This window comes from Bombina bombina, chromosome 4, assembly GCF_027579735.1.
Source record: "Bombina bombina isolate aBomBom1 chromosome 4, aBomBom1.pri, whole genome shotgun sequence".
Lineage (NCBI taxonomy): Eukaryota > Metazoa > Chordata > Amphibia > Anura > Bombinatoridae > Bombina > Bombina bombina.
The window spans coordinates 877,319,134-877,607,491 of NC_069502.1; the positions used below are offsets into that span (position 1 = coordinate 877,319,134).

At 40.7% G+C, this 288,358-nt stretch overlaps 3 protein-coding genes and 1 long non-coding RNA gene across 4 annotated transcripts in view; 1 reads left to right on the top strand and 3 right to left on the bottom strand.

Moving 5' to 3' along the window:
• Positions 1-3,184: 3,184 nt before the first annotated feature.
• Positions 3,185-47,943, bottom strand: LOC128657401 (gastrula zinc finger protein XlCGF8.2DB-like). Its single transcript, XM_053711737.1, has 4 exons — positions 47,906-47,943; positions 34,303-34,429; positions 21,444-21,527; positions 3,185-10,892 (listed from the first exon to the last, which is right to left on the bottom strand). The coding sequence occupies exons 2-4, from the start codon at positions 34,421-34,423 to the stop codon at positions 9,955-9,957; spliced, it is 1,143 nt and encodes a 380-aa protein (XP_053567712.1). The 5' UTR covers positions 34,424-34,429; positions 47,906-47,943; the 3' UTR covers positions 3,185-9,954.
• A 1,839-nt stretch (positions 47,944-49,782) lies between these two features.
• Positions 49,783-236,627, top strand: LOC128657402 (oocyte zinc finger protein XlCOF7.1-like). The gene is made up of 10 exons (XM_053711739.1): positions 49,783-49,898; positions 51,739-51,798; positions 51,974-52,121; positions 74,918-75,016; positions 79,837-79,935; positions 105,769-105,867; positions 152,237-152,311; positions 155,885-155,992; positions 184,083-184,184; positions 235,896-236,627. Exons 1-10 carry the CDS (start codon positions 49,821-49,823, stop codon positions 236,576-236,578), a joined length of 1,551 nt encoding a protein of 516 aa, XP_053567714.1. The 5' UTR covers positions 49,783-49,820; the 3' UTR covers positions 236,579-236,627.
• Positions 139,200-139,453, bottom strand: LOC128657403 (uncharacterized). The gene is made up of 2 exons (XR_008402106.1): positions 139,385-139,453; positions 139,200-139,307 (listed from the first exon to the last, which is right to left on the bottom strand). It is a non-coding gene; the product is annotated as an uncharacterized LOC128657403 (long non-coding RNA).
• A 26,969-nt stretch (positions 236,628-263,596) lies between the features above and the next one.
• Positions 263,597-288,358, bottom strand: part of LOC128657404 (gastrula zinc finger protein XlCGF66.1-like) — a 59,996-nt gene continuing 35,234 nt past the window's right edge. Inside the window, exons 4-6 of the mRNA XM_053711740.1 lie at positions 283,373-283,475; positions 281,819-281,917; positions 263,597-263,875 (exon numbers count right to left, since the gene is read on the bottom strand). Coding sequence (XP_053567715.1) covers positions 263,832-263,875; positions 281,819-281,917; positions 283,373-283,475 — 246 coding nt within the window. The 3' untranslated portion in view covers positions 263,597-263,831. The remainder of the gene's footprint in view (positions 263,876-281,818; positions 281,918-283,372; positions 283,476-288,358) is intronic.

Genomic DNA, 288,358 nt, shown 5'->3' on the forward strand with positions numbered 1-288,358 from the left:
AAAGCCAGGGCCCAAGAAAGTCAGTTATCTAATCAAGTTAGGAACACTTATAGGAATTATGTCGAACACCGTTCCACAGAAAGCTGGGACACTTATCAACAGGCTAGAAGAGAAAGAGATACATTTCTACAACAGAGATCTCAAATGGAAGAGGTCAAAATTAACATGCAATGTAGAGGCCAGTATGGTGACTCAACTAAACACTTAGCAAAATTAATAAAGAATAGGAAGAAGAATAACTATATTCCAGTCATCAAAGAGAATGATACTTCCTATACGGATACCAGAGTGCTTTTCTCCTATTTTCAGAAATTATACTCTATGCAGACCACCAATAAATATAATTAAGAAAGATTCTGGTCTAAAATCCAGTTACCTCAAATCCAAGAGGACGAGTTGAGATTACTTAACGCTCCAATTACAGCAGAGGAAATTGACAAAATGATTATTAAGATGCGGTTGAATAAAGCACCTGGGCCGGATTGCCTTCCGGTAGAATTTTATAGGATTTTGGCACCAGAAATTATCCCAACTTTAGAAAAATTGTTTAATAACTATTTCCATTCAGACAACGCTATCTCTTCCTATTTCTCTGCTGCTAATATCACATTAATTCTTAAGAATGGGAAAAACCCTCAAGATCCGGCCTCCTATAGGCCTATATCTGTTCTCAACACAGATTATAAAATTTTAATGGCTATTTTAGCAGATAGGTTATCGTCATTCTTGGGTAATCTCATCCACTCTGATCAGACCGGCTTTATTAAAGCAAGGTCCTCGACAAAAAATATTCGTAAAATAGTGACCTTCCTGGACTATTTTTATTATTTAAAACAAAAGGAAGGGGAAAAAACTCTTACAGATGACTATGCCATTCTTTCGCTCAATGCCGAAAAGGCATTTGATGCCATCCTGTGGGAGCATTTATTTAAAGTATTAGAGAATTTTGGTTTTAAGAATCAATTTGTTCACTTTATCCAAAAAATTTACTCAAAACCAATTTCCTTCCTTATTGTTAACGGTTGTCTCTCCCAAAAAATTATTCTAGAACTGGGAACGAGACAGGGGTGCCCATTGTCACCCCAGCTGTTCAACCTTGCACTGGAACCCTTGGCGATTCGTTTGAGATCACTTCTTAGAGGAATTAATGTGGGCCCATATACATTAAAAACCCTGCTGTATGCAGACGATTTATTGCTATTTCTAAAAGGCTCTTCCTATTCAATACCGGTAATATTACAATGCTTGGAAGAGTTCAGCTCATTTGCTGGTTATAAAGTTAACTATAATAAAAGCGAGCTTATGTGGAAAAAAAAAGTTAGAACTAGCTTTCAAGATCACCCATTCAAACTGGTTGAAGAAATTACCTATTTAGGTATTGTTTTACATAATAATCCAAAAAATTGGTACAGGCTTAATTTCTCACCTCTTCTGCAGAAAATCGAAACTGATCTTGAATTGTGGACATCATTTCGTTTATCTATTACTGCTCGCGTCAATTTGGTCAAGACAATTATCTTTCCTTGGTTACTTTATCCCCTTCAGAATCTTCCCCTTTTCATTCTTAGTAAGGACCTCCGGAAACTATACTCTTGCTGCTCGAAGTTCATTTGGGATAAAAAGAAAGCGAGTATTTCTCTGGATAGATTAATGCAAAAATTTGAGGCTGTAGGTCTTGCGTTTCCTAATTTTAAGTTTTATAATTGGGCCTGTTTAATAAAGACAGCTATAGATTGGATTGCGGAAACCGAGTTAGTTTCCTCATTTGAGATGGAGACTTATTTGGTCTCTCCTTATACGCTCAAGGCAATACTACATTGTCCAGTTCAATTACTACCAGGTAAATTATCTGTGCTAATCTCAATAAGGAATATAGTTGTAGCATGGCAGAAATGTTGCACAATGCTCGGTATAGATTTCACATTTTCTCATTTTCTGCCAATGATTGGAAATCCACAATTCTCTCCTGGATGCGATCAAATAGAATTTATAAATTGGGCAGAAAAAGATCTCAAATGTTTTTCTCAGATCTTTACACAAGAAGGGCAGATATCATTTGAAACTTTATCCCGGAACTATCAGTTACCCAAATCTAATTTTTTTGCGTATTTACAAGTACGCCACTTTATTAATTCTAGAAAATGGGGAATGGGTGAGATGGCTGCATGGTCGGATTTCAATTTATGTATACAAAGATTTGTGTCAGGTAATCCGTCTATCTCCCTTTTATATGATATTATGCTCTCGAAACAAGCCCAAATTTATATAGATAAGCTAATTTTAACGTTGCTGCCAAGCTTTCCTCTACTAGAATCGGGAAAAATTAAACAAACTATGTTAAATTTAAAAAAATGTGAAATTCCCAGGAGTTGGAGAGAATAACATTTAAAATGAATTAATAATTACTATTTATCCCCAGCACGTTTAGCCAAATTATATCCTGCGAATGACGGAACTTGTCCTCGTTGTAGGAAAACTAAATCAGATACTTTACATATGTTCTGGTTTTGTCCAAAAATTTTACAACTATGGTGTAAGGTAGAATATTGGTTTAATGTGCACTATAAGACAGCGTTCACTCTATCAGTGAACGAGATAGTGTGGTTAATTGATTCTACTAATAGAAGTTTCCACGCAAATACCTTGAACAGTATTATCCTAGAGACTAGATATCAAATTGTGAAAGACTGGAAATCCACTACAGTTCCTAGTTTTTCACAAATTTTGAAACAGATTCAAAATCAAATTATATATGAATCATTCCACTTGCAAAATACTACGGAAAATAATTTTTTTTTTATTTAGATGGCTTCCTATTATCAAATCTTACACTTTAGCTATACAAAAAAGTATTCTTACTCCATTTTTGTCGTCCTATTCTTTCATGGACTTAGTGGCACTGGATCTTTTTCCACACTCCTGGATAACAAACTATAGGGAGGGGTAGGGGAGGGAAGGGGAGGAGGAGAGGCTTGGTTTGAGAGGCTTGTTTTTTTTTTTCTTCCCCCCTCCTTCTTTCCCTGCACTTGATTAATTGTACCTGTGCTTCTTCAATAAAAAGAATTAAAAAAAAAAAAGTGATTTTCTGCATCAAAGTTACAATTGTTTTAAAAAATAGTATTTTAAATTTTTTTGGAAGTTAAGTTGAATTGTTTACTAAATATGCTTAAAAAAAAAAAGTCAGTAACCAACAACAATATGTTTATTTTTAACATGTATGAATATAGAAAAACATTCTTTGCTAAACAAAATAAATAACTTGTTTTCAAATCTATATAAATATATATCTCTATATTTAATTAATGATATATATATATATAAATATATATATTAAAAATATAATAACAAATTTGAAACAGTAACATGTGTACACTGTTTATTCACTCCCAAATTAGTTCTGAGGCTGGACCCTCCTCATCTGCATAGCGAAAACCTATATACAGATTGTCCGGTGCTGGAAAATATTCTCTTATTGTTTTAACCACACATGAAGGGATAGCTGTTCTAACTCTTGGTCCAAGATATCCATGTACCATATTGACAAATCGCGTATAAGCAACTCTACGATAGTCACTATTAAAAAAATCAGAAAGATTGTTTAAAAAAAAATGTAATCGACATAAAAAAAATTCAATGTCCATGTAAGATTAAAATAAAAACAAATACCTTTCTCTCATTTCTATTTGTCTTCTGCCGCCACCATTAAAAAATCGAACACTGTTAGCATATAATTCTTTGAGTATATCACGGTTTAAAAGATTGACAGTCACATACTGTTCTAAAGCTATGCACAGAGATTCCTCAGAAAGATTAACCAAAATTCTTGGAACTTCGTGGCAACACAAACTTTCAACATGAGTTGGCATAGGCTGACAATTTCCGCACTTCCACAATCTGTGTTACCCACCCTATCATTTTGTGACTGTATTTCCTCTCTCTGAACAGTAGCATTTGAAACCTCTACATTATTTTCTGGGACAATTGGTCTCCTTGGATCTGTTATGTGTGACATATCAGCCACATCATTTTCAAATCGTGCTCTCCTCATATTCATTTATTCTCTCTTTTGTTCATGGGTTAAAAATAACATATATATCAATTAATAAATCAAATAAATAATATTTTTAAAATTAGAATAAAAACATAAATGTAATATTAAGTAGTACAATTGTACATCTGCATTTGTAAAATATAAATAATATGTAATCAATACGCAGAAACAAACCCTACCATTGAACATAATAATAAATTAATTTCAAATACCTAACAACATGTCACTCATCTAACTCTGCAGTAACATCTTTCTCAATCTTGCAGTCCTAACATCCTGTTTCTCCAACTACTACCTTTCAAGATTCTATTTTCACATGGGAATATGGCACAGAAATTATCATGTATTTGTGTTTGTAATTTTAATTATACACAAAATCACATACATACAAACATAAATATAAACAAAAAAGAAATTATACATACACACATGAACATACACACCCATACAAGCATTTATAATTATTTTTATAAATTAAAACACAAAGGGTCATCATTTTTTTTTAAATTAAAAAAAATATATATTGTAAAGTCAATCAAAAATAATATAAAATTAACTTGATATAATGTCTCACCATCTTTTCTATTTCTTGGGAATCTAAATCATTAATTTTCCAACAAGTATTATTTTCTCCTGAAGCCATTCTGTGTATAATATAATTGTATACGATTAGTCTATTATATGTATATTATTCAATGAACATAAACCCCTGAAATAATTCTTTATTATATTAACATTCCAATAAGATTTATAGAAACTGTGAATTCAATAAAAATACAGTTAAATAATTGAAAGTTAATATTATACGCGTCATATGCCAATTTATTACATATTACAGACTGCATCTAATCTCAATGTATTTTGACCAATAGAGGTCATTAGTTCATGTGTTTCAGAAAAATAACATTGAGCTCATGCACGTTAAAAGGGACAGTCTAGTATAAATTAAACTTTATCAATGGCGGTGCGTATGGCTCTTCTGTAGTTCGCCATACATTTTTTGATATCATCATTAGTTTTGCCAGTATAAAAAAGGCCACAGTTGCAGTTGAGCATGTAAATAACATACTTGATTGTGCAGGTTAGGTAGTGTTTGATGGCAAATCTTTCGTTGGTATGTGGATGCCTAAACTGGGACCCCTGGAGCATGGCATTGCAGGTGACACAACTTGGGCACTTAAAGGACTCCTTCTTTGTGCTGGTCATTACCTTACTGTAACAGGCCACTGGATCAGTTTTCTTTAGTATGTCTTTCAGGTTTCTACCCCTCTTGTAAGCAATCTGTGGTGGTCCATAATCAGTGTAGGGCAATGTTTTGTCAGATTTCACTATATCCCATTTACCTCTCAGGGATGTCCCCAGTGTTCTTGTAGATGGGGTGCAAGAAGTGACAAAGTTCATTCTCTTAGGACCATTCCCCTTGTATTGGTACTTGGTTCTCAAGTCTGCTCTTGCATCCCTGATTAGTGCCTTGTTGAAGCCTCTTGTGATGAACCGTTGCTCTATTTCTGTCAGCTGGGCTTCCCTGCGGGGTGCAGATGTATTATTCCTTGCGACCCTCATCATTTGTGCCCGTGGGATGGCTTTGATTAGGGACCTAGGATGATAACTGGATGCATGTAGTAACATGTTGCGATCTGTCACCTTTTTAAACAGTGTGGTACCTAGTCCAGTATCTGTTTTAAATATCCTGAGGTCCAAGAAGTCCACCTCCTCCTAGCTGGCCACTGCCTTTAGTTATACCGGTCCTCCTATGTTGTTCAGTTCCTGGACCCATTCATGGAATGTCTCTAGTGTGCCGCGCCAGATGACCATAATATCATCTATATACCTCTTGTAAAACAGCACTCGACTGTTGTCATAGACCTTGAATATCTCAGTTTCTACATGTTCCATGTATAAGTTGGCGAAGTCTGGTGCCATATTCAAACCCGTGGCTGTACCCATGAGTTGCAAGAAAAACTTATTTTCAAACTTAAAAGTATTTTAAAGTGAGGCAGAGGGTCAGAAGTTCAATGATGAACGCTGTTGGTGGTCCAACGTAAGGATATTTATCCAAGCTTTTAGCTACCACTTCTGTACCCATACTGTGTGGGATAATTGTGTATAAGCTGGCGACATCCAGGCTGGCTAGGACGTCACCTGGTTGTATATCCGTAACTGTCAATGATGTAATGAGAGCAGAGGAGTCCCTTAGGTATGATCTCATGTTTAGCATCAACGGTTGAAGTAGTGCATCCACATAGGTAGCCAGCGGTTGTAGCAGTGAGCCCCGTGCTGATACAATTGGGCGTCCAAGGGGCAGTTGAATCTGTTTGTATTTTGGGGATGGTATACAAGATAGATCTAATTGGATACTGAGTAGTCAGCCACTCCTGCAGATTAGGGTCTATTAACTTATTGTCAGCTGCTTTTTCGATTACTGCGTCGATCTTACGCTTGTATGGAATAGTGGGGTCCCCCGTGAGTACCATGTACGTACTGATGCCTGACAGTTGTTGCATAATTTCATCATGGTAGTCTTTGTAATCCAGCAGAACAATCGCACCACCCTTGTCCGCTGGGCGAATGACTATTGAAGTGTCTCTGGTCAGATTCTGTACTGCTTTCCAGTCATTCTGTGTCATGTTGTTCCTTGATTGTATCTTAGTATCATCTCCCAGTGTTTGTTGAATAATCCGTGTGTATGTACGGATGCTGGGATTCGTTGTTGGTGGATCAAAGGTGCTGGCCTTTTTGAACTGTCGTCCTGTGTCCTCCAGTGTCTTCCCTTGAAAAGTCTCCTAGTTTCAATAATCTTTGGAACCACATAGAATCGATGTATGTGTGGAATTTGTTAGTGGTGGTAGTGGGGACAAAGGACAGGCCTTTGCTCAGCACATGTTGTTCTTGTGCGCTCAGAATGTGTTTGCTTAGGTTCACCGTTACAGTATCCTCCGTCTGCGCCGGAATGGGGGTCTTCTTCCATACCCCGCTCCTTCTAGTGTGTGGTCATCGCCTCTGCCCCTGGAGCAGGTGGTGATTCCTAAAAAAGGCTGTTCACTAGTGTAGCTCTCATTGCCCTGTCGTTGGTTTGGGTTGCCCTCTGTTTCTGATCCTGAGCTTGTATCCACCGTATTGAGATGGTGGTTAGTGTATACCCTCTGGCGCTGCCGTCTCCTTGGTTGATAATATGTACGTTCCTCAGGTGATAGGATCCATCTATACACCTACTTTTCTTTGTAGTCCTCCATTACATACCTCAATTTCTTGTTCTTGAATGCCACCAAGGCATTGTTATATTCACAAAGTTGTGTGGTTAACTTGTCCGTCCAATTGTCAGTTTGATCTTGTATCAGGGTATGTCCTTTTAAAGTCTCACTTCTTCTACTACCAGGAGTATCAGATCCAGTGAGCATTTGTTTAGTACCGCACACCATTTCTTACAAAACTCAGGGTTCTGCCTTCCAATGGTGGGTACACTGTTTATCCTAAAACCCCTTGGGATGAGTTTCTTCGGGGAAAGCTTCCCCTTCCTCAGACCAATGATCAATACAAAGTGTCAAACATTTATGCACCTAGAGACCTCTCCCCCTGCTAAAAAACCGCCAAAATCAGTTGCTAGGCAACATAATAATGGTAGTAAGTTAATTGCTTAATTTAAATACATATGTGGCAACATAGAAACACAGTGTAACCCTCAAAGTGAAAAAACATCATAACATACATAGAGCATATCAGACATGGTAACTATACATCCTTATATGGTACAAGTATAATCCCTAATAGCTAATCTTGTTGCGAATAAGGTGCAGATTGGCAGAGTTAACTCCCTATATCTGAAATTTGCTGTCTATACACAGAGCACACACGGAAAGAAAAGCATCTTTATTTGGTACACGACCAAGGCTTAGTAGCTATTCTCATTGTGGATAAGCAATGAATTTGACAAGTTCATAAAGTTACATTCCATTGGCTGCGAATTGCTGTAACAACTAGCCCTATGGTACAGAAGTGTGGGGACAATAAACGTGTAATCCATACCCCTTGCCTCAGGTGGTTTAGGAGCTACCCCACAGAGACATGACCCCCACGCACTGCCTGCCATACACTTACGTTATCAACGTTTAAGGTATGTGACTTGCCACCTCGCCCTGTATAATCCTGAGCGGCTGGCCGCATAGCGTATTTCCACACACACGGTTGGCACAGTAGCCCACAGTTTAGCGCTGTACTTCTAAAAATGCGCCTGCTATTAATAACCATAAGACTGGTTGTTGTATTTCCCACAGGGCTAAGTATACCCTGATTACGGCAGTATGGATTTCACGTTTATTGTCCCCACACTTCTGTACCATAGGGCTAGTTGTTACAGCAATTCGCATTCAAGACCAGAGAGTGCTGTCTTTTGTATCCTGTATATATATATATATATATATATATATATATATAGGTGTTGCCAGAAATTACAGACTATAGTATGTATAGAATGATTAAATTTCAAATACATCCTGATACGTGAATTGATTAAAAAGAAAGAAGAAATGAAGAACAGAGATGTGGGTAATAGTAATAATGACATTGCATGTAATAAAAAAATATTTTTACTTTTGGGAAGAACGTTAAAAGATTGATTTTGCAGCATATATAATAATATTGCAATGTATTGTATCATGTTGAGCCCTTGGAGGTATAGGCATTAAATAAATATTATTTCTAGAAATAAATGACAACATCCTACACGCAAAGCAAAATACTTCTTTACTAAGACTGATAGATAATGGAATGATCGATAGTAATATTGCGCAAAATCCAAGCTATAAGAACTTTAATAAAAATAACAGAGAATGGATAAAATTAAAAGTTTCTACGCTGCTGGCAATTACCTTGTATTGCGCAATAGAGTACTGTTGATTTTAGAATCCGTCAGGAACAGAGTTGCGGTTTAAAGTTCTGCTTTTTGGTTCTAATGCTAACGTGCATGCGCTAAAGTCCGTGAACGCGTTTGCAATTGGATTCTGATTGGCTGATCCTTTCAAGAAGAAGGTAGCTACGTAACGGTGGGGGGAGTTAGGCTGTTATATTAACATCAGATTATAGAAGGTATCGTTGATGATTACTAGGTGAAGGAAGTAGGTAAGACAAAGGGGGTATGGTGCAGGCGGATCTTCGTTTTTTATTTTTAAATATAGGATACTGTTATCTCTAGTGTTGACTGTCCCTTTAACATTTTTAAAACAAATTAAAGGGACAGCCTATGCCAGAATTTTTATTGTTTTGAAAAATATATAATCCCTTTATTACCCATTCCCCAGTTTTGCATAACCAACACTGTTATATTAATACACTTTTTACCTCAGTAATTAACTTGTAGCTAAGCCTCTGCAGACTGCCTCCTTATTTCAGTTCTTTTGACATATATGCATTTTAGTCAATCAAGTGCTGACTCCTAGGTAACACCACAAGAGTGAGCACAATGTTATTTATATGGCACACATGAACTAGCGCTGTCTAGCTGTAAAAAACATTAAAAATGCACTAAGATAAGAGGTGGCCTTCAAGGGCTTAGAAATTAGCAGATGAGCCTACCTAGGTTTTACAAAGAATACCAAGAGAACAAAGTAAATGTGTTGATAAAAGTAAATTGAAAAGTTGTTTAAAATTGCATGCCCTATCTGAATCATGAAGTTTCATTTTGACTAGGCTGTCCCTTTAACATCCTTTGTCTGCAATTATCTGCAGGGTGCATTTCAAGTTTTGAGTACTAGACGTTGCTCAATTTTCGGAGCTCAATTATATGAAATGGGGTGAAAATAAATAATGAGAATATGTTGCAAAGTTATTTCATTACTATTTCATCATTTAACATTTTATATAACAATACCAAGGTGTTTATTGTACCTTTAAGAGCTGATTTCCCACATTCAGAAAATTAAGTTTTTCTCTTTAATATGAATTTTCTGATGTCTAATAAGAGAAAAATTCTGAGCAAAACATTTGCCACATTCAGAACATGAAAATGCTTTCTCACCTGTGTGGATTTTCAGATGCCTAATAAGATGTCCCTTCAGAGTAAAACATTTCTCACATTCAGAACATGAAAATGGTTTCTCACCTGTATGGATTTTCTGATGAGTAATAAGATGCGATTTCCGGATAAAACATTTCCCACATTTTGAACATGAAAATGCTTTCTTGTCTGTATGAATTTTTTGATGTCTAATAAAAGTTGACTTTTTAGAAAAACATTTCCCACATTCAGAACATGTAAATGCATTCTCACCTGTATGAATTTTGTGATGTCTAATAAGATTTAGTTTAAAGGTAAAACATTTGCCACAATCAGAACACGAAAATGCTTTCTCTCCTGTATGGATTTTCTGATGCCTAATAAGATTTGATTTCTGAATAAAACATTTACCACACTCCGAACACGAAAAAGCTTTTTCTCCTGTATGTATTTTCTGATGTTTCATAAGAGAAGATTTCTGAGTAAAACATTTCCCACATTCAGAACAAGAAAATTCTCTCTCTCCTGTATGGATTTTCTGATGAGAAATAAGATGTGATTTCCGGATAAAATATTTCCCACATTTAGAACATAAATATGCTTTCTCTCCTGTATGAATTTTCTGATGACTAATAAGATTTGATTTCCGATTAAACCATTTCCCACATATAGAACATGAAAATGCTTTTTCTCCTGAATGAGTTTTCTGCAGAATACAAAGATGTGATTTCCTGGTAAAACATTTTTTTCCACTTTTAGAACATTGGGTTAGGTGGCTTCTTTGATTTTGAAGATTGAAAGAAGTATCAGCACTCTGAACATGACTAGGATTATTGCTGCTTGTGAATTCACCTGTTATGAAAATAAAATAATTATGTCATTATTAAATAACATTACATGGCGTTTCTTATCATTTTAAACTGTAAATTAGTGTTCACTACAGCGGGACTCCTAGCTACAGTTCTGGTTTGCTGGTTAGTAAAATCTACTTTCCAGGGTCACATTAATATTCATTTAGGTAAAAGTTTAGCATACTAAAATTATTTTCTTGGCTATACTGCATTATTGTAATACAAAAAATGGTGTGGGGTTCAGATAAGGTTCATGATTGTGTCTCCAGGAACAAAAAGGGAGCCATAATTTGGGGTGTAAAATCCAAGTTTTGACCATAGACTTTCCCCAGCCAGCACTTACAAATAGCACTGCTCACCTACATGGATACATTGTATGAAACCCTCAGCCTACATATACATTTGTAACTGTTTTCTTTACACAGAGACTTAACCCCTTTACAACCAAGGACGTGTCAAGCATGTCCTACAAAAAGTGTCAGGTAAAGACCAAGGATGTCCCTGACACGTCCTCTGAGGATTCAAGCAGTGGAAGGGATCGTCATCACTTCCAGCCACTTTCAGAGTACTGCAGTGATGCCTCGATATTAAGGCATCCTGCAATACCCTTTTTTTAAGCCCTCTCTGCATCGGCCAGCAATGGTGCCGATCGTTGGTGGGTGGGAGCCAGAGCAGGGAGGCGGGTGGGCGGCCTATCGCTGGATCACTTCCGGATCCTCTTCATCCAGTGCACGCGAGTGGTTGGGAACGCATGCACACGTGCGCGCTATTAAATTACATATGTTGAATTGTATGGGATGGAGGGAGAGTGAAAAGTGTGAATACATGTTAAGATAGCGATCTGGGATGTGGAGGGGGTAGCTACACTACAGAAAATTGGCTTTTTTTGCGGAAAAAAATAAAAACACTTATTTTTTTAAAACTGGGTACTGGCAGACAGCTGTCAGTACACAAGATGGCAGCAAATAGGTAGAGGGGGGAGGGTTAGAGAGTTGTGGGGGGGATCAGGGAGGTTGGGGGCTAAGGGGCGATCCAACACTGCAGAATAAATTTAAGAAAATAAAACAATTATATATATATATATATATATATATATATATATATATAAAGCCTTTTATTTTACTACTGGCAGACTTTTAAAAAATTTTCATCACATTTGATAATTTTTTTTAGAGTAAATGATAAGATATGATAAAAAAGGTGGTATCTTTAGAAAGTCAATTTAACGGTGAGAAAAACGGTATATAATATGTGTGGGTAAAGTAAATGAGTAAGAGGCTAAACACAAACACCACAGAAATGTAAAAATAGCCCTGGTCCTTAAAGGTAAGAAAATTGAAAAATGGTCTGGTCACTAAGGGGTTAAAGGGAAACGCTAGGATTTACCATTTGAACAAATAAAGGGGACTTTCATTCATGAAGTATAAAATAATTCATGCTGAAAGCTCCTTTATTTGTTCCAAGCAATATGCGGCGCCAAGTCAGATATACCGCACAGCTATGAAAATGTGCAATATGCATCAAAACAAAATTAGACAGGTGCATAAATTTGGGCACCCTTGTCATTTTGTTGATTTGAATACCTGTAACTACCTTGCACTGATTAATTGGAACACACAATTGGTTTGGTGAGCCCATTAAGCCTTGAACTTCATACACAGGTGCATCCAATCATGAGAAAATGTATTTAAGATGGCTAATTGCAAGTTGTTGTTCTCTTTGACTCTCCTCTGAAGAGTGGCAAATAAAGGGGACTTTCATTCATGAAGTATAAAATAATTCATGCTGAAAGCTCCTTTATTTGTTCCAAGCAATATGCGGCGCCAAGTTGAATTTCCCGCACAGCTACAGAAAATGTGCAATATGCATCAAAATAAAATTAGACAGGTGCATAAATTTGGGCACCCTTGTCATTTTGTTGATTTGAATACCTGTAACTACCTGGCACTGATTAATTGGAACACACAATTGGTTTGGTGAGCCCATTAAGCCTTGAACTTCATAGACAGGTGCATCCAATCATGAGAAAGGGTATTTAAGATGGCCAATTGCAAGTTGTTGTTCTCTTTGACTCTCCTCTGAAGAGTGGCAACATGGGGGCCTCAAAACAACTCTCAAATGACTTGAAAACAAAGACTGTTCAACATTATAGTTTAGGGGAAGGCTACAAAAAGCTATCACAGAGATTTAAGCTGTCAGTGTCCACTGTGAGGAACATGGAAGACCACAGGCACAGTTCTTGTTAAGGCCAGAAGTAAAATATCGGAGAGGCAAAGGATGGTGATAATGGTCAAAAACAGCCCACTGACCACCTCCAAAGACCTACAACATCATCTTGCTGCAGATGGTGTCACTGTGCATCGTTCAACAATTCAGCGTATGGGATAGTGATGCGGAAGAAGCCTTTTCTGCACACAAGCCACAGAGTCGCTTGAGGTATGCACACACACATTTAGACAAGTCAGCTTCATTTTGGAAGAAGGTGCTGTGGACTGATGAAACAAACATTGCGTTATTTGGTCATAACAAGGGGCGTTATGCATGGCGGCAAAAGAACACAGTGTTCCAAGACAAACACTTGCTAGCCACAGTTAGATTTGGTGGATGTTCCATCATGCTGTGGGGCCAGTGTTGGTACTGGGAATCTTGTTAAATTTGAGGGTCGCATGGATTCCAATCAATATCAGCAGATACTTGAAAATAATGTTGAGGAATCAGTCACAAAGTTGAAGTTACGCTGGAGCTGGATATTTCAACAAAACAACAACCCAAAACACTGCTCAAAATCTACTCTGGCATTTATGCAGAGGAACAAGTACAATACTCTGGAATGGTCATCCCAGTCCCCAGACCTGAATATCATTGAAAATCTGTGGGGTGATTTGAAGCGGGCTGTCCATGCTCGGCAACCATCAAACCTAACTGAACTGGAGATGTTTTGCAAGGAGGAATGGTCCAAAATACCTTCATACAGAATCCAGACACTCATTACAGGCTATAGGAAGCGTCTAGAGGCTGTTATTGCTGCTAAAGGAGGCTCTACTAAATATTGATGCTATATTTCTGTTGGGTTGCCCAAATTTATGCACCTGTCTAATTTCGTTTTGATGCATATTGCACATTTTCTGTTAATCCAATAAACCTCATTTCACTACTGAAATATTACTGTGTCCTTCAGATATTTGATAGATCAAAATTAAATTGCTGATCCAAACACCCAATTATTTATAAAAGAAAATCATGGAAATTGTCAGGGGTGCCTAAACTTTTGCATACGACTGTGTATATATATATATATATATATATATATATACACACACATATATATATATACAAACACACACATACATAAAGATATGCATACATACGCATACACACACACACACACACACAAATATGTTTTTTTATTATTTGATTTGCCCTTTTTTCCTCCAAATTTTTCTGTGTTTTTTCACTGCCCCCGAAATGCTTGAATGTATTGGCAGATATACACCTGCAGTGATCCAGCAGTCACTGTGTAGAATGTTGCATTCTATCATTTCTAGGGCAGTAAAAAATTGGAGGAATATAGTGCAAATCAAATAATGAAAATAAATTGCAGAGTTTTTTTTTTTTTTTTAAACACAACGGTGACTGTTTTTGTTTGTTTTGTTTTTTCACACAAATTTGCATTGTATTTTCAGGATTTGATTTGCATTATGTTCCTTCAATTTTTATGTATTTTTTCACTGCCCTAGAAATGATGGAATGCAAAATTCTACACAGTGATTGCTGCATCACTGCAGGAGCTCATGCATATCTGCCAATGCATTCCATCATTTCTGGGGCAGTGGGAAAAAAAGAAAAGAAAAAATTGGAGGAAAAAATAGGGCAAATCAAATAATGAAAGCACATTGCAAAGTTTGTTTTTAAAAAAAACACAATGGGGATTTTTTTTTTAAACAAACTTTGCAATGTATTTTCATTATTTGATTTGTTCTATTTTCCTCCAATTGTTTACTTCCCTAGAAATGATAGACAGCAGTTAACAAGGCTAGCCATGGCCATATTGGTTGTATACAATGCATCTATTTGCAGTTGCTATCAGTTAAAGCCAATTAGGGACAGATATCTAGAAGAGTTAGCCTTGAGAAGACAGCAGGTGCATTACAAATTCTGAGGATTAGATCAGAGCTAAACTACATGAAAAGGGTGAAAAATAAATAATTACAGTATAAACATTATATATTACAAATCTCAAGGTGTTCCCTGTCCATTCAAACACTCTGATATGAAAGCAGTGTAGCAAAACCCTGATAGAGTTAGACAGACTAAGCACATGAAATACACAGCTTAGCAGAGGGGACACACCTGAAAATCGCATGCTGGAAGGGGTTAATATATCAGTAAATCTGCTTCTAAAAGATAAGCTGGCTCCATAGACACATAAGTAATGATAGCACCTAAAAACATAATTTATATCTTACCTGATAAATTCATTTATTTCATGGTGGCGAGAGTACACGACCTGTTACACAAGGGATATACATTCCTATCAGGAGGAGGCAAAGTTCCCCAAACTGCAAAAGCCTATAAAACCCCTCCCACCTCACTCATACCTTAGTTTGATGTATAGCCAAGTGGTGAGGTGTTTAGAAGGAGTAAAAGCCAAAATTAGGAGCATAGAAGAAAGAACAAAAATTAACCCCAAACGGTGGAGGCCCATGGACTCTCGCAGCCATGAAAGAAATTAATTTATCAGGTAATATATAAATTATGTTTTCTTTTATATAGGTGGCAAGAGTCTAAGACCTGTTATGTATGGGATATAATACGCAAGATGTGCAAGTCCACGAGTAACAATAAAGGGAGGGAATAAAATAAAAACAGCTTTTTTTCGCTGAGAAATTAAATCCATAGCCCAAACATTATGTGTGTTTTTTTACAACCTTAATATATAGGCACAATTATCAAACTGAGACAACTACCTGAAGGACCTTACTACCAAAGGCTGCTTCTGACCAATAACAAAACTCAAAATGGTAAAATTTAGTAAAGGTATACAGAGAAGACCAAGTGGTCGCTTTGCAAATTTGATCAACTGAAGCCTCATTCTTGAAAGCCCATGATGTGGCAACCGATCTAGTAGAATGAGCTGTAATCCTCTGAGGCTTTGTGAATCAAAGGTTTCAACCAAGAGGCTAAAGAAATAGCAAAGGTCTTCTGGCTTTTCTTAGGACAAGACAGACTAGAAGTCTGTCTGAACACCTTAGTAGCGTAAACATAATATTTCAATACTCTAACAACATCCAAAGAATGTTGTAAAGATCTTTCAGTAGCATTTTTTGGATCAGGGAACAACAATTTCCCTATTAAAATTGTGTGATCGATGATGCAATGGTCGACAGCACTCCTAGTGCTGTGGACCATTGCATCATTGATTACTGTTTGGAAGTTAAGGCAGCAACCCCAGGTATTCACGTGCACCAAAGTGAAATCCACTGTATGCTGTATCGTTATATTAAAATTTTGTAAGGAAACAACTTTAGGTAAAAATTTCAACGTAGTCCACAAAACATCTTTTTTTTATGGAATATCAGATAAGGAGATTTAAAAGAGAGAGCAGACAATTCAGAAACTCTTCTAGCAGAAGAGATGGCCAAAAGAAACAACACTTTCCATGAAAGTCGTTTAATCTCTAAGTTATGCATAGGCTCAAAAGGAGGGACCTGTAAAACGTTTAACACTAGGATAGGACTCCAAGGAAGAGAGAAATAGGCCTAAAAACAGGTTTAATCCGGATTAAAGCCTGAACAAAACAATGAACATCAGGAAGGTTATTATGAAATAATACAAAAGAGCAGAGATTTGCCCTTTCAAAGAAATGGCAGAAAAACCTTTATCTAAACCATTCTGCAAAAACTGAAGAATCCTAGGAATTCTAAATGAATGCCAGGAATAATCATGGTTGATACACCATGAAATACAAGTTTTCCAAACTTTTTGATAGATTTTCTTAGAAACAGGCTTTTGGGCCGGAATCAGTGTGTTAATCACAGAGTCAGAGAATCCTCTATGACTGAGCACTAAGCCTTCAATTTCCATGCCATCAAGTGTAGAGACTTTAGATCTAGATGGGAGAATGGACCTTGAGACAGAAGGTCTGGCCTTAGAGGAAGATGCCATGGGGGGCAACTGGACATTTGGACATGGTTCACATACCAAATGGGGCTATTAGGATTACAAATTACTTCCATTTTTATTTTGGAAACCACTCTGGAGAGTAGGATCAGGGGACACACCTAAAAATCACAACCTGCAAGTTCCCCCTTGATGATTGACATAATCTACTGCTATAACATTGTCTGTCTGAAAACGGAGATAAAGCTCCCTTTTCAATAGAGGACAAGCCTAAAGGGCCCTGAAGAGTGCACAAAGTTTCAAAACATTGATTGGTAACCTCGCCTCCCAAGGATTCCAAACTCCTTGTGCTGTCAGAGACCCCCAGACAGCTCCCAAACCTGAAAGACTTGCATCTGTGGTGATCACAGACCAGGTAGGATGAGCAAAATAACCCCCCTGAAAAATAGACTGGTGAGTCAGCCACCAAGTCAGAGATAGGTGAGTGCTGGGATCTAAGAATATCTTTTGGGATATACAAGTATAATACTTGCACCATTGGCGCAGCATACAAAGCTGAAGATGTCTCATATAATCGAGTAAATGGAATTGCGTTTGAAGCTGCAATTATGAGACCTAGTACTTCCATACACAGAGCCACTGAAGGGAATGAGAGAGACTGAAGGTTCAGGCAAGCTGATATCAACGTTATTTGTCTCTTTACTTTCAGGGTAAGAGTCATGGACACTGAATCTATCTGGAAACCTAAAAAGGTGACCTTTGTCTGAGAAATCAAGGAACTCTTTGGTAAATTGATCCTCCAACCATGTCTTTGAAGAGACAACAATAGTTGTTTTGAGTGAAATTCTGCTAAATGAGAAGATTGAGCCAATACCAAGATATCGTCCAGGTAAGGAAATACTGCAATACCCTGAGTTCTGATTACAAATAAAAGGGTATTTAAGAACCTTGGTAAATATTCTTGGAGATGTAGCTAGACCAAACGGAAGAGCAACAAACTGATAATGCTTTTCCAGAAAATAAAACCTCAGAAACTGTTCTGGATGAATTGGGATGTGAAGGTAAGCATCATATAAATCTATTGTGGACATAAAGTGACCTTGTTGAATAAAGGGCAGAATAGTCCTGATAGTTTCCATTTTGAGAGTTGTCAGATCCAGAATTGGTCTGAAAAAGTGTTCCTTCTTTGGTAAAATGAAGACATTTGAATAAAATCCCAACCCCTGCAAAGGGACTGGAACAATTACTCGGATATCTTCCAGATCTGAGAAAGATTGAAGAAAAGCTTGAGCTTTTATTGGATGTTCTGGAATATAAGTTAGAAAAAAACCTTCCTGTGGGAATTCTCATATTAAATCCAGTTTGATATCCCTGAGAAATAATGTTTTGAATCCAGCGATTTTGGACAGATTGTAACCAAGCTCTGTGGCCCTCACTGCACCAGCATTGATGGCCGAAAATCGTTGGTGGGTGGGAGCCAAAGTGGGAGGCGTGTGGGCGGCCATCAATGGCTTTTTGGATTAAGAGGGGTGCGGGATTGGGGGCATGGTCGCCCGGGGTGCGCGGGCACGTGCCCGGGGAGGGAGCGGGTGGGAACCGCTGCACTACAGAAAAAAATACTTTTAAGTGGGAGAAAGGGGGGGGGAATGGGTTAATAAATAGCTATGGGATCTGGGAGGGGGTGATGGTCTTTGGGGGGGTAAGCTACACTACAGAAAAAATAAAAATAAATAAATATATTTTTGTATAAACTGGGTAGTACCAGTACCCAATATCGCTCCAAATAAGGTAGAGGGGGAGGTTTAGAAAGCTGTTTGGGGGGGGGGGATAATGGGGGACCCTACACAGTAGCATATATAAATATGTTAAAAAAAACAAAAAAAACAGATACCTTTTCATTTTAATACTGGCAGACTTTCTTACTTAAGATGGTGGGGACAATTGTGGGGTGGGAGGAGGGAAGAGAACTGTTTGGGAGGGATCAGGGGGGTGTGATGTGTCAGGTGGGAGTCTGATCTCTACACTAAAGCTAACATTAACACTGCAAGCTCCCTACAAGCTACCTAATTAACCCCGGCACTGCTGGGCATAATACATGTGTGATCCGCAGCAGCATTTAGCAGCCTTCTAATTACCAAAAAGCAACGCCAAAGCCATATATGCCTGCTATCTCTGAACAAAGGGGATCCCAGAGAAGCATTTACAACCATTTATGCCATAATTGCGCAAGCTGTTTGTAAATAATTTCAGTGAGAAACCTAAAATTGTGAAAAATTGTAATTTTTTTTTTTATTTGATCGCATTTAGTGGTGAAATGGTGGAATGAAATATACCAAGATGGGCCTAGATCAATACTTGGGGTTGTCTACTACACTACACTAAAGCTAAAATTAACCCTAGACGCTCCCTACATGCTCCCTAATTAACCCCTTCACTGCTGGGCATAATACACGTGTGATGCGTAGTGGCATTTAGCGGCCTTCTAATTACCAAAAAGCAATGCCAAAGCCATATATGTCTGCTATTTCTGAACAAAGGGGATCCCAGAGAAGCATTTACAACCATTTATGCCATAATCGCACAAGTTGTTTGTAAATAATTTCAGTGAGAAACCTAAAGTTTGTAAAAAAAATTGTAAAAAAGTGAACGCATTTGATCGCATTTGGCGGTGAAATGGTGGCATGAAATATACCATAATGGGCCTTGATCAATACTTTGGGATGTCTTCTAAAAGAAAATATATACATATCAAGGGATATTCAGGGATTCCTGAAAGATATCAGTGTCCCAATGTAACTAGCGCTAATTTTGAAAAAAAGTGGTTTGGAAATAGCAAAGTGCTACTTGTATTTATTGCCCTATAACTTGCAAAAAAAGCAAAGAACATGTAAACATTGGGTATTTCTAAACTCAGGATAAAATTTAGAAACTATTTAGCATGGGTGTTTTTTTGTGGTTGTAGATGTGTAACAGATTTTGGGGGTCAAAGTTAGAAAAAGTGTGTTTTTTTCCATTTTTTCCTCATATTTTATATTTTTTTATAGTAAATTATAAGATATGATGAAAATAATGGTATCTTTAGAAAGTCCATTTAATGGTGAGAAAAACTGTATATAAATATGTGTGGGTACAGTAAATGAGTAAGAGGAAAATTACAGCTAAACACAAACACAGCAGAAATGTAAAAATAGCCCTGGTCCTTAAGGGAAATAAATTGAAAAATGGCCTTGTCCTTAAGGGATTAATCTGCCCCCTACCAGTAATACTGTGTTGAAGGCTGTACCATCATGCGTCTTAGAGACTGGATTAGATTTCTTATTCTGTTTAGATTTGTTCCAATTTGAAGTGGGTCTCCAGACTGAGCCAGAGGGTTTAAAGGATTAGTCTTTTTTCTGTTCTCTATTCTAACAAAAGGAACGAAAACTATTAGGAGCTCAGAAGGTTCCTTTGAACTTTTTGTCTTGAAGAAGAAAAGGTCCTTTACCTCCAGTATTAGTAGAAATAAAAGAATACAGTTGAGACCCAAACAATATCTTTCTTTGGAAAGAAAGAGGCAATAATGTAGTTTTAGACAGCATGTCAGCATTACAGGATTTAAGTCATAGGGCTCTTCTGGTAATAATAGCTAGAGACATGCTTTTGATGTTAATTTTCATAATATCAAAGACTGCACTGCAAATAAAATTGTTTGAATTTTGAAGTAAATTCAATAAATCAGAATATTCAGCGTCAGTGGATAACTGCTGTGCAAGACTGGTTACCCAGTAAGTAGAAGCAGCAGCCAAGTCAGCAATAGCTATAGCTGGTCTAAGTATATAGCCAGTAATTAAAAATGTCCTTCTTAAATAAGATTCAAGTTTTCTATCTAAAGAGTCTTTAAAAGAAGTACTGTCTTCTAGAGGAATAGCAGTGCGTTTAGCCGGAGTGGAAATGGCCCCATCAACTTTGGGAACCGTTTTCCATAACTCTAAGTTAGCAGCAGAAAGAGGATATAGTTTTTAAACCTTGTAGAAGGATTAAGAGAGACACTTGGTTTTGACCAATCCTTAGTAATCATGTCAGAGACAGCATCAGGTATAGGGAAAATCTCAGGGAGATTGACAACAGTTTTATATACGGAATTTAAACGATTACAGGGTTTATCATCAGAAGGTTTAGATTGTTCAATCCTTAAAGTGATTAAGACTTCCTTTAAAAGAGAACGAATATGTTAAATTTTAAATAAAAAGGAGCAATTATCAGGTTCTACACCAGATGAGGGAACCTCACTGTTAGAGGAATCCCCATACCTATAATGTAAAGCTGACATGTTCACTACATACCATATGCTGTTAGAGTGAGCCAAGATAAATGGTTCACAGCAGATGAATATACTAAACAAAACACTGTACAATCAACAGTAATAAAATATATTTACTATTTCATTACTCACCTTTGGTAACTGGAAAACTGCTCACATATGGCTCCTCTCTACACTCAATCTTGTCAACAAGCAAAGGTTTTACATGAACATATCCTGTATTGACAGAAATCACAAGTTATGTGAGAAAAAAAACACTTTACAGCACCAAATATTAAAGGGACAGTGTACACCAATTTTTATATAACTGAATGTAATAGACTCTACTACAAAGAAAATATGAACAGAAACGGATATAAAAATCCAGTATAAAATCTTTTAAAAACTTACTTAGAAGCTCCCAGTTTAGCACTGTTGATGAGGTTAGATTGGGACACCCAGTGAAAGGGGCTAGGAAACAGAAATAGGCAGATACTTCCCCCTCCTACTTCCCCTGCATATGAAAAGACCTATTACACAACCAGGAATCTGTATACATCAGTATACATCTAAAACTTTGGAGCACAGTTAGGATGCAGCTTAGGTAAGCAGTAACTGAGTGTGCGCAATTTATTTGAAAACATTTTGGCGCACTAGTTATCAGCGTGTGCACATTCGTTGATGCATGCTTGTTGGTCCGACGTGCTCATTCTACGACACCCTGACAGTTTTCAAGAGTGGTATCAAATGTGACGTGCATTTCTGATTTATTTTAAGTGCATGTGTTATGGCGCGTTAACCTGACAAGCATGTAAAGTATTGGTTTAGAAGGCTTTGCGTCAATATTGACACATGCTTCCTGCGTGTATTATGGTGCGCAAACCCGACAAGCATATCATGTGCCGGATTTGACACGCGCATGTGAAAATTTCTTTGCACAAAAAACAAGCAAGGGGAATAGTACGTATCTGTCCCAGGGCCAAATATACTTATATAGATAAACTTTTAAACATTCAAAAGTGCCCATAAACATAGCTGTGAGTGTCTATTTAAAAAACATAAATTATGCTTACCAGATAATTTCCTTTCCTTCTGTATGAGGAAAGTCAACGGCTTCATTCCTTACTTGTGGGAATTCAGAACCTGGCCACCAGGAGGAGGCAAAGACACCCCAGCCAAAGGCTTAAATACCTCCCCCACTTCCCTCATGTCACCAGTCAAAGGAGAAATATCAGGGTAAAAATGGTGCCACAAGGATAAAAAACAAAAATTTAGGTTCGCCCATCGGAGAAATACAGGCGGGGGCCGTGGACTCTCCTCATACAGAAGGAAAGGAAATTATCTGGTAAGCATAATTTATGTTTTCCTTCTTAATATGAGGAGAGCCAACAGCTTCCTTACTTGTGGGAAACATATACCCACGCTCTAGAGGACACTGAATGAAACGGGAGGATAAAAAGAGAGGCAGACCCTATTCTGAGGGCACCACAACCTGCAAAACCTTTCTCCCAAAAGCTGCTTCAGTCGAAGCAAAAACGTCAAATTTGTAAAATTTTGAAAAGGTATGTAAGGAGGCCCAGGTAGCCGCCCTACAAATCTGATCCATAGAGGCCTCGTTCTTAAAGGTCCATCCAATGTAGGGAAAAATAAGCGCTCCAAGCCCACGATATATAAAAGTTCAATTTTATTCCAAACTTGTTAAAATCATACAAGATAGATTAAAAAGTGGTAAGCACAGTAGTGCAAAAACAGGTTGTAGAACAGGTGCAAAAAACAGCAAACGTTTCGTGCTCCATGCACTTGGTCACTGCTAATTGATGCACCTGTTCAGAGCTCTATTTATACCAAATTTCTTAAAGTGATATCACAAATTTTCATTAACCTGTACTTTGCCATTTTTGCAAGGGAGCCTATGACAAGAAACATTTATTTACTTTTTCCTTTTCATGTACATAAAGTGTTACAATATAAATATGCAGGTTGATATTTGTTGGTTAAGGCGTGACTATGTTTTGTGAAAACAATCTATTTTGCAATATATTTAAATCATTACATTTATGAAAAGAAGCATACACATTTGTATCTTGGATCTTTCTGCAACACCTGCCTAGGAGCAGCCGGGGGTAACCGGAAGCCGGAAGTCGTCATCAACACATGCCGCAGCAGTATTGCTAGACTGCAGAGAAGGTCGGAGCATAATTTTTACACAGTGATGCAGACGAAGAAAAACATCACAGTGTTATAACGAAGTTACGGCTGAGGACATAGAGGAAGCGCTCATTGTGTTCACAAAGGTCGCTGGACATGGATAAGGTAATCATTCCCTTATAAATCAGCTCTACTGTTTCTTACTTGCCTGGATTGTTTGGTGCACATATAAAGCACACACAATTAACAATGTAATATATGCTTGCATAGGAGGCATTATAAAGACATAATACAGAGAGGAATTAAGGAGATATTAAGGGATTGATATAGGCTGAAGACGAGGAGGGTAGGATTATTCATAATAAGTGATCAACATAAAGTGGTATAGCACAATATTTTTTATACAGTTTTTGAAAGGGTATCCAGCATGGATCAAGAAACAGAAGATTCATATGTTTTGGGTGATTTTAAAGAAGAAACTTCAGAGTTATATAAAGATATAGCATATACACTGGACAGCTTGTTTTTTGATATAGATGAACTGCGCAAAAAGGATATTAAATTGGAATTAGACATAAAGTCTTTTTTATTATACATACATGAAAAGCGTATACCTAGGGGACTAAGGATACGCAAGTTTCCCTCTTTCACAGTTAATAACACTGAGTTCATTAGTAAGTGGAACACAATACTGGACACTTGTTCTTTTGCACTTATGGATTTGTTAATTCAATATAAAAAAGAACAAAGGAGAGATATTATGATTGAATTAAAAGAATTACAGAATAAATTAAGATGTCACCAACATGATCAAAATTTTAAAAAATATGATCAACAGTTTGAAAGAAATATGATTGCTTTTAAACAAGAACTTTGGCAATTCAAATCAAGAAAAATGCTCAGAGATAAGAGGGATTATGATCAAAAACAGGTGTATCGCTGGAGTCAAGATGATCAGACTAAACCCAGGTATAATAGAAGATATAATAAGAACAAAAACAACAATTCCAATAAAAAGAGTAAAGCAGTCACATTTGCAGACACAGACACTGAGTATGAATATGACTCCTCTGAAGGAGAAACGGGGGAAGAATCGTATGCGCTCATGTTAGAAGGAGAAGGACAGTCTGTGGTAGAAGAAATAGATATTACAGTCTCAAAAAAACGAGACGCTCCAAACTGCACCATCTGTAAGAAAAAAACAACCCACCGAGGCAGAAGGGGGAAAGGGAGAAAGAGCAATCAAGCCAACCAGAAAAGGAGAAGGAAAGAACAAGACATACAAGACTTATCCCACACGGTCTCAGAATGTTCAGAAAAAATATGCTTAAACAATGATGTTATAAACTTGTCTAGTAAAAATCTCACTAATACTGATATACAGGTTTTGTCTAAGGGCTTGAATTTTGTTCCTGATAATCATTTTAACATTTTTGAAACTATTCTTGACATTAATAGGTTTGTACGCAATTTAACTTTGCGCAAACATTATTTTGGTTTCAATGAAGATCAGGAACAGAATGTAAACAAGGCTAGCCAAGATGTTAAATGTGAACCTAAGGGGTTAAATGATTTTTCTGATATCTGTAGTCTTTTGGACCTGGAACAGTTACAACATGAGGGTGATAGTCATATGGATGGCTTATTGTGTGAGACAGATATATCACTTAGTCATGTCAAAAATAAAAGTCATTTTTATCCTATACATACTAGACCGAAAATTTTGGATATATTTAAAAAAACAGTGGAGGAGAAATTAAGGGGATTACAAACTGCCCAAAAGAGAAATAAATTTCCATCTAACTTTACACAAAAGGAGAGAGACACAATAAAAAGTTTGGCATCTGATGACTCACTCGTCATCAGGCAATCTGACAAGGGAGGCAATGTGGTCGTCCTAAATAAGGATGACTACATTGCAGAATCCATGAGACAACTAAACGACAGGGAAGTGTATATTAAACTGAGTGACAACCCTACAGTGAAATACAGGAATGAACTGACTAATCTTGTTTTATATGCAAGATATAATAACATCATAAATAAATCTGTTCAGGAAAGAATTATTCCTAAACTACCAGTCATTCCTGTTTTTCATTACCTTCCCAAAACACACAAGAATCTACAGAGCCCACAGGGTAGACCTATTATAGCGGGTATTGATTCTTTGAATGAACCTATGTCAGAGTTAATTGATTCATTCTTACAACCCCTAGTTAGGGATTTGCCCAGTTTTATACAGGACACCACGGCCCTTTTAAACAAAGTACAAAATCTAAAATGGAAATCTACATATAGATTTATCACAGCAGATGTTTCCTCATTGTATACAACTATACAACACGAGAAGGGGATAGAAGCAATAGAACACTTTTTGGAACAGAATACAAACTTTACATATCCTACCAAAATATTTATATTAAGTGCAATTGAATATCTTTTGAGTCACAATTTTTTCTGTTTCAGAACAGCTTTTATCTCCAGAAACGTGGGACAGCCATGGGGGCTAAATTTGCCCCCTCATACGCCAACCTCTTTATGGGTTGGTGGGAGCTGTCCCACGTTTTTGGAGATAAAAACCCCTTCAAGGACAGGATTATCCAGTTTTACAGATACATAGATGATCTGTTGTTTGTGTTTGAGGGAGATCAGCAAGAGGCAGAGGATTTTTGTAAATATTTGAACAATAACAACCTCAACTTAAACTTTACCAGTGAACAGAGTGATAAAGAAATTAATTTTCTTGATATCACATTAATAAGCACGGACAAAAATACAGTTGAAACTACTATATATAGAAAGTCTACAGCTGGGAACACTATCCTCAAGTACAATTCATGCCACCCAAGACATGTTGTGAAGGGTATCCCTAAGGGGGAATATACCAGAATTAAAAGAAATTGCACAAATGAGGATGAATATCAGGTGAAGTCAAAAGAGGCAACACAAAGGTTCAGGGATAGAGGCTACAGTGAGAAGTTACTTAAAGAGGCAAAATCTAGTGTAGATTTAATTCCCAGACAAGACTTGCTAAAATATAGGAATAAACAGAAAAGAACATCAGAAAATAGCAAGATCAAATTTATTACAACTTACAGTATGGAATACACTAAGGTGTGCAATATTATTAAAGATTCCATACCAATTTTGTACTCAGACCCTATCCTTAAGGAGATTCTCAAAGAAGGTTGTGATTTTGTATCTAGAAGAGGTAAGACGATAGCAAATTTTATTCCTCCATCAGATGTAAAAACCAAAAAAACATCCTGCTGGTTAAAACAGAGAAAGGGTTTTTATAAGTGCAGACGCCCAATATGTACAAAGTGTGACTTTGTTAAGGAAGGAGAGGAATTTAATTCTACTATTACCAATAAGACCTATAAGATACATCATTATATCAACTGTTCTACCACACATGTGGTTTATCTTCTCACATGTAAAATTTGCCACAAACAATATACAGGAAAAACAAAGAGACCGTTAAAAGAGAGGTTCTTGGAGCACTTGCGCTCCATAGAGGATGAGAACACAGACACACCTGTATCAAGGCACTTTAAGGTTCTACACAATGCAGATACATCTGCTCTTATCCTACAGGGGATAGATTTTGTCCCTCAATGGAGAAGAGGAGGTGATAGAGAGACAACACTTGACAAAAGAGAAGTTATGTGGATGTTCAATCTACAGACTACACACCCTGAGGGCCTCAACATGAGAAGGGATTTAGACTTATTCACCAAATAATAAATATCTAAAAAAAAATTTTTTGTAATTTATTTTAAAAAGGAATTTTTGAATTTTTTTTTGGGAATTTATAGATATGTCTCTTGTCATAGGCTCATTCCCCTAAAAAGAATTAAGAAATAGGAAAATTTAATAAATCATTTAATGTTTTTGGGAAATTTTTGAATTTATAGGTATGTCTCTTGTCATGGGCTCATTCCCCTAAAAAGAATTAAGAAATAAGAAAATATGTTGATATGAGACATTTTCTCACTATTATTGCCAACCCAATTTTTCCTTTATGAGAGAGAAAATAGATTACTATACATACATTTATTTTGATGTCTTAGGAAATCAGGCTCTTGTCATAGGCTCATCTATTGCATATCTAATTTCATACTTTTCAAATTAAGGATTTTTATATTAAGAGTAGTTTAAACAATATCCCAATATAAACATGGTTTTGATTATATTTTACACTGAAGGTAATGACTCATAGAGCAATGTGTATGCTTCTTTTCATAAATGTAATGATTTAAATATATTGCAAAATAGATTGTTTTCACAAAACATAGTCACGCCTTAACCAACAAATATCAACCTGCATATTTATATTGTAACACTTTATGTACATGAAAAGGAAAAAGTAAATAAATGTTTCTTGTCATAGGCTCCCTTGCAAAAATGGCAAAGTACAGGTTAATGAAAATTTGTGATATCACTTTAAGAAATTTGGTATAAATAGAGCTCTGAACAGGTGCATCAATTAGCAGTGACCAAGTGCATGGAGCACGAAACGTTTGCTGTTTTTTGCACCTGTTCTACAACCTGTTTTTGCACTACTGTGCTTACCACTTTTTAATCTATCTTGTATGATTTTAACAAGTTTGGAATAAAATGGAACTTTTATATATCTGTGGGCTTGGAGCGCTTATTTTTCCCTACATTGGATGGACTGTTGCTATTTTGTGCGTGTGCAGACGCACTGGGAATATTTGCTTGCCGCCTAGGATATCATTTATATTTTTTCACATATACCCTCACTCTATTAGTGCCTATCATATTCTCAGGATTTGTTTTTACATACCCCAGGGGCGCTCCGTTGAGCAGGTTTCATTTGTATCTCGTTCTTAAAGGCCCAAGAGGAAGCCACAGCTCTAGTTGAATGAGCCTTATGTGACGGATCGCCTGGTACCCCAAATGAGTACCTCCGTCAGAACACTTCCGTTGTCCTGGACATCCCTTTATCCAGAGCAATAGCTCCTGGTATCTCCCTTTGACCGCAGTCTAAAGTTATGTAGGGGAACAGAACTGAGACAACACTCAGTTTTCTGAACACAAAAATGAATACTTTATTTGAAGGCAGCACACAGATTTATACACCCTGGCATTCCAGATTTACAGAGCTTCAGATTACATAGTGAATTGGTTAAACAGTAAAGCAAACATATGAAAAATACATCCAACCTCTAACAATTGTCTATTCACAAGTTAATTAACTGGGGAAGAAGGTTTACTCAGACAATCTGATGTTGGGCAGTCTAGTTAATCACACAGGAACACAATCAGTATACCAAGACAGACTCCTGAGACACAATCAGATTAGAAACGTAAATAAAATAAATCTTATTACAGAATATAATAACAGCTCTTTTTAACTATTAAGTCCTTTATGCCCACTTGGTTTATAGAGTCACAATTGCTCCCACAAAGGGTACTCACACCCTGTACCCATCCTGTATTTATGGATACAGGGTGACATGGACATAAGACAGAGTTATGAAAGTACATGGGGTGTCCAGCATATAAAATTCCAAATTTCAATGCAGTCTCTGGGTATCCTTAAGCCCATGTACCTCCAGCCCAAAGAATGTTCCATAACAGGCCCTCAGATCTTGGTGACTCATGTCACACCTTAATCCTCTGAGGAGGCTTATGTCCTTCTGTCTCATATGCTAAGCGAATAATGCTCCGCAACCAAAAAGATAAGGAAGTGGAAGAGGCCTTCTGTCCCCTACACTTCCCAGAATAGACAACAAACAAAGAAGAAGTCCGTCTAAATTCCTTCGTAGCCTGAAGATAGAACTTCAAGGCCCGAACCACATCCAAATTATGAAGTAACCAGAAGGGACCACAATCTCCTGATTGATGTTGCGATCTGAAACGACCTTAGAAAGAACACTTAACCCGGTACGAAGAACAACCTTATTAGCATGGAATACTAGGTAAGGGGGCTCACATTGCAAGGCAGAAATTTCAGATACTCTGCACGCCGAAGCAATAGCCAGTAGAAAAATAACCTTCCAAGACAATATGCATAGGCTCAAACGGAAACCCTCTGCAACACTTTAAGAACAAGATTTAAACTCCAAGGAGGAGCAATAGATCTAAACACTGGCCTGATTCTAGTCAGAGCCCGAACAAAAGACTGAACATCTGGAAGCTCAGCTAGCCTCTTATGCAGTAAAACAGACAGGGCAGAAATCTGTCCCTTAAGAGAACTAGCAGAAAGGCCCTTCTCCAGGCCATCCTGGAGAAAAGAGAGAATCCTGAAAACCGTAACCGTATGCCAGGGGAATCCACGTTCTTCACACTAGAATAAGTAGGTCCTCCACACCTTATGATAGATGTGACGAGTAACCGGCTTACGGGTTTGAATGAGAGTATCAATAACCCTCTCAGAGAAACCCCTCTTGGCGAGGACTAAGCGTTCAATCTCCACGCAGTTAGCTTCAGAGAATCTAGATTTTGATGAACAAAAGGACCCTTTTATAGCAGATCCCCGCTACAAGGTTACCTCCATGGAGGAGATAAGGACATCCCCACCAGGTCTGTGAACCACATCCTTCACCACTACGATGGAGTTCCTGCTTGATGCGGGTCACTACACAAGGTAGGAGTGGTAACGGCGGAAAAATGTAGATCAGATGGAACCTCCAAGGCACTGTTAATGCATCTATTAGCTCCGCATGAGGATCCCTGGAGCCAGGACGCCTTGAGATCTATCTCCGGTGTCCCCCATCTGTTGCAAATCTCCACAAAACACCTCGGGATGGAGAGACCATTCCCCCGGATATAAGGATTGTCTGCTGAGATAATCCGTTTCCCAGTTGCCCACACCCGGAATGTGGATCGTTGACAGTGAGCAGTTGTGGGCCTCTGCCCACTCCAAAATCTGAGATACTTCCCTCATTGCTAGGGAGCTCCTCGTTCCCCCTGATGGTTGATGTAAGCCACCGAGGTTATGTTGTCTGATTGGAATCTGATCAACTGGGACGAACCCAGAAGAGGCCACGACTTCAGAGCATTGAAGATCGCTCGAAGTTCCAAAACGTTGATCGGGAGGAGGGATTCAATCATGAGGAGGGATTCAAGAAGGACGTCTCTTGGGACAGGTGATCTGGACAGAGCCACCAAGAGAGCGATTCTCTCGACCGGATGTCCAGAGAAATTTGTTGAGACAGATCTGAATGATCGCCGTTCCACTGTCTCAACATGCACAGGTGAAGTGGTCTGAGATGGAATCTGGCAAAAGGAATGATGTCAATACAGGACACCATGAGATCAATCACCTCCATACACCGAGCCACAGAGGGCCTTAAGGAGGTCTGGAGGGCAAGACAATTGGACGTTAGCTTGCAACGTCTCTGGTCTGTAAGGAATATCCTCATGGATATGGAGTCTATTATAGTACCCAGGAACTTCACACTGGTACTGAGAGTAAGATAACTGGCCCTGCAACTGCTCTGTCTGACTGATTTTCTCTGCCAACCTCCTGTGATGAAAGGCAAAGAATGACTGGGATATGAGGGAAGTGGGGGAGGTATTTTAGCCTTTGGCTGGGGTATATTTGCCTCCTCCTGGTGGCCAGGTTCTGAATTCCCACAAGTAAGGAATGAAGCCGTGGAGTCTCCTTATATCAAGAAGGAAATACAAACTATACTTACCCATAGACACTTGTCCACTTAGTAGCAGATAGGCAAACCTGCACTGAAACATATCAGCAGAGGTAATGGAATAGGAGTAAAACGTTGATCTGTAAAGAGAGGCAGAAGATGAATCCCTGCAACCAAATTTAGATAGAGCCTATGAAGGATTTCCCATGAGGCGAAAATATTGTATCATGAGGCAGTATTCAAATCACATCCCTCTGACAAGCACTGTACTCTGAGGGGAACTGGGCTTCAATATGCTCTGAACCGCCTTTCACTGAAGAAATCAAGCACATCACCTTCAACCACCTCCAACGCAGGCAAAGTAAAAAACTAAGGTATGAGCGAGGTGGGAGGGGTTTTATAGGCTTTTGGAGTTTGAGAAGCTTTGCTTCCTCCTGGTAGGAATATAAATCCCATACGTAACAGGTCGTGGACTCTCGCCACCTATATGACAGAAAAGGGACAGTGGATCAGAACCCTGGCCCTGCAACTGCTCTGTCTGACTGATTTGTCAGCCTCATACTCACATAAGATCTCTGACCCTGCAACTGCTCTGACAGCCTCATACTCACATGAAACCCCTGACCCTAAAAGTGCTGTGTTAACCCCTTATCAACATCAGACCCTTGACCCTGCAAATGCTGTCAGCCTCACACTCAAATAAAAAAAAGCCCCATTCCACATCATAACTCTGACCCTGTAACTGCTGTGTCAGCCTAGTACCTACATAAGACCTCTGACCCTGCAACTACTCTGTCAACTCTTTACCCGCATTTAACCCCTGACCCTGCAACTGCTATGTCAGTCCCGTACCAACATCATACCTCTTACCCTGCAATGCCTCTGTCAGCCCCATACCCACATCAGACCTTTGACCCTGCACCTGCTCTGTCAGTCCCATATCCACATCATTCCTCTGACCCTGCAAATGTTCTGTAAACCCATACCCAAATGAGACACTGACTCTGCAACTGCTCTTTCAGCCCCATACCCACATTAGACCCCTAACCCTGCTCTGTCCCCAGAATTGTACCCAGATCATTCCCCTGATTCTACAACTGCTTTGTCAGCATTGTATCCACATAAAAATCCCTGCACATTGTCTGCAATTCTGTGTGCCACGCTTTGTGGTGGCACATCAGTGCTGAGTCTGCTTGTCACTGTTTCCCCCTATAATGTAAAGCTGACATTTTCCCGACATACCATATGCTGTAAGCCTAGATACTATACAAGTGGCTGTTGCAGGGAAGGACAGCCGTTCTGGATCTATGGGGTCTGGCAGCCTCTTAGTGTGCCATATAAAAGTGCTGCTCATGCAAAGGATAGCACATGTGCTCAGGTTAGTGGACTCCATACTGCTGCTTGCAGAGGTCCAAGGAAGATATATCTGCACTCTTCTGAGGACCAAAACAAATTACATCAGGTTTAAGGGATGTAATCTGGGTTTGTGTCCATCCTCTTTAACGTAGAATGACTATTTGCTGGTGAGTTCTATTAGAGTGAGCCACAATAAATGGTTCATAGCAGATGAATATACTAAACAAAAGACTGTAAGATCAATTGTAATACAATATATTTACTATTTCATTACTCACCTTTGGTAACTGGAAAATTGCTCACATATGGCTCCTCTCTACACTCAATCTTGTTAACAAGCAAAGGTTTTACATGAACATATACTGTATTGACAGAAATCACAAGTTATGTGAGAAAATATATTTATATATAACTGCATGTAATAGACTCTACTACAAAGAATAATATGCACAGATACTGATATAAAAATCCAGTATAAAACACTTTTAAGACTTACTTAGAAGCTCCCAGTTTAGCACTGTTGATGAGGTTAGACTGGGACACCCAGAGAAAGGGGCTTGAACACAGAAATAGGCAGACACTTCCCCCTCCTCCTTCCCCTGCATATGAAAAGACCTATTACACAACCAGGAGTCTGTATATATCAGTATACATCTAAAACTTTGGGGCTTGGTTTGGAGTCTGAAAATCAGCACAATAATATTTATAAATAAACAAAACTATCCATAGTTCCATAAACACCCCCAGATGGGCTATATAAATGGATCATGTACAAAACATTAAGAAAAATCTAGCGTACAATGTCCCTTTAATAATTACACTTAGCTGGTTACTCAGTAAAATTTAGATCTCACTACAAATAATTACTATAGAACTTGCATATAACTTTAACCCTTGTAAATATAACAGATTATATTTCAATACAGAAGCATTTGCAAATATACAGTATAGTGTAATTATTCTAATATTGGGGTCAATCACAATCCTCTCGAAAAACAAAAATGATTTAGCTACAAAAATCCCCATAGACTTTAACCCCTAGCGCCATATTAACATAGGTACTACGTCAGACAGTACTTTGCCCAGCATACTGTAATGACGTATTACCTACGTCCAACACAGAGGCGAATGTTGTGGTCCCCGCTGTCAGCTTAGAGACTGAACAATAATAAATAATTTATAATCACACACAATAAATAACAATAATAAATGTGATAAAATGGATATAACCTTTTTATCACATTTATTATAGCTTAGAGACTGAAGCCGGGAGCAGAAGGCATCTGCCATCATATGGTAAGAGAGCAATGATTGTGCTTCCTTACCATATGACGCCAGAAAGCCGATTGTTACAGAAAGTGATACTGTCTGTGTAACTCTCTGTAACAATTCTCTATTGGTCCTACATTATGGAAAATTATTTTGATGGGAGAGGGAGGGATCTCGAAGGGGTAGGGTGATGGGGGGATCCCTATGCTACCCGTTGCTCAGTGTGCCTAGAGGGATATGGTTGCACCTCACTGATGAGGCCCACACTAGGCCGAAACGTACATCTGGGGTTTTGCCATTTCTCTCGCTCAGAGAGGGATTGCCTGGTATTGACGACATCACACACAAATGTATGGCAGGATCACTATGGGCCAGTAGCATAATGTGTGATGTATAAATGGTGTAGGGAGCTCAACTAGGGATGAGTGCCAAGGAAGTGTACACAGGGCTGTATATCTCATGGATGATTTTATTAAATCTCTATAATAACCAACACCCAGATACCTGTTTAACACAAGTCCAAATTATGTGTCACTTATAAGTGATAGGAAGCTTTCCTATTACATATACCATATGTGTTTTCTTTGTCCTAATCCATGAAGAGTTATATAAATTATTACCTAGAGACCTGAGGGTCTGGTAATTTTCCATCATCACATTCTTATAGAGCTCTTTTTGTTCTTCAGTTAAACGGCCCCACTCCTCCTCTGAGAAATAAACTGCAACTTCATCAAACTCCATTTGTTCCTTAAAAAAAGAAACAGGATTTAACTTGTTAAAGGGACAGTCAACATCAGAATTTTTGTTGCTTAAAAAGATAGATAATCCCTTTATTACCCATTCCCCAGTTTTGCAAAACCAACACTGTTATATTAATACACTTTTTACTTCTGTGACTAACTTGTATCTAAACATCTTCTGACCTCCCCTAATCACATGACTTTTAGTTATTATCTATTGACTTGCATTTTAGCCAATTAGTGCAGTGTCTGCCACTAGCCACGAGCGTGATCACAATGCTATCTATATGGCCTACATGAGTTTGCTCTCCCCTGCTGTGAAAAGTAAATAAAATAGAGGCGGCCTTCAAGGGCTTAAAAATTATTATATGTGCCTTCCTAGGTTTGCTTTCAACTAGAATACCAAGAGAGCAAAGCAAAATTGTTGATAAAAGTAAATTGGAAAGTTGTTTAAAATTGCATGCCCTATTTGAAACATGAAAGTTTTTTTTTGTCTTGACTGTCCCTTTAAGTCTAAACCACACAGAGCAAACGGACTGTGACAATGACCATGAACAAACCCAGAGCTCGGCCAGTGACCATGGTAAAATTATCACAACGCATTTCTCTGATTTACCATTTTTATCAGGTGAGATCACCTGATGAAACGGTAAATCCGAGAAACACGTTGTGAGAATTTACCAAAATCGTTTTTACTGGTTTTATTAAATAAACTTGTTTTTACTATTATTTATCGTTCTGAGCCGCACTTTTGACCATTGACTGCAGTGCATTGATCTGTTTGGACTACCTTAACCTCACTGAGTCTCTGCACGCTACAATCATTACATCATAGCTGACAGCCTGAGGAGTATAAGTCTGCTGGCCAACTTCAAACTGTCCAGCCCCCCATCTAGCACTTGCCAAGTGCCTGCAAATTTGTGAGTAAGTTTATTCTTTGTACTACATATAACCATTGTGAAGATATCACATCATTGGGGCACCCAGTTCCCGTTTTCTAGTTCTGATCTCGTGTTTAAAATTGTATTCTTAATCTTAATCATGCCACACCTGGTATGCTTTTACTTGTGACTGCCATTCGTTTTTAATCTGAGTTTGAAATAAAGACGTTTTAATTATACTCTCCAGGACTACCGCTTCTCTATATTTCTACATTTTGCCAGTGTATCCTGGACTGTTAAGCTGTTAAGCTGTGGGGAGGTGTGTGCGTGCAGCTAATAGTGATTGGTGATTCTTCAGCATCGGTACTTTCCACGGATTGGTTACTGCTGATTGACGCTCTGACTAGCCAATAGGATCTAGCGCTCATCGAAGAGGAGAGACGCTGTACATCTGCAGACCCACGAGGACGCCAAGCAACTGAGCCGGTGAAGAAACGAGCACTCGGAGATGGTATAAGGTACCCGTGCAAAGGGTCCGGTATAGTAAGCAGGCTTGGGCAACAGTGGGGGATTTATCTTGACCAATTCGCCTATGCAGCTACCTATAAAAGTCTCCTTAAGCTGTCATACAGTTTGGATTACACTGCACTATTAACTATCAGCTGACCTTAAGTGGTTTCTCACGCATTTGTTTTAGCACTACTGAGTTCCTTCTTTTGTATGTTTAATCTTAATCATGAAATACATTTTTGGCTTTATGTCCCATTAAGAAGACAAGTGCAGAGCTGGCGACTGCACTTCTCATGTGGAATGGGCTGATCGCTTCAGGATAGGAGATTATGTGGGAGGGACTAATCACTGCAAGGCAGGAGGTTATGTAGGAGGAGCTGATTGCTGTATGGCAGCAGGTTATGTGTAAGGTGCTAATCGCTGCAGGACAGGTTTTGTAGAAGAAGCTGATTGCTGCAGGGCAGGAGATTATATGGAATAGGCTGATCACTTCAGGGCAGGAGGTTATGTGGAAAAGGCTGATCACTTCAGGGCAGGAGGTTATGTGGGATGGGCTGTTTGCTTCAAGGAGGGAGGTTATGTGGGATGGGCTGATCTCTTCAGGGCAGGAGGTTATGTGGGAGGGACTGATCACTGTAAGGCAGGAGGTTATGTGGGAGGAGCTGATCTCTGCAGGGCAGAGGTTATGTAGGACGGGCTGATCTCTGCAGGGCAGGAGGTTATGTAGGAGGAACTGATCACTGCAGGCTAGGAAATTATGCAGGAGGAGCAGATCGCTGCAGGTCATGAGGTTATGTGGGAGGGACTGATTGCTGCAAGGCAGGAGGTTATGTGGGAGGGACTGCTCACTGCAAGGCAGGGGGTTATGTGGGAGGAGCTGATCGCTGCAGGGCAGGGTTATGTGGGAGGGGCTGATCTCTGCAAGGCAGGAGGTTATGTGTGAGGGACTGATCAGTGTAAGGCAGGAGGTTATGTGGGAGGAGCTGATCTCTGCAGGGCAGAGGTTATGTAGGACGGGCTGATCTCTGCAGGGCAGGAGGTTATGTAGGAGGGACTGATCACTGCAGGCTAGGAAATTATGCAGGAGGAGCAGATCGCTGCAGGTCATGAGGTTATGTGGGAGGGACTGATTGCTGCAAGGCAGGATGTTATGTGGGAGGGACTGCTCACTGCAAGGCAGGGGGTTATGTGGGAGGAGCTGATCGCTGCAGGGCAGGGTTATGTGGGAGGGGCTGATCTCTGCAAGGCAGGAGGTAATGTGGGAGGAGCAGATCGCTGCAGGTCAGCAGGTTATGTGGGTCTGATTGCTGTAGGACAGTGAGTTATGTGGGAGGGACTGATTGCTGCAAGGCAGGAGGTTATGTGGGAGGGACTGCTCACTGCAAGGCAGGGGGTTATGTGGGAGGGGCTGATCGTTGCAGGGTAGAAGGTTATGTGGAAAGGGCTGATCACTGCAGGGCATGAGGGTATGTGGGAGGTGATAATTACTGTATGGCAGGAGGTTATGTGGGAGAGGCTAATTGCTGCAGGGCAGGAGGTTATGTGGGAGGGGCTGATTGCTGTATGGCAGGTTATGTGGGAGGGGCTGATTTCTGCAGGGCAGGAGGTTATGTGGGAGGGGCTGATCGCTGCAGGGTAGAAGGTTATGTGGAAAGGGCTGATCACTGCAGGGCATGAGGGTACGTGGGAGGTGCTGATTGCTGTATGGCAGGAGGTTATGTGGGAGAGGCTAATTGCTGCAGGGCAGGAGGTTATGTGGGAGGGGCTTATTGCTGTATGGCAGGAGGTTATGTGAAAGGGGCTAATATTTGCAGGACAGAAGGATATGTTGCAGGGGCTGATTGCTGCAGGGCAGGAGGTTATGTGAGAGGTGCTGATCGCTTTAGGGCTGGAGATTATGGGGGAGGAGCTGATCGCTTCAGGGCAGGAGGTTATGGGGGAGGAGCTGAACGCTTCAGTGCAGGAGGTTATGTGGGAGGGCCTAATAACTGCAGGGCAGGAGGTTATGTGGGGGGCGACTGATCTCTGAAGGGTAGGAGGTTATATGTGAGAGGAGCTGATCGCTGCAGAGCAGGAGGTATGTGGGAGGGGCGGATCTCTGCAAGGCAGGAGGTTATGTGTGAGGGACTGATCAGTGTAAGGCAGGAGGTTATGTGGGAGGAGCTGATCTCTGCAGGGCAGAGGTTATGTAGGACGGGCTGATCTCTGCAGGGCAGGAGGTTATGTAGGAGGGACTGATCACTGCAGGCTAGGAAATTATGCAGGAGGAGCAGATCGCTGCAGGTCATGAGGTTATGTGGGAGGGACTGATTGCTGCAAGGCAGGATGTTATGTGGGAGGGACTGCTCACTGCAAGGCAGGGGGTTATGTGGGAGGAGCTGATCGCTGCAGGGCAGGGTTATGTGGGAGGGGCTGATCTCTGCCAGGCAGGAGGTAATGTGGGAGGAGCAGATCGCTGCAGGTCAGCAGGTTATGTGGGTCTGATTGCTGTAGGACAGTGAGTTATGTGGGAGGGACTGATTGCTGCAAGGCAGGAGGTTATGTGGGAGGGACTGCTCACTGCAAGGCAGGGGGTTATGTGGGAGGGGCTGATCGTTGCAGGGTAGAAGGTTATGTGGAAAGGGCTGATCACTGCAGGGCATGAGGGTATGTGGGAGGTGCTGATTACTGTATGGCAGGAGGTTATGTGGGAGAGGCTAATTGCTGCAGGGCAGGAGGTTATGTGGGAGGGGCTGATTGCTGTATGGCAGGTTATGTGGGAGGGGCTGATTTCTGCAGGGCAGGAGGTTATGTGGGAGGGGCTGATCGCTGCAGGGTAGAAGGTTATGTGGAAAGGGCTGATCACTGCAGGGCATGAGGGTACGTGGGAGGTGCTGATTGCTGTATGGCAGGAGGTTATGTGGGAGAGGCTAATTGCTGCAGGGCAGGAGGTTATGTGGGAGGGGCTTATTGCTGTATGGCAGGAGGTTATGTGAAAGGGGCTAATATTTGCAGGACAGAAGGTTATGTTGCAGGGGCTGATTGCTGCAGGGCAGGAGGTTATGTGAGAGGTGCTGATCGCTTTAGGGCTGGAGATTATGGGGGAGGAGCTGATCGCTTCAGGGCAGGAGGTTGTGGGGGAGGAGCTGAACGCTTCAGTGCAGGAGGTTATGTGGGAGGGCCTAATAACTGCAGGGCAGGAGGTTATGTGGGGGGCGACTGATCTCTGAAGGGTAGGAGGTTATATGTGAGAGGAGCTGATCGCTGCAGAGCAGGAGGTATGTGGGAGGGGCGGATCTCTGCAAGTCAGGAGGTTATGTGGGAGGGACTGATCACTGCAGGGCAAAAGGTTATGTGGGAGGGGCTGATCACAGCAGGGTAGAAGGTTATGTGGGAGGGGCTTGATCGCTGTATGGCAGGAGGTTATGTGGGAAGGGCTGATCACTGCAGGGTAGGAGATTATGTGGGAAGGGCTGATCACTGCAGGGTAGGAGGTTATGTGTGAAGGGCTGATTGCTGCAGGTCAGGTGGTTATGTGGGAGGGACTGATCACTTCAAGGCAGAAGTTTATGTGGAAGGAGCTAATCTATGCAGGGCAAGAGGTATATGTGAGGGGATGATCTCTACAGGTCAGGAGGTTCTGTGAGAGGAGCCGATTTCTACAAGGCAGGAGGTTATATGGGAGGGTCTGATTGTTGAAGGACAGGAAGCTATGTGGGAGAGTCTGATTGCTGCATTGCAGGAGGTTTTATGGGAGGGTCCGATTGCTGCAAAACAGGAGTTTATGTGGGAGGAGCAGATTTCGACATGTCATGAGGTTATGTGGGAGAGTCTGATTGCTGCAAACAGGAGGTTATGTGGGAGGAGGTGATTGCCTAAAGGTAGGAGGATATGTGGGAGGGTCTGTTTGCTGCATTACAGGAGGTTATGCGGGAGGAGCAAATTGCTGCAGGTCAGGAAGCTATGTGGGAGGAGCTATGTGGGAGGGACTGATTGCTGCAGGGCAGGAGGTGATGTGGGAGGGGCTGATCACTGCAGGGTAGAAGGTTATGTGGGAGTGGCTGATCGCTGTATGGCAGGAGGTTATGTGGGAAGGGCTGATCGCTACAGGGAATGAGTGTATGTGGGAGGTGCTGATTGCTGTATGGCAGGAAGTTATGTGGAAGGGGCTAATCATTGCAGAACAGAAGGCTATGTTGCAATGGCAGGAGGTTATCTGGGAGGAGCTGATCGCTTCAGGGCAGGAGGTAATGTGGGAGCGACTGATGGCTGCAGGGTAGGAGGTTATGTGGGATGAGCTGATCGATGCAGGGCAGGAGGTATGTGGGAGGGGATGATCTCTGCAGGTCAGGAGTTATGTGGGAGGAGCTGATTTCTACAAGGCAGGCGGTTATATGGGAGGGTCTGATTGCTGAAGGATAGGAAGCTATGTGGGAGAGTCCGATTGCTGCACTGCAGGAGGTTTGTGGGAGGGTCTGATTACTGCAAAACAGGAGGTTATATGGGAGGAGGTGATTGCTAAAAGGTAGGAGGATATGTGGGAGGATCTGTTTGCTGCATTACAGGAGGTTATGTGGGAGGAGCTGATTGCTACAGAGCAGTAGGTTATATGGGATGCCTGTCAGGGCTAAAACTCTCAGCATGGCAACTATATACTGTAATATATATATATATATATATATATATACATATATATATATAAATTTACATACATACAGTATACTCACACACACCACACAGAGGAAGTCTAGCACTCACTTGCAAGTCTCTCCCTCCGTGTCTCTCTCTCTCTCCGTGTCTCTCTCTCTCTCCCTCCGTGTCTCTCTCCCTCCGTGTCTCTCTCCCTCCGTCTCTCTCTCTCCCTCCATCTCTCTCTCCATCCATCTCTCTCTCTCCCTCCCTCCGTCTCTCTCTCTCCCTCCGTCTCTCTCTCTCTCTCCCTCCGTCTCTCTCTCTCCCTCCGTCCTTCTCTCTCTCTCTCCCTCCGTCTCTCTCTCTCCTTCCGTCTCTCTTTCTCTCCCTCCCTCCGTCTCTCTTTCTTCCCCTCCCTCCGTCTCTCTTTCTCTCCCTCCCTCCGTCTCTCTTTCTCTCCCTCCCTCCGTCTCTCTTTCTCTCCCTCCCTCCGTCTCTCTTTCTCTTCCTCCCTCCGTCTCTCTTTCTCTTCCTCCCTCCGTCTCTCTTTCTCTCCCTCCCTCCGTCTCTCTCCCTCCCTCCGTCTCTCTCTCCGTCTCTCTCTCTCTCCCTCCGTCTCTCTCTCTCTCCCTCCCTCCGTCTCTCTCTCCCTTCGTCTTTCTCTCCCTTCGTTTCTCCCTCCCTCCGTCTCTCTCTCCCTCCGTCTCTCTCTCCCTCCCTCCGTCTCTCTCTCCCTCCGTCTCTCCCTCCCTCCGTCTCTCTCTCCTGTCTCTCTCTCTCTCTCCCTCCGTCTCTCTCTCTCTCCCTCCGTCTCTCTCTCCCTCCCTCCGTCTCTCTCTCCCTCCCTCCGTCTCTCTCTCCCTGCCTCCGTCTCTCTCTCTCTCTCCCTCCGTCTCTCTCTCTCTCTCCCTCCGTCTCTCTCTCTCTCCCTCCGTCTCTCTCTCTCTCTCCCTCCGTCTCTCTCTCTCTCTCCCTCCGTCTCTCTTTCTCTCCCTCCCTCCGTCTCTCTTTCTCTCTCTCCCTCCCTCCGTGTCTCTCTCTCCCTCCGTGTCTCTCTCTCCCTCCGTGTCTCTCTCTCCCTCCGTGTCTCTCTCTCCCTCCGTGTCTCTCTCTCCCTCCGTGTCTCTCTCTCTCTCTCTCCCTCCGTCTCTCTCTCTCTCTCTCCCTCCGTCTCTCTCTCCCTCCCTCCGTCTCTCTCTCTCTCCCTCCGTCTCTCTCTCCCTCCCTCCGTCTCTCTCTCCCTCCGTCTCTCTATCCCTCCCTCCGTCTCTCTCTCCCTCCGTCTCTCTATCCCTCCCTCCGTCTCTCTCTCCCTCCGTCTCTCTCTCCCTCCCTCCGTCTCTCTCTCCCTTCGTCTTTCTCTCCCTTCGTCTCTCCCTCCCTCCGTCTCTCTCTCCCTCCCTCCGTCTCTCTCTCCCTCCCTCCGTCTCTCTCTCCCTCCCTCCGTCTCTCCCTCCCTCTCTCTCTCCTGTCTCTCTCTCTCTCTCTCCCTCCGTCTCTCTCTCCCTCCCTCCGTCTCTCTCTCCCTCCGTCTCTCTCTCCCTCCCTCCGTCTCTCTCTCCCTCCCTCCCTCCGTCTCTCTCTCCCTCCCTCCGTCTCTCTCTCCCTCTCCCTCCGTCTCTCTCTCTCTCTCCCTCCGTCTCTCTCTCTCTCCCTCCGTCTCTCTCTCTCTCCCTCCGTCTCTCTCTCTCTCCCTCCGTCTCTCTCTCTCTCCCTCCGTCTCTCTCTCTCCCTCCGTCTCTCTTTCTCTCCCTCCCTCCGTCTCTCTTTCTCTCCCTCCCTCTGTCTCTCTTTCTCTCCCTCCGTCTCTCTCTCTCCCTCCGTGTCTCTCTCTCCCTCCGTGTCTCTCTCTCCCTCCGTGTCTCTCTCTCCCTCCGTGTCTCTCTCTCCCTCCGTGTCTCTCTCTCCCTCCGTGTCTCTCTCTCTCTCTCCCTCCGTCTCTCTCTCCCTCCCTCCGTCTCTCTCTCCCTCCCTCCGTCTCTCTCTCCCTCCGTCTCTCTCTCCCTCCGTCTCTCTCTCTCTCCCTCCCTCCGTCTCTCTTTCTCTCCCTCCCTCTCTCTTTCTCTCCCTCCCTCCGTCTCTCTTTCTCTCCCTCCCTCTGTCTCTCTTTCTCTCCCTCCCTCCGTGTCTCTCTCTCCCTCCGTGTCTCTCTCTCCCTCCGTGTCTCTCTCTCCCTCCGTGTCCCTCTCTCCCTCCGTGTCCCTCTCTCCCTCCGTGTCCCTCGCTCCCTCCGTGTCTCTCGCTCCCTCCGTGTCTCTCGCTCCCTCCGTGTCTCTCGCTCCCTCCGTGTCTCTCTCTCCGTGTCTCTCTCTCCCTCCGTGTCTCTCTCTCCCTCCGTGTCTCTCTCTCCCTCCGTGTCTCTCTCCCTCTCCCTCCATCTCTCTCTCTCTCCCTCCGTGTCTCTCTCCCTCCGTGTCTCTCTCCCTCCATCTCTCTCTCTCCCTCCATCCATCTCTCTCTCTCCCTCCATCCATCTCTTTCCCTCCATCTCTCTCTCTCTCCCCGTCTCTCCCTCCCTCCGTCTCTCTTTCCCTCCGTCTCTCTCTCCCTCCCTCCGTCTCTCTCTCCCTCCCTCCGTGTCTCTCTCTCCCTCCGTGTCTCTCTCTCCCTCCGTGTCTCTCTCTCTCCCCCCGTGTCTCTCTCCCTCCGTGTTTCTCTCTCTCCCCCTCCATCTCTCTCTCTCCCTCCGTGTCTCTCTCCCTCCGTGTCTCTCTCCCTCCGTGTCTCTCTCCCTCCCTCCATCTCTCTCACTCCATCCATCTCTCTCTCTCCATCTCTCTCTCTCTCCCCGTCTCTCCCTCCCTCCGTCTCTCTTTCCCTCCGTCTCTCTCTACCTCCCTCTGTCTCTCTCTCCCTTCGTCTCTCTCTCCCTCTGTCTCTCTCTCTCCCTCCGTCTCTCTCTCCCTCCGTCTCTCTCTCCCTTCGTCTCTTTCTCCCTCCGTCTCTCTCCCTCCGTCTCTCTCTCTCCGTCCGTCTCTCTCTCCCTCCGTCCGTCTCTCTCTCCCTCCGTCCGTCTCTCTCTCCCTCCGTCCGTCTCTCTCTCCCTCCGTCCATCTCTCTCTCCCTCCGTCTCTCTCTCCCTCCGTCCGTCTCTCTCTCCCTCCCTCTGTGTCTCTCTCTCCCTCCCTTTGTGTCTCTCTCTCCCTCCCTCTGTCTCTCTCTCCCTCCATCTGTGTCTCTCTCTCCCTCCATCTGTGTCTCTCTCTCCCTCCATCTGTGTCTCTCTCGCTCTCCCCCTCCTTTCCCCCTTCCTCTCTCTCTCCCCCCCTCTCGCTCTCCCCCCTCGTGTTTGATAATCGATAATCGTAGGTGTTAAGGAGTAGTCTGAGGGCCTCATTGACCAAGTCATTCTTGTTTATCACAACCACGGACCCTCCCTTGTCAGCGGCACGGACCACCAACGTGGAATTGGAGCCTAGTGCTTTCAATGCATCCCTTTCTTTCCTTGTCAGATTGTAATTAGTTTTTGTTTCTTGATAATACAATCTGGTTGAGTCTGTTTCTATTCTGCTTTGAAAGTTCTCAATGATGATACCCCGACTTTGTATAGGATAACTTAGAGTTTCTGTTGGAGCCCAAACTGGGTGCATCTACTTGTTCGACATTCAGGGATTCCAGTACTGAGAGGCTGCACAGATCTTGGAATTCCAAGGTATCCAAAGGTTGATTATCTATTGACCCAATGGCAGTTAATGAGAGAGCACTCTCAGGACTGGTCGCTAGTAAAAAATGTTTTTTTAGCATTAGTTTGCATACAAACCTGTTCACATCCAACAAAGTGCTAAAAAGATTAAAAGAGTTTGTAGGAACAAAGCCTAATCCCAAACTCAAAACTTTATGTTCTGTAGCACTCAATGTATAAGTGGACAGGTTTATAACACTACTCACTGATATCTGGTTTGTCTCTGGTTCCTTCGGAATATGCAACCTCCCTTGTAGGCCCCTCTTGTACCTTGCCCCCCCCTCCCTGTCTCCTTGCGGGTGGGGGGGGGGGAAGGGAAAAAAACTCCAATTAGATGAGTTTACCTTTCATCTCTGCTTAGGCCTATTGGCGTTTACTAATTCAGCATCTGCTGTACCAAATGTAAATTCGATACCCTATTGGCCTACACAGATATGCTTATTTGTTCTGTCCCTCCAAGAGATTAAGCGCTCCCCCATTGTGTTACCACAAATTAGTAAGGTGATGCTTTGTTAATACCTGGTAGTAAAAAGGTTGTAGATTAAATACTTGGCAATAGAGGAAGTACCGAGAATGAGTTAAATTGTATAATGTTGTGTAAACCAATAGGAGTCAATTAACTGTTTTAAGAGGTGGGGAGCTTCCCTTTGAACTCCAACAGCTTTGACAACGGCATAAAGCCGAAACGAGTCAGCTGGTCTAGCTGACTCTTTTTTTACACGCTCTTCTGTGTATGTTTCCTACCGGAATCGTTTTTACCCTTTTTGGAATAAAGTATTTACGTTTTTATTAAGCTAGTGATCTGCTTAATTTATTGTTTCACTAAGTGACACAAAGCCTAGTTTTTATAGGGCAGATGTTTATATAATGTGTCATTTGCATTATCACCTATGAAAGTGGATAGGAGCAGTGCATTCAGGGGACTTTTGAGGGGTGCTATCCCTAAGTAAGGGTCTTAACTATAGTGTCATTCGATTCTACTCATTCTGGGGTATGCTTGAGAAATAGTTACTAATTGACACAGTGCTTTCAGGGGGATTTTGAGGGGTCTTATCCCCAAGTTTGGGTCTTAACTTAGGTGTTATTTGATTCTGCTCAGTCAGGGGTACACTTGGGTAGTAGTCATTAAGTGACACAAAGCCTAGTTTTTATAGGGCAGATGTTTATATGATGTATGTATCACCTATGAGAGTGGAAATTGACACAGTGCATTCAGGGGGCTCTTGAGGGGTCCTATCCCCAAGTTAGGTGTCATTTGATTCTGCTTAGTGTTGGCTATACTTGGGTAGTAGTTACTAAGTGACACAAAGTCTAGTTTTATAGGTCAGTTGTTTATACGATGTATGCGTTTACCATTATCACCTATGAGAGTGGATAGGGGCAGTGCATTCCGGGGGCTCTGGCGGGGTCCTATACCCAAGTCAGGGTCCTAACTTTGATGTAATTGGATTTTGCTCTTTTTGGGGGTTACTTGGATAATAGTCACTAAGTGACACACAGCCTTGATTTTATAGGCCAGATTTTTATATGATATATGTATTAACTATCTAAGTGGATAGGAGCAGTGCATTTAGGGAGCTTTTGCGGAGTCCTATCCCCAAGTTAGGGTCCTAACTTTGATGTCATTGGATTCTGCTCTCTCTGGGCGTTACTTGGATAATAGTCACTAAGTGACACAAAGCCTAGTTTTCATAGGGCAGATGTTTATATGATGTATGTATTTGCATTATCACCTATGAGTGTGGATAGGGGAAGTGCATTCAGGGAACACCTGAGGGGTCTAATCCCAGACATCCCAACCTGCAAAAACTCATTTTAGGAAGATGGTTTCACCCGCTACTGCGCCCCCCCCCCCCCCCCCAGTTATATATTGGACACCTTGAAACCCTAAATAAGATAGAGACTTATCATTAAAGTAGCATTAAAAAAAGTAGCTTTATTGCACAAACACATACAACACACCTATTTTTCAGTGATTGTACGCTTGTTGAATGCTTAAATATTTTAGAATACGAAGTTTAATTACATGCACTAAATAAGGTAGTATTTGTGTTTTATTTTATTAAAATCAGTGGGGGCTTTTTGGTTACTGATGCATGCTTTGAGGGTTCTATAATGTCCCAGCAACTAAAGGCATTCCTTAAAGGAGCACTTTTCCGGATTTGGGCCACATTAGATCATGTTACTTGGAGTTTCAGGGAGATTGCATTCCATTTGCTGGCATCAGGGAGCCGCTATTACAATCAGGGAGACTCCCTGAACTTCAGGGAGAGTTGGGATGTCTGTAATCCCAGACATCCCAACCTGCAAAAACTCATTTCAGGGAGGTGGCTTCACCCGCTACTGCGCCGCCATCCCCCCCCCCTCCCAGTTATATACTGGACACCTTAAAACCCGAAATAAGATAAAGACTTATCATTAAAGTAGCTTCCCACTAAAGTCACATTAAAAAAAAGTAGTTATATTGCACAATCACATACAACAAGTCTATTATCCAGTGATCGTACGCTTGTTGAATGCTTAAATATTTTAGAAAATGAAGTTTAATTACGTGCAGTAAATAAGGTAGTATTTGTGTTTTATTTTATTAAAATCAGTGGAGGCTTTTTGGTTACTGATGCATGCTTTGAGGGTTCTATAACGTCCCAGCAACTAAAGGCATTCCTTAAAGGGCCAGTAACCCCACCAAATAAGGTTATATAATAATGCACACAGTGCAGAATTATATAACTTTAGCCTAGCGTCACGTTTCTTAAGCAGCGTATAGCAAAGATATTTAGCTACGATAATCTATTTTTCAGAACGCCGCTCCTGGTTCTACTGAGCGGGTCTGTTTTTTACCTAAGCGCATCGGGCACGCTGTCTAGTCACAGCACGCCCGATCGCGCCATTAAACTGAATGTGCTCGCTCCCGCTCGGGTATGGTAGCGAGAGCGAGCTACATTCAGTTTAATGGCGCGATCGGGCGTGCTGTGACTAGACAGCGTGCCCGATGCGCTTAGGTAAAAAACAGACCCGCTCAGTAGAACCAGGAGCGGCGTTCTGAAAAATAGATTATCGTAGCTAAATATCTTTGCTATACGCTGCTTAAGAAACGTGACGCTAGGCTAAAGTTATATAATTCTGCACTGTGTGCATTATTATATAACCTTATTTGGTGGGGTTACTGGCCCTTTAAAGAAACACTTTTCCGGATTTGGGCCACATTGGATCATGGTACTTGGAGTTTCAGTGAGATTGCATTCCATTTGCTGGCATCAGGGAGCCACTATTAAAATCAGGGAGACTCCCTGAACTTCAGGGAGAGTTAGATAACTTTGATATTATTTTGTTATGCTCAGTCAGGGGTATGGTTGGGTAGTAGTCATTAAATGACACAAAGCTTAGTTTTCATATTTTTTTCTTTGTTTTTATTTACCATGGAAATCCCCATAAGTGTTTGAGTAATGAATAACGTGTCTAACTTCAGGACGGCCCAGTACCTTATATAAGGATTAATAATATTATATAGATGTCCCCTCTAACACACACACACACTTCCTTAGTACTTTATATAAAGATATATATTATAGAGAGAGGTTCTTCTCTCTCTCACACATACAGAGACCCTCCTGAGTATAATATAATATTGAGAGATTCTCGATATATTATATAACTATCCTCCTCCCCAGTAAGTTATACACTGATATATAACATCATATTGATGCTCCTGTCTCACAGACATACGTTCTCAGTACAGTATCCATAGATATGCTATTCAACTATTCATATAATAATACATATTATACAAGTTACTTACGCTTTATTGGTTGCAGCTAAATCCCATCCGGCTTTAGGACCGGCAAAGTAACGTGACGCCGTGACATCATCAGTACTTTAGAGGAAGGGACCAAGGTAGTACATTTATGGTATATACTATTTACATCTTAGAGTTGTTATGTGAGTAAGCGGCTGTTTGTGACATTCAGAATGCAGCGTGACTTCTAAGAGGGAACCGCCTGTAGTCTGAGGGTGATGTGTGTGCTCGGGTGTGAAGAGGGTTTCTTATTTATTCAGGATTGGGTTTAAATGGTGAACAGGGAGCTGTAGCGAGGGGGGAAGAGGCCTGAGAGGGTTAGGATCTGGCTATGTGTAAGGAGGAGGGGTGATTAGAGGGTGAGGGGGCTGTATATGAGAGAGGAGGAGGATGAGAAGGAGGCAGTGTGATGGAATAGGAACTTAGGAAGGAGCTGTGTGAGGGAGTGAAGTGGTTAAGAGGATGAGTAGAGGGCTGCGTGAGGGGAAATTGGGCTGATAGGAAGAGAAAGAAGTTAGGGGTTGAGGAAGAAGCTGCTTAAGTGAGACGGGGATAAGAGGAGGAGGAGGCTGTGTGAGGGGGTAGGAGGGTGCTATGTGATGGGAGGAGGGGGTTAAGAGGGTGAGGAAGGGGCAATGTGAGGAAAAAACTGTAATAAGAGGGAGAGATGGGCTGAAATGGTGAGCAGGAGGCTGTGTGAGGGAGAGGGGGTTGAGAGGGTAAGGAGGAGGCTTTAAGTGAGGGAGAATATATATATATATATATATATATATATTTCCCATACGAAGAGTTCCTGGTAGATCGCTTCTCTCTTTGTATGCAAATTAATATGACCCTGGGGAAGTCTCCCTATGGGTGATGGGGGTAACCAGACGTGGACTCCTTGCCCAGTGTGCTTAGAGGAATGTGGCTGCACCTTACTGACGAGGCCCATAGGAGGCCGAAATGATCGTCTGGGGTTGTCATGTTCCTTGTTCAAAGGAGAATTGCCTTGTATTTTGGGGCTGGACTGACCTTCGTGGGATCAGACTGATATACTTCAGGAACGTTTTCCTCTGTGAAAAGCACACTGGTCAAAAACAGGCTGCTCCTGGGTGGTAAATCGCCATAGAACTAGCTGATGAGCTGTTGTTCGTTCCTGGTAGAGCGCTTCTCTCTTCATATGTGTGTGTGTGTATGTGTATATATATATATATATATATATATATATATATATATATATTCTCAAGCAGGAAGGTTGAGGGGGCACACTGAAAAATATTGCATTGCCTGGTAAGAGAGTTCAGATTCCAAAATGCTGAGGAAAGAGTAACCAATCACAGCAAAAGAGGGGGAGCATAAGTCCGGCAGCTCAGACACAGCTCTTATCTTAAAGCTTAAATTTAGAAGCCCTGCTGCACCCCACTTTCTAGCAGGGGAGATCTTCAGTACACACAGCTAAAATAAACCTGCAGCTATTTAATTGCATGGCTGACCTGTGAAAACTGTTGCTGTGACTCTTAGACCTCTCCCAGGTTATTTTACCCAGCAACAGTGCCCATTTTCTTGGCTCCTCTTGCGCCTTAGGGTGCAGGATAAAGAATTTATGCTGTTTAATGTCACCTACTGCTTCTCAGGATTTTTGCTGGCTTTTTAATATTAAATAAATGTTATCCCCTGTAAGTTGACAAACCTGTTGTATATCGATTGTCACACTTTGTGTATTATCTGCTCTACATTCAGCTGGTCACATGTGTAGCATTAGATTGTGCATAAGTGAAATAAACATGTTTAATATCATATAATTATCGCTTTAATATAATATAAATACAAGAAGTGCTCTGATTCTTTCCTATCTCTTATTTCACAGTTTTTTTCTCATGTTGTCGTTTTCTTCTTGCAGGTGTCACATTTATAGCATCTGACTCAGTCACTGACGATGAACAAATACAGGAAGCAGTTGGCAGAGCAGTTCCTGAGTCAGGCCCTGAGCATCATCTGCCTGCTGACCGGAGAGGTGAGAGCTGCTGAGGAATATCATGATATGACTGGTCTTATTTACTGACATATCTCACTGACTATAACATCAGCTCGGCCACCTACACCACCCCCTGCGCCCAAGGGCCTTGCACAACCCTCTACTGTAAAACCTCCCCAGCACTCACGGTCCCCAGCAAAACCCTCTACTGCAAAACCTCCCCAGCACCCAGGGTCCTCTGCACAACCCTCTACTGCAAAACCTCCCCAGCACCCAGGGTCCCTTGCACAACCCTCTACTGCAAAACCTCCCCAGCACCCAGGGTCCCTTGCACAACCCTCTACTGCAAAACCTCCCCAGCACCCAGGGTCCCTTGCACAACCCTCTACTGCAAAACCTCCCCAGCACCCAGGGTCCTCTGCACAACCCTCTACTGCAAAACCTCCCCAGCACCCAGGGTCCCTTGCACAACCCTCTACTGCAAAACCTCCCCAGCACCCAGGGTCCCTTGCACAACCCTCTACTGCAAAACCTCCCCAGCACCCAGGGTCCTCTGCACAACCCTGTACTGCAAAACCTCCCCAGCACCCAGGGTCCCTTGCACAACCCACTACTGCAAAACCTCCCCAGCACCCAGGGTCCCCTGCACAACTCTCTACTGCAAAACCTCCCCAGCACTCGGTCCCCTGCACAACTCTCTACTGCAAAACCTCCCCAGCACTCAGGGTCCCCTGCACAACTCTCTACTGCAAAACCTCCCCAGCACCCAGGGTCCCCTGCACAACTCTCTACTGCAAAACCTCCCCAGCACCCAGGGTCCCCTGCACAACTCTCTACTGCAAAACCTCCCCAGCACCCAGGGTCCCCTGCATAACCCTCTACTGCAACCCTCCCCCAGGGTCCCCTAAACCCGTGTTTCTCAACCGCAGTTCTCAAGTACCCCCAACAGGCAACGTTTTCATTATAGCTGAACCAGAGCACAGGTGAAATAATCAGCTGATGGGTGTGAGCAGGTTAGTAACCATGGTGTTACTGATCAGCTGATTACTTCACTTGTGCACTGGTTCAACTATAATGAAAACCTGACCTGTTGGGGGTAATTGAGGACCGCGGTTGAGAAACATTGCCCTACACAATCCTCTACTGCCACACTTTCCCCAGCACCCAGGGACCTCTGCACAATCCTCTACTGGGAGAAAAAAAAACAGCACCAGGGTCTCCTGCGCAGCTCTTACGGCAAAACCTCCCCCTGCTCAACCCTCTACTGCAAAATCGCTTCCAGGGTCCCCTGCACAACCCTCTACTGCAGGGGTCGACAAATCTGTTTAAAATGTAGGAACCAGAAAAACCTCTTCTGCAAAATGTCTTCCAGCACCCAGGGTCCCCTGCACAACCCTCCACAGCAACATCTTCACCAGCACCCAGGGTCTCCTGCACAAACCTCTACTGAAATACCTACCCCAGCACCCAGGGTTCCCTGCACAACCCTCAGCTACTTAACCCTCTATTGCACAAACTTCGATTTCAAAACATCCCCCAGCACCCTAGGTCCCCAGCACAATCCTCCACTGTAAAATTATACAAAAATTTCAACTTCAGGCCCTACTCCATGAACCCTGTGGAAAACACTTCCTCCAGAACCCCAAGGGTCGTCCTGCATAATACACAAAAAATATAAAACACCAATTTCTAAGGGCTACCTTGCAGGACCCCCGTACCCAAGCAGTTTCCACAAAGTAATTCAGTCTATTATGTTCCTTTGTGGTGGTCAAGACAGTGAAGAAACCCCTTAATTTAAAAAGATTTATAAGTAAACAGGAACTGGAGAAATGTTATTCCAGGGAAACCAAGTCTGACAATTTTCTCATATATATTATAGGAATATGCCATTGTAAAGAAGAATTCTCTCCATAGCAGAATTAGCCAGCAGAGCAGAGAGGTAAGTACTGCTGGGGACATTTTACTCTTTAATGACCCATCTGAGCCTGTGTGAATTTCCTACCTTTTATCTGCGTCTCTGCATGTTCTTAGTAAGCTTATTCTGTCTCTGTCAGTAAAAGTGTGTGACACAACCAGTCCCTGTGTCAGCGCTGAATGAGTTGTGTGTGTTTCAGGTGCCTATAAAGTGTGATGATGTTGCAGTGTATTTCTCTATGGAGGAGTGGGAGTATATAGAGGGACACAAGGAGCTTTACAAGGACATCATGATGGAAACTCACCAAGCAATAAGGACTATAGAGATCCCAGGAAACGAGAACTCGGGTAACGTTGTGTAGTAATAAAATATCTCACTCAGGAAATGCCCATACACTGCAGAGGTGACCAACAGAGTGTAAATCTACATTGAATCTGTCATGTGTGAACTAATGAGCTGTCTGATTATAAACTAGTTATTTTTTTATCCAACATAAATATTAAAAATGTAAAAACTCATAAAATATATATATATTTTTAAAATGAATGTTAAATCAATTATATATTAATTAAAAAAACAAAAAAAAAATCCGTAATATTAGTGATATTTTAGATGGAGTTTTATTCTTGAAGTTGCGCTGTATCTTACTTTTTAGCCCCTTAGTGACCAGACCATTTTTCAATTTTCTTACCGTTAAGGACCAGGGCTGTTTTTACATTTCTGCGGTGTTTGTGTTTAGCTGTAATTTTCCTCTTACTCATTTACTGTACCCACACATATTATATACTGTTTTTCACGCCATTAAATGGACTTTCTAAAGATACCATTGTTTTCATCATATCATATATAATTTTCTATTAAAAAATTATAAAATATAATGAAAAAGATTAAAATAACACTTTAATATAATCACAAGAGTTATCCAGGAGCTAGCTGATCATTTTTTCTGTTTTTAACACACTAGGGGCATGAAAAAGGGGTGGAGGAATCTGCATGTTTATTAAACCTAACCTTAAACCTACAATAAGGGAAGATATTTATGATACAAGTGACAATGTAGAGACCCTGTGGTTTGAAATAAAAAGTGGGGGGAAAAATCCTAAAAAAATATTACTTGGAACATGCTACAAGCCCCCCAACATTAGTGATATGGAGGAAACGCACCTAATAATGAAAATAGGTAAGGCTGCTAATAACAGTGCTGTAATTATGGGAGATTTTAACTACCCTGATATAAACTGGGCCAATAAAACTAGTAATTCAGCTAAGGGAGATATATTTTAAAATGTTCTCAGGAATATCTTCTTGTTACAATTAATAGAGGAGCCAACTAGGAATAAAGCTATATTGGATTTAGTGCTATCATACAATACAGATAAAATATTAAACATAGAAGTCAAAGAACATTTGGGTAAGAGTGATCATAACATGGTCACATTTGAAATCTCTTTTCATATGCAGTATCTTAATGGTTTAACTAAGGCTTTTAATTTTAAGAAAGCAAAATTCAACGATTTAAGGAAATCATTAAATAACATAAACTGGGACAAAGTATTCTCTAATAAAAATACAGAGGATAAATGGATAACATATAAAACTTTTTTAAATAAATATACATATCAACATATACTATATGGTTATAAAAATAAATATAAAAAATCCAAGCCAATATGGCTAAATAAAATGTGTTAAAAGAAATTAGGAAAAAACATAGGGCATTTAAATTATTCAAAGAAAATAGCACAGACTCAACATACCAAATTTCTAAGGAATGCAACAAAGCATGCAAAAAGGCAATCAAATTAGCCAAAACGGAAAATGAAAGATTAATTGCAAAGGATTCTAAGTCTAACCCTAAAAGGTTCTTTAAGTACATAAATAGCGAAAAAAATCTAAGAAGGACAATATAGGTACATTAAAATACGTGGAGGGTAGCATGATTAACAGTGACGGGGAGATGGCTGAGGTACTAAACCAGTTCTTTTCTTCAGTATACACAAGGGAGGAACCAATGGAACAAACTAGAACATGCCAGCCCATACTATTAACTGGGTTATGTCTAGAGGATATCCAGAAATAAATGGATAATATTAAGGTAAATAAAACTCCAGGCCCATTTTGAATACACCCAAGGGTGTTACGGGAACTTAGCACTGTTATAGACAAACCTCTAATTTTTCAAGATTCATTATCCTCAGGTATAGTATCCCAGGATTGGCGTAAAGCTAATGTGGTGCCAATCTTCAGAAAGGGAAGCAGGGATGATCCAGGAAGCTATAGACCAGTTAGTCTGACATCAATAGTGGGGAAGATATTTAGTTGAAATATTTTTTATTGAGTACAATTCAAAATGAAGAAATAATGCAAACAATTCCAATAACCATGACATGATTCACCACCCCCACACTGGATAGCTTGGAACAAAAGTCTTTCTGTGATCTTATAGAGTCCCAAGTGCAGAGTAGGATCCTGTTGGTTTAGTCTCTTGTAACTCCTTTTTTCAAGTCTTTTTTTTTGTTAACCATCCATAACATTTTCCAAATAAAACCTGTTATAAGTGCAGAGTAAATGGATAAAATAAAAAAAAAACAATATTAAACAATATGGGTCACTGTGGTCACAACCCCCAATCCCAACATATACTGAATCTCACTTTTCCCTGTCCAATTGATTTTGCAGATACCACTTGAGCCCTGCACCTAGTTGTTATCGTACCTGGCCCCCTCCATCACCCAGTAAAACCAGATCTTACCAAATGTATCCATGGTATTTTGTAAATGAGCAGCTGTCTTATACATTGCATATGTGTTCTTAATTTTGAGAATAATCTCAGACCATTCCGGAACCCCTGTCTTCCAGTATTTGGCGATGGAAGTCCTAACAATAGTGAATATAATCCTAAAAAAATGTATTGATATATTTATTGTAAGTTTTGTTTCTAGCATTCAATAGAGCCTGTGATGCTGAAACTATAACTGGATCCCCCAACAGTCCTGACAAGAGATCTGACACCCACCTCCACACCATCTCTACCTTGGGGCACTCCCACCACATGTGTATATAGGTTCCCTTGACCTTACACCCTCTATAACATGCATTTGAGTTACCTGCCACAGTGTGTGCTGTCCTTTCAGGGGTCAAATACCATCGAAACACTGATTTAATGCTGTTTTCCCTCAAATCTGCGCTCAATAATCCCCTGTAAGCCTCACTTGTCAATGAGTCCCAATCTTCCGCCGATATGGCCAGCCCTAGATCTGTCTCCCACCTACTGATAATAGGTGGTTTGCTCTTGATTTTAGATGACTGGATGGCTAGATACATGCTGGAAATTGCTTGTTTGGGCCTAATCTTTGCACTACACTGCTTTTCAAGTGTTGTGGTCTGACTTTTAGTTCCTTTTAGTATGTAAGTATGGACCGCGGATAGTATCTGTAAGTATAAAAACCAATGTAATGGAATTAGATGTATCCTCTCCTGTAATTGGGTAAATGTAAGTGGGAGTCCTCTATGCAAGATGTCAGCTACCCTATATAAGCCCTTGTTTTCTCATTTATCCAGGAGAGCATGGCTATCTTTCGGGAGAATATATTTCAGTGGTCGTATGCCAGTGTACTCTGGGATCAATCTGTCAAGTATAGAGTTATGCCACTGCTGAAGTGTGAGCACAAGAGCTCGTGGTCTGTATACCTTCCCAGTCATACCTATATCCTTCCTTCAGAGGATATCCTCTTGGGAGGTGAATCCTTCCATAGAAGCTTCTAAGGTGGGCCATACTATATCGCAATTTCGTCTTCCTAAAATTGAATTCTGGGCCAGTCTGGAGGTTTGATAATAATCCCATAAATTGGGGAACCCCACTCCCCCTAACTGTCTATGTCGTGTGAGAATTTGGCTGGGTATTCTAGCATGCTTATTACCACGTAAGTAAGGAATGTGGCTTGCAAAGCCTCTAAGTCTTTTTTGTGTACTCTAATCGGTAACGTCCGAAAGAGGTACAGCAGTCTAGGTAGCAGATTCATCTTAATCGCAGATAGTTTCCCATACCACGAAAAGTTATAATGTTGCCATTTGGCAATCTCATTTTTCATAGTTTTAAAGAGTGCTAAATAATTGGCTTGGTAGAGTTTATCATAATCTTGCGTTAGTTTCACCCCCAAATATTGTATATGACTTTTCGCCCACCGAAAGTCAAAATTGGCTTCAATAAGTTTAGGTATATTAATGGGGAGGGCCTCGCATTTGTCTGCATTGATCTTGTATCCCGAGATAACTGAGAACTTGTGTAGAATGTTATATACTACAGGTAGGGAAATCAATGGCTTGGTCAGAGTTAACAGTACGTCATCTGCAAATAGTGTTATTTTATAGGATTTCCCTCCCAGTTCTAAGCCTTTAATGTCTACTTCTTTGCGGATAGTCTCAGCTAGTGGTTCTATGCATAAGGCAAAGAGCAAGGGTGACAATGGGCACCCCTGCCTGGTGCCGTTGAGAATATTGAAAGTGTGCGACTGATGTCCTATCGCCCTGACAAATGCCGTGGGGGAGGAGTACAGCGTTGTAATTGCAGATACAAAGGGTCCCTCAAATCCCACCTCCCTCAGCACCGTCAGCATATAGTTCCAATCAACCCGGTCGAATGCCTTCTCCGCGTCCAACGAGAGGAGCAGAGAAGGCACTCCATGTGCCCTAAGATAATCCAGCACCGACACCATCCTTCTTATATTGTCTGGGGCTTCCCTATCTTTAATAAAACCTACTTGGTCGGGGTGTATAATAGTAGGTAGAATCTGTTTTAGTCTGTTTGCTAGAATTTTTGTTACGATTTTAATGTCTTGGTTTATGAGGGAGATCGGTCTGTAACTTGAGCAATGTTTTGTATTTTCCCCCGGCTTTGGAATAACCACTATTTTGGCTTGGAGTAAGTCTTTGGGCAATGGCCTACCCTCTAATATATGGTTTGCAAATTTAGTGAGATGTGGAACAAGTGTGTCCGCAAACAGTTTATAATATTCCCCCGGTAGGCCATCAGGACCTGGTGCTTTCCCTGGTTTTAGGTCTTTTATAGCCTGAGAAACTTCCTTTGAGGTGATCATGGTATTTAACTGGTCTCTGTCTGAGTCTGTAATTTTCCTTAAGTTCGCCTTAGTTAGAAAGTCTGTGAGTAAGTCTTGAGTAGAGTGAGTGTGGTTAACCTTCCTACCATCATAAAGCTCCCCATAGTATGAAGCAAAAGCGTTAACAATTTCCTGTGGATGAGAAGTTTCCACCCCGTCTGCCTTATATAGTGCAGGTATGGATGTAGCCATATAACCATCTCTAATCTTTTTGGCTAAAAATTTATCAGGTTTGTTAGCATACAAGAAGTAATGAGTTTTCATTCTATGAGCATACTTCACTGACTGATCTTTGAGAATCATATCTAGTTGTTGTCTTTTTTGTTGTATCTGTTTCAAGATGGATGTTGCTGGTGTCAGTTTGTGTTGCTTCTCTAATGTCTCAATATCTTTAGTGAGGGTATTGAATGTGGAGTTTCTTTTTTTAATAAGTATCGATTTCTCTTTTATTAAGATACCTCTAAGCACCGTCTTATGAGCCGCCCATACCGACATTGGACATATAGTGGTACCCAGGTTAATATTCCAATATTCCCCCATGGCTTGAATTGTGTTAGCTTTTGTTTGCGGGTCCCGAAGGCACGCCGGGTCATAAGTCCAGGTCTGGGTCCTACCTCTATCTTTTATGCTTTTAAGTAGTATCTGTGTGATGGAGTGGTCTGACCAAGTGCAAACGTGAATGTTAGCTGACACTAATAGCGGGCATAGAAGCTGGCTGATCAGAATGTAGTCTAATTTGGAATAGCTATTGTGGGCAGCTGAAAAGTATGTGGTGTCAGTTGTGTTACCATATAGGTATTTCCATGTATCAATTAAAGTATGTGGGGAGAGAAGATTTAGAATAGTATTAGCTATTGTTCTCAGCCGGGTTTGTTTTTTAGAAAAGTGTTCATTTGTCCTGTATTTGAGTGCCTGTATGTCAATATTGAAGTCTCCGGCTAAAACTATCCGCATTTGCGACCAGTCTGTTAGCAGATGTGAAATTTCCCTGAAGAAAGTGTCTTGCCTTTCATTTGGGGCATAGACATTGCAAAATAGAACTTCCTCTCCCTGTATTTGACCTTGTACTATTAAGTATCTACCCTCCCTATCTGCAATTGTTTTAGAAGTGGGGAAGATATTTAAAGGGATCATAAGGGATTATATTGATGAGCATATTTGTGTAAACAAGATTGAGTTTAAATCTGCATGGTTTTATGAGAAATAGATCATGTCAAACTAATCTAATTTGATTCTACGAGGAAGTAAGTAAAAATATAGATAAAGGGGAATCAGTTGATGTGATATACTTAGATTTTGCAAAGGCATTTGATACAGTGCCAAAACAGAGAAAATAAGACAGACCCGGCCCGACTCAAGTGTAAAACATTTAATGGGTAAGCGTACAGTGTCGCACACACAGCTAAATGGCAATTTACAGGATTTAAAATAATAAAAGGCACGTCAGTGTAACTGCATGTATATATGCCATCCCAGATTAGCGGTTTCCAAAGTTCACCGGTTCTCAGTGTGTCCACCACCTCAGTTGATTAAATACCAAGTTTGAAGGTTAAGCCGCGATCAGTCTTTGTGGAGCCCAATGGGATAGTGCAGAGGCACAGCGTGGTACTTCTCTACACGCGTTTCGTCTGAAACCGATCAGACTTTTTCTAAAGAATGATTCACAGGTATCTAGCACAAAAGCTCCTAACCTGCTTATAAAAGAGGGCCAAGGTGCCGACTTCCTGTTTAAAACTAGCCAATGGAAAGTCTTAGAAAAGCAGCCATTGATAAGGATATATCAATGTAATACAAGTGTAATATAACATGACAACAAAGTAACTTAACAACATAATGGGTATACATTGTAACAAATTGCAAGGAAAGTAAAATAAATTATTGTTAAAAATGTTTAAAGGCATGACCGATGATGCCAATGTGTCCTATATAGCCTGACGAATACAAGAAAAAGTATTACAAGAAAAAGTGTATTACAGATATATACAGGAGTAGCGTTACAAACCTAATGGAATTTAAAATAAAATTAAAAACTGAGAGAATACAGAGAAAATAAATCTATATGGTAATAAGAATAGATATAACATCTAAGTCTGAGTTGATGGTTCCATCCTAAAGGAATGTTCAAATTGAAAATTAAAAATTAGAAATAAAAAATTGACTTAAACCCAATCTAAAACCCTGAGGTTTTTCAAATTTGCCTGAAAGAAATGAGTATAGATAGCGATATTTATATTCATAAGTATGATGAGGCAGATGCGCTAAATATGGTTTACACACGCTAACATATAACTGTAGCATTACTCTTATGCTGGCAGTATGCTAACGTTAAGCGTGATAAATCTATTAGTGGAAATTAGTTCCTAGGAAAAGAATATCGCAGAGGAATAGTACAAAATAAGGGCCTCCCTAGCTAGAACAATGTGTAGATGAATACAATGGTGCCCCCACTAGTTACATGAAAGCTTGTTAATCCAGTTCCATGTTAAGGCCTTGAGGATGCATAGAGCCTAGTGTATCAATCCAGTATGATTCTCTATGTCTTAAAGTGAGTAGAAATGGTGAAGAGAAAGACAGTGCCTCATAGTGCAAGTAGGTTCCAACAGTAAGGAGTCACAGTGAGAGAATAACAAGTGGTAATATACTCACAAAGATATTGGCACCTTTGTTGAAAGAGGTGCAAATGAGCAGACTGACGTTTGAATCAGCAGTCAGTACGCTGGAGCCAGATAGTATCCAGGTTCCCAGATGTGCCGCTGTGGACTCTCCTCCGTGAGTAGAGTCAGAATCCTCTGGTGTCGTGCTGTGTAGGGAAACAGCAAGCGGTTGATCTCTGCGTGTAGCAAACACTGGAAACAAATGTGTTTAAAAAAGCAGTCCTCCAAACAAACGAAGAAATGAAACTGTCTGCAAATGACAGATAAAACTTGGCAGGCAAGATAAAAAGCAAATGATGCTGTAGTAGAATAAGTTAAAAACACTTTATTGTGAGAGTTTAAGACGCGTTTCTCGGCCACAAGCTCCTGGCTGTTTCATCAGATAAAATATATTACACATGCGATTGCAAAGAACATTTAAAAAGCCTGCCAAGATGTTTGATTGGCCAATATCGAACCAATCCCAAAAAGGTATTGTTTGAAAAGTAACATTGTTTGGACACATAGTATATAGTTAACAATGTAAATAAATAACTGTGCCAACTAATGTGTCTGTATACATATAACAGAAAGTGTGCGATCCTAGATAGAATGCATTTGATCTGAAAAATAACAAATATATATAAATATATATAAAAAATAATAAATCTGGATATCGCCTACATACATACATATATCAAAAAATGTACGATCCTAACTAAAGTGCATTTGATCTGAAAGATGAATCCGAATTTCGCCTAAATGAATAATGAATTGAATTTAATTGGAAAAGATGATAATATAAAAAGGGTATTTTTCCTTCTAACCGATGGATTTCTGATTTATCTAGAAGTTAATTAAAAGCTGTGTGTGAGAGTATGCTGAGACTAGGGACGGAGGTACTAGACATATCAAAAGGACATTTCTTGTGTGTATCGTAAAACAGAATATCCAAGAGTACTCATATATGAGTAGCATTAGTAAACTACGAAGAGGTCTTTAGTAAGAAAATGTGACAGGGGACATGAAGAGACCACCACCCACTATCACATTGGTAATATGTGGATAGCAATGACAGCAGATTTACATGTACCACTATAAGAGTGTGTGGTATCTGATTATGGATCATAAGTGGTGACTACACTAGATACTTAATTTGAAAGGTGTAACCGGGGACAAAACGAGATACCGCCTTGTACTGAGACATTTGTAATGTGTGGATGGCGATATATGTGCGATATTTAAATGCCCCACTAGGTAAAGAATTTGATCTCTGAATGTGATTGCTGAAAATGTAAAAAGATATATGACGATTGTGTGTTCAGAATACATTTAGACAGTGTAAAAGAATATAAATAATAAAATGAGTGTGTGATGAAACGCATCTTTTGATACTGGAAAGAGAAAGTGAGTGATGATGTGTGTGTAAATACTAATAATATTATTAGAACTAAATGGGACGTGTGACAATTGAAAAATGGGGGGGGTTGTGATAAGGAATGTGAGATATTTTTTTTACTGAGAATCAGAAATGTGTAAAAGTAATAATTAGAAAAGAGGAAAAAAATGGGAAAAAAATGGAACTAGAAAGGGTGATATTGGGGTTGGATTAGTGGTGATTGGGTGATAGTGCTGATATTGGTAATCAACATTGACTGTTGGGACTGTAATGTATATCAAAAAGTGGAAAAACTAGAGAAAATGGATATTGGGTGTGTTTTAATTGAATGCTGCTAGATCTAAATTGGAGTTGAGACCGAATGGGTGTAGAGTTTTTAATTTGTGGATCCAAAAAGTTTCACGGATCCTTAGCGGAATGATTCTATTGTAATCTGTGGAAGGTGGAATATAATCAATAGGGTAAAATTTGAAAATATCAAAATTTCCCTTGTGCTTATTTAGACAATGTTCAAGGATGCTATGCTTAATCTTCTTTTTGGTGCAGTTTTTGCAGTTGCGCCAGTGTTCCCCCCAGCGTACCTTTGCTTTCTTGGAAGTGCGACCTACGTACTGGATCCCACAGCAGCACTCCAGAACATATACTACATAGACAGAATTGCAATTCATAAATCTACTGATAGGAAATACTTCTCCACTAAAAAAGGACTGAAAGGTCTTTTTCCCAGATGTTATAAATTTGCATGTGTTGCACTTCTTTTGTCCACATTTGTAGACCCCTATTCTATCCAAAAAAGAGGGAATGGTTTTCTGCTTTGTCGTCAGTTGTGAATTACATGACGTGTGTTTAACCTTTTTGCTCAGTGCCAATTTGCTCCTAAGTGTTGGTGCTCTGGTATATACAATCTTTGGATGATCTCCCACGAGAGTCTTCAAAATAGGGTCTCTCCTAATAATGTGCCTAATAATGGCTCCCTGTATCTGTGTGTAGTTGGAATTGTATTGGGTTATGAACAAGGGTTCTGAGGAATAATTTTCATCTTTATTTTTAATTGATTTATTTTTACTTAATAGTTTATCTCTATCTAGGTCTCTAACTTTGTTAAGACAGTTATCTAGGAGGTCAGTAGGATAACCCTTCTCGACAAATCTTTCATATATTATATGACTCTGTTGTTCAAACAGAGTCATATTTGAACAGTTACGTTTGATCCTTTCAAATTGACTGTATGGAATGTTGTGTAACCATTTCTTATGGTGATTGCTTGTGTATTCTAAATAGCTGTTGCTGTAGACTTTTTTAAAAAAGGTTTTAGAACTGAGATTGCCATCTTTATCCCAGCTCAAAGTGAGGTCTAAGAAGTCTATTGTTTCTAAATTGATGTTTGCTGTGAAAGTCAGGCCCATATCATTCTTATTCAGAGATTCTGTAAAAATGTGTGCTGATGTTAGGTCGCCCTTCCAAATAAAAATCAAATCGTGCAACACATGCAAAGTTATAACATCTGGGAAAAAGACCTTTCAGTCCTTTGTTAGTGGAGAAGTATTTCCTATCAGTAGATTTATGAATTGCAATTCTGTCTATGTAGTATATGTTCTGGAGTGCTGCTGTGGGATCCAGTACGTAGGTCGCACTTCCAGGAAAGCAAAGGTACGCTGGGGGGAACACTGGCGCAACTGCAAAAACTGCACCAAAAAGAAGATTAAGCATAGCATCCCTGAACACTGTCTAAATAAGCACAAGGGAAATTTTGATATTTTCAAATTTTACCCTATTGATTATATTCCACCTTCCACAGATTACAATAGAATCATTCAGCTAAGGATCTGTGAAACTTTTTGGATCCACAAATTAAAAACTCTACACCCATTCGGTCTCAACTCCAATTTAGATCTAGCAGCATTCAATTAACACACCCAATATCCATTTTCTCTAGTTTTCCCACTTTTTGATATACATTACAGTCCCAACAGTCAATGTTGATTACCAATATCAGCACTATCACCCAATCACCACTAATCCAACCCCAATATTACCCTTTCTAGTTCCATTTTTTTCCCCTTTTCTAATTATTACTTTTACACATTTCTGATTCTCAGTAAGAAAATATCTCACATTCCTTATCACAACCCCCCCCCCCCTTTTTTCAATTGTCACACGTCCCATTTAGTTCTAATAATATTAGTAGTATTTACACGCACATCATCACTCACTTTCTCTTTCTAGTATCAAAAGATGTTTCATCACACACTCATTTTATTATTTATATTCTTTTACACTGTCTAAATGTATTCTGAACACACAATCGTCGTATATCTTTTTACATTTTCAGCAATCACATTCAGAGATCAAATTCTTTACCTAGTGGGGCATTTAAATATTGCGCATATATCGCCATCCACACATTACAAATGTCTCAGTACAAGGCGGTATCTCGTTTTGTCCCCGGTTACACCTTTCAAATTAAGTATCTAGTGTAGTCACCACTTATGATCCATAATCAGATACCACACACTCTTATAGTGGTACATGTAAATCTGCTTTCATTGCTATCCACATATTACCAACGTGATAGTGGGTGGTGGTCTCTTCATGTCCCCTGTCACATTTTCTTACTAAAGACCTCTTCGTAGTTTACTAATGCTACTCATATATGAGTACTCTTGGATATTCTGTTTTACGATACACACAAGAAATGTCCTTTTGATATGTCTAGTACCTCCGTCCCTAGTCTCAGCATACTCTCACACACAGCTTTTAATTAACTTATAGATAAATCAGAAATCCATCGGTTAGAAGGAAAAATACCCTTTTTATATTATTATCTTTTCCAATTAAATTCAATTCATTATTCATTTAGGCGAAATTCGGATTCATCTTTCAGATCAAATGCACTTTAGTTAGGATCGTACATTTTTTGATATATGTATGTATGTAGACGATATCCAGATTTATTGTTTTTTATATATATTTATATATATATATTTGTTATTTTTCAGATCAAATGCATTCTATCTAGGATCGCACACTTTCTGTTATATGTATACAGACACATTAGTTGGCACAGTTATTTATTTACATTGTTAACTATATACTATGTGTCCAAACAATGTTACTTTTCAAACGATACCTTTTTGGGATTGGTTCGATATTGGCCAATCAAACATCTTGGCAGGCTTTTTAAATGTTCTTTGCAATCGCATGTGTAATATATTTTATCTGATGAAACGGCCAGGAGCTTGTGGCCGAGAAACGCGTCTTAAGCTCTCACAATAAAGTGTTTTTAACTTATTCTACTACAGCATCATTTGCTTTTTATCTTGCCTGCCAAGTTCTATCTGTCATTTGCAGACAGTTTCATTTCTTCGTTTGTTTGGAGGACTGCTTTTTTAAACACATTTGTTTCCAGTGTTTGCTACACGCAGAGATCAACCGCTTGCTGTTTCCCTACACAGCACGACACCAGAGGATTCTGACTCTACTCACGGAGGAGAGTCCACAGCGGCACATCTGGGAACCTGGATACTATCCGGCTCCAGCGTACTGACTGCTGATTCAAACGTCAGTCTGCTCATTTGCACCTCTTTCAACAAAGGTGCCAATATCTTTGTGAGTATATTACCACTTGTTATTCTCTCACTGTGACTCCTTACTGTTGGAACCTACTTGCACTATGAGGCGCTGTCTTTCTCTTCACCATTTCTAGATACTGTGTTTTGATCAGACATATCAAAGACCAGCCGCCTGCTGCATTGTGAATTTTCCGGCTCCAATACTCCAATTGTGATAAGGATTTCCAACCTCGCTTCAGAGACACTGATATCTTTAGGCTTCACTCTTCAGCACCTTATTTTTGGGACTCTTATCACGATAAGCAAATTTTCTCTTAACAATTGTTATATTACAAGTATATTTATTTTTATGGTTATTCCAGTTTTTTGAGTTTCATACACGTTCTTCACTGGTATTTTTACTGCATATTATTATATACCACTTATTATCACTGCACCAGCAAGAGTTTTTTACACCATTTGGTTACATTATTCTTTCTCAACCAATATGAGAACCTGATTTACCTTCACATCACACATTATTCATAACATACATCTCCCACCATTTGCTTTATCCAGCATAGAGTGAAAATTTAAATTGTCCCATAACATATATTTATTTATTTTTTCTCGATTTTTTTTTTTTTTTTTATATTTTTTCATACACATTTATTTTACACCATAACCGCACCAGGCGCACGCTATTACCATTTTTGCTATTTGGTATTTTTTCACTTAAAGTGAGTAACCTGTTGGAATATTTGTTATTGGGAATCCAATCGATGATTTTTATGTTTAAACTGTTGGGATTCATATGATGAGGAATCCGAAAATGTTCAGGGACACTATGTGTTCTAAGGCCTGCCTTGATGTTATTGACATGTTCATTGAATCTTGTTCGTTTATTCCTTTTGGTAATTGCAACTGGAGCTCAGATAATAAACTACTTATGTAGTGCTGCAGTTTCATTTGTATTTCAACTTAAAATCCTTTGGTTGAAACTAGAAAAAGTGTCCCCTGTATTAACGGAACTGCACATCCCACATTTCTTGACTCCACATCTATAGGTACCTGGTTTTTGTGTGAGCCATGTAGTAACGTTTTTATCTTCTAAGGTCTTACAAAGTTTTGTGGGTGCTAATATATTTTTTAGGTCCCTATTTTTCTCATCTAATGATTCCCCTAGAATGGAATCTGCTTTTAAGATTCCCCAATGTTTCTTTAAAATATTTTGTATGTCCTTGCTGCCTTGATTATTAGTGGTGATAAACCTGATACGTTATTCCTGTTTTTGTCTGGATTCTGATTTTTAGGTATCAAAAGGGTCTCCCTTTTCATGTTATCAACTCGTTTCTTTGCTGTTAAGATGATACTTTGGTCATAGCCATTTTCAATAAATCTAATAGTTTTTGTTTCGTTCAAATAATCGGTTTCTTTTGTGCAATTCCTCTTTATTCTCTGATACTGTCCTAGAGGGATATTTGATTTCCACCTTGATAGATGGCCACTCTTAGCACTTAAACGTTTTTATCAGTAGGCTTGCGATAGTTTGCTACTGCTACTTTCCTATTGTCATCTACAAAAAGTAGAAGATCTAAGAATTCGACTTGCTTTTTATCGATTTTGGAAACAAATTTGAGGTTATAAATATTATTATTATTATTTTTATTATTATTATTATTATTGATATGTTTGATGAATTCCCCAGTTTCTGGCTCTGAGCCTTTCCATATAATGACAATATCGTCTATATATCGGTAATACCGAATAAGATTATTTTTATAGTAGTTATTAGACAAGACGTATTATTATTCTTCAAAGTGGTTCATATAAAGGTTGGCATACGATGGGGCAAAAGTGGTCCCCATCGCAGTGCCTTGTATTTGTTAATAAAATTGTCCCTCAAAACAAAAATTGTTATGATTTAGTATAAAACTAATGCCAGCCAAAATAAAATCCAAGTGTTAATTTGACATGTCCGTTATTTCCAGTGACTCCTGTACAGAATTGATGCCAAGAATATGTGGGATACACGTGTATAATGAAGATACGTCACACGTGATCCATATATAATTATCAAGCAACTCTAATCCTTCAAATGTGTTAATTGTGTATACTGTATCTCAAAGGTACGCCCTAGTTGATTTAACGATGGGCTGTAGGAAGTGAGTGATCAATGTAAATTGATAGATTGTTGGTAAGAGACTCAATACCCGAAATTATGGGCCTTCCTGGGGGTTCAATGAGTGTCTTTTGCACTTTCGGTAAGTGATAGAATGTGGGTATGGTTGGATGATTTTCCATAAAAAAATGGAATTCCTCACATTTGAGAATGTTTTCATTCTTGGCATCTTTTAATATGTCACCTAGTTTATTCTTAAATTTAGTGGTGGGGTCAAACTGGAGTTTTTTTGTATGTGCTAGTGTCGTTTAAGATGTTGTGAGCTTCTTTAAGGTAGTCCTTTTTTTTTTTTTTTTTTGTCAGCCGCTCTAATCACTATGTCCCTGTTTTCTTGTAGGGATTTAAGTGTCTTTCTTGCATGCCAGGTCAAGTTGTCATTATACCTGTTGACCCAAGTATTGCCTTTATTTTCCCATAGCTTACTCAAATCTCCACAAACTAGTTTATTAAATGTGGTTATATATTCTCCCTGAGCTGAATAGGGATAAAAACTAGATTTCCTCTTTAAATTGCTATTTTGTTCATGAATAGACAAATTTGATACAGTGCCACATGAGAGATTAATGCACAAAAGTAAGGGACTGGGAATATCTGAAAATGTTAGCTCATGGATAAAAAAATAGATAAAAGATAGGGAGCAACGAGTAGTAGTGAATGGATCATACTCAGATTGGACAAAGGTAATCAGTCAAGTCCCCCAGGGATCAGTACTGTGCCCTGTTCTTTTTAATATTTTTATTAATGACTTGGAGCAAGGATTAAATAGCGACATCTATTTTTGCAGATGATACTAAGTTAAGTAAGGTCATTAGGTCAGAGCAGGATAAACTTTAGTTACAAAGGGATCTGCAGAAATTAGAAGTATGGGCAGGTAAATGGAAAATGAGATTTAATACGGAAAAATGCAAGGTTCTACATTTTGGTAGTAAAAAATAAGCAGGCAATGTATTATTTAAATGTGACAAGACTTAGCCAAACAGAGGAGGAAAGGGATTTGGGAGTAGTAATAGATAACAAGCTAAAGATGGGTGCACAATGCAGGGCAGCGGCTTAAAGGGCCAATAAGATACTAGCATGTATTAAGAGGCATTGATTCAAGGGAGGAAAGCATTATTCTGTCACTATATAAATCCCTGGTAAGACCTCACCTTGAGTATGGAGTGCAGTTCTTGTGTCCGATAGCAAAAAAAGATATTGCAGAACTAGAAAAAGATCAGAGAAGGGCCACAAAGCTAATAAAGGGAATGGAGAATTTAAACTTTGAGCAAAAGAGTATATCCTTTTTCATGTTTGTATTAGTATAGGTTAAGCCTATCTTAACAACCTCAACACAATATAAGGTTTAAGGGCTCCTTTGCTATATAGGGGGAGGAATAGAGAAAGGGAGAGTTAAAGAAAGAAAAGAGGGAGAAAGTAGGAAAAAAAAGAAAGGAGGAGGGGGGAAAGAGAAGAAAAAAGGAAGAAAGGGGAAAAAAAAAAAGCAGGGTTAGAATGAGTTAAATTTATTGCAGAGCTGTCATATTGCTATTCAATTCCTGCTTGGCTTTAAGTCAATAGATACTTGTTGCTTGTGTCAGAGGGTAGTCTGATATAGGGGGACCTATTTTTCTTATATCACAGCTTTTTATCATGTAAGATTTAGAAAATTTCACTTTAAAAGAAAAAAGAAAGAAAAAAAAAAAAAAAGAAAAAAAAAGGGAAGAAGGGGAAAAAAAAAAAAAGAATATATATACTTTGAGGTTTCGTTTATTTTTATTCCTAGAGTTGGAATATATCACATAGAGTAATAGAGTGGAAGGAAAAAGAGTATAGAAAGGGGAAGCCCTTTTGGTGGTGTTTTTTTTTTTTTTTTGGGGATTTTGTTGTGTTCACACTAATTTATGGAAAGGTTTATTACACAAGTAAAACACAGTTCACCCATAATGCCTCCCAAGATTAAAGATCGTAAGACAAAAGGGTTGGACATTAGCACAGAGGTTAATTCAGAAGTGGGTAACCCGATATTAGACTCCCAGCTTATAATGGCTCAAATAACAGAATGTATAGCTCCGCAATTTAATGAAATTAAAAAGGAATTAATAAATATCTCTACTAATATTATAGCCCTCTCTACTGAAGTAAAGCAATTTGCAAAGAGATTATCAGAAGCTGAAAGTAGAATTTCAGATATAGAGGATGTATCCAATACCCAAGCTACACAACTCCTTGCCCAAGAATCTCAAATTATTAACCTACAAAATCGCCTGGAGGACTTGGAGGACCGCTCCAGGCGAAATAATATTAGAATTGTAGGGTTGCCTGAAGCACTGGAGTATAGTGACCTTATTAAATTTACCTCGGAAATTCTTCCTCAGGCTCTGGGCTTCCCGGCCTCCCAACTCCCTCTAGTAGTTGAAAGAGCCCATAGAATTGGCCTACCTAAGTTAAATATGAATGGCTCCCCTAGGATTAGGATGAGTATTGTCAAATACCTTAAATTCCAGGATAAGACAGAAATGTTAAAACTATATAAAAAGATGGATTCTCTTATTATAGATAACAATAAACTCCTATTTCAGGATTTCTCTAGTGAGACTTCTGCTAAGAGGAAATCCATGGCCCCGTTTTGTACTAGTCTTATTAAGAATGGCTTCAAAGCAAGATTAATTTATCCTATGAAAATTATACTTGAGGATCAGGATAAACGTATTACACTTAATAATACCATTGAAGCGAAAGAATTTATGGCTGCAAAAAAAATTGCTGAGGTGAAATAAGCTGGCATCTTATTCGCTTTTAAAAAGCTTATTGAGTCTTAGACTAGATCTAAATAAAACATCAAGGTGCATTTTAGTTCAGTTAATAGAAGAGCTGACATTATGTTTGAGTCTGCGATACTAATTGTTTTTAATACTTTTTGGGGTTTATGTTTTTTTCTTTTTTTTTTTTTTTTTTCCTCTCTCCCTCACCTGTGTCCTCTCTTGCTCTCCCGCCTTTCCTCCCCGTTGGGCTTTCTAGACAGGTTCTATGCTGTGTATATTTTCTCTAGTTTGGAATGACCTTTGATATGGGTCAAGATTTTAAAGTACTCTCGTGGAATGTAGGTGGTATTACCTCTCCAATGAAACGTAAACTTGTTATAAAATCTCTAGCCAAACATCTTCCAGCGGTGGTTTTTTTACAGGAGACCCATTTAAAAGAGGTGGAAATTCCAAAACTAAAAACAAAATGGGTAGGAGAGGTGTTTGCCACCCCAGTTAAAAATAGGAAGGCAGGGGTTGCTATATTGCTGCACAAAAACTTAGAGTATAAGGTTAAAAAGATAGAGTACGATCCGGAGGCAAGATTTCTTATATTACAAGTTATGATTAATAGGGTTGATTTTGTTTTTTGTAATGTTTATGGCCCAAATATACATGATTCAGGGTTTTGGGAGAAGATTAAAGTTAAGCTCTTTCCATTTGTCTCTCAAAACCTTATTTTAGGGGGAGATTTTAACATTGCATTGTGCACCGAACTAGATAGGCTTTCACAGAAAAAAACAAGAGATTATGAGAAAAGAGCAAAATGTCTGAAACAGGTCTGTCAGAAACTTAAACTTCTGGATATATGGCGTATCGAGTATCCAGACTCTAGAACTTTTTCCTGTGAGTCAAAAGTACATAGAACCTTTTCCAGGATCGATATGCTTTTAGTCTCAGAATCTTTATCGATTCTGAAAGCCAAATCTGAGATTGCTGACATACTTGTGTCTGACCACGCTATAATCTAATTAGCTTTTCCCTCTTTAAGTAGGCCTAAAGATAGGAACCAAAGTTTTATATTTCCTCGCTTTCTTTATAATAGTCCTAGTTTTGGCTTTTGGTTAAAACAAAAATGGAAAGATTATGTCACCTTTAATATCGTACAAAGTCCTAATGTGGAGTCATTCTGGGAGGCATCGAAAGCGGTCTTAAGAGGGGAAATAAAAGCATATATTAAAGCAAGGAACAAGAAAAGTAGAGCGACTGAAATTCAGCTCGCCTTTCAAGTCAAGAAGGCGCTTAGAACTTACTACAATGAAAGGTCATCTAATAATTGGAGCAAATATCTGGAGGTAAAAAATAATCGGGAGGTATATCTTAAGAAGAGATCTCAATATGAAGATCTCAAATTGAATCTTAAATTCAAAGGCTTTCACGGTACCTCTGCAAAACATCTAGCTAATTTAACTAAAAATAGGAAAAGCAAAAACTACATTACGGCTATTAAAGATGGTAAAGACAGATTAACAGATCCTGAAAACATCAGAAAAGTTTTTCATAATTTCTATCAAAAACTCTATAGTAAAACAGATGTGAATGTCACAAATCTTGACAATTTTTTTTTCTCAGATCATACTCCCTCAAATTCCTAAAGAATGCTTAGAAAACCTAAATACATATATTACAGGAGAAGAAATCAGTAAGGCTATCGAGAAAGCAAAATTAAATAAAGCTGCAGGGCCAGATTTTCTACCAGCTGAATTTTACAAACTACTATCCCAAGAAATTAACTCTACCTTGGAAAGGCTCTATAATGAGTATTTCTCTTCCAGTAACATGATGTCTAATATTTTTACAGCAGCCAATGTTACCCTAATACCTAAAAAAGATAGGGGAAAAGAGGATCCTGCTTCGTATAGGCCAATTTCTATTCTTAATGTAGATTATAAAATTTTAGCTTCTATTATTGCTGATAGATTGGCGAAAGGTTTACATGACATTATTCACCCCGATCAGACAGGTTTTATTAAAGGTAGGAATTCGGCTAAAAATATTCGTAAAGTAGTGACGTTGTTGGATTACTTTTGGAATAGAGATAATTTAAAGAAAGACAAATACGCGGATCTGGCCCTTCTAACAGTAGATGCAGAAAAAGCCTTTGATTCCATCACATGGCAGTATCTTTTCTCCGTGTTAGAAAGATTTGGTTTTCAAGGGCAATTTCTTCATTTTATCCATAAAATATATTGGATGCCGGTCTCTTACCTATTAATTAATGATATATTATCTCCCAAGGTAACTCTGGGTAGGGGAACACGGCTAGGCTGCCCTCTGTCTCCCTTATTGTTTGATATTGCCTTAGAGCCCCTGGCCATTTGGCTAAGACAAAACATAAGTGGTATCTCAATTGGTTCACAAAAATTGAAAACACTTTTGTATGCTGACGAAATGTTACTTTTCTTAGATACAACAGCGTATCATATTCCGCTAGTTATACAAATCTATGCTGAATTTAGTTCATTCTCGGGGTATAAAATTAATTTTGACAAAAGTGAGTTACTTTGGATTCATAAATCAAAAACAAGCTGCTCAAATCATCCCTTTAAAGTCGTTGATCATTTTAAATATTTGGGAATAACCCTACATAGAAACCCCCAAAGATGGTACGACCTGAACTTTATTTCCCTATTTAACAAAATAAAAACTAATCTGGAGATGTGGGCCTCTTTTCCCCTATCCATAACAGCACGTGTTAATATAATAAAAACGATTGTGTTTCCACAAATTTTGTACCCATTACAAAATCTTCCATTGTTCCTCTTAAAAGTGGATCTTAGAAAATTTGAGCAATATATAACTAAATTTATCTGGGATAATAAGAAACCACGCATATCTTTGCTGAAGCTAACACAAAAAAAAAAGTTTGCGGGCTTAGCTCTTCCTAGTTTAAAATTATACAATATTGCCACGTTAGTCAAATTTGCCCTTGATTGGATTTCCAATTCTAACAATTTTGCTACTATTGAATTAGAAACGCAATGTATTTTCCCTTTTTCATTAAAAGCCATCCAACATAATATAATCAAACAGCTATCTCCTAGGATTGCAAAGTTTTCCTCTATTAAAAATATAATTATAGCCTGGCATAAATTTTGCAAGGAATTGGGAATAGATCCGCATTTTTCTAATTATCTCCCTATAAGAGGTAATCCTGAGTTTGTTCCCGGAATACAACATGGGTTCTTTAAAAAGTGGGAAGAGAATGGGCTGTCAAGGGTTTCTCAGGTTTTAGCAGACTCATGGCAAGTGTATCCAGCAGGTATTCTTTTCCAACAATTCAACCTATCCAGGAACAATCTATTTGCATATTTTCAAATTAGACATTTTGTCCAAAAATTACAGCTCGGGGAGGATTGGCGGTCTGAGTGGGTCGAGATTGATACATGCATTGATAGATTTTCAATTGGCAAAACTGCAATTTCGCTTATATATGATATAATGTTGGCCAAACAGGGTGCAATAGGAGTGGAGAAAATATGTAAAAACTGGGAGAATACTTTTCCTAACTTAAATCCGGAAATGGTTGCTCAAAGTTTTGTAGCAATATATAAATGTAGTCTTCCCATCTCTGTAAAAGAGTCACACCTGAAACTAGTTAATAAATATTATTTACCTCCGGCTAGAATGGCACAGTATTACCCTTCTCAACCTTTTTTGTGTCCAAGGTGTTCCCACAGCAAGGCCAACCTATTACATATGCTATGGTCATGTCCCAAGACGAAGCAATACTGGCTAAAAATACAGTACTGGGTTAATCGATCCTTTAATGTAGACAGCCATTTTACCCCTGAACTGGTATTTTTTCTTAGAATAGAGGATCAAATAAAAAATGCTTTTTTAGATGCTTTCAGAGCCATTATTCTTATAGCCAGGTTCTTATTATTTAAGAACTGGCGTTCGCATAAGGCCCCCCCATTTTCTTTGGTTCTTAAAGAGATTCAGTCTCAGATACAGTTTGAAGTTTTTCATACTCAGCTCTTAACTGAAAAACATATAAGTAAACTTATTTATAGATGGCTGCCAATTATTATATCCTATCCTTTGCCAGTGCAGAAAAATATCTTGTCTCCGTTTTTAAGTTCTCAGACCTTTGCTGATCTAGTGATGTTCCCTCCGCTATGGGTGTCTAATGCAAGGGAAATATGTTATTGACAAAGCTCTCGCTTAGGGAGGGTGGGGGTGGAGGAGACGACGGGTGAGGGGGAGAAAAGTATTTTTTTTTTTTTTCCCTCTCTCTTCGTCTTGTCTTGTCTTGTCTTGTATTTTCTTGTCTTGCGGTTTTTTTTGTCTTGTTTTGTCTTGGCTTGTCCCGTCGTGTCTTGTTTTGTTTTCTATCATTATTCATATCTGAGTGTAGTAGAAGGTATTTGGAGGGCCTCATTAGGGGTTTGCAATGTCTGTATTCATGTACGCTAAGAAAAATGTTGGTATCTAGTTTTTTCCACTCCCGCTTCATAAGGAATTAGTAGCACCCTTTGTGTCATCCATAAGTTTTGCTGAACTAGTTTTAGCAGATGTGTTCCCTGGGACTTCGATTATAAATAATAGAGAAATGAATCAATAGGTAGTAAATGGGAGGTAAATTAATGTTATATATGTCCCAGTAGGAGGCGTCCCTGAGGGGAGGAATTATATATCATTTTTATTTTTTATTTTTTTTTTATTATAATTTGTTTGTTCGCTTGTTTGATGTTATTATTATTTTTATTCTTATTATTTGAAAAATGCCAGGTAGCTATTGATTTTTTCTGCAAATTCAAAAGGTCTGAGTTTAAACGTGATTGGCTTAGGACATTGTCTCTATCATGTTTATAAAGATGTACAATATCAGTGTCCTGCGTGACACTTGTGTATACTATTTGATTATGTATTGCTACTGGTTGGCTTCAATAAAAAAATTTGAAAAAAAAAAAAAAAACTTTGAGGAGAGGCTAGCCAAACTGGGTTTGTTTTCTCTAGAGAAAAGGCGCTTGAGAGGTGACAGGATTACTTTATATAAATATATTCAAGGCCCATATACAGAGATGGCAGAAGCTCTGTTTATTCCAAGAAAATTGTTTGTGACAAGAGGTCACAATTTATGGTTGGAGGAAAGGAGATTTAATCTCCTGCACCGGAAATTTTTTTTCACTGTAAGAGCAATAAAATTGTGGAACTCATTACCAAAGGAGGTAGTGAATGCCATTACCATAGATACATTTTAAACATTCTTTGGATACATTTCTGGCTAGAAACAAAAGTTTTATAGCGCATCTTCATTACAACTGATGAATTGAGCTCAATGTAAAATATCACTAACATTCCAGATCTGTTTGTATAAAGGGAAGAGTTTACCATCACTTTAATATTTATTTATGTCAATATTTTATTTGCAAAAAGTAGCAGAAGGAATATATTTTTAAGATACCTTTTTTTTTAGATGCAACAAAAAGTGTTTTATATACATTTAACAAAAATAACAGATTGCATCTTAATTAGAACTAACAGGTCACAGTGGTGAAAATCTAGACACAGGAGCACATGCAGAAGTTGTACAGAATGTTCAACCAGTGAAGACCCCATCAGACGTCTCTGCAGGTGAGAGATCTATAGCAGAAACTTCACAATTTGAAACTCAAACTGCGAAATGATTTAATCCTCATTCATTACCATTTAAATGATGAGCCTCAATACAGACAAATTACAATGATAAAATAGAAATGTTTTGTGTAATTTTACTAATTGAGAACAGTAATAAAATACTCATTGTATAGAGCGAGAGCATATAATATGGCGCTCAGTTACCTGTGATGGGTGATAACACACAGGAGTATATTACATGATCCTTCAGATTCTGGCTCAGGACATTAAAGGGAAATTTCAAAGTTTAAACTTTCATAAATCAAACAACTTTACAATTCACTTCTGTTATCAAATTAGTTTCATTCTCTTGGTGTCCTTTGTTGAAGTGTAAACCTAGGTGAGCTCAGTATCTTTAGTAGCCTATGGCTGAAGTATGTTTGCAACAGTGTATAACATTGCTAGAAACATTGTTGCAAACATTTTTTGTGCACACTCCTGAGCTCACCTTGGTTTAAATTTCAACAAAGGATACCAAGAATATGAAGCAAGTTCAATAATAGAAATAAATTGTAACTTTCTTCTACAAGATACGACGAGTCCACGGATTTCATCCTTGTGGGATATTATCCTCCTGCTAACAGGAAGTGGCAATCGGGAGGTATATCTTAAGAAGAGATCTCAATATGAAGATCTCAAATTGAATCTTAAATTCATAGGCTTTCACGGTACCTCTGCAAAACATCTAGCTAATTTAACTAAAAATAGGAAAAGCAAAAACTACATTACGGCTATTAAAGATGGTAAAGACAGATTAACAGATCCTGAAAACATCAGAAAAGTTTTTCATAATTTCTATCAAAAACTCTATAGTAAAACAGATGTGAATGTCACAAATCTTGACAATTTTTTTTTCTCAGATCATACTCCCTCAAATTCCTAAAGAATGCTTAGAAAACCTAAATACATATATTACAGGAGAAGAAATCAGTAAGGCTATTGAGAAAGCAAAATTAAATAAAGCTGCAGGGCCAGATTTTCTACCAGCTGAATTTTACAAACTACTATCCCAAGAAATTAACTCTACCTTGGAAAGGCTCTACCTTGGAAAGGCTCTATAATGAGTATTTCTCTTCCAGTAACATGATGTCTAATATTTTTACAGCAGCCAATGTTACCCTAATACCTAAAAAAGATAGGGGAAAAGAGGATCCTGCTTCGTATAGGCCAATTTCTATTCTTAATGTAGATTATAAAATTTTAGCTTCTATTATTGCTGATAGATTGGCGAAAGGTTTACATGACATTATTCACCCCGATCAGACAGGTTTTATTAAAGGTAGGAATTCGGCTAAAAATATTCGTAAAGTAGTGACGTTGTTGGATTACTTTTGGAATAGAGATAATTTAAAGAAAGACAAATACGCGGATCTGGCCCTTCTAACAGTAGATGCAGAAAAAGCCTTTGATTCCATCACATGGCAGTATCTTTTCTCCGTGTTAGAAAGATTTGGTTTTCAAGGGCAATTTCTTAATTTTATCCATAAAATATATTGGATGCCGGTCTCTTACCTATTAATTAATGATATATTATCTCCCAAGGTAACTCTGGGTAGGGGAACACGGCTAGGCTGCCCTCTGTCTCCCTTATTGTTTGATATTGCCTTAGAGCCCCTGGCCATTTGGCTAAGACAAAACATAAGTGGTATCTCAATTGGTTCACAAAAATTGAAAACACTTTTGTATGCTGACGAAATGTTACTTTTCTTAGATACAACAGCGTATCATATTCCGCTAGTTATACAAATCTATGCTGAATTTAGTTCATTCTCGGGGTATAAAATTAATTTTGACAAAAGTGAGTTACTTTGGATTCATAAATCAAAAACAAGCTGCTCAAATCATCCCTTTAAAGTCGTTGATCATTTTAAATATTTGGGAATAACCCTACATAGAAACCCCCAAAGATGGTACGACCTGAACTTTATTTCCCTATTTAACAAAATAAAAACTAATCTGGAGATGTGGGCCTCTTTTCCCCTATCCATAACAGCACGTGTTAATATAATAAAAACGATTGTGTTTCCACAAATTTTGTACCCATTACAAAATCTTCCATTGTTCCTCTTAAAAGCGGATCTTAGAAAATTTGAGCAATATATAACTAAATTTATCTGGGATAATAAGAAACCACGCATATCTTTGCTGAAGCTGACACAAAAAAAAAAGTTTGCGGGCTTAGCTCTTCCTAGTTTAAAATTATACAATATTGCCACGTTAGTCAAATTTGCCCTTGATTGGATTTCCAATTCTAACAATTTTGCTACTATTGAATTAGAAACGCAATGTATTTTCCCTTTTTCATTAAAAGCCATCCTACATAATATAATCAAACAGCTATCTCCTAGGATTGCAAAGTTTTCCTCTATTAAAAATATAATTATAGCCTGGCATAAATTTTGCAAGGAATTGGGAATAGATCCGCATTTTTCTAATTATCTCCCTATAAGAGGTAATCCTGAGTTTGTTCCCGGAATACAACATGGGTTCTTTAAAAAGTGGGAAGAGAATGGGCTGTCAAGGGTTTCTCAGGTTTTAGCAGACTCATGGCAAGTGTATCCAGCAGGTATTCTTTTCCAACAATTCAACCTATCCAGGAACAATCTATTTGCATATTTTCAAATTAGACATTTTGTCCAAAAATTACAGCTCGGGGAGGATTGGCGGTCTGAGTGGGTCGAGATTGATACATGCATTGATAGATTTTCAATTGGCAAAACTGCAATTTCGCTTATATATGATATAATGTTGGCCAAACAGGGTGCAATAGGAGTGGAGAAAATATGTAAAAACTGGGAGAATACTTTTCCTAACTTAAATCCGGAAATGGTTGCTCAAAGTTTTGTAGCAATATATAAATGTAGTCTTCCCATCTCTGTAAAAGAGTCACACCTGAAACTAGTTAATAAATATTATTTACCTCCGGCTAGAATGGCACAGTATTACCCTTCTCAACCTTTTTTGTGTCCAAGGTGTTCCCACAGCAAGGCCAACCTATTACATATGCTATGGTCATGTCCCAAGACGAAGCAATACTGGCTAAAAATACAGTACTGGGTTAATCGATCCTTTAATGTAGACAGCCATTTTACCCCTGAACTGGTATTTTTTCTTAGAATAGAGGATCAAATAAAAAATGCTTTTTTAGATGCTTTCAGAGCCATTATTCTTATAGCCAGGTTCTTATTATTTAAGAACTGGCGTTCGCATAAGGCCCCCCATTTTCTTTGGTTCTTAAAGAGATTCAGTCTCAGATACAGTTTGAAGTTTTTCATACTCAGCTCTTAACTGAAAAACATATAAGTAAACTTATTTATAGATGGATGCCAATTATTATATCCTATCCTTTGCCAGTGCAGAAAAATATCTTGTCTCCGTTTTTAAGTTCTCAGACCTTTGCTGATCTAGTGATGTTCCCTCCGCTATGGGTGTCTAATGCAAGGGAAATATGTTATTGACAAAGCTCTCGCTTAGGGAGGGTGGGGGTGGAGGAGACGACGGGTGAGGGGGAGAAAAGTATTTTTTTTTTTTTTCCCTCTCTCTTCGTCTTGTCTTGTCTTATATTTTCTTGTCTTGGGGGTTTTGTTGTCTTGTTTTGTCTTGGCTTGTCCCGTCGTGTCTTGTTTTGTTTTCTATCATTATTCATATCTGAGTGTAGTAGAAGGTATTTGGAGGGCCTCATTAGGGGTTTGCAATGTCTGTATTCATGTACGCTAAGAAAAATGTTGGTATCTAGTTTTTTCCACTCCCGCTTCATAAGGAATTAGTAGCACCCTTTGTGTCATCCATAAGTTTTGCTGAACTAGTTTTAGCAGATGTGTTCCCTGGGACTTCGATTATAAATAATAGAGAAATGAATCAATAGGTAGTAAATGGGAGGTAAATTAATGTTATATATGTCCCAGTAGGAGGCGTCCCTGAGGGGAGGAATTATATATCATTTTTATTTTTTGTTTTTTTTTTATTATAATTTGTTTGTTCGCTTGTTTGATGTTATTATTATTTTTATTCTTATTATTTGAAAAATGCCAGGTAGCTATTGATTTTTTCTGCAAATTCAAAAGGTCTGAGTTTAAACGTGATTGGCTTAGGACATTGTCTCTATCATGTTTATAAAGATGTACAATATCAGTGTCCTGCGTGACACTTGTGTATACTATTTGATTATGTATTGCTACTGGTTGGCTTCAATAAAAAAATTTGAAAAAAAAAAAAAAACTTTGAGGAGAGGCTAGCCAAACTGGGTTTGTTTTCTCTAGAGAAAAGGCGCTTGAGAGGTGACAGGATTACTTTATATAAATATATTCAAGGCCCATATACAGAGATGGCAGAAGCTCTGTTTATTCCAAGAAAATTGTTTGTGACAAGAGGTCACAATTTATGGTTGGAGGAAAGGAGATTTAATCTCCTGCACCGGAAATTTTTTTTCACTGTAAGAGCAATAAAATTGTGGAACTCATTACCAAAGGAGGTAGTGAATGCCATTACCATAGATACATTTTAAACATTCTTTGGATACATTTCTGGCTAGAAACAAAAGTTTTATAGCGCATCTTCATTACAACTGATGAATTGAGCTCAATGTAAAATATCACTAACATTCCAGATCTGTTTGTATAAAGGGAAGAGTTTACCATCACTTTAATATTTATTTATGTCAATATTTTATTTGCAAAAAGTAGCAGAAGGAATATATTTTTAAGATACCTTTTTTTTTAGATGCAACAAAAAGTGTTTTATATACATTTAACAAAAATAACAGATTGCATCTTAATTAGAACTAACAGGTCACAGTGGTGAAAATCTAGACACAGGAGCACATGCAGAAGTTGTACAGAATGTTCAACCAGTGAAGACCCCATCAGACGTCTCTGCAGGTGAGAGATCTATAGCAGAAACTTCACAATTTGAAACTCAAACTGCGAAATGATTTAATCCTCATTCATTACCATTTAAATGATGAGCCTCAATACAGACAAATTACAATGATAAAATAGAAATGTTTTGTGTAATTTTACTAATTGAGAACAGTAATAAAATACTCATTGTATAGAGCGAGAGCATATAATATGGCGCTCAGTTACCTGTGATGGGTGATAACACACAGGAGTATATTACATGATCCTTCAGATTCTGGCTCAGGACATTAAAGGGAAATTTCAAAGTTTAAACTTTCATAAATCAAACAACTTTACAATTCACTTCTGTTATCAAATTAGTTTCATTCTCTTGGTGTCCTTTGTTGAAGTGTAAACCTAGGTGAGCTCAGTATCTTTAGTAGCCTATGGCTGAAGTATGTTTGCAACAGTGTATAACATTGCTAGAAACATTGTTGCAAACATTTTTTGTGCACACTCCTGAGCTCACCTTGGTTTAAATTTCAACAAAGGATACCAAGAATATGAAGCAAGTTCAATAATAGAAATAAATTGTAACTTTCTTCTAAAAGATACGACGAGTCCACGGATTTCATCCTTGTGGGATATTATCCTCCTGCTAACAGGAAGTGGCAAAGAGCACCACAGCAGAGCTGTATATATAGCTCCTCCCTTCCCCTCCACCCCCAGTCATTCTCTTTGCCTGTGTTATACTAGGAAGAGGTAAAGTGAGGTTAGTTTTAGTTTCTTCAATCAAGAAGTTTTTTATTTTAAATGGTACCGGTGAGTACTATTTTCCTCAGGGGAACATGGAAGAAGATTTCTACCCTGAGGTTGATGATCTTAGCAGATGTAACTAAGATCCATGTTGGTTCCCACAAGACTTCTGAAGGTAATTCAAGAGACATCTTCAGTGTGGAGAACGGTTTCATTCTACAAGCAGCATTGAGGTATGTGCAGCCCTTTATTTCTGAGGAGACTTGGTATATCAGAACTGGCTGACATTTATTTCCCTGCAAGGGAAGGGGTAAGCAGTAGACCTGTAAAACAAAAAAAGGGTATTACTGAGTAATCTATGCTTAATTTATTTTATATGACATATTGGGCAAGTATTATAATGGACTTAACTGCATTATAAAGAGACACTGGGAGAGGCAGGAATATGCTTAAAGTGACACTGAACCCAAATTTTTTCTTTCGTGATTCAGATAGAGCATGCAACTTTCTCATTTACTCCTGTTATCATTTTTTCTTCATTCTCTTCCTATCTTTATTTGAAAAAGAAGGCATTTAAGTTTTTTTTGGGTTTCAGAACTATGGACAGCACTTTTTTATTGGTGGATGAATTTATCCACCAATTAGCAAGGACAACCTAGGTTGTTCAACAAAAATGGGCCGGCATCTAAACTTACATTCTTGCATTTCAAATAAAGATACCAAGAGAATGAAGAAAATTTGATAACAGAAGTAAATTAGAAAGTTGCTTAAAATTTCATGCTCTATCTGAATCTCAAAAGAAATTTTTTTTGGTTCAGTGTCCCTTTAACGTTTTTATTGTTTATAAACAGTTGGGCCACATTTTGAGTGTACTTAGGGGTTTAATAGATCCACATGGCTTATACTCTAAACCGCTTCACCATGCGGTTGTTCAGGCCTAGACGATCATCGGACATGATGGGCGGGGCTTAATTTTGCATGCTCAGACGCGCACTTTACTTTGGCTGAGAAGGCAGCAGGCATTAGCTCCGGTTGAGCCTAGACTGGTGTTCTATTAACCGGATCGTTGCAGAGTCATTTTGCAGTACCCTGGGGGCAGGTAGGCGCCACAGCAGAGCTGTGGCGAGGTGCAGGGGTTATTTTTGTCAAATCTAACATATTTGTGACTATAAATACCTTTTAGAGGTTAATTTCTCCCCTTACTCTAGGGGTGCAATAATTTTTGGAGCCATTAATTAGGTGTAGTTAATTTTAAACGGTAAATTAACGTTTTGAAGCGGTTTTGGAAAATTTGTGCGCTTTTTTATTTCAAAAATTTTTTAAATCAATAAATAAAGTGTTTAACGACTATTGTGGTTATTACTAGTCTGTTCAACATGTCTGACATTGAGGAATCTCATTGTTCTATGTGTTTAGAAGCCATTGTGGAACCCCCTCTTACATTGTGTACCTCTTGTACTGAAAGGGCCTTACACTGTAAAAAGCATATTTTAGGTAAAGAAAGTGTGCCTAAGGATGATTCTCAATCTGAAGAGAACCAGGATATGCCATCCAATTCTCCCCAAGTGTCACATCCTTTAACGCCCACACAAGCGACGCCAAGTACCTCTAGTGCGTCTAATTCTTTTACTCTGCAGGAGATGGCTGCAGTTATGTCAACTACCCTTACAGAGGTATGATCTAAATTACCAGTGTTGCAGGGTAAACACAGTAGGTCAGGTATTAATGTGAATACTGAATCCTCTGATGCTTTATTGGCTATTTCCGATGTACCCTCACAGTGTTCTGAGTTCGGTGTCAGGGAATTGCTGTCTGAGGGAGAACTTTCAGACTTCGGAAATGTGCTACCTCAGACAGATTTGGACGTGATGTCCTTTAAATTTAAGCTTGAACACCTCCGCTTGTTACTCAGGGAGTTTTTAGCGACTCTGGATGATTGTGACCCTATTGTGATACCACCAGAGAAATTGCGTAAGATGGACAAATATCTAGAGGTGCCTACTTACACTGACGTTTTTCCGGTTCCTAAAAGAATTTCGGAAATTGTAAAAAAGGAATGGGATAGACCAGGTATACCGTTCTCTCCCCCTCCTAATTTTAAGAAAATGTTTCCCATATCAGACACCATTCGGGACTCGTGGCAAACGGTCCCTAAGGTGGAGGGAGCTATATCTACCCTGGCTTAGCGTTCAACTATACCTATTGAGGACAGTTGTGCTTTCAAAGACCCTATGGATAAAAAGTTAGAGGGTCTTCTAAAGAAGTTATTTATTAATCAGGGTTTCCTTTTACAACCTATGGCTTGCATTGTTCCAGTAACTACTGCAGCAGCTTTTTGGTTTGATGCTCTAGAAGAGTCTCTGACGGTTGAGACTCCATTAGTTGACATCTTGGATAGAATTAAGGCTCTCAAGCTAGCTAATTTCTTTTATTACTGATGCTGCTTTTCAAATTGCTAAATTAGCGGCGAAAAATGCAGGAATTGCCATTCTAGCGTGTAGAGCGTTATGGCTCAAATCTTGGTCTGCTGATATGTCATCAAAATCGAAGCTTTTAGCTATTCCTTTTAAAGGTAAGACCCTATTCAGGCCTGAATTGAAGGAAATCATTTCTGAAATTACTTGAGGTAAAGGCCATGCCCTACCTCAGGATAAGTCTGTTAAGATGAGGCGTAAACAGAATAATTTTCGAAACTTTAAAGGAGGACCCTTTGCTTCCTCTTCCTCCACAAAGCAGGAAGGGAATTTTGCTCAATCTAAGTCAGTCTGGAGACCCAACCAGACTTGGAATAAAGGTAAACAATCCAAGAAGCCCACTGCTGCTACAATGACAGCATGAAGGGGCGGCCCCCGATCCGGGACCGGATCTAGTAGGGGGCAGACTTTCCTTCTTTGCTCAGGCTTGGACAAGGGATGTTCAGGACCCTTGGGCATTGGAAATTGTGTCCCACGGGTATCAACTGGAATTCAAGGATTTTCTCCCAAGGGGGAGATTTCATCTTTCACGTTTGTCTGTAGACCAGACAAAGAGAGAGGCGTTCTTACGCTGTGTAAAAGACCTCTATACCATGGGAGTAATTTGTCCAGTTCCAAAGCTGGAACAGGGAACCTTCAGACCTATTTTAGATCTCAAGTGTCTAAACAAAATCTTTCTTTCTTTTCTCAGGCTTGGCCAAGAGATGGTCAGGACCCCTGGGCGCTGGAAATCGTGACCCACGGGTATCAACTGGAATTCAAGGATTTTCTCCCAAGAGGGAGATTTCATCTTTCACGATTATCTGTAGACCAGACAAAGAGAGAGGCGTTCTTACGCTGTGTAAAAGACCTCTCTACCATGGGAGTAATTTGTCCCGTTCCAAAACCGGGACAGGGGTTTTACTCAAATCTTTTCGTGGTTCCCGAAAAAGAGGGAACTTTCAGACCCATTTTAGATCTCAAGTGTCTAAACAAGTTTCTCAGAGTCCCATCGTTCAAGATGGAGACTATACAAACAATCTTACCAATGATCCAGGAGGGTCAATATATCACTACCGTGGACTTGAAGGATGATTACCTTCATATCCCTATCCACAAGGATCATTATCAGTTCCTAAGATTTGCCTTCCTGGACAAACATTATCAGTTCGTGGCTCTTCCTTTTGGGTTGGCCACAGCACCCAGAATCTTCACAAAGGTTCTAGGGTCTCTTCTAGCGGTTCTCAGACCGCGGGGCATAGCAGTGGCGCCTTATCTGGACGATATTCAGGCGTCCACTTATCATTTGACAAAATCTCACACGGACATAGTTTTGTCTTTCCTGAGAACTCACGGTTGGAAAGTGAACATAGAAAAGAGTTCACTAGTTCCACGGACAAGGGTTCCCTTCTTGGGGACTCTTATAGACTCAGTAGACATGAAAATATTTCTGACGGAGGTCAGAAAAACAAAGATTCTAAATACTTGCCGAGCACTTCAGTCCATTCCTCGGCCATCAGTGGCTCAGTGCATGGAGGTCAGGATTAATGGTAACGGCAATTGACATCAATCCGTTTGCCCGCTTTCATTTCAGACCACTGCAGCTTCGGACAGTGGAATGGGGACTATGCAAATTTATCTTCTCAGATAAAACTGGATCAAGAGACCAGAGACTCTCTTCTTTGGTGGTTGTTGCCAGATCATCTGTTCCAGGGGACATGTTTCCACAGACCCTCGTGGGTGATAGTGACAACGGACGCCAGTCTTCTGGGCTAGGGTGCAGTCTGGAATTCCCTGAAGGCTCAGGGTGTTTGGACTCAGGTGGAGTCTCTAATTACAATCAATATCCTGGAACTGAGAGCAATATTCAATGCCCTTCAGGCATGGCCTCAGTTGGCTTCGGCCAAATTCATCAGATTCCAGTCGGACAACATCACGACTGTGGCATATATCAATCATCAGGGGGGAACGAGGAGTTCCTTAGCGATGATAGAAGTATCCAAGATAATCCGATGGGCGGAGGCCCACTCTTGTTATCTGTCGGCAGTCTACATCCCAGGAGTAGAAAACTGGGAAGCGGATTTTCTAAGTCATCAGACTTTTCTTCCTGGGGAGTGGGAACTCCATCCGGAGGCGTTTGCTTCATTGATTCGACAATGGGGCAGGCTGGAACTGGATCTGATGGCATCTCGTCAGAATGCCAAACTTCCACGTTACGGATCCAGGTCGAGGGATCCACAGGCCGAACTGATAGATGCCCTGGCAGTGCCTTGGTCGTTCAGCCTCGCTTTTGTGTTTCCACCGTTTCCTGTCCTTCCACGCGTGATTGCTCGAATCAAACAGGAGAGAGCTTCAGTAATCCTGATGGCGCCTGCGTGGCCACGCAGGACTTGGTATGCGGATTTAGTGGACATGTCCTCTCTGCCACTGTGGAAACTTCCTTTGAGACAGGACCTTCTCATTCAAGGTCCTTTCCAACATCCAAATCTCTGCAGCTGACTGCTTGGAGATTGAACGCTTGATTTTATCTAAGCGAGGATTCTCTGATTCGGTCATCGATACTTTGATACAGGCTCGAAAGCCTGTCACTAGAAAAATATATCATAAGATATGGCGTAAATATCTTTATTGGTGTGAATCCAAGAGTTACTCATGGAGTAAAATTAGGATTCCCAGGATTCTGTCTTTTCTCCAAGAAGGATTGGAGAAAGGTTTATCAGCAAGTTCCTTAAAGGGACAAATTTCTACTTTGTCAATTTTGCTTCACAAACGTTTGGCAGATGTGCCAGATGTTCAGTCTTTTTGTCAGGCTCTAACTAGAATTAAGCCTGTATTTAAACCATTTACTCCTCCCTGGAGTTTGAATTTAGTTCTTCGAGTTCTTCAAGGGGTTCCGTTTGAACCCATGCATTCCATAGATATTAAATTGTTATCTTGGAAAGTTCTGTTTTTAGTTGCTATTTCTTCTGCTCGAAGAGTTTCTGAGCTTTCAGCGTTACAATGTGATTCGCCTTATCTTATATTTCTTTCTGATAAGGTGGTGTTGCGTACCAAACCTGGATTTCTTCCTAAGGTTGTTTCAAATAAGAATATTAATCAGGAAATTGTTGTTCCTTCCTTGTGTCCTAATCCTTCTTATAAGAAGGAGCGTCTGTTGCATAACCTGGACCTGGTCCGTGCCTTGAAGTTTTACTTGCAGGCGACTAGGGATTTCCATCAATCATCTTCATTATTCATTGTTTATTCTGGAAAGCATAGGGGTCAGAAAGCTACGGCTACCTCTCTTTCTTTTTGGCTGAGGAGTATCATCCGCCTGGCATATGAGACTGCTGGACAGCTGCCTCCTGAAAGAATTACGGCTCATTCTACTAGGGCTGTGGCTTCCACATGGGCCTTTAAAAACGATGCTTCTGTTGAAAAGATTTGTAAGGCTGCGACTTGGTCGTCCCTTCATACTTTTTCTAAATTTTACAAATTTGATACTTTTGCTTCTTCTGAGGCTGTTTTTGGGAGAAAAGTTCTTCAAGCAGTGGTGCCTTCCGTTTAGGTCTCTGTCTTTTCCCTCCCTTTCATCCGTGTACTGTAGCTTTGGTATTGTATCCCACAAGTAAGGATGAAATCCGTGGACTCGTCGTATCTTGTAGAAGAAAAGGAAATTTATGCTTACCAGATAAATTGATTTCTTCTACGATACGGCGAGTCCACGGCCCTCCCTGTCATTATTAAGACAGATTATATTTTGTTTTATTTTTACAACTTCAGTCACCTCTGCACCTTTTAGCTTTTCCTTTCTCTTCCTAAACCTTTGGTCGAATGACTGGGGGTGGAGGGGAAGGGAGGAGCTATATATACAGCTCTGCTGTGGTGCTCTTTGCCACTTCATGTTAGCAGGAGGATAATATCCCACAAGTAAGGATGAAAACCGTGGACTCGTCGAATCGTAGAAGAAATCAATTTATCAGGTAAGCATAAATTTCCTTTTTTTTATTGTGTACTCCTGATTTTTGACAGTTTTAATTTGGAAATTACTATCCCTTTTAAGAGACATTCTAGAAGAAACTATACTGTAGCTCTGTATTCCACATATAGTATGTCAAGTGGGGCATGCACAAATGGCGCAATCTCGCAATTTTGAGCGAGATTGCGGCAGAGAGAAGCCCAGGACTGTACACGTCGCTGGTCCTTATGGGCATAACGACCAGAATAGTACAGCTTACGACGCTGGTCGTTAAGGGGTTAAAGGCCAATTGGAAACTTAGATTCTGGTCTGGTCAGGGTGAGATAAGTTAAGTAAACGGACAGTAACATTTGGAGGAGGTTGAAACTGGCATAATGGCAAATGGCATAAGACAGCTATGCATTTAAGTATAATAGCAGGTATTGATGAGAATTGAACATCACATGGCAATCAACAAAACATTAGAAGACATTGGGATAACATTACAACAAATGCAGGACTAAATTAACAATGTAAAATCATTTGCTCAATATACATATACACATACCGAAATAGAGTAACAGGAGAGGAGAGAGCACTAGAATGCAGTGATTAGGTTGCAGATGAGCAGGGATTCTAGTCGCGTACCGAAATAGAGTAACAGGAGAGGAGAGAGCACTAGAATGCAGTGAATAGGTTGCAAATGAGCAGGGATACTATTCACGTACCAAAAGAGAGTTACAGGAGAGGAGAGAGCACTAGAATGCAGTGAAAAGGTTGCAGATGAGCAGGGATTCTAGTCACGTTCTTAGTATGTGCAGCCATAGGTGACCTCATATGCTCCCAGATGGGAACCATGGGCATGTAAATGATGCCAGTCTCAGAGCACCAGATTAGTTCCCAGTAGAATGCCCCTTTTAAGCCCAATGCAAGATCAGGATATTATAATGTTATCTACACTAGATCTTCCTCTCTTGACAACTCCCCATTCTTTCACCAGAGCTTTTTAAAGATCTCTATATTGATCATGAAAGCTCTGGCTTGTTTGGTGTAAACACTGGGTGGTGCAGCAGTGGGTTTGGAGAACAGTAGTTACAGGTTTCCCTAGACATAAATAAAAATTAAATCCCAGTTAAACAGTTTAAATACTGGGTCACAAAATTGTGAGCTGTAAAATGGTGTTCTCTTCAAAGATGTTTAATAACTGCAACAGACTGGCTGACATTGGATAACTTACCTGTTTTTGGATACTTTACAGATAGTTTGGGCGCCAGAGTTACATTTAGGAGAAAACAAATTCAGCCTGAGCAATGCCTTGATTGATATATATATATATATATATATATATATATATATTGAGGCACCAGCAAACTAGTCATCATGCAGTTTTTGCTATTGTGCACAGTATGAAAAGTACAATTCCCAGCATGCTGTATCACTGATATGAGAGCTAATATTCCTTAGCAAGATCAGTCAGTCAGAGACGTTGCATTCAGTGCACAACCTAGACAACAGCACTGTCGTAGTGTGTACAACACGTGGACTCTAACGCTGCAAACAGCTACATGAGTGCTGCTGCCATTCGGTAAAACTGTGTCATCCAAATGGGGCCAAAATAGTCCCACAAAGGGGTTAAACACATAGTAGAAGTACCACTCAGGACCCGCAGAGCACTGCTGATTGGATCAAGTGGCTTCTGCGTGGGACTAGCAGTGCTCTGGGGGTCCTGAGCGGTACTTTTACTGTGTGTTTAAACCCTTTGCAGGGGTTAAACACACAGTATGTAGGGATGACAGCCTTAAAATTGCATGTGTTCATTAAGAATTACAGCATAAAGTTTTTTGGCTATTATGGTCCTTTAAACAGCAGTTTTAATTTAGACTTATACAGCAGTATCCGTTGTGTGCGTCCCCTGGTAATGTTTACCAGCTGATATGTAAAATTCCCTTAGTTCCATTGTTGAAGAAAGACACACTTCTGCAAGCCTAACAAATAAACGTTTATTCAGCAGAAACAGGAATTGGAACAGTTGGCATAATGGAAAAGATTTGTAGCACTGACTAAAGAGAACCAAGAAGGAGTGAATGATGACCACTTAGGTGAATAGAAACAATTGGTCAAGTTCACTAAAGCTTAGTCCTGTCACTCCAGCTTCACCTGTGTGATTCTCTGTGATCCACTAAATCTCACTCTTCTCAGCATATTTTATTGAATTTGCATCCTAGAGTTTCCCTCACACTTTCTTTCTTTATGTAAATTATACAACTGCACACCCTATCTTCCCTTTTCTCTCTCACCCTCTGTTCATGTAAATTATACAACTGCACACCCTCTCTTCCCTTTTCTCTCTCACCCTCTGCTCATGTAAATTATACAAATGCACACCCTCTCTTCCCTTCTCTCTCACCCTCTGCTCATGTAAATTATACAAATGCACACCCTCTCTTCCCTTCTCTCTCACCCTCTGTTCATGTAAATTATACAACTGCACACCCTATCTTCCCTTCTCTCTCACCCTCTGTTCATGTAAATTATACAACTGCACACCCTATCTTCCCTTCTCTCTCACCCTCTGCTCATGTAAATTATACAACTGCACACCCTCTCTTCCCTTCTCTCTCTCGCCCTCTGCTCATGTAAATTATACATATGCACACCCTCTCTTCCCTTCTCTCTTACCCTCTGGTCATGTAAATTATACAACTGCACACCCTCTCTTCCCTTATCTCTCATCCTCTGTTCATGTAAATTATACAACTGCACACCCTCTCTTCCCTTCTCTCACCCTTTGGTCATGTAAATTATACAAATGCACACCCTCTCTTCCCTTCTCTCACCCTCTGGTCATGTAAATTATACAAATGCACACCCTCTCTTCCCTTCTCTCTCTCGCCCTCTGCTCATGTAAATTATACATATGCACACCCTCTCTTCCCTTCTCTCTCACCCTCTGGTCATGTAAATTATACAAATGCACACCCTCTCTTCCCTTCTCTCTCTCGCCCTCTGCTCATGTAAATTATACATATGCACACCCTCTCTTCCCTTCTCTCTTACCCTCTGGTCATGTAAATTATACAACTCCACACCCTCTCTTCCCTTCTCTCTCACCCTCTGATCATGTAAATTATACAAATGCACACCCTTTCTTCCCTTCTCTCTCTCACCCTCTGATTAGGTAAATTATACAAATGCACACCCTCTCTTCCCTTCTTTTTCACCCTCTGCTCATGTAAATTATACAAATGCACACCCTCTCTTCCCTTCTCTCTCACCCCCTGCTGGAGCCATCAGAAACACGTTAAAAATTGTTCCATTATGATCTTGAAGATCACCCTTGGAACAGAACCTGAGGCGGAAAAATGTAAGCAGGTTGGTAAAAACCAAAGAACTGCTAGAGCATCCACTATCCACCTGAGGATCCTTGGACCTGGAAAGGAATCTGGAAACTTCATGTTTAGACGAGAGACCATCAGATCTGTTTCTGGAAGACCCCACATCTGTACATGATAAAAAAACACATCTGGATGGAGAGCACTCCCCCAGATATTAAGTCTGACGGCTGTGATAATCCTTTTTCCCAATTGTCTACACCTGAGATATGAATCGCAGAAATTAGACAAGAGTTAGATTCCGTCCAAGAAAGTATCCAAGATACTTTCTCCATAACTGGAGGACTGCGAGTCCCTCCTTGATGATTGACAAATGCTACTGTTGTGATATTGTCTGTTTAAAAAAACAAATGTAAAAAGTTGTCTCTCTTCAAAAAAGCCACGCCTGACGAGCCCTGAAAATAGCATGGAGTTCTAAAATATTGATTGGTAACCTCGCCTCCTGAGGTTTCCAAACCCCTAGTGCTGTCAGACTCTGACAGCTCCCCCACCTGAAAAAAATTGCATCTGTTGAGAATACAGTCCAGGGAGGATGAACAAATGAGGCATCCTGAACAATAAGATGATAATCCAAACACCAAATCAGAGAGAAAAAAGTATTTGGGTTTAAGTATATCATTTGTAGTAATTTAAAATAATCCCTGCACCTATGGTGCAACATGCAAAGCTTTAGAGGCCCCAAACGAAAACGAGCAAAGAGGATTGCACTTGATGCTGCAGTCATGAGACCAAAAACTTCCATGCACATAACCACTGAAGGAAAAAGGAAATTTATACTTACCTGATAAATTTATTTCTTTTACGAAATGACGAGTCCACAGATTTCATCCTTACTTATGGGATATCGCCTCCTGGTCAGCAGGAGGATGCAAAGAGCTCCGCAGCAGAGCTGCATAAATAGCTCCTCCCTTCCTCCCCAACCCAGTCATTCGACCAAAGTTAGGAAGAGAAAGGAAAAGCCAAGGAGCAGAGATGACTGAAGTTTAACAGAAATAAAAACCTGTCTAAAAAAAAACGACAGGATGGACCGTGGACTCGTCATATCATAAAATAAATAAATTTATCCGGTAAGCATAAATTTCCTTTTCTTTTACAAAATATGACGAGTCCACAGATTTCATCCTTACTTATGGGATACAATACCAAAGCTATAGGACACGGATGAAAGGGAGGTACAAGACAGGAACCTAAATGGAAGGCACCACTGCTTGAAGAACCTTTCTCCCAAAAACAGCTTCAGATAAGGCAAAAGTATCAAATTTGTAAAATTTGGAAAAAGTGTGACGAGACGACCAAGTTGCAGCCTTGCAAATCTGTTCAACAGAAGCATAATTTTTAAATGCCCATGAAGAAGCCACAGCCCTAGTAGAATGAGCCGTAATTCGTTCTGGAGGCTGCTGTCCAGCAGTCTCATATGCAAAACGGATAATGCTCTTCAGCCAAAAAGAAAGAGAGGTAGCCGTAGCTTTCTGACCCCTATGTTTCCCAGCAAAAACAACAAATAATGAAATGTTTGGGGAAAATCCTTAGTCGCCTGCAAGTAGAACTTCAAGGCACGGACTACGTCCAAATTATGTAACAGACGCTCCTTCTTAGAAGAAGGATTAGGACACAAGGAAGGAACAACAATTTCCTAATTAATATTTTTGTTAGAAACAACCTTAGGAAGAAAACCAGGTTTGGTACGTAACACCACCTTATCAGAATGGAAAATAAGATAAGGAGAATCACATTGTAAGGCCGAAAGCTCAGAAACTCTGCGAGCAGAAGAAATAGCAACCAAAAATAAAACTTTCCAAGATAATAACTTAATATCTATGGAATGCATAGGTTCAAACGGAACCCCTTGAAGAACATTAAGAACTAAATTCAAACTCCAAGGAGGAGCAATTGGTCTAAACACAGGCCGGATTCTAGTCAGGGCCTGACAAAAAGATCGAACATCTGGAACATCTGCCAGACGCTTGTGTAGCAAAATAGACGAAGCAGAAATCTGTCCCTTTAAGGAACTTGCTGACAACCCTTTATCCTTCTTGGAGAAAAGATAAAATCCTGGGAATCCTAACCCTACTCCCTGAGTAGCCCTTGGATTCGCACCAATAAAGATATTTACGCCATATCTTATGATAAATTTTTCTAGTAACAGGCTTGCGTGCCTGAATCAAGGTATCAATGACCGCATCAGAGAACCCCCGCTTAGATGAAATCAAGCGTTCAATCTCCAAGCAGTCAGCTGCAGAGAAATTAGATTCGGATGATGGAAAGGTCCCTGAATGAGAAGGTCCTTCCTCAATAGAAGCTTCCACGGCGGCAGAGAGGATATGTCCACCAGATCGGCATACCAAGTCCTGCGAGGCCACGCAGGAGCGATTAGAATCACTGAAGCCCTCTCCTGTTTGATCCGTGCAATCACCCGGGGAAGGAGAGCAAACGGTGGAAACACATAAGCTAGGTTGAACGACCAAGGCACTGCCAAGGAATCTATCAGTTCGGCCTGAGGATCCCTGGACCTGGATCCGTATCTTGGGAGTTTGGCATTCTGATGAGACGCCATCAGATCCAATTCCGGTCTGCGCCACCTGAGAGGGAGTTCCCATTCCCCCGGATGAAACATCCGTCTGCTCAAAAGATCCGCCTCCCAGTTGCCCACTCCTGGGATGTAGATTGCTGACAGATAACAAGAGTGAGTCTCCGCCCACCAAATTATCTTGGATACTTCTGTCATCGCTAAGGAACTCCTTGTTCCTCCCTGATGATTGATGTAAGCTACAGTCGTGATGTTGTCTGACTGAAATCGGATGAATTTGGCCGAAGCCAACTGAGGCCAAGCCTGAAGCGCATTGAATATTGCTCTCAATTCCAGAATATTGATTGGAAGTAGAGACTCCGACCGAGTCCACACACCCTGAGCCTTCAGGGAATTCTTAACAATGTTTTGGTTGACATACGTTACTAGTACCAAACATCATTGTTCAGGGAGACCCTTGTCAGAGCCCATAACCCCCAACTGTCAGGGTAGAGTACAGTCAGTTCTGAGATATGCTGTCAGAGCCCCAGAAATGAAAAGACTGCACTTACCTCCATGCTGAGGAACAGCATGAAAATACTCAGTGTCAAGAGGTCCACTCTTCCTCCTGAGGTCCTGTGAAGACATAAAGGTCTTAGGAAAAATCACTAAGTCCATATCCAGGCAGCACCAATATGGGAGGCATAGTGAGACTAAAACCTCACAAGTTCCCGTAGAATACTTGGTGTTACTCCAGAAGCTGCCCGGTAATAAAATAGTACACTTTGGCACCATTTAAAAACAAAAAAACTCTTGATTGAAGAATCTAAACTAACACCTCACTTTACCTCTTCCTATCACTAACACAGGCAAAGAGAATGACTGGGTTGGGGAGGAAGGGAGGAGCTATTTATGCAGCTCTGCTGTGGAGCTCTTTGCATCCTCCTGCTGACCAGCAGGCGATATCCGATAAGTAAGGATGAAATCCGTGGACTCATCATATCTTGTAAAAGAAAAATAGAGACTGAAGGTTAGACAAACTAAAATTAACTTCATTCGTCTCTAGTCTATCAGAGAAAAAATCATAGACACTAAAATGTATCTGGAAACCTAAAAAGGCGACCCTTGTCTAAGGAATCAAGTTGAAAATTGATCCTCCAACCATGTCTTGAGAAAACCAGACTAGTTGTTTCAAGTTAGATTCTACTGAATGAAAAGATTAAAGCTAATACCAAATATCATCCAAATACCCTGCTCTCTGAATACATATAGAAGGGCACCAAGAATCTTTGAAAAGAATCTTTGAGCTGCCGCTAGCCCAAAAGGACGAGCAACAAATTGGAAATGCTTATCTAGACAAGAGAATCTCAGAAAACAATAGTGGGACTCTAACAAAACAATATAAAAAATTTCAGATCCAGAATTGGTCTAAACAAAATTTCTCTTTAGGACAATGAATAGATTTGAATAGAAACCCAAACTCCGTTCCTGCAGAGGAACTGGAACAATCCCCTTTCAAAGCTTTAAATCTGAAACACAATTCAGAAAAACCTGAACTTTCACAGGGTTTGTTATAACATGGAAAATAATCTTTCCATGGGAGGTTTTTATTCTGAAACCTATTTGATACCCCTGAGAAAACAATATTCTAAATCCACTGATTTGAACAGAAACTGTCCAAATGTGTGGAAATAAATTCAATCTGCCCCCCCACCAGTAGAACTGGTTAAAAGGCTGCACCTTCATGCAGTCTTAAAGGGACACTGAACCCAAATTTTTTATTATTTACTCCTATTATCAATTTTTATTCGTTCTCTTGCTATTTTTATTTGAAAAGGAAGGCATCTAAGCTTTTTTTTTTTGGTTCAGTACTATGGACAGCAATTTTTTATTGGTGGATGAATTTATCCACCAATCAGCAAGGACAACCCAGGTTGTTCACCAAAAAGGGGCCGTCTTCTAAACTTACATTCTTGCATTTCAAATAAAAATACCAAGAGAATGAAGAACATTTGATAATAGGAGTAAATTAGAAAGTTACTTAAAATTCCATGCTCTATCTTAATCACGAAACAAAAAATTTGGGTTCAGTGTCCCTTTAAAGGGACACTCAAGTCAAAATTAAACTTCATGATTCAGATAAAGCAGCAATTTTAAACAACTTTCCAATTTACTTCCATTAACAAAATGTGCACAGTATTTTTATATTTACAGTTTTTGAGTCACCAACTCCTACTGAGCATGTGCAAGAATTCACAGCATATACGTATATGCATTTGTGATTGGCTGATAGCTGTCACATGGTACAGGGGGAGTGGAAATAGACATAACTTTGCAATTTATTTAACAAAAATCTACTACTCATTTGAAGTTCAGACTAAGTGCTATTGCATTGTCTTCTTATCATGGATTTGTTAATTATGCAAATCTACAATGTTGATTGGTCCTTTAAGGGGCTGAAATTAGTTAAAATATAAGGCTTGGATTTATTCAAATTCATAAAAAAATCTAACATCAGAGCCAGAGGCCTTAAGGGAATTAAAAAACAATTGGGAGCTTAAAGGGACACGCAATCAAAATAAAACTTTCATAGAGCATGCCATTTTAAACAACTTTCCAATTTACTTCCATTAACAAAATGTGCACAATTTTTTTATATTTAAACGTTTTGAGTGACCAGCTCCTACTGAGCATATGCAAGAATAAGTGTGTATGCATTTGTGAATGGCTGATGGCTGTCACATGGTACGTGTATGCATTTGTAATTGGCTGATGGCTGTCACATGGTACAGGGGGAGTGGAAAAAGACATAACTTTTAAAATTGTCAGAAAAAAAATCTACTCAGTTGAAGTTCAGACTAAGTGCTATTGCATTGTCTTGTTAACTTGCATTTGTTGATTATGCAAATCTACTGTGTTGACTGGTCCTTTAAAAATTACCCATAGATTTCTAAGACTCCCTTTCCCCCCAGTAATAGAGGAGATAATACAATCCAATAGAAAATCTTAAAAATGTACTATCCTAGAAGAAAGGTAAAAAGAAGCACTAAGTTTAGATTCCTTTCTAAACATATGATAGCATCTGGAATAAGAAAAACTTTAAGAGTTGGCGCCAAAAATGAGGCCAACAAAGATGACGCAAATGCTGAGAAAAAAAACCTTTGGTGCGAAGGTTAACAGAAAATGACACGATTTGCGTCATAACAGCCTCGACTTTGCGCCAAAAAAAATTGGTGTCAACAAAGATGCAAGAAATTTCGTGACTCACGTCACAACAAACGCAACCTTTGCGCCAAAAAAGTTTGTGCCAAGAATGACGCAATAAATAGAAGCATTTTTCATCAGGCAAATACTCCCTTCACATCCCTCAGACAAACACTGTACTTTGAGAGGAACTGGGCTTCAAAATGCTTAGAAGCGCCTTTCGCAGAAGAAATCAAGCACAACTTGCTTCACCATCTTCCAACGAAGGCAAAGTTTGTAAAACTGAAGTATGAGTGAGGTGGGAGCTGTATTTATAGGCATTTTGAGGTTTGGGAAACGTTGCCCCCTCCTGGTAGGAATGTATATCCCATATGTCACTAGCTCATGAATTCTGGCCACTTACATGAAAAAAACTAAACTAACACCAACACTAAAAGTTACTATAACAAAAGCCCTTAGAAGGGCTTTTTGTAGGGCATTGTCCTAAAGTGACAGAGCTCCTTTTATAAATTAAAAAAACCCTACCCTAAAAATAGATTACCCTGAAAAGGGCATTTGGTTGGGCATTGCACTTAGAAGGGCATTTGATAAGGCAGTGCCCACAGCTCTTTTTGCTGCCCAAAAAGACAACAATCTAAAAAAAAAAAAGAGTAAAAATAATCCTAAACTTAAAAAAAAAAAAAAAAAATCCTAAAGCTAAACCCCAAAGTTTGTACTCACCAACTTGACTCCAGCGGTGCTCTTTTTCTTTCTTCATGCCGGCAGTCCTCCGGGCTGTTCTCTTCATTTTTATGGCGGCAATACTTTTCTTCTGTCTTCCATCCGTGGGCTATTGATGGTATAGGGGTTAATAGGTTAGGACGTTTATTGCGGTAGGCTATTGGCGGTATAAGGGTTAAGTAGTGTAGGTGTTATTGCGGTGGGCTATTGGCGGTTTAGGGGTTAAGTAGGGTTAGTTTGCGGTGGTGGGTTATGTCTGTTTATGAATACATAGATATATTTATTAGGCTCGGTTCTATATATTTTAAAGGGATCCTTTACTTTATATCGCCCATGTCTGTGCCGATGCTGCTTGGAATATTTTCCAGTGCTGCCTTTAAACAGTAATGTCAGCACTTTTTAATATTTCGCCGGCATCCTCAACATCCCTTTTGATCCCTTTTGAATATATCCTTTAGAGGAAGTAATTTAATATTAACATCTCAAAACCTCTCTGTCCAATCCCCCACTGAAACTGATTTTTCTAAACCTACCTACGTAACTTTTCCATAACCAGTTACGTGGGGATGCAACCAGCAAAACAATCTATTTCAAATAACTAAATAAAAGTAAACAAACAATTTGTAAACAATTTTCTACAACCCAGCAGGTAAAATAGATCATTAGAAGTACAGTGTTTACTAGGTGCAGTCTTGAGCTCTTTTAGTGACCCTCTAATCCATGCATCCTCCTTCCTCATGTTGCTAAATATTGTTGTTTTAGATTATTTTAGTAGTATGTCGAGAGATCGATATAATGCTATGTGTTACTGGAATATACTCTCCCCCTGAAGTTCAAAAGCTTTTTGTCCTGAGAGCCTCTTTGTGTTTACCTCACATATTCCTCATATTGATTCTTTGAGCACTAAACTTAATTTCTATGTACTAGCTCCCCCCCCCCCCCACATTCTGAGCCCACATCAGGGTTCCATCTAGTTTTATACATTCCCCCTTTTTGGTCCACTTTCCCAAAAATATTGTATTACAGAAGTGTGAGTTCCCAATGGTCAGATCTATATTGGTTTCTTTAAAATGGAAAAACACGAGTCAATCTGATGTCTTCCATTTATATGACTGACTGAACTTTTATATCCTAGTCTGCCCTTGGGGACATAGGTACCTTGTTTATTGTTTTTATATGTACTTTATCAATGTTTTGACAATAACTTTAACCGGATCTGCGTGTCCGTTCCATTTGTTTGTGTCTATTGGAGTAGGGGTCCTGCGTGTCCCCAATTGTTACTTATACTTTTGAAACTGAATAAAAATTTATATAAAAAAAAAAAGAAATAGATCATTGGGAACAAATCAAAACAGATATAAAAAAAAAGCCCAGTACACTGTCCCTTAATGAGTGGTAGGAAATGTTAACATTTCATCTACAGATGTGTGTGTATGTATATGTATGTATGTAGAGAGAGAAAGAGAGATATAAAGATTTTTTTTTTATAATAAAAATGTTTTTGAGCTTAGATACCTGATATCCTCACCTACAAATTAAACACATATTTCAAATATTAAAGGGACAGTCCATTCCAGACTTTTAATTGTTTAAAAAGATATGTAGTTTCTTTATTATCCATTCCCCAGTTTTGCATAACCAACATGGTTATATTAATACACTTTTTACCTATGTGATTTAACTTGTTTCTAAGCCTCTGCAGATTGCCCCCTTATCTCAGTTCTTTTGACAGACATGCATTTTAGCCAATCAGTGCTGACTCTTAAATAAATAGCACGGGAGTGAGCACAATGTTATCTATATGACACACATGAACTAGCCCCGTCTAACTGAAAAACTGTCAAAATGCACTGAGATACGAGACAGTTTTTTAACAGCTTCTAAATCAGTTTGAGCCTACCTAGGTTCAGCTTTCCGTAAAGAATACAAAGAGAACAAAGCAAATTTGATGATAAATGTAAATTGGAAAGTTGTTTGTTTAAAATTGCATGCCCTATCTGAATCATGAAAGTTTAATTTTGACTAGACTGTCCCTTTGATGGTAACATATATTTCATGCTTTATCTGAATCAGGAATCTTTAAAGTCAAAATTAAACTTTTGTGATTCTTATAGGGCATACGATTTAAAACAATTTCCAATTTACTTCTACTATCAAATTTGTTCTCTTAATATCTTTTTATGAAGACTAAATCTAGGTAGGCTGATAGTAGCTCAGGAGCTTGTAAGTGTCTTTGGCAGTCTGACAGCAGTGTTTAAAACTTTGTATAACATTGTTGCAAACACTGCTGCCAGGTGGCTAAAGACATGTGCCCGCCCATAAGCTCATCTAGGATTATTTTTTAACAAACAATACCAAGAGCACTAAGCAAAATTGATGACAAAAATAATTTGGAAAGGTGTTTTTTTTTGTTTTTTTTTTAATAAATGTCATGCTCTGTCCAATACATTGAAAACATAATTTATGTAAGAACTTACCTGATAAATTCATTTCTTTCATATTAGCAAGAGTCCATGAGCTAGTGACGTATGGGATATACATTCCTACCAGGAGGGGCAAAGTTTCCCAAACCTCAAAATGCCTATAAATACACCCCTCACCACACCCACAATTCAGTTTAACGAATAGCCAAGAAGTGGGGTGATAAAAAAGTGCGAAAGCATATAAAATAAGGAATTGGAATAATTGTGCTTTATACAAAATCAAAACCACCACAAAAAAAGGGCGGGCCTCATGGACTCTTGCTAATATGAAAGAAATGAATTTATCAGGTAAGTTCTTACATAAATTATGTTTTCTTTCATGTAATTAGCAAGAGTCCATGAGCTAGTGACGTATGGGATAATGACTACCCAAGATGTGGATCTTTCCACACAAGAGTCACTAGAGAGGGAGGGATAAAATAAAGACAGCCAATTCCTGCTGAAAATAATCCACACCCAAAATAAAGTTTAACGAAAAACATAAGCAGAAGATTCAAACTGAAACCGCTGCCTGAAGTACTTTTCTACCAAAAACTGCTTCAGAAGAAGAAAATACATCAAAATGGTAGAATTTAGTAAAAGTATGCAAAGAGGACCAAGTTGCTGCTTTGCAAATCTGGTCAACCGAAGCTTCATTCCTAAACGCCCAGGAAGTAGAAACTGACCTAGTAGAATGAGCTGTAATTCTCTGAGGCGGAGTTTTACCCGACTCAACATAGGCAAGATGAATTAAAGATTTCAACCAAGATGCCAAAGAAATGGCAGAAGCTTTCTGGCCTTTTCTAGAACCGGAAAAGATAACAAATAGACTAGAAGTCTTACGGAAAGAGTTCGTAGCTTCAACATAATATTTCAAAGCTCTAACAACATCCAAAGAATGCAACGATTTCTCCTTAGAATTCTAAGGATTAGGACATAATGAAGGAACCACAATTTCTCTACTAATGTTGTTGGAATTCACAACTTTAGGTAAAAATTCAAAAGAAGTTCGCAACACCGCCTTATCCTGATGAAAAATCAGAAAAGGAGACTCACAAGAAAGAGCAGATAATTCAGAAACTCTTCTGGCAGAAGAGATGGCCAAAAGGAACAAAACTTTCCAAGAAAGTAATTTAATGTCCAATGAATGCATAGGTTCAAATGGAGGAGCTTGAAGAGCTCCCAGAACCAAATTCAAACTCCAAGGAGGAGAAATTGACTTAATGACAGGTTTTATACGAACCAAAGCTTGTACAAAACAATGAATATCAGGAAGAATAGCAATCTTTCTGTGAAAAAGAACAGAAAGAGCAGAGATTTGTCCTTTCAAAGAACTTGCGGACAAACCCTTATCTAAACCATCCTGAAGAAACTGTAAAATTCTCGGTATTCTAAAAGAATGCCAGGAAAAATGATGAGAAAGACACCCAAGAAATATAAGTCTTCCAGACTCTATAATATATCTCTCGAGATACAGATTTACGAGCCTGTAACATAGTATTAATCACAGAGTCAGAGAAACCTCTTTGACCAAGAATCAAGCGTTCAATCTCCATACCTTTAAATTTAAGGATTTCAGATCCTGATGGAAAAAAGGACCTTGTGACAGAAGGTCTGGTCTTAACGGAAGAGTCCACGGTTGGCAAGAGGCCATCCGGACAAGATCCGCATACCAAAACCTGTGAGGCCATGCCGGAGCTACCAGCAGAACAAACGAGCATTCCTTCAGAATCTTGGAGATTACTCTTGGAAGAAGAACTAGAGGCGGAAAGATATAGGCAGGATGATACTTCCAAGGAAGTGATAATGCATCCACTGCCTCCGCCTGAGGATCCCGGGATCTGGACAGATACCTGGGAAGTTTCTTGTTTAGATGGGACGCCATCAGATCTATTTCTGGAAGTTCCCACATTTGAACAATCTGAAGAAATACCTCTGGGTGAAGAGACCATTCGCCCGGATGCAACGTTTGGCGACTGAGATAATCCGCTTCCCAATTGTCTACACCTGGGATATGAACCGCAGAGATTAGACAGGAGCTGGATTCCGCCCAAACCAAAATTCGAGATACTTCTTTCATAGCCAGAGGACTGTGAGTCCCTCCTTGATGATTGATGTATGCCACAGTTGTGACATTGTCTGTCTGAAAACAAATGAACGATTCTCTCTTCAGAAGAGGCCAAAACTGAAGAGCTCTGAAAATTGCACGGAGTTCCAAAATATTGATCGGTAATCTCACCTCCTGAGATTCCCAAACTCCTTGTGCCGTCAGAGATCCCCACACAGCTCCCCAACCTGTGAGACTTGCATCTGTTGAAATTACAGTCCAGGTCGGAAGCACAAAAGAAGCCCCCTGAATTAAACGATGGTGATCTGTCCACCATGTTAGAGAGTGTCGAACAATCGGTTTTAAAGATATTAATTGAGATATCTTCGTGTAATCCTTGCACCATTGCTTCAGCATACAGAGCTGAAGAGGTCGCATGTGAAAACGAGCAAAGGGGATCGCGTCCGATGCAGCAGTCATAAGACCTAGAATTTCCATGCATAAGGCTACCGAAGGGAATGATTGTGACTGAAGGTTTCGACAAGCTGCAATCAATTTTAGACGTCTCTTGTCTGTTAAAGACAGAGTCATGGACACTGAATCCATCTGGAAACCCAGAAAGGTTACCCTTGTCTGAGGAATCAAAGAACTTTTTGGTAAATTGATCCTCCAACCATGATCTTGAAGAAACAACACAAGTCGATTCGTATGAGATTCTGCTAAATGTAAAGACTGAGCAAGTACCAAGATATCGTCCAAATAAGGAAATACCACAATACCCTGTTCTCTGATTACAGACAGAAGGGCACCGAGAACCTTTGTAAAAATTCTTGGAGCTGTAGCTAGGCCAAACGGCAGAGCCACAAACTGGTAATGCTTGTCCAGAAAAGAGAATCTCAGGAACTGATAATGATCTGGATGAATCGGAATATGCAGATATGCATCCTGTAAATCTATTGTGGACATATAATTCCCTTGCTGAACAAAAGGTAAGATAGTCCTTACAGTTACCATCTTGAACGTTGGTATCCTTACATAACGATTCAATATTTTTAGATCCAGAACTGGTCTGAAAGAATTCTCCTTCTTTGGTACAATGAAGAGATTTGAATAAAACCCCATCCCCTGTTCCGGAACTGGAACTGGCATAATTACTCCAGTCAACTCTAGATCTGAAACACATTTCAGAAATGCTTGAGCTTTTACTGGATTTACTGGGACACGGGAAAGAAAAAATCTCTTTGCAGGAGGTCTCATCTTGAAACCAATTCTGTACCCTTCTGAAACAATGCTCTGAATCCAAAGATTGTGAACAGAATTGATCCAAATTTCCTTGAAAAAACGTAACCTGCCCCCTACCAGCTGAGCTGGATTGAGGGCCGCACCTTCATGTGGACTTAGAAGCAGGCTTTGCCTTTCTAGCTGGCTTGGATTTATTCCAGACTGGAGATGGTTTCCAAACTGAAACTGCTCCTGAGGATGAAGGATCAGGCTTTTGTTCTTTGTTGAAACGAAAGGAACGAAAACGATTATTAGCCCTGTTTTTACCTTTAGATTTTTTATCCTGTGGTAAAAAAGTTCCTTTCCCACCAGTAACAGTTGAAATAATGGAATCCAACTGAGAACCAAATAATTTGTTACCCTGGAAAGAAATGGAAAGTAGAGTTGATTTAGAAGCCATATCAGCATTCCAAGTTTTAAGCCATAAAGCTCTTCTAGCTAAAATAGCTAGAGACATAAACCTGACATCAACTCTGATAATATCAAAAATGGCATCACAGATAAAATTATTAGCATGCTGAAGAAGAATAATAATATCATGAGAATCACGATGTGTTACTTGTTGCGCTAAAGTTTCCAACCAAAAAGTTGAAGCTGCAGCAACATCAGCCAAAGATATAGCAGGTCTAAGAAGATTACCTGAACACAGATAAGCTTTTCTTAGAAAGGATTCAATTTTCCTATCTAGAGGATCCTTAAATGAAGTACCATCTGACGTAGGAATAGTAGTACGTTTAGCAAGGGTAGAAATAGCCCCATCAACTTTAGGGATCTTGTCCCAAAATTCTAATCTGTCAGACGGCACAGGATATAATTGCTTAAAACGTTTAGAAGGAGTAAATGAATTACCCAAATTATCCCATTCTTTGGAAATTACTGCAGAAATAGCATTAGGAACAGGAAAAACTTCTGGAATAACCACAGGAGCTTTAAATACCTTATCTAAACGTTTAGAATTAGTATCAAGAGGACCAGAATCCTCTATTACTAAAGCAATTAGTACTTCTTTAAGTAAAGAACGAATAAATTCCATTTTAAATAAATATGAAGATTTATCAGCATCAACCTCTGAGACAGAATCCTCTGAACCAGAGGAATCATCAGAATCAGAATGATGATGTTCATTTAAAAATTCATCTGTAGGGAGAGAAGTTTTAAAAGATTTTTTACGTTTACTAGAAGGAGAAATAACAGACATAGCCTTCTTTATGGATTCAGAAACAAAATCTCTTATATTATCAGGAACATTCTGCACCTTAGATGTTGAAGGAACTGCAACAGGCAATGGTACTTTACTAAAGGAAATATTATCTGCTTTAACAAGTTTGTCATGACAATCAATACAAACAACAGCTGGAGGAATAGCTACCAAAAGTTTACAGCAGATACACTTAGCTTTGGTAGATTCAGCACTAGACAGCGATTTTCCTGTAGTATCTTCTGACTCAGATGCAACGTGAGACATCTTGCAATATGTAAGAAAAAAAACAACATATATGTAAAGCAAAATTTATCAAATTCCTTAAATGACAGTTTCAGGAATGGGAAAAAATGCCAAAGAACAAGCTTCTACCAAATAAGACGCCCACATTATTTGGCGCCTAAATGCTTTTGGCGCCAAAAATGACGCCACATCCGGAACGCCGACATTTTTGGCGCAAAATAACGTCAAAAAATGACACAACTTCCGGCGACACGTATGACGCCGGAAACGGAAATAGATTTTTTGCGCCAAAAAAGTCCGCGCCAAGAATGACGCAATAAAATGAAGCATTTTCAGCCCCCGCGAGCCTAACAGCCGACAGGGAAGAGTCAAATTTTAGAAGGTAAGAAAAAATGATTAAATCAAATGCATTATCCCAAATATGAAACTGACTGTCTGAAAATAAGGAAAGTTGAACATTCTGAGTCAAGGCAAATAAATGTTTGAATACATATATTTAGAACTTTATAAACAAAGTGCCCAACCATAGCTTAGAGTGTCACAGAAAATAAGATTTACTTACCCCAGGACACTCATCTACATGTTTGTAGAAAGCCAAACCAGTACTGAAACGAGAATCAGCAGAGGTAATGGTATATATAAGAGTATATCGTCGATCTGAAAAGGGAGGTAAGAGATGAATCTCTACGACCGATAACAGAGAACCTATGAAATAGACCCCGTAGAAGGAGATCACTGCATTCAAATAGGCAATACTCTCCTCACATCCCTCTGACATTCACTGCACGCTGAGAGGAAAACCGGGCTCCAACTTGGTGCGGAGCGCATATCAACGTAGAATCTAGCACAAACTTACTTCACCACCTCCATCGGAGGCAAAGTTTGTAAAACTGAATTGTGGGTGTGGTGAGGGGTGTATTTATAGGCATTTTGAGGTTTGGGAAACTTTGCCCCTCCTGGTAGGAATGTATATCCCATACGTCACTAGCTCATGGACTCTTGCTAATTACATGAAAGAAATGTAATCTTAACTTTGCTGTCCTTTTAAAGTTTGACTTTAGTGTCCCTTTAAAGGGACATTCCAGCCCAAATTGGAATCCACATAGATGCATTTCAGTTTTGTATAGAAGCATTTTTGTAATATACATGTATTAGCAAAAATGCTTCTAATAAAAGCTATAGCTGTCCAAAAGTGTATTTAAGTATGCGCCGTGCACCAGCAATTTAACCACAGCATTTGCTCAGAGAGCCTAGGGTGTCCTTATACCATCTAGAAATGACTCAATTTCTTAATTTGACATGATACAAGCCCTACTGGTACTCTGAGCAGTTGCAGTATTTAAAAAGCTGCTGAACTGACAATATCTAGCTGTGCTTCACATGCACGTGCAGAGAAAAATGTTAATACTAAAACAGTGATAACCTTTACTAGAAGCATTGTTGCCAATACATGTATAATGTAAATAAGTTTCTATTCAAAGATGTAATTCATTTATGTGCATTGAAATGTTAATCGGAATAATCCTTTAAGTGTATAGAAAGTATTATTAAATGTATTGAAATTATTAAGTGGAAAGTATTAAGTGAACATTTCTAAGTTAAACATTGATAGTTTTTGGAGTGAAAATAAAATCCTAAACCATGAAATGTTGTCTGCATGAATCTGACAGGTGATGTTAATGCTGATGTAGCTAATCAGACAGAAGATCTGGGTGTAACGTGTCAGCTGGAAGTTTATGAGCAGCAAATGTGTGACAGCAGCAGTGCAGGTAAGTGCATGTGTGTGACGTATCTTCTTTTTATGGGGTATTGCCTGACTTTTGTACTTAAAGGGACTGTCTACACCAGAATTTGTATTGTTTGAAAAGATAGATAATCCCTTTATTACTCACTCCCCAGTTTTGCATAACCAACACAGTTATATTAATATACTTTTAACCTCTGTGATTATCTTGTATCTAAGCCTCTGCAAACTGCCCCTTTATTTCAGTTCTTTTGACAGACTTGCAGCAATTCGGGAAAAGAAAGGGTTAACAATCAAGGGTGCAGATAAGGGCGGTGCCCTAGTTTTGATGAAACAGGAGAATTATGTAGATGAGATTATGCAACAATTAAATGATGGTTCAGTATATGTTGAAATTGGTTTTGATCCGACATACAAAATACAAGGTGAAATTCTTAATATTCTATCTAAAGCGGTAAAGAGTGGTTTAATTTCTAAGGATTTGAGTGAATATCTAAAAATTAAACACCCAATAAGACCTGTAATATATTGCTTACCTAAGATCCACAAAGATAAAAACCTACCACCAGGCAGACCCATTGTGGCTGGTACAGGATCCATATTTTCTAATATTGCTATCTTTTTAGATAAGATCCTTCAGTCTTATGTTGTTAAGTCATCTTCATATATTAAGGATACTTATGATTTTCTGAGGAAATTAGAAAATCTTGATTTACCACATCAGAAAGTTATCTTATTTACCCTAGATGTATCCAGCTTGTACACATCAATTAAGCATACAAGTGGAATAGCTGCTGTAATGAAAATGTTATCTAATGATAAAAAGTACAGTTTAGCCCAGATACAATTTTTTTTGTTGATTTATTGGAGGTTATCTTGTATGACAATTACTTTCTATTTAAGGACACTTTTTATTTTCAGAGAAAGGGAACAGCCATGGGATCCAATGTCGCCCCTACATATGCCAACATATTTATGATTAATTTTGAAGAGTTATTTGTTTATGAACATCGTTTATTTAAACAATATGGAGCCACTTGGTGGCGTTTCATCGATGTTGTATTTGGCATTTGGTATGGCGACATTGGATCCCTAATGGCATTTGTGGGTGACCTTAATTGTTCAGTTAATGGCATTAAATTCACTTTAACATATGATGAATGCTCAATCCAGTTTTTGGATACTAGAGTCTATAAGGAGGTGGATGGTTTGAAAATTGATATTTATTCCAAGCCTACAGATAAGAATAACACTTTGTGGTTTGAGAGTTTCCATCCACCCACTACCTTTAAGGCTGTTCCAAAGAGTCAACTTCTTAGGGTTGATAGGATCGTGTCAGATCCTGCTATTAAGAAGTTTCGCCTAGAGGAAATGTCAGAGAAATTTGTCTCAAGGGGTTATCCCGAATCATTGATTGAAGATATAAAACAAGATGTGAGTAAAAATAAGAGTGGATCTGAAATAATAAGGAGAGATGAGAATAGAAATAATTCTAAAAATTCCAAAAATTCTGAAAGTATTAAGTTTATATCACAGTACAATACAAGAAGCAATCAAATTAATAAAATCATTCGAAAATATTGGCATATTTTGTCCAAGTGTCACCCAGATATAGGGGCATTCTCAAGACCACCTATGTTAGCCTATAAGCGTGTCCCTAATATTAAAGATAAATTGGTGAGAGACGATATGGGGGCTAAGAAGAAGCAAATACAAAGTACAATAACTGGTCAAAAACGTAAGGGATGTTACCCATGTCTTTCTTGCATTAATTGCAATTCTATGATTAAGGTGGACACTTTTTGTCACCCCTATACAGGTAAGAAGTATTCCATAAATGAATATTTGACTTGTAGGACAGAGTATATTATTTATGCAATTAAATGTCCGTGCTCCTTGATGTACATTGGTCAATCGACCAGGGAGGCACGAGAGAGAATCTCTGAGCACAAGTCGAATATTCGTTGTGGAAAAAAGGATGCTCCAGTGGCTGGACACTTTTTAGAGGCAGGCCATAGAATAAGTCAATTGCGCTTCCAAATTATTGAAAAGGTCCATACACCTAGGAGAGGGGGTGATAAAGAAAATATTCTGACTAGGAGAGAAACATTAATGAATTATGTACTCTGTGGCCGAAAGGCTTAAATAGGGAATGCAATTGGACTGCCTTTTCGTGACTTAATAAATTAGAATGTAAAAGTTTCTTTGTATAGTATTATACTGTTAAAATCATGTATTGAGGTTCGGCTATACATGCTTGCGTGTGGTCGGACCACTCTATAATCTCTATTGATCTAGATGGACTGAGGGACATTAACAGAAGCAGAACTTGGACATACGACACTACTCTACTAAAAAACAAGCAAAATCACAACGACATAGTACGTGCTATGACAGAATTCTGGTCTATCAATACAGAAACAACCACAAACCCAATGTATACATGGGCAGCCCATAAGGCTGTAATTAGAGGATTACTGATCCAGCTCAAAACTAAAATTACCATGAAACATAGAGTACACACAGACCAACTTCATAAAGAAATCGAAATACTAGAAAGACAACATAAACTGACTAAGAGCCCAGCGACCCTACAAGCACTCCAGGGCAAAAGACAATCCCTAACCACAATCCTAAACTCGCATGCGGCAAGAGCAGCACACCGGCTCAAATCGCATTACTTTATCTACGCAAATAAGCCAGATAGATATATGGCACACAAAATTAGGGAGAAATGTAGGGCGTCAGCTATACCTCTGATAGAAACAGAGGAGGGAACCTTGACCTCACATCCTAAGGAAATAGTGGACACCTTTGCAAACTTTTATGGCAAGTTATATGACGGTGAAAAGGTGACTCACAACACAGAGACGCTGAACAAAACGAGAAATTTTTTAAATGACTGTGGACTGACCCCGTTGACGACGGAACAAAAGACTACCCTTAACGCTCCGATATCTCCTGCAGAGATATCTAAAGCTATCAAAGACTTAAAACCAGGGAAAGCAGCAGGGCCCGACGGTTTCCCAGGTGAATACTACAAACTTTTTAAAAACTCCCTCGTACCACATTTAACCAAGTTTTGTAACTTTATCATGGAAGGTAACCCAATTCCTCAAGAGTTGTTAGATGCAAAGATAGTGGTTATTCCCAAGCCAGATAAGGACCACAAGAGGTGTCAAAACTACCGACCAATATCATTAATCAACCAAGACCTCAAGATTTTCACTAAAATATTAGCCAATCGCCTTAAACTGATTATGCCACACTTGATTCACCCTGATCAGGTGGGGTTCATACAGAATAGGGAGGCCCCAGATAATTTAAGACGGGTGATTAATTTAATTCACCACTTAGAAAAGACACAGACGCCTTCTCTAATTCTATCTTTAGATGCAGAGAAGGCGTTTGATAGGATAGATTGGAAATATATGTTCACGGTCATGGAAGAACTAGGTTTCAACGACACCTTTATGAGGGCGTTGCAGGCAATATATTCAAATCCGCGAGCCCAGGTTGTTACGGGGGGATACAGATCCATTCTTTTCCCAATATTAAATGGAACTAGGCAGGGGTGTCCTCTGTCGCCCCTATTATTTGCCCTCTGCATTGAGCCACTGGCGGCCAGAATTCGGAACCACCCGGATATATCGCGAGTCCGGGTGGCACGATCTGAGTACAAAATATCCTTATTCGCGGATGACATTCTGCTCACCCTGACTAAACCTCTCTTATCACTCCCCAACTTACATAAATTATTACATGACTTTTCAAATATCTCGGGTTACAAAATAAATATGGAAAAGAGTGAGCTCCTTCCGGTGGCTATTCCTCCACACACTCGTAAAATTATTGAACTTAATTTTGAATTTTGCTGGGTCGCCAAAACAATCAAATACCTGGGTATTAATCTTCCAGTACAGATGCAACTTCTATACAAATATAACTATACCCCACTCCTCAATCAGGTTAGAAAAGTCCTTTTGAAATGGCGGACGTGCGGGTTTTCCTGGATGGGGAGAGTAGCGTCAGTAAAAATGAACATACTCCCACGCCTTTTATATCTCTTTAGAGCTCTGCCCATTAAATTGGTTAAAATTGATATCACTAAACTACAAACGGAAATACTAGCTTACATAAGGGGACCAAAAATGGCTAGAATAGCGAGGCAAGTGGTATGCAGAAGCAGGGCAGCGGGAGGAGTAGGTGCCCCAGACTTAATGGAATACTATAGGGCTGCTAGACTGGCCCAAGACACCTGCCTCCTGAGGAGAGAGGAGGAAGCCACTTGGGTGTTCTTGGAAAAGGAGTTGGGAGGCTGGGAAGACAGAGACTCAATTTTATGGGACATGCAATACTCTACCTCAGATAGGGAACACACTAAAACATGCACCTCAGACCTGATCACAACGACTTGGAGACAGACACTCAAACGACCAGACTTATTCCCTGAATTCTCCCTACTGACACCAATCAGATGTCTTCTGACGGAAGACTCCCGTACAATAGTCGCCAAATGGGAGAACAAGGGGCTCTACAGGGTGGCAGATGTGATGCAGAAGGGACAATTATTATCTTTCAATCAGCTGCAATCACGACTTACTCCCACAAAACTCCACTGGTATGTCTACCTCCAATTACACTCAGCTTTACACTCCTTCTTGAAAAACTCAAAGGGGGGGCAATCCACGGTGTTAGAGATTTGCGGTGCAAGCCTCACTAGAACCAAACACAATATATCTAGAATATACATAGCACTGCAGACACCACCGAACAGAGCTAAACCCAGGATGATGTTAGCATGGGAGCAGGATCTAGACATGGTTAAAGACTTACAAGAATGGGAGAGATTGATCCAGGAAGCTGACAGGGGTTTAATTAGTATGGATTTAAAAGAAAACGTGATGAAAACTATATTTAGATGGTATTTAACTCCAATGAGGACGGCCCGAATGCGACCAAATGGTAGCAACTTGTGCTATAGAGGATGCGGTGAGATGGGGACCTATAGACATATGTGGTGGGACTGTGGGGAGATACGTAAGACATGGCAAAGGCTTTCTGCACTAATTGGTGAACTACTAGATGAGGAGTTCACACTCACGATTCAACAGGCACTGTTACACGAACAAATAGATAGATTTCACAAACACATCAACACATTCATCAGAATCCTTTGTACAGTGGCAAGGGTCTGTATAGCAAAATATTGGAAGGTAGGGTCACCCCCATGGTCGGAAATACACAACAAAATCAGCTATACCTACACTATGTATGAAACTGCAGCAGACACGCTAAATAATAGATCTTCATTCCAGAAGATATGGTATTATTGGATTAGTAACTCGACATCTCACAGTAGAGGACAAGATGCACAATCCAACCTCTGAACACTGAATCTGAATGATTTCAGTAGATCTGGGAGGATCGCTGGGGGGTAGAGAAGCTGCCCCTTTTCTCCCCTCCCTCCCTTTCCCCTCCTTCTCTTCCCCCCCCCCTCTCACCCTGTGCTAACCCCCCTCCCTTCCCCCCCCCCCCCCCCAGAGTCTCTCGTTGTTTTATTGTTGTTGTTTTTTTTCCTCTCTTCTAAGAACAGGATTACAGGAAAGGGGGACTTCTGAGGGGAAAATTACCTGTATTATTTGCATTACCTTAAAAGTTTATTCGCAGACTTCTATATTGCAACGTATTATATTTATTTAATTGTTGGATGATAACCCCACATGCAGTCAACTTAGCGACAACTCTTCTACTACTGAAATTGTTGGTAAAGGGCCAACTGAGAGTACCTGTGTCTTGATTTGTCTCCCAGAGCTCAAAACACCCAACTTTTTAGTTATATAGGAAAATGGTGGGGGAATATGATTTAAATGTGTTAAAGTTGTTGCCCTTTAACATGTTACTCTTTGTCCCTTTGGAAAGATGTTTGGAGGGGAGGGGGGATATTCTCTTTCTTTCTGTATGGTTTATGAACAAAAAATTTGTTAATAAAAACTATTTAAACATAAAATCATGTATTGATGGATGTGCAAATATATGTAGATAATAATATGAGATTTGATGTCTGCAAATAAATGTCCTAGTTGAATACCTAATATTGACTAGATATGTAGGTGTGTCTGTCTCTTGATGGATTGTGAGTTAAGATATTACAAAACTAAGTTAACTGATAAAAATAATTTATCCATCTAGAGCTAGACACACCAGACACATATATATGTTTTTAAATTTAAAATATTTTGATTATTGGAAACAATTATTAATTCAATTATGATAAATTTATGATGCATTTTTAAATTTGTATTAATGTAGAAATTTATGTCATTTATATATTGATTAAATGTTTAAAACACTTATTATTTTTAATATATGAATTTTCACATATGATATGAAATCTATATATTTGCCAGATAACATGATGATTCACTAGGTGGCAGTATTATAGGCCATCAAAATGCACTTTAAAACACATTTTGCATGTTATATTATTGCTTGCCACTAGAGGGCAACATTGTATCACTTTTAATCACAATATTTGGCGCCAGTATGGCTATTTAAATGTTTGTTCACTAATCTATTGTCAAGCTTGAGAAAGGGCCAAGTTTGGGCCTGAAACGTTGCTTTTTGATCCCTGTTTGCACAATAAAAGTCATTTTTGCACCAGCTGGAACAATTTGATTTCTTTGTATCTATGCTGGGTTTGGTGAACCTGTTCCTGGCTGTGCAGTGAGTGCTGTGCTTCACGTTACATTGTTGCAGACTTGCAGTTTAGCCAATCTTGTGCCTGCTCCCAGATAACTTCACGTGCACGAGCACAGTGCTATCTATATAAAACACGTGAACTAACACCCTCTAGTGGTGAAAAACTGTTAAAATGCATTCTGAAAAGAGGTGACCTTCAAGGTCTAAGAAATTAGCATATGAACCTCCTAGGTTAAGCTTTCAACTAAGAATACCAAGAGAACAAAGCAAAATTGGTGATAAAAGTAAATTGGAAAATTGTTTAAAATTACATGCTCTATCTGAATCATGAAAGTTTATTTTGGCCTAGACTGTCCCTTTAATTGTAGGTATGGGCATTTGAATCATTCATAGCTGATCCAAATGTGGAAAAAGGTGTCCGCTCGTGACATTTTTGCTCTTTTCGAAGCCGGATTTCTTCTTGTGAAAGTGCAACACGCTAAGATTTGTGCAAATCCAGATCATAGTGAGTTGCTCTTTCCCAAGAAGAAATCTGGTTCCAAAAAGAGCGGAATGTTGTGAGCAGACTCCTACTTCCACATTTGGATTCTAAAGAATGATATTAATTTATTGTCTTTAAATTCTGTACATTATTCTACCGGTCAGTGCGCCACCTTAATTTAGCGTCGTAGATTAATATAGGCTGATGCTCACTGGCCATGGTCACATTTCTAGGGTTTGATTACATCAGTCCTGATCATATGACGACACCAAGCAGGGAGACCCTATACCGCTGCTTTCATTTATTTCATTTATTTATGCAAGAGTATAATCATTACTGTTGCGTGCTGATCAGCTGCAGATACATCGGTAGCACTTTGTAGAAGCACAAAATAAATACAGCAGCTTTATATAATCTTTAACCCCTTCATGACCAGACCACTTTTCCATTTGTTGACCGTTTGGGACCAGGGCTATTTTTACATTTCTGCGGTGTTTGTGTTTAGCTGTAATTTCTTCTCTAAAGGTAAGACGAGTCCACTGATTCATCCTTTACTTGTGGGATATTATCCTTCCTAACAGGAAGTGGCAAAGAGCACCATAGCAGAGCTGTCTATATAGCTCCTCCCTTAGCTCCACCCCCCAGTCATTCTCTTTGAATACTCTAAGTACTAGGAAGGGTAAAGTGAAAGAGGTGATAAAATATTAGTTTTTAATTTCTTCAAGCAAGAGTTTATTTTAAATGGTACCGGTGTGTACTATTTACTCTCAGGCAGCAGATGGATGAAGACTGCTGCCTGGAGGATGATGATCTTAGCATTTGTAACTAAGATCCATTGCTGTTCCCACAGAGGCTGAGGAGTACAGGAAACTTCAGTGTGAGGAACGGTTTCATGCTATGCAGCAATGAGGTATGTTCAGTCATATTTTTCTGGAGAGACTGTGTATTTCAGAAAGGCTGACATTATACCCAGGAGGGTAAGGGTAAGCAGTAATCCTAGAGCTAAAAGAAGGGCATTACTTAGCTTGCATATGGGGCCAATTACAAATATGGTTGACACTGAATTGCAAATATTTGTGAGCAATCGTTTTTTGATTTGGGAGTGCTTTAACGTTTTTGTGGGCAATAACGTTTTGGGCAAACTTTATTAAGGGCAAATTAAGGGGTTAATTGTTAAAAGTTTTTGTGGTGCAATATTAACTACCTATATTGTGTCTACATACAAAATTTTGAAAAATTTGGTGCATGTTTAGGCTGTTTTGCAGAACGTGTATGCTTTTTTTTCTCTTAAAGGTGCAGTACCGTTTTTTTAAAGATTGTTATTTTTTTCACTAAATAAAGTGTTTTCATGCTTGTTTGTAGTCATTACTAGCCTGTTCAACATGTCTGACATTGAGGAAAGTCAATGTTCAATATGTTTAGAAGCCATTGTGGAACCTCCACTTAGAATGTGTCCCTCATGCACTGAAAGGTCAATAAATTGTAAAGAACATATTTTAGCTACTAAAAGTATGTCGCAGGATGATTCTCAGTCAGAAGAGAATCAGGTTTTGCCATCTAATTCTCCCCAAGTGTCACAACCGTTAACGCCCGCACAAGCAACGCAAAGTTCTTCTAGTGCGTCTAATTCTTTCACCCTGCAAGATATGGCCGCAGTTATGAATACTACCCTCAGAGGTTTTATCTAAGCTGCCTGGGTTGCAGGGGAAGCGCAGTAGGTCTGGTGTGAGAACAAACGCTGAGCCCTCTGACGCTTTATTAGCCATATCCGATGTACCCTCACAATGTTCTGAAGTGAGGGATTTGCTGGCTGAGGGAGAGATTTCTGATTCAGGAAATATGTTCCCTCAGACAGATTCAGATATGACGGCTTTTAAATTTAAACTAGAACACCTCCGCTTATTGCTCAGGGAGGTTTTAGCGACTGGATGATTGTGACTCTATGGAGTTCCAGAGAAATTGTGTAAAATGGACAGATTCCTAGAGGTTCCTTCCTACACTGATGTTTTTCCGGTCCCTAAGAGGATTTCGGAAATTGTTACTAAGGAGTGGGATAGACCAGGAATTTCGTTCGCTCCCCCTCCTACTTTTAAGAAAATGTTTCCCATATCTGACGCCGTGCGGGACTCGTGGCAGACGGTCCCTAAGGTGGAGGGAGCTATTTCTACCCTGGCTAAGCGTACAACTATACCTATCGAGGACAGTTGTGCTTTTAAAGATCCTATGGATAAAAAATTAGAGGGTCTTCTGAAGAAAATATTTGTTCACCAAGGTTTTCTTCTCCAACCTATAGCGTGCATTGTTCCTGTAACTACTGCAGCGCCCTTTTGGTTTGAGGCTCTGGAAGAGGCTCTTCAGGTTGAGACCCCATTAGATGATATTCTGGATAGAATTAGGGCTCTCAAGCTAGCTAATTCTTTCATTACAGATGCCGCTTTTCAAATTGGGTAAATTAGCAACGAAGAATTCAGGTTTTGCCATTTTAGCGTTTAGAGCGTTATGGCTTAAATCCTGGTCTGCTGATGTGTCATCAAAAGCTAAGCTTTTAGCCATCCCTTTCAAGGGTAAGACCCTATTCGGGCCTGAACTGAAAGAGATCATCTCAAACATCACTGGAGGGAAAGGCCATGCCCTTCCTCAGGATAAGACGAATAAGATGAGGACCAAACAAAATAATTTTCGTTCCTTTCGGAACTTCAAAGGTGGTTCCTCTCCCTCTTCCCCTGCCACAAAGCAAGAGGGGAATTTTGCTCAATCCAAGTCAGTCTGGAGACCTAACCAGACTTGGAACAAGGGTTAACAGGCTAAGAAGCCCGCTGCTGCCACCAAGACAGCATGAAGGGGTAGCCCCCGATCCGGGACTGGATCTAGTAGAGGGCAGACTTTCTTTCTTCGCTTGGGCAAGAGACGTTCAGGACTCCTGGGCTTTAGAAATATTAACCCAGGGGTATCTTCTAGATTTCAAAGATTCTCCCCCAAGGGGGAGATTCCATCTTTCTCAATTGTCTGTAAACCAGACAAAAAGAGAGGCGTTCTTACGCTGCGTAGAAGACCTATATACCATGGGAGTGATCTGCCCAGTTCCGAAAACAGAACAGGGGCAGGGGTTCTACTCCAATCTGTTTGTGGTTCCCAAAAAAGAGGGAACCTTCAGACCAATTTTAGATCTCAAGATCCTAAACAAATTCCTCAGAGTCCCATCCTTTAAGATGGAGACCATTCGGACTATTTTGCCAATGATCCAGGAGGTTCAATATATGACCACCGTGGACTTAAAGGATGCGTATCTACACATTCCTATCCACAAAGATCATCACCAGTTCCTCAGGTTTGCCTTTCTGGACGATATCTTAATCCAGGCGTCAACTTTCCAACTAGCCAAGTCTCACACGGGCATCGTGGGGGCTTTTCTAAGATCTCACGGGTGGAAGGTGAACATACAAAAGAGTTCACTTATCCCTCTCACAAGAGTTCCTTTCCTGGGAACTCTGATAGATTCAGTGGACATGAAAATTTTTCTGACGGAGGTCAGGAAATCAAAAATTTTATCCATCTGCCGAGCTCTTCATTCCATTCCTCGCCCGTCAGTGGCTCAGTGTATGGCGGTAATCGGCTTAATGGTAGCGGCAATGGACATAGTTCCGTTTGCTCGCTTGCATCTCAGACAACTGCAACTTTGCATGCTCAAACAGTGGAATGGGGATTATGCAGATTTATCTCCTCTGATAAATCTGGACCAAGAGACCAGAGACTCTCTTCTTTGGTGGTTGTCACAGGATCATCTGTCCAAGGGAATGTGTTTCCACAGGCCAGCGTGGGTCATAGTGACGACGGACGCCAGCCTATTGGGCTGGGGTGCAGTCTGGAATTCCTTGAAAGCACAGGGCTTGTGGACTCAGGAGGAGGCTCTCCTCCCAATAAATATTCTAGAACTGAGAGCGATATTTAACTAGCTTCAGGCGTGGCCTCAGCTGGCGTCGGCCAGATTCATAAGATTCCAGTCGGACAATATCATGACTGTAGCATATATCAATAATCAGGGGGGAACAAAGAGTTCTCTAGCGATGATAGAGGTTACCAAAATAATTTGATGGGCAGAGACTCACTCTTGCCATCTATCAGCAATCTATATCCCAGGAGTGGAGAACTGGGAAGCGGATTTTCTAAGTCGTCAGACTTTTCATCCGGGGGAGTGGGAACTCCATCCGGAGGTGTTTGCACAATTGATTCAGCAATGGGGCACACCAGAATTGGATCTGATGGCGTCTCGTCAGAACGCCAAACTTGCTTGTTACTGGTCCAGGTCAAGGGATCCTCAGGCAGTACTGATAGATGCTCTAGCAGTACCCTGGACATTCAACCTGGCTTGGCTTATGTGTTTCCACCATTTCCTCTCCTTCTTCGTTTGATTGCCAGAATCAAACAGGAGAGAGCTTCAGTGATTTTGATAGCACCTGCGTGGCCACGCAGGACTTGGTATGCCGACCTGGTGGACATGTCATCTCTGCCATCATGGACTCTGCCACTGAGACAGGACCTTCTGACTCCAGGTCCGTTCCAGCATCCAAATCTAGTTTCTCTGCGGCTGACTGCTTAGAGATTGAACTCTTGATCTTATCCAAGCGGGGTTTCTCGGAGTCGGTCATAGATACCTTGATTCAGGCTCTAAAGCCTGTCACCAGGAAAATTTATCATAAGATATGGCTTAAATATCTTTATTGGTGCGAATCCAAAGGCTACTCATGGAGTAAGATCAGGATTCCTAGGATTTTGTCCTTTCTCCAAGAAGGATTGGAGAAGGGGCTATCAGCTAGTTCCTTAAAGGGACAGATATCTGCTTTATCAATTCTACTGCACAAACATCTGGCAGACATTCCAGACGTTCAGTCGTTCTGTCAGGCTTTAGTTAGAATCAACCCTATGTTTAGACCTGTTGCTCCACCATGGAGTTTGAATTTAGTTCTTAAAGTTCTTCAAGGGGTTCCGTTTGAACCTATGCATTCCATAGATATTAAGCTTCTATCTTGGAAAGTTCTGTTTTTAGTTCCTATCTCTTCGGCTCGAAGAGTTTCTGAACTATCTGCATTGCAATGCGACTCGCCTTATCTTGTTTTCCATGCTGATAAGGTGGTTTTGCGTACCAAACCTGGATTCCTTCCTAAGGTTTTTGCTAATAGGAATATCAATCAGGAAGTTGTTGTTCCTTCTCTGTGTCCTAATCCTCCTCCTCAGAAGGAGTGTCTGTTGCACAACTTGGATGTGGTTAGTGCTTTGAAGTTTTACTTGCAAGCGACCAAAGATTTCCGTCAAACATCTTCTTTGTTTTTTGTCTATAGCAGCCTAGACAGCAGCCTCCTAAAAGAATATGCTTCATACCTTTTCCAAATTTTACAAATTTGATACCTTTGCTTCTTCAGTGGCTATTTTTGGGAGAAAAGTTATTCAAGCAGTGGTGCCTTCTGTTTAACCATCTGTCCCTCCCGTTCATCCGTGTCCTGTAGCTTTGGTATTGTATCCCACAAGTAAAGGATGAATCTGTGGACTTGTCTTACCTTTATAGAAGAAAAGTAAATTTATGCTTACCTGATAAATTAATTTCTTCTATGGTAAGACGAGTCCACAGCCCGCCCTGTCATTTTAAGACAGATTATATTTTTTTTAATTTAAACTCAGTCACCTCTGCAGCTTGTAGTTTCTCCTTTTTCTTCCTGTACCTTCGGTCGAATGACTGGGGGGTGGAGCTAAGGGAGGAGCTATAGAGACAGCTCTGCTGTGGTGCTCTTTGCCACTTCCTGTTAGGAAGGATAATATCCCACAAGTAAAGGATGAATCCGTGGACTCGTCTTACCATAGAAGAAATTAATTTATCAGGTAAGCATAAATTTACTTTTTCCTCTTACTCATTTACTGTACCCACACATATTATATATCGTTTTCCTCGTCATTAAATGGACTTTCTAACGATACCTTTATTTTCATCCTATCTTATAATTTATTATAAAAAAAAATATATAAAAAATGAGAAAAAAAACACTTTCTAACTTTGACCCCCAAAATCTGTTACACATCTACAACCACCAAAAAACACCCATGCTAAATAGTTTCTAAATTTTGTCCTGAGTTTAGAAATACCCAATGTTTACATATTTTTTACAAGTTATAGGGCAATAAATACAAGTAGCACTTTGCTATTTCCAAACCATTTTTCCCCCAAAATTAGCGATAGTTATGTTGTAACACTGATATCTGTCAGGAATCCCTGACAAACCCTTTACATGTATATATATTTTTTAGTAGACAACCCAAAGTATTGATCTAGGCCCATTTTGGTATATTTCATGCCACCATTTCACCGCCAAATGCGATCAAATTAAAAAAAATTGTAATTTTTTTCACAAACTTTTTAAGTTTCTAACTGAAATTATTTAGAAACAGTTTGTGTAATTATGGCACAAATGATTGTAAATGCTTCTCTGGGATCGCCTTTGTTTAGAAATAGCAGACATATATGGCTATACAATTAGAGAGCTTGTAGGCTTAGCTTTAGTGTAGTAGACAACCCAAAGTATTGATCTAGGCCCATTTTGGTATATTTCATGCCACCATTTTACCATCAAATGCGATCAAATAAAAAAAAAAAAAACGCTAACTTTTTCACAATTTTAGGTTTCTCACTGAATTTATTTACAAACAATTAGTGCAATCATGGCACAAATGGTTGTAAATACTTCTCTGGGATCCCCTTTGTTCAGAAATAGCAGACATATATGGCTTTGGCATTGCTTTTTTGTAATTGGAAGACTGCTAAATGCCGCTGCGCACCACACGTGTATTATGACCAGCAGCTGTCTGCCAGTACCCAATTTGCCTAAAAAAATTGTATATTTTTATATTAAAAATAACATATTTTCTGTAGTGTAGCTGTCCCCCCCCCTCAATACCCTAACCACCCTCCACCCCCAGATCACTTACCAAACTTTAATTATTCCCCCCTCCCTCTCCCTCCTTTCCATAGCTGCACAGTACAAGTATATGTGGTGCGCATGGGCGAATGCCCCGCCCTCATCAACCCCACCGCAGTAGGGACTCAGCGTGCACACATCGGTGTGAACCGGATCCAGATGAAACCATCGATGGGCCGCCCACCCGTCTCCCTGCTGCTGTTCCCACCCACCAACGATTGGCACCATCAATAGCCGATGCAGGGAGGGCCACAGACTGCATCAGTGGGTTAAAAAGGGTATTGCAATGATGCCTCAATATTGAGGCATCACTGCAATACCCTGAAAGCGATCACCATCGCTTCCAGCGCTTGAAACCCCAGAGGACCTGCCAGGCACATCCTTGGTCACAAAGGGTATTTTTTTGTAGGATGTGCCTGGCACGTCCTCGGTCGCAAAGGGGTTTATTGTGAATTATAGGGACATTGTACTTAAACCTTCTATCATACATGTGAAAGACCAGCACAGAAGCCTGTTAGTAATATTAATGTATATATGGAAAATTTTATAGCGACATTGCACTCTGCCAAAAACCCACAACATCGAAAGGGACAGTCTACATCTGTAACATACTTACTTTGTCTTAATGCTTGAACCCACGCAATCTTCTTCCATCGTTTCACATTAAAAAGTGTATATAGCAATAAAAAAAAAATTCTTCTTTTTCTTACACCGTTTTACAATCCAAAATGCCCCCCAAACTCTTCCCTAACGTTATGTGGGGTTTGGCCCTCTCTGCATCAGTGGGTTAAAAAGGGTATTGCAATGATGCCTCAATATTGAGACATCACTGCAATACCCTGAAAGCGATCACCAGCGCTTGAAACCCCAGAGGACCTGCCAGGCATGTCCTTGGTCATGAAGGGTATTTTCTCTTGTTAAGTGTATCCAGTCCACGGATCATCCATTACTTATGGAATATATTCTCCTTCCCAACAGGAAGTTGCAAGAGTCCACCCACAGCAAAGCAGCTATATAGCTCCTCCCCTAACTGCCATATTCAGTCATTCTCTTGCAAGCCTCAACATAGATAGGAGGTCGTGAGAGTCTGTGGTGATTTATACTTAGTTTATTCTTCAATCAAAAGTTTGTTATTTTTAAATGGCACCGGAGTGTGCTGTTTTTCTCAGGCAGTATTTGGAAGAAGAATCTGCCTGCGTTTTTCTATGATCTTAGCAGACGTAACTGAGATCCATTTGCTGTTCTCACACATTCTGAGGAGTGAGGTACTTCAGAGGGGGAATGGCGTGCAGGTTTTCCTGCAGATAAGGTATGTGCAGTAAAATATTTTTCTAGGAATGGAATTGACTAAGAAAATACTGCTGATACCGAAGTAATGTAAGTAAAGCCTTAAATGCAGCGATAGCGACTGGTATCAGGCTTATTAATAGAGATACATACTCTTATAAAAATGTGTTTTAAAACGTTTGCTGGCATGTTTAATCGTTTTTTAACGTACATTGGTGATAACACTGTAATGTTGGTATAGCCTTAAATGCAGTAAAAGCGACTGGTATCAGGCTTATTAATAGAGATACATACTCTTGTAAAAATGTGTTTTAAAACGTTTGCTGGCATGTTTAATCGTTTTTAACATATGTTTGGTGATAAAACTTATTGGGGCCTAAGTTTTTTCCACATGGCTGGCTTAAGTTTTGCATAGAAACAGTTAACTGAAGCTTCCCACTGTTGTAATATGAGTGGGGGGGGCCTAATTTAGCGCTTTTTGCGCAGTTAAAATTACAAAATGAATTATCCAGATTCCCTCAGCAGTCCCATGAATACTACAGGACATTTCTAAAGGGCTAAAAAGACTTCCAAAATCGTTTATAGGGAAGGTAATCCACAGCTCTGCTGTGGCAGTTTTGTTGTGTCTGTTTTTAAAAACGTCTGTCGTTTTTTTGATCTGTTTTTTGCATTAAGGGGTTAATCATCCATTTGCAAGTGGGTGCAATGCTCTGTTACCTTATTACATGTACTGTAAAAATTTCGTTTGTTTTACTGCCTTTTTTCACTGTTTTTCAAATTTTGACAAAATTTGTTTCTCTTAAAGGCACAGTAATGTTTTATATATTTGCTTGTTAACTTGATTTAAAGTGTTTTCCAAGCTTATTAGTCTCATTATTAGTCTGTTCTAACATGTCTGACATAGAGGAAGCTCTGTGTTCATTATGTTTTAAAGCCATGGTGGAACCCCATCTTAGAATGTGTACCAGATGTACTGATTTCATGTTAAACAATAAAGATCATTTTTTGTCTTTAAAAACATTATCACCAGAGGATTCTGTTGTGGGGGTAGTTATGCCGACTAACTCTCCCCACGTGTCAGACCTTTTGACTCCAGCTTTAGGGACTCACGCTCAAATGGCGCCAAGTACATCAAGGGCACCCATAGCGTTTATTTTACCAGGGGATTCTGTCGAGGGGAAAGTTATGCCGATTAACTCTCCCCACGTGTCAGACCCTTCGACTCCCGCTTCAGGGACTCACGCTCAAATGGCGCCAAGTACATCAAGGGCGTCCATAGCGTTTATTTTACAAGACATGGCAAAGGTGGTGAATAATACTCTGGCAGCAGTATTAGTCAGACTACCTGAAATTAAAGGAAAGCAGATAGCTCTGGGGGTAGATACAGAGCATACAGACGCTTTAAGAACCATGTATGATACTACCTCACAATATGCTTAGTCTGTGGGTGATTTTTTTGACTCAGGGAAGATGATTTAACCTGATTCTGATATTTCTACATTTAAAATTTATGCTTGAGAACCTCCACTTGTTGCTCAGGGAGGCTTTGGCTGCTCTGAATGAATGTGTACAATCGCAGGGCCAGAGAAAGTGTGTAGACTGGATAAATAATATGCAGTGCCGGTGTGTACTGATGTTTTTCCAATACCTAAAGAGGTTTACTAAAAAATTTTTTAATAAGGAATGGGATAGACCAGGTGTGACTTTCTCTTCCCCTCCTATTTTTTAGAAGAATGTTTTCTAATAGTTACCACCACACGGGACTTCTGGCAGACAGTTCCTAAGGTGGAGAGAAGAGTTTCTACTCTAGCTAAGCGTACCACTACCTCTGGCGAGGACAGTTGTGCTTTTTAGATCCAATGGATAAAAAATGTTTATTCAACAGGGTTTTATCCTGCAGCCCCTTGCATACATTGCTTCTGTCACTGCTGCTGCGGCGTTCTGGGTTGAGTCTCTTGATGAGGCTTTACAGTTAGCGACTCCATTAGATGAATATATTTGACAAGCTTATGCTAGCCAATTCCTTTGTTTTCTGATGCCTTTGTTCATTTGACTAGACTAACGGCTAAGAATTCTGTTTTTTACTATACTGGCGCGCAGAGCGCTATGGCTTATATCATGGTCAGCTGTCGTGACTTTAATAAATAAGCTACTTAACTTCCCTTCATGGGGCAGACCCTATTCGGGCCTGGTTTGAAGGAGATTATTGCTTATATCACTGGAGGAAAAGGTCATGCCCTTCCTCAGGATAGGAATCAAGGGCCAAAAAAGGTCTAATTTTCGTGCCTTTTAAAACTTCAGGGCAGGTGTGGCATCCACTTCCTCTAAGGCAAAACAAGAGGGAATTTTTGCTCAGTCCAAGGCGGTCTGGAGACAATTAGACCTGGAACAAAGATAAGCAGGCCAAGGAGCCTGCTGCTGCCTCTAAGGCAGCATGAAGGAACGGACCCCTATCCGGTAACGGATCCTATAGGGGGCAGACTTTCATTCTTCGCCCGGGCGTGGGCAAGAGATGCCCAGGATCCCTAGGCATTGGAATTTATATCCCAGAGATATCTTCTGGATTTCAAAGATCCCCCCCCCCAAAAAAAGGGGAGATTTCGCCTTTCACAATTATCTGCAAACCAGATAAAGAAGGAGGCATTCTTACATTGTGTGCGAGATCCATCCAGTTCCAAGAGAGGAACAGGGACAGAGTTTTTACTCAAATCTGTTTGTGGTTCACAAGGTGAGAGAACCCTCAGACCTATTTTGGATCTAAAGATCTTAAACAAATTCCTCAGAATTCCGTCATTTAAGATGGAAACTATTCGTACCATCTTAACTATGATCCAGGAGAGTCAATAGAGGACTACAATGGATTTGAAGGATGCTTATCCTCACATTGTGATGCATAAAGATCACCTTCGTTTTTCAGGTTTGCCTTTCTAGACAGGCATTACCAGTTTGTAGCTCTTTCCTTTGGGATATCTACAGCCCCAAGAATCTTTATGGAGGTTCTGGGGTCGCTTTGGCGGTCCTTAGGCCGCGGGGCATAGAAGTGGCCCCTTAGTTAGACGACATCCTGATACAGGCGTCAAACATCCAAATTGCCAAGTCTCATACGGACGTAGTACTGGCATTTCTGAGATCACATGGGTGGAAAGTGAACAAGGAAAGAGTTCTCTATCCCCAATCTCAAGGGTTTCCCTCCTAGGGACTCTGATAGATTCTGTAGAAATGAAAATTTACCTGACGGAGTCCAGGTTGTCAAAGTTTCTAAATTTCTGCCGTGTTTTTCATCCCATCCGCGCCCTTCGGTGGCTCAGTACATGAATGAAATCGGCTTAATAGGTAGCGGCAAGGGACATAGTACCACGTCTACATTTCAGACCGCTGCAACTATGCATGCTCAGTCAGAGGAACGGGGATGACACAGATTTGTCCCCCTGTTGAACCTGGACCAAGAGACCAGAGATTCTCTTCTCTGGTGACTATGTCGGGTCCATCTGTCCAAGGGTATGACCTTCCGCAGGTCAGATGGGACAATTGTTACAATGGATGCCAGCCTTTTAGGTTGGGATGCAGTCTGGAACTCCCTGAAGGCTCAGGGATAGTGGACTTAGGAGGGGACCCTCCTTCTAATAAATATTCTGGGAGTGATATTCCATGCTCTTCAGACTTGGCCTCAGTTAGCAACTCTGAGGTACATCATACTCAGTCGGACAATATACACGACTGTGGCTTACATCAGCCATCAAGGGGGAACAGAAGTTCCCTAGTGATGTTAGAAGTCTTACAATAATTCACTGGACAGAGACTCACTCTTGTCTATCAGCTATCCATATCCCAGGTGTTGAGAACTGGGAGGTGGATTTTCTAAGTCGTCAGACTTTTCTTCCGGGGGAGTGGGATTTCCTTCGGAGGTCAAGACCAAGCAGGAGAGGGCTTTGGTGTTTTTGACAGCGCCTGCGTAGCCACGCAGAACCTGGTATGCAGATCTGGTGGACATGTCATCCTTTCCATCACGGTCTCTGCTTCTGAGACAGGTCCCTCTACCTCAGGGTCCTTTCAACCATCTAAATAGAATCAATCTGAGATGGACTGCCTGGAGACTGAACGCTTGATGTTATCAAAGCATGGCTTCTCCGAGTCAGTCATTGATACCTTAATACAGACATGAAAGCCTGTCTCTAGGAAAATTGAACATAGATATGGGGTAAATATCTGATTGTTATGAATCCATGGGTTACTCATGGAGTAAAGCCTGGATTCCCAGGATATTATCTTTTCTCCAAGATGTTTTTGAGAAAAGGGTTGTCAGCTAATTCCTTAAAAGGGACAGATTTTTACTCTGTCTATTTTTTTGCACCAGCGTCTGGCAGGTATTCTAGACGTTCAGGCATTTGGTCAGGCTTTGGTTAGATCCAAGCCTGTGTTTAAAACTGTTGCTCCACCATGGAGCTTAAACCTGGTTCTTAAGGCTCTTCAAGAAGTTTCGTTTGAACCTTTTTTGTTCCATAGATATCAATCTTTATCTTGAAAAGTTCCTTTTGGGTAGCTATTTCCTCGACTCGTAGAGTCTCCAAGTTATCTGTGTTACAATGTGATTCTCCTTATCTGGTCCTTCGTACGGATAAGGTAGTCCTGCGTACCAACCTGGGTTTTTTCCTAAGGTGGTATCTAACAAGAACATCACTCAAGAGATAGTTGTTCCATGCTTGTATCCTAATCCTTCCTCAAAGAAGGAACGTCTATTACACAATATTGGACGTGGTTTGTGCTTTAAAGTTTTACTTACAAGCTACTACAGTTTTCATCAAACGTTCACCTTGTTTGTTGTCTATTCTGGACAGAGGAGAGGTCAAAAGACTTCAGCAGCCTCTCTGTCTTTTTGGTTAAAAAGCATAATTCATTTAGCTTATGAGACTGCTGGACAGCAGCCTCCTGAAGGGATTGCAGCTCATTCTACTAGAGCTGTGGTTTTCACTTGGGCCTTTTTTAAATGTGGCTTCTGTTGAACAGATTTACAAGACGGAGTCTTGGTCTGCGCTTCATACTTTTTCAAATTTAACAAATTTGATACCTTGCTTCTTCTGAGGCTATTTTTGGGAGAAAGGTTTTTTTTTTTACAGGCAGTGGTAACTTCCGTTTAAGTACCTGCCTTGTCCCTCCCATCATCCGTGTACTTTAGCTTTGGTATTGGTATTCCATAAGTAATGGATGATCCGTGGACTGGATACACTTAACAAGAGAAAACATAATTTATGCTTACCTGATAAATTTATTTCTCTTGTAGTGTATCCAGTCCACGGCCCGCCCTGTCATTTTAAGGCAGGTAATTTTTTCATTTGAACTACAGTCACCACTGCACCCTATGGTTTTTCCTTTCTCTGCATGTTTTCGGTCGAATTACTGAATATGGCAGTTAGGGGAGGAGCTATATAGCAGCTTTGCTGTGGGTGACTCTTGCAACTTCCTGTTGGGAAGGAGAATATATTCCATAAGTAATGGATGATCCGTGGACTGGATACACTACAAGAGAAATAAATTTATCAGGTAAGCATAAGTTATGTTTTTTTTTGTAGGACGTGCCTGGCACATCCTTGGTCGCAAAGGGGTTTATTGTGAATTATAGGGACATTGTACTTAAACCTTCTATCATACATGTGAAACACCAGCAGAGAAGCCTGTTAGTAATATTAATGTATATATGGAAAATTTTATAGCGACATTGCACTCTGCCAAAAACCCACAACATCGAAAGGGACAGTCTACATCTGTAACATACTTACTTTGTCTTAATGCTTGACCCCACGCAATCTTCTTCCATCGTTTCACATTAAAAAGTGTATATAGCAATAAAAAAAATTCTTCTTTTTCTTACACAGTTTTACAATCCAAAATGCCCCCCAAACTCTTCCCTAACGTTATGTGGGGTTTGGCACTTTCAATACTAGCCTCTAACAAGCGACTTGCAAATACAATTTTGCGCGATTGGCTTGCTCTGTAATGTGAACAGAAATTTTGTGCTTGCTTTGCTAGGAGAAAAACAGATGCGCCATATGAATTTCTGATTAGACACTAAGTAAAACAGGAAGTAAAAACTTTCCCCTGCTCTTCCGGTTAACAATACCACACGAATCGGACACTGCGCATGCGCTAACACTAATGCACAACATTGTGACATCACAGCGCATCACGGGCACTAGTGCTGTAAAAAAAAAAAAAAAAACTATTGGAAAGAAGACGGAAGAAGGAGGAGTTTGGAGGACATTTTAAAATTCTAAATAGTGCCAAAAAAGGAAAAAAATGCTTATAATCCTGTCTGGACTTTAAAATGTGAACCGTTGCAGCAGGATTATACAGAGGGAATCTTTTGGAAAAAGTCACCTAAAGGGACAGTCTACAACAGTTATACAGCACCAACCACACAAGCAGATGCAGGGAGCACAATACTTATATGCCAAAAGGCAATATTGGGAATAATTCTCTAGAAAAAAAATGTCTTTTCTAAGATATGGTGAGTCCATGGAATCATCAGTTACTGTTGGGAATATCACTCTTGGCCAGCAGGAGGAGGCAAAGAGCACCACAGCTTTTAAGTATCACTCCCCTTCCCACAATCCCCAGTCATTCTCTTTGCCTTCGTACAAAGAGAAGGTGAAGATTTTGGTGTCTAATAATTGAATTTCTACAAACAAGTTTTTGGGGTCTAGCCTTACTCCATGTTAATCTCTTGAGTAAGGGTTGTGGTGGCTTTCAAGCAGCTAGGAATTTGTAAGGTGGGCTTTATTGTGCTTTCCTAGTATTGTGCTGCCCTAGTATAGAAAAACAGAGTAGGTGACTCTTTCTGCAGGTCTCTTTGAGGAACTGTGTCCTTACATACCTGGCAAGCTGTCTTCATGCTGGACAGCGGATTTGGCAGGTAAGTGTCTGTTTTTCTTCCAGGTGGGGAGAAGTTATAAGCATTTACATCATGCCTAAGTTACAAGGATAACTTAGGCATGATGCAGGGGACTGAGACTCTACCCTTTCAGACACAAAAGGGTTAATTATGCTTTTTTATTGAGATCAATATTTTAAGCGGGATTCTCTTTTTATTACAGAGGGAATTTAGGAGTCAGTTGAAGCCTAAATAGCACAGTGGGCTAATGAACAATATATTTGTATATATTTTAATATGCTGTGTGCTCAGTGGGATTTTGTTTCCTAGCTATCAGATTGTAATCCTTGTCCGTACAGTGTTTTTTTAATTTCAGCTGAAACGGTTACTCTGGATTACGTAACCAGGAAGTAGCTTGTGTGGTATTTTGCGCCTCTCTGTGGCTTAGGTTGTATTTCCGCCGATCACATGAGCACTCTGTCGGCTTCAGATTTAGAGCGGTGCTGACGGTGAGAGTGTGAAATCTTGTTGCTTAGGTCCTTTTCTTCTGTATCTGGAATTGGTGGCAGGCAGCTAAAGGTGTGGGGTTCCTGAGAGTTAAAGGAGCGCATAGTTGCACGTTTATTTACATTTCTTTTAGCGGATATTTTTAATTTTGTTAATACCCTCCAAACAGTGTGCCATTAGCATAGAAAGCATAAGAAGAGACAGACTTTTTTCAATTTTTATGCTGGCAGTAAATTTGCACAAGTTCTTTAGCGATCATGTCTGATACAGATCAGAATCAAATTCAGTTAAATGCATGTCTATTATTTTTAGAAGCTCAGATTGCTTCGCCAATGCAGTTCAGTTCCTCGTGTTAAAAAGACTTTACAGTGTAAAGAGAGAATTTTAATTGATGAGCCTAATGTCTCTCAGGATGATGCTGTTCAGGTAATTCCACAGCCTTCTCCTGGAATGTTCCAAGCCGCAATGGCATCACATGCAGTGCCCTGCAGTTCCTCTATAGCTCCCAGGCACTTCTCAGCGTGCCGTCCTTCAAAATGGAGACAATCCACTCCATTCTTCCTCTAGTTCAAGAGGGTCAATTCATGACAACAGATCTGAAGGATGCGTACTTCCATGTTCCCATTCACAGGGATCATCACAAATTTCTGAGGTTTGTCTATCTGGACAAACACTTTCAGTTTGTGGCACTTTCTTTCGGTTTTGCCACAGCTCCCAGGATTTTCTGAAAGGTCTTGGGAGCTCTGCTGGCGGTAATTCGGTCTCGAGAAATTGCAGTGGCAGCTTATCTGGACGATATCTTGGTTCAGACGCCATCTTTTCAACTAGCAAAATCTCACATGGAGATCTTGTTGTCTTTTCTTTGGTCCCACAGATGGAAGGTGAATTTAGAAAAAAATTCCATTGTTCCTACTACAAGGGTGGCCTTCCTAGGAACCATCATAGATTCCCTATTAATGAGAATATTTCTGACCGAAGTCAGGAGAGCCAAGATTCTGTCATCTTGCCTATCTCTTCAGTCGGCTGTTCGTCCTTCAGTGGCCCTATGTATTGAAGTAATTTGTCTGATGGTGGCTGCCATGGACATAGTTCCATTTGCTCGATTCCATTTGAGAGCTCTACAGTTATGTTTGCTCAGCCAATGGAACGGGGATTATACAGATTATACAGGTGATTGTGACCACAGACACCAGCCTGATGGGCTGGGGAGCGGTTTGGGACTCTTTGAAGGCACAGGGACTGTGGTCTCAGGAGGAATCTGCTCTCCCCATAAACATTCTGGAGTTGAGCGCTATCTTCAACTCCTTGATGGCTTGGCCTCAACTGGCCTTAGTCCAGTTTATCAGGTTCCAGTCAGACAACATAACTTCAATGGCTTACATCAACCACCAGGGGGGACTCAGAGTTCCTTAACCATGAAGGAGGTGGCTCGGATCATTCAGTGGGCAGAAGCTCACAATTGTTGCATATCTGCCATCCACATTCCAGGAGTGGACAATTGGGAGGCAGATTTCCTAAGCAGACAGACCTTTCACCCTGGGGGATTGGGAACTCCTGTCAGAACTCACTATACCACCTTATGTTAAATGTCATACAATTACCAATACCACCTTTACCTTTTAGTTCCTCCTAGCATATTTAAGCTTTCTCCTGACGCCAGCCAGGTGCTTAGTAATTGAGTTTTATCCCTAGGTAACTCTGCTACAAACTGAGCTCCTGCTTATTTCAAGCTACCTTATTGGAAAATAGTTTTAAAACTTATTTCAAGGGAAACTGACACCCTGCTACGGTGTTCTGTTTTCTCTACTTTGGTTTCGGTATTCATTTCAGTTACATCTCCACTTATATTATCAAGCCAGGATTATACTTCAAACATCTGATTGCTTTTGCAACATTACCGGAAGATTTGTAAGTTTATTTCTCCCGCGGACTTCAGCCCTGTGACGTCAGACGCCAACCGCAACCGGTTTTCAGTAAGCTGTCACTCACCGCCTATCAACTACTGTCTCGAGTGCCGCTCGAGTTCTCTGTTCTCAGCCGATTCAACAGGTAACCTGCGACTATCTCACTACAGCTAACAGAGTTGTGTAACATCTAATTGTGACTTTAAATCTCTGGCGCACACCTCACTAATTTGGGCATAGAGGAACTGCTACATTAATTGTATTGATACATATGAACTGATACTTTTCCAAAAATCATCAGAAAGAATTACTTTGTAAATTTGTTTCTAAATGGACACTTAACATATTAAGTTACTCCTTTATTTTTCCTTAAGTCTCCACATAGACTTAAAAGTTTATTAACTCACTCTGAGCCCCATTATGGTTAACATCGTCATATGTTAATTAAGTGCTGAGTGAAACATTATATCTGATCCGCAGCTGTAGATCCACAGCAATAGTTGAAAAATCTTTAACCTACATAGCCTTGACAGAATTACTAAGCCAGAATAATGGATCCAGCGGATCTGCCGCAAATTGTTTACAATCTTACACAAAAGGTAGATCAACTAGGACAGGCCATGAGTGCCTTACAAGTGGAGAATGAAACTTTGAGAAAGGTTATCAGAGACACTGTGAAGGTTACAACACCACCTCCGGTGAGCCAACCTGAACCTCAGATAGCATCCCCTGATTTCTTTTCAGGCGACAGACGCCTATATCGTCAATTTAAGAATGCATGCATGTTGCTTTTCACACTCAAACCTAAAACTTACCCTAGTGATCACCTGAAAGTTTTGACAATGATATATTTTTTACGTGGTGAACCCAGGATCTGGGCAGACTCGTTTTATGAAACACATAATCCTATTCTCACTTCCCTACCAGATTTCCTCACTGCCATGGATGAATTGTATTTGGATACTAATTCACAAATTACAGCTGAAACTAAGATGAGAGCTTTACGACAAGGTTCTAAACCAGTTGAGGTGTATATCACCGAATTTAAGCAGTTCTCCACAGACTCCCAATGGAATCAAATAGCTCTTAGAAACCAATTCAGGCTGGGTCTCTCTGAGTCTATTAAGGATGAGTTGGCTAGAGTGGTTCTACCAGATACATTGGAAGGACTGATGAGGCTGTCCATACAAATAGACAGGCGTCTCAGGGAAAGGAGAAGTGAAAGACACAGTTCTGAAGTTATCTACCGGAAACCTACACCTCCCATACCCCATGGGGCTACCAGTAGTTCCACTCAAGAGCCGATGGAGATTGGAGTTCTAAGAGGTCCTCTGTCACTAGAAGAAAAGCAGAGACGCAAATCTCTAGCACTCTGCCTATACTGTGCTAATCCCTCTCATTCCGTAAAGGAATGTCCACTGCTACAAAAGAATAAGAAAAGTAAGTGCATTATGACTAACATTTCTACCTCAAAGCAGAATAACCCTATTTACTGTATCATCTCTCTCTCTTTGCAGTGGGAACGTAGACGCCTAACCACTGAGGCTATTGTTGACACCGAGGCCCACGGGAATTATATAGATTCTACCATTGTGAAAATAAATAAAATAGCACTTGAAAGAAAAACCACTCCTGTCTCTATTCGTGTGGTTGATGGCACATACATATCTAGCGGTCCAATAACACATCATACTGTTCCTTTATTGGTTACCACACAAGACAATCATCATGAATATATTCGTTTTGATGTTTTGCCCTCTCCTCTTTTTCCTGTGGTTTTAGGTATACAGTGGATTCGCTTGCATGAACCCACTATAGTTTGGAAGACATTAAAACTTACTTTAGACTCCCCATATTGTAAGCGTACCTGTACATCCCCCACACATGTAATACAGGTAGCACAGGTAGATGAGGAGTTGCCTATCATTCCCAAGGAGTATACCCAATATATAGAAGTATTTAGCAAACGTGAGGCAGAAAACTTACCACCGCACCGCAGTTATGACTGCCCCATAGACCTGAAACCTGGTGCGACTATACCTTATGGTCACTTATACCCGTTGAGTCAACCTGAGCTTGAACATTTAAAAGCTTATTTAGACGAGAACCTTAAGAAGGGATTCATCAGACCCTCAGTATCTCCTGCTGGAGCAGGCATGTTTTTTGTCAAAAAAAAGATCAATCATTACGTCCGATCATAGACTACAGAGATTTAAACAAAATCACTGTTAAGAATAGGTACCCTCTCCCATTAATACCCAAGCTCATAGAACGCCTTCACAAAGCTAAGATTTTCACTAAATTAGATCTAAGGGGGGCCTACAATCTCATACGCATAAGAGAGGGAGATGAGTGGTTGACTGCTTTTAGGACTCGATACGGTCTGTATGAGTACCTAGTTATGCCATTTGGCCTTACCAATGCACCAGCTACTTTCCAACACTACATCAATGATGTCTTCAGAGACCTGTTAGACATCTGTGTCGTAGTTTATCTGGATGACATCCTGATCTACTCTCAAAACCTTCAAGATCATATTAAGCACGTCAGCTGGGTGCTTTCAAGATTACAAGTACATCGACTTTATGCAAAGGCTGAGAAATGCTTATTTCACACTAAAAAGATATCTTTCCTTGGTTACAACATCTCCTCTGAAGGCATCGAGATGCAACAAGACAAGGTTGAAGCAGTAAAAGATTGGCCTATTCCACAAACCCGAAAGGATCTCCAACGCTTTTTAGGTTTCAGCAACTACTATCGAAAATTTATAAAAAATTATTCCTCTATCGTTAAACCTCTTACCATCCTTACGGGCAGTACAACTACCTATCGGTGGAACTCAAAGGCCAATGAAGCATTTGAATTCTTAAAACACTCCTTTACAACAGCTCCAATATTGCGTCACCCTGATCCTGCTTTACAGTATTTCCTTGAAGTGGACTCCTCGGACTACGCCTTAGGAGCTGTCTTATCCCAAAGAGAATCTTTAACCCAACCTCTGCACCCTATAGCCTTCTATTCGAAAATTATGTCTCCTCCTGAAAGGAATTACCCTATTGGGGAAAAGGAGTTACTCTCCATTAAAAGAGCTTTTGAATACTGGAGGCATCTTCTAGAGGGTACACTCTTACCTGTTATAGTTTATACCGACCACAAAAATTTGGAATACCTCCAGAGAAATAAGACCCTCTCAGCTAGACAGGTGAGGTGGAGTCTTTACTTTAGCAGATTTCATTTTCAAATTATTTACAGACCAGCTAACCGTAATGGAAAGGCGGACGCTCTTTCCCGAAGAGACCCTAAACCACCTTCGGAAGATAACCCTACAGTGATGATTCCCCACGAGAAGTTCTTAGGCATCACATCATCTTCTGAATCTGTTTATCAAAAGGCCATACAAGCTGAACAAGATTTACCTAAAGAAATAACACTAGGAAATGATGGTCTATATTACAATTCAGATAAATTATATATACCCGAGCAATTAAGACAAAATTTGATGAAGGAACATCACAATTCCCCTCTTTCTGGACACCCTGGTATTCAAAGAACTCTAAACCTCATTTCAAGGACTTATTGGTGGCCACATATGGCCGTAGATGTTCATAACTATGTACAAAGTTGCACTAGATGTATCACTTCAAAATCGGAGAGACGTCCTCCTTATGGATTTCTGATGCCCATACAAGTTCCACAAAGACCCTGGACTCATCTAGGTATAGATTTTATAGTTGAATTACCTACTTCAGCTGGAATGAACACCTTAATGGTAGTTATCGACTTGTTTACCAAGATGGCTCATTTTATACCGCACCACAAATTGCCAACTTCAGCTGAAACTGCACAACTATTTATAGACAACATTATTAAACTACATGGGATACCAGAAATCCTTAATTCTGACAGGGGAACTCAATTCACCTCTCGTTTCTGGAAGAACCTCTGCAACAAGTTACAGATTGAACACCGTTATACCACCGCCTACCACCCCCAGACTAATGGCCAAACAGAGCGCTTAAACCAGTGGCTTGAGCAGTATCTGCGCTGCTACTGTGCCTACCACCAAACAGACTGGAAGAAATTCCTTTCAACTGCAGAATTCGCATATAACAACTCTCTCAATTCGTCCAGTAAGATGTCACCATTCTTCGCGAATTATGCATACCACCCAAAGATTAGTCTCTCAACAAAAGAATCTTCTTTAAACCCAAATGTGGAGGATCTAACTGATAGACTTACTGAAAACTGGCAACTATTACAAAGGAATCTACAAACGGCTCAAGAAACACAAAAGAAGTACTATGACCTCAGAAGAAGGCCATCCCCACAGTATTCAATCGGAGATTGGGTCTGGCTATCTACAAAAAATCTAAAATTGCAGACCCCAAGCAAGAAACTAGCAAGCCTCTTTATAGGACCATTTCGTATTATACGTATCATCAACCAAAACGCTGTTACTTTACAACTTCCTACCACTCTTGCCATCCATCCTACATTCCACGTCTCCTTATTGAAACCTGCAAAAAACACTGGAACCCAACTATTACCTCCTGAAGCTCAGTCTTTAGACCCTAACTGTAATGTGCTTATTAATGTTGGATCTCAACTGCCGTAAAAGTATGAATGTTTCACTCTAAAATACAGACTATTATTTCAGCATAGGCTGTGATGATTTAGAGTGAGTTTTAATTTATGATGAATTGAAGACTGAGAATATAGTTATAGTAATAAGGTACTATTAATGTGTAGCAATATTCCAATCTATAACTACAAAGGTAGTTCAATAACTTTGAATTAGAATTCAGAAATGATAATCAGTGAATTTCAGTATTGAGACTTAAGTTCAGATAGTGAGCGAGTGAAATGTGGACTAGCCACTGTAAAGGCTGTTTGTAATAGTATCCGTCTGCTATGTAGTGAGAGAGAACACAGAAACATGCAGCTGCTGACAGGGGCGTGTCAGGTACACAGGAGTTCCCCAGCTGATGACGTCAGAGCTGTTCCGTAGCGTTACAGTGAAACCGGCTTGATACAAATGATATATTGAAACAAAAGTAGCGATATGCTAGTAAGTGCAGTAAATAGATCAGTTAACTTTGTGAAAGCAACTTAAGATTTTAGTTTACTTGCGGTTACTCCTTGAAAGTCCCGGTTTGTCCTGCTTGCAGGTGTCTGATGAAACAGATCCAATCCTCAGTGTAAAAGCTTGTGTTGGCTGCAGAGCAATCAATAAGTAACTTAGATGAATTAATTCCGTTCACAGGAATAGTTGTTTATAGGAGCAGTTCCTTCTGGTAATTGTAAATCCAATAACTTGTAATAGCATATATCTTCAATTCATGAATTTATACACAGGATAGGAATTGGATGCATAGAGCTTAGCTGACATGAATTTAATAACTAAGCACTTGTTTGGGGCGGAGACATGACTTAAATAGAGGTGGAAGGTGAGCTGTAGAAAAAGAAGGAAAACCAGGAGTGGAATCCTTACACGTCCCCCCCCTCAAGCAAGCCGACCACGGCTGGATGTTTAGGTCTGTGTGGAAAACGTCTATGGAAACGTGCAACAAGCCTAGTAGCATCAATATGGGTATGAGGTTCCCAGGAGTCTTCGTCAGATGAAAACCCCTTCCATCTTACAAGATACTGAAGTTCACCATTACAATATCTTGAATCCAGGAGATCCTGAACTTCATACATGTTTGCGTCCAGGCATACCGGATCAGGAGGAAGGAAAGGTGTAGGAGGGTGTTGACCTGTATAAGGCTTAAGTAAAGAGACATGGAAGGTAGGGTGTATTACCAAAGTATCAGGCAGATCCAAGGTAACTGCATTCTCATTTACTATGTGAGTGATCTTGAATGGGCCTATGAATAGACTAGCCAATTTCTTCTTGGGAAGATGTAACTTGATATTTTTTGTTGACAACCATACAAAGTCCCCTATTTTATACTTGGGAGGAACTCTTCGTCGTAAGTCATAATACTTTTTCTGAGATGCTTGTGCATGCTGTATGTTCGTACATAAATGATGGAAGTTTTCTGATAGGCGTTGTAATAATTCGTCAACAGATGGTGTATTTTCAGAAGAGGAGTGCTGAAAATTGAATCTAGGATTGAAACCATAGTTAGCAAAGAATGGAGAGTAATTGGTGGTACTGTTGATAGTGTTATTGTAGGAAAATTCTGCCATAGCAAGAAAAGATGACCATTTATGTTGATGGTATGAACAGTAACAACGTAAGTATTGCTCAAGCCATTGGTTCAATCTTTCAGTTTGTCCGTTCGTTTGCGGGTGGAAGGCAGTACTGAGCCGTTGTTCAATTTGCAGAGTAGTAGTGAGTGTTTTCCAAAACCTTGAGGTAAATTGGCTACCTCTGTCTGTGAACAAAACAGTCGGTAAACCATGATGCCTTACAACGTTGTTTAGAAACAAATGTGCAGTTTCTGAGGAAGTAGGTAACTTGTGGTAAGCAATGAAATGTGCCATTTTAGTAAAGTGGTCAGTAACGACTAAAATGGTGGTGAAACCAGAGCTTGGTGGTAGTTCTACTATAAAATCCATACCAATGTGAGCCCAGGGTGAAGTGGGTATGTCCAAAGGCATGAGGAGTCCGTACGGAGGTCTTCTGTCGGGTTTGGATACAGAGCAAGTATTACACTGCTGAATATAAAGCTTGATAGAATTTTCCATGGATGGCCACCAGTAAGTTCTGCTTACTAATTCCTTAGTGCGTCTGATACCTACATGACCAAGTAAGGGAGGATCATGGTGTTCTTTAATTATTTGTGCTCTGAGTGGTTCAGGTACGTAAATCTGAGAACCATGAAAATATAACCCATCTTTCTTAATTAAGGAGTTCAGAAGTGTTTGTTTTTCCAAACCTAAGGCGGCTTCATAATCTGGAACTGATATAGATAGTGAAGCGAGAAATTTAGTAGGTGGGAGGATACAACTAGGTGTATATTCTGGAATAGGTCTAGGATCTCTGCGGGAGAGGGCATCTGCCTTTCCATTTTTCGATCCAGGTCTATACAAAATCTGGAAGTCAAAACGACTGAAGAAGAGGCTCCATCTAACCTGTCTTCCAGATAAGGTTTTGTTGTTCTGTAGAAATTCAAGATTACGATGGTCTGTATATATTATGATGGGATGAGATGTACTTTCCAGGAGATGTCTCCAAAATTCCAAAGCTCTTTTGATGGCCAGTAATTCTTTATCCCCTATGGAGTAATTCATTTCTGCAGAGGACATAATTTTTGAGAAGAAGCCGATAGGGAATAGAGGTTCTTTGAGTGTCTTACGTTGTGATAATACTGCACCGAGTGCATAGTCCGAAGAATCCACTTCCAATATATATTGCAGGTCGGGGTCAGGATACTTTAAAATAGGAGCTGAAGAAAAAGACTCCTTGAGGAAACTGAAAGCATCAGCTGCTTCTTTCGACCATCGGAACACGCAATTGGAGCTAGTAAGTTTGGTAAGAGGTTTCGAAATCCTTGAGAAATTTCGGATGAATTTCCTGTAATAATTACTGAATCCGAGGAATTTTTGTAGATCCTTTCTGTTCATAGGAGTTGGCCATGATTTTACTGCCTCAACTTTTCCCTCTTGCATTTGAATGCCTTCAGGGCTGATGGAATAACCCAGGAAATCAATCGTTGTAGTATGAAAAATACATTTTTCCAGTTTGGCATAGAGTCGGTGAACCTGGAGACGAGATAAAACCCAACTAACGTGTTTGATGTGGTCAGTAGTATTGGAGGAATAAATTAAAATGTCATCTAAATAAACTATGACACAAATATCGAGTAAATCATGAAAAATGTCATTTATAAAGAATTGGAAGGTTGCTGGTGCATTGGTGAGTCCGAAAGGCATAACTAGGTATTCATACAACCCATATCTTGTTCTAAAAGCCGTGAGCCATTCATCCCCCTCTCTGATGCGTACAAGGTTGTATGCTCCCCTCAGATCCAATTTAGTGTAGATAGTAGCATGTCTTAGTCTCTCTATGAGTTCCGGAATGAGTGGAAGTGGGTAGCGATTTTTTATGGTGATCTTATTTAGTTGTCTAAAATCGATAATAGGGCATAAAGAGTTGTCCTTGTTTCGGACAAAAAACATACCAGCACCGGCTGGTGAGACAGAAGGACGAATGAATCCTTTCTTCAAGTTCTCATCTAAGTAGCTTTTCAGATGGTCTAATTCGGATTGACATAGAGGATATAAATGTCCTATGGGGGGAGTTGTACCTGGTTTCAACTCTATGGGGCAGTCATAGGATCGATGGGGAGGAAGTGTTTCAGCCTCTTTTTTACTGAAAACCTCAGCGAAGTGACTGTATTCAATTGGTACAAGAGTGTCAGAAGTGGGGTTCAGAGAAAGTAATGACTCCCTAATACAGGTTTGTTGGCAATATTGTGAGTTTAAATGTATGTCTAAAGATTTCCAACTGATCTGAGGTTCATGTAGTTGTAGCCAAGCCAACCCAAGAACAATTGGAAATAAGGGAGATGTAATCACATCAAAAGAGAGATGTTCATGATGATTGTTTAATGTAGTGACAGAAAGAGGAATGGTATGATGTGTAATAGGTCCAGAAGAAATCTCAGAGCCATCAACAACACGAAGTGAAATAGGAGACAATTTCTTAATCAGGGGTATTTTATTGATAGACACTAATGAGCTGTCGATGTAGTTGCCTTGAGCTCCGGTGTCAAGGATAGCAGGGACGGAGATCTGTTTACTTGCCCACTGTAAAGACAAAAGTAGAGAACAGTGAAGTGGTTTGTTAAGTACTACTTGAGAGGTGAAGTTAGTGTTACACTTACTGTTCTTTTTCTGGGGTATGATAGGGCAGTCCTTAAGACTGTGAGCTGGATCACCACAATACATGCAAAGGCCCCGGGTCTTTCTTCTCATACGTTCATCCGGTGATAGAGGTCCCCTGAAGATGCTGATATCCATAGATTCAGCTCCGGTGGGACTAGTAGACCTAAGAGTAGGTTGGTTAGGACTGGAAAACTTTTTGTTTGGCTGGTCTGAATATTGTCGTTCGGATCTTCTCTCCCTTAATCTTCTATCAATATGGCTACTTAATTTCATAAGAGCCTCAAGTGTCTCTGGCAATTCTGTTCTGGCTAATTCATCCTTGACTGCATCAGAAAGACCAAGCCTAAATTGATTTCTGAGGGCTATGGCATTCCATTGGGAGTCAATGGAGTACTGTTTGAACTCCGTTATGTAATATTCCACAGGTCTGGATCCTTGCTTCAATTTCCTCATTTTGCTCTCAGCTGTTATTTGGAGGTTGGTATCATTATACAATTCATCCATGACGTCAAGAAATGCAGAAAAGGATGATAGTACCGGATTATTAGTCTCGAATAGTGTGTCAGCCCATATACGGGGTTCTCCCCTTAAATAACTTATCATGCTGAGAACTTTCACCCTATCGTTTGGATAAGTCCTAGGCTTGAGAGAAAAATTAAGAAGGCAAGCATTCTTAAAGTGGCGGTATTGATTTCTGTCTGCTTGAAAACATTCTGGAGGAGCAACAAAGGGTTCAGGAGAGGTCTCTTGGGCTGGTAGCTTAGGATTGATGGAATCTTTTATAACGTTTCTCAAAGTCTCATTCTCCAATTGTAATTCTCTTAGACCCTGGCTGAGTTGGTCTACCCTTTGTGACAGGTTAAAGACAATTTGTGGGAGCTCGGCTGGATCCATAATAATGGCTTAGTTATTCTGTAATGTGCTTATTAATGTTGGATCTCAACTGCCGTAAAAGTATGAATGTTTCACTCTAAAATACAGACTATTATTTCAGCATAGGCTGTGATGATTTAGAGTGAGTTTTAATTTATGATGAATTGAAGACTGAGAATATAGTTATAGTAATAAGGTACTATTAATGTGTAGCAATATTCCAATCTATAACTACAAAGGTAGTTCAATAACTTTGAATTAGAATTCAGAAATGATAATCAGTGAATTTCAGTATTGAGACTTAAGTTCAGATAGTGAGCGAGTGAAATGTGGACTAGCCACTGTAAAGGCTGTTTGTAATAGTATCCGTCTGCTATGTAGTGAGAGAGAACACAGAAACATGCAGCTGCTGACAGGGGCGTGTCAGGTACACAGGAGTTCCCCAGCTGATGACGTCAGAGCTGTTCCGTAGCGTTACAGTGAAACCGGCTTGATACAAATGATATATTGAAACAAAAGTAGCGATATGCTAGTAAGTGCAGTAAATAGATCAGTTAACTTTGTGAAAGCAACTTAAGATTTTAGTTTACTTGTGGTTACTCCTTGAAAGTCCCGGTTTGTCCTGCTTGCAGGTGTCTGATGAAACAGATCCAATCCTCAGTGTAAAAGCTTGTGTTGGCTGCAGAGCAATCAATAAGTAACTTAGATGAATTAATTCCGTTCACAGGAATAGTTGTTTATAGGAGCAGTTCCTTCTGGTAATTGTAAATCCAATAACTTGTAATAGCATATATCTTCAATTCATGAATTTATACACAGGATAGGAATTGGATGCATAGAGCTTAGCTGACATGAATTTAATAACTAAGCACTTGTTTGGGGCGGAGACATGACTTAAATAGAGGTGGAAGGTGAGCTGTAGAAAAAGAAGGAAAACCAGGAGTGGAATCCTTACACTAACGTTTATGAAGTGAAGGATATTTTGGATTCGCGTTTATATAAAGGGGATCTACAATACCTTGTCAGTTGGAAGGGGTATTCTTCAGACGAAGACACTTGGGAACCCCATAATCTTGTGAACGCTCCCCGACTGGTGTCTCGTTTCCATTCAAGGAATCCTCATAGACCTCGCTTACAAGCCGTGGGACGGCTTGAGTGAAGGGGGCAATCTGTCAGAACTCACTATACCACCTTATGTTAAATGTCATACAATTACCAATACCACCTTTACCTTTTAGTTCCTCCTAGCCTATTTAAGCTTTCTCCTGACGCCAGCCAGGTGCTTAGTAATTGAGTTTTATCCCTAGGTAACTCTAGGGTACAAACTGAGCTCCTGCTTATTTCAAGCTACCTTATTGGAAAATAGTTTTAAAACTTATTTCAAGGGAAACTGACACCCTGCTACGGTGTTCTGTTTTCTCTACTTTGGTTTCGGTATTCATTTCAGTTACATCTCCACTTATATTATCAAGCCAGGATTATACTTCAAACATCTGATTGCTTTTGCAACATTACCGGAAGATTTGTAAGTTTATTTCTCCCGCGGACTTCAGCCCTGTGACGTCAGACGCCAACCGCAACCGGTTTTCAGTAAGCTGTCACTCACCGCCTATCAACTACTGTCTCGAGTGCCGCTCGAGTTCTCTGTTCTCAGCCGATTCAACAGGTAACCTGCGACTATCTCACTACAGCTAACAGAGTTGTGTAACATCTAATTGTGACTTTAAATCTCTGGCGCACACCTCACTAATTTGGGCATAGAGGAACTGCTACATTAATTGTATTGATACATATGAACTGATACTTTTCCAAAAATCATCAGAAAGAATTACTTTGTAAATTTGTTTCTAAATGGACACTTAACATATTAAGTTACTCCTTTATTTTTCCTTAAGTCTCCACATAGACTTAAAAGTTTATTAACTCACTCTGAGCCCCATTATGGTTAACATCTTCATATGTTAATTAAGTGCTGAGTGAAACATTATATCTGATCCGCAGCTGTAGATCCACAGCAATAGTTGAAAAATCTTTAACCTACATAGCCTTGACAACTCCATCCGGAGGTGTTCTCCAGGTTAACCATCAAATAGGGGTTACCAGATTTGGATCTGATGGCATCTCGCCAGAACACCAAGCTTCCAAAGTACGAATCGAGGTTGGGGATCCTCAGACTTTCTTGATAGATGCTCTGGCAGTTCCTTGGAACTTCAGGTTGGCATACCTTTTTCCTCCTTTTGCTCTCCTTCCATGAGTCATTGCTCGGATCAAGCAAGAGAGAGCTTCAGTGATTCTAATAGCTCCTACGTGGCCTTGCAGGATCTGGTACGCAGACTTAGTGGAAATGTCATCCCTACCTCCGTGGAGCCTCCCACTGAGGAAGGAACTTCTACTTCAGGGTCTTTTTCTTCATCCAAACATCATTTCTCTGAAGCTGACTAATTGGAGATTGAACGCATAATTTTATCTAAGCGAGGATTTTCTGAGTCGGTCATTGAGACAATGATTCAGGCTTGTAAGCCTGTTACTAAAAGGATTTACCATAAGATTTGGCGTAAATATCTTCATTGGTGTGAATCCAAACAATACTCTTGGAGTAAGGTCAGGATTTCAGGAGTTTTGTCCTTTCTCCAGGAAGGTCTGGAGAAGGGTTTGTCTGTCAGTACTCTGAAAGGTCAGATATCTGCCCTATCCATTTTGTTACACAAGCGTCTGGCAGATGTACCAGATGTGCAATCTTTTTGTCAGGCCTTGGTCAGAATCAGGCCTGTGTTTAAATCTGTTGCTCCACCTTGGAGCCTTAATCTTGTTCTTAAAGTTTTGCAACAGGCTTCGTTTGAGCCAATGCATGCCATAGATATTAAGTTGTTATCTTGGAAGGTTTTGTTTCTGATTGCTTCAGAACTTTCAGCTTTACAGTGCGATTCGCCATATCTCATATTTCATGCAGACAAGGCAGTTCTTCGTACCAAGTTTAGTTTTCTTGCTAAGGTTGTTTTGGATAGAAATGTTAATCAGGAAATTGTGGTTTCTTCTCTCTGCCCTAATCCTTCTTCTCATAGGGAACGGTTGTTGCACAATCTAGATGTTGTACAGGCTCTTAAATTCTATTTGCAGGTGACTAAAGACTTTTGTTAGTCTTCTGCATTGTTTGTTTTCTTTTCCAGGAAACGCAAAAGTCAGAAAGCTACTGCTACTTCTCTTTCCCTCTGGTTGAGAAGAATTATTTGTTTTGCTTATGAGACTGCTGGTCAGCAGCCTCCTGAGAGAATTACGGCTCATTCTACCAGGGCTGTTACCTCTTCTTGGGCTACTGTGGAACAGATTTGCAAGGCTGCAGCTTGGTCTTTTTTACATACTTTTTCAATTTTTTTTATAAATTTTGATACTTTTACCTGGGTTGAGGCTTCTTTTGGGAGAAAGGTTCTTCAAGCGTTAGTGCCTTCTGTTTAGGTGATCTGTCTTGTCCCTCCCTAATCATGTGTCCTCTGACTTGGGTATTGGTTCCCAACAGTAATTGATGATTCCGTGGACTCACCATATCTTAGTAAAAAAGAAAACAATATTTATTATTATATTATATATTATATTATATTTTTGCTTACCTGATGATAAATTTATTTATTTCCGAATAGGGTGAGTCCATGGCCCCGCCCTTTGTTTTAAGACAGTTTTTTTTCATGTAAGTGGCAAGAGTCCATGAGCTAGTGACGTGTGGGATATACATTCCTACCAGGAGGGGGCAAAGTTTCCCAAGCCTCAAAATGCCTATAAATACACCTCCCACCACACTCATACCTTAGTTTTACAAACTTTGCCTCCTATGGAGGTGGTGTGAAGTAAGTTGTGCTTGATTTCTTCTGTGATAGGCGCTTCTAAGCATTCTGAAGCCCAATTTCTCTCAGAGTACAGTGTTTGTCAGAGGGATATGAAGGGAGTATTGCCTATTGATTTTATGGTTTCACCCATGGGAAATCTATTCAAGGGCTCTCTGTAATCGGTCGCAGGGATTCATTCCCTGCCTCCCTTTTCAGATTGACGTTATACTCCTATACCATTACCTCTGCTGATATTTTTTAGTACTGGTTTGGCTGTCTGCTATATGTGGATGGGTGTCTTCTGGTAAGTAGGTATCATTTTTAAGACACTCTTAGCTATGTTTGGTGCTTTATATTATATTGTAAAGTTTTAAATATATGTGTTTGCTTATATTTGCCATGAGTCAGGTCTATGTATATTTCCCTTTTTTTTGCAGACTATCAGTTTCAGTTTGGAAATTATGTTTGGGAAGACTTTGGTTTCCAAAAATTTTCGCGGCAAACCAGGCTGGCGAGGAAGCAAAATGCTGGGGGTTTTTTGGCGTAATTTTTGGCGCCAAATTTTTTTTGCCGCGAAGTTGCATCTATAGTGACGCAAGTCTAGTAATTTCCTGCGTCTTTGTTGACGTTAGTTCTTTTGTCGCGAAGTTGCGCTTGTTATGACACGAGTTGCATAATTTCCTGGTGTTAGCTTTGGCGCCAACATTTTTTTTACTTTCTTTTGCGTCATACTTGGCGCCAATTTTTTTTGTATATTACCCTTCTTCATTTAATGCTTCTGGTTCTCTTTATATTTTTAAGAGCTATACTGCTTATTTTTTTGCATCTTACTTTAGCATAAGCATTTTTTCCCATTCCTGAAACTGCTATATAAGGAAATTGGATATTTTGTTTAATAGTTGTTTTTTTTCTTTTTACATTTTGCAAGATGTCTGTCTGATCCTGCCTCTGATGTTGTTGTAGAAACCATGCTGCCTGAACACAGTTCTACCAAAGATAGGTGTGTCTGTTGTAAATTAGCTGATGTTATTTCTTCAGCTCAATTATGTGGCATTTGTCATGATAATGTTTCTATTAGTACAAATACATTGTCTGTTGTTCCTTCAACATCTAATATACCTGATATTCCTGCAGATGTAAAGAATTATATTGCTGCAGCTATAGAAAAGGCTATGTCTGCTATTCCGCCTTCAAATAAACGTAAAAGGTCTTTTAAAACTTCTCATAATTCTGATGAAATTTGTATTGATCGACAACATACTGAAGTATCCTCTGCTGATGAGGATCTCTCTGGTTCAGAGGATCCTGAATCAGACTCTGAAATTGACAAATCTTTCTATCTGTTTAAGATTGATTATATTCGTTCTTTGTTGAAGGAAGTTTGGTTATTGAAGAGTCTAGTCCTCTTGATAACAAAGCCAGTAAACGTTTAAATTCTGTTTTTAAGCCTTCAAAGGTTGCTTCTGAGGTTTTTCCTATTCCAGATGCTGTTTCTGATATGATTACTAAGGAATGATCTAAGCCTAGTTCTTCTTTTAATCCTTCTTCTAGGTTTAAGAAGTTGTATCCTTTACCTGTGGCTAAATTAGAGTTTTGGGAAAAAGCCCCTAAGGTTGATGGGGCTATTTCCACTCTTGCCAAACATACTACTATTCCTATGGAAGATAGTACTTCTTTTACAGATCCTTTAGACAGGAAGATTGAATCACAGAAAAGTTTATTTACTTTCTGGTTATATTTTTAGACTTGCCATTTATATGGCTGATGTGGCTGCTGCTTCAACTTTTTGGTTGGACAGTTTAGCTTGTCTGGTAGAAGATTCTAATTTGTCTAGCATTGTTCTTCTGATTCAATATGTTAATCATTTTATTTGTATTGCTATAGTTGACATTAATAAGATCAATGTTAAATCTATGTCTTTAGCTATTTTAGCTAGAAGAGCTTTATGGCTTAAATATTGGAATGCTGACATGGTGTCTAAATCTAGAATACTATCTCTATCTTTCCAGGGTAAGAATTTATTTTGTTCTCAATCTGATTCTATTATTTCCACTATCACTAGGGGGAGGGGAGGTTTTTTTTTACCCCAAGATAAAAAGTCTAAGGTTAAATTTAAGGCTCTCAATCATTTTCGTTCCTTTCATTGGAATAAAGAACAAAAAAACACTCCTTTCCCTAAGGCCTCTGGTTCCAATTGGAGACCATCTTCAAATTGGAATAAGACCAAGCCTTATAAAAAAACAATCCAGCCCCCAAAACTGCATGAAGGTACGGCCCTCAATCCAGTTCAGCTGGTGGGGGGCAGATTGAAATTATTTCAGGAAATTTGTACAAGTTCTGTTCAGAATCAGTGAATTCAGAATATTGTGTCTCAAGGGTATCGAATAGGTTTCAGGATAAGACCTCCCGTGGGAAGATTTTTTCTTTCTCATGTTCCAAGAAATCCTGTGAAGGCTAAGGCTTTTCTGAAATGTGTTTCAGATCTAGAGCTTTCAGGGTTGATTGTACCAGTTCCTCTCCAGTTCTGGATTTGAAGTTTTTTAATAGTTTTGTAAGAGTCCCAATTTTCAAGATGGTGACTATAAGGACTATTCAGCCTTTTGTTCAGCAAGGGCATTTTATGTCCACAATAGACTTACAGGATGCTTATCTTTATATTCCAATTCATCCAGTCGCGATCATTCCCTTCAGTGGCTATGTGCATGGAAGTTTTAGGTCTTATGACTGCAGCATCGGACGCGATCCCCTTTGCTCGTTTTCATGAGACCTCTGCACCTTTGCATGCAGAATCAATGGTGCAGATATCACAACTGATATACTTAAATCCCAGCATTCAACTCTCTCTATCTTGGTGGTTGGACCATCACCGTATTGTTCGAGGAGCCTCTTTAGTTCGTTCTTTCCTGGACTGAGATCTCAACGGATGCAAGTTTTACAGGTTGTAGAGCTATCTGGGGGTCTCTGACAGCACAAGGGGTTTGGAAACATCAAGAGGCGATGTTACCAATCAATATTTTAGAACTCCGTGCTATCTTCAGAGCTCTTCAGGCTTGGCCTCTATTAAAGAGAGAACTTTTCATTTGTTTTCAGACAGACAATATCACAACAGTGGCATATGTCAATCATCAGGGAGGGACTCACAGCTCTTTAGCAATGAAATAAATATCTCTGATACTTTCTTGGGCGGAGTCCAACTCTTGTCTAATTTCTGCGATTCGTATTCCAGGTGTAGACAATTGGGAAGCGGATTATCTCAGTCGTCAGACTTTGCATCCGGGGGAGTGGTCTCTCCATCCAGATGTTTCATCAGATTGTGCAGATGTGGGGTCTTCCAGAAATAGATCTGATGGCCTCCGGTTTGAACAACAAACTTCCCAGATATCTTTCCAGATCCAAGGATACTAAGGGGAGGTGGTGGTTGCTTTAGCAGTTCCTTGGTTTTACCAACCTGCTTACATTTTCCCCCCTCTAGTTCTTCTTCCAAGGGTGATCTCCAAGATCATAATGGAACAATCTCATGTGTTTCTGATAGCACCAGCATGGCCTCACAGCTTTTGGTATGCAGATCTTGACCGGATCTCCAGATGCCAACCTTGGCCACTTCCTTGAAGGCCAGACCTTCTGTCTCAAGTGCCATTTCTCCATCAGGATCTCAAATCACTAAATTTAAAGGTATGAAAATTGAACGCTTAGTTCTTAGTCATAGAGGTTTCTCTGACTCCGTGATTAACACTGTTAAATGCTCTTAAGTCTGTTTCGAGGAAGATTTATTATCGGGTTTGGAAAAGCTATATTTCATGGTGCTCCTCTCAAACAAATTACTGGCATTCTTTTAGAATTCCTAGGATTTTACAGTTTTTTCAGGATGGTTTGTATAGTGTATTGTCTGCAAATACTTTGAAGGGACAAATCTCTGCTCTTTCTGTCTTATTTCATAGAAAGATTGCTAAATTTCCTGATATTCACTGTTTTGTTCAGGCTTTGGTCTATTTCTCCTCCCTGGAGTCTTAATTTGGTTTTAAAGATTTTGCAGGCTCTTCCTTTTGAGCTTATGCATTATTTGGATATTAAATTACTTTCTTGGAAAGTGTTATTTCTTTTGGAGTTGTCGGCTCTCTCTTGTGAGTCTCCTTATCTGATTTTCCATCAAGATAATGCTGTTTTATGGACTTTGTTTAAATGTTTGCCTAAAGTTGTGAATTCTAACAACATTAGTAGGGAAATTGTTTTTCCTTCCTTGTGTCCTAATCCTAAAATCTCTTGAGAGATCTCTACATTCTTTGGATGTGGTAAGAGCTTTGAAATACTATGTTGAGGCTACTAAGGATTTCAGAAAGACTTCTAGTCTATTTGTTATTTTCTCTGGTTCCAGGAAAGGTCAGAAAGCCTCTGCCATTTCTTTGGCATCTTGGTTAAAACCTTTGATTCACAAGGCTTATTTGGAGGCAGGGCAGTCTCCTCCTCAGAGAATTACAGCTCATTCTACTAGATTAGTTGCCACTTCTTGGGCTTTCACGAATGAAGCTTCAGTTGATCAGATTTGCAAAGCAGCAACTTGGTCTTCTTTGCATACTTTTAGTAAATTTTACCATTTTGATGTATTTTCTTCTTCAGAAGCAGTCTTTGGTAGAAAAGTTATTCAGGCAGCTGTCTCAGTTTGATTCTTTTGCCTATGATTAGAGTTTTTTTAAAGAAAATTTAAGAAAACTTAATTATTTGGATTTAATTTTTCAGCGGAAATAGCTGTTTTTATTTTATCCCTCCCTCTCTAGTGACTCTGTGGATTTCCACATCTTGTTATTTTATCCCATAGGTCACTAGCTCATGGACTCTTGCCACTTACATGAAAGAAAACCTAATTTATGTAAGAACTTACCTGATAAATTAATTTCTTTCATAGTGGCAAGAGTGCATGAGACCCACCCTATTTTTTGGTGGTTATGATTTTTTTTTGTATAAAAGCTCATTATTTTTTCCAGTTCCTCTTTTTGTATGCTTTTTTACTCCTTTTTACACCTCACTACTTGGCTATACGTTGAACTAAGTTATGAGTGTGGTGGGAGATGTATTTATAGGCATTTTGTGATTTGGGAAACTTTGCCTCCTCCTGGTAGGAATGTATATCCCATACGTCACTAGCTCAAGGACTCTTGCCATTATGAAAGAAATGAATTAAATTAGTTTTTTTTTTTACTAAACCTCAGACACCTTTACACCTTGTGTTGCTCCCTTTCTCCTTTTCCTTCGGTCAAATGACAGGGGATTGTGAGAAGGGGAGTGATACTTAACAGCTTTGCTGTTGTTCTCTTTGCCTCCTCCTGGTTGCCAAGAGTGGTATTCCCAACCGTAATTGATGATTCCGTGGACTCACCATATTTTAGAAAAGAAAATCTGTTATTTTTTCTAGAAATTATTCCCAATATTGCCTTTTGGCATATGAATATTGTGATTCCGTGGACTCCATATCCGGAAATAAATACATTTATCAGGTAAGCATAAATTTTGGTTTTCTGGATGAGAAGTTGCAGCGACACCTTTTAAAATTGTAAAGCTTGCAAGAGCATACCCAATACCCAGCTGAATTATGTATTCTAATGAGCTGTACACACGGATACCACAACCCTATTGATGGGTAGGTTACTAGTAGAGCACAATTTAGCACCGGGTTGCTCTCGTATTACAAGTTGAAAGTTTGCATGCAAGCATAAACCCGAAGCTTGCAAAATAATCATTGGGACAGAGTTAACTTTTTCTTTTATAGACTTCAATGAAGCACAAAAACTGGGAGGAAAAAACACACATGCTCGCTAACTCGACAGCAGATATTAAAGAGCGCTAAACCTGATATAAATTATTATTATAGGGCCATATATGCTAATACATGAATTAATATTTCACATTCCAATGTTGTTCACATAGAAGAGTATGTTCTATTTATTCTTAAATAAAATATTTATGGAAATTAGCCTTTCCTTGCTGAATAAAGGCGATTGAGGAAATCCTGTTTTGGATATCCCAGGATTTACGGCTGCCAGCCGTGGGTAACATCCAGTGATTGTGTGTGTATGTATATGTGTGTGTATATATATATATATATATATATATACACCAATAGGAAAAGTATAGCGCAAACAGTCCAAAAGACACCTGCTCAGATAAAATATGAAAGTTTAATAAATCCAAGATAAAAATTACATCGTAGCACCAAGAAAAATAGAGTTAAAAGTTAACTCAGTGTGTACAGAGACACCAGTTTGCAAACATGTTGCGTGCCTCAGCACTTTATCACTGCATATGGAAACACCTGTGCACACCTTCTATTTAAAGGAAAAAAGGAAGGAAACTAGCACCTATATTCTTAAAGGTATATACACCTATACAAAGCAACAAGGAGGAAATAATATATGTGTTAAAACAACTAATTATTGCTTATTTCCTAAACCTCACTATCATTGATAATTTTAAAGTGGGCTGGTCCTGAGCGAGTTTGGCAATTGTAGTAGGGTCCAGTGTGCATAATAGCAGGGAGCTGGTGCATTGCTTAGTAAACTGTTCATTTGTTTTATTCTTGAACACTGAATGCAGCTGTGCCGGTTGTTGTATGCTCTAGTATAATAAACTGTCAAAGGAATTTTGGATTATCCCCTAGAGCACTAGATAGATGGATAGAAATGCCATGTTAGGTTGTTGGAATACTAGTGCTGTATTGTCCTATTGTCAGTTATAGAGGCTGTTGGAATACTACTGCTGTGTGGTCCCCATGTCAGGTATAGGGGCTGATGGAATACTATCACTGTATTGTCCCAATTTCAGGTATAGAGGCTGTTCGCATAGTGGTGCTGTATTTTTCCCATTTCAGATATACAGGCTGTTGACATACTAGTGTCCCAATTTAAGTTATACAGGATGTTGCAATACTGGGGCTGTATTGTTCCCATGTCAGTTGTAGGGGCTGTTGGGATACCAGTGCTGTATTGTCCTATTTCAGGAGTAGGGTTTGTTGGAATACTAGTGCTGTAATGCCCTCTTCTCAGGTATAGGGCTGTAGGAATACTAGTGCTGTATTAGTAAGATAGCCACAGGTGCAAAAGGGATATAACTAACACAAATAATGTAGGACTTCTCACCTCTGATCTAAACGATGATATTGGTGTGAGTTTTATGTGAGAAAACAGTCTGATCTTATTGCTTTACCACTTAATACAGAAGCTAAATGAAGGCTGTTAACACATTTCTAGCTGCATCTGATGCCCATACACAGCCACCCCACCCCCCTCCTCAGATCACACTCAACCACCTTACCCACTCACACAAGAAAACCGACTCACCCAGCAACCCCCTTAGTATAGCACCAGAATATCCACAATCCCTAACGCCTAATGTGCTTTTCGCCCATCTACTTTCTCAAAAGCAAATTGAGTTGTTCCAGACGCTGAGATTAAATACCCCCATATCCAATCAAATTAGAGACTTCCATCTTACTCCCTCATGCTTGTCATAAAGGCACATTTATTTATTTTGATAAGAAACATTGCGCCCTTATTACAAGTTGAAAGTAAAGCACGTGCAAACAGGTCATCACTGGAATGTATTGAAAGCTAGATATCAACATGAGGGGCACCCATGACTAGAGTAAGACTGGGAATAGGCTCAATACTATGCTTATAATGTTTAATGTCCCTTAATTATAAACTTATTTTAATCTGTCTCTATCTGAGATGCTTTTCAAGTGTGTGATGCAAACAAGTTTTAATAGTTATTAAGCTATCTCTCACTGTTGTCCCATGCCCTTATTGAACTCATGTGAGCAGTAATAGCCACTAATAGGTATATGCATAGGGATAATTTGTTTCAGTGGTGTTCACGCAATGGGACAACTCATGCAATTTTGATCACACATTGCACTTAGGTTAAGTATAAAAGATAGTATTATTAATTATGGATTAATATTGGATTGATAATTTTTTTTCTTTGACCTTGGTGGTATTTGGATTATGTTTTATATTTTTGACACTAGAATTTTGTCTGATGTATATTTACGATTACTTTAACTGAGTGTGCCTAGTTTATGCTGGTTTTTCTTTATTCATTTTTGTATTGATGTTAAAAACAAAACATAAAATCTGTAAATAGTGATTTTTTCCCCCCCATATAACACAGAAGAAACAGAAGATCAATGGCTGAGAAATGTGCCTGAAACTCCAGAGCAGGAAATATATGACAATATTAATGCAGGTGAGTGTATGTGTGTGATGTGTATGAGGAACACAGGGCAAAAGTGAGTGTATATGTGTGTAGACAAAACAAAGCAGAGTCCCCTGGTGAATGTCATTCACTAAAAGATAACATAAACCGCTGGTGCATTGACTATAGGAGCCAGATGAAACGACAAATGTCTCTGAAGAGAAACTGCCAAAAAAGCACGTGTCTGTGTCCGCAGTAGAACCAAATGACTGGGAGCCTAAAAACCTACACACTCTTACCCCATTCCGGTTGTACTGTCCAAAGCTCTCAGGACCACTGAACCATGAACCATACCATGCAGGAAACCAAGCAGGATACATGAACCACAGCTCCGTTGTGGAATTATTGACCTTGTAAACCTCCGTTCCTAGCGGTTGCTTCCAGTGTTGATATCCGTATCAGAGCGTGGCGTGTGACATCACCGGTCACGTTGGGGGTGTGTGAGGCTTGTGCTCCAATCAGCTCCCGTAGTTTGTTCTGCCGGGTATCAAATCCATCCGGCAAATAACGTAAGCGGCCCTCTTGTAATGTGCTCCAGTGCACCAGGTGAGGTAAATAAAATCCCAAGAAGGACTCCTTGTAGTCCCGTAACAATAAATTAAAAAAAAGATAGCGGATCTCTTCATCATATTATAAAACATAGCAACTTTATTGAAACATGATAAAAGTTCCATAGCCACCAGCACAAGAATATTGAGAACAGATGGTCTGACTAGTTTCGGCGTCCTGCCGTAATCTTAGACCTGCTGGGTACTTGGAAATTGCAGTCTTAAAAGTACACCCTTACACAGTCATTGGTTAGATAGAGAGCTCAAAATACCTCCCATATTAACCCCTTACATTGCTGGATTAATTAGTCAAAACTAATTTACATAAAGGGAGAAGTCTGTATGGAAAACATATATTGATATTATATAGAATAATATACAAACAGAATGGTAAACATTGGGATAATTACAGTAGTGTCAGAGTTCAAAACATCATGTAATATATATATATATATATATATATATATATATATATATATATATATATATATACACACACACACCATGGAAACAGTACCCTGTAAAGATAACCATATAAAGAGTACACATATAAACACATATATAAATGAAAATGATATCAACCTCAAATGGTAATTTGCAGTACCTATTTAGCCATTTGTCCTTTATTGTTGCAACAAATCTCACCCATGTACCCAGAGCTGAGACCACACAAACAACATCAACAGGGATAATTAGCAAATCAAATGAACAATATAGATAATGTACAACTTAAGATAAAGAGACATCTAGATATAGTTCTCTACTTTGAATACTACACTGTTAGCTAAGCATAAAATGAATGATTTGCTCAATGTTATAGCCTCTGTGGAGTTTATGTGCAAGACAGTAAGCTAAAAAAAAGGGGGGGGGGCAAATGTGTTTACCATTATCAAAAAGAAAGGGATAACATCTATACAAGTGCCCACTACCAGCGGGCGTTATATGTTGAATATGGATATAGTGCCAACCTCTGTACAAGATTATAATACATACAACCGTACACATTACGCCCCAAGATATGGGAAAACCATATTGAACATGTATATCTGTATATGTTCATAAATATATGAATGATTGAATAAATGAAACAAATGCACTAGTAATCAGCACCAGTGATTGATTAGATCGAACTCTGAATTGAAGCCATTTGGGACCTGGGTGCCTAGCTTAAATATCCAGAAGGCCTCCTGACGTGCTAAAACAGCACTCTTATCACCACCCCTTGGTGGTCGCCTAATGGGTTCAATAGCACGCTACGTAAAAGTCTTAACATTACCACTGTGTGTTTCCAAGAAATGTCTGGAGTGCTCAGAGCAAGGTATTTTATTTTTGATATAACCTAGGTGTTCCCTAATTCTTGTACGTACATCCCTGGTAGTCATGCCTACATATTGGCGACAGTGTTCCGTGCATTCAATAAGATATATATATGTGTGTGTCTGAGGGATGCAGGCACACTTGAGTGTGTTTTTGACATGTCTGAGGGATACAGGGTACAGATGGGTGTACGTGTGTGATGTATTTGACGGACATAGGGCACAGGTGAGTGTGTGTGATGTGTATGAGGGGTGCAGGGCAGAGGGTAGTGTACGTGTGTGATGTATTTGACGGACATAGGGCACAGGTGAGTGTGTGTGATGTGTATGAGGGGTGCAGGGCAGAGGGTAGTGTACGTGTGTGATGTATTTGAGGGACATAGGGCACAGGTGAGTGTGTGTGACATGTCTGAGGGATGCAGGGCACAGGTGAGTGTACGCATGTGACATTTCTGAAGGGTGCAGGGCACAGGTGAGTGTATGTATGTGATATATCTGAAGGGTGCAGGGCACAGGTGAGTGTATGTATGTGATGTGTATGAGGGATGCAGAGCACAGGTGAGTGTACATGTGTGATGTGTCTGAAGGATGCAGGGCAGAGGTGAGTTACTGTGTGATGTGTATGAGGGACGCATGGTATATGTAAGTGTACATATGTGACATGTCTGAAGGGTGCAGGGCACAGGTGAGTGTATGGGTATGACGTGCCTGAGGGGTACAGGGAACAGGTGAGTGTCTGTGTGTGATGTATATAAGAGGTGAAGGGCACAGGTGAGTGTATTTATGTGATGTTTATGAGGGATGCAAGGCACAGGTGAGTGTATGTATGTATTGTGTATGAGGGGTGCAGGACACAGGTGAGTGTAGGTGTGTGATGTGTATGAGGGGTGTAGAGCAAGTGGGTGTATGTATGTGATGTTTATGAGGGATGCAGAGCACAGGTAAATGCACGTATGTGACGTGTATGAAGGATGCACGGCACAGGTGAGTGTATGTATGTGATGTGTATGAGGGATGCAGGGCACAGGTGAGTGTACGTATGTGATGTGTAGGAGGGATGCAGGGAACAGGTGAGTGTACGTATGTGACGTGTCTGAAGGATGCAGGGCACAGGTGAATGTACATATGTGATGTGTATGAGGGATGCAGGGCACAGGTGAGTGTACGTATGTGACGTGTCTGAAGGATGCAGGGCACAGGTGAGTGTATGTATGTAATGTGTATGTATGTGATGTGTATGAGGGATGCAGGGCACAGGTGAGTGTATGTGTATGAGAGGGATGCAGAGCATAGGTAAGTGTATGCGTGTGGCGTGTGGGGTGTCTGAAGGATGCAGGGCTCAGGTTAGTGTATGCGTGTGTGTGATGTTCATGATGGGCGCAGGGCACATTCAAGTGTTTGCTTGTGATGTGCCTGAGGGACACAGGGGGTTACAACATGTCTGAGGGATGCAAGGCAGAAGTGAGTGTAATTGTGTGACATGTCTGAGGGACACAGGGCACAAATTGGTACTCATTTGTGATATGTTTAAGGGATGCAGGTGGCGCATGTGATAGTATGTTTCTGACATTAAGATATTGTGAGTGTCCATGTGTGACATGTCTGATGAACACTACTGCTCAGGTGATTATTTTATATTTTTTCATGTTTAAATTTTCATCTGCAGTACTAGAAAGCTAATATTTATATTATCTATGCAGGTGACGTTAATACTGAAGTTACACTTAATTCTAAACAAATTGATGATCTGTATCTCAAGCCTCACCTGGAATCTGTGAAGCAGGAAATCAGTGACAGTATCAGTACAGGTTAGTATATGTGTATGATGTGTCTGGGGTACACAGGGGGTACAGGTGAGTGTTATGTGTGTGACATGTCTAGGGTACTGGTGACTGTACGTGTATGATGTGTCTGAGAGATGCAGGGTACAGGTGAGTGTTATGTGTATGACATGTCTAAAGTACAAAGGGTACAAGTGAGTGTTGTGTGTGTGATGTGTCTGGGGTACACAGGGGGTACAGGTGAGTGTAATGTGTGTGACATGTCTAAGGTACACAAGTTACAGGTGAGTCTTGTGTGTGTGTGTGTGTGTGACATGTCTAAGGTACACAGGGTACAGGTGAGCGTTGTGTGTGTGTGACATGTCTGGGGTACACAGGGTACAGGTGAGTGTTTATGTGTGCGACATGTCTAAGGTACACAGGGTACAGTTGAGTGTTATGTATGTGACATATCTAAAGTGTGCAGGGTACAGGTGAGTGTTATGTGTGTGACATGTCTAAGGTACACAGGGTACAGGTGAGTGTTGTGTGTGACATGTCTAAGGTACACAGGGTAAAGGTGAGTGTTGTGTGTGTGTGTGTGTGTGTGTGTGTGTGTGTGACATGTGTAAGGTACACAGGGTACAGGTGAGTGTTATGAATGTGACATATCTAAAGTGCGCAGGGTACAGGTGAGTGTTATGTGTGTGACATGTCTAAGGTACGCAGGGTACAGGTGAGTGTTATGTGTGTGACATGTCTAAGGTACACAGGGTACAGGTGAGTGTTGTGTGTGTGTGTGTGTGTGACATGTCTAAGGTACACAGGGTACAGGTGAGTGTTGTGTGTGTGTGTGTGTGAGACATGTCTAAGGTACACAGGGTACAGAGGAGTGTTGTGTGTGACGTGTCTGGGGTACACAGGGTACAGGTGAGTGTAATGTGTGTGACATGTCTAAGGTACACAGGGTACAGGTGAGTGTTGTGTGTGTGTGTGACATGTCTAAGGTACACAGGGTACAGGGTGAGTGTTGTGTGTGTGTGTGTGTGACAAATCAAAAGTACACAGGTACAGGTGAGTGTTGTGTGTGACATGTCTAAGGTACACAGGGTACAGGTGAGTGTTGTGTGTGTGACATGTCTAAGGTACACAGGGTACAGGTGAGTGTTGTGTGTGATGTGTCTGGGGTACGCAGGGTACAGGTGAGTGTTGTGTGTGACATGTCTAAGGTACACAGGGTAAAGGTGAGTGTTATGTGTGACATGTCTAAGGTACACAGGGTACAGGTGAGTGTTGTGTGTGATGTGTCTGGGGTACACAGGGTACAGGTGAGTGTTGTGTGTGTGTGTGACATGTCTAAAGTACGCAGGGTACAGGTGAGTGTTGTGTGTGACATGTCTAAGGTACACAGGGTACAGGTGAGTGTTGTGTGTGACATGTCTAAGGTACACAGGGTACAGGTGAGTGGTGTGTGTGTGACATGTCTAAGGTACACAGGGTACATGTGAGTGGTGTGTGTGTGTGTGACATGTCTAAAGTACGCAGGGTACAGGTGAGTGTTGTGTGTGACATGTCTAAGGTACACAGGGTAAAGGTGAGTGTTGTGTGTGACATGTCTAAGGTACACAGGGTACAGGTGAGTGGTGTGTGTGTGACATGTCTAAGGTACACAGGGTACATGTGAGTGGTGTGTGTGTGTGAGACATGTCTAAGGTACACAGGGTACAGGTGAGTGTTGTGTGTGTGTGACATGTCTAAGGTACACAGGGTACAGGTGAGTGTTGTGTGTGTGTGTGTGACATGTCTAAGGTACACAGGGTACAGGGTGAGTGTTGTGTGTGTGTGTGACATGTCTAAAGTACACAGGTACAGGTGAGTGTTGTGTGTGACATGTCTAAGGTACACAGGGTACAGGTGAGTGTTGTGTGTGTGACATGTGTAAGGTACACAGGGTACAGGTGAGTGTTGTGTGTGTGTGACATGTGTAAGGTACACAGGGTACAGGTGAGTGTTGTGTGTGTGTGTGACATGTGTAAGGTACACAGGGTACAGGTGAGTGTTGTGTGTGTGACATGTGTAAGGTACAAAGGGTACAGGTGAGTGTTGTGTGTAACATATCTAAGGTACACAGGGTACAGGTGAGTGTTGTGTGTGACATGTCTAAGGTACACGGGGTACAGGTGAGTGTTGTGTGTGACATGTCTAAGGTACACGGGGTACAGGTGAATGTTGTGTGTGACATGTCTAAGGTACACAGGGTACAGGTGAGTGTTGTGTGTGTGATGTGTCTGGGGTACGCAGGGTACAGGTGAGTGTTGTGTGTGACATGTCTAAGGTACACAGGGTACAGGTGAGTGCTGTGTGTGCGACATGTCTAAAGTACACAGGGTACAGGTGAGTGTGTCATATATAAGGTACACAGGGTACAGGTGAGTGGTGTGTGTGTTGTGTGTGTGTGTGTGTCATATCTAAGGTACACAGGGTACAGGTGAGTGGTGTGTGTGTGTCATATCTAAGGTACACAGGGTACTGGTGAGTGGTGTGTGTGTTGTGTGTGACATGTCTAAGGTACAAATAGAACAGGTGAGTGTTGTGTGTGACATGTCTAAGGTACAAATAGAACAGGTGAGTGTTGTGTGTGACATGTCTAAGGTACGCAGGGTACAGGTGAGTGTTGTGTGTGTGTGTGTGTGTGACATGTCTAAGGTACACAGGGTACAGGTGAGTGTTGTGTGTGATGTGTCTAAGGTACACAGGGTACAGGTGAGTGTTGTGTGTGTGACATGTCTAAGGTACACAGGGTACAGGTGAGTGTTGTGTGTGATGTGTCTGGGGTACGCAGGGTACAGGTGAGTGTTGTGTGTGACATGTCTAAGGTACACAGGGTAAAGGTGAGTGTTATGTGTGACATGTCTAAGGTACACAGGGTACAGGTGAGTGTTGTGTGTGATGTGTCTGGGGTACACAGGGTACAGGTGAGTGTTGTGTGTGTGTGTGACATGTCTAAAGTACGCAGGGTACAGGTGAGTGTTGTGTGTGACATGTCTAAGGTACACAGGGTACAGGTGAGTGTTGTGTGTGTGTGTGTGACATGTCTAAGGTACACAGGGTACAGGTGAGTGTTGTGTGTGTGTGTGTGACATGTCTAAGGTACAAAGGGTACAGGGTGAGTGTTGTGTGTGTGTGTGACATGTCTAAAGTACACAGGTACAGGTGAGTGTTGTGTGTGACATGTCTAAGGTACACAGGGTACAGGTGAGTGTTGTGTGTGTGACATGTGTAAGGTACACAGGGTACAGGTGAGTGTTGTGTGTGTGTGTGACATGTGTAAGGTACACAGGGTACAGGTGAGTGTTGTGTGTGTGTGTGACATGTGTAAGGTACACAGGGTACAGGTGAGTGTTGTGTGTGTGACATGTGTAAGGTACAAAGGGTACAGGTGAGTGTTGTGTGTAACATATCTAAGGTACACAGGGTACAGGTGAGTGTTGTGTGTGACATGTCTAAGGTACACGGGGTACAGGTGAGTGTTGTGTGTGACATGTCTAAGGTACACGGGGTACAGGTGAATGTTGTGTGTGACATGTCTAAGGTACACAGGGTACAGGTGAGTGTTGTGTGTGTGATGTGTCTGGGGTACGCAGGGTACAGGTGAGTGTTGTGTGTGACATGTCTAAGGTACACAGGGTACAGGTGAGTGTTGTGTGTGCGACATGTCTAAAGTACACAGGGTACAGGTGAGTGTGTCATATCTAAGGTACACAGGGTACAGGTGAGTGGTGTGTGTGTTGTGTGTGACATGTCTAAGGTACACATGGAACAGGTGAGTGTTATGTGGGCGACATGTCTAAGGTACGCAGGGTACAGGTGAGTGTTGTGTGTGTGTGTGTGTCATATCTAAGGTACACAGGGTACAGGTGAGTGGTGTGTGTGTGTGTGTGTCATATCTAAGGTACACAGGGTACAGGTGAGTGGTGTGTGTGTTGTGTGTGACATGTCTAAGGTACAAATAGAACAGGTGAGTGTTGTGTGTGACATGTCTAAGGTACAAATAGAACAGGTGAGTGTTGTGTGTGACATGTCTAAGGTACGCAGGGTACAGGTGAGTGTTGTGTGTGTGTGTGTGACATGTCTAAGGTACACAGGGTACAGGTGAGTGTTGTGTGTGATGTGTCTGGGGTGCGCAGGGTACAGGTGAGTGTTGTGGGTATGACATGTCTAAGGTACACAGGGTACAGGTGAGTGTTGTGTGTATGACATATCTAAGGTACACAGGGTACAGGTGAGTGGTGTGTGTGTGTGACATGTCTAAGGTACACAGGGTACAGGTGAGTGTTGTGTGTGTGTGTGTGACATTTCTAAGGTACACAGGGTACATGTGAGTGGTGTGTGTGTGTGAGACATGTCTAAGGTACACAGGGTACAGGTGAGTGTTGTGTGTGTGTGACATGTCTAAGGTACACAGGGTACAGGTGAATGTTGTGTGTGTGTGTCATATCTAAGGTACACAGGGTACAGGTGAGTGGTGTGTGTGACATGTCTAAGGTACACAGGCTACAGGTGAGTGTTGTGTGTGTGTGTGACATATATAAGGTACAAATGGAACAGGTGAGTGTTGTGTGTGACATGTCTAAGGTACGCAGGGTACAGGTGAGTGTTGTGTGTGTGTGTGTGTGTGACATGTCTAAGATACGCAGGGTACAGGTGAGTGTTGTGTGTGTGTGACATGTCTAAGGTACACAGGGTACAGGTGAGTGTTGTGTGTGTGTGCGTGACATGTCTAAGGTACACAGGGTACAGGTGAGTGTTGTGTGTGTGTGTGTGTGACATGTGTAAGGTACACAGGGTACAGGTGAGTGTTGTGTGTGTGTGTGTGACGTGTAAGGTACACAGGGTACAGGTGAGTGTTGTGTGTGACATGTATAAGGTACACAGGGTAAAGGTGAGTGTTGTGTGTGACATGTCTAAGGTACACAGGGTAAAGGTGAGTGTTGTGTGTGTGTGACATGTCTAAGGTACACAGGGTACAGGTGAGTGTTGTGTGTGATATGTCTAAGGTACGCAGGGTACAGGTGAGTGTTGTGTGTGATGTGTCTGGAGTACACAGGGTACAGGTGAGTGTAACATGTCTAAAGTACACAGGGTACAGGTGAGTGGTGTGTGTGTGTGTGACATGTCTAAGGTACACAGGGTACATGTGAGTGGTGTGTGTGTGTGAGACATGTCTAAGGTACATAGGGTACAGGTGAGTGTTTTGTGTGTGGCATGTCTAAGGTACACAGGGTACAGGTGAGTGTTGTGTGTGTGTCATATCTAAGGTACACAGGGTACAGGTGAGTGGTGTGTGTGTTGTGTGTGACATGTCTAAGGTACACAGGGTACAGGTGAGTGTTGTGTGTGTGTGTGTGACATTTCTAAGGTACAAATAGAACAGGTGAGTGTTGTGTGTGACATGTCTAAGGTACACAGGGTACAGGTAAGTGTTGTGTGTGATATGTCTAAGGTACACAGGGTACAGGTGAGTGTTGTGTGTGTGTGTGTGTGTGTGACATGTCTAAGGTACACAGGGTACAGGTGAGTGGTGTGTGTGTGTGTGTGACATGTCTAAGGTACACAGGGTACAGGTGAGTGTTGTGTGTGTGTGACATATCTAAGGTACAAATGGAACAGGTGAGTGTTGTGTGTGACATGTCTAAGGTACACAGGGTACAGGTGAGTGTTGTGTGTGACATGTCTAAGGTACACAGGGTACAGGTGAGTGTTGTGTGTGACATGTCTAAGGTACACAGGGTACAGGTGAGTGTTGTGTGTGTGTGACATATCTAAGGTACAAATGGAACAGGTGAGTGTTGTGTGTGACATGTCTAAGGTACACAGGGTACAGGTGAGTGTTGTGTGTGACATGTCTAAGGTACACAGGGTACAGGTGAGTGTTGTGTGTGACATGTCTAAGGTACACAGGGTACAGGTGAGTGTTGTGTGTGACATGTCTAAGGTACGCAGGGTACAGGTGAGTGTTGTGTGTGTGAGACATGTCTAAGGTACACAGGGTACAGGTGAGTGTTGTGTGTGTGTGACATGTGTAAGGTACACAGGGTACAGGTGAGTGTTGTGTGTGTGTGTGTGTGTGTGTGTGACATGTGTAAGGTACACAGGGTACAGGTGAGTGTTGTGTGTGTGACGTGTAAGGTACAAAGGGTACTGGTGAGTGTTGTGTGTAACATGTCTAAGGTACACAGGGTACAGGTGAGTGTTGTGTGTGTGTGTGTGTGTGTGACATGTGTAAGGTACACAGGGTACAGGTGAGTGTTGTGTGTGTGTGTGTGACGGGTAAGGTACACAGGGTACAGGTGAGTGTTGTGTGTGACATGTATAAGGTACACAGGGTAAAGGTGAGTGTTGTGTGTGACATGTCTAAGGTACACAGGGTAAAGGTGAGTGTTGTGTGTGTGTGACATGTCTAAGGTACACAGGGTACAGGTAAGTGTTGTGTGTGATATGTCTAAGGTACGCAGGGTACAGGTGAGTGTTGTGTGTGATGTGTCTGGAGTACACAGGGTACAGGTGAGTGTAACATGTCTAAAGTACACAGGTACAGGTGAGTGTTGTGTGTGACATGTCTAAGGTACACAGGGTACAGGTGAGTGTTGTGTGTGTGTGGCATGTCTAAGGTACACAGGGTACAGGTGAGTGTTGTGTGTGACATGTCTAAGGTACGCAGGGTACAGGTGAGTGTTGTGTGTGTATGACATGTCTAAGGTACACAGGGTACAGGTGAGTGTTGTGTGTGATATGTCTAAGGTACGCAGGGTACAGGTGAGTGTTGTGTGTGATGTGTCTGGAGTACACAGGGTACAGGTGAGTGTAACATGTCTAAAGTACACAGGTACAGGTGAGTGTTGTGTGTGACATGTCTAAGGTACACAGGGTACAGGTGAGTGGTGTGTGTGTGACATGTCTAAGGTACACAGGGTACATGTGAGTGGTGTGTGTGTGTGAGACATGTCTAAGGTACACAGGGTACAGGTGAGTGTTGTGTGTGTGGCATGTCTAAGGTACACAGGGTACAGGTGAGTGTTGTGTGTGTGTGTGACATATCTAAGGTATAAATGGAACAGGTGAGTGTTGTGTGTGACATGTCTAAGGTACACAGGGTACAGGTGAGTGTTGTGTGAGACATGTCTAAGGTACACAGGGTACAGGTGAGTGTTGTGTGTGTGGCATGTCTAAGGTACACAGGGTACAGGTGAGTGTTGTGTGTGTGTGACATGTCTAAGGTACACAGGGTACAGGTGAGTGTTGTGTGTGACATATCTATGGTACACAGGGAACAGGTGAGTGTTGTGTGTGTGTGTGACATGTCTAAGGTACACAGGGTACAGGTGTGTGTGATGTGTCTAAGCTACACAGGGTACAGGTGAGTGTTGTGTGTATGACATGTCTAAGGTACACAGGGTACAGGTGAGTGTTGTGTGTGATGTGTCTGGAGTACACAGGTACAGGTGAGTGGTGTGTGTGTGACATGTCTAAGGTACACAGGGTACATGTGAGTGGTGTGTGTGTGTGAGACATGTCTAAAGTACACAGGGTACAGGTGAGTGTTGTGTGTGTATGTGTGTGTGTGTGTGTGTGGCATGTCTAAGGTACACAGGGTACAGGTGAGTGTTGTGTGTGTGTGTGTGTGACATATCTAAGGTACAAATGGAACAGGTGAGTGTTGTGTGTGACATGTCTAAGGTACACAGGGTACAGGTGAGTGTTGTGTGAGACATGTCTAAGGTACACAGGGTACAGGTGAGTGTTGTGTGTGTGGCATGTCTAAGGTACACAGGGTACAGGTGAGTGTTGTGTGTGTGTGACATGTCTAAGGTACACAGGGTACAGGTGAGTGTTGTGTGTGACATATCTATGGTACACAGGGAACAGGTGAGTGTTGTGTGTGTGTGTGACATGTCTAAGGTACACAGGGTACAGGTGTGTGTGATGTGTCTAAGCTACACAGGGTACAGGTGAGTGTTGTGTGTGACATGTCTAAGGTACACAGGGTACAGGTGAGTGTTGTGTGTGATGTGTCTGGAGTACACAGGTACAGGTGAGTGGTGTGTGTGTGACATGTCTAAGGTACACAGGGTACATGTGAGTGGTGTGTGTGTGTGAGACATGTCTAAAGTACACAGGGTACAGGTGAGTGTTGTGTGTGTATGTGTGTGTGTGTGGCATGTCTAAGGTACACAGGGTACAGGTGAGTGTTGTGTGTGTGTGTGTGTGTGTGACATGTCTAAGGTACACAGGGTACAGGTGAGTGTTGTGTGTGTGTGTGTGTGTGTGACATGTCTAAGGTACACAGGGTACAGGTGAGTGTTGTGTGTGTGTGTGTGTGTGTGTGTGTGTGACATGTCTAAGGTACACAGGGTACAGGGTGAGTGTTGTGTGTGTGTGTGTGACATGTCTAAGGTACACAGGGTACAGGTGAGTGTTGTGTGTGTGTGTGTGACATGTCTAAGGTACACAGGGTACAGGTGAGTGTTGTGTGTGTGTGTGACATGTCTAAGGTACACAGGGTACAGGGTGAGTGTAGTGTGTGTGTGTGTGTGTGACATGTCTAAGGTACACAGGGTACAGGTGAGTGTTGTGTGTGTGTGTGTGACATGTCTAAGGTACACAGGGTACAGGGTGAGTGTTGTGTGTGTGTGTGACATGTCTAAAGTACACAGGTACAGGTGAGTGTTGTGTGTGACATGTCTAAGGTACACAGGGTACAGGTGAGTGTTGTGTGTGTGACATGTGTAAGGTACACAGGGTACAGGTGAGTGTTGTGTGTGTGTGACATGTGTAAGGTACACAGGGTACAGGTGAGTGTTGTGTGTGTGTGTGACATGTGTAAGGTACACAGGGTACAGGTGAGTGTTGTGTGTGTGACATGTGTAAGGTACAAAGGGTACAGGTGAGTGTTGTGTGTAACATATCTAAGGTACACAGGGTACAGGTGAGTGTTGTGTGTGACATGTCTAAGGTACACGGGGTACAGGTGAGTGTTGTGTGTGACATGTCTAAGGTACACGGGGTACAGGTGAATGTTGTGTGTGACATGTCTAAGGTACACAGGGTACAGGTGAGTGTTGTGTGTGTGATGTGTCTGGGGTACGCAGGGTACAGGTGAGTGTTGTGTGTGACATGTCTAAGGTACACAGGGTACAGGTGAGTGTTGTGTGTGCGACATGTCTAAAGTACACAGGGTACAGGTGAGTGTGTCATATCTAAGGTACACAGGGTACAGGTGAGTGGTGTGTGTGTTGTGTGTGACATGTCTAAGGTACACATGGAACAGGTGAGTGTTATGTGGGCGACATGTCTAAGGTACGCAGGGTACAGGTGAGTGTTGTGTGTGTGTCATATCTAAGGTACACAGGGTACAGGTGAGTGGTGTGTGTGTGTGTGACATGTCTAAGGTACACAGGGTACAGGTGTGTGTGATGTGTCTAAGCTACACAGGGTACAGGTGAGTGTTGTGTGTGTCATGTCTAAGGTACACAGGGTACAGGTGAGTGTTGTGTGTGATGTGTCTGGAGTACACAGGTACAGGTGAGTGGTGTGTGTGTGTGACATGTCTAAGGTACACAGGGTACATGTGAGTGGTGTGTGTGTGTGAGACATGTCTAAAGTACACAGGGTACAGGTGAGTGTTGTGTGTGTATGTGTGTGTGTGTGTGTGGCATGTCTAAGGTACACAGGGTACAGGTGAGTGTTGTGTGTGTGTGTGTGTGACATGTCTAAGGTATACAGGGTACAGGTGAGTGTTGTGTGTGTGTGTGACATGTCTAAGGTACACAGGGTACAGGTGAGTGTTGTGTGTGTGTGTGTGACATGTCTAAGGTACACAGGGTACAGGGTGAGTGTTGTGTGTGTGTGTGACATGTCTAAGGTACACAGGGTACAGGTGAGTGTTGTGTGTGTGTGTGTGTGAGACATGTCTAAGGTACACAGGGTACAGGTGAGTGTTGTGTGTGTGTGTGACATGTCTAAGGTACACAGGGTACAGGGTGAGTGTTGTGTGTGTGTGTGTGACATGTCTAAGGTACACAGGGTACAGGTGAGTGTTGTGTGTGTGTGTGTGACATGTCTAAGGTACGCAGGGTACAGGTGAGTGTTGTGTGTGTGTGACATGTCTAAGGTACACAGGGTACAGGTGAGTGTTGTGTGTGTGTGTGTGATATGTCTAAGGTACACAGGGTACAGGTGAGTGTTGTGTGTGTGTGTGACATGTCTAAGGTACACAGGGTACAGGGTGAGTGTTGTGTGTGTGTGTGACATGTCTAAAGTACACAGGTACAGGTGAGTGTTGTGTGTGACATGTCTAAGGTACACAGGGTACAGGTGAGTGTTGTGTGTGTGACATGTGTAAGGTACACAGGGTACAGGTGAGTGTTGTGTGTGTGTGACATGTGTAAGGTACACAGGGTACAGGTGAGTGTTGTGTGTGTGTGTGACATGTGTAAGGTACACAGGGTACAGGTGAGTGTTGTGTGTGTGACATGTGTAAGGTACACAGGGTACAGGTGAGTGTTGTGTGTGACATGTCTAAGGTACACGGGGTACAGGTGAGTGTTGTGTGTGACATGTCTAAGGTACACGGGGTACAGGTGAATGTTGTGTGTGACATGTCTAAGGTACACAGGGTACAGGTGAGTGTTGTGTGTGTGATGTGTCTGGGGTACGCAGGGTACAGGTGAGTGTTGTGTGTGACATGTCTAAGGTACACAGGGTACAGGTGAGTGTTGTGTGTGCGACATGTCTAAAGTACACAGGGTACAGGTGAGTGTGTCATATCTAAGGTACACAGGGTACAGGTGAGTGGTGTGTGTGTTGTGTGTGACATGTCTAAGGTACACATGGAACAGGTGAGTGTTATGTGGGCGACATGTCTAAGGTACGCAGGGTACAGGTGAGTGTTGTGTGTGTGTGTGTGTGTGTGTGTGTCATATCTAAGGTACACAGGGTACAGGTGAGTGGTGTGTGTGTGTGTGTGTCATATCTAAGGTACACAGGGTACAGGTGAGTGGTGTGTGTGTTGTGTGTGACATGTCTAAGGTACAAATAGAACAGGTGAGTGTTGTGTGTGACATGTCTAAGGTACAAATAGAACAGGTGAGTGTTGTGTGTGACATGTCTAAGGTACGCAGGGTACAGGTGAGTGTTGTGTGTGTGTGTGTGTGACATGTCTAAGGTACACAGGGTACAGGTGAGTGTTGTGTGTGATGTGTCTAAGGTACACAGGGTACAGGTGAGTGTTGTGTGTGTGACATGTCTAAGGTACACAGGGTACAGGTGAGTGTTGTGTGTGATGTGTCTGGGGTACACAGGGTACAGGTGAGTGTTGTGTGTGTGTGTGTGACATGTCTAAAGTACGCAGGGTACAGGTGAGTGTTGTGTGTGACATGTCTAAGGTACACAGGGTACAGGTGAGTGTTGTGTGTGTGTGTGTGACATGTCTAAGGTACACAGGGTACAGGTGAGTGTTGTGTGTGTGTGTGACATGTCTAAGGTACACAGGGTACAGGGTGAGTGTTGTGTGTGTGTGTGACATGTCTAAAGTACACAGGTACAGGTGAGTGTTGTGTGTGACATGTCTAAGGTACACAGGGTACAGGTGAGTGTTGTGTGTGTGACATGTGTAAGGTACACAGGGTACAGGTGAGTGTTGTGTGTGTGTGACATGTGTAAGGTACACAGGGTACAGGTGAGTGTTGTGTGTGTGTGTGACATGTGTAAGGTACACAGGGTACAGGTGAGTGTTGTGTGTGTGACATGTGTAAGGTACAAAGGGTACAGGTGAGTGTTGTGTGTGACATGTCTAAGGTACACGGGGTACAGGTGAGTGTTGTGTGTGACATGTCTAAGGTACACGGGGTACAGGTGAGTGTTGTGTGTGACATGTCTAAGGTACACGGGGTACAGGTGAATGTTGTGTGTGACATGTCTAAGGTACACAGGGTACAGGTGAGTGTTGTGTGTGTGATGTGTCTGGGGTACGCAGGGTACAGGTGAGTGTTGTGTGTGACATGTCTAAGGTACACAGGGTACAGGTGAGTGTTGTGTGTGCGACATGTCTAAAGTACACAGGGTACAGGTGAGTGTGTCATATCTAAGGTACACAGGGTACAGGTGAGTGGTGTGTGTGTTGTGTGTGACATGTCTAAGGTACAAATAGAACAGGTGAGTGTTGTGTGTGACATGTCTAAGGTACAAATAGAACAGGTGAGTGTTGTGTGTGACATGTCTAAGGTACGCAGGGTACAGGTGAGTGTTGTGTGTGTGTGTGTGACATGTCTAAGGTACACAGGGTACAGGTGAGTGTTGTGTGTGATGTGTCTGGGGTGCGCAGGGTACAGGTGAGTGTTGTGGGTATGACATGTCTAAGGTACACAGGGTACAGGTGAGTGTTGTGTGTATGACATATCTAAGGTACACAGGGTACAGGTGAGTGGTGTGTGTGTGTGTGACATGTCTAAGGTACACAGGGTACAGGTGAGTGTTGTGTGTGTGTGTGACATTTCTAAGGTACACAGGGTACATGTGAGTGCTGTGTGTGTGTGAGACATGTCTAAGGTACACAGGGTACAGGTGAGTGTTGTGTGTGTGTGACATGTCTAAGGTACACAGGGTACAGGTGAGTGTTGTGTGTGTGTGTGTGTGTGTCATATCTAAGGTACACAGGGTACAGGTGAGTGGTGTGTGTGACATGTCTAAGGTACACAGGGTACAGGTGAGTGTTGTGTGTGTGTGTGACATATATAAGGTACAAATGGAACAGGTGAGTGTTGTGTGTGACATGTCTAAGGTACACAGGGTACAGGTGAGTGTTGTGTGTGGCATGTCTAAGGTACACAGGGTACAGGTGAGTGTTGTGTGTGACATGTCTAAGGTACGCAGGGTACAGGTGAGTGTTGTGTGTGTGTGTGTGACATGTCTAAGGTACGCAGGGTACAGGTGAGTGTTGTGTGTGTGTGACATGTCTAAGGTACACAGGGTACAGGTGAGTGTTGTGTGTGTGTGTGTGACATGTCTAAGGTACACAGGGTACAGGTGAGTGTTGTGTGTGTGTGTGTGTGACATGTGTAAGGTACACAGGGTACAGGTGAGTGTTGTGTGTGTGTGTGTGACGTGTAAGGTACACAGGGTACAGGTGAGTGTTGTGTGTGACATGTATAAGGTACACAGGGTAAAGGTGAGTGTTGTGTGTGACATGTCTAAGGTACACAGGGTAAAGGTGAGTGTTGTGTGTGTGTGACATGTCTAAGGTACACAGGGTACAGGTGAGTGTTGTGTGTGATATGTCTAAGGTACGCAGGGTACAGGTGAGTGTTGTGTGTGATGTGTCTGGAGTACACAGGGTACAGGTGAGTGTAACATGTCTAAAGTACACAGGGTACAGGTGAGTGGTGTGTGTGTGTGACATGTCTAAGGTACACAGGGTACATGTGAGTGGTGTGTGTGTGTGAGACATGTCTAAGGTACACAGGGTACAGGTGAGTGTTGTGTGTGTGGCATGTCTAAGGTACACAGGGTACAGGTGAGTGTTGTGTGTGTGTGTGTGTCATATCTAAGGTACACAGGGTACAGGTGAGTGGTGTGTGTGTTGTGTGTGACATGTCTAAGGTACACAGGGTACAGGTGAGTGTTGTGTGTGTGTGTGTGACATATCTAAGGTACAAATGGAACAGGTGAGTGTTGTGTGTGACATGTCTAAGGTACACAGGGTACAGGTGAGTGTTGTGTGTGATATGTCTAAGGTACGCAGGGTACAGGTGAGTGTTGTGTGTGTGTGACATATCTAAGGTACAAATGGAACAGGTGAGTGTTGTGTGTGACATGTCTAAGGTACACAGGATACAGGTGAGTGTTGTGTGTGATATGTCTAAGGTACACAGGGTACAGGTGAGTGTTGTGTGTGTGTGTGTGTGTGACATGTCTAAGGTACACAGGGTACAGGTGAGTGGTGTGTGTGTGTGTGTGTGACATGTCTAAGGTACACAGGGTACAGGTGAGTGTTGTGTGTGTGTGACATATCTAAGGTACAAATGGAACAGGTGAGTGTTGTGTGTGACATGTCTAAGGTACACAGGGTACAGGTGAGTGTTGTGTGTGACATGTCTAAGGTACACAGGGTACAGGTGAGTGTTGTGTGTGACATGTCTAAGGTACACAGGGTACAGGTGAGTGTTGTGTGTGACATGTCTAAGGTACGCAGGGTACAGGTGAGTGTTGTGTGTGTGTGACATGTCTAAGGTACACAGGGTACAGGTGAGTGGTGTGTGTGTGTGTGTGACATGTCTAAGGTACACAGGGTACAGGTGAGTGTTGTATGTGATGTGTCTGGGGTGCGCAGGGTACAGGTGAGTGTTGTGGGTATGACATGTCTAAGGTACACAGGGTACAGGTGAGTGTTGTGTGTGTGTGTGTGTGTGACATGTCTAAGGTACACAGGGTACAGGTGAGTGTTGTGTGTGACATGTCTAAGGTACACAGGGTACAGGTGAGTGTTGTGTGTGACATGTCTAAGGTACACAGGGTACAGGTGAGTGTTGTGTGTGTGTGTGTCTGTGTGACATGTCTAAGGTACACAGGGTACAGGTGAGTGGTGTGTGTGTGTGTGTGTGTGTGTGACATGTCTAAGGTACACAGGGTACAGGTGAGTGTTGTGTGTGTGTGACATATCTAAGGTACAAATGGAACAGGTGAGTGTTGTGTGTGACATGTCTAAGGTACACAGGGTACATGTGAGTGGTGTGTGTATGTGAGACATGTCTAAGGTACACAGGGTACAGGTGAGTGTTGTGTGTGACATGTCTAAGGTACACAGGGTACAGGTGAGTGTTGTGTGTGACATGTCTAAGGTACACAGGGTACAGGTGAGTGTTGTGTGTGACATGTCTAAGGTACGCAGGGTACAGGTGAGTGTTGTGTGTGTGTGTGAGACATGTCTAAGGTACACAGGGTACAGGTGAGTGTTGTGTGTGTGTGACATGTGTAAGGTACACAGGGTACAGGTGAGTGTTGTGTGTGTGTGTGTGTGTGACATGTGTAAGGTACACAGGGTACAGGTGAGTGTTGTGTGTGTGACGTGTAAGGTACAAAGGGTACAGGTGAGTGTTGTGTGTAACATGTCTAAGGTACACAGGGTACAGGTGAGTGTTGTGTGTGTGTGTGTGTGTGACATGTGTAAGGTACACAGGGTACAGGTGAGTGTTGTGTGTGTGTGTGTGTGACGTGTAAGGTACACAGGGTACAGGTGAGTGTTGTGTGTGACATGTATAAGGTACACAGGGTAAAGGTGAGTGTTGTGTGTGACATGTCTAAGGTACACAGGGTAAAGGTGAGTGTTGTGTGTGTGTGACATGTCTAAGGTACACAGGGTACAGGTAAGTGTTGTGTGTGATATGTCTAAGGTACGCAGGGTACAGGTGAGTGTTGTGTGTGATGTGTCTGGAGTACACAGGGTACAGGTGAGTGTAACATGTCTAAAGTACACAGGTACAGGTGAGTGTTGTGTGTGACATGTCTAAGGTACACAGGGTACAGGTGAGTGGTGTGTGTGACATGTCTAAGGTACACAGGGTACATGTGAGTGGTGTGTGTGTGTGAGACATGTCTAAGGTACACAGGGTACAGGTGAGTGTTGTGTGTGTGTGGCATGTCTAAGGTACACAGGGTACAGGTGAGTGTTGTGTGTGTGTGGCATGTCTAAGGTACACAGGGTACAGGTGAGTGTTGTGTGTGACATGTCTAAGGTACGCAGGGTACAGGTGAGTGTTGTGTGTGTGTGACATGTCTAAGGTACACAGGGTACAGGTGAGTGTTGTGTGTGATATGTCTAAGGTACGCAGGGTACAGGTGAGTGTTGTGTGTGATGTGTCTGGAATACACAGGGTACAGGTGAGTGTAACATGTCTAAAGTACACAGGTACAGGTGAGTGTTGTGTGTGACATGTCTAAGGTACACAGGGTACAGTTGAGTGGTGTGTGTGTGTGACATGTCTAAGGTACACAGGGTACATGTAAGTGGTGTGTGTATGTGAGACATGTCTAAGGTACACAGGGTACAGGTGAGTGTTGTGTGTGTGGCATGTCTAAGGTACACAGGGTACAGGTGAGTGTTGTGTGTGTGTGTGTGACATATCTAAGGTACAAATGGAACAGGTGAGTGTTGTGTGTGACATGTCTAAGGTACACAGGGTACAGGTGAGTGTTGTGTGAGACATGTCTAAGGTACACAGGGTACAGGTGAGTGTTGTGTGTGTGGCATGTCTAAGGTACACAGGGTACAGGTGAGTGTTGTGTGTGTGTGACATGTCTAAGGTACACAGGGTACAGGTGAGTGTTGTGTGTGACATATCTATGGTACACAGGGAACAGGTGAGTGTTGTGTGTGTGTGTGACATGTCTAAGGTACACAGGGTACAGGTGTGTGTGATGTGTCTAAGCTTCACAGGGTACAGGTGAGTGTTGTGTGTATGACATGTCTAAGGTACACAGGGTACAGGTGAGTGTTGTGTGTGATGTGTCTGGAGTACACAGGTACAGGTGAGTGGTGTGTGTGTGACATGTCTAAGGTACACAGGGTACATGTGAGTGGTGTGTGTGTGTGAGACATGTCTAAAGTACACAGGGTACAGGTGAGTGTTGTGTGTGTGTGTGTGTGTGGCATGTCTAAGGTACACAGGGTACAGGTGAGTGTTGTGTGTGTGTGTGTGACATATCTAAGGTACAAATGGAACAGGTGAGTGTTGTGTGTGACATGTCTAAGGTACACAGGGTACAGGTGAGTGTTGTGTGAGACATGTCTAAGGTACACAGGGTACAGGTGAGTGTTGTGTGTGTGGCATGTCTAAGGTACACAGGGTACAGGTGAGTGTTGTGTGTGTGTGACATGTCTAAGGTACACAGGGTACAGGTGAGTGTTGTGTGTGACATATCTATGGTACACAGGGAACAGGTGAGTGTTGTGTGTGTGTGTGACATGTCTAAGGTACACAGGGTACAGGTGAGTGTTGTGTGTGTGGCATGTCTAAGCTACACAGGGTACAGGTGAGTGTTGTGTGTGACATGTCTAAGGTACACAGGGTACAGGTGAGTGTTGTGTGTGATGTGTCTGGAGTACACAGGTACAGGCGAGTGGTGTGTGTGTGACATGTCTAAGGTACACAGGGTACATGTGAGTGGTGTGTGTGTGTGAGACATGTCTAAAGTACACAGGGTACAGGTGAGTGTTGTGTGTGTATGTGTGTGTGTGTGTGTGTGTGTGTGTGTGGCATGTCTAAGGTACACAGGGTACAGGTGAGTGTTGTGTGTGTGTGTGTGTGTGTGTGTGACATGTCTAAGGTATACAGGGTACAGGTGAGTGTTGTGTGTGTGTGTGTGTGTGTGTGACATGTCTAAGGTACACAGGGTACAGGTGAGTGTTGTGTGTGTGTGTGTGTGTGTGTGTGTGACATGTCTAAGGTACACAGGGTACAGGGTGAGTGTTGTGTGTGTGTGTGACATGTCTAAGGTACACAGGGTACAGGTGAGTGTTGTGTGTGTGTGTGTGTGACATGTCTAAGGTACACAGGGTACAGGTGAGTGTTGTGTGTGTGTGTGTGACATGTCTAAGGTACACAGGGTACAGGTGAGTGTTGTGTGTGTGTGTGTGTGGCATGTCTAAGGTACACAGGGTACAGGTGAGTGTTGTGTGTGTTTGACATGTCTAAGGTACACAGGGTACAGGTGAGTGTTGTGTGTGTGTGACATGTCTAAGGTACATAGAGTACAGGTGAGTGTTGTGTGTGTGACATGTGTAAGGTACAAAGGGTACAGGTGAGTGTTGTGTGTAACATATCTAAGGTACACAGGGTACAGGTGAGTGTTGTGTGTGACATGTCTAAGGTACACGGGGTACAGGTGAGTGTTGTGTGTGACATGTCTAAGGTACACGGGGTACAGGTGAATGTTGTGTGTGACATGTCTAAGGTACACAGGGTACAGGTGAGTGTTGTGTGTGTGATGTGTCTGGGGTACGCAGGGTACAGGTGAGTGTTGTGTGTGACATGTCTAAGGTACACAGGGTACAGGTGAAGGTTTGTGTGTGACATGTCTAAAGTACACAGGGTACAGGTGAGTGTGTCATATCTAAGGTACACAGGGTACAGGTGAGTGGTGTGTGTGTTGTGTGTGACATGTCTAAGGTACACATGGAACAGGTGAGTGTTATGTGGGCGACATGTCTAAGGTACGCAGGGTACAGGTGAGTGTTGTGTGTGTGTGTGTCATATCTAAGGTACACAGGGTACAGGTGAGTGGTGTGTGTGTGTGTCATATCTAAGGTACACAGGGTACAGGTGAGTGGTGTGTGTGTTGTGTGTGACATGTCTAAGGTACAAATAGAACAGGTGAGTGTTGTGTGTGACATATCTAAGGTACAAATAGAACAGGTGAGTGTTGTGTGTGACATGTCTAAGGTACGCAGGGTACAGGTGAGTGTTGTGTGTGATGTGTCTGGGGTGCGCAGGGTACAGGTGAGTGTTGTGGGTATGACATGTCTAAGGTACACAGGGTACAGGTGAGTGTTATGTGTATGACATATCTAAGGTACACAGGGTACAGGTGAGTGGTGTGTGTGTGTGTGACATGTCTAAGGTACACAGGGTACAGGTGAGTGTTGTGTGTGTGTGTGACATTTCTAAGGTACACAGGGTACATGTGAGTGGTGTGTGTGTGTGAGACATGTCTAAGGTACACAGGGTACAGGTGAGTGTTGTGTGTGTGTGACATGTCTAAGGTACACAGGGTACAGGTGAGTGTTGTGTGTGTGTGTCATATCTAAGGTACACAGGGTACAGGTGAGTGGTGTGTGTGACATGTCTAAGGTACACAGGGTACAGGTGAGTGTTGTGTGTGTGTGTGACATATATAAGGTACAAATGGAACAGGTGAGTGTTGTGTGTGACATGTCTAAGGTACACAGGGTACAGGTGAGTGTTGTGTGTGGCATGTCTAAGGTACACAGGGTACAGGTGAGTGTTGTGTGTGACATGTCTAAGGTACGCAGGGTACAGGTGAGTGTTGTGTGTGTGTGTGTGACATGTCTAAGGTACGCAGGGTACAGGTGAGTGTTGTGTGTGTGTGACATGTCTAAGGTACACAGGGTACAGGTGATTGTTGTGTGTGTGTGTGTGACATGTCTAAGGTACACAGGGTACAGGTGAGTGTTGTGTGTGTGTGTGTGTGTGTGACATGTGTAAGGTACACAGGGTACAGGTGAGTGTTGTGTGTGTGACGTGTAAGGTACACAGGGTACAGGTGAGTGTTGTGTGTGACATGTATAAGGTACACAGGGTAAAGGTGAGTGTTGTGTGTGCGACATGTCTAAAGTACACAGGGTACAGGTGAGTGTGTCATATCTAAGGTACACAGGGTACAGGTGAGTGGTGTGTGTGTGTTGTGTGTGACATGTCTAAGGTACACATGGAACAGGTGAGTGTTATGTGGGCGACATGTCTAAGGTACGCAGGGTACAGGTGAGTGTTGTGTGTGTGTGTGTCATATCTAAGGTACACAGGGTACAGGTGAGTGGTGTGTGTGTGTGTCATATCTAAGGTACACAGGGTACAGGTGAGTGGTGTGTGTGTTGTGTGTGACATGTCTAAGGTACAAATAGAACAGGTGAGTGTTGTGTGTGACATATCTAAGGTACAAATTGAACAGGTGAGTGTTGTGTGTGACATGTCTAAGGTACGCAGGGTACAGGTGAGTGTTGTGTGTGATGTGTCTGGGGTGCGCAGGGTACAGGTGAGTGTTGTGGGTATGACATGTCTAAGGTACACAGGGTACAGGTGAGTGTTGTGTGTATGACATATCTAAGGTACACAGGGTACAGGTGAGTGGTGTGTGTGTGTGTGACATGTCTAAGGTACACAGGGTACAGGTGAGTGTTGTGTGTGTGTGTGACATTTCTAAGGTACACAGGGTACATGTGAGTGGTGTGTGTGTGTGAGACATGTCTAAGGTACACAGGGTACAGGTGAGTGTTGTGTGTGTGTGACATGTCTAAGGTACACAGGGTACAGGTGAGTGTTGTGTGTGACATGTCTAAGGTACACAGGGTACAGGTGAGTGTTGTGTGTGCGACATGTCTAAAGTACACAGGGTACAGGTGAGTGTGTCATATCTAAGGTACACAGGGTACAGGTGAGTGGTGTGTGTGTTGTGTGTGACATGTCTAAGGTACACATGGAACAGGTGAGTGTTATGTGGGCGACATGTCTAAGGTACGCAGGGTACAGGTGAGTGTTGTGTGTGTGTGTGTCATATCTAAGGTACACAGGGTACAGGTGAGTGGTGTGTGTGTGTGTCATATCTAAGGTACACAGGGTACAGGTGAGTGGTGTGTGTGTTGTGTGTGACATGTCTAAGGTACAAATAGAACAGGTGAGTGTTGTGTGTGACATATCTAAGGTACAAATAGAACAGGTGAGTGTTGTGTGTGACATGTCTAAGGTACGCAGGGTACAGGTGAGTGTTGTGTGTGATGTGTCTGGGGTGCGCAGGGTACAGGTGAGTGTTGTGGGTATGACATGTCTAAGGTACACAGGGTACAGGTGAGTGTTGTGTGTATGACATATCTAAGGTACACAGGGTACAGGTGAGTGGTGTGTGTGTGTGTGACATGTCTAAGGTACACAGGGTACAGGTGGGTGTTGTGTGTGTGTGTGACATTTCTAAGGTACACAGGGTACAGGTGAGTGGTGTGTGTGTGTGAGACCTGTCTAAGGTACACAGGGTACAGGTGAGTGTTGTGTGTGTGTGACATGTCTAAGGTACACAGGGTACAGGTGAGTGTTGTGTGTGTGTGTCATATCTAAGGTACACAGGGTACAGGTGAGTGGTGTGTGTGACATGTCTAAGGTACACAGGGTACAGGTGAGTGTTGTGTGTGTGTGTGACATATATAAGGTACAAATGGAACAGGTGAGTGTTGTGTGTGACATGTCTAAGGTACACAGGGTACAGGTGAGTGTTGTGTGTGGCATGTCTAAGGTACACAGGGTACAGGTGAGTGTTGTGTGTGACATGTCTAAGGTACGCAGGGTACAGGTGAGTGTTGTGTGTGTGTGTGTGTGTGACATGTCTAAGGTACGCAGGGTACAGGTGAGTGTTGTGTGTGTGTGACATGTCTAAGGTACACAGGGTACAGGTGATTGTTGTGTGTGTGTGTGTGACATGTCTAAGGTACACAGGGTACAGGTGAGTGTTGTGTGTGTGTGTGTGTGACATGTGTAAGGTACACAGGGTACAGGTGAGTGTTGTGTGTGTGACGTGTAAGGTACACAGGGTACAGGTGAGTGTTGTGTGTGACATGTATAAGGTACACAGGGTAAAGGTGAGTGTTGTGTGTGACATGTCTAAGGTACACAGGGTAAAGGTGAGTGTTGTGTGTGTGTGACATGTCTAAGGTACACAGGGTACAGGTGAGTGTTGTGTGTGATATGTCTAAGGTACGCAGGGTACAGGTGAGTGTTGTGTGTGATGTGTCTGGAGTACACAGGGTACAGGTGAGTGTAACATGTCTAAAGTACACAGGTACAGGTGAGTGTTGTGTGTGACATGTCTAAGGTACACAGGGTACAGGTGAGTGGTGTGTGTGTGTGACATGTCTAAGGTACACAGGGTACATGTGAGTGGTGTGTGTGTGTGAGACATGTCTAAGGTACACAGGGTACAGGTGAGTGTTGTGTGTGTGGCATGTCTAAGGTACACAGGGTACAGGTGAGTGTTGTGTGTGTGTGTGTGTGTGTATGTCATATCTAAGGTACACAGGGTACAGGTGAGTGGTGTGTGTGTTGTGTGTGACATGTCTAAGGTACACAGGGTACAGGTGAGTGTTGTGTGTGTGTGTGTGACATATCTAAGGTACAAATGGAACAGGTGAGTGTTGTGTGTGACATGTCTAAGGTACACAGGGTACAGGTGAGTGTTGTGTGTGATATGTCTAAGGTACGCAGGGTACAGGTGAGTGTTGTGTGTGTGTGTGACATATCTAAGGTACAAATGGAACAGGTGAGTGTTGTGTGTGACATGTCTAAGGTACACAGGGTACAGGTGAGTGTTGTGTGTGATATGTCTAAGGTACACAGGGTACAGGTGAGTGTTGTGTGTGTGTGTGTGTGTGACATGTCTAAGGTACACAGGGTACAGGTGAGTGGTGTGTGTGTGTGTGTGTGTGACATGTCTAAGGTACACAGGGTACAGGTGAGTGTTGTGTGTGTGTGACATATCTAAGGTACAAATGGAACAGGTGAGTGTTGTGTGTGACATGTCTAAGGTACACAGGGTACAGGTGAGTGTTGTGTGTGACATGTCTAAGGTACACAGGGTACAGGTGAGTGTTGTGTGTGACATGTCTAAGGTACACAGGGTACAGGTGAGTGTTGTGTGTGACATGTCTAAGGTACGCAGGGTACAGGTGAGTGTTGTGTGTGTGTGACATGTCTAAGGTACACAGGGTACAGGTGAGTGTTGTGTGTGTGTGTGTGACATGTCTAAGGTGCGCAGGGTACAGGTGAGTGTTGTGGGTATGACATGTCTAAGGTACACAGGGTACAGGTGAGTGTTGTGTTTGTGTGTGTGTGACATGTCTAAGGTACACAGGGTACAGGTGAGTGTTGTGTGTGACATGTCTAAGGTACACAGGGTACAGGTGAGTGTTGTGTGTGACATGTCTAAGGTACACAGGGTACAGGTGAGTGTTGTGTGTGTGTGTGTCTGTGTGACATGTCTAAGGTACACAGGGTACAGGTGAGTGGTGTGTGTGTGTGACATGTCTAAGGTACACAGGGTACAGGTGAGTGTTGTGTGTGTGTGACATATCTAAGGTACAAATGGAACAGGTGAGTGTTGTGTGTGACATGTCTAAGGTACACAGGGTACAGGTGAGTGTTGTGTGTGACATGTCTAAGGTACACAGGGTACAGGTGAGTGTTGTGTGTGACATGTCTAAGGTACACAGGGTACAGGTGAGTGTTGTGTGTGACATGTCTAAGGTACGCAGGGTACAGGTGAGTGTTGTGTGTGTGTGTGTGAGACATGTCTAAGGTACACAGGGTACAGGTGAGTGTTGTGTGTGTGTGACATGTGTAAGGTACACAGGGTACAGGTGAGTGTTGTGTGTGTGTGTGTGTGTGACATGTGTAAGGTACACAGGGTACAGGTGAGTGTTGTGTGTGTGACGTGTAAGGTACAAAGGGTACAGGTGAGTGTTGTGTGTAACATGTCTAAGGTACACAGGGTACAGGTGAGTGTTGTGTGTGTGTGTGTGTGACATGTGTAAGGTACACAGGGTACAGGTGAGTGTTGTGTGTGTGTGTGTGACGTGTAAGGTACACAGGGTACAGGTGAGTGTTGTGTGTGACATGTATAAGGTACACAGGGTAAAGGTGAGTGTTGTGTGTGACATGTCTAAGGTACACAGGGTAAAGGTGAGTGTTGTGTGTGTGTGACATGTCTAAGGTACACAGGGTACATGTAAGTGTTGTGTGTGATATGTCTAAGGTACGCAGGGTACAGGTGAGTGTTGTGTGTGATGTGTCTGGAGTACACAGGGTACAGGTGAGTGTAACATGTCTAAAGTACACAGGTACAGGTGAGTGTTGTGTGTGACATGTCTAAGGTACACAGGGTACAGGTGAGTGGTGTGTGTGACATGTCTAAGGTACACAGGGTACATGTGAGTGGTGTGTGTGTGTGAGACATGTCTAAGGTACACAGGGTACAGGTGAGTGTTGTGTGTGTGTGGCATGTCTAAGGTACACAGGGTACAGGTGAGTGTTGTGTGTGACATGTCTAAGGTATGCAGGGTACAGGTGAGTGTTGTGTGTGTGTGACATGTCTAAGGTACACAGGGTACAGGTGAGTGTTGTGTGTGATATGTCTAAGGTACGCAGGGTACAGGTGAGTGTTGTGTGTGATGTGTCTGGAGTACACAGGGTACAGGTGAGTGTAACATGTCTAAAGTACACAGGTACAGGTGAGTGTTGTGTGTGACATGTCTAAGGTACACAGGGTACAGGTGAGTGGTGTGTGTGTGTGACATGTCTAAGGTACACAGGGTACATGTGAGTGGTGTGTGTGTGTGAGACATGTCTAAGGTACACAGGGTACAGGTGAGTGTTGTGTGTGTGGCATGTCTAAGGTACACAGGGTACAGGTGAGTGTTGTGTGTGTGTGTGTGTGACATATCTAAGGTACAAATGGAACAGGTGAGTGTTGTGTGTGACATGTCTAAGGTACACAGGGTACAGGTGAGTGTTGTGTGAGACATGTCTAAGGTACACAGGGTACAGGTGAGTGTTGTGTGTGTGGCATGTCTAAGGTACACAGGGTACAGGTGAGTGTTGTGTGTGTGTGACATGTCTAAGGTACACAGGGTACAGGTGAGTGTTGTGTGTGACATATCTATGGTACACAGGGAACAGGTGAGTGTTGTGTGTGTGTGTGACATGTCTAAGGTACACAGGGTACAGGTGTGTGTGATATGTCTAAGCTACACAGGGTACAGGTGAGTGTTGTGTGTATGACATGTCTAAGGTACAAAGGGTACAGGTGAGTGTTGTGTGTGATGTGTCTGGAGTACACAGGTACAGGTGAGTGGTGTGTGTGTGACATGTCTAAGGTACACAGGGTACATGTGAGTGGTGTGTGTGTGTGAGACATGTCTAAAGTACACAGGGTACAGGTGAGTGTTGTGTGTGTGTGTGTGTGTGTGTGTGTGTGTGTGGCATGTCTAAGGTACACAGGGTACAGGTGAGTGTTGTGTGTGTGTGTGTGTGTGTGACATATCTAAGGTACAAATGGAACAGGTGAGTGTTGTGTGTGACATGTCTAAGGTACACAGGGTACAGGTGAGTGTTGTGTGAGACATGTCTAAGGTACACAGGGTACAGGTGAGTGTTGTGTGTGTGGCATGTCTAAGGTACACAGGGTACAGGTGAGTGTTGTGTGTGTGTGACATGTCTAAGGTACACAGGGTACAGGTGAGTGTTGTGTGTGACATATCTATGGTACACAGGGAACAGGTGAGTGTTGTGTGTGTATGTGTGTGTGTGTGTGTGTGTGGCATGTCTAAGGTACACAGGGTACAGGTGAGTGTTGTGTGTGTGTGTGTGTGTGTGTGTGACATGTCTAAGGTATACAGGGTACAGGTGAGTGTTGTGTGTGTGTGTGACATGTCTAAGGTACACAGGGTACAGGTGAGTGTTGTGTGTGTGTGACATGTCTAAGGTACACAGGGTACAGGGTGAGTGTTGTGTGTGTGTGTGTGACATGTCTAAGGTACACAGGGTACAGGTGAGTGTTGTGTGTGTGTGTGTGACATGTCTAAGGTACACAGGGTACAGGTGAGTGTTGTGTGTGTGTGTGACATGTCTAAGGTACACAGGGTACAGGGTGGGTGTTGTGTGTGTGTGTGTGACATGTCTAAGGTACACAGGGTACAGGTGAGTGTTGTGTGTGTGTGTGTGACATGTCTAAGGTACACAGGGTACAGGTGAGTGTTGTGTGTGTGTGTGTGTGTGTGGCATGTCTAAGGTACACAGGGTACAGGTGAGTGTTGTGTGTGTGTGACATGTCTAAGGTACACAGGGTACAGGTGAGTGTTGTGTGTGTGTGACATATCTAAGGTACACAGAGTACAGGGTGAGTGTTGTGTGTGTGTGTGACATGTCTAAGGTACACAGGGTACAGGTGAGTGTTGTGTGTGACATGTCTAAGGTACACAGGGTACATGTGAGTGTTGTGTGTGTGTGACATGTCTAAGGTACACAGGGTACAGGTGAGTGTTGTGTGTGACATATCTATGGTACACAGGGAACAGGTGAGTGTTGTGTGTGTGTGTGTGACATGTCTAAGGTACACAGGGTACAGGTGTGTGTGATGTGTCTAAGCTACACAGGGTACAGGTGAGTGTTGTGAGTGACGTGTCTAAGGTACACAGGGTACAGGTGAGTGTTATGTGTGTTACATGTCTAAGCTACACAGGGTACAGGTGAGTGTTGTATGTGACATGTCTAAGGTACACAGGGTAAAGGTGAGTGTTGTGTGTGTGTGTGACATGTCTAAGGTACACAGGGTACAGGTGAGTGTTGTGTGTGACATATCTATGGTACACAGGAAACAGGTGAGTGTTGTGTGTGTGTGACATGTCTAAGGTACACAGGGTACAGGTGAGTGTTGTGTGTGACATGTCTAAGGTACGCAGGGTACAGGTGAGTGTTGTGTGTATGACATGTCTAAGGTATACAGGGTACAGGTGAGTGTTGTGTGTGACATGTCTAAGGTACGCAGGGTACAGGTGAGTGTTGTGTGTGATGTGTCTGGGGTGCGCAGGGTACAGGTGAGTGTTGTGTGTGTGTGTATGACATGTCTAAGGTACACAGTGTACAGGTGAGTGTTGTGTGTGATGTGTCTGGAGTACACAGGGTACAGGTGAGTGTTATGTGTGTGACATGTCTAAGGTACACAGGGTACAGGTGAGTGTTGTGTGTGATGTGTCTGGAGTACACAGGGTACAGGTGAGTGTAATGTGTGTGACATGTCTAAAGTACACAGGGTACAGGTGAGTGTTGTGTGTGTGTGTGTGGCATGTCTAAGGTACACAGGGTACATGTGAGTGTTGTGTGTGTGTGTGACATGTCTAAGGTACACAGAGTACAGGGTGAGTGTTGTGTGTGTGTGTGTGTGACATGTCTAAGGTACACAGGGTACAGGTGAGTGTTGTGTGTGACATGTCTAAGGTACACAGGGTACATGTGAGTGTTGTGTGTGTGTGACATGTCTAAGGTACACAGGGTACAGGTGAGTGTTGTGTGTGTGACATGTCTAAGGTACACAGGGTACATGTGAGTGTTGTGTATGTGTGACATGTCTAAGGTACACAGGGTACAGGTGAGTGTTGTGTGTGTGACATGTCTAAGGTACACAGGGTACATGTGAGTGTTGTGTGTGTGTGTGTGTGTGACATGTGTAAGGTACACGGGGTACATGTGAGTGTTGTGTGTATGTGTGACATGTCTAAGGTACACAGGGTACATGTGAGTGTTGTGTGTGTGTGTGTGACATGTCTAAGGTACACAGGGTAAAGGTGAGTGTTGTGTGTGTGTGACATGTCTAAGGTACACAGTGTACAGGTGTGTGTTGTGTGTGACATGTCTAAGGTACACAGGGTAAAGGTGAGTGTTGTGTGTGTGTGACATGTCTAAGGTACACAGGGTACAGGTGAGTGTTGTGTGTGTGAGACATGTCTAAGGTACACAGGGTATAAAACCAGCCTGATGACAATCCCTTGTCACCACTCAAGGGGGTGCAAACAAACCAAATGGTCCGAATAACACTATACAAGATAATACAATGATACCAATATAAATCAATAGTTACAATGCATATATAATGCTATGACTTATCAGTGCATAGAGTGATCAGTCTCTGTTGATAAGGTCTCCACTTTGACTTGCACTCATTGGTGTCTTTATCCTCAGATGACGGCCGCTCCTTCCCAAAAAGGGGTCAAAAAACGAATCTGTGATAGTGTAAGCAAAACGCAGAAGGGCGCCTCCTAGTGTGATATAGTACATGCAGTATACATATATAAAATAGCAATAGACCGGTACTCACAATTGTGGCAGCACTCACTCGTGCTTAGTAACACCTATTTCTATTGTATATATGTATACTGCATGTACTATATCACACTAGGAGGCGCCCTTCTGTGTTTTGTTTGCACTATCACAAGGTACACAGGGTACAGGTGAGTGTTGTGTGTGTGTGTGACATGTCTAAGGTACAAAGGGTACAGGTGAGTGTTGTGTGTAACATGTCTAAGGTACACGGTACAGATGAGTGTTGTGTGTGACATGTCTAAGGTATGCAGGGTACAGGTGAATGTTATGTGTGTGATGTGTCTGGGGTACACAGGGTACGGGTGAGTGTTGTGTGTGATGTGTTTGAGGGACAGAGGGCACAGGTGAGTGTATGTGTAGGATATTCTAATATTACAATTCCTTGTGCAGTGCTAAGAATAAAAAAAATTAAGATATTTATATGATCTATGCAGATGATGTTAAGACTGAAGTTAATGCTGAACAAACATATGATCTATATGTAGAGAGTCAGCTGGAAGCTGTAAAGCAGGAAATTGGTTACCATATCAATACAGGTGAGTGCACATGTGTGTGATGTGTCTGAGGGATATAGATTATCTGCTCCACTAGGCACAGGAAGGTTTTTTTTATTAACAAGGATAAATACTTTTTTTAAAGCCCTCTCCCCCACTATTGGCTGCTGTGTTCGGATGACAACCACGTGCCGTTATCCACTGCAATGGGGAAAGAAAGGCTACAGAATTGCATGTGATGCAGGATGACATCACAGAGAGGTCACTTGTCCCTCTAGCAATTTGGGATTTCTATATTACAGATGGAGATACAGTAATACAAATCCTGTTTTCGGAATTATTTTATTTTTTTAAAAATGTATCACTCTAGATAAATAGTTTATTTTTCAGTGCTGATATATATATATATATATATATATATAATACTATTTTTAACATTAATCATTTTTATATGGCAATATTTGTATATGCAGATAATTTTAAAGTTGTATTGGAATTATATATTCTCTAATTTATTTATTCTTTCAATTAAAACCGATTTTAGATATGGCAATGTTTGTTTACTGCTATTTATGCTAATGTGTACAAAAATACACATTTGCTTATTGCCTATTAGCAAGATTACTTATTGCCTATTAGCAAGATTGCTAAAGGTATTGAATACAGCAGGCCCCTGCAAAGAACATTGGGGTACACTTCCATATACGAACTATATAGTGCCATCTCACATGCGAGTTCACCCATTTGGGATTTTTTTTGTTTCACAATTCACATATTCTACACCATGAGGTACCCTTTTGTTTTTTCCACATACTAAACCCCACTACATCGTTTCCACTCATTTATTTAAGCTCTCTGTTTGTTTTTTTATCTTTTATATGAGATTATAATCAGAAGTCTGGAATAATTGCCGAAGGCTAGTTTAACCCCTTAAGGACCAATGACGTGCCAGCTACGTCATTCAAAGACTGTCAGTAATGAGGGTGGGGCAGCTACACTACAGAAAAAAATGTATAATATATATATATATATATATATATATATATATATATATATATATATATATATATATATATATATATATATATATACACACACACACACACACACACACATTTCTGCAAACTGGGTACTGGCAGACAGCTTCCAGTACCTAAGATGGCGGCTAATAGGTAGAGGGGGGAGGTTTAGAGAGCTGTTTTTTGGGGGGGTCAGGGAGGCTGGGGGTAAGGGGAGGTTCTACACTGCAGAAAATATAAAAAAAATATATTTTATTAAAAAAAGCCTTATTTCTTTCATGTAATTGGCAAGAGTCCATGAGCTAATGACGTATGGGATATACATTCCTACCAGGAGGGGCAAGGTTTCCCAAACCTCAAAATGCCTATAAATACACCCCCCACCACACCCACAATTCAGTTTTACAAACTTTGCCTCCTATGGAGGTGGTGAAGTAAGTTCGTGCTTGATTTCTATGTTGATATGCGCTTCGCAGCATGCTGAAGCCCGGTTTTCCTCTCAGAGTGCAGTGAATGACAGAGGGATGTGAAGGGAGTATTGCCTATTGAATGCTATTGTCATCCTATCGGGGATCTATTTCATAGGTTCTCTGTTATCGGTCATAGAGATTTCTTCTCCTACCTCCCTTTTCAGATCGACGATATACTCTTATATACCATTACCTCTGCTGATTCTCATTTCAGTACTGGTTTGGCTATCTACTATATGTAGATGAGTGTCTTTTGGTAAGTAAGTCTTATTTTATTTATGACACTCTCAGCTATGGTTTGGCACTTTATATGTAAAGTTCTAAATATATGTTTTATACTTATATTTGCCATGATTCAGGTTAATCAGTATATTTCCTTCTTACAGACTGTCAGTTTCATTTTTGGGAAATCTATATAAATAAAAAAAATTCTTACCTGAAATTTTTTTTTCATTTGATTTTTCTTCTAAATTGCGGGCTGTTAGGCTCCCGGGTGCAAAAAATGCTAGAATTTATTGCGTCATTTATGGCGCAAGACCTTTTTGGAGCGAGAATTACGTTTGTTTGACGTCATTTCCGGCGGCGTAGTTGACGCCGCGAGTTTTCACGTAGTTGCGTCAGCTATGACGCTCATGTTTGTTGCAGACGTTTTTGGCGCCAATAAATTTGTGATTTGTGGGCGTCATACTTGGCGCCAGTTTTTTTTACATTATTTAATTCTTTGTTTCTTTTTGCTTCTGGTTACCAGAGGCTTATTCTGTTTGCATTTTTTCCCATTCCTGAAACTGTCATTTAAGGAATTTGATAATTTTGCTTTATATGTTGTTTTTTCTATTACATATTGCAAGATGTCGCAATCTGACCCTGTATCAGAATCTACTTCTGGAAAGCTGCTGCCTGATGTTGGTTCTACCAAAGCTAAGTGCATTTGTTGTAAACTTGTGGTAACTGTTCCTCCGGCTGTAGTTTGTGTTAGTTGTCATGATAAACTTTCAAAAGCAGACAATATTTCCATTAGTAATAATCCATTACTTGTTGTTGTTCCTTCAACATCTAATGTTCAGGATATTCCTGTTAATGTAAGAGAATTTGTTTCTAATTCTATTCAGAAGGCCCTGTCTGTTATACCACCTTCTAATAAACGTAAAAGGTCTTTTAAAACTTCTCATAAATCAGATTAATTTTTAAATGACTGCCAACATTCTGATTTTTCTATCTCTGATGAGGATCTATCTGGTTCAGAAGATTCTGTCTCAGATATTGACACTGACAAATCTTCATATTTATTTAAGTTGGAGTTTATTCGTTCTTTACTTAAAGAGGTGTTGATTGCATTAGATATGGAGGAGTCTAGTCCTCTTGATATTAAAACCAGTAAACGTTTAAATTCGGTTTTTAAACCTCATGTAGTTATTCCAGAGGTTTTTCCAGTTCCTGATGCTATTTCAGATGTAATTTCTAGGGAATTGAATAGTTTGAGTACTTCATTTACTCCTTCTTTAAGGTTTAAGAAACTGTACCCTTTGCCGGCTGATAGATTGGAGTTTTGGGAAAAAATCCCCAAAGTTGATGGGGCTATCTCTACTCTTGCTAAACGTACTACTATTCCTACGGCAGATAGTACTTCTTTTAAAGATCCTTTAGATAGGAAGCTTGAATCTTTTCTAAGGAAGGCTTATTTATGTTCAGGTAATCTTCTTAGGCCTGCAATTTCTTTGGCTGATGTTGCTGCAGCTTCTACTTTTTGGTTGGAGGCTTTAGCGCAACAAGTACCAGATCATAATGTGTATAGCATTGTTAAACTTCTTCAACATGCTAAAAATTTCATTTGTGATGCCATTTTTGATGTCATTAGAATTGATGTCAGGTATATGTCTTTAGCTATTTTAGCTAGAAGAGCTTTATGGCTTAAATCTTGGAATGCAGATATGACTTCTAAGTAGGGTTGCACCGATACCATTTTTTTAAGACCGAGTACAAGTACTGATACTTTTTTTCAAGTACTCACCGATACCAAGTACCAATACTTTTCTATTGTCATGTGACAGTTTCCCAAGCACATTACAACAGAGTCAGACTAACTAATGTTTAAAGATAGCTTCTTTATAAGTATGAAGAACTGTAACTCAAAATACATTATGAAATATATAAAAAAGGCAGCTTTATTGGCTTGTTGTAACAACTCAAGTAAATTTCACAGAACATGTTAAATAAAACATAAAAATAAATATATAAAAAGCCCCCACTGATTCTAATAAAATAAAACACAAATACTACCTTATTTACTGCACGTAATTAAACTTCGTATTCTAAAATATTTAAGCATTCAACAAGCGTACGATCACTGGAAAATAGGTTTGTTGTATGTGGTTGTGCAATAAAGCTACTTTTTTTTTAATGTGACTTTAGTGGGAAGCTACATTAATGATAAGTCTCTATCTTATTTAGGGTTTCAAGGTGTCCAATATATAACTGGGAGGGGGGGTAGCTAGGGTTGCCACCTGTCCTTTAAAATATAGAACACTAGTTATAAGTTACACATGCTGCAGGGTGTGCAGGAATGAATATGAATAGTGCTGTCCAGAAACACAATACATTTTCCTCCCTGCACACCCTGCAGCATGTGTAACTCATAAGTGTCCAGGAAAACATGGCTGAGGTGGCAACACTAGGGGTAGCGGCGGCGCAGTAGTGGGTGGAGCCACCTCCCTGAAATGAGCTTTTGCAGGTTGGAATGTCTGTGATGGGCACAGCATTCTTTAAGAAGATATAAAACATGCACAGTAATGCACTGGGAAGGAGCACAAACAAATCACCAGACTATATTAGAAGAATGGCCAAGCCACAGCCTTTTGTTATATACTTTTTTTTTTTACTTTCCTCCCTTCTCTGTTCAAATTTTACTACACTACTTATGTAAATGGAATGGTGTTCCTCAATCTACAGCACTTCATCAACCCCTGCACTAGTATAAGCTAAATTATATGGAACTGATCACTTGATATTTGTGTTTTAACTTAAAACACAAATATAAAGTGATCAGTTCCATATAATTTAGCTTATACTAGTGCAGGGGTTGATGAAGTGCTGTAGATTGAGGAACACCATTCCATTTACACAAGTAGTGTAGTAGAAATATATTTTTGCAGACTCGCTTCTTTTGCAAATCACAGCATCAGCACTGAGCACCAAGCAGCTCCTTTCCACCTCTGAGCTACATGCTAGGGGTAGAACTCACTCATTGTCCTCCAAGACAGCTCCAAGTAATACACACATAAATACAGTTAACCAAATAGCTGCCAGAAAAGCTGCTATGCACTGTAAAGTGTAAAGCAATTCACTGCAGTCCTCTGGTGGTCAATGGGTTAACAATTGGATTATTTGAAACTGTCTTGGAGGACAATGAGTTCTACCCCTAGCATGTGGTGCAGATGAGAGGAGAAAGTTATTTTCTATTGTGGCAAATGTCTAAAAAAGAAGTTTAATAGTCAACTCCTTGTCTAACTAGAAGAAATGCCTGGCCACTTTTGTATCAGCTAATCAGACCAGTCAGTGAGACATTTGGATGGGAACATTGGGGGGAAGACATTATGCAGTGGGACACATTGGGGCATCTACCTTGAAATCCTAAACAGCACTGTGTTCCTGTTCCACTTCCTAGTAGTCAGTCTGGGCTCACAGTATGACACAGTAAGTCACATGGGGCAGAGGCACAGGGGAGGAGCACATACGGAGGGGAGAAGATGCTGCACAGTGTGTTACTGGGCAGTGAAAAATAAGCTCACTAAAACGTTTTTTATTTAAACAAGAAAGCATTTTTGAAAAAAGGTTAAACATTAGTATTTTTATTGTACTATGTGACTTCAATGCAATGTGCCCTTCTCTGTGTACTGTAACAATAAAAATACTAATGTATAACGTTTTTCAAAAATGCTTTCCCTTCGTTCTCCACCCTGGTGTCAGACATAGTTTCAGAGCACTTTAACATAGTCCCAGGAGTTGGAGGTACTTAGTCTTGTTTATTAATTATGCATTAAAAACGCCTAAGCAGCGTAGCAGACATAGCAATTTTCACTGATTCTAACACCGGAGTGTGCAGCCAGAAGCATCACAAGTACTGGCACACTCCGGTGTTAGAATCAGTGGAAATTGCTATGTCTGCTACGCTGCTTAGGCGTTTTTAATGCATAATTAATAAACAAGACTAAGTACCTCCAACTCCTGGGACTATGTTAAAGTGCTCTGAAACTATGTCTGACACCAGGGTGGAGAACGAAGGGATTCACATCACGCAACTCGTATGGATTACGTGTGTGTCTTGATTGGGAGTTGGTCTGCATGAGCTGGAGCCTGGGACTACGTATTGCAGAGAGACATTGGGGGTATTTATATATTATTTTAAGTTAGCACTAAGCACTCATTCATTGATGGCTGAAAAGATAGCAGCCAGGTTAGGGGATATTTTTGCTTAAGCCATTATGTCTTGCAAGTCCGTTATTAACTGGAAACAGGGTTGAAAAACACAAACAGCGTTTGAACTTAAGCTAACAGTTCAAACGCTGTTTGTGTTTTTCAACCCTGTTTCCAGTTAATAACGGACCTGCAAGACATAATGGCTTAAGCAAAAATATCCCCTAACCTGGCTGCTATCTTTTAGTAACGGCTGCTGGCTGCAATATTTAAATAATAAAATAATGCACACATAAGCAAAATCCCCTAACCTTGATACAGTCTGACTCCTCCACACGCCGTCGATCTCTGAGTGACTACCTGGTGTTAGCTCCCTGCTGCAATAGCGCGGTCCCCGCCCCTCTCTACTGTAGCTCTCTCTGATTGTATTAGCACAGCAGGAGCTTCCTCACGCAAGGCTCCCTCACGTCCCTCCTTCCCCCACAGGATTAAAAAAGTATCGGCTGAGGCATCGGAGCATTGTAAACAAGTACAAGTACTTGTGAAAATGCTCAGTATCGGCACCGATACCGATACTAGTATCGGTATCGGTGCATCCCTACTTCTAAGTCAACTTTGCTATCTCTTTCTTTCCAAGGTAATAAATTATTTGGTTCTCAGTTGGATTCTATAATTTCAACTGTCACTGGGGGAAGGGAGCTTTTTTGCCACAGGATAAAAAATCTAAGGGTAAATTTAGGGCTGCTAACCATTTTCGTTCCTTTCTTCAGAATAAGGAACAGAAGCCTGACCCTTCCCCTAAAGGAACGGTTTCCAATTTGAAGCCTTCTCCAGTCTGGAATAAATCCAAGCCTTTTAAAAAATCAAAACCAGCCCCCAAGTCCGCATGAAGGTGCGGCCCTCATTCCAGCACAGCTGGTAGGGGGCAGGATTACGATTTTTCAAAGATGTTTGGATCAGTTCAATTCAAAATCATTGGATTCAGAACATTGTTTCTCAAGGGTACAGAATAGGTTTCAAGGTAAGACCACCTGTGAGAAGGTTCTTTCTCTCACGCATTCCAATAAACCCAGTAAAGGCTCAGGCTTTTCTGAAATGTGTTTCAGACCTGGAGTCATCTGGGGTAATTGTGCCAGTTCCATATCTGGAATGGGGTCTGGGGTTTTATTCAAATCTGTTCATTGTATCAAAGAAAGAGAATTCTTTCAGACCAGTTCTGGATCTAAAAATTTTGAATCGTTATGTAAGGATACCAACATTCAAAATGGTGACTATAAGGACTATTCTGCCTTTTGTTCAGCAAGGGCATTATATGTCCACAATAGACTAACAGGATGCATATCTTCATATTCCAATTCATCCAGATCACTATCAGTTCCTGAGATTCTCTTTTCTAGACAAGCATTACCAGTTTGTTGCTCTTCCTTTTGGCCTAGCAACAGCTCCAAGGATCTTCTCAAAGGTTCTCGGTGCCCTTCTCTCTGTAATCAGAGGGCGGGGTATTGCAGTGTTTCCCTATTTGGACGATATCTTGGTACTTGCTCAGTCTTTACATTCTGCGCAATCTCACACGAATCAACTCGTGTTGTTTCTTCAAAAACATGGTTGGAGGATCAATTTACCAAAAAGTTCCTTGATTCCTCAGACAAGGGTAACCTTTTTGGGATTCCAAATAGATTCAGTATCCATGACTTTGTCTCTATCAGACAAGACACGTCTGAAATTGGTTTCAGCTTGTCGGAACCTTCAGTCTCGGTCATTCCCTTCAGTAGCTATGTGCATGGAAGTTTTTGGTCTCATGACTGCAGCATCGGACGCGATCCCCTTTACTCGTTTTCACATGAGACCTCTTCAGCTTTGTATGCTGAACCTTTGGTGCAGGGATTATACAAAGATATAACAATTGATATCCTTAAATCCCAATACTCGACTATCTCTGACTTGGTGGTTAAATCACCACCGTTTAGTTCAAGGGGTCTCTTTTGTTCTTCCAACCTGGACTGTGATTTCAACAGATGCGAGTCTTTCAGGCTAGGGAGCTGTCTGGGGATCTCTGACAGCGCAGGGGTTTTGGAAATCTCAAAAGGCGAGATTACCAATCAATATTTTTGAACTCCGTGCGATTTTCAGAGCTCTTCAGTTCTGGCCTCTTCTGAAGAGAGAATCGTTTATTTGTTTTCAGACAGACAATGTCAAAACCGTGGCGTATGTCAATCATCAAGGTGGGACTCTCAGTCCTCAGGCTATGAAAGAAGTATCTTGGATACTTGCATGGGCGGAATCCAGCTCCTGTCTAATCTCTGCGGTTCATATCCCAGGTATAGACAATTGGGAAGCGGATTATCTCAGTCGCCAGACTTTACATCCGGGAGAATGGTCTCTTCACCCAGATGTGTTTCTTCAGATTGTTCAGATGTGGGGGCTTCCAGAAATAGATCTGATGGCTTCTCATCTAAACAGGAAACTTCCCAGGTATCTTTCCAGATCCAGGGATCCTCAGGCGGAAGCAGTGGATGCGTTGTCACTTCCTTGGAATTATCAACCTGCTTATATCTTTCCGCCTCTAGTTCTTCTTCCAAGAGTGATTTCCAAAATCATAATGGAACGTTCGTTTGTTCTGCTGCTGGCTCCAGCATGGCCACACAGGTTTTGGTATGCGGATCTTGTTCGGATGTCCAGTTGCCAACCTTGGCACTTCCGTTAAGGTCAGACCTTCTTTCTCAAGGTCCGTTTTTCCATCAGGATCTTAAATCATTAAATTTGAAGGTATGGAGATTGAACGCTTAGTGCTTAGTCATAGAGGTTTCTCTGACTCAGTGATCAATACTATGTTGCAGGCTCGTAAATCTGTGTCTAGAAAGATTTATTACCGAGTTTGGAAGACTTACATTTCATGGTGTTCCTCTCATAAGTTCTCTTGGCATTCTTTTAGAATTCCTAGAATTTTACAGTTTCTTCAGGATGGTTTGGATAAGGGTTTGTCCGCAAGTTCCGTGAAAGGACAAATCTCTGCTCTTTCTGTTCTGTTTCACAGAAAAATTGCTAATCTTCCTGACATTCGTTGTTTTGTACAGGCTTTGGTTCGTATCAAGCCTGTCATTAAGTCAATCTCTCCTCCTTGGAGTCTTAATTTGGTTTTGAGAGCTTTACAGGCTTCTCCGTTTGAGCCTATGCATTCTCTGGATATTAAGTTACTTTCTTGGAAAGTATTGTTTCTTTTGGCTATCTCTTCTGCTATAAGAGTTTCTGAATTATCTGCTCTTTCTTGTGAATCTCCTTTTCTGATTTTTCATCAGAATAAGGCGGTTTTGCGGACTTCATTTAAATTTTTACCTAAGGTTGTGAATTCCAACAACATTAGTAGAGAAATTGTTGTCCCTTCGTTGTGTCCTAATCCTAAGAATTCTTTGGAAAGATCTTTCCATTCTTTGGATGTGGTAAGAGCTTTGAAATATTATGTTGAAGCTACTAAAGATTTCAGAAAGACTTCTAGTCTATTTGTTATCTTTTCTGGTCCTAAGAAAAGTCAGAAAGCTTCTGCTATTTCTTTGGCTTCTTGGTTAAAACTTTTGATTCATCATGCTTATTTGGAGTCGGGTAAATCCCCGCCTCAGAGGATTACGGCTCATTCTACTAGGTCAGTTTCTACTTCCTGGGCTTTTAAGAATGAAGCTTCTGTTGATCAGATTTGCAAAGCAGCAACTTGGTCTTCTTTGCATACTTTTACTAAATTCTACCATTTTGATGTTTTCTCTTCTTCAGAAGCAGTTTTTGGTAGAAAAGTTCTTCAGGCTGTTTCAGTTTGATTCTTCTGCTTATAATTTCAGTTTTTTTCATTATAAGATTAAAACTTTTTGATTTGGGTTGTGGATTCTTTTTTCAGCGGAATTGTCTGTCTTTATTTTTTATCCCTCCCTCTCTAGTGACTCTTGCGTGGAGTTCCACATCTTGGGTAGTCATTATCCCATACGTCACTAGCTCATGGACTCTTGCTAATTACATGAAAGAAAACATAATTTATGTAAGAACTTACCTGATAAATTCATTTCTTTCATATTGGCAAGAGTCCATGAGGCCCACCCTTTTTATGGTGGTTATGATTTTTCTCTTGTAAGGTGTATCCAGTCCACGGATCATCCATTACTTGTGGGATATTCTCATTCCCAACAGGAAGTTGCAAGAGGAAACCCACAGCAGAGCTGCAATATAGCTCCTCCCCTAACTGTCATAGCCAGTCATTCTCTTGCAACTCTCAGCAAGCAAGGAGGTCGTAAGAGAGAGTGGTTAAATATAGCTAGTTTATTTTCTTCAATCAAAAGTTTGTTATTTTTAAATAGTACCGGAGTTGTGCTATTTTATCTCAGGCAGTAAATAGAAGAATAATCTGCCTGAGGTTTCTATGATCTTAGCAGGTTGTAACTAAGATCCATTGCTGTTCTCACATATGTCTGAGGGGATTACACAGATGAGGTAAAACTTCAGCGAGAGAATGGCGTGCAGTTTATTCTGCTATCAGGTATGTGCAGTTATAATTTTTTCTAGAGATGGAAAACACTCGAAAATGCTGCTGATACCGGATTAATGTAAGTTAAGCCTGAATACAGTGATTTAATAACGACTGGTATCATGCTTACTCCCAGGGGTAATACCCTTATGATATTTACAATATAAAACGTTTGCTGGCATGTTTAATCGTTTTTATATATACTTTGGTGATAAAACTTTATTGGGGCCTAGTTTTTTCCACATGGCTGGCTTAAATTTTGCCTAGAAACAGTTTCCTGAGGATTTCCACTGTGTTACTATGAGTGGGAGGGGCCTATTTTAACGTTTTTTTGTGCAGTTAAAATTACAAACTAAGACATCCAGATTTCCTCAAAGGCCCTCTGAATGCTATAGGACATCTCTAAAGGGCCCAAAGGCTTTCCATAGTCGTTTATTGGGGAAGGTAGGGCTACAGCTTGCTGTGGCAGTTGGTTGTGACTGTTAAAAAACGTCTATTTCGTTTTTTTTATCCGTTTTTTGAACTAAGGGGTTAATCATCCATTTGCAAGTGGGTGCAATGCTCTGCTAGTCTATTACATACACTGTAAAAAATTTGTTTGATTTACTGCATTTTTTCACTGTTTTTCACTGTTTTTCAAATTCTGACAAAATTTGTTTCTCTTAAAGGCACAGTACCATTTTTTATATTTGCTTGTTAACTTGATTTAAAGTGTTTTCCAAGATTGCTAGTCTCATTGCTAGTCTGTATAAACATGTCTGAAATAGAAGAAACTCCTTGTTCATTATGTTTAAAAGCCATGGTGGAACCCCCTCTTAGAATGTGTACCAAATGTAATGATTTCATTTTAGGCAATAAAGATCATTTTCTGTCTTTTAAAATTTTTTTATCACCAGAGGAATCTGACGAGGGGGAAGTTATGCCGACTAACTTTCCCCACGTGTCAGACCCTTTGACTCACGCTCAAATGGCGCCAAGTACATCTAGGGCGCCCATAGCGTTTACTTTACAAGACATGGCGGCAGTCATGGATAATACACTGTCAGCGGTATTAGCCAGACTACCTGAACATAGAGGTAAGCGAGATAGCTCTGGGGTGAGACAAAATGCAGAGCATACTGACGCTTTAAGAACCATGTCTGATACTGCCTCACAATATGCAGAAGCTGAGGAAAGAGAGCTTCAGTCAGTCGGTGATGTTAATGACTCAGGAAGATACCTGATTCTAATATTTCTACATTTAAATTTAAGCTTGTACACCTCCGCGTGTTGCTTTGGGAGGTTTTAGCTGCTCTGAATGACTGTGATTCCATTGCAGTGCCAGAGAAATTGTGTAGACTGGATAAATACTTGCAGTGCCGGTGTGTACTGATGTTTTTCCAATACCTAAAAGGTTTACAAAAATTATTAATAAGGAATGGGATAAACCAGGTGTGCCGTTCTCTTCCCCTCCTATTTTTAGAAAAATGTTTCCAATAGACGCCACCACACGGGACTTATGGCAGACAGTCCCTAAGGTGGAGGGAGCAGTTTCTACTCTAGCAAAGCGTACTACTATCCCTGTCGAGGACAGTTGTGCTTTTCTTTCATGTAATTAGCAAGAGTCCATGAGCTAGTGACGTATGGGATATACATTCCTACCAGGAGGGGCAAAGTTTCCCAAACCTTAAAATGCCTATAAATACACCCCTCACCACACCCACAATTCAGTTTTACAAACTTTGCCTCCGATGGAGGTGGTGAAGTAAGTTTGTGCTAGATTCTACGTTGATATGCGCTCCGCAGCAAGTTGGAGCCCGGTTTTCCTCTCAGCGTGCAGTGAATGTCAGAGGGATGTGAGGAGAGTATTGCCTATTTGAATGCAGTGATCTCCTTCTACGGGGTCTATTTCATAGGTTCTCTGTTATCGGTCGTAGAGATTCATCTCTTACCTCCCTTTTCAGATCGACGATATACTCTTATATATACCATTACCTCTGCTGATTCTCGTTTCAGTACTGGTTTGGCTTTCTACAAACATGTAGATGAGTGTCCTGGGGTAAGTAAATCTTATTTTCTGTGACACTCTAAGCTATGGTTGGGCACTTTGTTTATAAAGTTCTAAATATATGTATTCAAACATTTATTTGCCTTGACTCAGAATGTTCAACTTTCCTTATTTTTCAGACAGTCAGTTTCATATTTGGGATAATGCATTTGAATTAATCATTTTTTCTTACCTTCAAAATTTGACTCTTTTTTCCCTGTGGGCTGTTAGGCTCGCGGGGGCTGAAAATGCTTCATTTTATTGCGTCATTCTTGGCGCGGACTTTTTTGGCGCAAAAATTCTTTTCCGTTTCCGGCGTCATACGTGTCGCCGGAAGTTGCGTCATTTTTTTGACGTTATTTTGCGCCAAAAATGTCGGCGTTCCGGATGTGGCTTCATTTTTGGCACCAAAAGCATTTCGGCGCCAAATAATGTGGGCGTCTTGTTTGGCGCTAAAAAAATATGGGCGTCGCTTTTGTCTCCACATTATTTAAGTCTCATTATTTATTGCTTCTGGTTGCTAGAAGCTTGTTCACTGGCATTTTTTTCCCATTCCTGAAACTGTCATTTAAGGATTTTGATCAATTTGCTTTATATGTTGTTTTTTCTATTACATATTGCAAGATGTTCCACGTTGCAACTGAGTCAGAAGTTACTTCAGGAAAATCACTGCCCGGGGCTGGAGCTACCAAGCTAAGTGTATCTGCTATAAATTTTTGGTTTCTCCAGCTGTTGTTTGTATTGCATGTCATGACAAACTTATTAATGCAGATAAAATTTCCTTTAGTACTGTTATATTACCTGTTGCTGTTCCGTCAACATTTAATTTTCAGAGTGTTCCTGATAAACATAAGAGATTTTATTTTTTAAATCCATTTAGAAGGCTATGTCTGTTATTTCTCCTTCTAGTTTACATAAAAGTCTTTTAAAAACTTCTCTTTTTTCAGATGAATTTTTAAATGAACATCATCGTTCTGATACTGATAATGGTTCTTCTGGTTCAGAAGTTTCTGTCTCAGAGGTTGATGCTGTTAAATCTTTGTATTTGTTCAAGATGGAATTTATTCGTTCTTTATTTAAAGAAGTATTAATTGCTTTAGATATAGAGCATTCTGGTCCTCTTGATACTAAATCTAAACGTTTAAATAGGGTTTTTAAATCTCCTGTATTTATTCCAGAAGTGTTTAATCTCCCTGATGCTTTTTCTAAAGTAATTTCCAGGGAATGGAATAATTTGGGTAATTCTTTTACTCCTTCTAAACGTTTAAGCAATTATATTCTGTGCCATCTGACAGATTAGAGTTTTTTGGGACAAAATCCCTAAGGTTGGGGCTGTCTCTATTCCTGCTAAAATGTACTACTATTCTTACGGCAGATAGTACTAAATTTAAGGATCCTTTAGATAAGAAAATTGAATCCTTTCTAAGAAAAGTTTACTTATGTTTAGGTAATCTTCTTAGACCTGCTATATTTTTACCGGATGTTGCTGCAGCTTCATCTTTTTGGTTAGAAGTTTTAGCGCAACAAGTAAGAGATCATAATTTTATAGCATTATTTTTATTCTATAACATGCTAATAATTTTATTGGTGATACCATCTTTTGATATCATTTGAGTTGATGTCAGGTATATGTCTCTAGCTATTTTAGCTAGAAAAGCTTTATGGATTTAACTTGGAATGCTGATATGTCTTCTAAGTTAACTTTGTTTTTCCCTTTCTTTCCAGGGTAATAATCATTTTTTCGTTCTTTTTCTCATAATAAGGAACAAAAGCCTGATCCTTCATCCTCAGGAGCGGTATCAGTTTGGAAACTATTTCCAGTTTGGAATATATCCAAGCCTTATAGAAACCTATAGTCAGCTCCTAAGTACCCATGAAGGTGCGGCCCTTTTTCCAGTTCAGCTGGTATGGGGCAGATTACGTTTTCTTCAAAGGAGTTTGGATCAATTCCGTTCTCAATCTCTGGTTTCAGAACATTGTTTCAGAAAGGTACAGAATTGGCTTCAGTTAAGGCCTCCTGCTAAGAGATTTTTTTCTTTCCCGTGTCCCAGTTAACACAGCAAGGCTCAGCATTTCTGAAATGTGTTTCAGATCTAGAGTTGGCTGGAGTAATTATGCCAGTTCCAGTTCTGGAACAGGGGCTAGGGTTTTATTTTATCTCTTCATTGTACCAAAGAAGGTCAATTCCTTCAGACCAGTTCCGGATCTATCAATATTGAATCGTTATGTATACCAACATTCAAGATGGTTACTGTAGGACTATTCTGCCTTTTGTTTAGCAAGGGCATTTTATGTCTACAATAGATTTGCAGGATGTGTATCTGCATATTCCGATTCATTCAGATCACTTTTAGTGTCTGAGATTCTCTTTTTAGACAAGCATTACCAGTTTTGTGGCTCTACCGTTTGGCCTAGCCTCAGTTCCAAGAATTTTTTTCAAAGATTCTCGGTGCCCTTCTTTCTGTATTCAGAGAACAGGGTTTTGGTATTTCCTTATTTGGACGATTATCTTGGTATTTGCTCAGTCTTCTCATTCGAAGAATCTCATGCGATTCGACTTGTGTTGTTTCTTCAAGATCATGGTTGGAGGATCAATTTACCAAAAAGTTCATTGATTCCTCAGTCAAGGGTAACCTTTCTGGGTTTCCAGATAGATTCAGTGTCCATGACTCTGTCTTTAACAGACAAGAGACGTCTAAAATTGTTTTCAGCTTGTCGAAACCTTCAGTCACAATCATTCCCTTCGGTAACCTTATGCATGGAAATTCTAGGTCTTATGACTGCTGCATTGGACGCAATCCCCTTTGCTCGTTTTTCACATGCGACCTCTTCAGCTCTGTATGCTGAATCAATGGTGCAAGGATTACACAAAGATATCTCAATTTATATCTTTAAAACCGATTGTTCGACACTCTCTAACGTGGTGGACAGATCACCATCGTTTAATTCAGGGGGCTTCTTTTGTGCTTCCGACCTGGACTGTAATTTCAACAGATACAAGTCTCACAGGTTGGGGAGCTGTGTGGGGATCTCTGTCGGCACAAGGAGTTTGGGAATCTCAGGAGGTGAGATTACCGATAAATATTTTGGAACTCCGTGCAATTTTCAGAGCTCTTCAGTTTTGGCCTCTTCTGTAGAGAGAATCGTTCATTTGTTTTCAGACAGACAATGTCACAACTGTGGCATACATCAATCATCAAGGAGCGACTCAGTCCTCTGGCTATGAAAGAAGTATCTCAAATTTTTTGGTTTGGGCGGACTCCAGCTCCTGTCTAATCTCTGCGGTTCATATCCCAGGTGTAGACAATTGGGAAGCGGATTATCTCAGTCGCCAAACGTTGCATCCGGGCGAATGGTCTCTTCACCCAGAGGTATTTCTTCAGGTTGTTCAAATGTGGGAACTTCCAGAAATAGATCTGATGGCGTCTCATCTAAACAAGAAACTTCCCAGATATCTGTCCAGATCCCGGGATCCTTAGGCGGAGGCAGTGGATGCATTATCACTTCCTTGGAAGTATCATCCTGCCTATATCTTTCCGCCTCTAGTTCTTCTTCCAAGAGTAATCTCCAAGATTCTGAAGGAATGCTCGTTTGTTCTGCTGGTAGCTCCGGCATGGCCTTACAGGTTTGGTATGCGGATCTTGTCCGGATGGCCTCTTGCCAACCGTGGACTCTTCCGTTAGACCAGACTTTCTGTCACAAGGTCCTTTTTTCCATCAGGATCTGAAATCCTTAAATTTAAAGGTATGGCGATTGAACGCTTGATTCTTGGTCAAAGAGGTTTCTCTGACTCTGTGATTAATACTATGTTACAGGCTCGTAAATCTGTATCTAGAGAGATATATTATAGAGTCTGGAAGACTTATATTTTTTGGTGTCTTTCTCATAATTTTTCTTGGCATTTTTTTAGAATACCGAGAATTTTACAGTTTCTTCAGGATGGTTTAGATAAGGGTTTGTCTGCAAGTTCCTTGAAAGGACAAATCTCTGCTCTTTCTGTTCTTTTTCACAGAAAGATTGCTATTCTTCCTGATATTTATTGTTTTGTACAAGCTTTGGTTCGTATAAAACCTGTCATTAAGTCAATTTCTCCTCCTTGGAGTTTGAATTTGGTTCTGGGAGCTCTTCAAGCTCCTCCCTTTGAACCTATGCATTCATTGGTCATTAAATTACTTTCTTGAAATGTTTTGTTCCTTTTGGCCATCTCTTCTGCCAGAAGAGTTTCTGAATTATCTGCTCTTTCTTGTGAGTCTCCTTTTCTGATTTTTCATCAGGATAAGGCGGTGTTGCGAACTTCTTTTGAATTTTTACCTAAAGTTGTGAATTCCAACAACATTAGTAGAGAAATTGTGGTTCCTTCATTATGTCCTAATCCTAAGAATTCTAAGGAGAAATCATTGCATTCTTTGGATGTTGTTAGAGCTTTGAAATATTATGTTGAAGCTACTAAGTCTTTCCGAAAGACTTCTAGTCTATTTGTTATCTTTTCCGGTTCTAGAAAAGGCCAGAAAGCTTCTGCCATTTCTTTGGCATCTTGGTTGAAATCTTTAATTCATCTTGCCTATGTTGAGTCGGGTAAAACTCCGCCTCAGAGGATTACAGCTCATTCTACCAGGTCAGTTTCTACTTCCTGGGCGTTTAGGAATGAAGCTTCGGTTGATCAGATTTGCAAAGCTGCAACTTGATCCTTGCATATTTTTACTAAATTCTACCATTTTGATGTATTTTCTTCTTCTGAAGCAGTTTTTGGTAGAAAAGTACTTCAGGCAGCGGTTTCAGTCTGAATCTTCTGCTTATGTTTTTTATTAAACTTTATTTTGGGTGTGGATTATTTTCAGCAGGAATTGGCTGTCTTTATTTTATCCCTCCCTCTCTAGTGACTCTTGTGTGGAAAGATCCACATCTTGGGTAATCATTATCCCATACGTCACTAGCTCATGGACTCTTGCTAATTACATGAAAGAAAACATAATTTATGTAAGAACTTACCTGATAAATTCATTTCTTTCATATTAGCAAGAGTCCATGAGGCCCACCCTTTTTGTGGTGGTTATGATTTTTTTGTATAAAGCACAATTATTCCAATTCCTTATTTTATATGCTTTCGCACTTTTTTATCACCCCACTTCTTGGCTATTCGTTAAACTGAATTGTGGGTGTGGTGAGGGGTGTATTTATAGGCATTTTAAGGTTTGGGAAACTTTGCCCCTCCTGGTAGGAATGTATATCCCATACGTCACTAGCTCATGGACTCTTGCTAATATGAAAGAAATGAATTTATCAGGTAAGTTCTTACATAAATTATGTTTTTTAGATCCAATGGATAAAAAATTAGAAGGTTACCTTAAGAAAATATTTATTCAACAAGGTTTTATCCTACAGCCCCTTGCATGCATTGCCCCTGTCACTGCTGCTGCGGCATACTGGTTTGAGTCTCTGGAAGAGGCTTTACAGGTAGCGACTCCATTGGATGACATACTTGGCAAACTTAGAGCACTTAAGCTAGCCAATTCTTTTATTTCTGATGCCATTGTTCATTTGACTAAACTAACGGCTAAGAATTCTGGTTTTGCTATACAGGCGCGCAGAGCGCTATGGCTTAAATCATGGTCAGCTGACGTGACTTCAAAATCTAAGCTACTTAACACTCCCTTAAAGGGGCAGACCCTATTCAGGCCTGGTTTGAAGGAGGTTATTTCTGATATCACTGGAGGAAAAGGTCATGCCCTTCCTCAGGACAGGTCCAAATCTAGGGCCAAACAGTCTAATTTTCGTGCCTTTCAAAATTTCAAGGCAGGTGCGGCATCAACTTCCTCTAATAATAAACAAGAGGGAACTTTTGCTCAATCTAAGACGGTCTGGAGACCAAACCAGACCTGGAAAAAAGGTAAGCAGGTCAAAAAAGCCTGCTGCTGCCTCTAAGACAGCATGAAGGAACGGCCCCCTATCCGGTAACGGATCTAGTAGGGGGCAGACTTTCACTCTTCTCCCAGGCGTGGGCAAGAGATGTTCAGGATCCCTGGGCATTGGAAATTATATCCCAGGGATATCTTCTGGACTTCAAAGCTTCCCCCCCAAAAGGGAGATTTCACCTTTCACAATTATCTGCACACCAGATAAAGAGAGAGGCATTCTTACACTGTGTACGAGACCTCCTAGTTATGGGAGTGAACAGGAACAGGGTTTTTACTCAAATCTGTTTGTGGTTCTCAAAAAAGAGGGAACCTTCAGACCAATTTTGGATCTAAAGATCTTAAACAAATTCCTCAAAGTTCCGTCGTTCAAGATGGAAACTATTCGTACCATCCTACCACTGATCCAGGAGGGTCAATATATGACTACAGTGGATCTAAAGGATGCTTATCTTCACATTCCAATACACAAAGATCATCATTGATTTCTCAGGTTTGCCTTTCAAGACAGGCATTACCAGTTGTAGCTCTTCCCTTTGGATTAGCTACAGCCCCAAGAATCTTTACAAAGGTTCTAGGGTCGCTTCTGGCGGTTCTAAGGCCGCGGGGCATAGCAGTAGCCCCTTATTTAGACGACATCCTGATACAGGCGTCAAATTTCCAAATTGCCAAGTCTCATACGGACGTAGTACTGGCATTTATGAGGTTGCATGGGTGGAAAGTGAACGAGAAAAAGAGTTCTCTATCCTCACTCACAAGAGTTTCCTTTCTAGGGACTCTGATAGATTCTATAGAAATGAAGATTCACCTGACGGAGTCCAGGTTATCAAAGCTTCTAAATTCCTGCCGGGTTCTTCATTCCATTCTGCGCCCTTCGGTGGCTCAGTGTATGGAAGTAATCTGCTTAATGGTAGCGGCAATGGACATAGTGCCGTTTGCACGCTTACATCTCAGACCGCTGCAACTATGCATGCTCAGTCAGTGTAGCTGGGATTACACAGATTTGTCCCCTCAACTGAATCTGGACCAAGAGACCAGGGATTCTTTTCCCTGGTAGCTATCTCGGGTCCATCTGTCCAAAGGTATGACCTTTCGCAGGCCAGATTGGACAATTGTAACAACAAATGCCAGTCTTCTAGGTTGGGGTGCAGTCTGGAACTCCCTGAAGGCTCAGGGATCGTGGACTCAGGAGGAGTCTCTCCTTCCAATAAATATTCTGGAACTAAGAGCGATATTCAAGGCTCTTCAGGCTTGGCCTCAGTTAGCAACTCTGAGGTACATCAGATTTCAGTCGGACAACATCACGACTGTAGCTTACATCAACCATCAAGGGGGAACAAGAAGTTCCCTAGAGATGATAGAAGTTCAAAAATAATTTGCTGGGCAGAGATTCACTCTTGCCACCTATCAGCTATCCATATCCCAGGTGTAGAGCACTGGGAGGCAGATTTTCTAAGTCGTCAGACTTTTCATCCAGGAGAGTGGGAACTCCATCCGGAGGTATTTGCACAACTGATTCATCGTTGGGGCAAACCAGGACTGGATCTCATGGCGTCTCGCCAGAACGCCAAGCTTCCGTGTTACGGATCCAGGTCCAGGGATCCCAAGGCGACACTGATAGATGCTCTTGCAGCGCCCTGGTCTTTCAACCTGGCTTATGTGTTTCCAATGTTTCCTCTGCTCCCTCGACTGATTGCCAAGATCAAGCAGGAGAGAGCATTGGTGATTCTGATAGCACCTGCGTGGCCACGCAGGACCTGGTATGCAGATCTAGTGGACATTTCATCCTTTCCACCATGGTCTCTGCCTCTGAGACAGGACCTTCTACTTCAGGGTCCTTCCAACCATCCAAATCTAATTTCTCTGCGGCTGACTGCCTAGAGATTGAACGCTTGATTTTATCAAAGCGTGGCTTCTCAGAGTCAGTTATTGATACCTTAATACGGGCATGAAAGCCTGTCACCAGGAAAATTTACCATAAGGTATGGCGTAGATATCTTTATTGGTGTGAATCCAAGGGTTACTCGTGGAGTAAGGTCAGGATTCCTAGGATATTATCTTTTCTCCAAGAAGGTTTGGAAAAAGGATTGTCAGCTAGTTAAGCGTCTGGCAGATGTTCCAGACGTTCAGGCATTTTGTCAGGCTTTAGTTAGAATCAAGCCTGTGTTTAAACCGGTTGCTCCACCATGGAGCTTAAACTTAGTTCTTAAGGTTCTTCAAGAAGTTCCGTTTGAACCTCTTCATTCCATAGATATCAAACTTTTATCTTGGAAAGTCCTTTTTTTTTGGTAGCTATTTCCTCGGCTCGTAGAGTCTCCGAGTTATCTGCCTTACAATGTGATTCTCCTTATCTGATTTTTCATACGGATAAGGTAGTCCTGCGTACCAAATCTGGGTTTTTACCTAAGGTGGTATCTAACAAGAATATCAATCAAGAGATTGTTGTTCCATCCTTGTGTTTCACAATCTGGACGTGGTCCGTGCTTTAAAGTTTTTACTTACAAGCTACTAAAGATTTTCGTCAAACATCTGCTTGGTTTGTTGTCTTCTCTGGACAGAGGAGAGATCAAAAGGCTTCGGCAACCTCTCCTTCTTTTTGGCTAAGAAGCTTAATCCGCTTAGCCTATGAGACTGCTGGACAGCATCCTCCTGAAAGGATTACAGCTCATTCCACTAGAGCTGTGGCTTCCACTTGGGCCTTTAAAAATGAGGCTTCTTTTGAACAGATTTGCAAGGCGGCGACTTGGTCTTCGCTTCATACTTTTTCAAAATTTTGCAAATTTTATACTTTTGCTTCTTCGGAGGCTATATTTGGGGGAGAGGTTTTACAGGCAGTGTTTCCTACCATTTAAGTTCCTGCCTTGTCCCTCCCTTCATCCGTGTACTTTAGCTTTGGTATTGGTATCCCACAAGTAATGGATGATCCGTGGACTGGATACACAAGAGAAAACACAATTTATGCTTACCTGATAAATTTATTTCTTTGTGGTGTATCCAGTCCACGGCCCGCCCTGTCATTTTAAGGCAGGTAATTTTTAAATTTAAACTACAGTAACCACTGCACCCTATGGTTCCTCCTTTCTCGGCTTGTTTTTCGGTCGAATGACTGGCTATGACAGTTAGGGGAGGAGCTATATTGCAGCTCTGCTGTGGGTTTCCTCTTGCAACTTCCTGTTGGGAATGAGAATATCCCACAAGTAATGGATGATCCGTGGACTGGATACACCACAAGAGAAATAAATTTATCAGGTAAGCATAAATTGTGTTTTTTGTATAAAGCACAATTATTCCAATTCCTTGTTGATGCTTTCGCTCCCTTTCTTATCAACCCACTTCTTGGCTATTCGTTAAACTGAATTGTGGGTGTGGTGGGGGTGTATTTATAGGCATTTTGAGGTTTGGGAAACTTTGCCCCTCCTGGTAGGAATGTATATCCCATACGTTACTAGCTCATGGACTCTTGCCAATATGAAATAAATGAATTTATCAGGTAAGTTCCTACATAAATTATGTTTTTCACCAGTACTTAATATAGGGTGACCATTGGGGGGGGTGGGTTAGGGAAAAGAGCTGTTTGAGAGGGATCAGGGGGAGGGAAGTGTCAAGTGGGAGGGTAATCTATACACTAAAACTAAAATTAACCCCTTCACTGCTGGGAATAATAAGTGTGGTGCGCAGCTGCAATTATCGTCCTAATTACCAAAAAGCAATGCCAAAGCCAATATGATTTCAGTAGCTATCATCCTATTGGCTGATTTGAAAATGTCAGCCAATAGGAATGCAAGGTACCCCATTTTTAAACAGGTACCTTGCATTCAAGTTTTAGTGTACGGCGGTGATAGTATGAAGAGGACGCTCAGCGTTGGATTTCATCGCCGGTCCCGGATAGCTCCGCGCCTCCACAGATCCACACCACCGTGATGAAGATAGAAGATGGCCCTGAGATGGAGGAAGATGTCGCTGCCTGGATGAAGACTTCTCGCCGCCTGGATGAGGATGTATGACTGGACTTTAGGAACCGTGAGTAGATATTCTGGGGTTAGTGTTAGGTTTTTTTTTTCATTTTTTTGTTTTTTTTTAGATTAGGGCTTTGGGCAGTAAAAGAGCTGAATGCCCATACAAATTCCCCTTTAGGGGCAATGGGTATTTTAGGATTTTTTTAGACTTATGTTTTTTATTTTGGGGGGTTGGCCGGGTGGGGGGATTTTACTTTTAGCGGGGACTTTGTAATTTTTTGTAGGTAAAAGAGCTGTTTAACTTAAGGCAATGCCCTACAAAAGGTCCTTTTAAGTTGTTAGGTTAGGGGTGTTTTTATTTTGGAAGTGCTTTTTTATTTTTATAGGGCTATTAGATTAGCTGTAATTGTTTTTATTTTTGATAATTTCATTTATTATTTTTTGTAATCTTAGAGTTTTTTATTTCTTTCTTAAGACACAGTGAGTCCACGGAATCATCAATTATTGTTGGGAATATCACTCTTGGCCAGCAGGAGAAGGCAAAGGGCACCACAGCAAAGCTGTTAAGTATCACTTCCCTTCCCACAACCCCCAGTCATTCTCTTTGCCTTCAGTGTATAGGTGTCCTGTATAAGATTCTTCTATCAAGATTTTTATTTTATTTTGAAGCCAGAGTAGGCTTGCTCTGATCTTCCCTATCATGCTGGGTTTAGCTGTACTCCACGTTAGTCTCTTCAGCAGGGCTGTGGTTGCTTTTAAGCAGTCAGGAACTTGTGAGGTGGGCCTCACTGTGTTTTCCTGACAAGTTGTTGTCTCTAACAGAATACCAGAGTAGGCTTACTCTGTAATTTCTTCTATACATAGGTCTCTGTGAGGAGTGGCTTCCTCTCATGCTGGTGAGATGTCCTCCTGTCGGACAGAGATGCAGGTAAGTGCCATGTTTTTACAAATATACAGAAACCCTGGCACTTGAGTAACTTTTCTGCATCGTTGTGGGGGTAAGTTATCCTGAGTTCAGGATACATTGGACAGGTTGCAGGGTGCTGCTATGGTATATGAGAGAGGTATAAAGTGATTAAGCTTTTTATTTATTTTATTTTGGTGGCTCAGGCTTATAAACTTCTGGGATCAGACTTTTTTTTTCTTTTCTAGGAGGGAGCAAACTCTATGTTTTTAATTTAGTTTTGATTGCGGTCCAGTTATCAGACATTTTGTGGTATCATAGGGGCTGGGCTTCTTCCGGTCTCAGCGCGCGCTGTATCTTCGCACCCTTTCCTTGTTTCAGCTGTTGGCAGTTGCACACGCAGTGGATAGCTTGTTTTGCCTGAAATCCAGTCTCTCTCATACAAGGTTCAGGTAGGCACCCCAGCTTAACGCTGAGTTGTAGAGGAGCCAGACGTTTTTTTATAACTGAATGGTTAAGTTTTTCTCTAGAAAGGGAGCTGAATATTAAAGGGAAGTTTTTTTTGCCGTTAAGGTGCGGTTCCTGTAACCGACGCCTTACTGTGTATTATTCTATTGTTACCCAGTTAAAGGGACAGTATTTAAAAAATAATAATAGTTTTTTGTCATTTACCTAGACCTTTTGCAAGATGGACTAAGAGTCTATGCCTGAAGCAGAGTGCAAAATTTGTTTGAGTGCCCATGTTGAACCTCCTTTGCCTTTTTGTGGTTCCTGTATTGAAAGAACCTTGATGTATAAAGACAGTCTATTTGTTACTGAGCCACCATTCTCTCAGGTGGATTCTGTTCAGGCAATGCCACAGTCTCCTCCTCAAGTACCCCAGGTATCATTACCATCTCAGGCAGTGCCCTGCGGTTCCTTGCAGACTCTTGATGAAGTCTTTTTGAAGGCAGAAATTGCTGCTCAGGTGTCCTCAGCGGTATATGAGGCGTTGGCTGCCATTTCCTTGCTGCAGGGTAAACGTAAGAGGAAGTCTAGAGAATCAGATAGTAAGGTATCAGATCCTGTTCAGGATAACCAAGTTGCTCTCTCCCATAAATCAGAGGAGGAGGACACTTCGGTAGCCTCTGAGGGTGAAATCTCAGATTTGGATAGTGTAATTCCTTCTTCTGATGCTGAAGTGGTTTCCTTCAGATCTAAGCTTGAACATCTCAGTGTTTTTCTAAAGGAGGTTCTAGCTACTTTGGATGACTCCGAAGCGCCTGTCGTTCTCAACCCTAAGAAATCTAGTAAATTAAATAGATACTTTTGCCTCACCTGGGGAGGTTTTTCCAGTACCAGACCGTGCCACAGAAATTATTACCCAGGAATGGGAGAGACCAGGGATTCCTTTTCCCCCCTCCCCTGACTTTAAGAAAATGTTCCTGGTGGCTGACTCCATAAAGGAGTCGTGGCAGACGGTTCCAAAGGTGGAAGGAGGGATTTCCACTTTGGCAAAGAAAATTACTTTTCCTATTGAGCACAGTTGCTTGTTCAAAGATCCTATGGATTAAAAGCTGGAGGCCTTTTTAAAGAAAATGTATACTCATCAGGGGTTGCAATGGCAACCAGCGGTGTGCATTGCCACAGTAACCAGTGCGGCAGCCTATTGGTTTGATGCCCTGTCTGAATCCCTTCAAATGGAAACTCCTTTGGAGGAAATTCAGGATAGGATAAAGGCTCTAAAGTTAGCCAATTCCAAGTCATTACGTTGGGTGCCAAAATATCTGGTTTTGCAATCTTGGCGTGTAGAACACTATGGATTAAATCTTGGTCTGCTGATGTTTCTTCTAAATCTAAGCTTTTGGCAACCCCTTACAAGGGAAAGACCTTGTTCGGGGCGGCATTGGCAGAAATTATTTCAGATATCACGGGTGGTAAAGGATCCATTCTGCCTCCAGGACAAGAACAACAAAATGAAGGGACGTCAGACTAATTTTTGTTCCTTTCGTAACTTCAGAGGTAAGTCTTCCCCTGTCTCTACCAAACAGGAACAATCCAAGCCCTCCTGGAAGCCTGGTCAGTCCTGGAACAAGGGGAAGCAATCTAAGAAACCTGCAACTGAATCCAAGTCAGCATGAAGGGGTTGCTCCTGATTCAGGATTGGATCAAGTGGGGGGAAGACCCTCTCAGTTTACACAGGCTTGGGAACGAGATGTCCCAGACCCGTGGGCAGTGAACATAGTTTCCCAAGGGTACAAGTTAGAGTTCAAGACTTTTCCTCCCAGGGGCAGGTTCCACCTTTCAAGATTATCTGTAGACCAGATAAAAAGAGAGGCATTCTTGAAATGTGTACAGGACCTTTCCCTATTGGGGGTGATAGTGCCTGTTCCAAGGCAGGAACAGGGTCTCGGGTTTTACTCCAACCTCTTTGTGGTTCCAAAGACAGAGGGACCTTTCAGGCCCATTTTAGATCTAAAGTTACTAAACAAATTCCTCAGAGTACTGTCCTTCAAAATGGAGACTATCCGCTCCATTCTGCCTCTGATTCAAGAGGGTCAATTCATGAAAACCATAGACCTGAAGGATGCGTACCTGCACGTGCCCATTCACATGGACCATCACAAATATTTGAGGTTTGCATATCTAGACAAACACTTTCAATTTGTAGCGCTTCCGTTTGGCCTTTCCACAGCACCCAGAGTCTTCTCAAAGGTTCTGGGAGCTCTATTGGCAGTAATTCAGGGCCGGGATTTGCAGTGGCGCCTTATCTGGATGACATTCTGGTTCAAGCGCCATCCCTACAACTGGCAGAATCTCATACAAGGACCTTGTTGGCGTTTCTTCGTTCCCACGGTTGGAAGGTCAATCTGGAAAAAAGTTCTCTTGTTCCAGCTACAAGAGTGATCTTCCTAGGAACCATTATAGATTCTCTAACAATGAAAATATTTCTGACGTAGGTCAGAAGAGCCAAGATTCTATCCGCTTGCCTGTCCCTACAGTCGGCGGCTCGACCATCGACCATCAGTGGCCCAATGCATGGAGGTAATCGGGTTGATGGTGGCTTACATGGACATAGTTCCATTTGCTCGGTTCCATTTGAGACGTCTGCAGCTATGCATGCTGGCTCAGTGGAACAGGGATTATACAGATCTATCTCAGAATAGTTCTGGATCAAGGAACTCCCTACCGTGGTGGTTCTGTCCCAGGGGATGTGTTTTCAGAGACCCTCTTGGGTGATTGTGACCACGGATGCCAGCTTGCTGGGTTGGGGAGCAGCCTGGGACTCGTTGAAGGCACAGGGGCTTTGGTCTCAAGAGGAATCGGCTCTCCACATAAACATTCTGGAGTTGAGAGCGATCTTCAATGACTTAATGGCTTGGCCTCAGCTGGCCCTAGCTCAGTCCATCAGGTTTCAGACGGATAACATAACCTCAGTGGCCTACATCAACCACCAATGAGGAACTCAGAGATCCTTAGCCATGAAGGAGGTGACACGGATCATCCAGTGAGCGGAAGCTCACAATTGCTGTCTATCTGCCATCCACATTCCAGGGGTAGACAGTTGGGAAGCAGGAGAGAGCATTGGTGATTCTAATTGCTCCTGCATGGCCTCGCAGGATCTTGTATGCAGATCTATTGGAGATGTCGTCTCTACCTCCGTGGAGACTACCACTCAGGAAGGACCTTCTACTTCAGGGGCCCTTCCTTCAGCCAAATCTCGTTTCTCTGAAGCTGAGTGCTTGGAGATTGAACTCTTGATTTTAGCTAAGCGTGGGTTCTCAGAATCGGTCATTGATACCATGATTCAGGCTCGTAAGCCTGTCACTTGAAAGATTTACCATAAGATATGGCATAAATATCTTTATTGGTTCGAGTCTAAAGGATATTCTTGGAGTAAGTTCAGGATCCCTAGGATCTTAACTTTTCTCCAGGAAGGCCTTGAGAAGGGGTTATCTATCAGTACCCTCAAGGGTCAGATTTCCGTTTTATCCATTCTGTTGGACAAGCGTCTGGCGTACGTGCCGGATTTAAAATCCTTTTGTCAGGCCCTGGTTAGAATTAGGCCTGTGTTTAAGTCAGTTGCTCCTCCTTGGAGTCTTAACCTTGTTCTTAAAGTTTTACAACAGGCTCTGTTTGAGCCTATGCATTCCATATATATTAAGTTATGTTGTTATCTTGGAAGGTTTTGTTTCTTACTGCTATTTCTTATGCTCGGAGGGTTTCCGAACTATCAGCTTTGCAGTGCGATTCTCCTTATCTCATTTTGGATACAGATAAGGCTGTTCTCTGTACCAAGTTTGATTTTCTTCCTAAGGTTGTTTCGGACAGAAATATTAATCAGGAAATTGTTGTTCCTTCTCTCTGTCCTAATCTTTCTTCTCATAAAGAATGTTTGTTGCACAACTTAGACGTTGTGCAGGCTCTTAAATTCTACCTGCAGGCTACGATGGACTTTCGTTAGTCTTCTGCATTGTTTTTTTTTCTTCTGGAAAACGTAAAGGCCAAAAAGCTACTGCCACTTATCTTTCTCTCTGGTTGAGAAGTGTTATTCGTATGGCTTATGAGACTGCTGGACAGCAGCCTCCTGAGAGAATTACATCTCACTCCACTAGAGTGGTGTCTTCTTCTTGGGCCTTAAAGAATGTGGCCTCTGTAGAACAGATTTGTAAGGCTGCGACTTGATGTTCTTTGCACACTTTTTCTAAATTCTATAAATTTGATACTTTTTGCTTCGGCTGAGGCTTCTTTTGGGAGAAAGGTACTGCAATCAGTGGTGCCTTCTGTTTAGGTTTACCTGTCTTGCACTCCCTAATCATCTGTGTCCTCTAGCTTGGGTATTGATTCCCAACAGTAATTGATGATTTTGTGGACTCACCGTGTCTTAAGAAAGAAAACAAAATTTATGCTTACCTGATAAATTTATTTATTTCTTGACACGTTGAGTCCACGGCCCTCCCTGTTTTCTAAGACAGTTTTTTTTTAAATATAAACCTCAGGCACCTCTGCACCTTGTGTTATTTCCTTTCTCTCCTTTCCTTCGGTCGAATGACTGGGGGTTGTGGGAAGGGAAGTGATACTTAAAGGGACACTGAACCCAATTTTTTTCTTTCATGATTCAGATAGAGCATGCAATTTTAAGCAACTTTCTAATTTACTCTTATCATTTTTTTTCATTCTCTTGCCATCTTCATTTGAAAAGCAAGAATGTAAGTTTAGAAGCTGGCCCATTTTTGGTTCACAACCTGGGTTGTCCTTGCTGATTGGACAGCACCAATAAACAATTGCTGTCCATGGTTCTGAACCAAACATTTGCTGGCTCCTTAGCTTAGATGCCTTCTTTTTTAAATAAAGATAGCAAGAGAACGAAGAAAAATTGATATTAGGAGTAAATTAGAAAGTTGCTTAAAATTGCATGCTCTATCACAAAAGAAAAAATGTGGGTTTAGTGTCCCTTTAACAGCTTTGCTGTGGTGCTCTTTGCCTCCTCCTGCTGGCCAGGAGTGATATTCCCAACAGAAATTGATGATTTAAATACATTTATCAGGTAAGCATACATTTAGTTTTTTCTTATTTTTAGTGTTTCTTATTTTTTGTAATGTTATAGTTTTATAATTTTTTCGTAGTATTAGGTTTGTTTAAAGTTGTAATTTTTTTTTTTTCCAGTGTGTTGGTTTTTTTAATAATATAATTTTAGGATTTTTAATTGGTAGTTTTTTTTATTTTATTAGAATAGTTATGTTAGGTTTAATCTTAGTTTTTTTTTATTTCACAGGAAAGTTTTTATTTTAAGATGGTTATATTGTAACTTTTAATTTAAAGTTAGGGGGTTATAGGTTTAGGGGTTAATAGTTTAATTTAGTGTTTTGCAATGTGGGGGCCGGCGGTTTAGGGGTTAATAGGTTTAGTTTATTAGTTACAATCTGGGGGGCTGGCGGTTTAGGGATTAATAGGTTTATTTTATTATTTGCGATGTGGGGGCGGCGGTTTAGGGGGTTACTAGATTTATTTAGTGTTGGCGATGTGGGGGTCGGCGGTTTAGGGGTTAATAGGTTTATTTTAGTGTTGGCGATGTGGGGGGTCGGCAGATTAGGGGTTAATAAATTTAATATAGTATTTGTGATGCGGGAGGGTGGAGGTTTAGGAGTTAATAGGTCGTTTATGGGTGTTAGTGTGCTTTGTAACATTTTAGTTATGAGTTTTGTGAAACATTTTTGTTTTGCAAATTCCATAACTACTGGTCTCAGATAGCGGAATGGATCGTATCGGTATAAGCCAGGTGTCAGCAAGCTTGACTCTCCTGATGTTTTGGAACTACATTTACCATGATGCTCAGGACAGCCTAAAGAATGTCTTAGAACGCACAACCTGTAATACGGCGCTCAAACGTAATTTTTTTCAGTGCGGAATGGAGGGTTGCATTAAGGCTAAAATGCTTGCGTTACAGCCTATACCGCCGCAACTCGTAACATGTGTTACAGACCATTCCACACGCAATGGCCAATTTTCCAGCGGTATAGTCGTACCGCACTGTAGCGCAAAACTCGTATTTTAGCCGTTTGTGTGGCTTACTCAGAGCTAAAAGTCAGTTAATTTATATGTATATTCCAGACAATTAAGGGATTAAATCAAGATTTAGAACTGTGATTTAACTTCTTGATGTCCATGTGTGTTAGTACAAGCAGGACTTAGATCACTGTTGTGGGATGTTCTTGGCAACCAAAAGGTTAAAGTGATGGTAAACTCTTCCCTTTTTAAAATCAGATCTGGAATGTTAGTGATATATTAGATGGAATTTAATTCATCAGTTGTAATGAAGATGCAGTATAACTTACTTTTTTAATATAGATATAAAATTCCCCTACCCTGCACTCCACCGCCCACTTAAAAATGTAAATGTTTCTGTTAGCTATCAGTTTGAATTGTTGTTCAATCAGCGCTCTAGCTACAACAAAATGCCATATGGGAAGAGCGCCGATTGGACAACTATTCAAACCGTTAGTTCACAGAAAAATTGACTTTAACATGGGCGGCGGATCGCGGGGCATTTGAATTTCAGTGTTGCATTAAAAAGTCAGTAACAGCGCATCTTCATTACAACTGATGAATTAAACTCCATCTAAAATATCACTAACGTTCCAGATCTGATTTTAAAAAGGGGAGAGTGTACCATCACTTTAAGTTATCCCTTTCATTAAATATTTATGTTACAGACAAACAATGTTTAAATTACTGCTGTGAGCATAAATTACAGAAGTGTTTTAAAGGGACATTAAACAGTAACAATCATTGAACTCCAAGTAAAGTATCCCACAACTTTCTGAAACAATTCTGCATACATAGGGCTAGATTACAAGTGGAGCGCTAAATTATCGCGCTCCCGCAAACGTTTGCGGGAGCGAGATAATTAACCAGCCATTACAAGTGGTTAGTTATTGCTGCCACAAGTTCGAGGTAGCAATTGGCTCTACGAAAAGTGCCCCAAATGCCCTCAAAATGGAGTTTGAGGTAGCAATTAGCTCTACGAAAAGTGGTAAAAACCTGTACTCTGTGCTAGCTTGGTCCTGCCCATCCATATGCAAGTATTACAAAGTTGTAGGTTGCATGCACAAAGAAAAATGGTTGCTAGGCTCCACTGTGAAGGAGCTTATACAGTGTACCAGCATGTTACTATAACATCAGTTGTTTGACCGTGCACAGGGATAGTGAGGTTACAGCCAGTAGCTTAGCTAGAGATCTCAAAGTGCTAGATTTGTGATGTAGCATTGCTTTATCATTCACATTATTGTTTTAAACTTTTACATTTCAAATAATATATCTTTCCATCTTAATATGAGGAGAGTTGGCAGCTTCATTCCTTACTTGTTGGAATACAGAACCTGGCCACCAGAGGAGGCAAAGACACCCCAGCCAAAGGCTTAAATACCTCCCCCACTTCCCTCATCTCCCAGTCATTATTTGCCTTTCGTTACAGGAAGATGGCAGAGAAGTGTCAGAAGATTTGGAATAGTCTCTTATGGAGGGTAGTACTCTTCTTATGGGACTGGAGTTTTAAGTAGTCTTGTCAGCCTCTCAGTGAGAGCATTGACGAAGGTTAAGGTCTGGAGATGCAGGGAGAGTTTTTCTGCAAAACCATCCAGACTCGTATTAACAGCTCCTAAGCAATCACTGTTGACGAGTTTCATTGCCTGCTTCTATCACTCAAGTCCATGTCAGGTGCAATGCTACAAGACTGTCAAACTTGAGAGGCTGTGTGTCTGTTCCACGGCGTTGATTCTGGTAAGATCTTTTCATTTTATACTCATATGATACGTAAGACAGAGTCACAGTGTGACTCCTTTATCTGTATGGAATCAAGGGTTAATATCTCCGGAAGGAGATTATTGAACAGGGGGTATTTATACATGATTTGCTTTATGTTTTATGCTGGCAGGGGCGGTCCTGCATGGCTCTCCATGTGACCGGGTGTGGCCTCATTAACTTCCTCTTTCCTGACCGTGCGGTTTAAGGAGAAGAAGCAGTTTTCTCTGTGGGGCCTGGGTCATAGGAGGTGTTGAGTGCCCCGGCCATTGGGGGTATAAAGGTGCCAATTGTTTTTTTTATATAGTCCAAGTGCAAGCTATGGTGGACTCTGATGCGTTAGAGGGTACTTCCTCCTTACCAAGATCTAATACCTGTTTTTATTGTGAGGAGGCTATGGTATACCCTCCTGCTCAATTATGTTCCACATGCCTTGATAAAGTAATTATATCTAAAAAGACCTAGATGTTTAGTACCACTGAGCCGTCCACCTCTAAGGGGTCGCTGTCCCGTGAGGTGCGTTCCTTGCAATCATCTCCAATTACACATGCTGCTCCCCATTGCACTGCTAATTCTCCTTCAGGAGGGGCCCTCCTACCGCCAGACTTTAACGAACAGTTGCAAACATCAGTGTCTGCAGCCTTCAGTGCTTTACCTCGCCCTGCTAAGCGCTAGCGAAAGGTTAAATACTGCTATCCTTCCCAGGGGTCATCTACCAACTTGTTGGATTTATCTAATACTAGATTATCCTCTGATGAAGACGCCTCTGATACTTCAGAGGAGGCTCTTTCTGGGTCGGAATCGGCTGCCTTTAAGCCTCCGGCTGCGGAGGAACCAGACTTTAGATTTAGGATAGAGCACTTACGCTTTCTGTTACAGGTAGTGTTGGCTACTTTAGAGGTTCCGGAACCTAAGTTACCTGAGGAACCTTCTATTCCTAAGCTTGATAAGGTTTATGAGGACAGGGTGGTGCCACAGACTTTCCCGGTTCCCGTAAAGATGGCAAATATTATTAAGAATAAATAGGAGAGACTTGGATCCTCTTTTTCCATTACTTCTTCCTTTAAGAAATTGTTTCCGGTCCCTGACTCTCAATTGGAGTTGTGGGGGTCGGTCCCTAAGGTGGATGAAGCTTGCTAAGCGCACCACTATCCCACTTGAAGATATTTTGTCGTTTAAGGATCCCACGGATAAGAAACTTGAAACTCTGTTAAGAAAGATGTTTCAGCACATGGGATATTTATTTCAGCCTGCAGCGGCGGTTTCTGGAGCCACTACCTATTGGTGTGACTTTGTCGGAGATGATCGAGGTGGAAACTCCCCTCGAGGAAATCCAGGAAAGAATTAGGGCCTTGAGGGTAGCTAATTTGTTAATCTGTGATGCAAACATGCAGATTATTTGCTTGAATGCATCAGGTTTTTCTGTTCTAGCCCTTAGGGCTCTGTGGCTGAAGTCTTGGTCTGCAGACATGACTTCAAAATCTAGATTACATTCCCTTCCTTTAAAGGGGAAGATTGTTTTTGGTCCAGGCCTGGACTCTATCATATCCACGGTCACAGGAGGCAAGGGTGCCTTTCTACCGCAGGATAAGAAGAATAAACCTTAAGGATAGGGTCCTAATTTTCATCCTTTTCCTTCGGATAAATACCAATGCCAGCAGCCCTCCGCGAAGCCTGATCAAACCAAGGGAACTTGGAAACCATCTCAATCTTGGAATAAATCCAAGCAGAACAAGAAGCCTGCCAATCCAAAATCGGCATGAAGGGGCGGCCCCTGATCCATCACTGGATCACGTGGGGGCAGACTATCTCTATTTGTGGAGGCTTAGCTGGGAGACATGCAAAACCCTTGGGTACTGGAGGTCATTGCTCAGGGTTACAGGATAGGTTTCAAATCTCATCCACCCAGGGGCAGATTCCTCTTATCAAACCTGTCTTCAAGATCGGAAAAAGAGATGCTTTTCTAGGGTGCGTGAGGGATCTCTCCTCCCTAGGAGTCATTGTGCCAGTACCTCTAGCAGAAAGAGGTCTGGGTACTACTCAAACCTTTTTGTGGTCCCAAAGAAGGAGGGTTCGCACGATTCTATACCTAAAGTGCTTAAACAAGTTTCTGTCAGTCCCATCGTTCAAGATGGGACTGAAAAGGTCTATCCTGCCCTTAGTTCAAGAGGGACAGTTCATGACTACAATAGACTTGAAGGATGCTTACCTTCATGTGCCAATACACAAGGATAACTTCAAGTTCTTAAGATTCACTTTTCTGGACCAGCACTTCCAGTTTGTGGCTCTTCCTTTTTGGTCTGGCTACTGCTCCAAGAGTCTTTACAAAGGTTTTAGGGGCTCTGGTCGCGGTAGAGAGATCCAGAAGTATTGCAGTAGCGCCTTATTTGGATGACATCCTTTTCCAGGCTCTGTCCTGCCGGCTGGCAGAAGACTATTCAGACCTCTTCTTCAATCTCATGGATGGAAGATAAACTTAGGTAAGAGTTCTCTGGTTCCCAGTACCAGAGTGGAATTCCTGGGCACGATAATAGATTCCATATCCATAAAGATATTCCTTACAGACCAGAGACATTGCAAGATTACTTCCAATTGTCTTGCCCTGCGCACCTCCTTAAGGCCATCTGTGGCCCAGTGTATGGAGGTAATTGGGCTCATGTTGTCCAGCATAGATGTCATTCCATTCCCCAGGTTCCATCTCAGGCCTCTTCAGTTGTGCATGCTGAGGCAATGGAACGGTGATCAATCTGATTTATCCCAACAGATTTCTCTGGACAACTGGTCGAGAGAATCACTCTTGGTAGCTCTGTCCAGATCGCCTGTCCCAGGCAACATCCTTCTTGAGACCATCCTGGGAGATTGTGATTACAGACGCAAGTCTATCAGGATGGGGAGCTATTTGGGGTGCCAGGAAGGCACAGAGCCAGTGGTCTTGAGAGGACTCTCTCCTCCTGATCAACATTTTGAAACTTCGAGCAGTCTTTAACGCTCTGAAGGCTTGGCCTCTTCTGGGTTTGTCCCAGTTTATCAGATTCCAATTGGACAATATTACTTCTTTGGCTTACATAAACCATCAAGGGGGAACGAGAAGCTTCCCAAGCCATGCGGGAGGTATCTCAGATTCTGGAATGGACGGAGGCCCACAACTACTCGCTGTCAGCGATCCACATTCCAGGTGTGGACAACTGGGAAGCAGACTTTCTCAGCAGACAACCTTTTCATCCAGGGGAATTGTCTCTCCATCCTGAAGTGTTTGCGGAGATTTGCAACAGATTGGGGACCCCGGAGATAGATCTCATGGCGTCCAGACTCAATACCAAGCTACCCAGATACGGGTCGCGGTCCAGGGATCCGCAAGCAGAGCTGATAGATGCCTTAGCAGTGCCCTGGGGGTTCAAACTAATCTACATTTCTTTCATGTAATTAGCAAGAGTCCATGAGCTAGTGACGTATGGGATATACATTCCTACCAGGAGGGGCAAAGTTTCCCAAACCTCAAAATGCCTATAAATACACCCCTCACCACACCCACAATTCAGTTTTACAAACTTTGCCTCCGATGGAGGTGGTGAAGTAAGTTTGTGCTAGATTCTACGTTGATATGCGCTCCGCAGCAAGTTGGAGCCCGGTTTTCCTCTCAGCGTGCAGTGAATGTCAGAGGGATGTGAGGAGAGTATTGCCTATTTGAATGCAGTGATCTCCTTCTACGGGGTCTATTTCATAGGTTCTCTGTTATCGGTCGTAGAGATTCATCTCTTACCTCCCTTTTCAGATCGACGATATACTCTTATATATACCATTACCTCTGCTGATTCTCGTTTCAGTACTGGTTTGGCTTTCTACAAACATGTAGATGAGTGTCCTGGGGTAAGTAAATCTTATTTTCTGTGACACTCTAAGCTATGGTTGGGCACTTTGTTTATAAAGTTCTAAATATATGTATTCAAACATTTATTTGCCTTGACTCAGAATGTTCAACTTTCCTTATTTTTCAGACAGTCAGTTTCATATTTGGGATAATGCATTTGATTTAATCATTTTTTCTTACCTTCAAAAATTTGACTTTTTTCCCTGTGGGCTGTTAGGCTCGCGGGGGCTGAAAATGCTTCATTTTATTGCGTCATTCTTGGCGCGGACTTTTTTGGCGCAAAAATTATTTTCCGTTTCCGGCGTCATACGTGTCGCCGGAAGTTGCGTCATTTTTTGATGTTATTTTGCGCCGAAAATGTCGGCGTTCCGGATGTGGCGTCATTTTTGGCGCCAAAAAGCATTTAGGCGCCAAATAATGTGGGCGTCTTATTTGGCGCTAAAAAATATGGGCGTCGCTTTTGTCTCCACATTATTTAAGTCTCATTTTTCATTGCTTCTGGTTGCTAGAAGCTTGTTCTTTGGCATTTTTTCCCATTCCTGAAACTGTCATTTAAGGAATTTGATCAATTTTGCTTTATATGTTGTTGTTTTTTCTCTTACATATTGCAAGATGTCTCACGTTGCATCTGAGTCAGAAGATACTACAGGAAAATCGCTGTCTAGTGCTGGATCTACCAAAGCTAAGTGTATCTGCTGTAAACTTTTGGTAGCTATTCCTCCAGCTGTTGTTTGTATTGATTGTCATGACAAACTTGTTAAAGCAGATAATATTTCCTTTAGTAAAGTACCATTGCCTGTTGCAGTTCCTTCAACATCTAAGGTGCAGAATGTTCCTGATAACATAAGAGATTTTGTTTCTGAATCCATAAAGAAGGCTATGTCTGTTATTTCTCCTTCTAGTAAACGTAAAAAATCTTTTAAAACTTCTCTCCCTACAGATGAATTTTTAAATGAACATCATCATTCTGATTCTGATGACTCTTCTGGTTCAGAGGATTCTGTCTCAGAGGTTGATGCTGATAAATCTTCATATTTATTTAAAATGGAATTTATTCGTTCTTTACTTAAAGAAGTTCTAATTGCTTTAGAAATAGAGGATTCTGGTCCTCTTGATACTAATTCTAAACGTTTGGATAAGGTATTTAAATCTCCTGTGGTTATTCCAGAAGTTTTTCCTGTTCCTAATGCTATTTCTGCAGTAATTTCCAAAGAATGGGATAAATTGGGTAATTCCTTTACTCCTTCTAAACGTTTTAAGCAATTATATCCTGTGCCGTCTGACAGATTAGAATTTTGGGACAAAATCCCTAAAGTTGATGGGGCTATTTCTACCCTTGCTAAACGTACTACTATTCCTACGTCAGATGGTACTTCGTTTAAGGATCCTTTAGATAGGAAAATTGAATCCTTTCTAAGAAAAGCTTATCTGTGTTCAGGTAATCTTCTTAGACCTGCTATATCTTTGGCTGATGTTGCTGCAGCTTCAACTTTTTGGTTGGAAACCTTAGCGCAACAAGTAACACATCATGATTCTCATGATATTATTCTTCTTCTTCAGCATGCTAATAATTTTATCTGTGATGCCATCTTTGATATTATCAGAGTTGATGTCAGGTTTATGTCTCTAGCTATTTTAGCTAGAAGAGCTTTATGGCTTAAGACTTGGAATGCTGATATGGCTTCTAAATCAACTCTACTTTCCATTTCTTTCCAGGGTAACAAATTATTTGGTTCTCAGTTGGATTCTATTATTTCAACTGTTACTGGTGGGAAAGGAACCTTTTTACCACAGGATAAAAAATCTAAGGGTAAAAACAGAGCTAATAATCGTTTTCGTTCCTTTCGTTTCAACAAAGAACAAAAACCTGATCCTTCATCCTCAGGAGCAGTTTCAGTTTGGAAACCATCTCCAATCTGGAATAAATCCAAGCCAGCCAGAAAGGCAAAGCCTGCTTCTAAGTCCACATGAAGGTGCGGCCCTCATTCCAGCTCAGCTGGTAGGGGGCAGGTTACGTTTTTTCAAAGAAATTTGGATCAATTCTGTTCACAATCTTTGGATTCAGAACATTGTTTCAGAAGGGTACAGAATTGGTTTCAAGATGAGACCTCCTGCAAAGAGATTTTTTCTTTCCCGTGTCCCAGTAAATCCAGTAAAAGCTCAAGCATTTCTGAATTGTGTTTCAGATCTAGAGTTGACTGGAGTAATTATGCCAGTTCCAGTTCAGGAACAGGCGATGGGGTTTTATTCAAATCTCTTCATTGTACCAAAGAAGGAGAATTCCTTCAGACCAGTTCTGGATCTAAAAATATTGAATCGTTATGTAAGGATACCAACGTTCAAGATGGTAACTGTAAGGACTATCTTGCCTTTTGTTCAGCAAGGGAATTATATGTCCACAATAGATTTACAGGATGCATATCTGCATATTCCGATTCATCCGGATCATTATCGGTTCCTGAGATTCTCTTTTCTGGACAAGCATTACCAGTTTGTGGCTCTGCCGTTTGGCCTTGCTACAGCTCCAAGAATTTTTACAAAGGTTCTCGGTGCCCTTCTGTCTGTAATCAGAGAACAGGGTATTGTGGTATTTCCTTATTTGGACGATATCTTGGTACTTGCTCAGTCTTTACATTTAGCAGAATTTCATACGAATCGACTTGTGTTGTTTCTTCAAGATCATGGTTGGAGGATCAATTTACCAAAAAGTTCATTGATTCCTCAGACAAGGGTAACCTTTCTGGGTTTCCAAATAGATTCAGTGTCCATGACTCTGTCTTTAACAGACAAGAGGCGTCTAAAACTGATGGCAGCTTGTCGAAACCTTCAGTCACAATCATTCCCTTCGGTAGCCTTATGCATGGAAATTCTAGGTCTTATGACTGCTGCATCGGACCCCCTTTGCTCGTTTTGACATGCGACCTCTTCAGCTTTGTATGCTGAATCAATGGTGCAAGGATTACACAAAGATATCTCAATTAATATCTTTAAAACCGATTGTTCGACACTCTCTAACGTGGTGGACAGATCACCATTGTTTAATTCAGGGGGCTTCTTTTGTGCTTCCGACCTGGACTGTAATTTCAACAGATGCAAGTCTCACAGGTTGGGGAGCTGTGTGGGGATCTCTGACGGCACAAGGAGTTTGGGAATCTCAGGAGGTGAGATTACCGATCAATATTTTGGAACTCCGTGCAATTTTCAGAGCTCTTCAGTTTTGGCCTCTTCTGAAGAGAGAATCGTTCATTTGTTTTCAGACAGACAATGTCACAACTGTGGCATACATCAATCATCAAGGAGGAACTCACAGTCCTCTGGCTATGAAAGAAGTATCTCGAATTTTGGTTTGGGCGGAATCCAGCTCCTGTCTAATCTCTGCGGTTCATATCCCAGGTGTAGACAATTGGGAAGCGGATTATCTCAGTCGCCAAACGTTGCATCCGGGCGAATGGTCTCTTCACCCAGAGGTGTTTCTTCAGATCATTCAAATGTGGGAACTTCCAGAAATAGATTTGATGGCGTCCCATCTAAACAAGAAACTTCCCAGGTATCTGTCCAGATCCCGGGATCCTCAGGCGGAGGCAGTGGATGCATTATCACTTCCTTGGAAGTATCATCCTGCCTATATCTTTCCGCCTCTAGTTCTTCTTCCAAGAGTAATCTCCAAGATTCTGAAGGAATGCTCGTTTGTTCTGCTGGTAGCTCCGGCATGGCTTCACAGGTTTTGGTATGCGGATCTTGTCCGGATGGCCTCTTGCCAACCGTGGACTCTTCCGTTAAGACCAGACCTTCTGTCACAAGGTCCTTTTTTCCATCAGGATCTGAAATCCTTAAATTTAAAGGTATGGAGATTGAACGCTTGATTCTTCGTCAAAGAGGTTTCTCTGACGCTGTGATTAATACTATGTTACAGGCTCGTAAATCTGTATCTAGAGAGATATATTATAGAGTCTGGAAGACTTATATTTCTTGGTGTATTTCTCATCATTTTTCTTGGCATTCTTTTAGAATTCCGAGAATTTTACAGTTTCTTCAGGATGGTTTAGATAAAGGTTTGTCCGCAAGTTCCTTGAAAGGACAAATCTCTGCTCTTTCTGTTCTTTTTCACAGAAAGATTGCTATTCTTCCTGATATTCATTGTTTTGTACAAGCTCTGGTTCGTATAAAACCTGTCATTAAGTCAATTTCTCCTCCTTGGAGTTTGAATTTGGTTCTGGGGGCTCTTCAAGCTCCTCCGTTTGAACCTATGCATTCATTGGACATTAAATTACTTTCTTGGAAAGTTTTGTTCCTTTTGGCCATCTCTTCTGCCAGAAGAGTTTCTGAATTATCTGCTCTTTCTTGTGAGTCTCCTTTTCTGATTTTTCATCAGGATAAGGCGGTGTTGCGAACTTCTTTTGAATTTTTACCTAAAGTTGTGAATTCCAACAACATTAGTAGAGAAATTGTGGTTCCTTCATTATGTCCTAATCCTAAGAATTCTAAGGAGAAATCGTTGCATTCTTTGGATGTTGTTAGAGCTTTGAAATATTATGTTGAAGCTACTAAATCTTTCAGAAAGACTTCTAGTCTATTTGTTATCTTTTCCGGTTCTAGAAAAGGCCAGAAAGCTTCTGCCATTTCTTTGGCATCTTGGTTGAAATCTTTAATTCATCTTGCCTATGTTAAGTCGGGTAAAACTCCGCCTCAGAGAATTACAGCTCATTCTACTAGGTCAGTTTCTACTTCCTGGGCATTTAGGAATGAAGCTTCGGTTGATCAGATTTGCAAAGCAGCAACTTGGTCCTCTTTGCATACTTTTACTAAATTCTACCATTTTGATGTATTTTCTTCTTCTGAAGCAGTTTTTGGTAGAAAAGTACTTCAGGCAGCGGTTTCAGTTTGAATCTTCTGCTTATGTTTTTTCGTTAAACTTTATTTTGGGTGTGGATTATTTTCAGCAGGAATTGGCTGTCTTTATTTTATCCCTCCCTCTCTAGTGACTCTTGTGTGGAAAGATCCACATCTTGGGTAATCATTATCCCATACGTCACTAGCTCATGGACTCTTGCTAATTACATGAAAGAAAACATAATTTATGTAAGAACTTACCTGATAAATTCATTTCTTTCATATTAGCAAGAGTCCATGAGGCCCGCCCTTTTTTTGTGGTGGTTATGATTTTGTATAAAGCACAATTATTCCAATTCCTTATTTTATATGCTTTCGCACTTTTTTATCACCCCACTTCTTGGCTATTCGTTAAACTGAATTGTGGGTGTGGTGAGGGGTGTATTTATAGGCATTTTGAGGTTTGGGAAACTTTGCCCCTCCTGGTAGGAATGTATATCCCATACGTCACTAGCTCATGGACTCTTGCTAATATGAAAGAAATGAATTTATCAGGTAAGTTCTTACATAAATTATGTTTTTTCCAACGTTGCCACTTCTACCTCAGGTAGTGGCCCGCATCAAGCAGGAGCAAGCCTCAACTATTCTAATTGCTCCATCGTGGCTGCAAAGGATGTGGTTGGCGGACCTGGTGGGGATAACATCATCTCCTCCATGAAGGTTACCCTGTTGCAGGGGTCCTTTTGTTCATCAAAATCTCGATTCTCTGAGGCTGACTGCGTGGAGATTGAACGCTTAGTCCTAGCCAAGAGAGGTTTCTCTGAGAGTGTGATTGATACTCTCATTCAAGCTAGAAAGCCGGTCACCCGTCGCATCTATCTTAAGGTGTGGGGGACCTACTTATTCTGGTGTGAAGAACATGGATTCACCTGGCATAAGGTCAAGGTATCCAGGATTCTTTCTTTTCTCCAAGACGGTTTTGAGAATGGATTGGCCGCTAATTCTTTAAAGGGACAGATTTCTGTGGTGTTACACAAGAGACTCGCTGAGCTTCCTGATATACAGTCGTTTGTTCAGGATCTGTCTAGAATCAGGCCTGTGTTTAGACATTCCGCTCCTCCTTGGAGTTTAAATTTGGTTCTTAAGGTTTTGCATGAGCCCATGCATTCGGTTGACATTAAATTACTGTCTTGGAAGGTTCTTTTTCTACTGGCTATTGCTTCGGCACGCAGAGTTTCTGAGATGGAGACCTTGCAATGTGAGCTTCCTTACCTAGCTTTTCATGCTGTTAAGGCTGTTCTTCGTACTGGGTTGGGTATTCTCCCTATGGTTGTGTCTGATCGCAACATCAATCAGGAGATTGTGGTTCCTTCCCTGTGTCCTAATCCTTCTTCTTCGACGGAACGATTACGTCATAATTTGGATGTGGTTCGGGCTTTGAAATTCTATCTTCAGGCTACGAAGGATTTCAGACAGACTTCGTCATTGTTTGTGGTCTATTCTGGGAAGCGTAGAGCCGCCACTAGAAATTTTGGGGCCCCTGAATTAAGCATTGATCAGCCCCCCCTTTGACATGTGCAATTTTTTACAAAGTGACTAAAACGTATATGCACTTTATTCTTAAGTGTCTATTTAAACTTGTAAAGGTAGTAACATACACACACACACAGACACACTCATACACTGAAACACACACACACTCACACATAAGGATTTACATATAGACACTCTAGCAGACACGCAAAGAAACACTCTCAGACACAGACACGCAAACAGACACTCAGCACTTGTTTACATTGACCTGACAAGTAATGAGGTAAACTACAGTTTTGTAAAAAAAGGAGATTTAGAAAACAAAATATGGAGTTCTGATGATCTTTTTGTAAAGGAAGATGCCAACTAAATCATGACATTAGCATGTAGTGGCTGAAAGGAAGGGTCCTGAACTGCCTAAACAATAATTTAAAGGTTAAATGGTGGATTGGTGATTTCCGGAAAGGTCTCGTTAGTCTCAAAGTCTGTAGAAAGATGTGAATAATCAGTAGTAAGGTCAAAATGTCCTAAAAAGGAACAGACAATGGACACACACACATACAAACTCAAGCTTGAACATACACCCAAGCACCGACAGAGACAGCCTTAGAGAACACACAAAGACATACACACACACAGCAGAGACACCCACAGAAAACACAGACAGAGAGACAACAACATAAAACACAGAAAGACATACATACACACACTCTCACTGAGACATCCACAGAAAACACACACCCTCACAGAGACATCCACAGAAAACAGACATACATACATATACACACACACACACACACCCACAGAGACATCCACAGAAAACAGACATACACACCCACCCTCTCACAGTGGCATCCAGAGAAAATACACAAAGACAAGCATACGCACACCCTCACAAAGACACCCATAGAAAAAGCTCAGACATATGCACACACCCTCACAGACATCCACAGAAAATGCACAGAGACATACACACCCACCCTCACAGAGAGACCCACAGAAAAAAAAATACATACATACTCATAGAGACACAAACCAAAGCACAAAGACATGAACACAGACACCCACAGAAACACTCACAGGAGGAAACATTTCTGCACCTTGCATCCTCTAAATCAACAGTGTGTGACATACATGATAAAAATTGCAGAAATTAAGAGATCACTTTTTAAAGAATCATATTTGTAAATGTGCAAACAAAAATAATTCTGTGTATTCAGAATTGTACATTAATGATCTGGGTAGATGGCTAGATGAAGAAAAATACTTTTAAAAGGTTGACATATGTATGTTTGTTTTTTCCCCCATTTTCCCCAACCAAGAGCACCACTTCAAATATAGTGTACAAATGTTCCCATCTGTCAGCTGAACTTATGGATTTTGAAAATGCTGTACTCTATATGGTCTTGGTGGAACCATAAGCTGTGGTACTCATACCATTAGATCTGATTAAATGCAGGATTTAGGCTTGTTGGTATGTGTTTTAAAATGAAGTCAGCTGTAGTGTAAACTGAACAGTTAAGTTAACCTGTCTCATTTCAAACACTTAGCAATCTTAGTCTGAGAGTATAACATTTTATTCAGATGTAAAAATCTTAGATAAAATGCCTCCTTGCATCTGGAAAGTCCTTGCATAAAGGGGCAGTAAACTGGAATGCCAAAAGGGCACCTACCATTTGTGTATTGAGGAGGAAACATTTCTGCATGGTGTTAAATATAGAATTTCTACAGCATTGTCAAATAATCATAAATACACTGCTGCTAAAAAAATTTGTTTTTATGGACCCCTGGCCTCACCATACAACTACTACCACACTGAAGTTACAATCCGAAATTGCACAAAGAAATAAAAAAAAATTGCTAAGTCCTACCTCCTCTGCAAATGAAAGTGATCTGCCGTCTGACTCAGGCACACACTGTACAAAAAAAGTGCCAAGTCTGTCTCACACTGTGCATAGTGGTTTAGTGTACATTTAGAAATCCTCTCAAATGCTAATACTTTACTCCTTGTAATAACATTTCCCATGCTCAATTAGCACTCTGCTGTAGTACCCACTGGTGGCTGCCAAAATTAAAAAAATAAAAAATATTCCTGGCCCATTGGGCACCTGACAGGAGTCACCCCTGTCACCCCCTGATGGCGGCCCTGGATGCATTTTTTTTTTTTATAGAAACAGTCCTTTGAATGTGACTTCAGAATGCCACTATGTGGTGTACACGTATTGGGTTCCCTTTAGGAACAGAACGCAAAAGCAAAATACCACCTGCAGAACTTTATCATGTAACTTTCTAACAGGAATTGTCCAGATGTGGGGTAGTGCCATATACAAAGTGTAAAACCAGTACTTAAGAAACTATTTGCGCCAGGCACATCGGAACACACAATTAAAAAAAAAAAATACTGCCTGCCCAGCACCCAGAACGCTGGGGGTGTCTGTGGCATGGAGAGTCCACAACGTCATTCCAATTACTAGTGGGATATTAAACTCCTGGCCAGCAGGAGGAGGCAAAGAGCACCCCAGCAAAGCTGTTAAGTGTAACTTCCCTTACCCATAATCCCCAGTCATTTAATTTGCCTCTGACAATGGAGGTTGTGCGAAGACAGTGTCTGAAGATATTTAATCATTTTATGGTTACTTTTCCCTGCAAGCAAGGATTGGGGTCTAGCTGTGTCCATGTCAATCTCTTTAGTGAGAGTAGTGGTGGCTTTTAGCAGTTAAAAGGCGGAAAGGTAGTCTTTGCTTTACTTTTTACACTTTGCTACCTACGTTGTAGAAAGCCAGAGTTGGTTACTCTGTTCTTTCCTTTTCCTACAGGCCCATGACAGGGAGTGGAGTACCTGTCACACCTTCGTAGCAGTTATCTGTCCTGCAGCTGGATCTAATGTAAGTGTCTTTGCCTTTTAGGTACTGAAGGACAGCAGCACTTAAGAGGTTAATTAGGGAAGAGCTTAGATACGACAGACATGTTTAACAGTTTTGCATTTCAGCCGTTTTAATTTCACAGCATGATCAGAGTCCTTATTGAGCTGAACGGGTTTCAGCAGCCGTTTATTTCTTAGCCGTTTTCGCACTTTTTGATGTCACAGTAATTTCAGACCCACTCACGTGACGCCCGTACTTCTGTTTTATCGGAAATGTCTTACCTAAGGCTCGCCAGACTTCTAATTTTAGTTTCTTTCGCAACTTTAAAAGTCAGAGGTCTTCCTCCTCTTCTTCCAAACCAGACCAATCCAGGTCCTCTTGGAAATCTAGCCAGTTTTTTAATAAGGGAAAGCAGAACAAGAAATCTTCCACTCACTCTAAATCAGCAAATCTTCTACTAGCATTCCGCCAATCACCTATGCCAGCCTACACTAGACTTCCTAGTTTAAAAGATAAAATTGTTAAGGCTGACGTGGGCTCCAGTAAGAAATCCAGATTGGGGTACATTACTTCAGAGAGGAATGGCTGTTTCCCTTGTCTTAATTGCTCCAGTTGTAATAACATGATAAAATCTGATATATTCATCCACCCCCTTACGGGACAGAAATTTAAAATAAAGGGCTATTATAATTGTAATGCCAATTTTGTTATATATTTAATCAAATGTCCGTGTGGGCTTATTTACATTGGAGAGACGACTCAGAGGGTGAGAGACAGAATAATCCAACATAAATCCAATATCAGGACAGGAGATTTAAAGGCCCCAGTTGCCCACCATTTTCTAAGTAAAGGTCACTCTATTGCACAATTAAGATTCCAAATAATAGATCACATACAGAGCCCTAGACGTGGTGGCAATAGAGAATTGCTTCTCAAAAAACGTGAGGCATTTTGGATTAATAAATTAGATTGCTTAATCCCCAATGGTATGAATAGGGAACTTGATTTAAGTGTATTCCTGTAAAGTAAAAGATTTTTATCTTTATATAATTCCTTTTCTGGCATTTAATTTTATATTTTGACATTTTGATATCTGCTCTTCAACAAATGTGATTGTTCTCTTTTTTAAAAAAAATATTTTTTGTAAAATAAAATTGTATGTTTTATATAGGTTAGACCACTAGATGGCAATAGAGGTTAAGAAAAATGTATACCTAAATAATAAGGGGAAAGGTGTGGTCTCACCTGACTGATGGCTATTTAAAGGTGATTAAGTCTAACAAACACTATGTGAACATGACTAAGGGATAACCACCCGAAACGTCGTTCTATTTTTACCTGCTCCTACTATGTGTTTAATAAAGCAACTTTTTATATGAGAAGTGGTGCTGCTGCATTCTTTGAAGATTTTGGATACTGTTTGGATCTTTGCAGTGATCCTGTGCTAGCTTGCACACACCTTGGGTCTGAGTGCTGGATTTCTATCTTATACTCTAAATCAGCATGATGGGTCCGCCCCTGATCCGATTTTGGATCAGGTAGGGGGCAGACTTTCTTTTTCCAACAGGGCGATGTCCCAGATCCATGGGCTGTGGACACAGTATCCCAAGGTTACAAAATAGGATTCAAGTCTTGCCCTCCAAGGGACAGATTTCTCCTGTCAAGACTATCCTCAAACCAGGTAAAGAGGAGGCCTTCTTAAATTGCGTAAAGGATCTATCCTCCCTGGGAGTTATTGTACCAGTTATTGTATCTATTCAAAACTATTTGTAGTTCCCAAAAAGGAGAAAACTTTTCCACTTCGATCTAAAGTGTCTAAACATATTCCTCAGGGTTCCGTCCTTCAAGATGGAAACTATTCGTTCCATTCTTCCATTGGTTCAGGAAGGTCAGTTCATGACAACCATAGACCTGAAGGACGCGTACTTACACGTTCCCATTCACAGGGATCATTACCAGTTTCTATGGTTTGCCTTTCTGGACAAGCATTTCCAGTTCATTGCACTTCCGTTTTGGTCTTGCCAAAGCTCCCAGAATATTCACAAAGGTTCTGGGAGCTCTCTCTATTGGCAGTGATCAGAACCCAGGGAATTGCGGTGGCGCCTTATCTAGACGACATCTTGGTTCAGGCATCATCTTTTCAACTACGAAAAACTCATACAGAGATGTTGTTGTCTTTTCTACGTTCCCACGGATGGAAGGTGAATCTAGAAAAGAGTTCTCTAGTTCCAACTACAAGAGTGATTTTCCTAGGGACAATCATAGATTCTCTGTCCATAAAGATTTTCCTGACGGACTTCAGAAAATCCAAACTTCTTGCTTCCTGCCTTTCCTTCCAGTCTGCTTTTCGTCCATCAGTGGCTCAATGCATGGAGGTGATTGGTCTGATGGTGGCTTCCATGGACATCATTCCTTTTGCCCAGTTCCATCTGCGACTGCTGCAGCTTTGCATGCTCCATCAATGGAACAGAGACCATTCAAATTTATCACAGAGGATAATCCTGGACCCCCTAACAAGAGACTCTCATGGTGGATTTCACAGGAAAATCTGCACTTGCTTCCTGAGACCTTCCTGGGTGATTGTGACTACAGACCCCAGCCTGTCAGGCTGGGGAGCTGTTTGGGGTTCTCTGAAAGCTTAGGGCCTGTGGTCTCAGGAAGAGTCTGCTCTTCCCATAAACATCTTGGAATTGAGAGCAGTCTTCAGTGCCTTAACAGTGTGGCCTCAATTGTCTTTAGCCTGGTTTATCAGATTCCAGTCGGACATCACCTCAGTGGCTTACATCAACCACCAGGGAAGAACTCAGAGTTCATTGTCCATGAAGGAGGTTACTCGCATTCTGCAGTGGGTGGAAGCTCACAATTTTCTCAAAACTGCCATCCATATTCCAGGAGGCAGATTTTCTGAGCAAACATACTCTTCATCCCGGGGAGTGGGCTTTCCATCCAGAAGTATTCTCTGATATAACATTCAGATGGGGGGGGGGGGGTCCAGAGTTGGATCTGATGGCTTCCCAAACTCCAAGGTTCTAAAGTACAGTTCAAGGTCAAGAGATCCTCAGGCCATTCTAATACTGATCTAGCGGTTCTTGATCTTCTCTCTGGCATATCTTTTTCCTCTTTTTGCTCTTCTTCCACGAGTCATTGCTCAGATCAAACAGGAGAGAGCATCAGTAAATCTAATAGCTCCTGCATGGCCTCGCAGGATCTGGTTTGCAGATCTGGTAAGGATGTTATCTCTACCTCCTTGGAGGTTACCTTCTAATTCAGGGTCCATTCCTCCATCCAAACCTGGATTCTCTGAAGCTGACCGCTTGGAGATTGAACTCCTAGTTCTGTCTAGATGTAGTTTTTCTGATGCGGTCATTGATACTATGTTTTAGGCTCGCAAACCTGTTACTCGTAAGATTTACCATAAGGTGTGGCGTAAATATCTTTATTGGTGCAAATCGGGTGAGGATTCCCTGTATATTATCTTTTCTTCAGGATAGCCTGGAGAAAGGTTTGTCAGTCAGTACTATGAAGGGTCAGATTTCTGCATTGTCTATCCTTTTACACAAACATCTGACTGATTTACCAGATGTTCAAGCTTTTGTACAGGCCCTGGTCAGAATCAGGCCTGTGTTTAAACCTGTTGCTCATCCTTGGAGCCTTAACCTAGATCTTTAAGTTTTGGAGCAGGCTCCATTTGAGCTGATGCATGTTGTTGATATAAAATTCTTATCTTGGAAGGTTTTTTCTCCTTGCTATTTCTTCGCCTCGCAGAGTTTCTGAACTTTCAGCTCTGCAGTGTTATTCCCCGTATCTTATCTTTCATGCAGATAAGGCGGTCCTTCATACTAAATCGGGTTTTCTCCCTAAAGTGGTGTCGGGTCGAAACATTAATCGGGAAATGTTTGTCCTAATCCTTCTTCTCATAAGGAACATCTTTTTTTTTATGAGACTTATGAGACTGCTGGACAGCAGCCTCCTGAGAGAATTACGTCTCATTCCACTAGGGCTGTCTCCTCTTCTTGGGCTTCAAAAAATGAAGCTTCTGTGGAATAGATTTTCAAAGCGGCTACATGGTCCTCTCTGCATAATTTTTTACAAATTCTACAAATTTGATACCTTTTCCTCAGCTGAGGCCTCTTTTGGGAGACAGGTTCTTCAAGCGATGGTGCCTTCTGTTTAGGTCCTCCTGCTTTGTACTCCCTCCCTGTTCATTCCGTGCACTCTAGCTTGGGTATTGGTTCCCACTAGTAATTGGAATGACGTTGTGGACTCTCCATGCCATATGAAAGAAAAAAAATGTTAGGCTTACCTGATAAATTTCTTTCTTTCCGGGCATGGAGAGTCCACGACCCCGCCCTCTCTTAATTATAATTCAGCAGTTTTTTCGGGTAAACCTCAGGCACCTTTTCACCCTTGTGTTTTCATCTTTTTCCATTTTCCTTCGGCTGAGTGACTGGGGATTATGGGTAAGGGAAGTTAAACTTTACAGCTTTGCTTGGGTGCTCTTTGCCTCCTCCTGCTTGCCAGGAGTTTATTATCCCACTAGTAATTGGAATGACGTTGTGGACTCTCCATGCCCGGAAATAAAATTTATCAGGTAAGCATAAATTTTGTTTTTTATTGCAAAGCAACTTCATATCCATGCCATTAAGTTCATTATTTAGATTCGCACCTCTCTGTGGCAGATGTTTACTTGAGAAGGGAATGTTTGCAATTTCAATGCCATCTCAGATGTCACAACCAGCATAATATCTGAGCAAAACCTCAAACTTACAAATTAGTTTACAACAGTAACATGCCATATAATATCCATGGTCAAAGTGCAATTTTACCTTGTCCCCAGTGTTCGCTTCAGGTGTGAGCAGGTAATAGCTATAATGTACACTTGCGTATCTGTTACTGAACAATGTTGTTCTGGGTGTACATTATCCATTTTCTACAGTGACCCACAAAGGTGAGATCTATAAATATCAAGTTTCTTACACATATAAATAATTAAAAAGAAAGATATGATGCATACAAAAGCTTTGGATAACAACAAGCACAGTATATATACACTGTATATGTAGTTATCAGCTTCATTGCATTGCTAGAATAGTGACGATCGGCCCTTATTCAATAAAGAATCTAAAAATGTTTTCAACTTAATTTTATTCTACATAAATATTGAAGGTGAGTTTCATTCATCCTTTTTATCAAATGTATTAAATGATATATATGTATGGCACAAAGTTGTGTGAGATAATAACAATGTATTTCCAAGCATATTTACTAATACTTGCACCTCTATAGTTTTCATTATATTTGATGTATTTTAAATGTAAATAGCATTCATAGTTGAAACCAATATTTCATACAACCTTTGTTGGCAGATTCACTGCATTTCTAGGATTGTGATGATCGGGCATTTTTTTGTTTGTGTATGTTGGAGTGTCTAACACTCTTTGTTTACACCCCTTCGTCCAGCCTGTTTGTTCACAGTAACGCCCTGTATAGAACTACATGAGCATTACTGTGACATTGCAGAGGGATACGGATTATTGTGCACATGAGCTGGCGGCTATGATGGAGGATACTAATATGTCCGTACGATCGCACTTATTGTCAGTTTACCGTTTGCTTCTGGAGGGCTTGGGCTTTTTTTTTTATTAAAATCAAAGGTAAAATACTTAAAAATAAGTATTTGCTAATGACATATATATTGCAATATAACTTTGGTTGCTGAGTTCTATACCATGCAAAACTTTGTTAGTTTCCTATCCCTTTAAGTACAGCTAATTCTATTTAGTTTTAGTGCATTTTGGCGATTAAATTTTATTTTCATTAAAGGGACATACATTTTATTTTTAAACTAGATAATTTACAAAAATGCCTAAAAGCAACACCTGTCTAAAAATTCTGGCCATGCTTCATTTTATGCTTGAAGCCAATCCATAGTAGATCCTGGGAGTTTGGCTTTTGGAGGCAGTGTTTGAAATAAAGCAAAGCTGAAGTTTTACTAGTAAGATTCGCATTTTTTTCACCCATTAAAAAGTTTCTTTTCTTTTTTGTTTTTATAAACGTTTATTCCACTTTAGAAATGATTGATCATAAGCTTAAAAAACGTACATTTAACTTCACTAAAATTCATATTTTACCATCCAATGGTACAGTGTATAGTGAAGAGAAAGCAATTTTTATGTCAATAAAGCATTATGAGTGTAACCACCTTAAAAATGAAAAAAAAAAAAAAATTTCCAACAAATGTAATAGTTATAAAGAGCAGTTTTGTGACTGAAGTAATTCTATCACTTATGTGAACATCATTTTGAAGCAGTAAATATGTTTTAAATACAATACAAAAACATGATAGCAGAATTAATTTCTAGACATTCCAGAAATATTTTCATGTTCACTACATAGTTATTTTAAATATTATTAATTACTTTTTGTTAAATGAAACAATAATCTTATTTGTAGAAAATCATCATTACAAGTAAAGAAATATGATATAAATTCTAAGTTCTTAAAAAAATTAGTACTTTAGAGACTTAAATAATTTTATTACTATAAATGTCTGTGAACTCAGTTTTAAAAGCTCTAAATACATTTGAGAAAAATGTGTAAAACAAGTTACAACTGCATTAATTTCTATTTATGTCCGTGATTAACCATTATGGGATGTCATGGAGTCTTGAAAAATAGTCCTTAAAGTGATGGTAAACTGTGAATGTAAGCAATATTTTAGATGGAGTTGAATTAATCCGTTTTAAAGAAGAAGCACTATAACTTGCTTTTCAATGCAACACTGAAATTCAAATACACTACACTCCAGCTGCCCACGTCAAAACTTTTTTTGCGAGCCAACAGTTTGAACTGTTCTCCAATTTGCGCTCTAGCCGTATGGCATTCACACACATATTTTTTTTTTTGCTAGAACTTATTGAAAAACAGTTCAAACCATTGGATCACAAAACAAAAATAGTTTTGAAGTGGGCGGCCTTTATACAAAGAGGAAAGTTTGCATCATTTTAATGTCCAACAGACACTTATGTCTTAGCACGGAGGCTGGGGAAAGGTGTAGGGTCATAGCTTGTCCCCTCCCCTTGTACTAGACAATAATTTCAAACATTTAAAAATGTTCTCAAAATAAAATTAAGTTATTAATAAATAACATTACTCCCACTGTATTTCTTTTCAACAGGTGGATTCACAAACTGCAATAATCCTAGTTATGATCAGAATGCAGATACTTCTTTCAATCTTTTCCAAAATCAAAGAAGCCATGTAGGAAATATATGTTCTGAATGTGGGAAATGTTTTATTTACAGATCAACTCTTATTACTCATCAAAAATCTCATACAGGCGTTAAAACCTTTTCATGTTCTGATTGTGGCAAATGGTTTACCTATAAAAATAATCTTGTTACCCATCAGAAAATCCATACAGGAGAGAAACGATTTTCATGTTCTGAATGTGGGAAATGTTTTAACAAGAAATCAAATCTTATTGTCCATCTGAAAATTCATACAGGAGAGAAAAGATTTTCATGTTCTGAATGTGGGAAATGTTTTACCTATAAATCAACTCTTAATAATCATCTGAAAATTCATACAGGAGAAAAAGCATTTTCGTGTTCTCAATGTGGGAAATGTTTTAGTCTGAAATCATATCTTATTAACCATCAAAACATTCATGCGAGAGAGAAAGCATTTTCATGTTCTGACTGTGGGAAATATTTTGCTCGGAACGCATATCTTATTAAGCATCAGAAAATTCATACAGGAGAGAGAGAATTTTCGTGTTCTGATTGTGGGAAATCTTTTACTTTGAAATTACAACTTATTAATCATCAAAAAAATCATATTAAAGAGAAAACATTTTAATGTTTTGAATGTGGGAAATCACATCTTAAAGGGACCTTAAATACTGAGATTTTATTTGTTGTGTCCTTATTTCTATAAAGTAATGATACCGTGTTGAAACCTAGGTTTACACTTATTTATTCAGTATTTAAACAAGCCTTTCGAGACTAAAATCTCTAACTTCAAACCCTCTTAAATAAATGTACAGTTTAAAGTGCTTTAGGTCCAGAAACACGCTACAAAAGTTGTAGTAATTGTTATAATTATTTTTAACTTGTGTGTGTATGGGTGGGTGGGTGTGTGTGTGTATGTATGTGTGTATATATATATATATATATATATATATATATATATATATATAATATGTAGCAGATAGAAGACGGCACTCGCTGGTCTTTTTCAAGTATACTTTTATTTAGAAACAAGCATGACGTTTCGGGAACACACTCCCCTTCCTCTGAGGAAGGGGAGTGTGTCCCTGAAACGTCACGCTTGTTTCTAAATAAAAGTACACTTGAAAAAGACCAGCAAGTGCTGTCTTCTATCTGCTATATTCAACTGTTGGCACCCTGGCAGCTGTTTTTGAGGTGAGAGTGCTCTTTCTCTGAACTTTATATATATATATATATATATAAAAAATGTGTGAGAGTCTATAATTAAGCTTCACAGCTTTTCAGCACTTGTGCACGCACGCTAAGGAGGCCTGCCAACCTCCTATATATAAATCCACAAAACAAACGATAGCGTCAGCACAATACTTAAAAAATTCTAATTTTATTTAAACAACATCAGGATAAAAACAGCAACGTTTCGAGTCACGTAGACCCTTAGTCATGTTATAGATTAAGGTTAGACACCTCCCTTATATACCACCTGTATGCAAATTATCTTAATTAGCTTTCTTAATTTCCATAGCAAAAACAATGTCAATACCCCCTACCAGTCAGTTTTTTTTGTAGCAATATCTCTTTCACAAAACTCTTTATATAATTTTGTATTTATCATAGTAAGTCTTCATATTATACATTGTATCAATGTCATACAAGATGGTGTATAACCTTACGGTTCCATTAATATACAAATACACTTATTGTATAAAAAAAATCATTAGAGACTTTACAGTTATTTGTTGATGAGCTTAATGGTAATACGAAATGTTTAAAATTTACACTGAACTATTCTAAAGATAATGTGAGCTATTTAGTCACATTGGTGTAGAAACAAAGGGGTAATTTAGTCACAGACTTATACTGTAAACCCACTGATCTTAACACGTTGTTACATTTTGATAGCTACCATCCTGACAGACTATTTAACTCCATCCCTAAAAGCCAATTCTTTAGAACAGCAAGAAATGTACAAGATAAACAGCTACAAAAGACTAAAACAAATGGCTAAAAATTTTACAGACAGAGGCTATCCGTTATCTGTCATTTAATAATTGTGAACAAGCAGTAAAGAATGAAATAGCAGTAACTATGAGAATAAAACGGCATAAAGATAAAAAACAAGAATAAAGCAATAGAGAAAAAAAGAGATACCTCACAACAGCACTCTTGGTCCAATATACAATTTACTTAATTGAAATAGTTTACAATATGTACAAACTACCTACTGTGCTCAGTGGTTACAAAACTTAACGTGTAATAGCAGGTGAGTAAAATCAAATTCCTGTCTATTGCACACTTCAACAGAAGAAAAAGGGAAAAACACAGCACATAAATATATGCGGTATTATAACAGCAGGTGCAATACTTATCGTCAGCTTTAGGCTAATGTCTGTTAGACTGCTGTCCATAAATGCCTGGTTGATCAAGTGTTCCAAATAAAGATAAAAACAACTTATCTTTTCATCAGAATACAACCAATATAGTGATAATATTTCTAAAATAATCAGGAAACATTGGTATCTGCTAAATAAATCTAATCCCCATGTTGTTGTTGCTAATAAAGGGTCATATCCTTGCTTGCACTGTTCGCAGTGTAATTCAATGATAAAAGGGAAATGTTGCACAAATTAATGATAATAAAAAAAGAGAGAAAAAGGGCCTTTATACCTGTGATACAGGATATGTAGTTTACATCTTGAAATGCCCAAGTGGGCGGGGCTATGTCAGTGATACAATAAACCCTATAAAGGAACGGATAAGTGCCCACAAATCATCCATAAGATGTAAAGATATGACATTGCCAGTTTCATCACACTTTCTATCGGCAGGACATATAACTAAGCCAGCTGAGGTTTCAGGTGATTGACCACATTCCCAAACAAAGGAGAGGAGGTAACAGAGAGTTACTGCTCAAAAAGAGGGAAATATGGTGGATACAACACCTCAAAATTTTACATTTGAATGGGTTAAACAAAGATTATGATCTCCACTTGTTTTTATGATTTATTTATACAATAAGTGTATTTGTATATTAATGGAACCGTTGTGAAGGAGATATTGCTACAAAAAACCTGACCGGCAGGGGGTATTGACATTGTTTTTTTCTATGGAAATTAAGAAAGCTTATTAAGATAATTTGCATACAGGTGGTATATAAGGGAGGTGTCTAACCTTAATCTATAGCATGACTAAGGGTCTACGTGACTCGAAACGTTGCTGTTTTTATCCTGATGTTGTTTAAATAAAAGATTTTTTTTTAAGTATTGTGCTAACGCTATCATTTGTTTTGTGGATTTATATATAGGAGGTTGGCAGGCCTCGTTAGCGTGCGTGCACAAGTGCTGAAAAGCTGTGAAGCTTAATTATAGACTCTCACACCCAGAGAGGGATATTTGGAAGGTGCTGGACTTATCGAGTTTGATGGATATTTATTCATACCTGCTGAAAGTTACGTGCACCACATAGATAACATGGAAGCATCAAATGAGGATTTGTATGTGTTCTCCTATTCGGATATAGATGCCTCAAGAATTACAGCATTGTCTAAAGGTCCTAGAGATTTCCTTAAAGGTACATCTAACATCAATGTAGCTAAAAATTGGGAAAAAGCAAAGAAAAAATTGTTGTCTTATGAGCTACATTGCACCACTCTGGCTGAATACTTTAGAGTCAGACGCATACCCTGGGGATTAAGGATAAAACTGAGACCAACCAACATGACCAACAATGTGAAATATAAGAAGAGATTTGAATCTATCCTCAATAAGTGTTCATTTGACATCATTGTATGGACGGTAGAATGTCTCCAAGAGGAGATTGAAAATCAAAAACTAACCGTGGCTGAAAATGAAGCTAAATTGGATACCTACTTCTCTGTTGAGGAACTCACGAAGTTGAAAGTGGAGATGAATAAAATACTTGAAGAGTTCCAGAGAGACCTTAAGGAGGTAAAGAGACAAAAATTTGGTTATGATGAAGAGGACTACAAACAAAATCTGATTTACCGCTGGTCCGGTGACAATGAGATCCGTGACGTCACCTGGAGACGACCCGGAAGAGGTACATGGAGGGGAGCGAGGAACGCTCCAAGCAAGATGGCAGCTGCCAATAGTAAATCGTCTTCATCTGAAGATTTTTTAGGCTCCGGCACAGATGCGGATATAGGAGGGGAGGAAGGAAACATAAGCGCTGGCAGCGTCTATCCCAGACAGTCAAATCGGCTACGCAACAGACCATATTCAAGAGGCTGCAAGAAATAAATGAGCCAACTATTCTGGTGACTGACAACACAGACTTTGGTGGTAATGTATATAATGCTGAAATATATGCTTTACACCCCAATTCAAAAAACAACTATAAATTATATGGACACTATCAAAGAGACGCTTGTTATAAACATTTCAAAGTATCAGCTTACTGATGATGAGTTCGCTGTATTGAATAAAGGCTTATCATTTTGCCCCACTACATATGCTAATGAATTTACACTTGAAAAAGATTTGTATAGGTTCTTTAGGAATTTAAGGCTAAAAGCATTTTTCAATACACCACAAGATAATGTGACTAATATTACCAATACCACACATAATGAAGACATGAGTTTTGACACACGTACTTTAGGGTTAAAAAACAAATCTAAGTTTGTACATAATACCCTTTACCCTGGAGTGGAGACATATATTAAGTTTGTACAGGCTGATATTAAAAAATTGTGTTCAGATGAAAAGTCCAGGATTATTGACAATATTACCCCATATGAACATAAGGCTCTTAAAAATCTATCAAGTAATACATCTATCTATATGGAGGTATATACTTAATTTTAGATCATGATCCATTGCCAGATATTCAGAAGGAAATTTCATTAACTATAAATAAAGCACTGCTTAAAAAGGAAATTGCTAGTGATCTTGCTACATTTTTGACAAAAAAAGATCCTATTACACCGGTGTTTAATACAACACCAAAAATCCATAAGAATTTAATGGAACCTCCGGGTAGGCCGATTGTGGAAAGTACAGATTCGGTCTTTACGAACATTGCCATCTTTCTTGATAAATTTTTAAACCCCATGGCTGGGGCCCAGAAGTCTTTTCTTAAAGATACAGGGGACTTCCTGGAAAAAATAAAAACTATTGCAGTAGACGAAGTGGATATACTCTTTTCTTTAGATATAGTTAGCTTATATACAGCCATCCCCCATGAGGCGGGGGTACAGGCAGTGTTAGAATTATTGAAACACAGTAACACCTATTCTAATCTTAAATGTGAATTTATAGAAGATATGTTTAATATTGTATTATATTTGAATTATTTTTTATTTCAGGACACACATTACCTCCAGAGAAAGGGTACAGCCATGGGCTCCAATGTGGCCCCTTCATACGCTAATATTTTTGTAAGCCAATTTGAAAATAGATTTGTTTATACAAACGAGCTTTATCAGGCAAATTGTAAAATTTGGCTTTGTTATATAGATTATATCTTTGGCGTATGGAGGGGCCCATTGGAGACATTAGTTATTTGTTGATGAGCTTAATGGTAATACGAAATGTTTAACATTTACACTGAACTATTCTAAAGATAATATGAGCTATGAAAAATATTAGAGACTTAGTAGTGAAGGCTGATGTGGGTAGTAATAGAAAGGAAACAATAAATGATCTCACTACTGCTAATAAAGGGTCATATCCTTGTTTGCACTGTGCGCAGTGTAATGCAATGATACAAGGGAAATATGTTGCACAAATTAATGATAACAAAAAAAGAGAGATAAAGGGCCTTTATACCTGTGATACAGGATATGTAGTTTACATCTTGAAATGCCCATGTGGGCGGGGCTATGTGGGTGAGACAATTAACCCTATAAAGGAAAGGATAAGTGCCCACAAATCATCCATAAGATGTAAAGATATGACATTGCCAGTTTCATCACACTTTCTATCGGCAGGACATACTATAAGCCAGCTGAGGAGGTAACAGAGAGTTACTGCTCAAAAAGAGGGAAATATGGTGGATACAACACCTCAAAATTTTACATTTGAATGGGTTAAACAAAGATTATGATCTCCACTTGTTTTTATGATTTATTTATACAATAAGTGTATTTGTATATTAATGGAACCGTTGTGAAGGAGATATTGCTACCGGCAGGGGGTATTGACATTGTTTTTTTCTATGGAAATTAAGAAAGCTAATTAAGATAATTTGCATACAGGTGGTATATAAGGGAGGTATCTAACCTTAATCTATAGCATGACTAAGGGTCTACATGACTCGAAACGTTGCTGTTTTTATCCTGATGTTGTTTAAATAAAAGAAGAATTTTTTTAAGTATTGTGCTAACGCTATCATTTGTTTTGTGGATTTATATATATAGGAGGTTGGCAGGCCTCCTTAGCGTGCGTGCACAAGTGCTGAAAAGCTGTGAAGCTTAATTATAGACTCTCATACTATAAGCCAGCTGAGGTTTCAGGTGATTGACCACATTCCCAAACAAAGGAGAGGAGGTAACAGAGAATTACTGCTCAAAAAGAGGGAAGTATGGTGGATACAACACCTCAAAACTTTACATCCAAATGGGTTAAACAGAGATCTCCACTTGTTTTTATGATTTTTTATACAATAAGTGTATTTGTATATTAATGGAACCGTAAGGTTATACACCATTTTGTATGACATTGATACAATGTATAATATGAATAATTACTATGATAAATACAAAATTATATAAAGAGTTTTGTGAAAGAGATATTGCTACAAAAAACCTGACCGGTAGGGGGTATTGACATTGTTTTTTTCTATGGAAATTAAGAAAGATAATTAAGATAATTTGCATACAGGTGGTATATAAGGGAGGTGTGTAACCTTAATCTATAGCATGACTAAGGGTCTACGTGACTCGTAACGTTGCTGTTTTTATCCTGATGTTGTTTAAATAAAATAATTTATTTAAGTATTGTACTGATGCTATTGTTTGTTTTGTGGATTTATATATATATATATATACACACACCCTATGTTGCAGAATTATACGCTAACTCATCTCCCAGCATTCCTCAGTTATGTTTTGCCTCCAGTATAGAGTGATTGTTTTTCTCACCCCTCAGGAGTTTTCGTATTCAGGTAAGCATATTGTTCCATACTCCCCCCCCCCCCCTTTGCATTTGCTTTACTATGGACCAATCTAGTGTATCTCAAGTGTCTGGACCATCAGCTGAGGACAGATCTTCTGATCACTCAAGCCCTTCTTATATATATGCTTCCTCTGCAGAATTGTTCATGTGTTTGCCCAATTTTAGCTGTATAATTCATATGCTGTGCATATCACTAATCTTAGAAGGTGTGAGCATTACATACATCTCAGGACAGCCAAAAGGTTAATACTCAACAGCCTTGACCCTCAGGACTCTTTTGAGCTAGCTCCTAAATAAACAATATGCATTATACTATGGCTGCTATGCCTTCCCCGACTAAACAGGTGTGTGCCTACAGTGGAAGTTACCTATCTTAACTAGCAATTCTCTCCTGGGTCACCTACAGTTGTATAGTTCCCATAAACATAAGAAGGGAATTTGGACTTTAAAGGGACATAAAACAAGTTGGGATAGAGACAAAATAATATAATATGTACTTTAATTACTTTACCTGCAAATTTATACTGCAGTACCTCCTCATTAACCCATTCTTTTTGGTTTCTGACTTGTAGAGCTCTAACTCCCCCCACACATTTCCTTGTAACTAATTTTCCTTATTTTTGAAAATTATTTTAAAATACTTAAAAACAATTTTTAAACAATTTTTTATGCAAACTATTTTTACTTAAGTAGCCCTTTTAGGATCGCGCTTTTGCATGGACTACACGGTTTACCTTGTGACTCAATTTTTGTTTTCCTGACCGTGTGGCGACAGAGAAATCCTGATCCGCTGGTGTCTGGTTCTCTGGAGGCGGCAGTGTCCCAGTTATGGAGGATTCTTGGAGACGGATGTCTCTGATTCAGACTCTACTTTAACGCTACTTATCCTTTCTAGGGAGTGTGGCCTGTTCCCACCGGAGGTTACGACACGGTTCCGCATGGCCATATCTTTGGCGCTGGCGCATCTGCACCTCCTGGGAGTGTGCTTACGATATTGTCCATGTTTTGTTAACTGGGGCTCATCAGGCGTGGGATCGCCTGGTCCAGTTCAGCCTTCCGGGTAGCGACTGCCCCTGAGGCTTCAGGAGGTCAACCTTTGGGGCCAGTGCTTCCTTTTTTCCTGGCGGAGGTATGTTGCACTTTTCATTATAGACTGTAACGCATTCATGTCCTACTAAGAAACGTTTTTGGCGTTGCTGGAGGATCCCACTCTTAATGGGTCTGGGGATTCTCAGTATTACTCTTCGACTGTCTGTTATTTGTGTATCCTTTTCCAGTTCTGAGCTTGGAAGTCTCGGAGCCCTGTTGGGCTGGTCCTGCGGGTCTGTCCGTTCTTCCTGGGTGATAACCTACGGGTTGCCTTATCTTTTATTTTCATCCAGTGAGGATGATTTTTATTTGGTCTAAAGCTCATGTTGTGGTGTGATGTTTCCTTCAGGAACTTTCCTCTCTGGAATTGATACTCGCGATTTTATAGTCGCACTGTTTACAAAAGTCTTTCTGACTGTTCTTTATCCCTCCATCATCGGGGGAGACTCTGTGGCCTTGCAAGTGCTGGGGCCCTTGGTTTCAGGCTGGTCCTGACTGGGTACAAATCCTTCTGTCTTTGAGGCCTAGTTCAGACACGTGGCACCTTTTTATGTCCGGTTGGTTTGGTGAGGGCGCCTAGTGATCACAATATGATATTTGTTTTGATTTATGTGGTTGTCTTGTTTTATTTTACAAGCTTCAACTAGCTTCCTGAGAAAACTTGAGGGTCCATGTTTGCTTAGTGGCATGGGGGATTGGTTCAATCCTCATTCGCCTTTCAATCTAGTGGGCCGGGACTCAGTTGAGATCCGGGGTGACATGCTCAATAGTTTCCGAATTTTTCGGGAACTAGCGTGTTCCTTCCCGTTGTGGGTTGGAGGCTTGGAGGATTTAGGTCCTTACGGTTTTGCCTTTCATGGTCTCTTTGGAAGTGTCCTTTTAGGGCTTGTTCCTTTTAGAGGTTCTCTTCCTTTAGGTTAAGACTTTCTGGACTTTGTCCAGTTTTTCTGGCGGCTTTGACCACTTTATTAGGAAGTGGAGGCCATGAGGCTCTGTCTTCCTTTGGGAGTTAGTCGTCTCCATATCAGGGGCGATAGGAGGTGTTGTCTCCTTTTCCAAGCTTTTTGCTTAGGGGATGTTTTTCTGCCTGGGTTCTGGATGCTTTGCATTCTTCTCCCTTGGGTGTGTTCCTCTGGAATGTTAATCTCAAAGGATTATGGAGACTAGCCTTTCTTTCTACTCTCTTTCGGGTGACTCTGTACTCGTTTTCATTTCCCTTAGTGCTGCCCTTGGGGCCTTTAGGCTCTATTGAAATTGCGTGACTTTGTCGCTGCCTATTACCTTGCTGGGGGTTGTTGATCTCCGGCTAAGGGGGTTCTCTTCCCTTTGGGCTGGGAATTACGAGTGAGTCCTGTACCCGTTCGGGTTTCCCGGTTCTCATCCCCTGTGCTTCAGACAGGGTATCTTGTGTTCCCTGAGGGTGTCGTTCATTCTAGGACGATTCTGGGTTCCGGGTCCAGAATTCTTGTCTTGGATCTTTCTTGGATGTTTGGAGACTTATGATCCGGTGGACTGATTCGGGACAACCCAGTTTTTTTCAGGGACCCTATGTTGCTAGCTCATTTGGCTTGCAAGCAGGTAGGCCAGAGTTCACATCCACCTTCGGGTACTGGTAATAAACTTTAAGGCCTGACTTGTCTTTCGGACGGAGTGTGCTCCTCTATGGGGAGTTTTTTTCCCTGTGGTGTGTCGATTTTTCATTTGGTCCATTTTTTTATTGAGTTGGCATCCGAGCTCTGTTGGGGTGGGTGAGTCCCCTCTTTTTCTTTCCATTCCCTGGGGGCTTGGTTGGGGTCTTTCTGTCCCACTGTCTATCAGACATGTCTGTCGCTTGGGCTGGTCTGGTGTTTGAGCAGGATCTGAGATCTGTGGCTCTGCTATTCATCCTCGGAGCATTCAAGGTACAGTAAGCCTTTTTGAGGTTTCTCCTTTCTCCACATTCAAGATTTGTGGGAAGGACTGACGGCTCTTTGATAGCCTGCAACGATATCCGCTGGTTAGCGGATACTTATCAATCTGAAGGATCCTGCTTTCTACTTGCCCTTTTTCATTTTTAGATGATTGCAGCGTGCAGTGTTTGATTCAGGTGTTGTTCGTCAAACCTATCTGAGCTTGCTGCACAAGGTTTCGTTCTGAATATTCTGAGATACCTTTTTCCGACATGGGGACCTTCGTCTTCAGTTGCTTTCTAGAGTGCGGTTGCACTGTGTTAGGGGAAGATCCTCTCTCTGTTTCAGACTCCCAGCCTTATCCTGTGGTTTCTGTATTTTTGAGGTCTGGACATTGCCTCCCCTTGTTTCTATGAGACTGGTTGGGTCTCTGTTAGCCTGACCCGGTTTTTCGGGTTTTTGTTCTGTGTTTTTATTTAGGACTCGTTGTGCCCTTTTTAGGGTTTTTTTCTGGAGTTCCTTATGATAGCTGGAAGCTAGCTCAGCATACACAGGGGTGTGGAAATTTTTAAAAAAAATACTTGTCCAAGGGACTAAAGTGGGAGCCCAATCCTATTGTCCCTTATGACAATCTACGTGTCCTGATTCGCAAAATAATTTTAACCAAAACTGTTTTATGTAAATAAGGTTTTTATTGATAACAAATTAGGAGACAGACCTAACAATACTTTAATGCAATCAACAAATGCAAGTAGTTAGTGTGATTAAACAGGATTTCCAAATGCAAATTGGAGCTTACTTTATAAAAAAAAAACTAAAGTTAAAGTATACTTTAGGCAGAGTCAACCTCGTAAGGCCTCTTATGTCCACCAACATGCTTGGCTCCACCAGATGTAAGCCAATACTGAATAGTTCTGCTGGGGTCGTATTCTTCAAATTCAGGCCCCTCCATTTTAATGATCATTAAGTCCTGCAGTATGCCTTGCTGAAGTCTTGTTCAAAGTGGATTTTTTACTATGTCCATTGCAGAAAACACCCGTTATGCCTCAGCTGTTGAAACACTTACTGTGAACATCATCTCCACAACCTTCAGTATATTACACAACGTAGAAGGTTTTGATGACAACAATGATGAATATGCAGGCAAAACTTTTATGTTTTTATGTTTGAAATTTTTCATGTGTGCCTTAAGTCCGCAAAACTGACTTTTTCTCAGCCGAGAAAAGAATGCCAAAATAGCCTAATAATTCTTCAAGGTCATCTCTGCCATACGTATATAGTTCCTGTCTGCCTTCAGGCCATGTTGAGTAGTCAAAAACCTGGAATCCACTGGATGGCAAAGAATTAAAAATGGAAAACCTTTCATCAATGTAATCTATAATGTTTTCAATTAGCTGTACATTACGTATGCTAGTAGCTGGTGGGCACTGGCCTGTCAATTGAATCTCCCACCCCTCAGTAGATTGATCTCCAAATTTCCTCTCCTCTGGATGGTACAGTCTTTTGAACAGCTTCATGTTTTCACCAAGATCAAGCCTCAAGCCAGTCAGTCTTACTGCACATTTCTCAAGAGCAGGCTTAACATCAAGTAACAGAAGGTCATTCGATTGAAAACATTCTGACAGCTGAGATACAGGCTCAAGAATATCTCTCAAAATGCACAGGGTAGAGAGAAAATTCAAACTGGTGATGCATTTCAGGTATTTTCTTGCTTTAGCTGAAGACTCATCAGTCCCAGCACCAACCTGACCAAGATGTAAAACCACAATTTGCAAGTTTTGCTGCATTGCTTTTAGCGCCCTACTTTTACTAGACACCCATCTCACTTGTTTAATGTCACTGAAATTAGCAAAACTTTCTTCTATTACCCTTGCAATTTCTTTTGCATCTCTTCTCCTTTTAGGGCTATTCCAGTAGAACTTGAAGACCATTTTAAAGTTTCTTCAAAACAAAGAAGATAAGGTGTTTTCTTCACTGCATCTAGAATTGCCAGTTGAAGCTTGTGTGCTACACAATGTACAGGCAGAAGAAATGGGATGTCTTTCTTTATCAGTACTGCTGCTACACCACCTTTTGAACCCAGCATTAAAGCAGCACCATCAAAATTTACAGAGATAAGCGTTGGAACAGGCTGTTCTGGGGACCTCATATGTAGCATATTCAAAGACAGGTTTTTTAGACCTTTAACAATCACATCCAACACACCTGTAGCATGTGCGTGGTCCACTGGGACAAGGTCTACAAATGCTGTATAAGGTTTCCCTTCATTGACAACCCTGATTAGCACGGTTTCCTATTCAATTATGGCACTATCTGTGCTGCCATCTGCAACAATACAGATAAACTGTGAATTTCTGACAATCTCTTTGATGTCCTGTCGAATTATTTCCGCTTCACATTTAATGAATTCAGCAGCTTTTTCATGATTAGTGTAGTTTTTCCCTAAGTCCACACCAGCCTTTACCATTGCTCGGCACAATATATCCATGTCTGAAAGAGGCTTCCCCTGTTTTGCAATTAAATATGCATTGTTAAATAAAATAGTTAGCCTCTTCCTTTCTCCTTCCTTCAGTTTTTGAAGAGCTTTAACAGAAACGGGTTGCGCTGATTTAACTGCAGAACTGGTACTGCTAGTGAACGCTGATGCCTCTGGTGCTTTGTTTTTTGCTTGTTTGAACCACGAACTGCATGCCAGGTGAGCTTTGCTTGTTCCATGAGCTTTGATTGGTTCAATGCGAAATTTATCACAGCCACTAACAAAGGCATTGCTACCAGATCCAGAGTGACTCATTGCTATGGTAGGGTATTTAAAGCAAATTTCACAGAACATCTTTTCTTCCCCTTGACTCTCCTTCAAAACAAGCCATGGCCAGGAATCTTTCCAGTGAGGTTGAAAGACTCTCTGTCTATTCTCTGTATCATACCTTTTGTCTTTTGATACAGTAACAGCAGTAGGATTTGGTCTTCTACTCTCGCAGTGGCTATGGCTCTGAGACACATTCCCAGTATATTGTGTGCCCATCTCTTCTGTGGCTACCTCTTGTGTGCCAGCCGTCTCTTGTGTGACTACATCTTGTTTGCTGGTATTCGTAAAGACTTTGAGGTGCCATATTGACTGTCCAAAAACTGCTATGAAAACTGTTTTCCTAGGCAAACTGGATTCTATTCTTATTACACCTCAAAACACTTCTAAACTTTGCATACACGACTCTGTAAAAATAAGGACATTGTTGGAGTTTACATTTTTTTTTTTTTTTTTTTTTTTAATTTTTCATATGGGATCTGCAAGGACCCAAGAATGAACAAAAACACAAATTTCTAAGAAATTAGCAATTTTATTCAATTATGAAATTACAGCCCAATATATCATAAGACAAAGTAAGAATCTCACTTGACAAAAAGACAGAGCTACAGTGGTTAAAGGGACATAAAACAAGTTGGGATAGATACAAAATATAATATGTACTTTAATTACTTTACCTGCAAATGTATACTGCAGTGCTTCACCATTAACCCTTGAATTGTACAGCTCTAACTCCCCCCCCCCCCCCCCACAATTTCTTATATGCCTAGAAACGAATAAGCTGCTGTGAACTACAGTTGAAATACAATTTCTGATGCTAAACACTGATAAGGGCAGGTGGATCAGCCTTCTCTATGGCTGCAACTAACAATTATTTTTATAATCGATTAATCAGACGATTATTTTTTCAATTAATCGGATAAAAAAAGAATCAATAATTGTTTCCTATGTTTTAAATAGAATCCACATACTGAGTGTTACAAATATAAACTTCAGACTAAAACTTTACATTAACACAACTGTTAATTGACAACTGTTAATAAACACAATTTTTAAGCAACAGAGCACAGTTTTATAATTAAGCAAAACAAAACCCAAAAACTGTTTGAAAAGAGGTAGAACTATCACCTTGGCAAGGGGCCTCTCAATAAAGTAACCCTTAACTTCATTCTAAAATAAAAAAATATTTTGAATATCTTTATGCAATGGTAAATAACCAGCTATAAGGTTAGGTGAAAATATCTAGTCCACTCTAAAAATAAGATATATACTTATAAAGGTTGAATCTGGAATATATCACAATTGATTAAAAATATAAAAAAAAATAAATATCAAAAGCGCTAAGGACTATATATCAATAACAGGACAGAGCCATACACATTTATACAGTACATATAATCAGCAATAGCAAGTTATCCGCTAATAATACAGATAATAGTGCACATCAATTTAAATAACTCCCATCAGTCTAGGGGCTATGTGTAAATAACAAGCTTAGCACTATATCATGCAAAGTATAGTTCCAAATCACCGGATTTAATATAAACAATCCAAATGATGACTCCTATTATATCTGGGTTGCACATAAGCCAGGGGTAGTTGTAAACTTATACTGTCCTGGAAAAGTGAAAAGTAAAATGTCTGTAGACGTCCTTTAGGCTAAGGACATAACCATAAAACACAATACCATGTGCAGGAGCTCAGTGGAGTGAAGCAGCTGGTGTTGTTCACAGACCATCTAATTGCAAACCAACCAATCGATTATGAGATTCGTTGACAACTATTTTCATAATCGATTATTATCGATTATGACGATTAGTTGTTGCAGCTCTAGACAGCATAGCTATGTAACTAACTAATTTTGCTTATTTTTGAAAATTATTTTAAAATACTTACAAGCAATTATTTTTAAAAAATTATTGTGCTCTTTTTTACAAAATTAGCCCTTTTTCGCTGCCCCAGAAATGCTGGAATGCATTGGCAGATAAACATGAGCAACTGAAGTGATCCAGCAGTCACTATGTAGAATGTTGCATTCCATAATTTCTAGGCAAGTAAAAAAAATTGAGGAAATACATTAAGTTTTTTTTCTTTTTTTTGGGGGGGGGGGGGGGGGGCGCAAACAAACTTTGCATTGTATTTTCAGGATTTGATTTGCATTATGTCCCTTCAAATTTCCCTGTGTTTTTTCACTGCCCTAGAAATGATGGAATGCAACATTCTACACAGTGATTGCTGCATCACTGCAGGAGCTCATATATATCTGCCAATGCATTCCAGCATTTCTGGGGCACCCAGAAACATTGGAGGAAAAATAGTGCAAATCAAATAATGAAAGTACATTGCAAAGTTTTTTGTATTTTTTTTTAAAAAATAACACAATGGTGATTTTTTTTAACAAACTTTGCAATGTATTTTCATGGATTCTAGCATTTCTGGGGCAGTAAAAAAAGCAGGAAAATTGAAGGAAAATGGGGAAAATCAAATAATGAACATACATTGCAAAGTTTGTTTTTTAACCCCTTAATGACCACAGCACTTTTCCATTTTCTGTCCGTTTGGGACCAGGGCTATTTTTACATTTCTGCAGTGCTTGTGTTTAGCTGTAATTTTCCTCTTGCTCATTTACTGTACCCACACATATTATATACCATTAAATGGACTTTCTAAAGATACCATTATTTTCATCATATCTTATAATTTACTATAAAAAAAATTATAAAATATGAGGAAAAATGGAAAAAAACACACTTTTTCTAACTTTGACCCCCAAACTCTGTTACATATCTACAACCACCAAAAAACACCCATGCTAAATAGCTTCTAAATTTTGTCCTGAGTTTAGAAATACCCAATGTTTACATCTTCTTTGCTTTTTTTGCAAGTTATAGGGCCATAAACACAAGTAGCACTTTGCTATTTCCAAACCATTTTTTTTCAAAATTAGTGCTAGTTACATTAGAACACTAATATCTTTCAGGAATCCCTGAATATCCCATGACATGTATATATTTTTTTTTAGTAGACATACCAAAGTATTGATCTAGGCGAATTTTGGTATATTTCATACCACCATTTCACCGCCAAATGTGATCAAATACAAAAAATTGTTCACTTTTTCACAAATTTTTTCACAAACTTTCGGTTTCTCACTGAAATTATTTACAAACAGCTTGTGCAATTATGGCATAAATGGTTGTAAATGCTTCTCTGGGATCCCCTTTGTTCAGAAATAGCAGACATATATGTCTTTGGCATTGCTTTTTGGTAATTAGAAGGCCGCTAAATGCCACTGCGCACCACACGTGTATTATGCCCAGCAGTTAAGGGGTTAATTAGGGAGCTTGTAGGGTTAATTTTAGCTTTAGTGTAGTGTAGTAGACGACCCCAAGTATTGATCTAGGCCCATTTTGGTATATTTCATGCCACCATTTCACCGCCAAATGCGATCAAATTAAAAAAAACTTTCAATTTTTCACAATTTTAGGTTTCTTACTGAAATCATTTACAAACAGCTTGTGCAATTATGGCACAAATGGTTGTAAATGCTTCTCTGGGATCCCCTTTGTTCAGAAATAGCAGACATATATGACTTTGGCGTTGCTTTCTGGTAATTAGAAGGCCGCTAAATGCTACTGCGCCTCACACGTGTATTATGGCTAGCAGTGAAGGGGTTAATTAGGGAGTTTGTAGGAAGCTTGCAGGGTTAATTTTAGCTTTAGTGTAGAGATCAGCCTCCCACCTGACACATCCCACCCCCTGATCCCTCCCAAACAGCTCCCTTCCCTCCCCCACCCCACAATTGTCCCCGCCATCTTAAGTACTGGCAGAAAGTCTGCCAGTACTAAAATAAAAGGGTTTTTAAAAATAATAAAAAAATGTTTTAGCATATTTACATATGCTACTGTGTAGGATCCCCCCCTTAGCCCCCAACCTCCCTGATCCCCCCCAAAACCGCTCTCTAACCCTCCCCTCTGCCTTATTGGGGGCCATCTTTGGTACTGGCAGCTGTCTGCCAGTACCCAGTTTGCAAGAAAATATGGGTTTTTTTATTTTTTTCCCCGGCTTTTCTGTAGTGTAGCTTCCCCCTCCCCACAGACCAACCCCCACCACCTAACTGATGCGTTTTTTATCTGATTTTGTACATTTTTTTAACCGTTTTTTTTTTATTTTCCTAAACTTTTTTTTCTGTGTGTAGCGGTTCCCACCCGCTCCCTCCCCGTGCACGCGCCCGCCCCCACCCTCCCGTGCACGTGCGCGCGTCTGGCATCCCCGCCCACAATCCCGCCCCCCTCCACATCACGAGGGCCATCGATGGCCGCCACCCGCCTCCCGGTTCGGCTCCCACCCACCAACGCACTGTAAGCCACCGATCTCCGGTGCAGAGAGGGCCACAGAGTGGCTCTCTCTGCACCGGATGGCTTAAAAATGTTATTGCAGGATGCCTCCATATCGAGGCATCACTGCAATAACCGGAAAGCAGCTGGAAGCGAGCAGGATCGCTTCCAGCTGCTTTCCACACCGAGGACGTGCAGGGTACGTTCTCAGGCATTAACTGCCTTTTTTTTGAGGACGTACCCTGCACGTCCTCGGTCGTTAAGGGGTTAAACACACAATGGTGAATGTATTTTCTTGTTGTTTTTTTTTTGTTTTCAAAGAAACCTTGCAATGCACTTTTCCCTATTGTCCTCCAATTTTCCTGTATTTCCCCCCACTTCCCCTAGAGAATGCTAGAATCCATTTGCAGATATGCATGAGCTCCTGTAGTGATCCAGCAGTCACTGTGTAGAATGTCGCATTCCATCAATTGACAGGGAAAAAACACAGAAAAAAAATGAAGGAAAATAAGGCAAATCAAATTATGAAAATGCAATGCAAAGTGTACAAGAACAGGACACACGCGACATTCTGCCACGGATATGCACAGAACAAGCTGAAAACTTGTCTAGTAAAAGCTTCCTCTCCATAATGAAAGAGCACAATGATAAATGGGTATTACCATTGCTTATAGTAAAATTTAAACGGAACTTGTTCGTTAGTTTCGCAGCTTCTGACCTTAACTGTGGGACAGCAGTGCCCTTAAAGTTTTATTGGGCATTTATTTTTATTTTCTGTTTAAATTTTACTATAAGCAATGGTAATACCCATTTATCATTGTGCTGTTCCATTTGAAGCTGGTTAAAGGGGGGGGGGTCCCCCAATGTTGTATTGGGGGACTTCAATACTTAGCAGCTGGCTAATGTAATTGCTAATGCTAGATACTTGCCTATAGTGGCTAATGCAGCACTTTTACATGAACCTGTGCTTATTTATGTATATAGTCCTGAGGACTTGCAGACTATGAAGTTTTATTTTTTAAATACTTTGTCTTTGAAAGACGTCCCCTTTAGTGTGTAACAAGGCAGGACAGAACCTAGGTGTGCTGTAAATAGTGGCCAAACCTCCTTGGTATACCTAAAGTGAACTTTCTGTTCCGACTCTTTGAAATAATACCTTGAAATAAAAATGTTTAAATTGTCCTTTTTTACTAGAAGAGATGCAAATGTATGAAGTGCTTACGGATCTTTTGTATTATACTTTTTTTGGCTTCACTAAGCCTACAACTATTACTAAGCTAGCACTAATATCTTATTATAGCTATATTATTAATACTGGTACAGCTATTACTGAGCTAGCATTAATATCTTATTATAGCTATTCCTATTATTAATACTGGTACAGCTATTACTGAGCTAGCACTAATTATATCTTATTATAGCTATTCCTATTATTAATACTGGTACAGCTATTACTGACCTAGCACTAATTATATCTTATTATAGCTATTCCTATTATTAATACTGGTACAGCTATTACTGAGCTAGCACTAATTATATCTTATTATAGCTATTCCTATTATTAATACTGGTACAGCTATTACTGAGCTAGCACTAATTATATCTTATTATAGCTATTCAAATTATTAATACTGGTACAGCTATTACTGAGCTAGCACTAATTATATCTTATTATAGCTATTCCTATTATTAATACTGGTACAGCTATTACTGAGCTAGCACTAATTATATCTTATTATAGCTATTCAAATTATTAATACTGGTACAGCTATTACTGAGCTAGCACTAATTATATCTTATTATAGCTATTCCTATTATTAATACTGGTACAGCTATTACTGAGCTAGCACTAATTATATCTTATTATAGCTATTCATATTATTAATACTGGTACAGCTATTACTGAGCTAGCACTAATTATATCTTATAGCTATTCATATTATTAATACTGGTACAGCTATTACTGAGCTAGCACTAATTATATCTTATTATAGCTATTCCTATTATTAATATTGGTACAGCTATTACTGAGCTAGCACTAATTATATCTTATTATAGCTATTCCTGTTATTAATACTGGTACAGCTATTACTTAGCTAGCACTAATTATATCTTATTATAGCTATTCCTATTATTAATACTGGTACAGCTATTACTGAGCTATTACTGAGCTAGCACTAATATCTTATTATAGCTTCTTCCTATTTTTAATATTGGTACAGCTATTACTGAGCTCGCATTAATATCTCATTATAGCAATTCCTATTATTAATACTGGTACAGCTATTACTGAGCTTAGCTCAGTAATAGTTGTACCAGTATTAATAATATGAATAGCTATAATAAAGATATAATTAGTGCTAGCTCAGTAATAGTTGTACCAGTATTAATAATAGGAATAGCTATAATAAGATATAATTAGTGCTAGCTCAGTAATAGTTGTACCAGTATTAATAATAGGAAAGGGAAGTAAAATGAAGGTGCCAGGGATAATTTGCACTGTGCTAACTGATAAATTACACCAGATGCAGTCTGCTTCTACTTGCCCGCAGCAGGGCTAAATGGGGGGAAAAACCACATTCCCTGCGTCCAGAACTGCTTGTCCCAGGCGTTGGGCGATAGGAATTGCGCATCCCTGATACTAATGCACTGTGGCTACTCTGCACTGTAGCAAACTGAGGGTTGCAAGTTCAATCCCCGGTGAGGTCTACTCAGCCTTTTCTTCTTTCGAAGTTGATAAAATGAGCAGCGCCTTGAATCATGTTTTCTCTGTGCCTTTTCTTTGTGGAAGAATACGGTAGTTTGTTACCTTTCTTTAGTAAGGGGTGTGTTGTTTGGCGACCGACTGCTGGGGATGGTGTCTCTTGGAGGCTGTTGACTCCATCGAATCTAGTTCCTGCGGTCTCTAGCAAGGCTGTGGACTATCTGGGCCTAAGTGTCCTTGGGCCTTTTCCTTTTTTCAAAGTTGTTCTCGGCTTCGGACGAAGCGGGATTTTGTTGGGTAGGTGGTTTCAGGCCTGGTGCCCTCAGAATGGGCCGCCTCTTGTACCCTCCTGTTTTTGCTTTCAGTGTCCTCTATAGCTTGGGTATTGTTTTCCCAAAAGTAATGAATGTAGCTGTGACTCTTTCTATTTATGAATAAAAACTTACATTATGCTTACCTGATAATTTTCTTTTCTTCAGATGGATAGAGTCCACAGCTCCCTGTCCATATTTTTTCTGTGGGGCGTCAGTTATTTTTGTTCTTCTGGCACCTTTTCACCCTGATATTTCTTCTACTGTTCCTTGTTCCTCGGCAGAATGACTGGGGGATGAGGGAAGTGGGACTAGTATTTAAGCCTTTGCCTCCACCAGGTTCTGAATTCCCAAAAGTAATGAAAGCAGCTGTCGACTCTTTCCATCTGAAGAAAAGAAAATTATCAGGTAAGCATAATTTAAGTTTTTTACCTTGTATCTAAGCCTCTGCAAACTGCCCCCTTATTTCAGTTCTTTCTTTTACAAGATATGATGAGTCCACGGATTTCATCCTTACTTATGGGATATCGCCTCCCGGTCAGCAGGAGGAGGCAAAGAGCACCACAGCAGAGCTGTATATATAGCTCCTCCCTTCCCTCCCACTCCAGTCATTCTCTTTGCCTGTGTTAGTGTAGGTAGAGGTAAAGTGAGGTGTTAGTTTAGATTCTTCAATCAAGAGTTTATTATTTTTAAAATGGTACCAGTGAGTGCTGTTTTACTCAGGGTGTAGCCGTATTTCTTGTCAGCCTCTAGATAGCAGAGCTACAGGTGGCTCTAAAGCATTGGGAACTGGTGGGATTAATTTCTCACTGCGCCTCCCATACTGTGTGCTGCCCTTTTTCCTGATGGTCTTAGCAATTATTAACTAAGGCCTTGTATGTCTCCACGGAATGACAGGAAGAAAAGAAGACTTCTTGATGTTGTGGGACTGTTCAGGCTGTTGATCAGCACTAAGTTATGTGCAGCTTTAATTTCTGGGACAGAATTAACTCAGACACTGCTGCTATTTTTACTTCTCTGACTTCCTAAGTGTCACATACACCTCAGGGCTTCCCTATTCTCTACATGGGGAGATGCGGTGGGGGAAGTTCAGGACATGGGAATTTTGTTCGACTATTTACAAACTCAAGAGTCTAAACAAGTTTCTGGGACACTGAAAAAATATACTTTGTATTTAGAGTGGCGTTCTTAAACGCAACTGAGTTGGACTATGGACTGGCGCTGGGAACCCTGTTTTTGGAGATAGACTCCAGTGTAGGGGTAATTGAGGTTCCAGACCGTGTTTTGAGTACACTTTTTATTATTTGGCCAGACTGCATGGTGTTGTTCAGCTACTTATGCAGCACGGTTTTTTGGCCGTTTACACTGGCGTATTAGTTCACGCCCACAATGGGCAGAGTTGGCTTTGCACGCTCTGGCAAACCGTGCAGTTAGTCTCTACAGGAGTCATGACAGGAAGCGGATCTGTTTGTTAGCTGCAGAGACCGCGTGTTTATCTATTGAAGCAAGCGGTCTTCGGCAGGGTAAACTTGGGGACTGAGATCGGAGTCCCGAGGAGAAGGTAGGAGCAGAGCTGTTGAGGCAGCAGAGGCTTTTTAGTTTAACAGTTTGGGTGTTCCTTTCAATACCACTAAGTTTTTTCAATACCACTAAGTTTGTTTCCTGAATACGTCCCGTACTACGTACCGGAGTGTGTGGGCTGTTAATTTATTGTTGCAAATTTAAAGGCACAGCATCTCACTATTTTTCAGCAGTTTTGTTACTTGCAATAATATTAGATTTAATTTTGTTTTCAATTCATGACCAAATTTGTTTTGCTTAATTGTCAACATGGATGATATTCTGAATGTTACATGTTCATTATGTTTAAATGCCACTGTGGAACCTCCTGTTACTTTTTGTCCCTTATGTACTGAGAGGGCTTTGCAGTTTAGAGAACAAATGTTTTTTGATAAAAATTTGGCAAAAGCGGATGCTTCTCAGGGTTCTACCGATGAGATTCAGAGTATGCCCCACCTTTCTCCCCAAGCGTCACAGTCCTTAACGCCTGCTCAGGCGCATTTCCAGTATCTCCGCAGATTTGTCTGCGATTACACTACAGGACATAGCTGCAGTTATGCCATCTACACTTTCAAAAGCGTTATCTGCCTTTCCCGTATTGCAAGGCAAACGCAGAAGGAAGGACGCCCTCATGGTCAATACAGCTTCTGATGCTTTAATGACGATATCAGATGTACCATCACAGGGCTCAGAATTGGAGGCCCTGTCTGAAGGCAAACTTTCTGAATCGGAAAGCGCCTTGCTGCCGACAGATTCAGAAGTGGTTTCCGGTTTAAGCTAGAACACCTCCGTCTGTTATTGAGGGAGGTTTTGGTGACTCCAGACGACTGCGATTCCATTGTAGTTCCTCCAGAAAAATTGAGTAAGTTGGACAGATATCTAGAAGTTCCTTCTTATTCGGATGTTTTTCCAGTTCCCAAGAGAACTTCAGAGATTATTGCTAAGGAATGGGAGAGGCCAGGTATTCCATTCTCCACTTCTCCTGTTTTCAGGAAGATGTATCCTATAGCGGATGCAATCAGGGATTCTTGGCAGACGGTTCCTAAGGTGGAAGGAGCTATTTCCACCTTAGCTAAACGAACTACTATTCCTATTGAGGATAGTTGTGCCTTCAAGGACCCTATGGATAAGAAATTAGAGGGTCTTCTTAAGAAGCTTTATGTTCATCAGGGGTTGCTTTTACAACTGGCGGCCTGCATTGTCATGGTTACGACTGTAGCTGCTTATTGGTTTGATGCCCTGGAAGAATCTCTTAAGACTGAGACTTCTTTGGAAGAAATACAGGACAGAATTAAGCCTTATGGTTGAAATCTTGATCTGCGGATGTGTCATTTAAATCTAAGCTTTTGGCTATTCCTTACAAGGGGAAGACCCTGTTTGGGCCTGACCTGAAGGAGATTATTTCTGACATCACGGAAGGTAAGGGTAATTCCCTCCCTCAGGATAAAAAATCCAAGCAGAGGGGTTGACAGAGTAATTTTCGTGCCTTTTGAAACTTTAAGGGAACCCCCCTTCCTCTTCTTCTAAACAGGAAGGTATCGATTCGCAAGCCAAATCTACCTGGAGACCAAGGGTAAACAATCCAAGAAGCCTGCTGCTGCTCCCAAGTCAGCATGAAGGGTTGGCCCCCGATCCGGGACCAGATCTAGTAGGGGGCAGACTGTCTTTCTTCATCCAGGCTTGGATAAGAGATGTGCTGGATCCCTGGGCATTAGCGATAGTGTCTCAGGTATACAAGCTGGAATTCAGAAATTCTTCCCCCAGAGGAAGGTTTCTTCTTTCTCTATTGTCTGTAGACCAGATAAAGAGAGAGGCGTTCTTACGCTGTGTAAGAGACCTATCCTTCATGGGAGTAATTTGTCCCGTTCCAATTCAGGAACAGGGACAGGGGTTTTATTTAAATCTGTTTGTAGTTCCCAAAAAAGAGGGAACTTTCAGACCTATCTTGGATCTCAAGAGTCTAAACAAGTTTCTCAGAGTTCCATCTTTCAAGATGGAAACTATAAGTAACATTCTTCCATTGATCCAGGAGGGTCAATTTATGACTACCGTGGATCTAAAGGATGCATATCTTCATGTTCCTATCCACAGCGATCATCACAAGTTCCTGAAGTTTGCCTTTCTGGACAAACATTTTCAGTTTGTGGCTCTACCTTTCGGTCTGGCCACGGCACCCAGAATTTTCACAAAGGTTCTGGGGTCTCTGCTGGCGGTCATTGCAGTGGCGCCTTATCTGGACAATATTCTGATCCAGGCGTCGTCTTATCAGCTAGCAAAGTCTCATACCGACATTCTTCTATCCTTCCTGAGGACTCATGGGTGGAAGGTAAATCTGGAAAAGAGTTCGCTAGTTCCACAAACAAGGGTTCCTTTCTTGGGAACTCTAATCGACTCTCTATCCATGAAAATCTTTCTGACGGAGGTCAGAAAATTAAAGATCCTGAACACATGCCGAGCTCTTCAGACAGATCCTCGGCCGTCAGTGGCTCAGTGCATGGAGGTAATTGGCTTGATGGTAGCGGCAATGGACATCATTCCATTTGCTCGGTTTCATCTCAGGCCTCTGCAACTGACCATGCTCAGTCAGTGGAATGGCGACTATACAAATTTGTCTCCTCAAATAAATCTAGACCAGAGAACAAGGGACTCTCTTCTATGGTGGTTGTCGCTGGATCATCTATCCCAGGGGACATGCTTCCGCAGACCCTCATGGGTGATAGTGATAACGGATGCCAGCCTGTTAGGATGGGGAGCAGTCTGGAACTCCCTGAGGGCTCAAGGTGTATGGACTCGAACGGACTCTCTACTTACCATCAATATCCTAGAGTTGAGAGCAATATTTAATGCACTTCAGGCTTGGCCTCAGTTGGCTGCGGCCAAGTTCATCAGATTCCAGTCGGACAACATTATGACTGTAGCTTACATCAATCATCAGGGAGGAACAAGGAGTTCCTTAGCGATGACAGAAGTAGCCAAGATAATTCATTGGGCGGAGGCTCACTCTTGTTATCTGTCGGCGATCCACATCCCAGGTGTGGAAAACTGGGAGGCGGTTTTTCTGAGCAGACAGACATTTCATCCGGAAGAATGGGAACTTCATCTGGAAGTATTTGCCAACCTGATTCTCAGATGGGGTAGGCCGGAGTTGGATCTTATGGTGTCTCGTCAGAATGCCAAGCTTCCGAGATACGGGTCCAGGTCCAGGGATCCCCAGGCCGAGCTGATAGATGCCTTGGCAGTACCTTGGTCCTTCAGCCTAGCTTATGTGTTCCCTCCATTTGCTCTCCTTCCCCGGGTGATTGCTCGAGTCAAACAGGAGAGGGCTTCGGTGCTCCTCATCGCTCCTGCGTGGCCTCGCAGGACTTGGTATGCCAATCTGGTGGACATGTCATCTCAGCCACCGTGGAAACTTCCATTGAGGAAAGACCTTCTCATTCAGGGACCCTTCCATCATACGAATCTAGTTTCTCTGCAGCTAACTGCTTGGAGATTGAACGCTTAATTTTATCCAAGCGAGGGTTTTCTGATTCGGTCATAGATACTTGATTCAGGCACGTAAGCCTGTTACTAGAAAAATTTACCATAAAATATGGCATAAATATCTTTATTGGTGCGAATCCAAGGGCTACTCATGGAGTAGGGTTAGGATTCCCAGGATTTTGTCTTTTCTCCAAGATGGATTGGAGAAAGGATTGTCAGCAAGTTCCTTAAAGGGACAGATTTCTGTCTATTTTGTTACACAAGCGTCTGGCAGATGTTCCAGATGTTCAATCTTTTTGTCAGGCTCTGACTAGAATCAGGCCTGTGTTTAGACCAATTGCGCCTTCTTGGAGTTTGAATTTAGTTCTTACAATTCTTCAAGGGGTTCCGTTTGAACCTATGCATTCCATAGATATTAAGTTACTATCTTGGAAAGTTTTATTTTTGGTTGCTATTTCTTCTGCTCGCAGAGTATCTGAGCTTTCAGCGTTACAATGTGATTCTCCTTATCTTATTTTTCATTCGGATAAGGTAGTGTTACGTACCAAACCTGGTTTTCTTCCTAAGGTTGTTTCAAATAAAAATATTAATCAGGAAATTGTTGTTCCTTCCTTGTGTCCTAATCCTTCTAAGAAGGAGCGACTGTTGCATAATTTGGACGTGGTCCGTGCCTTGAAGTTTTATTTACAAGCCACTAAGGATTTTCGTCAATTGTCTTCCCTGTTATGTTTTCTGTGAAGCGTAGGGGTCAGAAGGCTATGGCTACCTCTCTCTCATTTTGGCTGAAGAGTATCATCCGTTTTGCTTATGAAACTGCTGGACAGCAGCCTCCTGATCGAATTACAGCTCATTTCACTAGGGCTGTGGCTTCCTCATGGGCATTTAAAAATGATGCTTCTGTTGAACAGATTTGCAAAGCTGCAACTTGGTCTTCTCTTCACACTTTTTCCAAATTTTCCAAATTTGATACTTTTGCCTCCTCCGAGGCTGTTTTTGGGAGAAAAGTTCTTCAAGCAGTGGTTCCTTCCGTTTAGGTTCCCTGTCTTGTCCCTACCCTTTCATCCGTGTCCTATAGCTTTGCTATTGTATCCCATAAGTAAGGATGAAATCCGTGGACTCATCGTATCTTGTAAAAGTAAAGGAAATTTATTCTTACCTGATAAATTTGTTTCTTTTAGGATACGATGAGTCCACGGCCCACCCTGTTTTTGTATGACAGGTCTTTTTTTGTTTAAATTCATTCACCTCTGCACCTTGGCTTTTCCTTTCTCTTCATAACTTTGGTCGAATGACTGGAGTGTGAGGGAAGGGAGGAGCTATATATACAGCTCTGCTGTAGTGCTCTTTGCCTCCTCCTGCTGACCAGGAGGCGATATCCTATAAGTAAGGATGAAATCCGTGGACTCATCGTATCGTAAAAGAAACAAATTTATCAGGTAAGAATAAATGTCCTTTTTGTCAGACTTGCATTTTAGCCAATCAGTGCTGACTGATATACTCCTACAATTTTATCTGTATGACACACATGAACTAGCTCCCTCTGGTGGTGGAAAACTGTCAAAATGTATTCCGATAAGAGCCGGCCTTCAAGGTCTAAGAAATTAGCATATGAGCTTACCTTGGTTTAGCTTTCAACTAAGAATACCAAGAGAACATAGGGAAATTGGTGATAAAAGTAAATTGGATTTTTTTTTTTTAAATTACATGCCTTATCTGAATTATTAAAGTTTATTTTGGTCTTTAATGTCCCTTTAATGAATCTCAAGGCAGCTGGTGATGATGTGTCCTTTAATTCCAGGTTGCTGTATATAAGTGTTATGCACCTTAGTGGTGGATGAACCCAGCTATATTCCTAAACAACTATCTTCCCTATACCTGAAACACTATCTGAGGAATGGAACAAGCCAGGAATACCCTTTGTACCTCCTGCTAATTTTAAAGCCATGGTTCATTTGCCAGCCTCTGACCTGGAGGTCTGATAGTCCCTGAAGTAGATGAAGCTATCTCCAGTATACAATTATAGACTATTATATTACTATTATAGACAATAACACCTCAAACGCCCAGTTTATCCATAGGCTCTCATTTCTGCTGGCAGAATATTTATATTGCCCTGCTGTCTGTATGGCAGTGGCCATGTCTGTTTGCTGAGTATGTATATGAGGCTGCATCTGAAGAAACCCAGCCAGGATCAGGTAAAGCTTGTCAAGGTTGCGAACAGCATTACTTATTATAAAGCAGTGGAAATGGTTCACATTAATGAGAAAAGTGCTGCTATGTCTGTTTTAGGTAGACGTGCCTTATGCCTAATCTTGGTCTGAAATGAAATATCACTCAAGCTTGTAAGTGAACAGTGGTTAATGCCATTTATTTAAAAGGGCAGTGACTGGGCTAACAATGTCTGTATAAAAACTGCAGTCAAAACATTTTAACCTTTTACATTCACAAACAGAAAAACATCCAGCTATTTCACATTCGAAGCAGCTTTACATGATCAGAATAAGCCATCTGCTAATCATACATTGTCACTTGCCAAACCCACTTAAGTCAGTGCACACATCAGCAGGCGATTGTTCTACCGGTCCTGTAATCTCTGCACATTCAGCGGCTCAGGTGGCACTGGAGTTTTGGAGAATTAAAAAAAATGAAACATATTATTTTCAGCCTTATCTTTGCTTTGAATACATCATTATATTTAGCATTTAGTTAGTATTTAATATCCCTTTAAGAATCCGCAGCTCTGCACTACATATTTACGTAATTGAAAAAGGGCACTTGTGTGAAACGTGTATGCCCTTCCATGAAATGCTTTCATATGCTGTGACTCCACTGTGCTGCTGTTTTAAAAAAACTTAAATATAAAGCATGAAGTTTTATATGTGGAGTGAGTGTTGAATATATTTTTGGGTTTGTTTGTGGACCATATATGCTGTGCACTACATACCCTGTCTAATAAAGTGGTGCTAAAGATTGTTAAATTTCCGCTGCTGACTCTTGGTCCTTTTTTAGACGGACACTATAGTAATTTTAAAAAAGCAGATCTGATTAAATGCTTACTGTATGTATATTATTATTATTGTAATTTACATGTATTATATTTTTTTAACCATTTTAATGTATAAACCTATTATTTTTTTTTACGGTTTCCAAACATAAACTGTGGTCTCTAATCAGCAGCAGCATATACACATATTCCTGCTAATCATCCACACATTGCAGGCATCCATAAGCCAGTACAGGAATCTGTGAAAAAAATCACAAACAAGAGGGCACCTCCTAGTCTGATACTGGGATAATAATGATGATAAATTGACACAAGCAGGGAACTCGCAGTGTCCCAGCAAACTGATCCTCCAATAGGATATCGAGGCACAGGTGTTCCAAGGGCTGGAAATAACGATTCAAGCTTGGGCTTCCATAAAATATAATATATATTTTATTAAAAGTGGTATTAAAAACCCATGGGTATAATGCCTGATGAAACAGCTAGCTGAGCTGAGAAACGCATTGCAATCTGTTATCATTATTGTTTTTATATACTGTACCTGGAGTAATGCTTATACCCATGGGTTTCTTCTAGTGGTTGTCCTTGTTAGTTATCTTGTTATGAAAAAACAAGTTTTTTGCTGTAAACTCAATGTTTATTCTGGAGGTGGGCTGAACACATAGGACCAATAGAGGGCGCTAATACTGTTATATTTTCCCTAGTAAATCTCTCATATTAGGTTAAATTCCACTGATTTTTGGTGGTTTTAATCCTTATATGTAGCTTGGTGTGACTCAAGCCTAAGTTTTTCCTTTTACTTGAAAATATATAAGTTCAAGGTGTGTATCATACTCTGTCTGGCATATAAGCTAAATGCCAGGACTTGAGTGTCTCTGTGGTTTTTAATAAAGAGCCTGCGGCACAATTGGTTTAAAATACACAATTTTGTGCTGCATAGTTAATGAGTCAATGGGGTCTATTTATGAAGCAGCATATGCTGCTTTCGACCCTCTCTGCTTCAGTTCTGACTGACTCCTTCACCTCTGAGGTGGTGGACAGCAATCAGCCAGATCGAATACGATTGGGTTGACACCCCCTGCTAGCGGACGATTGACCGCGAATCTGCAGAGGGCGGTATTGCACCAGCAGTTCACCAGAACTGCTGGTGCAATGATAAATGCAGACAGCGTATGCTGTCAACATTTGAGAACAACATAGAAAAGGAAGTGGGGATTTCACAATAAGAAATTCCCAAAAGTCTAGGTAAATCCAGCACAACTGTAAAATTGAATAAAAGCTTGTATGTCAAAAACAATGTAAATATTTATTAAACAAATGCACAATACACACATTCACATTCATACAGGGGATCCCACACAAAGCAGTATTAATGAAGTACTGGCCAAAAAATTATTATCTGGTGCACCAGGGGAAATAGACCAAAAACAGTCCATTTAAAACTTGCAGGTATTTGTAATCCAATAAGTGCAGCGTTAATGCAAGAAATGGATGCAGTTATACAGTCCCCGGTGTATAAAAACCAGTTACTTCAGACTTGAACCCCCAGAGTTACTGAGTCGGTTGGTGCTTAAAAGACATAGCATAGGAGGAGCAATAGAAACACGCGTCTTTATTCACAGGTGCTGTATTCCTTTAAGACAGTGATATTCGGTGTACAGATGCGTATAACATATTCTACCTGTATTTGTTCACGCGGTCGCTCCTCCTAGCTGCCTTGTACATGGAGTGTCCAGACATCAGGGGTAAGTCACGATGAGCAGGGGATCTGCTGTAAGGGCTGAGGTGGTGGACAGCAATCAGCCAGATCGAATACGATCGGGTTGACACCCCCTGCTAGCGGACGATTGACCGCGAATCTGCAGAGGGCGGTATTGCACCAGCAGTTCACCAGAACTGCTGGTGCAATGATAAATGCAGACAGCGTATGCTGTCAACATTTATCGAGGTGCGGCAGGCATGATTCGCTATAGCGGATCATGTCTGTCCGCACATACATAAATAGACCCCATTGTCTGTTAGGAGGGTGCTGTTTTTAGGCAATGCCACAGTTATCTCCTTTTAAATATCATGGTACCTTTAGTAGAAGGGGCTTTCTACTCTGGCTAAGAGAATTTGATCATTATAGAGGGAACTTCGATCCCTATGGAGGATAGCTGCTCCTTGACAGATCCATGGATAAGAAGCTGTAGGTTTAATTGCTCATTTAGAGCAATGCCTGGTCTTATTAGACTTGCTGTGCTAGCATGTCAGGCATTGTGGCTGAAATCTTGATCAGCTGAGAAGCCTACCTGTGGCTTAGTGGTACAGCCTAGGCGTTATAGTTCAATATTTTATGTTTCCTCCAAATCCATGCTTTTGGCGTTTTCCTTCACGGATGAGACCTTGTTTGCGCTTGGTCTGGCAGGATTTTCCTCTGACTTTTCGGGTGAAAAAAGGGGTTTTCTACCTCACGTCAAGAGAGAAAGACTATAGGCAGTTTTTCCTTTTTCTGCAGTCATGTCTCTTGGAGTCCTATCTAAGATTTCCTCCCAGAGGCAGATTTCTCCTTTTAGCGTATCTGCAATCCAGGTATGATGAGAGGCATTACTTGAACTGGAAACGGGGTCTTAGTATTTCCTCAAGTTTCTCAGGTTCTGACCTTCAAAGTAGTATCCATTCTCCTTTGGTTCAAGAGGGCCTGTTCATAACGAACATATACCTGAAGGATGTGTATTTATTGTTTCCATTATTCGGGATCTTCTCAAGTTTCTGAGTCTTGACATTCTAGAAAGGCTTTTAAGTCTTGGGGTATTGCAAGGGTGCTCCTCTGGACAATATATGATTCAGGTGTCATCCTTCGAGCAAACTCTCTTTTCAAGAGATCTTGTCCAATCTACTTTCAAATGGATGGGAAATGAATCTGGGGAAGAGTTCCCTTGTTCCATCTACAAGGGTGATTTATTTAGGGACCTTAATAGATTCTCTATCTAGGAGATTTCTAACAGAGGTCAGATAATCAAGGATTATTCCTTTCTCTGCAGTCTACTGTCCGGCCAACTGCAAGCTCTTGTGGTCCAGTAAATAGCTTTGCCATTTTGCAACCATAAGGTAGGAAGTTTGGATCTAGCTGCAGTTGATTTTACCTTCACTTTTCAGTGTCTCAATGTAATTGTATCTGATGGTTATCATGGACATCATTCCCTTTGCTATTTTCCATAAAATGGAGAATATTCGGATCTGTCTCAGAGGATAGATCTAGATCAGTTGACAAGAGACTCTCTCCTGTAGTGGTTTCTCAGGAGTATCTGTCTCAGGGCGTGTGCTTCTAGAGACATTCCTGGGTGATGTGACCATGGATGCCAACCTGCTGGGCTGGGAAGCAGTCTGGAGGGTTAATTTATCAAGCTCCATACGGAGCTTGATGCTAAAGACTGCTGCTCCATAACCTGTCCGCCTGCTCTGAGGCGGCAGACAGAAATCAATTGTGGCCAATTTGCAGGGGGCGGCATTGCACCAGCAGTGCGGCGGACATAATACGCTACATCGTATAATGTCCGTCCGCTCAATAATAAATTGACCCCTGGGTCTTGTTTAAGGCGCAGGAATTATGGACTCGGAAGTGTGCTCTCCTCTTTCCCATCTTGGAGTTGAGAGCAATTTACAATGCTCTGTAGGCTTGGCCTCAGTTGTCCTTAGCTTGGTTCCAGTTAGACAATATCACCTCAATGGTTTACATCAACCAGCGAGAAACTCGGAGTTACTTTATCAGGCTGGCATTGCCGTTTCCTCCATTTGCTCTCCTTCCATGAGTCATTGCTCGTATCAAACAGGAGAGCGTTGGTAATTCTAGTAGTCCCTGTGTGGCCTCGCAGGATCTGGTATGCAGATCTAGTGGAGTTGTCATCTCTTCCACCTTGGAGACTGCCTCTGAGGAAGGACCTTCTGATTTAGGGTCCCTTCTTTCATCAAAATTTTCGTTTCTCTGAAGCTGACTGCTTGGAGATTGAACGCTTAGTTCTGTCTAAGCATGGTTTTTCTGAGTTGGACATTGAGACCATGATTCAGGCTTTCAAGCCTGTTACGAAAAAGATTTACCATAAGAGATGGCGTAATTATCTTTATTGGTGTGAATCAAAGTGCTACTCTTGGGAGCCCATTTATCAAATGTCTGTCGGACCTGATCCGACAGTGTGGATCAGGTCCGATAGACATCGCTGAATGCAGAGAACAATACGCTCTCGGTATTCAGTACTGCAACGCCGCCCCCTGCAGACTCCCGGCCAATCTGCCACCAGCAGGGGGTGTCAATCAACCCGATCGTACTTGATCGGGTTGTATTGTGGCGATTCCTGTCCGCCTCATCAGAGCAGGCGGACAGGGTTATGGAGCAGCAGTCTTTAGACCGCTGCTTCATAACTGCTGTTTCTGGCGAGTCTGAAGACTCGCCAGAAACTCGGCTCTTCAAGCTCCATTCGGAGCTTGATAAATGGGACCCTTGGAGTAGGGTCAGGATTCTTAGAATTGTGTCCTTTCTACAGGAAGGTCTGGAGAAGGGTTTGTCAGTCAGTACTCTGAAAGGTCAGATTTCTGCTTCATCTATTCTGTTGCATAAGCGTTTGGCGGACGTGCCAGATGTGCAATCTTTTTGTCAGGCCTTGATCAGAATCAGGCCTGTGTTTAAGTCTGTTGCTCCTCCTGGGAGCCTTAACTTTTGTTCTTAAAGTTTTGCAGCAAGCTCCATATAAGCCATTGCATTTCATAGATATTAAGTTGTTATCTTGGAAGTTTTTGTTTCTAATTGCTATCTCTTCTGCTCGGAGAGTGTCAGAACTCTCAGCTTTGCAGTGTGATTCGTCTTATCTTATCTTTCATGCCGATGAGGCGGTTCTTCGTACTAAATTAGGTTTCTTCCTAAAGTGGTTTTGGACAGAAATTTTAATCAGGAAATTGTTGTTCCTTCTCTTTGTCATAGTTCTTTTTTTCTAAAGAGGTTGTGCATGCTTTAAAATTTTATTTACAGGCGACTAAGGATTTTCACCAGTCTTCTGCCCTGTTTGTTTCGCTGGGAAACGTAAAGGTCAGAAAGCTTCTGCTACTTCTCTTTCTCTCTGGTTGAGAAGTATAATTGGTTTTGCTTATGAAACTGCTGGGCAGCAGTCTCCTGAGAGAATTGCAGCTCATTCCACTAGGGCTGTCTCTTTTTCTTGGGTTTTCAAAAACGAAGCTTCTGTGGAACGGATTTGCAAGGCTGCAACTTGGTCTTCTCTGCATTCCCTGTTCAAACTTTACAAATTGGATACTTTTGCCTCGGCTGAGGTTCTTTTGGGAGAATGGTTCTTCAAGCAGTGGTGCCATCTGTTAGGTTACCTGTCTTGTCCCTCCCTAATCATCGGTGTCCTCTAGCTTGGGTATTGGTTCCCAACATTAATTGACGATTCTCTGGACTCACCGTATCTTAGGAAATAATTTATGCTTACCTGATAAATGTATTTTATTTCCGTATACGGCGAGTCCACGGCCCGCCCTTTATTTTAAGACAGTTATTTTTAACTTTAATCTCAGGCACCTCTACACCTTGTGTTATTTCCTTTTTCTCTATTTTCCTTTGGTCGAATGACTGGGGATTGTGGGAAGGGAAGTGACATTTAACAGCTTTGCTGTGGTGCTCTTTGCCTCCTCATGCTGGCCAAAAGTGATATTCCCAACAGTAATTGATGATTCAGTGGACTCACCATATCCGGAAAGAAAGAAATTTATCAGGTAAGCAAAAATTTTGTTTCTCCTTTGTACATTTTCTAATCTGTCCAGAGAAGCTTATCTCTCCTTAACCTCTTGAATGCTAACGATGGCTCAGAGCCGTCGTTAGCACTGAACCACCTTTAGAGCAATCTGGGGGCTCCCACTGACCCCCACCCCAGCGACCGGGCCTGTATAGTGATGATGTCACTGCGCAACTTTATTTAAAATTTACAATACAAAGTATAGGGAAAGGGGGCATGCTGCTTAGAAGCCTGTATCTCAGATGGATTCACAGACTAAACACACTAAGTCCCGTTGGTTTGAATGAGAAGATTGAGTACTCATGTTTCTTATAAATTTGCATAAAGCGATTGCCCACATGTATTAAGGTAATCTAAACATACATAAAGAGTAACATTCATCTACCTATAAAGAGCAAATATCCCTATCTGATTTCCTTTAGCCTGTTAAGATTTGTATAAGTGTAAGATTTTATCTGTGAACAGTGAGTTGTATCATGAAGAGGTTAAAAATCAGCATAGGAAGACTATAACATTCAAAACCATTGTTCCGGAGCTTACCGGTGATTGTAATATAAAAATGATTGGTTAAAAAATATATATTGCATGGGGTAAGCTTTAGAGGTATATATGGTCATATGATTGTGAAATATGGCAATATAGGGATATCTCTTTCTTCTCTTAATTCACTGATGTCTTTAGCATTTTAAAAAACGTACAGATAAGTTTGTGTTAAAATGCAACAAGAAGATGGTCATAATGTAAATAAACAAAAATAATAAATATTTCTTTGGTTGTGTCTTGTGGCAAAAGACTGCAACAGGAAATAAGTGGTAAATAAGTATTTTCCCAGCCTATCCCAATTTCAGAACAGCACATACTAAGGTGGAAAATGTCACGTAATGTAGTTTGATCAACTTCTCTAACTACACCTCAGTGCAAAGGAGGCGTTACCTGAAGCAAAGAAATCAGTTTAAAGTAGGGATCAGCCTCTCTCTAGCACATCTGATGAAGCCCCGGTCTCTAACCTTGTGTGGGAGGGGCGAAACGCGTCATGCAGAGACACTGGTGACGTAGAGCCTGGAGCAGGTGAATCAAACAGACCGCCAAACTTTCTCAAGATCTCCTCCACGGTAATGCGAGCGAAGTCGCCAGCTCACACCTCTCGATGAATTCAAGTGATTCGGGTATGTCCATGTATACTTGCCATCTTTCCAGTGGTGAGCGCAGACGGATATGAAGGTGAGATTAGGCGAGGATTAAGTCTTGCTTACCGCAACAACAACAAAGTTGTTAAGAGATCAAGCATTCAACACAACAGCATCTTTGTACATTTGTATCAGCTACCTGACACATTGCATGCAATTAGTGTTGAAAAGTTTACACTGTGAACAGATGAAAAAACAAGCGGCAATATTCTACACATACTGAAGTGGATATATAAGTTCTAAGCCTGAGCGTGTAGTTTACACTTATGTGCCAGGCGATCTCAGCAAAGGTTGCAATTGTTACAAATGAACTGCTATTACTAGTAGAACTGTGATGTTTACAAAAGCGTGCAACTAGCACTCAGTGTCTGGGACTGGACATTATTATTCACAGATATCCAGTTACATCTTGTGAGTTTTTCACTGGGGCCCCGCTTGCTACATTTCACACCAGTAACCGGTTACTTGAGATTTTGATACTGTGTGTGCCATCTAGTTATAAATTGTGTCTGTATGGGCAATTCTATATAGTACTATATTAGCATACTGCAGTATCATAGTTAGGAGTTCTGTTTGTTTATCTACTCTAGGCTCTTCTTGTTTTTAGTTGTGGGTTTTGTTTTGTTGGGATTTGGGTGGAGCATAGACGTCCCACTCTTGGGAGTCATTCCGTGTATTAGTAATAAAGCAAGTTGAACACTGTGCAGCCTTGGTCCTTCTTTGATTGATACATTATCATATTCAATCCTTTTCTTGTTATAAATAGGTATAAATATATACAGATATATATATATATATACAGATATATATATATATATATATATATATATATATATATATATATATATATATATATATAGGAATATCTATTAATAAATTCTTGGAACATATTCTGCTATGTGCAGAACATGGGAATGTGAAAATATTTACAGTAAAAACACCAGTATAACACTTTGTTAAAGGGATAGGAAACTCAAAATTAAACTTGCATGATTCAGATAGAGCATGTCATTTTAAGACACCTTTAAATTCACTTCTATTTTCAAATGTGCTTCGTTCTCTTAGTATTTTTCTAGATTGTAAGTTCCCATGGGAATAGGGCCCACAATTCCCCCTGTATTTGTCTATAAAAATGTTGTCTTTTATCGTATTGTTTCTCTATTGTACTGTTATCCTTGTACCCATGGGCAGCGCTGCGGAATCTGTCGGCGCTTTATAAATAAAGAATAATAATAATAATATCCCTTGTTAAAAAAAGAATATGCACATATCATACACTAGTGGGAGCTGCTGCTAATTGGTGCCTGCACACATTTGTTTCTTGTGATTGGCTAAATAGATATTTTCAGCTTCTTGTCAGTAGTGCAATAACAAGAGAATTAAGAAAATTTGATAATATACAGGGAGTGCAGAATTATTAGGCAAATGAGTATTTTGACCACATCATCCTCTTTATGCATGTTGTCTTACTCCAAGCTGTATAGGCTCGAAAGCGTACTACCAATTAAGCATATTAGGTGATGTGCATCTCTGTAATGATAAGGGGTGTGGTCTAAAGACATCAACACCCTATATCAGGTGTGCATAATTATTAGGCAACTTCCTTTCCTTTGGCAAAATGGGTCAAAAGAAGGACTTGACAGGCTCAGAAAAGTCAAAAATAGTGAGATATCTTGCAGAGGGATGCAGCACTCTTAAAATTGCAAAGCTTCTGAAGCGTGATCATCGAACAATCAAGCGTTTCATTCAAAATAGTCAACAGGGTCGCAAGAAGCGTGTGGAAAAACCAAGGCGCAAAATAACTGCCCATGAACTGAGAAAAGTCAAGCGTGCAGCTGCCAAGATGCCACTTGCCACCAGTTTGGCCATATTTCAGAGCTGCAACATCACTGGAGTGCCCAAAAGCACAAGGTGTGCAATACTCAGAGACATGGCCAAGGTAAGAAAGGCTGAAAGACGACCACCACTGAACAAGACACACAAGCTGAAACGTCAAGACTGGGCCAAGAAATATCTCAAGACTGATTTTTCTAAGGTTTTATGGACTGATGAAATGAGAGTGAGTCTTGATGGGCCAGATGGATGGGCCCGTGGCTGGATTGGTAAAGGGCAGAGAGCTCCAGTCCGACTCAGACGCCAGCAAGGTGGAGGTGGAGTACTGGTTTGGGCTGGTATCATCAAAGATGAGCTTGTGGGGCCTTTTCGGGTTGAGGATGGAGTCAAGCTCAACTCCCAGTCCTACTGCCAGTTTCTGGAAGACACCTTCTTCAAGCAGTGGTACAGGAAGAAGTCTGCATCCTTCAAGAAAAACATGATTTTCATGCAGGACAATGCTCCATCACACACGTCCAAGTACTCCACAGCGTGGCTGGCAAGAAAGGGTATAAAAGAAGAAAATCTAATGACATGGCCTCCTTGTTCACCTGATCTGAACCCCATTGAGAACCTGTAGTCCATCATCAAATGTGAGATTTACAAGGAGGGAAAACAGTACACCTCTCTGAACAGTGTCTGGGAGGCTGTGGTTGCTGCTGCACGCAATGTTGATGGTGAACAGATCAAAACACTGACAGAATCCATGGATGGCAGGCTTTTGAGTGTCCTTGCAAAGAAAGGTGGCTATATTGGTCACCGATTTGTTTTTGTTTTGTTTTTGAATGTCAGAAATGTATATTTGTGAATGTTGAGATGTTATATTGGTTTCACTGGTAAAAATAAATAATTGAAATGGGTATATATTTGTTTTTTGTTAAGTTGCCTAATAATTATGCACAGTAATAGTCACCTGCACACACAGATATCCCCCTAAAATAGCTATAACTAAAAACAAATTAAAAACTACTTCCAAAACTATTTAGCTTTGATATTAATGAGCTTTTTGGGTTCATTGAGAACATGGTTGTTGTTCAATAATAAAATTAATCCTCAAAAATACAACTTGCCTAATAATTCTGCACTCCCTGTAATTAAATTGGAAAGTTGGTTAAAATTGTATGTTCTTTCGGAATCATAAAAGAAAAATGTTGGGGTTTACTATCCCTTTAAATAATATGAAAATTGCATAAATATGATTATACATGTTTCCTATAGTTGCCATTTTTCCAACATATATACACATATAAACAAATAAATACACATATATACACACCACCAGCAAAAAGATTTACTGACTGAAGGCTCAGATGATGTTTAGCATTTTATTAGCAATAAAGTATTTTTTAATTAAAAGAATGTACTTTTATTTTTTTAGACATAATTCTATTGCACACTTAAGCTACATAAATATAACTTTTATATGCACTGGGAAACTGTGACTCACTTTATTGCTATATTCGCTCAATTGCGGTGGTCTGGAACTGAACCCGCAATATCTCTGAGATACGCCTGTGTGTATATATAATTCTCCAGATACTCTCCCTCCGTCCCCTTCGCTCTGATCATGACCTCTACTCTCCTCCTCTCTTGTTACCTCCTCATATTCCCGTTTACAGGACTTCTCCAGACTGACCCCATCTTGTGGAACTCTCTGCCTCGCTCCACAAGAGTCTCCCCTAATTTCTCCAACATTGGTGTGTCCGGTCCACGGCGTCATCCTTACTTGTGGGAATATCTCTTCCCCAACAGGAAATGGCAAAGAGTCCCAGCAAAGCTGGCCATATAGTCCCTCCTAGGCTCCGCCCACCCCAGTCATTCTCTTTGCCGTAGCACAGGCAACATCTCCACGGAGATGGTTAAGAGTATGTGGTGTTTAGTTGTAGTTTTTTATTCTACTATCAAGAGTTTGTTATTTTAAAATAGTGCTGGTATGTACTATTTACACATACACATATTTACACATAGAAAAGGATGAAGATTTCTGTTTGTGAGAGGAAGATGATTTTAGCAGACAGTAACTGAAATCGATTGCTGTTTCCACATAGGACTGTTGAGATGAAGTAACTTCAGTTGGGGGAAACAGTTAGCAGACTTTTCTGCTTAAGGTATGACTAGCCATATTTCTAACAAGACTGTGTAATGCTGGAAGGCTGTCATTTCCCCTCATGGGGACCGGTAAGCCATTTTCTTAGTCTCAAACAGAATAAAGGGCTTAATATGGGCTATAAAACTGGTAGACACTTTTATGGGCTAAATCGATTGCTTTATTTGGACATTTTATACATGTTTATGCTGATAATTCACACTTATAAACTTGGGGAACGTTTTTTAACGTCAGGCACTATGTTAGACACCTTTTCCAGTCAGGAAGGGCCTTCCCAGTTGTAGGCTGAGCCTCATTTTCGCGCCATTACTGCGCAGTTGTTTTTGAGAGCAAGACATGCAGATGCATGTGTGAGGACCTGAAAGTAGTTGGAAAAGTTCCTAAAAGGCGTCATTTGGTATCTTATTCCCCTCTGGGCTTGGTAAAGTCACAGCAAAGGCTGTAGCTGGGACTGTATAGGTGTTAAATCTGTAACCGGCTCCGGTTTCGTTATTTTAAGGGTTAATGCTCTGAAAATTGGTGTGCAATACTTTTAATGCTTTAAGACACTGTGGTGAAATTTTGGTAAATTTTGAACAATTCCTTCATATATTTTCACATATTCAGTAATAACGTGTGCTCTGTTTAAAATTTAAAGAGACAGTAACGGTTTTGTTTTAAAACGGTTTTTGTGCTTTATTGACAAGTTTAAGCCTGTTTAACATGTCTGTGCCTTCAGATAAGCTATGTTCTATATGTATGAAAGCCAATGTATCTCCCCCTTCAAAATTGTGTGATAATTGTGCCATAGCGTCCAAACAAAGTAAGGACAGTACTGCCACAGATAATGAAATTGCCCAAGATGATTCCTCAGATGAAGGGAGTAGACATGGTTCTACATCATCTCCTTCTGTGTCTACACCAGTTTTGCCCACGCAGGAGGCCCCTAGTACTTCTAGCGCGCCAATGCTTATTACCATGCAACAATTGACGGCTGTAATGGATAACTCCATAGCAAATATTTTATCCAAAATGCCTGCATATCAGAGAAAGCGCGATTGCTCTGTTTTAAACACTGAAGAGCAGGAGGGCGCTGATGATAATTGTTCTGTCATACCCTCACACCAATCTGAAGGGGCCATGAGGGAGGTTTTGTCAGATGGGGAAATTTCAGATTCAGGAAAAATTTCTCAACAGGCTGAACCTGATGTTGTGACATTTAAATTTAAATTAGAACATCTCCGTGCACTGCTTAAGGAGGTGTTATCTACTCTGGATGATTGTGACAACTTGGTCATTCCAGAAAAATTATGCAAGATGGACAAGTTCCTAGAGGTTCCGGTGCACCCCGACGCTTTTCCTATACCCAAGCGGGTGGCGGACATAGTGAATAAGGAGTGGGAGAAGCCCGGCATACCTTTTGTTCCCCCTCCTATATTTAAGAAATTATTTCCTATGGTCGACCCCAGAAAGGACTTATGGCAGACAGTCCCTAAGGTCGAGGGGGCAGTTTCTACTCTAAACAAGCGCACTACTATTCCTATCGAGGATAGTTGTGCTTTCACAGATCCTATGGATAAAAAATTGGAAGGTTTGCTTAAAAAGATTTTTGTACAGCAAGGTTACCTTCTACAACCCATTTCGTGCATTGTTCCTGTCACTACAGCAGCGTGGTTCTGGTTCGAGGAACTAGAAAAGTCGCTCAGTAGAGAGACTCCATATGAGGAGGTTATGGACAGAGTTCACGCACTTAAGTTGGCTAACACTTTTATTTTAGATGCTGCTTTGCAATTAGCTAGATTAGCGGCGAAAAATTCAGGGTTTGCAATTGTGGCGCGCAGAGCTCTTTGGCTAAAGTCTTGGTCAGCGGATGTATCATCCAAGACAAAATTGCTTAACATCCCCTTCAAGGGTAAAACTCTCTTTGGACCAGAATTGAAAGAGATTATCTCAGACATCACTGGGGGAAAGGGTCACGCCCTCCCACAAGATAGGCCTTTCAAGGCCAAGAATAAGTCTAATTTTCGTTCCTTTCGTAATTTCAGGAACGGACCGGGCTCTAATACCTCACAGACCAAACCAGCCTGGAAACCGATGCAAGGCTGGAACAAGGGTAAGCAGGCCAAGAAGCCTGCCGCTGCTAACAAAACAGCATGAAGGAGTAGCCCCCGATCCGGGACCGGATCTAGTGGGGGGCAGACTCTCTCTCTTTGCTCAGGCTTGGGCAAGACATGTTCAGGATCCCTGGACGCTAGAAATAGTTTCTCAGGGTTATCTTCTGGAATTCAAGGAACTACCCCAAGGGGAAGGTTCCACATGTCTCACTTATCCTCAAACCAAATAAAGAGACAGGCGTTCTTACATTGTGTAGAAGACCTGTTAAAGATGGGAGTGATACACCCAGTTCCAATGACGGAACAAGGAATGGGATTTTACTCAAATCTGTTCGTAGTTCCCAAAAAAGAGGGAACCTTCAGACCAATTCTGGATTTAAAGATCCTATACAAATTTCTCAGGATACCATCGTTCAAAATGGAAACCATTCGAACGATTCTACCCACTATCCAAGAAGGTCAATTTATGACTACCGTGGATCTAAAGGATGCGTACCTACATATTCCTATCCACAAAGAACATCATCAGTTCCTAAGGTTCGCCTTTCTGGACAAACATTACCAGTTTGTGGCCCTCCCATTCGGATTAGCCACTGCTCCAAGGATTTTCACAAAGGTACTCGGGTCCCTTCTAGCGGTTCTAAGACCGAGGGGCATTGCAGTAGTACCATACTTGGACGACATTCTAATACAAGCGTCATCCCTTTCAAAATCAAAGGCTCATACAGACATTGTTCTGGCCTTTCTCAGATCTCACGGATGGAAGGTGAACATAGAAAAAAGTTCTCTGTCTCCGTCAACCAGAGTTCCCTTCTTGGAAACAATAATAGATTCCTTAGAAATGAAGATCTTTCTGACAGATGTCAGAAAGTCAAAACTTCTAAGCGCTTGTCAAGTTCTTCATTCTGTTCCACGTCCTTCCATAGCTCAGTGCATGGAAGTAGTAGGGTTGATGGTTGCGGCAATGGACATAGTTCCTTTTGCGCGAATTCATCTAAGACCATTACAACTGTGCATGCTGAAACAGTGGAATGGGGACTATACAGATTTGTCTCCAGTGATTCAAGTAGATCAGAAGACCAGAGATTCACTCCGTTGGTGGATATCCCTGGACCACCTATCCCAGGTAATGAGCTTCCGCAGACCAGAGTGGGTCATTGTCACGACCGACGCCAGTCTAGTGGGCTGGGGTGCGGTCTGGGAATCCCTGAAAGCTCAGGGACTATGGTCTCGGGAAGAGTCTCTTCTCCCGATAAACATTCTGGAACTAAGAGCGATATTCAATGCTCTCAGGGCTTGGCCTCAGCTTGCAAAGGCCAGATTCATAAGATTCCAATCAGACAACATGATGACTGTTGCGTATATCAATCATCAGGGGGGAACAAGGAGTTCCCTGGCGATGAAAGAAGTAACCAAAATAATACAATGGGCGGAGAATCACTCCTGCCATCTATCTGCGATCCACATCCCAGGTGTGGAAAACTGGGAAGCGGATTATCTGAGTCGTCAGACATTCCATCCGGGGGAGTGGGAACTCCACCCGGAGATTTTTGCCCAATTGACTCAATTATGGGGCATTCCAGACATGGATCTGATGGCGTCTCGTCAGAACTTCAAGGTTCCTTGCTACGGGTCCAGATCCAGGGATCCCAAGGCGACTCTAGTGGATGCATTAGTAGCGCCTTGGACCTTCAACCTTGCTTATGTGTTTCCACCGTTTCCTTTCATTCCCAGGCTGGTAGCCAGGATCAAACAGGAGAGGGCCTCGGTGATCTTGATAGCCCCTGCGTGGCCACGCAGGACTTGGTATGCAGACCTGGTGAATATGTCATCGGTTCCACAATGGAAGCTACCTTTGAGACAGGACCTTCTTGTTCAGGGTCCATTCGAACATCCAAATCTGGTCTCCCTCCAGCTGACGGCTTGGAGATTGAACGCTTGATTCTATCAAAGCGTGGGTTTTCAGATTCTGTGATTGATACTCTGGTTCAGGCCAGAAAACCGGTAACTAGAAAGATTTACCATAAGATATGGAAAAGATATATCTGCTGGTGTGAATCCAAGGGATTACCTTGGAATAAGATAAAAATTCCTAAGATTCTTTCCTTTCTGCAAGAAGGTTTGGATAAAGGATTATCTGCGAGTTCTCTAAAGGGACAGATTTCTGCTTTATCTGTCTTACTACACAAACGACTGGCATCTATGCCAGATGTTCAAGCATTTGTTCAGGCTCTGGTTAGGATCAAGCCTGTTTACAGACCTTTGACTCCTCCCTGGAGTTTAAATTTAGTTCTTTCAGTTCTTCAAGGGGTTCCGCTTGAACCTCTACATTCCATAGATATTAAGTTGTTATCTTGGAAAGTTTTGTTTTTGGTTGCTATTTCTTCTGCTAGAAGAGTTTCAGAGTTATCTGCTCTGCAGTGTGCTCCGCCCTATCTGGTGTTCCATGCAGATAAGGTGGTTTTGCGTACTAAGCCTGGTTTTCTTCCTAAGGTTGTTTCTAACAAAAATATTAACCAGGAGATGGTTGTACCTTCTTTGTGTCCGAATCCAGTTTCAAAGAAGGAACGTTTGTTACACAATTTGGACGTAGTCCGTGCTCTAAAATTCTATTTAGAAGCTACAAAAGATTTCAGACAAACATCTTCTCTGTTTGTCGTCTATTCTGGTAAAAGGAGAGGTCAAAAAGCGACTTCTACCTCTCTTTCCTTTTGGCTTAAAAGCATCATCCGTTTGGCTTACGAGACTGCCGGACGGCAGCCTCCTGAAAAAATCACAGCTCACTCCACTAGGGCTGTGGCTTCCACATGGGCCTTCAAGAACGAGGCTTCTGTTGATCAGATATGTAAGGCAGCGACTTGGTCTTCACTGCACACTTTTGCCAAATTTTACAAATTTGATACTTTTGCTTCTTCGGAGGCTATTTTTGGGAGAAAGGTTTTGCAAGCCGTGGTGCCTTCCGTTTAGGTAACCTGATTTGCTCCCTCCCTTCATCCGTGTCCTAAAGCTTTGGTATTGGTTCCCACAAGTAAGGATGACGCCGTGGACCGGACACACCATTGTTGGAGAAAACAGAATTTATGCTTACCTGATAAATTACTTTCTCCAACGGTGTGTCCGGTCCAGGGCCCGCCCTGGTTTTTTAATCAGGTCTGATGAATTATTTTCTCTAACTACAGTCACCACGGTACCATATGGTTTCTCCTATATTTTTCCTCCTGTCCGTCGGTCGAATGACTGGGGTGGGCGGAGCCTAGGAGGGACTATATGGCCAGCTTTGCTGGGACTCTTTGCCATTTCCTGTTGGGGAAGAGATATTCCCACAAGTAAGGATGACGCCGTGGACCGGACACACCGTTGGAGAAAGTAATTTATCAGGTAAGCATAAATTCTGTTTTTGAAAGCTTCAAGCGCTCCCTAGAGACTATACTGTTCAGGGATGCATACAACCTACATTAACCTTTTCTTAATACCAGTTCCTCTCTTCCCAATACTATCCCGCCATGAACCCCCTTAGCATGCAAGTCTAAGAGCCCAACTGTTAGCAGTTCACCTTCATATGAGCTGACTACAACAGTGCGACTCTCTGCAGAGCCCTCTACCCATTTGATCCTTATAAATGCTACCTTGTATACTGCCTACGTTTACAGCGCTGCGGAATCTGTTGGCGCTCTACAAATAACCGATAATAATAATAATAATAATATACATACACATATACGTAGACAATTTAGACATGTATAGGTATGTATCTCAAAAAGCCCTTTGCCTGCCTTTTTTTCTAACACCTGAAAGTTAACCACAGCTCTGAGAATGCGCCAATTTGATGAGCGTTAACCCAATTGCGCTCAAGCGATAGCATTTACTTTCAACTTGTAATACGAGCGCAATTTAACTTTCACGCAAGTGGACGCGAAAACCTAATAACGCTTGCACGGAAACGATAGAGCTCCACTCGTAATCTGGCCCATATTGTTTAAAGGAGGCTTCTAAACAAGGACATTGTTTCAAAATTAATTTATAATAATAGACTTAGATACTTTAACATGTACTGCTTGTGGAAGAGAATGTGACACGATGGTACGACAGGAGATGTCAGATAAATTATGGGAATTTTTTTACTAATAAAAAGAGGAAAACAAAATCAGATTATCACACAGAAATAAGCAAGTTCAACCCTTTCACAGCTATTACATACCTCTCTGATCTGATAGTCATTTTTAGTCTTTTACATTTATTGCATTAAAACAATTTCAGGGGCTGCCCTGTGAAATACCTACATAAAATTATATCAGAATTATCTACCAATGACAGGGGCATTTATAACTATGTGTTTTATTGGAGGGGGAAGAAAGGGGCTCTAAAATAATCTCCCTCTCACCCTAATAAAAACCTCCCTATGCTTAGTGGGGGCAGATGATCTGTATCCTTCAGATACATCATTCATGTGTACTCACCTGTACTGATATTGTCCCTGATTTTCTGCATCACAGCTTGTAGCTATTTACATATAGAACAATCACCCACATAATCTCACCTGCATTTATATTGTTAAATATTTCACGCTCTGGCACATTCATTTGCCACTGATCATCTGTTTGTTCCAGGTTACATAAAATCTTAGCATCATTGTCATCTGAATAAAAACAAAAGAATCACAATATCTGGTTTCTGTGCTACATTTTTAACATAAGATTAAAATAAAAATGTGTACAGTAAATAAACCTGAGCCTACATCATTAGCAGTCACATCCTGAAGAAACATTCCATGTAATGACATTAGCATAACAGTAAATACAACCTGTGTCATGCAGTAAAGTGAGTTAGCTGCAAATCAGTTACTTTACTAGCTACAAATACAGCCATTGATGGGACCAATCAGAATTCCCATGTGACATGTATTGCACACGCTTTGTAGAGTTTTCCACATTTTTCATTAAAATCGAAAAACAACCAATTTATATTAAACTTTATAAATGCACTTACATCACTGTAACACCCCATATACCTGACATGGAGACAATACAGCGCTAGTATCCCAACAGCCACTATACCTGACATGGGAACCATACAGCACTAGTATTCCAACAGCTCCTATACCTGACATGGGGACATATAGCACTAGTATTCTAAAAAATGCTATACCTGACATTGGGACAATAGAGCACTAGTATTCTGACAGCCCCCTATACCTGACATAGAGACAATACAGCACTAGTATTCTGACAGCCCCTTATACCTTACATGGGGACAATACAGCACTAGTATTCCAGCAGCCCCTATACCTGACATGGGGACAATACAGCACTAGTATTCCAGCAGCCTCTATACCTGACATGGGGACAATACAGCACTAGTATTCCAGAAGCCCCTATATCTGATATGGGAACAATATAGCACTAGTATTCCAGCAGCCCCTATACCTGATATGGGAACAATATAGCACTAGTATTCCAGCAGCCCCTATACCTGATATGGGAACAATATAGCACTAGTATTCCAGCAGCCCCTATACGTGACTTGGGGACAATATAGAACTAGTATTCCAACAGCCCCTATAAATGACATGGTGACAATACAGTACTAAAATTCCAGCCGCCCCTATACCTGATATGGGGACAATTACAGGACTACAGCGATAGACACTATATTAAAAATGTATTTCAAAATTATAATTTTTTTTTTTAACAATAAAGATATTTAAAAAGCAAATTTTTATTTCAGCCTTATCTCTATAAGGCTGAAATAAAAATTTGCTTTTTAAATATCTTTATTGTTAAAAAAAAAATTTAGTACTGTATTGTCACAAAACCTAAGAATGTAAGATGGTTTTCCTACTTTACATAAACGTTTTTTCATATAAAAATATTAATATATAAAAATGCTGTAATATTCCTAACAAAATATTTACCTCTCACTCCTCTTTAAAAAAAATCATGTATTTCTCTTAAATGCAAAACTTGTTTATAAACAAACAGTTCATTAGTTCACACATGATGCATTCACTGTACTGTGATTTACTCTCTGTCACTCACTTCTGTAGTGTATGTGCATTTCCCAAGTGAGATATTTTATTACTACACAGTGTTACCTGAGCTCTCATTTCCTGGGATCTCCATAGTCCTTAATGCTTGGTGAGTCTCCATCATGACGTTCTTGTAAAGCTCCTTGTGTCCCTCTATATACTTCCACTCCTTCATAGAGAAATACAAGGCAACATCATCATACTTTATAGGTACCTGAAACACACACAACTCATTCAGCACTGACGCAGGGACTAGTTCTGCCACACACTTTTACTGACAAAGCCCGGATAATGATCACTGAGAATCTACAGAGACACAGGCAGAAGGTCACTATGACAGACGGAAGATACTGCCCTGGCACTGGAATTATGTCCCATTCCCCAGTGAATGCTGCTGTGGGGGAAGTGTTACTGAGAAAATGCAGACACAGAAGGAACTACACACAGGGCCAAATTGGTCAGTAAAGGAAGTCACTATGTCCTGGTATAATGTCACATAACCCAGCAGTGCCCACCTCACCTTTACCCAAACTAAGTACAGGTGTCCCTCGGTTTACAACGGTTCAATTCGCACCGTTTCAGAATAACAACCCTTTTTTCAGTCATGTGACTGCTATAGAAAAGCATTGAGAAGCAGTGCATTGATTAAAATAGCCAGTAGTTGGAGCTGTCCGCTTGTGTTGCAGCAAAGATATGCAAGCCAAGCAAGCTGAAATTAATCAGTTTAACCAGACCTGAGCTATCGAGCAGCTTGCAAAGGAACAAAATCTGTCTATAAATCAATCCAGATTGGAATGCATAGAAAGAACTGTTTGCAGAAAAATGCAAGTAAAGTCTGTGTTGTGTGATTATTTTATTAGGTTAATAATGCTGTTTAGCATTTAAAGTCTTCATTTCAAAGCTTTAAAAATAATGTAGGTGTTACTTATGCCAATTTTGGGAGGGGCCTGGAACCTAACTCCCTCACTTCCCATTGACATACATTATAAACTGGGTTTCAATTTACAACGGTTGTGATTTACAACCATTCCTTCTGGAACCTAACCCCGGCGTAAACTGAGGGCTACCTGTACAATTCTCCAAACAGGACAGCGTATAAGTGGTCATAGAAGATGCTGACGTCAGTTTGTAATATAAAAAAGTCTTTGTCATAAACCGTTAAAAAGAAAAATCCACTTCAAGACTTTACAGGGCACAGCACAGCAAACATGGAGTACTCAGCGTACCCGGCGTCCACAGTTGACGCGTTTCACGCCCACAAGGCGTTTCATCAGAGCTGATTACCATAACACATACAGAACTATTTATCAAGAAGGAGTTGGTTATATAAACCAATGAGAATCCATTAACTATTATCTTCCTTCTCACTGCATTAAAACATACAAATAATTAATACATCATTCAACAATAATTCATAGTTTAAAAACAGAAGAACATGAACTCAGGTACTGATTACTCTCTTGGACATTAGACATTAATAGCAACTCCATATTGTTGTTTCTAAATATATCTTTTTCATAATAATAGTTAGTCAGCCTCCGTTGTTTAGTCGAAATAATTCTTAGGGATTATAATCAAGTAACTCTACTGTTAACAATTAAAGACAGCAGAAAATATCAATTCCGTATAAAAATATAAATGAAGGAGTTTCGCTAGTAATCCATATTTGACAATGTATCACTGTTAAGTTACATTACACTTGATTATTGTTACTATATCATCATTATTCCTTAGAAGAAATGAACCTCATGCAATGCATTACTTTCCTTTAAATAAACAAATATTGCAATAAATATGAATATCTGAAAAATATTCTTAACTCTTTCTTGCACTTTTGTTATACTCATTATTATAGTCTACCTTTTAATTTCATGATGGTATATTTACATATTTTGTATATTATATATATTCAATGGTCTATTTTAAGTCTGATCAATAAATAGTTTTAAGTCACTTATTTTATTGATACCATACAGATGTCCCGTTTTGAGGGTGTGAATCCAATAGATCTCACGCTTACTCAGGGCAGCATACCTATCTCCTCCTCTTAATCCTAAGGTAACACATTCTATTTCCTGGAACCCGAAAGCACCAAACCTATCATCATGTTTTGCAAAGTGTTTTGCTACAGGCGTTTTCGGTACCTCGGCCTCCAGGGAAAGGAGGTGCTCCCGGATCCTGTCCTTCAAAAGCCTTGGGGTTAATCCTGTGTATTGCATCTTACAAATTTTGCAGGTTATTAAATATACGACAAACGCTGAATTGCAGTTAATACGGCTCTATCTTATATTCCTGTTTTGTATGAGTTGATACAAAGGAATCTCCTGTATCAACATACTTACAACTTTTGCACGGATTGACACCACGTTTAAAAAACCTGCTTTTAGTTGTTAACTAATTTCTTTTTGATTTTTCATTTGTTACATTTTCTCCAAAGTTTCTTTGAACTATGTCTCCTATAGTTTTAGATTTCCTTGAAATAAAGTTACACATTTTGGAAACATTTCTCAGGTCTAAATCTCTTTCAAGTATGGGCATCCTTTTTCTAATTATCTTACATATTTCACCATATTGTTTGCTGTAAGTTGTGATGAAATTAATACCTCCTTTTTTAAAACCCCTATTCTTGTTTTTCCTTTCTCTCAATAGGGAATCCCTGTCCATATTGGAAACTTTAAAGGGACATTTCTTTCAATAGATTTAAATCATAACCTCTATCACATCATCTATTTGTTAATAGATCTGCATGTTTCCAGTAACTATCTGTTATGGTATAACCATGTTATCGAGGGTTAATACCAGATGAAAGATGCCCTGAATACAGGATCAGCAACACACGAATCCAGTTAATTTCCCCACAAACACGAGACCAAGCTCCGTCTTGAAGGTAAAACAGAATCTACTTTATTGAGGGCTATATACACGGTAGTTATGCAGGTCTCCCACCTGGTTGACACTCTCCTTCAACTCTCAGAGCTCTGTGTTTTCTTTAAAATCAGGTCCTTTTGCTCAGATACTTGTTTATAGTCCTTCTCCTGCTTACTTCTGGTTCAAAAACAACTCCAACTGTCTTAGACAAAACAGTTACTCAAAACTGAAGTTAACCCCTCCAACAACAGTTACTCAAAACTGAAGTTAACCCCTCCAGTACTGTTGGATTTGCACCCTGTACCTATAATGAGCACAGGGTGACTTAACATAATGCCCGAATCCATAATCCGTAGGGAGGTTGACAGAGGGGTCTGTCACACTATCTAATGTGGTACAGTTTCTTCTCAACCTTATATACTGTCCCTTTGGTATACTTTTCTTTAACTGGTATGGGTGTGAAGAATCTGCCCTCAAAATTGTGTTTCCAGAAATCTCCTTACTATATACCTCTGTGACTATTACATTATCTCCATGACTTAGTTTTACGTCCAAATACGGAATGGAGTCATCTGAGGACTCATAGGTAAATTTCAAATTTCCTCAGTTGTCATTCAGGCGTCTTACAAAGTCATCAAGTTCTATGTTGTCACCTTTCCAAAACAAAAGCATATTGTCAATATATCTTGTATAGAATTGGATGTTCTGGCTTTATATATTATTAAAGCCAAAAATTGCCTTCTCTGCATAATCTGCCAAATATAATTTTGCATATGATGGGGCGAATTTCGCCCCCATCGCAAATTTCCCTCTTGAATATAAAATTCTCCATCTAATATAAAATAATGAAGTACTATGGTCTAGATAACAATTCAAGAGATAATTTGGTCTGTGCTTCACACAATCAGTATAGCTCGATATGGTATTAGAAATCACTGGTTAAAATATTTAACGAAAGACTTGTTTGTTGTGTGCAATTTAATTAGTGCATTACATGCTTATAATGAGATGTTCTAATTAGCATGCTTAACAAACAACATAATATTACCAGCCGATTATCAAGTTCATGATGCACACAATGATAAACTGTTTTTATTGCTTTTTTAAAAAAATTGTGTAAACGGTTAATGGGAGCAGCAATTGCAGGTTCCCTAACCCCACCACCAATAAACACTTAAACAGTCATACCCTATAGCATTTAACCCCTAATCTGTCAGGCCCCCACAGCAATAACCCTACCACCCCTAAGACCCCCTAACCACACTTAACCCTTAAATTCTCTAACCCTTTTTTAGGCGCTTATAACTTTTGTTTGAATAAAAAAAATCTTTGAAATGTGACAGTGTAATGTGAACCACCAATTCTTCTTTGTAGTTTAGAAGTGTTTCTGTTGAGGTAGAATTAATTCTAATATGAGAATCACAACTGCGGCCTTGTTGAATTTTTATAAAAATGTTCTGTCACTTTAAATAATTCTTATACGCTTGATAGCAGCATTTGTAGCTCAAAATAAAGACACTCATTAAAATATATGGATATATAATAATGTCAGACACTAGATGGCACCAGAGAACAACTTGTAACAACTGCACAATACTTTAATACATTTGTTGCAGATTCAGAGAGACATTTTTATATAAACAAACTGCTGCCTTAAACCAATAGATCCTGCCAGATGATAGAAGGACATACAGTTTTATGTTATAAACTGATATCAGGAAAAAATTAATTAAATAGTATACATACAAAACATAGTCAGATCAAACTTAAAGTAGCTGTGTAAGCGCTTACCAAAAACAGACAGAGCTGAACAGGAGACAAAGAGAGATTGCTGCAACTTGATAATGTCATGACACAACAGCTGATCAGAAGTGCAGTCCCGTGAAGTAGTTTGAAGGAGATTCACAAACATAGGCCTAGATTTAGAGTTTTGTCGGTAACGACCCGCGTAGCTAACGCTGGGTTTTTTCTTGCCGCACCTTTTAAATACCTCTGGTATTGAGAGTTCACAGAATGGCTGCGTTAGGCTCCAAAAAGGGAGCATACAGGCATATTTACCGCCACTGCAACTCTCGATATCAGAGTTGCTTACGGACGCGGCCAGCTTCAAAAACGTGCTCGTGCACGATTCCCCCATAGGAAACAATGGGGCTGTTTGAGCTGAAAAAAAAACCTAACACCTGC

What these genes read in the sequence shown, in the direction of transcription:
- LOC128657401 (XM_053711737.1), bottom strand. Translation starts at nt 34,423, where the DNA reads ATGGAGTTTGATGAAGTTGCAGTTTATTTCTCAGAGGAGGAGTGGGGC. An exon ending in CCAGACCCTCAGGTCTCTAG is followed by an intron (nt 21,528 to 34,302) that starts GTAATAATTTAT and finishes CTGTCAATACAG; the next exon opens with GATATGTTCATGTAAAACCT. An exon ending in CAGTTTTCCAGTTACCAAAG is followed by an intron (nt 10,893 to 21,443) that starts GTGAGTAATGAA and finishes TTTTCATAACAG; the next exon opens with GTGAATTCACAAGCAGCAAT.
- LOC128657402 (XM_053711739.1), top strand. Translation starts at nt 49,821, where the DNA reads ATGAACAAATACAGGAAGCAGTTGGCAGAGCAGTTCCTGAGTCAGGCC. An exon ending in TCTGCCTGCTGACCGGAGAG is followed by an intron (nt 49,899 to 51,738) that starts GTGAGAGCTGCT and finishes TATATATTATAG; the next exon opens with GAATATGCCATTGTAAAGAA. An exon ending in CCCATCAGACGTCTCTGCAG is followed by an intron (nt 75,017 to 79,836) that starts GTGAGAGATCTA and finishes CATCTTAATTAG; the next exon opens with AACTAACAGGTCACAGTGGT.